Consider the following 287,314-nt stretch of genomic DNA (forward strand, 5'->3'; position numbering starts at 1 on the left):
AACAGCAGTAAGAGCAGACTTGACTTGTGTTGGGAGCTGCAAAGCTCATCCCTCCATGTTTTTAATCTCTTTCTATTGAGCATGCTCCTCTGCTGCCCCACGTGAGGAACTGAAACCTGCTACTGGCTGTGGAGAGGAGGTGGGTCTACTGCAGGGGAGGAGCAGGATGGAGTGAAAGAGTTGTGTAGCAAACAAGGGTAAACAGGTAATGTTAACTGTGAGCTGCAAGGACGTGGAATACCAAGGAGATGTGAATTCCCCCTTGCAGAAAATAAAGGCATTGCATGCTTCTAGAATACACAGTGTCCTAGCCTGAGCTTTTGGCATGCAATGAGAACAGAGGCATAGTTCACATTTGTTAAATATCAGATCAGTTTAATACATTACTTGCTCAACAGAGCAACCAGAAACAACATTTCTTTTGTAATCATCTATGGTACATTGTTACTATGATCCTAATGGTTCAGAAAACATAATGCCTTAAAATGACAGCTTTAATAACTTTATTCCTATTCTGTAGAGTTCTAACTAATGGTTTGCATACTGTAATTGTAACTAGTGATATTAAAATTATGCTACAATTAAAACTATAATTTTAATTATTGATAGTTTGTGCAGTTAATTTAGGTGGTCTTTCACAGTGCAAATAGCCTGATGCAAATACTACCAATAGTGCTAAAATGCTGATTATTAAAGAAGCTATCTGCAGGAACCAAAAAGTAAGTAGTAGTAAAATAGATATTACAAAAATATGATTCAGCAAAACTAGATTGAATTATATCCTTTAATTGTAAAAATACCTGTTAACAGGATACTTTTCCTGTTGCAAATGTCTTTTAAACCCAAACTACAACATATACATTATTCATAATGTGTAGTATTCATGAGGTTCCTGCATTCATTTTGTTTGTTTTCAAATTGTAGGTAAATTAATTCACTTGCTTTACTAAATACAGACTATATTGTGAATTGTTGTCTAGAGCAGAAATATACTGAATATTTTCCACCTTTAGAACTGTTCTGAAATAGCTCTTTAAAAAGTTTTCAATACAAGTCTATAAAATATTTTTAACTAATTAATTCCTCATTAAGAACTTAACCCTGAAAACATTCTGGTCCTTGTACATACCATTGCATCACAAGTAGCTCTAGAATCTTTATCTTCTAACTTGAAATATTTTAACATAATTTTTGTATGTTTATGCATACCAACTCAGAGATCACAAATAGAAAATCAATTTTTAAATCTCCTACAAGAGACAAAAGGCTTTTTTAACTTACTGTTTCTATGTTAGGAAACATTAACTTGAAGAACTTTATGTTAAAAAGTGCTATAGAGTTGTGATTTTAACAGCACAGAAATAATGAGCTAATATATAAAGATTCTAACACCCATACTGTTCCTGCACTTGATAACAGAGGAAAGTAACATGCAGTATGTATCTGTTAACAAGATAAATGAGCCCAGATTATCAAGGCTGTAACATAGGAAAAGCATGATCTGAGGCTTTATTTTTTTCATTTTCAATTGTCTTTAAAATACATTTACTGTTAAGTTCAATTACCATTCAACTCTTAAATTTTCAACTAAAAAAAAAATATTTTGAAAGGTCAAGTATTAGAAAGGCTTAAATTTTAAATGCATTCCGTATTTTCTTTCCCTTCAGTAATTTTTAAAGGTATGCTGACAAGATCTGTTAGTTCCCAGAAGAGTAGGTAAATGCAGCTTCACTGTTTGTGGCAGTTGAGCTAGATGAGAGGTCTGCACATGGCAGCATAAAATTCTGATTACCTGGTCAGTCCAGAATTCAATGCTAGAAAACTACTTTTTAAAGATTATAATGGGAGAATTACTTTTTCAGTTCAGACCATTTTCTAAAAACAGCAATTAGTGGCTGATCAGATGAACAGTTAAACTGCCAGAGCAAGGGTAAGGTACACAACTAACAGTGATTATAACAGGCAGATGCTGGCCAGTAACCCCTGAACCTCAGTTAGTCCTGGATCACTTTGAGTCCTTATTTGCCATGTTACTGCTGCAAAAAAAAAAAAGGCAAAGAAATTTGTACTCTTTAGGAGTATAGCTTCATGACCTCCTTAATCTGCTATAAATTTTCACTGAATTTAATGGATCAAGTACTCAAGGTCTTGAAAGGTAACTGAAGAAAAACCTGATTAGATCTGCAGTCTACTTCAGCTGCACAAGCATTTAACTCAATGCCAGTAAGAGGACTGATCCAGGGCAGGAATGAAAATCAGAAGGTATGAAAAGAATGAGAACTTAATTTACTGACAGTGCTGCATTAATCCAATTTAAAATTATCAGGAATTCACAGCATACAGTGTTGCTTAGTCTGTACACTAAATTTACTACATTTTTTTTTGTCAGCTTCACATTCCAGGTTGCCATCTGGATTTAGCCAAAACCAGTAAAGACAATTACATCATTTGGGTTTCTCCCTGTAGCATGATCTTGTTAGAAGATGTCTTATAATCACAACTTATGAGTAAGGTCCCATGTTGCTACAAAGGATCCTGAGACTTCTGGGGTTTGTGTTAAATTTTCATGCATTAAGGTCTGTTTATACTTCATAGCACCAGGAAAAAAAAATAACTGTAGATTGACACAGCTTTTAGAAACATAAATAAAGTCTGTTGAGACTATCATTTTGCTGTGAGCACATCAGAAGTGGTAGCTGGACTGAGAGGCCTGAGGAGGTGGGCCATGCAGTGTTCCCAAGCTCCTGGTGCATCCTCCAGCAGTGTGGGCAATGTGCAGCATTGCCAGGAGCTGGATCAGGGGCTGGAGTTGACTATCTCTGGGCTTAATATAGCCCATTATAGTGTTAGCTTGCTATCATTCTCCCAAACAATTCCCAGTATAGTCAGGGATCATACAGGTCAAGGACCACTAGATGGTTTGAATGTAAACACCCAATCTTAGACGTTAAGAAAGTCTGATAACATGAACATGGTCAACTTCCAGTGGTGCCTCGACACCGTTTCATTTACAATATAGATGCACTGCCTTGTTATCATTTTGCCTTCTTTTCACTGCCCGAGGTAAATGGCCTGAAACATCAGAATATGCTGGGCACGAGGCCCCTGATATTGACAAGATGGGTAGCAGAGCTAGGGCTCTTGCCACAGAATGTACCTGCTGCTCAGGAACATATCAGTGTGTCTGGGGACAATCAGAAAAATCTAAAAACCATGGGCTCAATTATATATAAGGAGTCACAGGCAGAAAGGGGGGGCTAGAAATATCTGTTACTTGTGCTGAAGTTCATAATTTGTGGCAAGTAACTCACTTGAAATTTTATCCTAGCTGGAGTCTGTTACTCTGCAAAATACTTGTATTCCAGAAACTTCAGGTATAAAGATTCTCATGTCCACAGGTCTGCGTGAAAGTGGTTCATGCATGGAATGTGAACAGGTTAATACAAGAAGTGATAGTGTCTTAATACTTCTTTATGTTATCTTTGTTTCTCTTGTTGGGAGTACAAAGACCTTTCACTCATATCCTCTGTGCTTTATCTCTTCAGAAAGGACTTTGAGGCTGAAAGAAGGTGAGCAGCAGAAAGCCCTGACATTGCATAATGCTCACAAACATTGACAAGAAAAGGGGTGTTCTGACTGACTCTGCAATGTATATTGTCTTTGAAGCTTTATTATGCCATTAGCATAAGGCAGTAGGGGTACGTTACAACTGGCCTTGTAAAACATTTTCTCCCTTAAAAATACCGTGGGCATGTTCAGAGATTCCTGCTCTATTCTGTTTCTCATATAAACATGGGAAATTTTCTCCAGAGTGCAATGATTTTCTGTGGGCAAATCAGCTGACACTTGTCAGAGTTTCCAAAAAAGCCAACAAAGAGAAAACAGTAAAAATGGTAGTAGGAATTATCTTTTTCGAAGACATTAGGGCTTGTAATTTTTTAATTTCAGAGACTGTGGCAGACAGGAAGCATTTCCAACTTTTTTTATCGAGCCTTTCAATTTTGAGAGCAGATTTTTCAGCTCAGTGTTAGAAATGGTGTGGCTGAGCATCCTGAGAGCGAGCGGTGACTGTGATGAGGTCTCTGTCCAGAGGTGCTGGCTGCTGCCTGAGAGCCGTGCATGCTGGTGGAGTCCCACCACGCTCCAGAGGGCACAGGCCAGCAATAGTCTGGAGCTCGAGAAGCATGATAAAGGCACGTGCTGTGATGAGGTACTCGCAGGTACGCGACGTGATCAAGCGCAAGGTTTGACAGCTATGCAAGAAGCCATTTATGTACCACAGTACATTTGCTTTTTTCTCACAGTAGCAAATCTATAGCATACAATACTGATTTTCACCATAAAATGACAGCAGGCTGGCTTTAATCTTGGGAAGAGACACAAATTTAAACTAGGTATAAGGATAGATGATCCTCTAATCCTAAATTCCCCATTATGGAGAAGTCTAGAATTTTCCCCCCATTCTGAATTTTAATTGTTCTTTATTTAATGTTTCAGAAACACAATGTCATTTATCCTAATAATTCTCCCTTTAAAGTCAGTAAATATTATCCATGCACTGCAGACTTTTATTTGCACACAGCAAAGCAATGTTTAGCAGACAGTAGATCTTGTTTTCATTTATGTTTTCCTTATCCAGTGGACAAAAGGTAGGCAGTCTGACGAGTCTGCCATCCTTCACATCCAGCAGGTAAGGAAAGCATATGGGAAAAAAAAAATTGTGTGGCCATCATATGACACACCTATTTCTTAGTACACAGGCTTGGAAATACGCATAACCTAATTCAGGAAATTAAGTATATGTTTAATGTTTGGAGGATCAGTTCACAGTAAGTCCTAGAACAAGCAGAGTCACATTTAGTTTGTGTTTAGCTCTAGGTCTGTGATGAACATTAATCCACTTGAAAAATCTGTCTGCAAGAGTTCTGAGTAGTAGTTTCCCATCTAAAAGATGATATTGCAAATTTTTGGATTTGTGCGAGTTCCTTCTTGCAGTTACGCATTTTGAAGGACATAATTTTCTTTGTATTTAACTTGTGGAAACGAGACGAGGCTGGCTTTTTTTAACCCCAAGACTAAGCACGCCTAAAGCGATCCTGGCAGGAAGCGGAGGGACGGTGGACGAGGCGGCAACTCTAACAGCCGAGGGGCATAAATTTTGCGGGCAGCACAAACCCTTCCAGCCCTCCCGTCCTCTCCCGCCGCAGCCATTTGCCGCGGACACATCCCCTCACAGCGGGCGACGCCCCCACGGGCGCAAAGGCTTCGGCAGCTGCTTTGCGCATGCGCCATGGCCCGCTCTCCACGCCGACCGGGCGCGGTGCCGGCAGCCCCCTTAGCAACGCGGCGCGGGCCGGGCCGGGCCGCCTCCGCCGTGCTCGGGGCAGAGGGAGCGGGCCGCGCCGCTGCCCGTCAGCGGGAGGTGGGAGACCGGACCGTGGGCGCCGTCTCGGGGCGGGGTGTGGGTGGGTGGGTGGGTGGGTGTGTGGGGGTGTGTGTGTGGGGGTGTGTGTGTGTGTGTGTGTGTGTGTGTGTGTGTGTGTGTGTGTGTGTGTGTGTGGGGAGCGGTCGCTGACACCGTTGCGTTGGTTCCCTGAACCTCTCGGCGAGCTGCGGCGTTCTGCCCGGGAGCGCGGCGCCTCCGCTGCCCTCGAGAAGGCGGAGCTGCTCCGGGGCACATTGCAGTCGCACCCCCTCCCTAGCTCCCCCGTTCCTTTTCGGGAGCTGACGGAGGAAGCCCTCAAAAAGGTGTGATTCGCCTTCGGGCCGCGGTGGCATCACGTTTGGCCTAGAGGAGGCCCCTGCCAAGAGGGAAGCAGCGGGCGGCATCCTCCGGCTGACGTGCAGCTTCGTCCTGGCTAAGGCTGACTTGCTGAAGTGCACGTATTTCATGATACAGAGGAAATAAAATGTTCTCTTCTTAACATTTTTATGAAAACAGGTAACCAGGCAAAGAGAGACCTCCTTAGTGTCTTCAGTGAGGGAAAGACCGCAGGGTGAATACAGCCGTTTTAGACACTAAAGTATTTGTGTTGACAGACATTGGAACCCAGGCTTCTTTAATACTGGTTTTCAAACACTGCTTGAAGCAAAGTGGCAAAATTATATCAAGAATGTTGTATATAGATAATAGCTGTGGGTTGATATATGCATGCAGGTGAAGGAAGGAAGGAAGATTTGAAGCTGGAAAAAATACCTTTCATTATACTGACTACTATAATTTGGCCTGATAAAAAAGGGCAAACTTAAGAATATGAGAAAATTATCTTAAATCTGAATTATCTGAGGATATAAAGATACCATTCTAAAAGTGATACAGTTACTTGTTAGATCACTTAGTTTTAATAATAAATATCTTTAAAATTTTCTGACAATGGTATAAATAACTTACAAAATCTAATTTTATTAAATGGTGCCATTTAATATTGTTTATAGGTGAACCCTAGTTTTTATGACTATTCACAGCTTATTTTTAATTTCAGAGGCAGCAATTAAAAACTAAAGTGGAGCTCTTTTGAACTTGTAAACCTTACTACTATTTATATTTTGTATTTTTAAAGATATATATATATATATATATGAATAACCACTGAGATAATAATTGGCATGTTAAATGTTTCACAGAAAAATGATGCAAAACGTCCATCTGGCTCCTGAGGTTGATGAAGACGATCTTTATTCTGGCTACAATGATTATAATCCCACCTTTGACACAGAGGTAAAAATATTTGCTGTTTCCCACCTTCTCCATACAGAGGATTTTAACTTCTAGGTACAAGATAAGAACATGTGGGTACAGTAATGTGCAAGTGTACTACTGCTTTGAAGTGAAATTTTCTTTAGCAGGATCATGTTTCACCAGAATCTTTTCGAATAGTTATTTTTTCAATACTTTTCTACACCAACAAAATGCATATGTGCATCTCATATCATGGTTAGAATTTATGAAGTATAAAATTCTGGTTATTTGAGGGCTGCATTCACATTCAGGCACGGTCAATGTGGTGTTTCTCAGACAGTGTGCAGCAGCTAGTTTTTGGACAAAAGAGGCTATTTACCGGTCAATACTTAAAGTGCTGCAGCTGAAGGAGGTAACAGTAGTGTGGAGTCCTACAGGTCTATGAGGTTGGTAGAGCATGTGGGATGACTTACAGTAACCCTGCAGACCACTTTGTGGTAACTGCTGGTGTGGTGGCATTGGAACAACAGGGGGTTCATTAGGTCCAAACCCACTACCCAGCTCAAAGCAGAGCCAGTGTTGCAAGGCTTGGCATCGTGTGTGAAACCCCAGTGCCAAATTTATCGGAGTTACAGCATGACCTCAAAGACATGAGATATCTTAATGTATTGGTATGACAGGCATTAATGTTAAAATTTGGAAATAGTGCTAGTAGTCAGCTTTTGTACAGAAATAAAATTTCATATTTTATCGCTAAAGCTCTGCTTCTTTAGTGTGTTTTTCTTTTTCAGAGAATAATGAGTTTTTGCATTTCCTAATCTAAAATACTAAAAAAGTTAGACCAAATAATACAATCATTATTTGTTGTCAGTAAAACCTGTCATTCACTTATCTTCAAGTCAAGTATTTCTGGAAGAAGAATTGTTTTTTTTACATACCTGCTTTCAGTAGTCATAAGGTTCTGGAATTATGCTTTTGCGTGTTACGGTTTTAACAGTGTTGATATTTTATCTTTTCTAGGATTTAGAAAATGATGTAGGTTTTCAACAGGCAGCAAGAACAAGTCATGGTAGAAGACCCCCTGTAAGTACCTTTTGAAATATATTGCAATAGTGTAGACCTCTAGAGCCCTAGCTCTGATTTTGGCAGGGGTACAAACTTCTCTTGGGAATCCTTTATCTTGTCTATTACTGATGTGAAAATGCAGACTTTAGTTATTTATATGAAAAATAAGTAAAAAAAATAGCAGAGCACAAGTTCCGTTCAGTTCTGGAGTTAAGGTAGAGAAAACAAGGAATTTCAGTTGGAAATGTGTATTCTTGTTTGATAAAATGAAATAAAACTGTTAAAGAGCAAAAGTATATATTCTGAAAGGACTCTGTTTAATATTCTACACAGAGAATTACTTGCTCTGACACACGTTTGAGATACATAATAGTGGAATTTAGAAAACCGTGTGTTATAGTTCTGATCATATTTTTTCCATATTCATGTAATTTACATGGATTTTCTTAATTTCATTTAGCTATGACTTAATATTATATCACTTTTCAAAACTAAGTATAAAGTTGGCACCTGCACTTTAGAAGTATGTACTATATGTGTAAAGAAGACCTGGAGCAATCTGATTAATATTATTTATTTGCCTGAACAATCTGGTTCTACAGTGAGAGTCCTTTCTATACCACTTGAAGCATTATTTCTATGTATTCACTATAGAAACTATAGGAAGATTAATAATTAACACATATAGTTGTTAATTGGTGTGGGGCGTTGTTATATTTTTTCTTCACAGGTGACAGCCAAAATTCCTGGTACATCAGCTTCAAGACCTTTAGCTACTGGATTTGGGGTGTGTTTTTGTTCTATTGTATTATTAATGAAAATTAGGTATTAGGTACCAAAAAATAAATTTACTATTTATTCCCTTGCACAAAGTGAGCTCTTTTTATCTAAGTATTTCCTTCCAATGAACTACATGTATTCATTAATTTTAATTAATTCCCTACTCTTTACTTGGTCAAGGCATGGTTACCAATTTTTAATTTTTTTTTTTTTATTTTTATTTTTCTCCCAAACCATAATGCAAATCAATTTCTGTACTGCATAAGGCAGTAGATTCCAAAGTATTAACCTGATTTTCTTGCAGGGGGAGCTGGATGGGTTGTTACTTGGACTTGGGAAAGTTTTCTGAAAGTTAAGATGAAATTAAGTCTTAAAAAATACGGGCTTTCAAATAACCTCTAGATTAATCAGAAAAATTTGGTTATGTTGTTTGGTATACTTAACCAGTTGTAACTCAAATAACACTTTGACCTGGTTTTCTGTGGAAGCCATGCACTAGTGATATATACACTGTTCTCTTATCCCAATACATTTTCCATCTGTTAGCCTGTCTTGGTTAGTTTGAAAAGGCAGTGCTTTTAGATAAAAAAATACTTACTGTAAGTTTTATGACAGATAAGGAATGGAGATCACATTGCTTTAGATCTCTTAGGCAAGTTAGCTGGATAATAATTCCAAGAACACCTAAATTCTATTATAAGTCATTGAAATACAACCTTTACTCTGAACCTTCTGTTACCTGCTATGGATACGTTCCTTCTGAGACTGCTTTTTCTTAGCATTTGTGTTTGCAGATGTTAATTGTAGTACTACGCTGTGATGGGGAAAGCTGTCTTGTTAAAGGAGTGCACAAAAAGGCACTTTCTAAGGATAAGAGACTGAACTGTTTATCTGCATCAGTAGAGCGAGAAACCTCCAAAGCATTGTCCAGTCCACAATAATACCTGTTTCTCTCTGCAGATTTGCTTCTCCTACACTATGGTCCTTATTAATGTAGATCCAGCCTTAGCAGAAAAAAAAAAAAAAAAAAAAACAAAAACCAGTCATAGTGTGTGATGGATAGTGGATAAAATAGTAAAACATAGGCCTCTGAGGGGGGAACTAGGGGTATGCTTTTTCATGGCCTGAAACCCTTTGTTTTTGTCTGTTTGTATTGTATATTTGTAGCAACCTTTAGCACTTAATATTTCACATTTATTTCTTTACAATTTTAACACTGCTACAGAAGGACTGTATGTGCCATGTCAACTAATAGAAAATATACCCATTGGCAGTTTCAGAGTATATCTATATTTATTTTAAAATCTGCCCCAATACTAATCTATTATCAGCTGTATTCAGAATCTTTCTGAAGTATTTTGTGTAAATCACTAGTTCAATTTAAAGGTAGTAATTTAATAATGGAAAGTACTGCTGTAAATGTACTGCACTGATAAATTTCTGTGTAATTTTTTTAAAGGTCTGACAAATACCCAAATACATAAAAAACAGTAGTGTGATTTTGTGCTAATTGAAGTGCTTAACACATTTAAATCTGCCAGACACTGGCAGTATATTGCATATGAATAACATAAGTTCGTAGCAATATTCTCATTTATGTGAGAGTTAGATCAACTCCTCAAACTCGGTGTTGACAAGACTGTGCATAGCCTTTACAGGCTTCTAATGCTTTGTGAATGCCGGTTTTGAACAATTTGCTTATTTTTGTAGTCAAAGGCAACTTTAACTTCATCTATGGGAAGACCGATGACAGGAGCTATACAGGTAAAAGTTTCAATATTTACATTTTATATTGATTTAGAACAACGAAGTTTTCTGATAAGTGGGTTTGATACAAGTATTTTAAAGTTCATTGAAATAATACAAATTATTACACAATTTTAATTTGTCCTTTTTTTGAAAATACTATCGAAAAACATGAGGGTTGTGATGAATATTTTAATTGGGGACAGAGCTGGAAGTAATACCAGTGTAGTGCTTTTTAACACTTACTGACATGCAATGAATAATTTTTAATTGAAAAGAGAGAGGTAAATTCTGGTTTTCATGTTTTTCTACTCTGATAAGAATCTGTTGAAATTTACCAGTGACTTTCTCACTACCACCCTTAAGTCTATTCTTTTGTGTCAGCCCAGATGGGAAACAGGAATTGTCAGGGATGATCACGAGTAGGGCTCATCCCTAAGGGAATGCAAACCAGGAGCCTAGATGGAAATGACATGGTCAGCAGTGCAGGGGCTTCTCCAGCAAGTACCCAGTCACACAATAACTGAGCAAGGCAAGTAGGATCCACCCAGAAATGGTGGCCATGTGCTGGATTTTTGGTTGCATATAAGGCAATATCATGGTGATGAGGCAGGTCCAAGGTCAAGCCAAAAAGTCAGTGCATAGGCCAGGGTTAGGACCAGTGATCACTGGCCAAGACCATAGTGACAAGGCAAGGCTAAACTCAATCCAGGAGGACAGTCCACAGTTTGGAATATGGATCAGGGGACGCTGTGGCCAGGCAGAGCTGTGGCTGGTGTGGAAACCAGTAGTCCTCCAACAAAGCTCAGGTAGGGACTCATGCACCCATGGGTAAGGTGTGTGGCTGGAGGCCCCAGGTTAGTCTGGCATGGGCCATTAAGATTTATTAGTGCACTCAGTGTCCTGACAGGAAAGTTCAATAAGCTGGCATGGAGTGGGGTCAGACATGCATGTGTTGGGAAACATTGTTCAGTAATAAGTTACAAATACAAAAAAAATTGTAGTTTGTTTGTGTCTCTCTTGGTTCAGATAAAGTAAAACATTCTGATCCATAATCTTACAGGATTCTCTTTATTGTTAATAAAAAAAAAGCAACTGAGTTCTGAGACTGACAGTAAACTAGAGTACATTACAGATCTCAAGACCATCAATTCTTAAAAATTTTCTAAAAATATGTTTAAAATTCACTATTCTGAATACATATAATATTTGCACAAAGTAATAAGTGTTCTTTTGTGTCCAATACAGTTTCCTGGTAGTGTTTGCTCCTCTGATTTGTAGACCGTTATCATAGAATCACAGAATACCAAGTTGGAAAGGATATCAAGGATCATCTAGTCCAAACTTTCTTGACCAAAGCGTGGCTTAGACTAGATGGCCCAGCACTCTGTCCAGCTGAATTTTAAGTGTCCAATGTTGGGGAATCCACCACTTCCCCGGGGAGGTTATTCTAAGGGCTGATTGTTCTCACTGAGAAAAATTTTCCTCATGTGTCCAATTGGAATCTCCCCAGGAGTAACTTGTACCCATTACCCCTTATCTTTTTCCATGTGACTCCTTGTAAAAAAAGTCTCCATCTTTTTTGTAGCCACCCTTTAAATAATGGAATATGATGATAAGGTCTCCCCTAAGCCTTCTTTTCTCAAGGCTGAGCAAACCCATATCATGGGATATATATTTGAGAAATCAGAACATTTTAAAAAATACGCAGTTTACTGAGGTGGTAACAACTGATTTTTGTATTTAAAGGTTTTGTAGTATGTAACTGATCTCCATACTAGCCAGGGTCTATTTTTTAGGAAGATTATTGTAATGTGTCTTCCTTTTTATTTAAGGATGGGGCTGCTCGACCAATGACAGCAGTGCATGCCGCAGGTTACACTAAGGCAGCTATGAGAGGTACGGTTTGTAGAAATCACCAGCTGCCAGAGGGAGATGTTATTTTACAATTTTCAGTACTCTGTTAATCTTGCAGTTTCTTCATTTGATCCTCTTGGCCAAGGAAGAGGTCCTGCTCCACCTCTGGAAATGAAAAATTCAGACAGGTTTGTTCAGTTTTGCATTAAATTATTTCAAAGCATTAACAGCAACAAAAAACCAACCATGGGTAGAGTTCAGAAACATCCAGGCAGTTACAAAGCCCTGAGGGGCCAAACTCCTAACTTTGTGGAATAATGCCACAAACAGTTATGCATGTGGTTAGCTGACACGCCAGAGCAGTTGCACTGACTTTCAGGAAAGCCTGATTTCAGTGACTTCCAGGTCTGACTATAGCTCAGTAGCCTAAACATAGTTGTTGCCACCAACAAATGCTGTGTTACTTATGTAAAATCGTGGAGGATTATGGAACGGTGTATGGCAGGCAAGGAACATTGATTTGTGCAGCTGTCTGGGAAGAACTTGGGGGAATTTTGCCTGCTCTCTTCCCCTGTTCACTCTGACCTTAGAACTGGAGATAAAACTGAGGCTGTGAAAGTTTTGCAGGCTGGTGTAAATGTTGGGGAGTTCACTAAGAACAAGTCATTGAGCTTTTCAATACAGAAGTTGTATTCCTCGAATATAGCTGTATAGGAAAAGGGAATCCTACTGAAATGTTTGGTTATTTAAATGAGGAAAAAATCTAAATAACAACTGTTTATTAAAATCTGCATTTGCAAACGTACTTTAAAGTTATCTATACAAGTGTAGGTTGAATTAATTGCTTTTAATACAATATTTAATTTCACTAGGTGTTTTATTTGAAAGTTTTACCCGCCCATCTGTTTGTTCTGTCATTACTTCTCCTGAACAAATTGGGTCCATGAAATTTGCATGTCTCTCTAGTTCTCACAAGAGGATTTATTTTTTTTTTTAGATCTCTGTTCTCAAACATATGAATGTGATATCTTTGGAGAATCTTCTCTGGGCAGAATTTCACATTGTATTTCCTGTGATGGGAAAGCCAGTTAGTTGTGACATGTGGTACATCACTGTGTTGTTTTATTGAGACTATCCTGTGTAAAACCTTAGTGTTTGCAGTTACGGTACTAGTGGTAATCCTTTTACTGTTATTTTTATTTTAGTTCAGAAGAGAAGATTAGGCAGTTGGAAAAAAAAGTGAACGAACTGGTTGAAGAAAGCTGCATTGCCAACAGCTGTGGAGACTTGAAATTGGTAATTTTTCTCGATTTCACTTTTGCTATTATGTGAAAAACAATTTGTATAGATAGATGTTTCAAACTGACTTGAGTTCAAACATTTCAAATTATTAAAATCATCTTAATTCTAACTTTGCTATGATTCTTCTAAATCAATGATACCTTACACTGCCAAAAAAAAAAAGGTAGGAGCTCTATTTATTGTGTATATATTTGTTAAGATTTCAGTGTTATAAAAACTCCCTTCCCCATATCTCCACTGGCCTCTTCAAATGGGTCTGATCAGTTAGTCATACTGGCACAGATTTGCCCGTTCTATTATGGGCACCCTGAGAGTGGGTGACCCTTCTTCAATACCAGGCTTGTGATTGGCATCTTCTCAGCATTTGGTCCTCAGATGTGTAACGATCTTGTCTGAGTGACGTTCTGTTTTCTTGATGTTGCTTGGGCTTTTTGGATAATGTAATTTTCATCCAGGACTGGTACTCAGCACCAGAGTCAATCTCACTTAACCCACCTCCACAGTACCCTTCCATGTCAGGGACTGTTTGATGCTATAGCATATGGTAGACATTGTATTGATTTTGTTGCACCAGAAGGGGTCAGCATCAAGATGAACTATTTAATCATCTTTCAGCTCTTCTGACAAGGGGACCTAAGCAAACCCTGAAGTGCAAACGCCAGTATCCATAGGACAGCAGCAATAAGGCACATTAGCCTTGGGTTCCTGTGTGTCAAAACAGCCTCTAGCTCTTCCTTCTTAGGACCAGGCTGATGTTTTATTCCATGTGCTTTTGACTGGCCAGCTCCAGCTCCCAAACTGCTGGAGGCAGAGCAGGCTGAACTGTTAGAATTAATGAGATACATTGGTTTCCCAGGGATGTAGACTTCATCTGTGCTCGTCCATTGCCCTCTCAAGTTGATGGCATCTGATCCATAAGGGGAAAAATTAACTAGAGCTATAGGAGATGATGTTTCTCACTCAATTGTCTGAGCTGCAAAATTTTTTATTCTAGGAGTGTATTCTGAGGAGGTATTGTTAGAGTATAAGAATGGGTAAAGCATCTTTCCTGATCTGATTAATAATACTGTCCAATACTGATCCTAGGAGATGGCCTTTGGTTTGATCCAGTTCTCATGTTTTGGAGATTAAGAGCTCCAGAATTCATTACAGAGACTGTAAATTGTCTGTAATGGTCTGAGCCTTTCTACAAATCAGGAAAGTGCTGTGCTGGTACCCTGAATACATTCTTGTTTCTCTGATCATGTCATATGCCTTTCTTCAGTTTGTGCAGCAATTCCACTGATCCTGATTGACCACAAGATCGAACATTAATCATCTTAAATGATTGGTCAGCCTAGGCAGTTCTGCTATCAGGAGGCTACTGTACTGTGAGGACTGCCTTTATGCTTGTGCCTACTAGGATAACCATCTGGAATCGTGGTCTACCTCAGTCATACTCCTTTTCAGTGATACTTAGATTATCTGTTGAGCTAATAGTCTGATAGCTCCTTTGGAGAGAGAGATTTTACTTAGCATATCTTTGCCTAGCAGTCCACAGTGTAGGGAGTTGACTTCCTTGGGGAGTTAACAAGAAAGCTTCTAATAGTGAGACTCTTGAATCCCAAAGTGGGACTTAAGTCTGATGTTTAGATTGTATGGGTCCACCCTTCAAGCTGACAAAGATCCTCTTATGTTGCACTTTTGTAATAAAATATTTATTTTTTCCTCGTGCTAATAGCTTCTGATCAGAGACAATGAAAAAACTATCCATTTATTATGTTAGTTTAGGATAAGTATCCTTACAGACTTACCATAATTTATTTCTGATATAATGTTTGAATTTCATCTTCACTAGGAGATGAGCCAACCTGTTCATTTTTTTGAGCTTCTTGCATGTATGGCCAAGAATGTCCTTTGTTTCTTGCTGTCACATGGTTATTTCTTAAGTAGATTATACCAGACCATTCTGAGGATCCTCTAGTTTGTGTTAGTTTCTGATACGCCCAGCAGAATACCAGTTTTCCTGCAGAAGTCGTCAAAGTTGCCAACTCATTATCTATAAAACAGCCAGGTTGGATTTGCCTTCTATCATAAGGACTAAGAATCAAGCTATGTCTTGAAGTACTTTCTTTACCGCTAGCTGTCAAATAGCTCTCTTGAGTGCTAGCCGTTACTTTTTTAATCATTGCACCCTTGCAGAGGCATACAGGACTGCTAATGGCACTTGTAGACCCTTAGCATTTCCTGTAGGAAGGGTCTTGATACTAATCTGCGAAAGATTATCATTGGATAAAATAATAATTTTGGAGTTACTCAAATTGTGAATGTACACGTAAAATACCACTGGTGAATAGATGAAAAAGGAAAGCAATTTACTAGCATCCAGAATTAGTCAAAGTGTATGTACAGCATACATTTGTGTAGGTCTACACTTTCTTCCTTCCTGCACTGGGATTCTGCAACTAAGGAAACATGCCAAGCCTAAAAGCTCTGTGTCTTTTTTTTTTTTTTTTTTTAATTTTTATTTATTTTTTTCAAAAGCATTTATGTGCACTTTCTATGATTCATAAAAGTAAAATAATCTTCTGGGGTCAGCATAATCTAGTGATTATCATGTATATATATGTGTGACTAAAATTATACAGTTAAGAAGACTTAGCTATGTCAGTTTATTGTTAATTAACACATTTCTGTGGGTTATATTGCTACTTTTTAGGCATTGGGTACAGTCTGTGCATCTAAAGAAAATGGACATCAGTATATTCTTCTCATACTTGTTTTAAATGCATTTTTGTTGTCTTTTGTTAGTAAGATTCAAGGCATTGCTAAATTCTAGTATTTTGTTTAAGGCTCTGGAAAAAGCAAAAGAGGCTGGAAGGAAGGAAAGAGTGTTGGTGAGACAACGTGAACAAATTGCTACTCCAGAAAACATCAACTTAGACCTCACTTACTCAGTAAGTGCTTAGAAATCCTTAAGGAATGAAAGGTTTCAGTAAAAAAAAACCTCCTAAAGAGCCATTTTGATGTTTGCTGAGTGTGTATTGTAATGCTACTAATGCTACTAGCAGTGTATCAGATCAGATACAGTCTATGTTTGGGGGTGGGAGAATTTTACAAAGGTAAAGTGAATGACTTCTGGAAGTTAAAAACTTAGTATTGGATTGCAAAGATCCATTTATATCAAGTCTACTCCCTTGCAATCTCAAGTACCAGAGCAAGCATGTAGATAACATTAAGTGAAGAACGATGCCCAGGAACATCTATTCCAGCTATCTACTTACATGCAAAATATGCATATCAAAATGTAACAGATGTAAAACCTGTACTTCAAAAATAAACAGTCTAGAAAATGTAACAAGCCAAGAGAAGAAAACAGAAGAGATCAGACACTGCCTTTAACTTGAACCATAAAGTGACAGAGAATGTATTACATTAAATAGAATATATTAATATTCCTAAATCATGAATCCTAAAACTGGTATCTGTTTTTTAAATTAATAGTGGACTCCTTTTAAAAAAAGGATACAACATACATAAATATACTTAGGGGGAATTTAAAGTTGTATTTCAGGTAATGCTGTAGAGAAAATTATTAACAATGAATACATTGAATTAGGCTGATGTAGTAATTTATTTTTCAGTGAAGGTCAGAGTAAAGTTGGGGAAAAAATGCAGAGGTATTTCACCTGACACCTACAGAACTTCTGATTTGAAACAGCAGTTTGGAAAAATTCTCTCTTCGTAAACTGAGTGACCACAGGTAGTAGGACTATTTCCCACATGTTGGGAGTCATAAATTACACACAGTTTCTGAGAATTACCTTGTGTGAATGTTTTTTTAATAACCTTGTATTATAATATTGTGCTTACTTAGGTCTAAGGCCCACTTAGCATGACTTTTTATGGTAGTTATTTAAGTATAAAAATAGAATACCTAGAATAAGTAGATTTTAAACTTGTTTCCTTTATGTCAATGTAAAAGAACAAAGGAGCACTAAAGATGGGAATCTCAAAACTGGTAAAAGCAATACTTCCAAGGTAAAATTAATTTAAAATACGAATTCAAGTTTATTACTGTCGAGAGAACAATGTATTTTCTTGTGCCTGTAATTCTATTTTTCTATAGGTTCTTTTCAATCTGGCCAGTCAGTATGCTGCTAATGAAATGTATGCTGAAGCACTGAATACTTACCAAGTTATAGTGAAGAATAAGATGTTCAGCAATGGAGGTAGGTTATATTTCAAAGTGGGTTAAAATTGGTAGTCAGGCATTCAAATTGAAGACTTCATCTGCATGGTGTTGACTCACAGAGATCTTAGCCCTCATGTCTACCAGTCAGAGTGGATGACAGATAGATACTCATAATATCTAACTTGGTGTAATTTAATGGGGTTTAATGCTCCAACTCATGAAATCTTTTCTTTCCATAGGCTAAGCTAAACATAAAGCCAAATACATAATTCGTCATGCCACACACACTGTTTTCTCTAATACTGCTTTATTTCTCTTTTGACTCAGCTTTCCCCTACTGAAAGCTTCTTTCAGTATTTTGCACATCTTTCACACTCTGACAGTGCACTTTTCTTAGAGATCCTTATTGGTGTCTGTCTTCTTGGAGAGCACTATGAATAATCTCTACCTCATCTCTCAATTCACAATCAAAATATATCTTGCTTGATAGTTCTTTTCTAGGTTTCATCACTGCTTCATCTCCTTCTGGGTGAAATTTCACAGAAGGCTGTTCTGTGCAGTGCTGCTTTAAAAGGACACTAGTACCCTATAATGAAGACATTCATTAAGAAGTTCTACTCTGTCACTTTGAAACAATTTAAAAATGCTGTAACTATGCTTTAAAAGGCTGTAACTCACTGGCTTCTTTTGACAGGCAGACTGAAGGTGAATATGGGGAATATATATTTAAAGCAACGTAACTATTCCAAAGCTATCAAATTCTACCGTATGGCTCTAGATCAGATTCCTAGTGTCCACAAAGAGATGAGGTGAGTTTCTACTAGTAGGCATGGTTCTGAAATACAAGTTTTGGAATACAGTATGATTTGATAGTTAAAAATACAACCTAATCCTGATTTCTTTACTTAGGATTAAAATAATGCAAAATATCGGAGTTGCATTTATTAAAACTGGCCAATATGTTGATGCAATTTCTTCATTTGAACATATAATGAGCATGTCCCCAAACCTGAAGGCAGGCTTCAACTTGATCCTGTGTTATTTTGCTATTGGAAATGGTGAGCAAATGAAAAAAGCCTTCCAAAAACTGATTGCAGTTCCCTTGGAAATGGATTATGATGACAAATACATTTCACCAAATGTAAGTTTGAACAAAATAAACTCTGTCTTTATATGGTAAATCAGAAGAAAGGGTGGAGAGACATTGAATGCTTGGACTGTGCTGAATATGTAAATCAATGTGTATTTGTGTTTTAAATACCATTTTTTTACCGACATTTATGTAGTGTGGCAGTACTGCTCAGAAGTGTAAAATAATGTTGAGAACATTTCAAACCTTTTTCCCTCAGAAGATATAATGTACCTAAAATCCACACCACATGATTGTCTTCATAATGATTTTTGTTGAAATTCATCTGGGCTGACTCACATAGCTCATTTACTGCTTTGCCTCCTTTATTTGTATAAAATTTTAATAAGCTAAAATAAAAGGAATAAAGCAATGAGTGCAAGTTATCTCAAATGTATGCTAATAAAACTTGTGATACTGTAGTGTTATAGGAGAAAATTTTAGTAAAGTTTACAGATGCTTATTTTAGTTTAATAGACTTTGTTGGAAACGACTTCCTTTGTATCATGAAACAGGCAGCTCATGATGTTAAAGATGGGGAAAAATGGTAAATAGATTTAGGGTCCCTCTTAGAAAGGTCCTCTACAGAAAGATGAAGGCAAGCCCTTTATATTCTCTTAGCAATCGTTTTTTCCAGTGATGCAAAACCTTTCATTTTCAGTCCTAAAGATCAAAGATACAATTAATCTTCCAACTATTTGCAGCTTAAGAGCAGCTGTTAATTCCTATTGTTCTAATGTAAACAAATAAAATTTAATATATGAAGCATACATATTTATTATATATATATTTATATTTAATTGATGTATATATATAATCTCTCATAATAGAAATTATGTAACAGTAAGGGTCATTAAACACTTGAATTAATCGAAGACTATGTAAGATCATTCATTGGAAGAAAAGCTTTAGACCATAGAAGTTCTAAGTATAGGTGAGCTATAGTTTTAACAGACATTCCAAGTTCTGTATTTTGTTATGAAGAGGTTAGAGAAAAGATCAGAGTTTCCTTCTGGTCTTCATTTTGTATAAATTTATGATCTATCCCCAGTATATGAGGAAGAGGTGGCTACCCAGCATACTTGCAGTAGTTCCTTTAGAACTAATGTGTGATGTAAACTGCAAGGTGATCATATGAGTTCTTGTAACAAGAAGGTAGCAAAAGTCATCATCTGCTGAATACCAGTGCAGCTCAGCAAATGCTTAAGCATGCTCTTATTTTTAAGCAAGTGAGTATTCTCACTGTGATTTGCAGCCTTCCCAGTGTGGTACATATGACATTAACTACATCTGTTAACAACCATGATGTGAGCTATGACCACATACACAAGCAGAGAACCAGTATTAAAGTAGTTGTAATGTCAAAGTTCAGATTTTGTGGTTAGAAAACTACTTCAGTTTAAAGTTAGCTTTTTGAAATGTGGAAAGTAAAAAACTGACATTATTGATTATGCTATTTGCATCAGTTTATCTTTACAGTCATGTTTTCTATAAAATAATTAAAATGCATGTATATTGGCATAATTTGCAGTTGTTTTGTCCCCTTCCAGGATGATTCACATACAAATCTACTAATTGAAGCCATTAAAAATGACAGCTTGAGAGAAATAGAACGTGAGAGGTAATGGTGGAGTCTATTCTTTCTTGACTGTGGTGCCATGGATTTTAGCTTGAATTATCAGTCTTCTCACAGCTCTTGTTATAAGTGTCCTCATAATTCTTAGGAAAGAATAGACTTGGAAGAACTGGCTGAATCACTCAGTTTAGTGTACTGCACTAAAGTAGAATAGCTGCCCCAAAATGCTATAGGCTATACTACTTAAAACTTGCAGCATTGGGTGTTTTTTAAAATACAACTACAGTGTGCAGTGAAAGGAAAACAGAAAAAACTGAGAGCTTTATCAAGTTACATGGTAGTATCAGAGGCAGGGGACTGTTTAGATTGACTCGTAAGATTGTCCTGAGTGCAGGAAGAAGCAAGAACAAGATTTGGTTATTTTTTCTATACATATTTGTGTGGTTTTGTGTTTTTTTTTTTTTTTTTTTTTCCCCTTAGGAAATCCATGGCAGAGGAGTATATCATGACAGCTGCTAAACTCATTGCACCAGTAATTGAGACATCTTTTGCAGTGGGCTATGACTGGTAAGAGTCAAGCAGGGCTTCTTTTTGTCTAAATTATATGCCAGTCTCTTGTGCTGGTTATGAAACCAGATTCACAAACATAAATATCCTGGGAAACACAGTTTGCTGCAGATCTCAAACATAGCATCCAGGCTGGTTTTAGTTTGCTTCCATAATGCTGTGGAAAAAAACCAAACAAGGCATTAGAGACTATTCTATGTTAAAAATTAATTTATTGTTGAAACTTAGCTGTTAATTACACATTTTGAACTGTTCTGTATTAGCACGAAAAGAGCTTCTTAATTGAATTTGAAAATTCAGTTTGAAAATTGAAGACCTTTTAAAAGTCTCGATAGACAAATGCTATACAGAAGGCAATGATCACTACTCCTTACTGTAAGTTTTAAGATAGCATAATGAAGATTTGAGGTGCTTAGGAAGTTTTCATTACTCCATAGAGTCATTGTATAAAACACTGGAATCCAAATATTGTTAGAAAGGTTTATTTGTATTTAATTTATAAACTTAATGTTTATAAATATAGACTTCTGTTTCTTAAACATTTATGTAAGTGTATATAGTGATAGGCTGCTGTTACAGTTTACCATTTTGACTTTTGTATCCACTTTATTTTTCATTTTACAGCTTAGCTTTTGCTTTTTGTGGTATTTCCTACAGCAGAATACTCGTTAAAGCAAAGCAAAATAGATGCACTTCCTATAAGGACAGTATAAAAATTATTAGTGTAACTTTTCAATATGTATTTTTAGCTAGTTATTAGTTTTCTATAATAAGGACTTTGATATTTTTAGTATTTTTAACATCATTGGAAGATGCACAATATTCATTTGCATAGATGTTATCTGCAGCCACAACATTACTAATAGATATGTTCAATGTTTGGGAACTGAAGGAAGTTTGATGAGAAAAGAAAACTTTACCTATTTTTTTTTTTGGCCAGTTAGGATTATTTTCAATTTTTGTAGGTCCTGTAATTATAATTTACTAATAAAGCTGTTTATACTAACATTAAATAATCTCTCACCCAGATATGTTCAGTCTTCCAGAGTCCACAAGGTGGTGTTTGATGGTTTAATAATCATTATAATACTACTGTTTCCCTACTTTTTGCCATTGTGATTTAACGGAACTTAAACTTGTGAAAATTCTTAAGATAGATTGTGGGAATAAAATGTTTTTTCAAAGATTTTTAATTGAAGTACTCTTTGCGTCTGTAGAGAAAGAATAGCTAAGAACAACTCCTTTTATAAAATGAATTGGCTGCAAAAGTATAGAACTTAAAGTGGCATTTGCACAGATGCAGTTTGTTTATCCTTATGGCTTTCTTTTGTTTGCAGGTGTGTTGAAGTAGTAAAAGCTTCCCACTATGTAGAGCTAGCCAATGACCTGGAAATAAATAAAGCCACTACTTACTTGAGGCAGCAGGATTTTAACCAGGTATAGTAACTTTTCACATTACTACTTTTTAATACTCTCTTGGCAAATATATATTTCTTAGCATGTTTTTCGTCAAGGGAAAGAGTGATTTATGCAAACATAATTATATTGATGCTGCTCAGTAAAATAACTTTATAAAAACACTGTCAAGGGATGAATTTTATCTAGATGAAATTCCTGCCACAGAAGTTATAGTGAATGCAGTTCATGTCAAAGTTAAGACACCTAAATGTAGTTATCTTTGCTGGATGTCCAGGCTGTTACTACAGTTAATGGAACTGTAGTCCCTACAGTCACTAGACCCTAGAAACCATGTTGCTAATCAATGTGCAGGGGTTTTTGTTAGTGTGAGCTGAATCCTTCTGTCAGTTAGGTTGACTATAGTACCAAGTATATGCAGGTGCACTTCATATGTATCATTATTGTTTATGTTACAATGTTCTCAGTGTTCCCTATGTACTACAGCAATCTCTAAAATACTACAATCTGGCCTCAAACTTCCATGAGCCCTCCTATCCTTCCACTGAAATACAAACTGGAGTTAAATTAAGTATCTGCTCAGGAGCTTGGACAGTTCTGCATCTCTTATAAAAGATTGCACCCGTGGAGGGCACAGAGGGCTAGGATGAATCACTATTACTGAAAAGATTGTAGGAGTTGAAGCTACAGTGTATATTAGCAAATGAGGAAGGTCATAGAAAAGATACACTATTGGTACTTACAAGTGAAAGTAGAGCTCATTGCTCAAAATTCATTAACTGGCAGAAGCTCAAAAGATAGATCTACCAAAATCTTTGTGATTTTACAGTTTTTATCATGCATGTTATTACATGTTCCCTTTTCATTGTTTTGTTATATTTTCAAATACACATGTGAAATAACTTTTGGCTGTGTGAAAATGATTTGTGTGTGCTTATGTAGGTAGAATCTCTTTCTGCAACTGGCCATCCCATAACTAGTTTGACAGATTTCTGCCAATGAATTCTATGCTGAACTACCTTCATGTTAAAAATCATCACCAATCTCTTGCTAATAAGTACAGCAGGCTGTTGACTGTAGCTTTCTTCTTCTAGGCATATAAATTGCCAGTGCAGGTGTACACAACTTACTATGTTTGGCTTTGGTATTATCTAAGTGAATGTGCAGCTTTCTTAAAATGTTTTACTTTAAGACAAATGCATTTTTCTTAATCAAATTTTTGTAGCTTGTGGGACAATTTATAATACTGGGTTTTCATCAATATTGTTGTGTGATCTTTTCTTTGCCTGTGAAAAAAGGCTTGGTTTGAAATGTGAGCAGTTGGAAAACAGCTTCATCTGAACAAAAAGAAGCTCAGATACCTAACAGGATTTGCTCAGTTTCTTCCTAACATGCACTGTTCACTACATTCAGGTTACAAGTGGCGAGAAGTATGAGAGATCACGTACAGCAAAATTACAGTTTAAGCTGAATACCTCTATCATCTTCTAAGGTCCTTTATCTTCCCATAGCTTGGAAAGATGCACACAGGGCCACGTGCTTAACTTTAGACCACTTTTCCTTCTCATATTTAAGGTCGTCTAGTTTACTGAGCAGCTCTTGCTCCTCCTGTCTGTCCTGTTCTCTTCTCCTTCCCTGTAGATACAGCAAGAGTTATCCTTTATTATACTGCATGTCTGACTGATAGTTTTTCTGAGATCAGGAAGCAATTTGAGTGTTTGGAAAATTTTGGGCAAATCTAGTAGCATTATTGATGATAGCTTTTGGAGGGCGAGTGTGCTGCAGGTAGGTCAACAGTTTTCTCAAGAATTTATTATTTTGATGGTAATTTTTCACAATTTCCAGTTAGTATCCAGTATAGATTAAAAAAAAAAAAAATTCCTAGAGGTAAAATGAGATACAGAGACTGTTGGTGATGTTTCCGTGGAGTATTCCAGTGGAGTATTCCAGTGGAGGGAGAGGGATGGGTGTTGGAAGTTAGGAGTAAGTGGAGAAGATGCTCTTTTTATTTTGATTATGTGATAGAAGACCTTTAACCTGCACTGGAACTACTTAATAGTAGAGTGGGACTGCAGAATGGTGATTGCAGAGTCTTTTTTTTTTTTTTTTTGTTCTAATAAAACTGCAGCTGCCACTTATATTCATCCTGTCTGTCTGTTGTTCATATACTTACTAGCTCACCACCTGCTCAACACACCTTTGGCTGAAGAACAAGAATGGAAACTTTTTGAAATATTCAGTTTCAAGGGTGAAAGTTTTACTGTATTTCAAAAAAGAACTGAAATAGATTTCTGTTGTAACTATAATGGGCTTAACTATGTGCTCATCATAATATGTTGTTTTAAAACAGTACTAGTGAAAAAAAAAAAATCATAATTCAGGACGGAAATTGCCGTAATATGTCCAGATTGTATTCTGTTAGTAAGGGGGTTTGATATTTTGAATGTTTTCTTAATTTCAAAGAAAAACTTTGAAAATGAATTTTAAAACAAAATTCTGCAGGTTAGCCATGCAACTCCTTAACATCTCTGGCAGACCCTTCTGGGTTAGGCAAGCTGTTTTAAAGTTTCATTTCTGTAAGCAAATAATTTAGGTACATTTAGGAAACGTCACAAATAATAATTTGGACAACAGAATCTAAGTAATCTTTATTGTTGGGATTAAAAAGTTAGAAATTATTTAGAAATATATAAATTTAACTGATGATACAGTGAGAGCATTTCAACTTTGCAAGAAGAAAAGCAGTATTGCTGTGGATTTTCATCCCAGGGCTCGTAATTGCTGAAATGGTTCAAGCGACCTGCAACATAATTTACCAGTAAGGTAACAGAGTTCAGAGTTTTCTGAACTTCTCATTACACATGAAAAAGAGATTACTTCCACTCTTACTTTTGCCATCAAAGGTGCCATTTAGCAGTAAAAGCAAAGGTAAAAAAATCAGCTACAATGGGAAATGGCTTTTCAGAAAGTAACTTTGAACTGTGTAGCTCTGAGTTCACTGAAAATTAATTATAAGAAATGTACAGCTTTTACTTGAAGAAGCAAGTCTCTGCTCAAGAGTAGAGTACCTCAGATATAGTAGTGTTACATCTGTAGATATTTGGGACCATTCCTTTTTTGGAGAAAGTCACAAATATATATAAAAGTTTGAAATTATCATAGTTGAAGTCTTACATTTCAGAGACCACAAAATCTAGAGCCTAACTTCTGAAATGCTTTTCTTGATTGAAATCGGTGTATTTCTTTAAAGCATTTTATATTATTAGGAGGATGTTACGATCTTTAGTAGTTCATAGTTCCTGGGTGCACTGTAGTTGACTAAATTGATGAATTACATTTAGCTATATATACTTTGTCACTTTACACATCATTAGTACAGTCATGTTTTTTGTGTAAAGTAACTGTAAAAACAGTATGTATGACAGTCAATTAAAGCTTGTTTCTTTTATGTTTGTTTTGGCATTTATCATGCATTCGCTTTGATATGTAAACAGCAGCTTATAGGTTTCATGGGAAGGAAGAAAGAAACTTCCGAATTTCTAATGTTGATGGCTAAATTGAGGTTGCCACATCTGTGTTGGAATAGACGATGGAACTGGACTCACTGTTATATTCTAAGAGTTTGTGTAGTTAATATAAATATTTAGTGTAAGGAAGCCAGATTTTCTTAATTTAGTCTGTAGTTACAGTGTTATCACATAGTCAATAAAAGAAAAAATACCGCCTTTTATTTCCAAGTTGTTTTGATAGTTTATTGTCTATAAATTTGTTTACTTTTTGTCCGTAAATGTCTTTATTTTGAAGTTTATGAAATTTAGTTTTCATGTAAAAGTTTATAAAAAAAATCTTCTGGCCTCAGTCATCATGTTTGAGAACTTCCTAAACTTAGATAGGTGTCATCATCTTCTTACACAAAACAACAGTAAGTTGAAGTCCAGTCCTACATGGTCTTGCATATTTTTTTTTTATATAGCATGTACTTTTTTAGCTTTTTAATATGAGTTGTAATGTCAGTTCTTTTGTGTTCACTTAAGAAATTGTAAAAATAGGTATGAGAATTGCAATTAGTTGTCTATATTAAGAGCAAATAATACAAACTTTTGTATGTATAGAGTTGTCAGTATCTGTGTACTTCAAGGTAGCCATATCTAATCTAAATTTTGAAGAAGGAATAAATAGCCAATAGTATTGAAATTTTGTGATTGAGAATAATATAATGTATAATATATACACTTCTGTGTGTACATGCTTACAAGCGTGTGTTACAAGCTCTAGTAATTGTCATGTATGTGAGTATATGAGTTAGTAATTTTAGCTGTTTGTAACTGTGAAGTTTATCAGTGCTTTGTGAAAGAATTTTGGTGTAAGTTTGCTTCAGTGGGAAGTAAGTTGTTTCCACATTACTTTTAGGCACTGGAGACTTTAAAAATGTTTGAAAAAAAGGATAGCAGAGTAAAGAGTGCAGCTGCAACAAACCTTTCATTCCTCTATTATTTGGTAAGTGTTTGCTTCAACAAAACCAGTTAAGAACTGCAGTTTATGAAGCAGCTTCTGCATTGTTGTAGCAATTTTTGTGTCTATCTAAATAATCCCTATAAACAACAAGAAACTGCATGTTAGATGAGTTATTCTGGAACACCCATTCTTGGCTGTAGTTGGTTTGGAGCATGTCCTTTGTCTCCTGTTGCTGGGAGGAAGAGTGAGATTGAGCCCCGGGCCACAGAAGTTATGCCTGCAGTGTGATTTGTGCAGAAGCTCAGCAGCTGCATTTAAAACTCAGGTCCTAAAGACCCTGGCTGAACTTCAGGACATGTAAAGTATGTAGTTTAGGCAGGTGTGTTTGTGTATGAAGCTTGTTGGGTATGGGTATTTTTTTTTGTTGTTTTTTTTTTTTTTAATATATACTACTTTGTTGCAACAAAGAAAACTTCCAGACTGAATGGGACAGAGTGGCAAAACACATCTCAAGTGTAAAGTTCTCTGAAACTTAAAAGAGGTGATCTGCCTTATGCAAGTACATAAGGAATATTTAGGACTGAAGAATATATTCTCTTTTTTCATCCTCAGTCTTTTGAAATTCCAGTGTATTTAAGAAGCCACATTTGCAAGAAAATTGACTGACAAATGACTAATACAAAGTTTGTTTTGTTTCATGTAGGAGAATGAATTGGCACAAGCAACTAACTATGCAGATTTAGCTGTAAATTCTGATAGGTACAATCCAGCAGCTCTGACTAACAAAGGAAATACTGTTTTTGCAAATGGAGACTATGAAAAAGCAGCTGAATTTTATAAGGAAGCTCTCAGGAATGATTCCTCATGCACTGAAGCACTTTATAATCTTGGTAAGCCAAAGGTGCTTTTGTGATTTAGCTTTTGGCTGAAGGTAACACTAGCGTTTCTGAGAATATGGCTTTCAAAGTTTTCTTATATGGAAATATATACAAATTATTATTACTTTATTGAGTAATTTATGTTATAGCAAGGTATTAATTTGTACTTCCTATCTATTCTGCAAAAAAATACCAATGTTAACATCATCTAGCAATTGCAAATAATTAATTCACTTTGAAGATAAAAATTTCTACAATCTACTAAAAATATATCTCTGTGTACCGTGTTCCTCTTTAATTTTTATTGGTTATTCTGTCAGTTAATATGCTGAAGTCATCTTCTTCTCATTGCATTAATATTGTAACCTTTATTTTTTAGGTTTAACATATAAGAAGTTAAACAGAATAGATGAAGCTTTGGATTGTTTTCTGAAACTCCATGCAATCCTTCGAAATAGTGCCCAAGTCCTTCACCAGATAGCAAACATGTATCTTTTTCTGGGTTATGATAAGGGATGACTGTTTTATTAAACTCATTTAATCTGAAATACGTGTTTCAGTCACAACACAACTACTTAAGAATTTACTGTAGTGTCCGTTTTAATTAGGATAATCATGCATAAATGCATTCTCTGATGTTTGTGAAAACAAGAACAGAATTTACAACCTTTTTGGTAATTTCAAGTGAAGCAAATGAAGAAATACATTAAGACTGTTCACATTGCGGGGAGTACATTTACATTCAGTATTAAATTGTGTCCTGAAATACTTCAAATGCTGCTGATTTTTAAAATGAAAATAATGTGACAAATGAAAGCACAATTGAGTAAAACCTTTATGAAAAAAATAATACAGTTAATAACCATTTTTAGAACAGAACTTCACTTTTTCAGATTAGTTAGTCCAGGTATAAGAAAATACTTGTGCTCCAGCAGTACAAAAGCTCAACAGATTGAAAAGCTGAGGAGGGGAGGAGTTGAATTTGCACATCACCAGTAATATTCTGCACTATGAATTTCTTTAACAATTCTTCTGAGGATGTGCAAACAATAATAAAATTCTCCCCAAGGCAGCGCAGATTTCAGTTTCTGTACTGCACTTTTAAGAACAGGGAAGGTAATAAAAATACATTTTAGTCAGTAAACTAAGTAACCTCTAAAAATACAAAAGGGCTGTGATCTCTATTCCTTGTATAGCCCCTTTATAACAGCATCAATTGCCCTACAACTCCCAATTCCCATCTGGGGGAGAATTGCTCTGCTCCACTGCTGTGTAAAACTGTTTTTCACCAATACTCAAAGGCTTTTTCCGTGAAGGATAGGGTGCAACAGAAACTGAAAAAACATGTTGGGCAGTAGCTTCAGCTCACATTGCTGCAGGGGTCTGATCTGTTGTGCTGCTCAGGGGTGACTGAGGAGGAGACAGCACACTGCAGGCTTTATCACAGCTAAAGCTGCTTCTGTTCTCTGGACCAGAATCGTACACTGCGCTATGCTTCTTAGACATATAGCAGAAAGTCTCACTCAGGCAAGTCTGTTCATGAGGACAGCAGTTTTACCTGATCACTTACTTTAGGATAAAATGATGTATTATGAAAAACTAAGCAAGTTGCAAAGGGTACAAATAAATCACCTGGTTTTCACACTTCATTTTTATAGATGCAGAAGTCAAAGTAAAACTAGCAACAGAGAGAGGGGAGAACCAAGCTCAAAGTCTTGTTGAGCCCAAAGTGTTAAGCCTCTGAATATTTCTCTTTCTTCAGCATAACAAATACTTTGTGATATGAATGAAATTATGAAAGAATTTTTTTTTTTTTTTTAAAAAAAAAGCCAGTCTATTTCCACACTACAGTGACTGGTGTATCTGTCCAGCATGTGGATTACATTATGTAAAGTAGTATGAGTTCTGAGTAAATCAAAGTATCATGAGTCCTTGACCGAAGAAAACTCAGATATGAGATCATGGAAGATCCCAATCAAGCCATAGAGTGGCTCCTGCAGTTGATCAGTGTAGTACCAACTGATCCACATGTACTTTCAAAGCTGGGGAAATTATATGATAATGAAGGTGATAAATCTCAAGCTTTTCATTATTACTATGAGGTACTTGCTCTTTATTGCGTTTCCAATGCACTTTGTCATAAAGAAAAATTTTCCATAGGTTCCTAGATTGAATTAACAATTGATTCATTTAAACTTTTTAAAATGTTATCCAAAAAAGAAAATAGAAAAGATATTTTGGGGGAGAGAGTTGACAAAGTCTAATTTTTACAGTCGGATCACACATAGCTTGTGTTTCCACATGGTATGTGACCTCAGACTTTCATTTTTCATATGGTTGTTGTTTACACTGGCCCCTAACAATTTTAATTTAAAATATAGTCTGAGATGAAATAAAAAATGGATATAATAAATGTAATTTGAAGGTGTGTAACATGACTGTGTTAATTGGAAGCTATATCTGTCTAATGGAAATGGAGACACATATGTAGTGTATAATGTGTATATAATATGTTTTCATAGTATGGCTACACATTATGTATACACAGTTCCCTAAAGACAGGCATCTTCTCTCATTTCAAACCAACTACAATACTGTCTATAGTTTCTACAGATTCTTCTGTTTTTGCTGCAATCTGAGAGTTCTTTTTATGTGTGTAAAGCAAGAATGACCAAAGGCTGTGTTGCAGTCTGAATACTAGTGGAGCTGTGCTTGATGATAATTTTGCTGCCTATTTCAGTGGTAATTTCTAAAAAGCTGAAAATGCTGTTTATGTATATAAGTATTTCATGGAAAAGAATGCTTTTACATGAGTTTTCCAGCAGACTGATTTGAGTGTGGAATTGTACATGTATTTGCTAGCATTGTTTAATGTTTTAGGTATCTTATTCGCATATAGACATGATCTAAGTAAGCATTTTTGCTGTTGCAAACTGTTTAAAATATTTCAAATAAGGCTAGATGGAAAATGTGACAGACTCATCTTGGGTAACTTCTAAAAAGCATTCTGTAATTAGAAAACTTGGCATGCCTTTTTTTTTTTTTCTCAGGATTACTTAGTATAGCACACTACTTCTATTCATCTATTACACGTTTTTGGCATCTGGAGAATTAAACACTTGAGTAAGATATTCCAGAAGTAACATAAAGATGTTGTTTATCACTAAAATTGTGTTTCTTTCACCTTTCCTATTTTGTCAGTCATACCGGTATTTCCCTTCAAACATTGAGGTCATTGAATGGCTTGGAGCCTATTACATTGACACCCAGTTTTGTGAAAAAGCCATTGAGTACTTTGAAAGAGCAGCACTTATCCTGTAAGTAGTTATTATTTCATGCCTACTTGAATATTTTGTGATTAGACATACATAAGTATACCTAGAGATAAATTAGTTTGATAACTTCAATACTATAAGTAAAAAGATTATTTGGGATATTACTTAGTTTTCTCAATTTTCTGTTCGTTTACAGTGTGGTTTTGCTCTCACTGTGCAATTTCAGTGTTAGGTAAGATCCTTTATTGGACCCAGGATAGCATTATAGAATGGTTTGGTTGGGAACCAAAGATCATCTAGTTCCAACCCCCCTGCCAGAGGCACAGACACTTTCTGCTATACCAGGTTGCGCAAAACCCTGTTCAGCCTGACCTTGAACACTTCCAGGAAGGGGTCATCAACAACTTCTCTGGGCAACCTGTTCCAGTGTCTCACCACCCTCACAATAAAGAGTTTCTTCCTTCAATCTGATCTAAATCCATTCCCTTTCAGTTTAAAACTGTTGTCCCTTGCCCTATCACTACACTCCCTGATAAAGAGTCCCTCCCCATCTTTCCTGTAAGACTTCCTTTCAGTACTGGAAGGCCGCTATAAGGTTTCCCCGGAGCCTTCTCTTCTCTAGGCTGAACAACCCCAACTCTCTCAGCCTGTCCTCGTAAGGGGAGGTGATCCAACTCCCTGATCATCTTCGTGGCCCTTCTCTGGACCTGTTCTAGCAGATCCATGGCCTCCTTATGTTGGGGACCCCAGAACTGAACACAATACTCCAGGTGGGGTGTCAGCGGAGCAGAGGAGAGGGGGAGAATCACCTTCCTTGACCTGCTAGTCACGCTTCTCCTGATGCAGCACAGGATGTGGTTGGCTTTCTGGGCTGCAAGCACACATTGCTGGCTCGTGCTCAGTTTTTCATTTGCTAATACCTGCAAGTCCTTCTCTGCAGGGCTGCTCTCAATCCACTCATCGCCCAGCCTGTATTTGTGCTTGGGATTGCCTTGACCCATGTGCAGGACCTTGCACTTGGCCTTGTTGAACTTCATGAAGTTTGCATAGGGCCACCTCTCCAGGTCCCTCTGGATGGCATCCCTTCCCTCCAGCGTGTCAGCCACACCACACAGCTTGTTGTCATTGGCAAACTTGCTGAGAGTACACTCAATCCCACTGTCCGTGACACTGACAAAGACGTTAAACAGCGCCGGTCCCGATACCTGCCCGTGAGGAACGCCACTCGTCACTGGTCTCTGCTTGGACATCGAGCTGTTGACCGCAACTGTTAGAGTGCGAGCATCCAGCCAAGTGGTCCATCCGTCAAATCCACGTCTCTCCAATTTAGAAACAAGGATGTCGTGAGAGACAATGTCAAATATGTTGCACAAGCCCAGGTAGATGACATCATTTGCTCTTCCCTTATCCACAAACACTGTAATCTTGTCGTAGAAGTCCACCAAATTTGTCAGGCACAGTTTGCCCTCAGTGAAGCCATGTTGGCTGTCACTCATCACCTCCTTGTTCTCCGTGTGCCCTAGCATAGTTTCCAGGAGGATCTGCTCCATGATCTTGCTGGAAACAGGTGAAGGCAACTGGCCTGTAGTTCCCTGGGCCTTCTTTTTTTCCCTTTTTAGAAATGGGGGTTATGTTTCCCCTTTTTCAGTCAGTGGGAACTTCACTGGACTGCCACAACTTCTCAAGTATGATGGATAGTGGCTTAGCCACTTCATCTGCCAGTTGCCTGAGGACCCACAGATGCATCTCATTGGGTCCTATGGACTTGTGCACCTTCAGGTGCATTAGATGGTCTCAAATCTGATTTTCTTCTGCAGTGGGCAGTTCTTTGTTCTCTCAGTCCCTGCCTTTGCTTTCTGTGTCTTGCTTGGGTGATGTGGCCGGAGTGCTTGCCAGTGAAGAAGTGAATACTGAAGCAAAAAAGTAATGAGTATTATAATCTCTTTTTTTTCTATCCTCTGCCATTAAACACAGCTCTGTATTGGGGAGCAGCTCTCCTAAGCCACCAAGACTTTCTTCGCTGTGGCTTTATGTGAAATACTTCCTTTATATTATTTTATCATGTGGTGGGGATTTGATGGTTTAGATAGATGCATCTTTTAGCAGTTCTTGCTGCATTTACACTTTTCACATAACTTCCATAAAAAATAATATTACAAATAACGTATAGAAGTAAACAAAAATGTGCCATGCAGAATTAGCAATGGTCAGCAAAAATAAGTTGACAGATTTTGTTGCTCCTGATAGAGATACTTGAAATAGAGTGAATTCAGTTCTGCAACTTAATTGCTGAAATCGTCCTTTAGCAGAATATGATTCACTTACAATATATAGGCCATATATTTTATTTTGGATCAGAAAGGGAGCTTACCAGACAAATGCTTAATAGACAAAAATTTGGTCAAATTTAAATTTGTTACTGAGAGTTCAAACAATTCTAAAAAGTTATGCATACGGTCTTATTATGTGGAAACAAATATTGGTATGTTTCTGAAGAATTTTTTGTTAATACACCAACTAAAATTAATGCAACTAAAGTTTACTCCAACAAATGTGAATTTCTCTGTGTTGTGGTTTGGGAAACCTGTCAAAAGTCAGGCTAAACAAAACACAGTTATTGCTTGTCTAGTAATGATCCAAAAATTTGACATTCTTTTTGTTCTGTGAATCTGAATGATGTGCATGAACAAGATAGTGTGTGAACAAAAATCTATACATTATTCAAGGCAAGATTATCCTGTGAATAGGTTGTAAAAAAATACTAATTCTGTTTTTGAAAGAGCTTGAGTTTGAGTAGACATTAATTATAGAAGAGAAAATCCAAGTTTTAAATAAGGATTAAAAACTGAAACAAAAATAAATGGAAAAACGTAGACCACCCAAATTGTGGTATAATTATAAAGAAATAGAGATGTAGTTTAGATAAAAATACACAGGAGGCAGTTAACAGAAATCACAGTTCACATGTTTGCCAGCGTTATTTTCACTATAAATACTGGCCACTTAAAAAAGTTATATTTTAGTCAAACTAAGAGATTGCATATGCTGGTGTTCATGGCCTTCTTAGTAACTTTAGAAATAAACAGCTGAAACTAAAAAGATTTATTTCACAATCTTGTTTTGGCAAAGATCTAAATATTTTATGCTTCATGTTACACTTAGTCCAGGCATGAAACATGAAGTACATGGATTGTAAAATACTGAAAAATGAAATTCTTCATTGCTATTTGTAACTATAATCTATTTGTAATACAGAGAAATTATTTCTCTTTGGGATGAGATTGTTAATAGTAGATAACAGAACATGGATATTTCAGTGTTTATTTGGTATTAAAAATAGAATCTAGATATGCTAACTGATAAATATGAATGTTGGGTTATAAATTGCTACTAATTGTAAAGAAATCTACATTTTAAAATTATAACTTCATTTTAACTCTGACCAGCATTTTTTAGTTTAATGTAGTTTAGTGTATTCAGTGTTTTAATCATAATAATTACATTTTAAATTGCATTCTAAGATAACATGTTAGACAACTGAGAAACGGTTTTTCATTATTTCACATTTTACCAGCGTGCACAAATCTATCACCAATAAAAAGAGTTGTGCAGCTAGTGCTGGATGCTGACAATTAGTCTCTCTAGAATTTTCATACTGAACTGTAATAAGCTTTATTATGGTTTCTGTTTGGCTGCCTTTATTGTTTGCAGGAGACATATTCAGCTGAAACTGAAAAAGGTGAAGCAGCTATCTTTCATAAGCTTGTTTGGCAACTACCAAGCAAACAGATTATTTAGAGTTAAAAACGCAAAATGTCCTGTGTATGACTGGAGGGAAAAACTGAAGAGAATAAGTACTAAACTATTCTGAAAATGTTAGCATATAGTGCCTTTGGGATATGCTGCTGTTGAATTGTAAGCCACATGTGAAAAGTGCTTTAGTTTATAGAACATTCTTACACTGTTGACATGAAAATTTCCTAATTTTCACATTATCTTGATAAGAATGAAGACACAAGCAGTTTTGTTGTACATTCTCAAACATCTCAGATATTTTCTCTGACCATAGCTATCACCATTATGTGAAAGAGAAGGACAGGTAGTAGCTAGGGCACCAAGGAGGTGTCACAGAGGAGAAACCGGGTTGAAGCTGTAAGTGGGGAATGTGCTTCCTGGCAGGGATCCCTTGGGCGCGTGTGGGACCCTACTGGTCCCTTCCTCAGAATACAGTTTAGCATTTTCTCCTCCCTCATTTCATGGTTCTGTACCTCAAACAAAGATTAGTGGTTCACATGTCAGGTCTACTAATTGTGTCTGGTGCACAGAATTATGAGCAGAGGAGAGACTACAACATAGGACTACAAATGACATTGGGGCCTGAACACAAAAGCATAATGCAAGGGTAGACTGTGTTTGAAGTGAGCAGGCTAAATTCTTCCTAGGAAGGTAATATGCAAGGTGAAAAATTTTAAGAGTAGTTTAATAGTAGGTCTTCACCAATGCTATGCAGATTATTTCGCTTACTCATTGTTTGGCAGTGTTCATAATTTTATTTTATTTATATGCAGACCGACACAAGTGAAGTGGCAGCTGATGGTTGCCAGTTGCTACAGGAGAAGCGGTAAGTTCTGTAACTTTTTTTGTAATTGGTTGTAGGTTTGTAACATTTCTTGTAATTAGTTGGGGTTGTTCAGCCTGGAGAAGAGAAGCCTGGAGAATGTATGAGGGGTGTTTACGAGAAAGATGGAGAAGGACTTTTTACCAGGGCCTGTAGTGATAAGACAAGGGGCAACAGTTTTAAACTGAAAGAGGGTAGACTTACATTGGACATAAGGAAGAAATTTTTTATCGTGGGTGTGGTGAGGCACTGGAACAGGTTGCCCAGAAAAGTTGTGGATCATCATTGGAAGTGTTCAAGGCCAGGTTGGACAGGGCTTTGAGCAGCCTGGTCTAGTGAAAGATGTCCCTGACCATGGCAGGGGAGCTGGAACTAGATGATCTTCAAAAGTCCCTTCCACCCCAAACCATTCCATGATTCTATGATTTGGGGTTTTTTGATTGATGTTTTGATTTTTTTTTTCTTTTGATCTTTTCTGTCTTACGTGAATACTGGTCCTAATGTTGGTTTGAAAGTTCAGTTACATATTATTTTGTTATGAATTTTCTGTGTGTGTGTAATAAAACATGACTTTTAAGTCCAGGAAGTGTGCCTGCACTGACTTATGCATGAAACACTCCTTGTGCAGTTAAACAAGTAAAATAAAGACAGTATAGCATAAATGATCTGGTAGAAGGGTTTTATTATGTAATTATACTACCATCCGATCTAACATAAGTAATTAGATTTTAAAGTTGCTTAATTCCCATTCCTTTTCAACAGCAGGTATAACTTTTCGATAGTAAAATAGTATTTACATTACACAAACAAAAGACAGTCTCAATGGGTATTTTCTTACTGGGAATATAATACGCCAGGAAGCAAAACAGAAAGAGACTAGTCTTTCTGGGTTTTTTCATTACCTGAAATGCATTCAAGACACTGGCTGATGTAAATGATACTATTCTTTCTTGCAGTCCCATTTTGCCACTCTCTTTTATGCCTCTTTAGAATTTTGCAGAACAGACTTCCATAATAAGTGCATTTTCTCACTCTGCTCAGCTATTTAATACAACATTGAGGAAAGGAACAGGGTCTAGGGAAGTCAGTGAATTCAGAGCAGTCAGCACCACACAAAACCAGACAGATTAACTGTTTTCCCAGCAAAGGAACACAATGGTTTGGGCTGCTTTTTAGATCACTTATGATTTGTTGGCAAAAATTTCCAGATTGTGGTGTTAACACATAGCAGGTCAGTTTGATCTCTGCCTTGTGCTAGGAAAATAAAAATAGTGATATCTTGACAAACTTCTTTGTCAAATACTTTATGGATATGAGGTTTTAGATTTACAGGGTCTACCTGTCCATTCCATAATAATCAAGCTGAACCAAAATTGAAAGCAAAAGTCTTAAAGAATAATTACTTTGCTACCAGGTCTGGGCAAAGGAGAGACGTGCAGTTAGTATTCTGATGGAAGGAAGGACAGGCAAAGCTCAGCTGTTACACGTTTCCGTTTGACCAATCCATACATTTTCAGCCTCAGATAAGCCGTGGTATGCTTGATAGCAGCTTGTCTAATAGATGTGTCATGGAACAGCAGAGTGCTAGAGGTAGGACAGAAAAGGGCAAAATTGGGAAGCTCCTTTTCATTAACGGTGTTACTTACAGAGCAATTTAGACTGTTTTCAGATGCTCTTAATTTTTACTATCAGTAATCAAAGAATGTTAAGCTTGGTTTTCTCAAATCTGGTCTTTACAATATTAAATCATGTACTCAAACTGAAAAGATGAAGTGATGTTAAACTGTATCAATTTCTCATCAGATACTCTTTTTTATGTTTGGATATGTGGATAGGAGATGTTTGTTTTGTTTGCAGGTAACTACCAGAAAGCTCTAGAGAAATACAAAGTCATTCACAGAAAATTCCCAGAGAATGTTGAATGTAAGTTCATTGGATGGTACAACCATCCAAGGAAACTTTGTTACATTGAATATGTGTGTTAGTAGTGCTATGATATAAGTATTTTTCATATGAAAATATTTTAATGAACTAACACTTTTATGCATGCTAATGCTGCACGTCTTCTGTCACAACACTAAAGCGTGATTTAAGAAATACTAGGGTAACTTTAACTGTAGTGGATTGGTTGAGTTCTTCCTCATACATGTTTCCTAAATTTTACAACTATGTAACTTATTTAATCTTTCTTATGATAAAATATATGTATTTTTACCTCTAGTCCCTGCTAGTTGAAACTCCTGCTGTGAGTTTATAGATATGAGAAAATCTTACTGTTAAGTTTTACCCAAGCCAGGCCTTCCAAAAGGATGTAGAGGGTGAGATTTTGTTAGTGGATGAACCAGTCTCTGGAAAATCCATAGAGAATTTTAAACTAACCTACAGGAAACATACGTTTGAAGAGTTAAGACTTTTTGCAGAGTCACTCACACCTGTACTCTAAATGAAAAAGCCCTGTAGAAAATAGGGGTTGTCACCAGTTGTGAAAACATCCTCTTACATCCCACACTGTTTCTCACTAATTCCAAAAGATGAGGTTGTCACTGACAAGCCTGCTCTTTTAAATACTATGTGGGAAGAACATTCGCTGTATTTTAAAATAAAATTGTATCGTTCTGCTTTAGCAAACTTACTGCTTTTTTTAGGAGGAATGATACAGCTCTGTTGTACCAGAGAAATTCAGTAGTATGACTCCTCAAAGTTAGAAGCAAAATGTCATGTTCATATTGGTCACACATATTTCAGAGGGGTAGGGTATTTAGTAAACCTTTTAGAATGCTATTATTTTTCTGTATGTAGTTTCTACAAATTATAAAATGGAGGCAGGAGTTAGACAAGACAATTTAACCGAATTAAAAGTTTTCTGCTGCTGAAACAATGGTTCTTCACTCATCCCTCTGTGGCCATGTGCTTCCAACCATCTTCCCTATCCTCAATCTGCTGCTTGTCTGTTCCCTCAGTGAACACGTTCAGCTCCCTAAACCAGCAGAAAACTAACTTCTCACAAAATGAAAGTAATGTATTTGTAAAAGCAGTCAGGAGCGTAATGGATCATGTGCTTGTTTCTGCTTCAGAGGCCGTTCTTTCAAAAGGGTGTTGACAAACACATAGGAGCAGAAACTGTTTTTGGAGTTTGGTATAGTGTCTCAGGAGACTGTTTTCAGGGGTTCTTTTGATTCTATCATACAGTTATAGTCAATCTTCATGTCTTGTTTGTTTTTTTTTTTAATTCTATAAATAGTAATCTTTAAAAAAATCAACCACAGCAACAGAAAAAACAAGCTGTTCTGATTCGTTCTGCATTTGTAAAGTTGTTTTCAGAAAAATGCTATTGATAGTGGCTCCTTGGTAATAACTTGGTATCATTATGCTTTATAGTTTCCAAACTATTTTGAAAATGTCAAGAGTTCTGAGCCAGATGAGATAGTATGTCATGTGCCTTCTACATACATAAATGGTATTTGTACTGCTCGTGGATATAGACTCACAGAAAATGTTGAATTATTTGCAGAGTATCACAACTTGCACAGAGTCACCTTGTGTTCAGTTATTTGCGTTGTTTTTTGCCAATTTGTATGTCCAGTTCTGTTAGGCTGCAGTTGTAGTTTGACCTGCTTGTAAGCCTTTTTTTTAACAATGTTCTACTTTTCAATTAGGCCTCCGATTTTTAGTTCGTCTCTGCACAGATATGGGGCTGAAAGAAGTCCAGGAATATATGACAAAGCTCAAGAAAGTAGAAAAATTAAAAGAAATAAGAGAACAGGTAAGCTTGTTTGTTTCTGTGATTTTACAGTATCGCTGAGTACATAGATGAAGGCAAAATAGTGTTTATGATACTTCAAGATAAACTGTGTATTAATTTCCTGGTTTAGAGAGGCTTGTGTTTTGTGGTTTTTGGGGTTTTAGTTTAAATTACCGATCAGCCTTGTATCTGTCTGGTCTTTAAGCACCAGATTTTCTGTGATTTTAATACTAGTGAAATATGGGTTATATAGATGCGATGCGAATGCTGGAGCCACCCACATAATTCAATGTCTCTGGAATGTTGTCTTTCCTACTTATTTGCCAGACTGCAGAAAGTATATTTATGAGCCAAGTAATGATGCAACTGTAGGGACAGAAGGGGAGACTAAGAATTTGTCCATGTAGTAGAACTCCTTTTTGCTATACAGAAAGCTTTAACATTGACAGATTATATAGGTAGAAGTAAATTTTTCATGTTAGTGCCAATTTTTAAATGGAAAAAAAAATTTAATGGGAAAGCTACAGGCTGTGAATAACTTGTGTTCTGTTCAGAGGAGTTGAGCATACGTGTGTGTGCACATGCATGCATTGTTTTCTTGCTATTTCTGTGATAAAGTAAGATTTTAAAATTAAAATGAGCTTCCTGTTTGGAAAACATTATCCATACTGTTGAGCCACAAAATGTTGAAGCTTTCCCTTCCTGTCCAGGAATTGCCTCAAAGCTACATAGTCACATTAGGACACCTTAAGTCTTACCTAATTTACTCTGCTCCTGGTAACACTTACTGGCTCCCTTTTGATGTCAGGTAATGTGTAAAATGCATCCTTAGTTACTTCAATTCCAGAGAGTCTGAGTATGCACATACACACTAGGGTGTTTTAAAAATAGAATTCACAAAGGGAAACACTGATCAAAGGATTCCAAATTTATGCTACAACCTTATGGGGGGTGGGGCTAGTTTAAATATACTGGTCTGGATTTTCAGTAAATACAAAATTGAAAGCACTTGGAAAAATGGACAAAAGAAAGCAGTCCACAAATGTAGTGGGGCTAATATTCCTCCATGTCTCTCCCATAATGGTATCAGTAACTAGAACAGATAACCAGATATAAGGTTCCCATTCTGCAAAACTCACAATTATCTCTCTGAAGTGTGTTAAACAGGCTTTGTTTGTTTTCTAGGGAATATCCATTCAGTGTTGGTGATGTACCTAGTTCTTTGCAATAACTTCCAATAACTCAGTACTTTACTTGGGAAATCAGAGATTAAGCCAGTTAAAACTGGATTATTTTATAGTTGGTGATAGGGAGGGTGGGGGACTGTCCTTTGAAATGGAGAGTTTATCTATTTCCTTGCATATAATTCCAGCATTTTTTACACTGAAGGTGTTAATTTTATATCATAGATCTGCAAATGTTGAACAGAATACTTTTTTACTTTAAGAAAGTTAATGTTTGAATATGTGAAAAAAAAAAAAATTGTCACATCTCTTCCTGTTTATTCCATGTTGGAAGCAGCAGTTTTCCTGAACATATTTCTGTACTTTCTGGGAGGAAAAAGCTACCAGTAAATATTTAAAAGATTAAATTATTGCTAAGATTTTAGTAGCACAGAAATTATGTTTAAATTACTTTGGTTTTTTTCATTCTGACTACATTGTGTTAAAGGACTTCATTGAGGAGTACCTGAATAACAGATATCAATGGAATCCAGTACAGATGCATGGTAGCATGAGTTATTGCATAGTTGGTTTAGACTCTTCAGACTTTAATAGTGATCGTAATTCAGCCATGACATGGAAAGCTCACTGTATATTATATTTCAGTATTCCTGTTTAAGAGTCTGGTGACTCTCTCCTGTCACAAAACTAACCTTGCAGAGCAGAATCATAGAATGGTTTGGGCTGGAAGGGACCTTTAAAGATCATCTAGTCTACCTGCCTATCATGGACAGGGACATCTTTCACTGGATCAGGTTGTTCAAAGCCCTGTCCAACCTGACCTTGAACACTTCCAGTGATGGGACATCTACAGCTTCTCTGGGCAACCTGATGTTGCGTCTCACCACCCTCTTTGTGAGATTTTTTTTTTTCTTACGTCCAATGTAAGCCTATCCTCTTTTAAAGGGTTTTAAAACTGTTGCCCCTTGTCTTACCACTACAGACCTTGGTAAAAAGTCTGTTCCCACCTTTCTTACAAGCCCCCTTTAAGTATTGAAAGGCCACAGTACGGTCTCCCCAGAACATTCTCTTCTCCAGGCTAAACAACCCCAGCTGTCTCAGCCTTTCTTCATAGGAGAGGTGTTCCAGCCCCCGGATCAATTTAGTGGCCCTCCTCTGGACCCACTTCAACAGGGCCGTGTCTGTCTTGTAGTGGGGACGCCAGATCTGGATGTGGTACTCCAGGTGGAGTCTCATGAGAGCGGAGTAGAGGGGAGAATAAGTTATCTATGATGGCACTTCTAATTAGTCGAAGCTTTAAGGTAGATCTGCCTAATTTCCTGTTTGCCCAGAAAAGAAAATAGGCTTTTAAATTCAAATAAACCTGATTTCATTGTAATTTAAACTAAACCATTTTCTTTTAAACAGAGAAAAATGAAATGCACTAGGTTTAATAAAACTAAACCCCAAACAAACCCCTGGCCCCCTGCCCCCTCAAAACCACCACCAACAATAGAAATAAAACAGCTTTCTAGTCAGCTCTGTCAACTTCATCCCATGCTTCCAGCCTGAGTTAGCACAGTGAGTTTCTGAATGGCAGCAAAATTCCGCCCCTGCAGTTCCTAGTACATTCTTTTCAGAACCTCTGAAGCCTGGTCAGTTGCTTTCTGTTCTTTCTTGCTGCTCCTTGTCATGGTGGCACATGCTCCCATCTCCCTCATGTGGCTCTCTTGTCTGCCACACTGTGAAATCTCCCAACTTCAGTATCTCCTCAAGGAAAGGAACAACTTTTTTCTGCCCTGCAAAAAACCCACTCAGCCCAGTTTTCTTTACATCTATGATGGTGTTGATTTTTAAGGAACAAAGACTCTAAGAAAAGATAGCTGTTACAGAATGCACTGTGATTTAGTATGCTGCTGTCCTGTATTAGAAGTTGAGTATCTTTCTGTGACAGAATCTCAACATCAATTCTGTCTTGCAGACAATAGCCCTGCAGTTCCTTTTTGATATTGTTATGACATCTGGGTTCTCATCCCCTGGTTTGGGGGATTTTTTTTGTTTGCTTGGTTAGTTTGTGTGTGTGGGTGTGGGGGGGTTGTCTTATGTCTACCATCTGGCGTTGGAAATTACTAGGTATTTTTGTCCTATGAAATTCCTTCTGTCATCCATGAGCATACAGTCATAAACTATACTTTCAAGTTCTAAAATTACCAAATTTTAATATTTCACCACCTAAGTTTCCAACAGGAATGCTGCTTTCAGTTAGCAATACCAGATATACTTCAATTCCTGCTCCCAATTTCAGACTAACCTGCGATTTCTCAGTTGCACCCAGTAAAGAGAAAATACATAAATGCTAGAGTAATATACCTACATTTCAAAGTCTGCACACAGACTTTGTCTTCCTGTAGAAATTTATCAAAATTTGCTATTCTGGCATTGTTTTTCCAGAGTAAGTATATCCACATGGAGTTTATACCAAAATAAATATTCTGAAGTACTTATTGCACTCAGTTCTCAAATATGGACAAGTTGTTAAATACTTCCAGCCAGGAATCTAGGAACATCTGTGGGGTTCACTCCCTGTAGAAATTTTTCTCCCTGCCTCTCACAGCATTGGATTTTTGATTTTTACTGTAACCTTCATATGTTTTGATTTTTTTATTTTTTTTTTTTTTACTGCATTAATCTTCCTTTTTCATGTTTCAGTTTAAAAAAGACAGGTAATAGTGTAAAAGTTCACACAACCTTCTTGGCACTGATGTATATACACATTACTATTTATTTCCGTTAAGTGAGCTTAATGACTGAAAATGAAGGGCTGATTGGGTGTGGTGTGAAGCAGTGATGATAGGTGCAAACACTGGGGGGACTTGCTGCCTTTACCTTCAGGCATCTACATCTGGACTAATCATCCTAAATGTCTTTAGCAGTCATGGGAGAGAAATAGGCATTTTTAGGGTGGAAATCATTGGACCTATTTTAAATGTCTGCTTTTAGTATGGGATGACTTATAAACTACTCACTTGGAACTTTACAGGAATTAGTCATATGCTTAAGTTGTAGTACTTCTATAATATTTTGGGAGTGAAGTACTAGGACGTAAATGCCATGAGGGCACTATCATATAGGGACCACTTCCCTCTGGCAGACAGAAGCTGAGCTTCCACTGGCAGATTTGTTGTCAGTCATTCAACATTTGGAGAGTCTGAACATGCTTCCTGAAGGATTGATATATGCTACTTCACTGGACTGTGAATAGGATATTTAATCCAAAATTCAGAGAACATATTTTAGACTTGAGGATTTCCCAAAATAAATAAAAAGTATGAGAAATTCTGGTCCCGGATTGGATTGCTCCAAGACCATTCCTGGTTTCACATTAGGCTCACTGCTTTCCTGTCTGACTCCCGTGAGTTCTTATTTAAGGGTTCTTCCTTTTTCTGTTGGCATGAATCTTGAAAGTTCTTTCACTTCTGTGTCTTTCCAACTTTGCCAGACTCTGTGATATTTTTCTGGTGGAGCATGAATGAAGAAGCTACAGTAATTGACCTGAATACATGGTTAGGTAGAGTGCACATGTGTTTTAATCCTGAATTCATATTTTGAAATAAGATGCAGAGATTACTTTATTAATAGCTGAGTGCTGTAAACACCAAGTTTTTGTACCTACCCATCAAAAAGTCCCTCACTGACATGTACCTCCTTGTAATTGACAAGATACATGCATGAGAAATTTTGTGTTTTGCCAGAAGAAGCCAAGTCTACTACATGATACAGAAGTATTGCTTTCATAAACTGTTAAAGTTTTCAAATAACACACAAAAAAACACAGCTGGAAGATGTTTATGGTACCTTCCTCTGTGCAAGAGAGCTGACTTTTTAAACACAGCTTTTAAAGTATTTACCTTCACCTTTATCTTGCATTTAACACTCAACAGCCAATTAAATTTTGCTGTGAAGTACAGTGCTGTGCCAAGTATTCAAAATTTAAGATCTATGGGATAAATAGTTCTTTTTATAGATTCCTGACTTCTCCCCCCTTGAATCTTTACAATAATAAAACGCTTGTGGGATTTACAAGACGTTGATAGGCAGAGGCTACTTTGAAATCTTGCAAGGAGGGCTATGTTGCCTGTTTTTTCAGCTGAACTCTACAAAGGTACATCTGACCTATTTTTATACACATTCCTTGTATAAATTTTATCTGAAGAAAAATAATTTGTTGTTATATTCTGCTTGAATTTCATAGAACTCATTTTATGTAAACATTGGATTTAACACTGATTTTAAGGACAATTTTGTGCATTGAGAAAACAAGGTTTATTCAAGTATAGCACGCCTAGTTTAATGTTCTCCTACTCTTTTATTAATAAGCTAAGTTGAGTTTTCAATAATTATCTCTAATGTATATTACTAAATGGGGGTTTTGTTCTGTTTTTTTTCAAACCTTTTTCACTGTTCTCCAGCGCATTAAATCTGGCAGAGATGGCAGTGCACGTAGCCGCAGAGAAGGAAACACTGGTGGTGGTAAGTACTTAATACCTCTGCTTACATATCAGACTTGTCAGGATCCTAAAGAAAATAGTTTTTCTTAAAGTGTTTGTAAAACCTCCTTACATTCTGAAATGCACACAAATTTTGTTTCATACTTTTTGATTATCTCATTGCTGTATGAAACTTCAACCAGTATAGTAGCATGGATTTGGTTTAAGATTTGTGCTTTATATACTGATCTCAGTGTATTCCTAAAGCTAAATCTCTACTTGTTTTCAGTACTGTGGACTTGAACATTTTTATCCCATTAACTTTGGAATATTTACTGTAAGGAATTGTTTATTATAACAAAACAGAACATGTAAGCCATGAAAAAAGCAATTAATTATGTCTTTATTTAACATGGAGGAAATGGAATTTTGTGCTCACTATCTAGTCTATTGCATTAGGTGTTTGTTACAAGTTCAAGAGGCTATTTTGTGCAACCAGTTCCCTAATACGGAGAAGACATCTGTATTATCTTTGAACTCCTTCTTCCCTTTTTCCTAGTATAGCAGAGTTGAAGTACTAGAGAAGTTGAAGCTTGCTCTCTGACTAGTAAGTCTCTCTGCTCCTATAGATTTACAATGCTGACTTTCATTAATATAAAACTCTAGCAAAGTCTGGAAGCTGGCCTGCTTTGTCTTTTCTGCACTAGGTAGTCTGCATATTGCAGAGTTAATGATTTTTCCCTCCCATTATTAAATCCATGAAAAGTTAGTAATGTTAAACCTAACAGTTCCCTGCTGCTGCTCTAAGGAAACTAGCAGACCTCAGGTTCCTTCAGCCACCTGGAAAAAAAATCCCTATTTTGACTCAGAAAATAAATTATTTCTTTGTATTCTGCTTTTGGTTTATCTTAATATTGGTGGGACTCATAAAAATAGATCCCCTACAAATTCTTGCCTCTCTTCCCTTCCTTTTACAGAGAAATAATTTATGGATTTTTTTTTTTCTTCTTCTTTGGTAATTTTCTTTCTCTACCTACAGAGCAGATGCTTTACTACATTTAACCAATTATGTAGGGTCTTGAAAAGTCATGGAAATTACTAGTGTAATCTTAAGATGACCTTAGAATGCTGTTACATTTATGAAGACTGCTCTCCTGGGTTCTGTAAGGGTTAAGAATGAGTGTTGGGTGCTTGAGAGATACCTCATTCCTTTTTCTGCTCAGTAGTTTCACTAGAGAGGCCTTTAAATCATTTCTTGATAAAAAACTACCATTCACCTAGGATTGAATTTTACCTGTTCTGGGCATCAGGCCAAAGTAATTCTTGGGGTGAAATTCCTTATTTTGGTAACAGAGAGGGATGGAAACCTTTCTGTACTCTCCTTTGTTACATAAGACAGGCAGGCAGCTGGAGGTGCCAGCAAAACAGCGGCGTGAAACAGCGTCAGGATCTTTTTTCTGTCATAAAGTGGAGATCTGCTTTGGCTTATAATAAATAGTAATGAAGAGCAGCATTGGTAACAGGCAAGGGTTACAGCTGTGCAGAATGTCGCATCAGGCATGTAGGCAAATGGCACAAAGGGTCTCTTTTCTTACAGCTACATTTTGTAATTGTCCTGACTCTCATTAGTGAAAAAGGGGTTATGTTATCAGGAGAGAGCGAGTCAATAATTTAGCAAAAGAGGATATAAATCGTGATCAAGCTGGAAAGATGCTAAGACAACATTAATCCCTCAAACTACCATGTTGTCAATGATTCTTTTAAAGACAGAAGTATCTATGGAAAGTTGTCTTTTTTAAAAATTAAAAAAAAAAAAAAATCCCTTCCCCTCCCCTCAGAAGTTGAACACATGAGGAACTTCGACTGTAAGCTCTGGTAATTCCAAGGCATTACTCTTTCCCCCCATAACCAGAATAATGGGACAAGAGCAAATGCAGACATTTAAGATGCTAACATAAAGAGGATAAGAGGATAAAGCAGGGTCAGAATTGACATAGAATTCGTCCTATCAATAATTCTTAGGTTGTTGCTCAAGATACTATGTCAAATTCATGAAAGAGTGAAAAAAAAAAAATTGGGAACAAGTCTGTATAAAAGCATGTTTGAGAAGTCTCCGTTAAACAAATTCAGTGCCAAAGAGCCAACCTTTCTGGAAATGACTCAGCAAACAAGCAGAGGTACAAAGGAGGTCCTGTATTGAGCCTGGAATTAGTTTTCTACTGGGATTCCTAAAAGAAGTTATGGTGAGATGTACTACTTATATATATTTTTAGGAGTCAAAGGCATTATGCATTTTTAAAGTAGTAATGTTGACTCTGGGGAACCTTATCAGTGAAGAAACTGCACACTCACAGCAACAGATGATAAAGACTATGTTGTAATTTGTCTGCCTTTTACTGAGGATGACTGAGAGAAACCTGAAGACCAATTTTGTCCAATGTTTGGCATTATTCACCTGGGTTATGAATCTGTATTTTGCAGTTGAATAAATTTCTGTACATGGACTGTGTGAAGATACATATGAAATAAAATAACCCATGTTTATATTTCAGAATCTTAGTACACTTTTGATAAATTTATAGCTTAAATAAAAAAAAAGAAACATTTGCATACATTTTAAGATTAGTCTTTTCCAGTGGTATTGCCAAGACCAAAAGTGATCATTTTCTTACACTGTATGAGGGATTTGCTATCATTACTGAACCCAGTGAAGCATGGAACCCTCTTTAGTTCAGTACTTACTGGCTAAATTAAAGTACTTACTAGCTAAATGATGTGTGTATGCATTCCAGATATTTTAGGTATGATGCATGTTTTATTTCTTTCCTCCTGCCAGCTCACTGTCCCCATACTTGCTGGCATTCTTACCAGATTTTATTTTTTCCAAAGTATTTTGTCCCTCTATAGTAATTCATATTAGTATTAATAATTCAGGCTTCCTTGTCTTAGGAAACATGATCTAAAATTGCTTTTAAAGAGGAAGCTTAAGAGGAAAGAGAACTAAGTTGGCAGGGCATGTACTTCATAGGATACCTACTACTTTGCCAATATAAATTAAAACAGAAGGTGCATGAGATGCACCAAAGCATATTTTGAAGAATATGATTAGTGTATGCATGGATAGTAGACAGAGTGGAAAAAGTGAGACCAAGAAAACTGGCATCTACATCAGTGTCAGTTAGAGTTTGCTCTTTTCTTGTGAGAAGCATAAGCATTAAATCTAAAATGCTTACCCAAAATTGAACACATTTGTTGACTCTTACTATAAAAACTGAAATTTTCTTCCTACAATTATCAGATTGATGATTTTCAATCTTTTTGATTCATGCTGGAAGCAGATGACATTGGTACACTCCCTTAAGATTCTTCTTTTTAATTTAAAAAAGGAGAATGGAAAAAGAAAAAAAAAAAACACCAAAACACGGAACCCTGGAGGAAGCTAACAGTACATCTGAGTTTAAGCAGTTCTCAAAGATTTCCTTGCCAATAATCTTTTCTTGTTTTCATACTCACTTTTTTGTGCTTTGCAGAGATGTGATAGTAACATCCAGAGTTTGGAAGTTAGGACACGCTGGTTTTTACTACCCTAAGAGATTTTTCCTGTTTAATAGCATAAGGCCTTTCATAGATAAGGGAAAGTGTGACTTTAAGGAATACATTACCACAGCAGTATGTGCTTGGTCTCCGCGTTTGCCCTGCTCTCTGAATGGGGGGTTTTGTCCTGGATGAGAGGAGCCCTGCAGTCTCGGACAGGAGCCCAGAGAAGCAGTGTTGGATTCAGAGATGAAAGGCTGAGCACTTTGCATCGTCCTTGTTACCTAAGCCTGCCAAGATGAATTGGGGAAGGAAACCGCACGAGAATAATTCAGGTGCCTTTTCCCTTTTCATTTCACCTGTGATGATGTCAGTGGAGAAGTGGGTTTGTCCATCCTAAACAAACATCCCATATTCAAACACCCTTTACCAGCCTAGACAGATCTCATATAATATGGACGTACATTATAGATGTTTGGGCTATAAGCATCCCAAATAATATTGACTGTGATAAAGGCAAGAGATTCTCTTGTTACCCTGCAGCCAGGACTTCAAAATCACTTTTCTAGGCTTTGTGTGCCTGTTGATGCCCCATTAATTACAATTTGTTGTGGGATGGTTCCATTGGCTGGCGGGGAAATAATTTTTTTTTAAATAAACATACAGGGAAAATAACTGTGTGAAGAAAACATCTTAATCTGTTTTCTGCGTCTGAACTCACCTGAGGCGTAGCCGAATTGACACACCATAAACAATTTCAATTCAACAGAATTTCAAATCAAAATGAACTGCAATGGAGTTTAAAATTGCATCTGCTTCCCATGCTGTTTCTCAGTTTTAATACTATATTCTGCCATCTGTGCTGAATTTATTGTTCTCTTTGGTCAAACCAAACCAAAGCCCTCTCTTATCCAAAGATGATGTCTTCATCCCAAATATGAAAGATACACAGAGCTGCATTTAAACCCATTATGAATTCAGTGTATCTGTAAACACATTAGCCCACTATGCACTTCGTTACATAAACATTTTACAGAGGATGTAGATTACCAAACAACCTTACCCTTTGATATCTTCCTGATGAGTAAAATGGTACTAAAAATTCTATTTTATGTCCTTTGTGATACTGGAGGAATTTCTATTACAATAGTCTCTTCGCTGTAAATGCAACTAGTGAGATTCCTTTAAAAAATAAATATTATGGTTTTTATGGGTTGAAGTGATATACACAGAGATGTCTTGCTAAGTAGGAAATACAGAAACACTTAAAAATTCCTCCCCTGAAGTTCTGTTCACTGTAGGATACCAAAATCCTGAAGTCTACATTGCAAACCTGTATTCCTTAACATTCACAAAATTATGTATGTATATATACTGAATAAAAATGTACAGTTGATTTATCTGCAAACAGAACTACAAGAAGTAATTTCAAGGTGAGATTTAAACTTCTGGCAGATCATGGTATATGGTCAGCAGAATATTTCATAGCTGCCATATTGGCAGCCAGATCCACGGCAGAGTGTCAAGAAAAGCCTTACCCCAAATGGCTCAGTAACTGGGATACTCCTAAAAGATGGAACTGTGGGTTTGAACTCCCCTCAGGTGAAGGAAGGCGTTGAAGCCAGAACTCTCACTTCCTGAGCTGCTGTCTGACATTTTGGTGTAAAGTAGATAGTGTCAACTACCTCTTATTCTCTTCCAGATTAACTTCAAAATGAAAAATGCTTTTCTTCCACATCTTTAGGTATGCACAGAGCATAGTGCAGTCCATGGAGACTTGATATGGTTTGGCATATTAGCTTAATTTAAACTAACTGTGAGCTGCTACCAGAAGAGATGTTAACCTTCCCTTCACTCTTGCTGTAGATATAACGGTCATATAGAGGTAAGGTGAGCTGCATTACTTGAGCCACTTGAGAAGAAGTTTTCATTAGGTTAGCTTTAAACCTATCAGTAACCGGTTCCAGCGCAGCCTGCTACCACTTGACAGCATGTGGAGGGGGATGCGATGCAGGGCAGAAAGGGCAGGGTGCTCCTTTCTGTGGTGAGGTGAGCCTAGTTTGGTAGGTTCAAAGCAAATAAACTCCTTATCTCAAGTTTATGGATGCAAAAATTTCACCGGGGCTCAAGAGAAGACTGAACAAGTTCTTGGAGAATAAATCAATTAATCCATTATTAAATATGAAGAGCTGCCCCTTCCCCCAAACACATGCTTGATTTACAAATTCTTGGAGGCTGGGAGACTATTCTTGGAGAGCTACTGTATATACTTGCTCTACTTACGATGCTCTTCCCTAAGCGTCTTGTTCTTCTGTATGGACAGTAAGCCAGTTTAGATAGATCTTTAATCTGGTAAGGCATCCACATACTCTTACTGCTTAAGAGGACACTGTGCCCACAGACACTTAATCTTCATAGCTTTTTCCAGGGTGCGTTTAGTCAAGGTGGGAGGTACTGCTGCTTGTGGAACTTGCTGCTTCTGGAAAGAATAGTCCAGCCCCTCTCAGCACTTCTTTTCTTTCTTGCAGCTTCCCTTGCATTATTTCTAGCATTAATCTAACCCTTTGATGAGTTGGTTCAGTTCATTAAACACATTAAATAATGTGTTTGGGCAACTGAATCAAGTCTGAAGCCTAAGAAGCTACATTTGTGTGAACGGCTACATTGGCTCACTGCAACAGCACTCACAGCTCCATTTACTCTATTGCCTCATAAACAGAAAGGGGATCTTAGGCACCAGGGTCACATGCTGAACATCCTGCTGGCATTTTGCTGATCAGGATGGCCATTTTGGGCAACTCAGTCATAGCAATAGGCACTTAAGGAACTTCAGAGCTGTGCAAGGGGGGCAGTTGGTGAGATTTAGGTACTGCAAGGGTTGGACATCCCCTAGATGGGGAGAGAAAAGGGAAGAAAATTTGGCTTCAAATTTCAGACTTCCCACTTCATTCCCTTCTTGGATGTAGCCCTAATAAAACTTAAGGGTCCTAGGATGCCAAAGAAAGCTCCTTTCAATTGTTTGGTTTAGGGCAGTAAGATGTACAGGTAACTTCTGGGTATTTGGCTTGTCTACCATCCTTTCTTTGCTTCTTTTAGTTAATATAAAATCTTTCACCTTCCTCTGGTAGTATCACTAAAACCCATGTGTTTTCCTCCTTCACAGTTGAAAACTTTTGAACCCAGTTCTTCCTTTCTGGAACCAACCAATTAAACCTGTGGAGTTTCTTTGATTAGTTCAGTCTTCTTCTAGTGAAGTTTTTACTGTGTCATTCCCGTCTTTCCATCTCCTTACTGCTTCTTCCAACTTTACTCATTATTTTGTAAATTGTTTTCTGTTTCACGACGCTATGTGCCTACTCTTATCCTACTTTCTCTCCACGTTAAAACTTTCTGTATTCTCCTCTAAACTGTCCTCAAAATGTTTTCATCCACACCATCTTTGAAGCTCAGCACTCACCCCCTTGTTGCATAGGCCTGTCCAAAGCCCACTGAAATCAAGAGGCAGCCCTTTTGTAATTTCACGGCCTTTTGGTTGAGCGCCCCCCCCCAGTCAAACCCATTGATTTCTTTCAGTTTCTTCAAATCCTTCATCAAGCATCACTTCTTCCATGAAACCTGTCAATGAGAGTTGATCCAAGGGAGGGTGACGTACATTAAAATAGATTCTCCTTGCTTTGAAGTTTCAGCTTTAATCAGTGTCTTGTAAACATATTAACTGTTTGACATGTGACTGTATGCATTAGGTCTTTGTTGGAGCAGAGACATTGACTTCCAATTCAGGGCTGAGTAAACTGAAATCTCCAGTAGTATTTATAGAGAAATAAAGGTTTGTCATCTTTGTGGAAGTTATTTTGTTGTTTGTTGGTGTGGGTTTTTTGGGTTTTTTTTTTTTTTTAATAGTAACAATACTTATGAAGAGAACATTTATAGTAAATAAGACAATGGAAATGTGTCGCCAAGTCCAGACTTTGTAATTAACGTTTGCTGAATGAAACTGATTTTTTCCTCCTTACAGATGGAGGACTTCTAATAACAGCTTTGTTTTGTGTTGTAAATGAGTATGCTTGTATTTGGCTGCATGGCATGTCCTGTCTTGTAAATATACCAAACCAAACATGAAACGTTTTCTCGTAGCAGAAAAAAATTGCATAAAGATTCGTTATAGCAGACGAGATTCAAAGCTTGCCATGAATGTGAAAAAGAGATTCAGAGGCAAACAGAATATTTAAAGTGTCTGGAATACTGCTGTGGCAAGAGAATGTTAATCTGATGTTGTCTGGGCACGAGGCAGCCCTTGGAGCCGACACATTCCTTGGGGCCCCACTGCAAACTGAGCTGCCAGCACAGTGTTTACAGCAAGATGCAGGGCCGGGATGGTCTGTATACATGAACTGTGCCTGCCTGCCATGCAGGCAGCACATGCCAAATATACTCTTCTCATTAAAAGCAAAGTTAATGTTGTGTTTAACCTTGACAGTGTTGAACAAGTGGATCATACTAATATATTAGTAAGCACACAGACATATGAAATGTCCATATACATTGTGACAGTGTTTATATTTATCATGCTTATTTTAACTCCAAAATGTGACTGTGATTTATAAGCAATGGAAATGTCAGCGTTTGAAGCAGAAATATTTTAATGTGTTTACTCCAAAGTAAATAAGGCTGTATTTTTTTTTTTTTTTTAAATTAAAACACACATATGTGGACACAGTGTCCATTATGTTTTAATGACCACTCTTACAAATGAGCACTATATCCATCATGAAAAGATGGTTTCATCCAAATCTTGTTTGACAGATAGTAGCAGAATTTATGTTGTTCTGGTATCATGATTTCACAGAACATAACAGAATGCTATTATATCTTCAACTTTTTTTTTTTCCCTAGATAGTGGTGGTACCAAAGGGGAAAGACTGAGTGCCAAGCTTAAAGCTTTGCCTGGAACAAGTGAACCCTATGAAAGTAGCTGCAGTAAAGAAATAGGCAAGTAGACATCTTACACCTTCTCACTTTCTTGGACCTCAAGGAGAGGGGAGATGGAAAAAATAAGTTACTGGAAGAGCATGTAAAATTAGGCAATTAGGAAAACTTTTTCCTCAAGAAATAAATGTGAAGAATGGCTTTAGCTTCATTGTTCAGAGCTCACTATAAAGTAATTATTAAGAAACATGGCCCATGTAAATATGTATTATTTTTGATATCTGTCTGCTGCATCCTTTAGTCATTCTTGTGGTTCTGCAGTCATAAGTTCTTCACTAAGATTGAATTTTCAGAGGGGTTTAAAATCCCAAATCCATGTGGAATATGGTACTGCCTAAATGCCCTTCCTTAACCAACTCATCAGTCTTGCTGTTTCATGCACTTTTCCAAAGTCTTTTTCTCACTTAATGACTGTAATAAAATAAAGAGAAATTTATTTTAAAAAAAGAAGAAGAAAAAAAAAAGCTATCACTAGCACTCAGGTACTTTGCTCTCATGTCGTGCCTCAGTTTCTGAACGTGGTGTCTTCTTCAGTGTTCATATGCTCTTTCAGGTCTGCATTTCAAAGACACCTTACAGATGTGTAATGCTAAAACCAGTCTTGTGTTTGATTGTATATGTTTGAAAAAAAGGTAAATTTACTTCGAGGTAACTGTTTCAAATGTATTTATTTAAACCCTAGATGCCTCCTACATAGATCCACTTGGCCCACAAGCAGAAAGACCAAAAACTGCAGCAAGAAAAAGAACTGAGGAAGATGACTTTGCTGATGAAGAACTAGGAGAGGATTTACTTCCAGAATAGCATATGTCCCACTCATAATTTTTTTCTTCTTTTAAAAGTTATAGCAGAAAGTCTTTGTTATGATTTTGTAGTGGATTTTGGTGAAATATTTGTGAAATACTTTGGATATATGGTATCTTATATTAAAAACATGGATTTGAAGTTGCAGTCTTTTATAATTGATTTTAAAAAAAATAATACTGAGGTTATTTTACTCATGCATAAAAACTACACAGGTATTCAAACTCATTGCAAAACTATATCAAATGCATAAAGCTTTTGCTTTCAGAGATATGTCTGATGATAATAGGAAAGACAGCATCCTCTAAAATTTCACCTTTCAATGCAAAATACCTCAGAGCAATGTTACAAGGTTGAAAGTCCCATATCCTTCATCCAAAGCCAGAATTTATGTAAGGCCTGTGAATTAACTTTCTGAAAATAATGACCTTGGTCATCTTTAAGGCCCCAGTTTTTAGCAAAGTACTTGATACTGAAGAAAGCATCTTAATTTTAGTCTACACTTAGCAGAACTAGGGCCATTTTGCAGTCTCTTGGCAACCTCCTAGGTATTTTTAAAATTACAAAGATGATGTTTTTATTATTTTTTTATTTCAAATGGTCAGTGGACAGGATTTCAGTCTAGTTTGTTCAAAATTGCTAATTAGATTTCAGCTTTTGAATCTTAATGTTGGAGATTGTGGCACTGACTACACAGAAGTAGCTTTCTACAGCCCAGGTTGAGTATGTGCAAAGATGTTAGTTACAGAAATCATTATTTTTTTATGAACTGGATAAGTTTGATCTGAAGTCATTGAGATATGTTAAATAGGAACATGGGGTTTCTGATTTATATCACTTTTCAGAGATAAAAATATTAGTCAGGTGTTCAGAATTCCCTAATAAATTCTTGCAAGTCTAGTACACTGGGGTGTCAGGGACTTGTTTTTAAAACACTGGTGTGAGTTTGGTTTGATCATTAGACTTTGGGTATTTGAAATACAAGGATTCGGTCTTCTGAAATTTCCAATACTCAGTGCTGGTGCTTAGACTATTCCCTAGCTAGTGGCTTTGGAAAGTTCTCTTCATATCTTCATGAAATGTTCTTTTCAGGTTTTAAAAACATCTCCCCAGTCTTACAAGATGTCTCTGCAAGTGGTCAGAAATGCTTCTGTAATGGCACAGTTGTAGGAATGTAGTCCCGTGGGGTTTATGGTACAGTTAATGAACTGCTTTATACGTAACGTGTTTCCCACGATACTGCCGCAGCACTCCGCCTAGGACTGCGCCAGCTTCCCCTTGGTGGGATAAGCAGAGCACATTCAGCGTGGTTTACAGAACATCCCGAGGAGCTCACCAAAGAAGAAAGACACAGTAAGCTCTGGGGCCTGATCCTTCTGGAGGATGGAAAAGAGCGTGAGAAGGAAGTGGATGCCACCCGTCTTATTTCTGCAAGTCTTTCCTGTGCTGCAGTTAGAGAACTTAGCAGCAGGACAGAAAGGAAAAAAAGATGACCTCATCTGCTGTAGGTAGGGACAGAAAGGGAATGAATAGATGGCTTACGTGGCTAAAGAACTTGAATACCACACTGTGACGCTAACATACTGAGCCAGAGCAGTATTTGGCTCTTTGACACTGTTCAACTCCGCTGAGGAGGCCTTCTGCACCTTTTAGAATGAGAAACACAGGGATATGTTGTCTCTTTTGTCTCTGGTGAATCCTGTTCCATTGCAGACTTGACTGTTTTACTTTCTTCCACTCCTTGACAGTAGCCCAAAGACAGTGCAAACCTGTCAGCACAGGGTCTGTGTGCTGTTGTCAGCTGGGTATATTCTGGGTCCGTTGCAGAGCCGGCAGGAACTTGCTGTCTCTGGCACTGGGCAGCCCTGGCCTCTCTTCACTGGGGCCACCCCTGCAGCCACACCACTGCCAAAACCTTGGCACTGACACCCAGTACAACAGTGTATGTTTTTAATGTTGCAGTGGAATGCAAGTCAGCATTGAGATGGTGATGGAAAGGCAATTGGGCTGAACAGTTCTTGGGGAAGGGCTCAGACAGATGACTTAACCTTACGGTTACACTTGAGACCCAGCTTCCTCTTGACTGTTCTTCAGTGCTGCCACATCTGCTCTGGTCACAGTATGACATATTCCTGGTTACCATGGTAGTTCTTTTCTGTCAGGCTTACAGTCTTGGAAGACTTGGACCTCCAGGCTGCAAACTGCCAGGCAGGAGGGGGCATTTGCAGTTACAGACTGCAGTGGAATGAGGCATCTGACTAATCACAGTGGGAGAAATTATTTTGGACCATGGCAGGGGGCACAGGTAAACCTGTGAAACGGTGCAAAGAAGACAACAGGCAAGAGACTCTCTTGGCCTACTAATACAAAACCATTTAAGCAGAGTATCTAATCAAACACTGCAATCACATAGACACTTCTGTGATAAAGTGTCATGAATTACTGATAATCTGGGATATGGTTCACAAATTAGTCTGTAGAAACACTGGTGGACATCAGAGGGATTTTGATCAGCAGCAGGTTCTTTGGTTTGCCCAGATGTCTAACTGTACATTAGGTAAAATTCTTTGTTTTACAAACAGGATTGCACTTCTCTTCCACTCCTGCACAAACTCCGAGGAACTTCTGGAACATGTTTCCTATGGCATGAGGATCTGATTATATAATGCTCTGGGTTATGACGTATTTGCATGTTATTTTGCAAGCACAGTTGAATTTCTTCTGAACTGACAGAAATCCATGTGATCCAGCTCCAACACTGGAATAGTAAGTCCTGCTGACAGTCAAAATGGTTTAGCCTGGGTTCATCTCCTTCAAAACCATGTTAACTATGGGTACGTCCCTACTAGAATTAAAACATGGCCAGGGCAGGCCCAGGGCAGAGGAGCTGACGTGTAACCATCCATACCGTAAGACCAGTAGCACGCTCCCCAGTACAGTTTTGGCCTGTGACTATTAGCAATTTCCCAGACAATTCCCTTGCATGACCCAAAGGTCAGCCTGGGCTGGGAACCATTCTTTATCAGCAGCTTTGGTGCCGACTCCTTCTGCTGTGTGAGATGTTCTGTGTGAGGGAACACAAGATGTGACATCCCTCCTGGACGCAAGGCTGGAGAGCGATCCCTGATGGGGACTAATATAACTGGAATCTGTTCAGGGGAGAGAATCTGTGTGCATGTCCAAAGTCCTACGTCAGCACGTTGTTGTAAGGCCTCAGGCTATTGGCAGGTGAACACAACTGCACGATTCAGGCAGCTCAGGTCTCGAAGGAAGCGTAGCCATGCCAGTGGAGCTGTGTCTAAAATAATTACCTGGGTTATACATGATTATTGTGCTATGTTGATGTGATGACCCTGCCCCAGTCCTGGAGGTAGCTTGGCTGGAATTTAGCCCTGGTGCAATGTGAGTTCTGTTCCCTGCTGCCACGTAGGGCTGCCCTCAATCCTGCAATAGGTCTCGGAAACTGCAGGAGTGGAAGCACTGCATGAGCTAAATAATTCTACCTTCAGCCCAGAAATTCAAGCAGAAACATTTAGTCAAGTTTGGTTGTGGAGAACAGACTACGTCTCCAGAAGCCACACTGCAGATATGTGCTCCCAGTGCCACCGAAGCCCTGATTTTGTGTTTATCATTCTGGAATTAGCAGATCATTTAAAATTCCTGAATAAAGTTTTGGAAAATGCAATAGGACTGCTATTATATTATTTATTTTTTTATCTTAGGCAGGCAGCAGCATTAAACCTAGGAAAATGCTAATCCTCTTGAGGAATTGACTTGTGAGTTATTTTATCTTGTATTATCATCAAAAATGTATTGGTCGCAATATAAAACAATCCTCAGTTGACCTCTTAAAACCTGAGATAACCTGTAGTCTTCTTCAGGAAGTGCTGGATTCAGTTAGATACAAAGTTACCTCTCCCTACATGTATGACAAACATCTCTTTGTACAGTAGGCTCTCTGGTAATGACCTTATGAGTCACTTTCATTTTACAAAACACAGAAATTCCTTTTCCTTGGATAAAAGTGGAAAGTAATCACAGCAATTCTATCCCTTGAGACAGACATTTGTCTTCTTGAGTCTTCTATGTCTATTACTGCTTCAAAAATGGACAGGGGGGAAAAAAAATCCTTTGAGAATAGCCTCTTAGATCAAAGGCCGTGGATGCTCTAGTTGGTTACTCTGGTGATGAACATCTTGGTAGCATAAATAGCCAAATATAAATGATTACCTGGGTAGTATTTTATTTATTTATAAACAAGCCTAACTCCGCAAAATCAAAGCATTCTTATTCACATTTTTCATGTTTTACCCTGAACATCCTTCACTACAGATTGCATAATTCATTATCCTTAAAACAAAGCTATTCTAGAGTAACATGGGAATTGAAAGCTGTACAAAGAAAAGATAAATAGTTCTGTGGGTCTTACAATGAAGGGTTGTTTCTCCTCTTGGTTTCTTTGCAAGTGTAGTATGAGACTGTAAGAAATTAATCTAATTTGCTCAGTTTTGATTGTTCTTGATTTCAAAGGCATGGGTTCTCAGCTTTTCAACAGAAAGGCTGTTTTCAACCTGTTTGCTCCCCAGTTTCCACCTTTGCAAAATGAAGGCCATTAAGGATTCACCACTTTGCAAGAACTCAGTTTTGCGAAGCTAAATTACCTAACAACTGTAAAATATTCTAAGATCCTGCTGTAGAAGATGCTATCCCATGGAAGCTGCCAAGTGGTATTACAATACTTACAAATGCAGGGAAGAGGGAATGGGAACCGAATCAGCAGTTTGGGCGACAGGTTATCTGCAAACAGAATGTGAGGGAAGAAGATGTCTTTGGGGGGTAATTTAACTGTCTGAAGATTTATACCTGCTGGTGATGCCAGTTGAATGTTTGTTCCATACAACAATATGAGTTGTTCAACTTGAAGACCTATACGATGATTTTTTAATGTTTTTCACATAATTATTTCAGGTAGAGATGGGACCTTCTTAATGCACATGCTGTTGTAGCAGGATGGGGATGAGCATTTGGAACATGACACCTTAGGACAATTGTATCGCTGCTGTGACGAACACATTACTGTGGCATCATTACTAATGCTTATCACAATAATGTGTTTTATTTATGTGTGAACCATAGTATCTGGAGCTGGCTGTCACACCAGAGCTGCTATGGACGACAACAATCCCAACCAAGAGAAAGTCCTGACAAGGTTGCTCATTGGTGGTTAATGTGTCTGGGAAGGGCTACATTCTTACACCTACTGGCAGGTTTTCATGATCATGTTAATGGTTCAGAACAACTTTCCAAATTATCTTAATGGTCTGATGATAATGTATTTGAATAGGATTTTTTCTCCTGCTATGACATATTTTTTCCAGCTGTTAGTAACAATATAAGGCTGAAGATACAAACCTTGTGTGTGGCTCTCTGATGGAATCATGTGCAGAAAATGTTTCTTCTTATTAATATGAACTCACTAAAAATGTCTGCCTTATTTTGCACAGCTCAGTTTTCTTTTGAACATCCGAACTTTCTCATAGCAGGGATTTGTGGAACTGAACTTCTTAATAACTATCTGGCATTGATCACTATGGTGATAATCTCAGGAGAGAGGCAGCTGCCACTCCCAAGTACAAATGTTGCATGACAACTCCCAGAAAGAGCATTTAGAATATTATATAAAAGTGAAAGAAATAGTTTTTCTACTCTCAGTAGATTTCCTTCTATCTCTCCTATCAGTGGCAAGTTTCTCTTCCCCTTCCTCTCAAACTTTTGCCCTTTATTTTGGTAAAAAATGGATAATGGAAGGTGAATAAATGAGGATAAGGAACACTAACATACCCCGTGAAGCTTACTGGAATCCAATAAATCATAACGTGAAGATTAGTTCATATTAGAATTCATAGATGAAATGATTGCACAGAAGTTGAACTGTTATCGTAATTTGTAAAACATTCTGGGCCAGAAAAGTGGAAAGTTTACAATAATGTATCATTGAAACACTAAGGGCAACACCTGAAGCTTGGGAGGCTATCAAGAAGAACACATATGAACCATAAAAAGTAGCTGTCATTTTCTGACAAAAGGTACAAAAGTGCCTACAGTGTATTAGAAAACAGAGGACCAGAAATTTTCTAAGGATTTAGAACATTGTAATAATGCGCTGGGTTTGTGTGGTGGGGTTTTTGATAGTGAGGGAGGGGGCTACAGTGATGGCCCCCTATGAGAAGCCTCTCGAAGCTCCCCCAGCTCCAATTCAGACAAGTCAGCTCCAGCTCAGCCTGCCAAGGCTGAGCCAATTAGTGACGCTGGCTGCTCCTCTGCGGTAATTTACTTAAGAAGGGAAACCTGGGAGGAGAAGTTGGAGTTGTGAAGAGGAGTTGTGAGAAGGACACCCATGTGAACACTGAGGTCAGTGGAAGAAAGGAGGAGGAAAGCGAGGAGAGGTGTGCCAGTGCGATGATTCTCCCTGCAGCCCGTGGTGAGAGGGCAGGCTGCCCGCCCACCACCCATGGAGGTCCACGGGGCCGCAGATGCCGACCTGCAACCTGTGGAGGTCCCCATGCTGAAGCAGGTGTCTGCACCCAAAGAAGGCTGTGAGAGGGTCTGGGGGCTCTGTGGGAGCTCTCGCTGTTGTAGTTCAGCACTGGGAGGACTGGAACACGTGGGAGTGACCCACGCTGGGGTAGCTTGGGAAGGGCTGTGGCCCACGGGAAGGACTCGCACCAGAGAAAGTTTGTGGAGGACTGTCCCGTGAGAGGGGAACTACGCTGGAACAGGGAAAGAATGCAAGGAGCGTGTCCCCGCCACCCTTGAGGAGGAAGAAGCAGCAGCACTGACTGCACCCCCCATTCCCTGCCCCCTGCACCACTGAGAGGGAGGAGGTAGAGATCTCGGGAGCAGAGCTGAGCCTGGGAAGAAGGGAGGGGTGGGGGGAAGGTGTTTTTAAGATGTGGTAATGTTTCTCACTGTCCTACTCTGTCCGTTAAGTGATGGTGGTGTTAGTGTCTGAATTAAATTTATGTTCTTTTTTCTTCCCGTAATGAGTCTGTCTTTTCCCTGTGACCATAATGGGTGAGTTAACCCTCCCTGTCCTTATCTCGATTCCTGAGCCTTTTGCCTTTTTTGCTTTATTTTCTCCTTCCCAGACCTGAGGCGGAAGGGCTGAGCGAGCAGCTACGTTGACCTCAGTTGCCCTCTGAGCTCAAACCACAACAAATAAAAATGTTTGTATTGGTATGAATGGTAAGGAAATGTGAACACATGGGTACAAAATACCAGCAGGAAGAGGGCTATAAAAACAGCATGTATTGTTGACATCTGAAGTAGCAGGTCATAAACTTCCAGTTTCTCAGGACAACCAGATCTGAAGCAGAGACATTGACTCACAGAGGTGGGACAGGATTGAGAGATTAGTCGCTGTCAGCTCCTGATGGGCACAATGAAATGCACCCAAAAGCAGCATCCTCTTAAGAATAAACTTGTCCATATATATACATTTCCATATGTATGGCAATCTCTCTATATAAATCTGTACGTTATACAGGAACACTTCCAGACATAAAGGAAGTGGGGAGCCAGTCAGGGGGTGCTCTGAGATCATGTGGGTATGATGATTTCAAAACATGACAACTGTCCCATCACAGCTGGAAACAGTGTGAAACGTGGGGGTATGACATCATCAGCAACTGCCACGCATGCGGCAGGCAAGAGCTTCCCGTTGCCACATACTTTTGGGAAAGCTATAAGGGTTGGCTGGTCCGGCCACCCGGCCGCAGGCCAGGATGAAAACATGTGGGCCATGAGACTGTCGGAAACGGTGATCACCTGCCATAAAATGGCATCTGAAACCACATGGTGGGCTCTGTGCATGTTGTGGGAGGGGCCTTCCCGCTCTGAGACCCTTCTAGGGCTGACAGGAAGGGGTGACTGGTGTCAAGAAATGGCTGTGAGCTAATCACAGAGCATATGAAAACGAGCGGGTCATGTTTTACAAAATGGCAGCTTGGTGTCACTACAAAGAGCAGAGTCATGTCCTTCAGTCAACAGGATGAGGCAGGACACAGTCCGTGGGCTCCATACTGGCCTCACCACTGGGTCAGCTGTTGTCAAGGGCACGGGTGGCACATTCTGTCACTGGGAATTTCTACCTGAAGCCATTGAAGCCTCACTGCCTTGTCTGTTTTCTCTTAGAAAACAGACATGAGTGGTTGAAATCCCTATAGATTCACATAAAGGTGCATATGGCTGCTATTCTGAATTTATTGATTGAAGTATTATCATATATTGCATCAAAACCAGGACAGACTTTTTATTATTAAAGATTTTTTTCCCCAGTATTTCATTGTATAGATATCTTAAACCCTCTCAAATTCCGAGAAAATTATAAATCAAAGTATATGACAATGATACTAATATCTTAGTAATATCTTAGTAACTTCTCAAAGTCATGGAAGAACCTCAGTTTTGCCAAAGTGTATAAGTCAATTTGTTATAATTCAGATGTCTCAGAGCCCGCATAGCACTCTTTCAATTCCCATGTAATGGAGTCTCATTTGCTGCCCTTCTGTGATTCTTCTTCTTATTATTATTTGAATCAATGAGATTGCTAGTCAGACAATATGATGCAACTAATGCACAGAATTAGAATATTGTCTAGATGAGACTTGAAGCCTTAAACTCACCGGCAATTTAATGTCTGTGCTGTTGTTTCCTCTCCTTCTCCTCTGATTTTTTAAGGCAGACCCCTCCCAGAAAAGTCAACGCATATAAAGTAAGTGCCTAAAAGTCATGTTTTGCAAAGCCAAGTGTGACATGCTTATACTACTCGGAAAGCGTTGAGAAAAAGATACTGGTTTATCATACGAAGAGTAATATAAAAAGATTTGTCATGGCAATGATTAGTCATGTTGTCACGCACGGCACTTGAAGGTGTTGAAGTAACAAGGCCAGGCACAGCGTATAGCTCAGGGGGTTAGACTGGACTGGGCTAAATGGGCAGCTGCCTTGCCCCAGCCTGTCACCTGAGGATACAACTGCAAAGGAGAGTTTTTATTTCAATTTGAAATAAAGTCTTTCCTCAGAGTCAAAACCTGATTCAGATTCCAAACAGTCCAAAGTTAAGATACTGCTCATGAGTGCTACTGACTTGTAATGCATAAGTTACCAAACCCACTAAAAATCACTGTTACCCTCAACTCAATGACTTTTCAGAAACCATGACATCAAATCACTTTATCACATTATGAATGCCAGATCATCCTGTTTCAATTCCAGCCTGGTTTGTGAAGCTGATGTCTTGTATTTCTGTGGTACCAAGCTGGTGGTTCACAGTCCTTGAAGTGCTTGTATGACTTATGAACCTATTTTCCCTCATTCCTGATTAGTATTTTCATATTTGACTATCCTTATACAAAATGCCTCAAAAGACACACAGGGTTTAATCACAGTGCCCCAAAGATTTAATTCAAGTGATAAATTCCAAAGGCTGTTTTTAGTGCAAACCATTTCAGTGGACCATATCTTTTACGACCCAGAGTACTACAGATGCTTGTTTTTGTGGGTTGTGCCAGAGACCCTGAATATATTGCCTTACACGTCTGTTGAAAGTACTGGTAAACTAGCACAGAATGGACAGAGGAGTCATTAGAGGTTAGTCTCACCTCAATCTCATTTAGAGACGTATGATGCAAGTTTCTCACCTTCTGAAATAGGCTTCCATTTTACTCAGCAGCGAGTGACATCGTAGTGGGTGTCTGCTGTAGGCCACCTCGGCAGGAGGAACGGGTGGATGAGGCCATTCCGAGGCAGCTCGAGGTGGCCTCGTGGTGGCCAGCCCCAGTCTTCCTGCGGGACTCCAACCACCCCAGGGTCTGGTGGGGAAACAACACCGCGGGGCTGTTTCTGGGGAAACAAACCAGAGGTGCTAGCTGGAGCAGGGCACATCGGAGATCCTAAACCCCTACAAGGGACAGTGCCAACTGCTCCACAGTGACTGAGAGTCCAGACTGGAGCACTCCCCTCCTCAGCTGTAGTTACATAGCCAGCACTGTGCTAATCTCAGCTGTAGATACACACATTTTTTCTAATCGGCCTTGACACTTTGGCTCTGACTGGGCCAAAACCATCCTGGCTCTGCCTCAGTCTCCTGCCCTGGCCCTGTGAGCCCCACTCGGGGCTCAGCGGGCCCGAGGAGATCCCAGCTCATCTCCGCGCCACCGATGCCGTGGAAGGCGGCACTCGGCTCCTGACAGAGCAGAGGCGGGCACAGGCCGCGCCCGCAGCCCCCGAGGGGCCGCGACACCCCCCCCTCAGGCCTGCGGGGAGAGCCGCGGGGCCGCTGCGGGCGGGCCCCGGGGCAGGACAGCGGCTGGTGACGGACCGAGCCCCTCCGCGCCGGCGGGGCCGTCCCCGGCGGCCGGGAGCAGCGGGGCAGGACGGCGGGGCCGTGCCGAGCGCGGGACCGGCCGGCTCCCGGCGCTGAGCCCTCGCCTCCTCCGTGAGCGCCTAAAATGTTCCTGGCATGCGAGGCCAGGGGAGATGCAGTGAGGAGCGGGGCACTTTTCCAACAGCTCCTCCGCCGAGAGAGCCAGTGGCACGGCGCGGCTCCGCAAGCCCGCCGCTCTCCTCGGCTCCCCCGAGCAGCCCGACGGCCATGCAGCGAGGCAGGGTAAGGGGCTGCGGGGGACGGGGCAGGGCGGGCTGTGGGGGGAGCGCCCCGACCCCCGGTCCGGGGGCTGCGGGGCGCGGCGGGGGTGGGGGGGCCGCGCCCGGTCCCCATCCCGCTGACGGGCGGCGTCGTTGCAGGTGCGGGCGGCGCTGGCGGCGCTGCTGTGCGCGGCGCTGCTCCCGCTCCGCCCGGAGGCCGTCAGGGCGCCCAAGCGGCCGGCGCGGCCCCGGACCTGCGGCGAGCGGCCAGAGGAGCTGCTGGAGCAGCTGTACGGGCGGCTGGCGGCGGGCATGCTCAGCGCCTTCCACCACACCCTGCAGCCCGAGCCGCCGGGCCGCCAGCACAACGCCAGCTGCCCGGCCGGCGGCCGGCCGGCCGGCGACAAGAGGTTCCGGCTCCCCGTCAACCTGCGCAGCGCCTCGCCCTGGGCCTACAGGTGACTCCGGGGCACCGGCGGGAGGTGAGGGGCGGGCGTGGGGGGGGGTGTGTGTGGGGTGGGGTGGGGAGTCCAGCCGCTTCAAGGGGCGAAGCGGTGCCCGCGTCCCGGCGAGCTGAAGAGAGCCGGTTCCCCTGCGTGGGACCCCCCCGGGGGTTTCACCGCCCTTCCCGCGCAGTGCCCTGAGGCTGGTGCGGGAGGCGCCGGTCCTGAGGGGAGACGGCTGCACCGAGCCTGCCGGAAAGGTGTTAGAGGTCTAAACAGGCAGATATAAAGCAACTGTGTAAAAACAACTCGTGTGAGGGGTATGTCTAATGGGCAGAAAGAGAAGTGGAAAATGAGTGAGGTGGAGCAAGCTGTGAGACGGAGCTCATGCGCACACCCCCACCCGGGAGCACAGACCACCCCTCAAAAAGTTACTTCGGCATATTGTCGTATGTGAAGTTCACTGGGAGGACCCTCAGCAAAGGACCGTCGCCCAGGAAGCCCCTCCTGACTGTGTAGCAGCCCCAGAGGGGCTCAGGTGCTTTCCCCAAGACGTAGCTCCAGACACTGTGCTGGTTTCTAAACTATATCAGAGCACAGTGTGTGCTGCTGTTACATACCAGCAGAGCCGTATCTTCACTTACCCTGCTGCAAACGCTCCCAAGGGCTTGCTGTTTGGTTTGCTGTAGGAGCATGGGCAAGGACTGAGTACTGCCATTTTCTACATCTGTGTTTTCAACCTACGCTTTGCAAACCCCTCTCCCCTGACATGGAACAGGGGGCTGACAGACTGTTTTCAAGGGGGCATAAAAATAACTTTGTAAAGTAAATCTGTTGTTTGGCTGGTTAATACACAAAACAAGGTTCTGCACTTCCGCAGGAAAGGAAAAGCTTGGAAAGCACTGATCTAGAACACTAAGCCCAGCGTCTGATCACATTCTCACTATCAAGTCTTCTGGTAGTTTTGTCCAAGTAAGACCAACAGAATTACGTTCTCTGTTTTCAGTTTTCTGTAAAGACACTGCAGACAACAAGAAGGTAAAAAATGCACAAACTTAAAAGGAACTGACTTTCTTGCTACTTTCTGTACATTATCCTTTATATATACCTTGATGCAGTTACTGTGTATTCAGCAAACTTGAATATCTCCTTGTTAGTGATCTCCAATAAACATTTATTTTGTGGCATGGGTTTTGCCCACTTTTAGTTTAAGAAGTAATCCTACTGAGAGAAAAATGGTTTATATGCTCAATAAGCCTTTCATAAACAAAGTATTTTTAGAAATAGTATTTTTAGTAATACATTTTCTGTAAGCAGACTGAGGATTTTTCAAGCTACCTAAGCATGCAAAAAGCAAGTATGATGAACAGAACACCTACCATTAGGCTCAGGTATTTTTTACGTTGCTTTTGCCAAATACTAGTGCTATCAGAAAATTGTTCTTCTGGTCTGAAAACAGTGCTTTCCATGCTCACATCTCATTGGGCAAGTATTTATTTTCAGTTGGAGCTCTGTATAGGTTTTCTTCTTAACAGAGAACCAGCTGCTGTTTGGGGCCTGGCTTACAAAAACTTTATTAAGCAGCTGTAAATCCACTGTACTTTCCATCAAAATGTTTTCAAACAGACCACTAACCATTCACATACAAGTAACATGATGACACCTCGAAGCTAGAAATTTTAAAAGATAGTGAAAAAACCCCTATTACACAGTTAGAGGCAAAATCTAAAATTACATTTAGGGGAAAAATTGTTTCTCTAGGGTGAAGAGGCCTCAGTACACTGTCTAGTTAACACATGTCCTTTACAGCTTTTTTTCTAGACTATATTTTTACTGTATCATTTGTGTGCAATGAGACAGCAACAGACATTGCAAGGTGTATAATGGAAATGTAAAATATAAAATTGCTCATTATGAACATTAATGTGTATTTGTTATTACAACCTGCTCTTTCATAGATTTTGAAGCCAGATAAAAGCATTATTGAGATCTGGTCTGATCTGTAGTGTTCACCTGGTTACCCTGGAAGCAAGCTCCCAAATCCCGTCAGAGCTACTGTGTATCTTTAAAAAGAATATGCAACTCTCCATTAAAGATTTCAAGTAATGACACATTACATCTTGTCAGTGGTAAACCAACTCCACTTCTAATATCCCAACAATTTCTTCTCCATGGCAGGGGCGTTACTCTGAAAAACTGCATACAGCTCTCTCCTGTAACACAGAACTTTTCTGACAAGCCTACTTACATTTAATTCTTTTAATCTTTCCTCTTGATTTGCTCCCCTTCACTCATCCTGCCAAGATTTCATTGCTGTCTCCTGAGCTACCTTTGAATCACCAGTGTTGTTCTAGTAGTGAATGCCCAGAAATTAATTCACTTCAGGCAGTCCCCTCTTGGACATCTTGATAGGACACCCCTCAAAGCATGAATTTGTCTATTTGAAACTTGCATCAAGATGCCTGCCCCATTTCAGCATGTCTCTCAGACAACCTGCTCTCCAACTTCTTTTCTGCCCCTAAAGAGTTACAGTGCAATTGATTTCTGCTCTGTGTGCAAAAGGTCTTTTTCCCTTTTTGACCTGCATTTTAATGTCTGCGATACCTCCTGCTGTTTCTCTGTCTTCATTGGTGTTGCATCAGTTCCCATTGTTACCATCTGCAGATTTCATTAACATGCTGTTTATACTCCCTATTCCAGGTCATTAATAATAAAGATATTAAGTCTGGCTTTACTTACCTTCCCTTGCATATCTCCCTAGGCACCTGCTCCCAGCTGTTTAACACTGCTTCTTGTAATTCTTCAGTTCACATGACCATTCAGTACAAGTCAACTGAAATTTTCTCATACCAGCATTTGTGAGAAAGAATCAAATATATTACTTAGAGATCTGTGTATAACATTCACCCTAGTGCATCACATATACCCAAGTTTGTCATTCTATTTAGTGTGGAAGAATTAGGTCTGATTGGCTCAAAGTACAGATAATCCTCGTGTGGCTTCCTTCCTTGTATTTGTTCTGTGCTTACTATTTTATTTTCTATCACTTGGTCTTTAATTTGGTTATACAAAAATCAAGACTTACATCATTTTTGGCTTGCTACAACCCAGAGATACAGGAGTTGCACATGGATTGCACCACAGATCCATCTGGTTCACGATCCTGCTCCTGGCAGCAACCAACAGTTGGTATTTGAGGCAAAAGTTAGAGGAAAAATATTAGTTCATCTGCCTGATACCGAAATTCTATCCTGATGGCCACAGGAGATCAGTATATAACTCAGGGTACAAAGCTGAATCATATGGATCGCTCCTTACTCTGCAGAGCTATAAGGACACAGCAGAGTTCCCTGAAGTCAGTTGAGTGGAGTGAAATCTTGAGCACACTGTATTTGCTCAGCACTTCAGGAAGTCGATCTAAGAACTGCCCAGGTTTTTTAAAAAACAGAGCCAGTAGCAGAAACTCTGCCATGAAGTCATCATGCCATGAAATCATCAGGCCAACTGCGTGCCAGTTTGTGAGATCTATCCAGGAGTTGCTTGTCCTTTTTAGCAGTATTACATGGACACTCAATGAAATCCAGAACGCTTGCTTGTACAAGGAGGTACTGGCCAGGGCCGTGGTCCTTGGCTATTGCTGTGGCTCACAGTTGCTTCACAAGAATTAGCAATATGGGTTGTCTTGCCACCTACAGATCCTGCTGACAACACAGGATGGGTGCTGCTTGTTAAAATTTACAGAAGCAATAATCATGCTCAATCTTTACCAATGCAAGCTCGGCTCCAGAGATGTATACGTGCTCATGGACAAGAGCCATTATAAAAAGGACTAATTTTAAATGTGTGCCTAAACGTTTGCAGGGTCTGATCATAAAGCTCAGAGTAAGGCTTGAAAAATCTGATCCCACTGAAGTGAACAGCACGTTTACAGGCAGTGTTGATTTCTGATTCTGTTCATGGTGCGGCAGAGCACAGTTGCCATTCATTAATCAGCTATATACATCAGCTCTATTTTTATTCTCTGTTGTCTTAAGGTTATAATAGCATTCATAGCTGGTTTGTAGGAATACATTCAGAGTCTTCTGCAAACACACTTTGGCACAAATTTAGCAAAAGTTCTGAATGTGTATTCAGGAAGTCATTCCCATTTCAAAATTTCAAAATCTTATGGCTTCTCTATCAGTCTCCAGGGCCTAATCCTGCATTTACAAAGGGTTAAGTTACAGCGATCTTTTATTGTCAGTGTTGATCTGATCGTGAAATCCTATGTTAGCTAGTCCCTCTCTCAAACATTGCCCAGCTTTTTTTTTCTGCTTTTCAAAAAATGGTTTCAGTTTATAAGCATCCTTGGTTTAGTGCTCATCTACATAAAATCTTAATAAAAGTAATACAGGCTAGTCTTTTTTCTGCTGGTCAAAGCCAACGTTGTCTGCAGCACTTGCCAAAAAAAGTCAAGAGGGCTTTCCTTTAAAAAATACTCCAGTGATTTTCAAGGGCCTTATCCAAGAAATTTTCCAGGATTTAACATTATCATGTGGCACAGCATTTGTATCCCAAAGATTCAGGCAAGGGAAAGAATACAAGGGGATACAGAACTGCCATCCTTTTACATGTTCATACAACTCTTCAGGAAATCACTGTTAGCACTAGGCTATTTTATGCAAGCGCTGTACTTACTATCTGTATATAAAATAAACTAAGCATAATGTGAACAAAAGAACACCTGCTATAGAGAAATAAGCATCTTGCCAAGAGGAAAAAAAAAGTTGTTAGCTCTTAATCCTATAAGTATTTTAGAGTGTGAAGTAAAGGGATGATGATCTGATCATTAAACTTCTGATAACATCCAGGTGTTAGCCTAGTGCTAACAGTGGTTTTTTGAAGAGTCAGCTGTATCTGCCTGCCCCAGCACAGCATCTGACCCAGTGGATTTGGAAGCTTGGAAACTATGAAGTGATAATATTATTAAAAATACTACATATGAAAGCAGCAGTAGAGGACAAGACAGATTAAGTCTTTGCAAGAGTTTTACTTCTGACAGAAACTTTTCTCTTGAGTTTCCAGGCTTAGTACATAAACGGCAGGAAGTTTGTTTTTTACTGGGAGCTCTCAAAGCACTCGTAGGGTCATAAGGAAAAGCAGCCTAGAACTAGTCACACTTCATTAGCAGTTCCAGTTCAGTACAAACCTGCTGCTTGTTCCAGCAGATTGAAACAGCAGTCCAGCTTAGCTCACTTCTGTCGTTTGTAAATCAGGAGCGCTGGCTAGGCAGAGTTAGCCTTACATACTTGTAACTTGAGTTCACGGGACAAGGGCAACCCTCATCAAAACGGCTGGGCTGTCTAGTTTGCAGCAGTGGCCACAGCAAATGACACAACAATGCAGAGGACACTTGGGTACCGGAGGAAAGTTGCATTTCTCTGGTCTTCCACCACTCTTCCCAGCTGCTTCTGTTGTGTCCACCACAGTTGGGTGCGTTTTTCACTGCGTATAGGAAAGAGTCAGTGGGAACTTGGAGCATGTGTTTTACATGGTTAACCTGATCAAACATGTTTGTCCTGTTCCAGGAGAAGACATAAACACATTGCTTGTAGTGCTTGGAGTAATGGAGATGCATTACACTACAGCAGCTGAGGCTGTGGTCATTATATGCGCAGTGTGATTATGTTCAACACATGCTAACAGAGGAAGCAGGTCACACAACTGCATTTATACGGCTCAGTTACTGGTGTTTGTTAATGGTTCAGATCCAAATCAGTCTGGGTTGCCGAGAAAGATAAAAATGAGGCTTCAGTTATATGGCCTTTCTTAACAGGTTTGAGCTGAAGATGCAGAACCTTGGATATGGCTCCAAAGCTTAGTGACATTTGAGTTCAGCATTTAATTCCAGGAGGCATTACTTAGAGCCTTTAGTCTTAAAGTTCTGGTATGGATGCAAAACCATGTCTATGTTTTGGATTTGTCTTTGAGTTTCGATCCTCTCTGATTCCTTCCAATCCTCACAGGATGGAGTAGAGGTACCTACCTGAGACTTAGCAATATAAGAGATTTTTCTGTGGAAAGTAGAAAACCACATCACACTGTCCTTCTAGAACCCCCTCATTTATACCTGCCTTTTGCCATGTGGGAATTCCGAGGGGGAGGTTTGTTGCAGACCATGATTCCAGTGACAGTGTTCTCTTGTTATTCGTGCAAACTCATATGTTTGCATCCAGAAACATGTTCATGCTTTCCAGTAACATCATAAACCAGGTGCTAGAGATAATACAGTAGAGGAAATACCAATGACTTGACATATGGTGTGTTTAACAATCCGCCACTGAAATTATTCACACTTGAGTTTGAAATGGGAATGTATCACGGTAGAAAAGCCTGTATTCCACTTTCTTCCCTTCTGCTGGCTACCAGACATTTTATTTCACATTGGTGTGAGATCCTGTAACATGAAGGTATTTCCTGGAGAAAGTAAGCAAGTATAAATGGGACAGAGAAGCTTTGCAAAAAATATCTACAACATCACAGATGTCTGGCTATGAGAGAGCTAGTCAGATTTTTCTGTGTGGAAAACAAACTCTTTAAAAAGACAAAGAATCCAGATTATATGATCTTTGAAAAAAAAAAAAAAGTCTCTTTGATGACAGGATAATGAAATTTGTGTTTGGCTGAAGCTGTGATTCCAGATTTGTTTTATACCTGATAAGCTGGTGATACTTCTGAAAAGGGCAGCTCTCATCTACAGCAGCTTGTTCACGCTTGCTTGTTTGTGTAGGGCTCTGTGTATATGTGGCAAAACAGATGAAGGACCAAAATCCAGCTTTTGATGAAGTTACTTTTCAGTTGGATGAATTCCCTGATCAATCCTGTGACCAGAAGAACATCAGCATCAACCCAAGGGTGGAAGCGAGAGAGAGAGCCAGGCTGCAGGTTTTGGCAAGTGCAGATTTTGTTGACTAGAAGTGATGGTGCAATCACAGCTTGAGGCAGATTTATGCTGCCTCTTCTACTGCTGAAACCTCACCACAGAGGCCACCTGAAAAGACAAAAGGCTAACACTCTGATACCTGAGGGAAGTGGTACAAACCCTGGGAAACACAATTTAGGAATCACTTTAAATCTGTTGCAGTTTGCAAAATCGATTCTTCTGAAGCTGCTGTGGGCAGGGGACGCTGTATACTCAGTAGTTTGTATCATCCCATAAATAATTATATTGATGACAAGTATTTAATTTATTAATTTTTCTTATGTAGTTGCCCCACTTTATCTACTGTGTGGTGGTCCTGTCCTGATCCCAAGTAGGGGATGGCTTAAAACCCAGTGCAAGAATTTTTACTGATTTTGCAGCGCTTCACATCACAGTAAACATTACAGGCTTGAACATTCTCTCTGGTGTCAAATCTTTGACTGTTACTGTTTTTTTTTTTTAGCCTCAGTTGCTGTAATATCCTATCCAAACATGGGAAATGATTGATTTAGTTTGCAAGCAAAAAATGCTCTGCTTCACTGTTAGGAAAATTTATCAAGTAAAGAGGTGGTGAAATACTGCAACAGAGCCTCTGGGCAGGCTGAGGATCTCTTCTCTGAAGGTTTTTAAGAACAGGCTGGACAAACACAGGCAAATACTTCAGAGCTTCCCTCATGGAGATATTTGGACTAGGTGATGTCCGGGTGTGTCTTCATGCTCTCTGCATGCCAGTAACAGCCTGTAGGATACTTCTGCTGTGCACCATGGGTATTGTAGGTCCAACCATCTACTGTGTGAAAGTAGGAGCAGGGAGAAAGGGCAGAAAAGGATTTTCTGTTACCTGACAGGTGGGTAAGTGCTTCTGATAACTGAAGTCAGCATCATCCCAAAGGGGGGGCCGGACTCGCGGGGGAGGAGCACCAAGAGGTGGTTGGTGGTGCTTCTGGGCTGAACGCTTCTCCAGCCAAATAGAACAGTCATCCCTCTCCAGCCAGACAGCGCAACCAGTGCTGAAGCAGGGCTCGTTTTGTAACAGTGTGAGAATAGAAGGTGATCTGGAAGAAGCTTACAGGTACAAAGAGGGCAGCGAGCATAGGAGTTAAACATATTAAAAACTCCTCTTTCTCTGCAGGTATGAACATCTTTTCTAGAATAATGACACAGTTTTAATAATGTACAAGTTACAACCATGCCCAGGAATTACTTCCAGTATAAGCAGGAAAAGTGGGTAAAGAACAAAGCAACGAATACATCACCACCACAGTAAGCAGCATGGCTACACACTCCAGTACATGCACTCTACTGTGTGCTTAGTCTTTTATTTCAAAAAACAAGCAAGCTTTATCAGCTTATAGTCTCTTTGCTAAAAACAATGGCTATAGGTCAGCCAGGATCTGTATGACGTGAGACCATAGTATGACAACTTTGATTTTGCGACCAACAACAGCCAGAGAGGAATGTTGGAATTTGGACACTGTTGGTCCAAGCTGTACTTAGGTTACAAGCTTTCCAGCTCCTGGTAATCAGGAATTTCCAGAGACAGTGCATTAATAAACAAAAAGAAAGGGTCAAACAACAAACTGTAAGACAACAAGAGGCTATATTTGTGAAGCTCTGGGGCAATGCTTTACTTCAAAATATAGCAGGAGAGGGCAGAAAAAACATTAACTTTGCAGTTTATCTCAGTGTGGGCATGCAAATGTTACTCCTCTCTGGTTAGAGGAAAAGACAGTGGCAGTGAATTAAAGAACTACAGAGCTCTGCTTTCAAGAGGAAGGCACTTTTATAACCCCAGGTATACTAGGGAGCTGAAGCTGTTGCAGAAATAATAGTTCAATTTGATTCTGTTTAAAATATACAATTTTAAAACATTGTGTCATAGCTTCAACAATAATAGTGTTAACAAGGATTTGTACCAATTTTTGAAGAACTCAAGGCAGATCAAAAGATTGGAAGTGCCCAGAGTCCTTTCTAATGCTGTATTTACCCATTCAGTCCAAAATGCAAAACTTAACTCTGCTTAAGCCCCTGATTCCCACATTTTAGAAAGCCAGTCACTTCATACTTCAGTGTGCACTGTAGGACCTGATCAGTTCTATAAGTTCTTCATGTTTTTTCTTTACACTTCACAAATAAGAAGCCAGACAGCAACAGCTACAGCTATTTTTCCTGGCAAAGAAAACAAAAACTTTATATAAATGTCTACAGTCAAATCACATAGTAATAATGTTTTCCAGATTAATATATCTATTTTTAGAGATACTAATGAATCTTTATTATTTGCTTCCTTAATAGAATTTCGTATGATCCCACAAGATACCCTAAATACATTCCTGAAGCATACTGTCTGTGCAAAGGCTGCCTCATGGGGATCTTTGGCGAGGAGAATTTTCACTTCCGCAGCACCCCTGTGTACATGCCAACAGTCATCCTCCGTCGCACATCGTCGTGTGCTGGAGGCCGTTATGTCTACACAGAAGATTATGTCACTATCCCAGTGGGCTGCACTTGTGTACCTGAGCAAGAAAAAGAGACCGAAAGTGTAAATTCCAGCATAGATAAGCAAGAAATGAAGTTGCTGGTGAGCCAGAACAAGCCATCATCAGAATGAAGAATATATAGAGTCATGTTACAGTATTGGCTACACACCATTATTTCACCATCTCAGGAAACTACACCACAGCAGCAAACACATTGACTTACCCTCTTTTTCTACTTACAGTTATTTCGCTTATAAGGTGGAAAGTTTTGTCCAGTCACTCAGATCATTAGAGATGACAATTCATATTAAGAACTTCTTTAGTTCATGTAAGTATTTGTTGCAAATTCCAAAGTAGCTTTCTTTTTTCTTAGAGTAGCACATTTTATCCTTGCTTATTCACAGTAAATTTTAGATGATGCAACTGTAAGACATGATAGCTATTACTGTAGCAGACTACTGGTTGTAGATGTTTTTAAGGAATTTCTTATACTCTGCTTTTAAATACTCTTATATAAAAAAAACATAACTGCCGTACATGTGCCAAATCAGCAGTTAAAAGGATAATTTCTCAGACTGGGAGATCCTTCCTTTATATTGCATATCTCAACTCTAAGCAGTGTTCTTGGCTGTTACATCTTTGGCTATTTATACACTACAGCAAGGAAACCTTTGCTGAGTTTGAGTCATTCATGAAACAATATTCTATGAGTTTGCTATTTTTAAACTTGCTGAATTCCTAAGGGTACAAAACTGTTGAGAAAAAGCATGCTAGAATATTGTAAAACTGCAAGGGAGTTTTCTGATGTGGACTGAGTCTAATTACACAGAAAATATCAATTAGAAAAAACACAGTTTGGGTCCCAATAATTCTGTATTAGATTTCATTCATGATTAACTGCTTGTTGTGGTTTGGGCCTGGTTGGCAGCCAACCACAATGCAGCAGCTCTCTCTCCCTTCCCCTCCGGCAATGAGAAGGGACAGAGAGCCAGGCTTGGGGTTCGAGATAGGACTGGGATGGGGAAAAATTCCCTTTTATGATCATGAGCAAAAGGCAGACTCGTTAGGGGAAGGAAAAAAAAGAACATACATTTATTACAGACACTAACAACACATAACAGAGTAGGACAGCGAGAAGCATTGCCACATCTTGAGAACACCTTCCCCCCACCCCTCCCTTCTTCCCGGGTTCAGTTCTGCTCCCGATATCTCTACCTCCTCCCCCAGTGGCGCAGGGGCAGGGAATGGGGGGTGCAGTCAGCGCTGCCACTTCCTTCATGTTTGGTGAGGGGAGTGTCCGGAACTTGTTCCTCCTGCTCCATCATGGTCCCCCTCTCACAGGAGACAGTCCTCCACAAACTTTCTCCGACATGAGTTCCTCCCATGGGCCGCAGCATTCCCCACACTGCTCCGTCATGGGTCACTAACTTTCTCCGACTGGATTCTCTCCCATGGCTGCAGCCCTTCCCGAGCTGCTCCGGCGTGGGACTCCCCCACATGCTGCAATCCTCCCAGCGCTGAATTACAGCAGTGGGGCTACCTTTTTTCCACGAGACCCCAGCCTTCTTCGGGCACAGAACCTTGATCGTTCAAGCTGAAGCCACAGGCCATAAATCAGTGTCTGCTCCACTGTAGATCTTCATGGGTGTCAGGGGGGGCCGCCCTGCCGTCTCCCCACAGGATACAGGGGGGTCTCTGCTCCGGCACACCTCCCCCCTCCTTTCTTCCTCCGTTCCTCCACTGACCTTGGTGTTCATGCAGCTGCAGCAACTCCTCCTCACAAGTCCCACTGCCTGTCACCACGTCCCTTCTTAAATATGTTCTCACAGAGGCGCAGCTGGTTGGCTTAGTTTTGGTGCAGAGGTGGAGCTGACTTGGAGCTGGGGGAGCTTCGAGAAGCTTCTCACAGGGGGCCGCCCCTATTGCCCCCTCCCCTGCTACCAAAAAACCCCACCACTCAACCCAGGACACAGGTACATTGCAGATGAGTAAATAGGCTAGGTCTTAAACTCTAGATTCTATAGAGGTCATTGAGGTGAGTCACAACGAATCCAAACTTGTTAAATCCAACTGATTTATACAATAAGTGTTACTCATTTTTCCCTATGCTACACATAATAGACAATCACCTGCAGAAGATGCTAGTCTGTTGAAGAGCAGTATTCCATCTTTGCAGCTTACAGGAACTTGATGGCAAGCCCTAACCAGAAACCCTAGATACACGAAAACTTGCATTTCCACAAGAGACTGAAGGTTGGCTCAGTCTAATGAATGAGAATCAGGAATAACCAGGGATACCTTGCACAAACAATTCTTCTGACGACCAGCTTCACCAAAGTAAGTTGATAAATCCCTGAACGTGCAGCGGAGAGTATCTTTTACAGTTGACGGATCATGATTGCAATATCATTACAAAAAAGAATGAATACCATATGCAGCAATGTATGTGCTACATCAAGAATCTCAAGATTGGGCTTCATTCATAGTGGAGAAAGTCCCTATGCTACACAAACACACTCCTTTGGAGTGTCGTCAGATGAAGAATGAAAAGAATATGAGCTACCCAGAATTAACAAGTTAAATAGAAAATGAAAGTCATATGACAACTCCTTGTCTTGGTACATAATGATTGACTGTGATCTTTATGACTCAGTCTAGTATAACAGTATTTTTATAGTGCAATCTGTATAGCTTCTTACAAAGCCTAAAACAACTTTAAGAACTCCAAAAGCCAATAAACGATTCCCATCACAATGTCAGATTGAAATTTATAACCGCATTTCTTGTGCAGATGCTTTTCCACAGTTCTAGTTGTTTTCAGATCTGTGTTTCCTCAAATTGTGATGCTTCTATCTCAAGGGGGTTCTGAAAGAAAGGTTCAAAGAAGGTCATAAGGTGTTTATACTACTCAGAGAACAGCTAATTGCCTAGCTGCTGCCAGCAATTAAAGGTAGTTACCTGTTCCCCGGAGAACGTAAATACTTGCGGCAATTACAGCTGCTTTTCCTTCCTCCTAATGGGGAAGATTTCTCACCCTCTGAGAAGAGGGAAATGTTAATCAAAGACAGAGGGGCTCAAAAGGGAAGCAGACCCACGAAACTGGAGAAACACTCCATAAGATGATGCTTCAGCAGTCTAAGATCTTACGGTTTCCCTATTCAAGTGTGGGGGTTTATTTTCTCCATACACAAACTTTGGACAGGGTGAAGTTGTACCTTCAGACTGCACAGCATATAAAGCAAAGTCTTCACAGTAAAAGACAGTAAAAACCCACAACAAAACCAAAAAATTCCCGAACCACACAGCCCTTAACATTTAGTAAATACCCAGAAGGGCTACTAGCTACTAAATATTTACTACACTGCCCTGCAGCAAGACTCATCTGTCTGCTCACACCCTTTTGTTATATGAATTTGTCTGCAACAATTTAGTTACTAGAGCATGTGGATTTATTTGCATGATGTGGAGAAAAAAATCTCACTTTTTGTTGCAACTCTTTTGTCCTGCAGGCATAAATTATGGAGGCAGTTTGAGGTTTTCAAGTAACTAGAGCATGTTCTGGGAATTCCTGGGAGTCACAAGCTAAAATCAGGTAAATGGAACACAATCGGTTTCCCCAGTCCAGAAAAACAGATGCTTTAGCTTACATATAGCTTCAGGAATTGGATGACTGAAAGGAAAGTGTTAGCGAACTGCAAAACCTCAGTGGATCAATTGATTATGTATGTTGGCGACCTCCTTCTCACCATACTGCAACAAGTGCAGAAAGCTTCCTACGGTTACAGGCAACCTCATATTATTTTACTTAGAAGTCCATTTTCCTTTTTTAATCCTCACCCTCCTCTTTGACAGACTTTTCAGCTGAGCCAATTTGCTTCCCAATCCAGCTTTCCAGTAAGGTGTTTCTAAAAAGCTATGTTTATGTTTTAGCACGAGCAACTGTTTGATAGTAATTTGTTACTGAACAACTGTTTGTTAATACTTAACATCAAGAACTATTAGCTACACAAACATTTGCTAACCTTAAAAATACCCTTCCATATATAAACTCTCTCTACATTACTCATGTGGAAAAGGTTGAGTATTAAATGTAGTTGGTGTTTGTTTGGAATTCTATTTTTTAAGGAGCTCATCACATCATGGATTTATATCAGTTTCACTTCAACTGTGGTGTGACATTTTCCAGCCTCTAGCCCTCCGGTTACAGCTGCTGCAGCCTTGCCTTTAATTTGCATGGGAGGAGGGAGGGTTCATTGGAGTTGCTTCAAGGCTCACAAACTGTTGACACAAGGCAGACATGAAATGCCTCATTGAAACAACTCCAGGCCCAATAAATCCAAACAATTCAAAGCTGAAACTATCTGGCAGCTGCAGCTGATTTGAGAAAATTTTTGTTGTGCCAGGAAAATCTTTTCCTTCAATGAGGTTGTCCCTGGAATACATTAGGAGCCACAAAACACAGAACAATATCCTTGGTAAAGAGATTATTTTCTCTTTAAGTGTAGTATCACTTAAGATAGGTTGGAAAATTCATATCATTCTGGAAGGTTGAGAAAAGCCTGAGATGCTTTGGTTTACTAGCCAGTCATTACATGTAGGTGTTTGAATAGGTGGAGGTCTGCAGCTTAAAATAAACGTGAAATCGCATGGGGCAACATGAACTTGAAAGCAGCAAGGGGAAAAGGGAAAAAGGCTGTGAAACACCCATTAATCTCACTGGGATTAGGGAACAGCCATAACTACCTGGATTAGAGCACATGAGGGAGATCTGGTCAGTCCTACACGTTTTGATGAGTAGCGGCATGAGCTACCACTCGGTTTTGCTATAGTCCCATCTCAGGGGGCTGCAGAACATGAGCAGTCCCAGAGCGGCAGCGGAGCCCTGACACGGGCTGACATTCTGCAGCCTGAACCCTGCCACCTTGTACCCCATCTCACTGCACGGCCCTGGGGAGAATGACAAATCCAACCATCAGAGATATTGCCCACTTGCTCTGGTACAGCGGGGCATGGGCAGATGGGTGAAGGCAAGTGTGTGGCACAGATACGGGTTAACTGTGCAACACGGAGCTGACAGCAATGCCATTTGTAACAGGCAGTGCAGATTAGATGTTAATGGAAGCAGTACCTTGGACTTCAGGCAACAGCGTGTCTAGAAATGTCTCGTTTGTCATCTGGAGTGAGGTGCAGGCAGCTGCCGTATGTTCACTTCCACCTACAGCCATCAGCCTGTGCACAAGACCCCAGGTTTCCTCGGCCAAGTGTCACATTCATACCGACAGCAGAGCACTGAGATGCCCTGCTGCTGCACAGTGTCTGTTACTGCAGCCAAGAGGCTGTAGCACATACGACTCTGCAGTCATAAGTGCCACTGGAAAAATAGCATTGTAATAACACTACAACACAGTCTATTCTAGTGGCAAATCCATCTATGAGACATCCACAATAAAGCAAGCCAATCACTGCTTGACACTGAAGGTTTTTTTCATAAGCCTATTACAGAAAAGAAGAGAGATTTTGCTACCATATAACATTTCTTAAAATTACTGCAATGGCACAAAGCAGAAATTCACTATGAATTTTTGTGATTCGTAGCCTTCACACAGCTACTTCCTTGGAAACAAGTACGACAAAAATAGTTCCCTGCCTATCACTGCTGAAGGCTTTAAATGCCACTAGGCAGGCTCTGCTTGGGCAGCTGCCTGCACTCACTGGGATTTTAAGAGGGAAGCTGGTGGACAACGGGCTGCTCTGTTGACTACATTTACACAGATTTACATGTACCCTCATTTTCATAATCGTGCATCTTCACAGTGGCTCTTTTTAAAGCGGCCTGACCTACATGTGAGAAATAGAGATTATTTTCTTGGTGAAATGAATTTCTTGGTACAACTGAATGGTTTACTTTAAGAAAGGTCTCTGATGAAGTTAGAAAAGTTGTCTTTTACTTCTGCTATACAGAGCCCAACAACACACATTTACCAAAATGAAGCAGATAACTGAAGGAATTAATAGGCAAGCAGCAACGTAGGTGACGCTTGTATTTGAACTGCACGCTCTCATTTAGGTGTGTGAGGGGGAAGAACATCATCCCTTCTGGCAATCATACCTGTCCCACCTGAAGCCTCTACATAGTTAAAGTTTCAGGAGTTACTTCACTGTCTCCATCTGCTTGGTGTGCAAGACATTGAGGTAATAACCATAAAATGGTTTACAATTGCGAAGTACAGATTTGTGCCAATACCTGTGCATGTAACATTCTGGTTTGCTTTAATTTGAAACTGGCCACATAAAAGTAATGGCATAGTCTCCTGGAAAACAGCTAACCCCAGCTGTATGTCACCTGTGGACAGTTCTTTTCAGGGGGGAGTCTGGCTTTACTGGGCTCAGCAGCAAGGATGGCTTCTGGTTTGAAAGGCAAAACTGTACCAGCTGTGGGCTCTCAGAGACTGCCAGAAGCGCCCCGTCTCCATTCTCCCTGCAAGCTCTTCCTCTGCTGCACTTCTCTTGTTTTAACAATACCTATTACCAGTCTGATAGAAAGCAAGGTGCTTGAAAGACAAAGAAAACTGGTATCGTGAAACTCAGGAACACTATATGCGGGGGGAGGGATAGGGAAGCAGCAGATACAAAATGTGAGGAGGGAAAAGCTTTAGGAAGTGAACAGATCTCTTGGAAAATGGGTAAGAGCAACAGTGGCTTGGACAGGTATTTACGAACCAGTGTTGTGTCCAGCTCAGGAAGCATGATTCTCTGAGCACTGAGAGAGGATTATATTCCATCTGTTTTATTCCTGCTCATTCGTTTACTCCATCAAATGGGAAAATCTCCATCCAGACAGCAGAAATGCACAGAAACATGAGTATTATCTCTACCTCACTAAAATTTTGTCTCACAAGCTTAATTAGGTTTATCCCCACCACAAAATAAATTTCTTAAACTTAGGTGCTTCATTTCTGTTAGCCTTTTATACAATCCCAATATATAAATACAGCATATAAGAACAAGTACTTATGTTGTGTATAGTATATTTATATCTGAGAAAACTGCTGAGTGCCTTGGAATTTAGCAACCAGCTTTCAACCAAAAATATATTAGTAGTGTAGTCAAAAGGTTAGTCAAACTGGCTTTAAAGATTCCCAGTTACCAAAAATCTCTGCTATCCCAAAGCAAAGTTTTCTGATGTGTCATCTATTTTGATTGAAATATAGCCCAAACCTTGTATATAAAATTTAACATTTGTCTATTAGAAACAGCAGGAGTTTATCAATACCTTATGTTATACCTCAGTGGCTTTGTAAGATTCAACAATTTCTAAGATGATACTTCTGCTCTGCTGCTGTCTGTGGGTCAGCAGGCAAAGATAAAACCGGGAAATTGGAAAAAAAGGACTATTCTTGTAACTACAAACTTGACATACCTGTAAATCATCTTTAACTTGATATTGAAATCTACTAAAAAGCAGGCACTATATTTAATCAAATCCATTATGATTCAAGACTTAAGGGACTAACATGTATGGGTCATATCACTACAGAAGTATCTCATAACCAACAGCAACTCCAAGTGAGAGCCCATGAACACAGTCTGAAGCACTAACAGAAGGACTGGCTGATGTGTTACATTTTTACTTAGTAATTACTTTGTATTCCAGGTGATTTGGCCTGACTAATGCATGAGATTCTTCATGAAACTAAAACTCTCTCTAATGGGGAAGTCCTTATTGTGCTTTTTTTCAAGGAGACATCAGGTTTATACCACCTCTGGAGATCAGTTTAACTAGTAAATAGAACAACCTAGTTGTGTGGTCTTTTAAAAGCTCATGACTTTTTTGTGCTAACACATAAACATCACAAAATAAATACACCATACTTCTGCAAAGAGACATTTAACAACTTAGATTACTTTTTCTCTAGTACTGCATACATGTGTACACAAGTTTAGATGGTGGTAAGTGATGACAAAATAAATCTTTCTCACAAGAAGAAAGTCTGGGCTTTACAGAAAAGGTGAAATAATAACCACAAGTTTTTAAAAAGCCAGTCTGGCAACAATAGTGGATAGAGGTCTTATCCTACTTGGCAACTCTTAGGTTGTTCTGATTATTATTAAAAGCAACTGGAGAGGCCTCCCCAGAAGGAGACCTATTTTCTCTTCTAGTTATCCTTTATAAAAACATCAGCCTGCTGGATAATGAGTCTGAAAGCACATGACACATTGAGAACAAACATCTCTCGGTCCTTTTACTAAGGGATCATCTCCCAAGATTGAAAGGAGACCAGTATTCATGCTCCTTCAACCATCCACTAGCTACCAAGTCATCAGTTCTGATGCAATGATGATCCCGATGTCTGTGAGGCAAGCACCTATGTGTTGTTACAAGCTAACCAGCTAAGACCACTTCAGAGAGGTCACTGAAGAGTCCTTGAACGGTAAAAACTACCAGTTAGAACGAAACTCTAACAGAGAAGTTCCCATCATCCAGCACCCGCATTGTTTGGTCCCCATTTACCTAATAGGTAAGATACAAAACAGTGACTGCAAATGCTTACACATTTAAAAGAAAGGCTATCACACTGTGTTGATTAAAGCTAGCTCAGAAAACAGTACTCGGAGCTGAATATTTCAGCATTGAAAAATGTGTATTCATTGATCAAAAAGGAGCTTGAGCGAAAAACTTGTAGATCTTCTTATGAGAATCAGTCCAGTCCAGAAGTATAGTTCACGTAACATCGAAATTCATTGGCTAAATTTCGCAAGTGTTTTGGAATAAACTTGCATATCTTCACACCAAGATGCTTTGCTGCCTGTTCCTCCATGATTGCACCTGCAGCAAAAGTAATTAGTATTCGATGAGAAAAAGAGTAACAGAATGTTAGGGCTTTTTTAATGGCTCCTTCCAAATGCATACATGTAGAGCCTGCTTTTTTTAAGGAAGCAAGGCTTCAAGCAGCTACACTGTCAGCCCTCTCTAACAACTGAATCAATCAGGAAATTTAAAGTAAGTATGAAAGAATGGAAGATGCCCCAAGGAAATGAATGTCCAAGAAGTTTCAGAAAAATAGGTAGAGGGTAAGATCGGTGCCCCTTTTATAGAAAACAGAAACTTGAACTCAATCTTCTTGCTACATGCCAAAGAAATTACATGGTAGGCAGCCATGGGAAATGCAAACAGATTACATATACTCTTCCACTTAAATAAACCACAGAACAATATTTACAGCTACACACTGAGAAATCATTTCCTTGAGCAGTATTCTCAGACTTTGTAAACTGAAGGACCACCTATCCATTTTAGGGAAGAAATTCTGAGAACCACTCTTGTGCATGACTGCCGTGTGCAATTAAACAAAGAAGCAGGATTTCTGTGGCCATATATTTTTTTTTTCTTTATTTTGCCTGCTTGGTTGACTTCCCTCAAATTGTATGTAAAGGGGGTTTTTTGCAAAAGTTTCTTGGATGGCTTCAGATGTCTTTTAATAAGATTACAGTTTAAGAAAAGCCATGACTAAGGCAGATACTCATTGCTTCTTAAACCAGCAAGTGCATCTTCATAAAGAAGGACCTGCAAGTACAGTTGGTAAGTTATGCGGTTTCACTGCTCTTATCACTGTTTTTTAATTCCTCCCATTGTATTTCAGTGCCTAAGATCTCCTTACTTGAATCACAGTGGCAGAATCCTCCCATACATTCACTCACATTACGATTTCTATATTTACCAGTAAGGACTAGTAATATAAAAAAAAAAAAAAAAAAGTTGACTTTGTTTTTCAAGACTTAGCTAAAATCATCCCACTTTACTCAGCAAAGGCCATTACAACCTATTTGTCATTCTTTCTACTTATCTCACCTTTGATGCTAAGCATATGAGGTACCTGAAATCATGCAGCCACTGACACACATTTAAAAAATCAAATTCATAAGGTTACTGAATAAGACATTAACAGTAAGTTGCACCAAAGTTTGTCATACTCAGATTTCAATCATTGCAATTATACAAAGTGGCCCTTTTACAAGAAAAAAATATTTCTGGAACTTTGCAGGATGATCTTATAATTCTTCAAAAATTTAGTAAAACTCATAATGCCATATGAAAAATGTACTGGCTTCAACTATTAAAAACCAGACGCCCTCAGTTTAAAATAAACATTGAACTAATACATGCCAATAAAAAGCGTAGGATACACATTCCTCCTTGAATTAACGATAAATTAGTGTTATTGAGTTAGTGTTTTTCTCACTTGAGTAAGTTTGTCTTTTGAGAAAAAAAAGATGCTTAATGGTGACCTAATACTTTTATTAATTATACCTGTACAAAGCAGAATCTTTCCTTTTGTTAAGTATTTGATGGTCTCTGCAGTTTTTTGAAGACATTCTTCAGACAAATAGGGTGGATCTGCTATTACAATGTCAAAACTGTGTGGCAGGAGATTTTCGGGTAAGTTCAAAGGGTGGTTGTAATCATAGAAGATAAATTCTTCTCCATATACAGAAAACCTTCTGTCGTACTCCAGTATACACACTGAAAAATCTTTACCATCCTGTTCTTTCAGTTTCTGGTACACACTTGGTGCACTAACACACGCTATCCTGAAAAAGAAACAGTAACTTAGAAAATGAATTTAAAAGGTAAACATCAACCAAAAAAATCCTACAGCAGTCCTCAGGGCTGCTTCGGGAACACATTTTAAACATTAGTCCCAAAAATGTAAGTTATTCTTCCTCCATTCTAATAAATAATTTAATAGCAGAGTTTTAAATACTATAGCCATTACCTGCTCAACCTCCATGCTGCACAAAGACCTTAAGCTTAATTACAGAGAAAATCTTGTTTAAGAACAGCAATGAAATATACTCGAAAACTTAAAAATGACCCCTTACAGAAATGGGAAGAAAACTAAGTTTTTCCATCTGTTCTACAGAAATGTTGTAAGAAAACAGGGAAAAGAATTACAAGTCATTAATATGTTCCGGACTTCTTTGTGTTTGTCAAAAAATACAAAGATTCATAGTAAACTTTTACAAGGCAGAGCCTACAACATTCAGTGAAATCCTAAATGCTAAGATCAGTATGAGCTATTAATTAAATAACAGCAAAGCATTTCTTCAATATCTCATTTGAAGAAAGATGAAGTACAATGAGTAATTAATTAAACTGCATGCTCTGTCTACATAGTAGAAACCAAATATTTACAGAAAAGACATGTTAAATCTACAACGTGATTATTAAAACCTACCTGCCACCTTTCCCAGCTGCCACAACCACTTCATTAGCCAGGCACGAAGCAGTCTCATCGCTGTACCAAAACTGGCTCAGTTGCTGAGAAAGATAACTCACAGTTAGAAACAACATCAAATCATCTGACTGTACAGTTAGGTGTGATGAGTCATATTTGAAGAACACCCAAATCACTAGTAACTTCTCAGTTTAGAAACTGTACAGCTGGAAAGGTAACTATTTTCCTGACAGTCTTTTTACTTCTGTAATCCAGCAACACGCAGCAAGTATCTTACACTGTGTTTCCAAGGCATTTGCTGCAGTATCAGGAAAACCAAGTAATGCAAAACCACTGATGAGGTTAGTTCACACCCATCATGCAGATGCACAATATTTATGCACTCTTAAATTGAGTTACTTTAGCGGAAGAGGAAAAATGAACTTGAAAAGTGACAGTATAGAAGGAAAATAAACGGTAAAAGTACTAAATCAGAAGAGATCAGGAAAAGGAAGAGCAGAAAAAAAAAAAAAAAAAAAAAAAAAACAGGCACAAATCAAAGATCAGTCTGTCCAAAGAAAAAAGCAGCAAAGCAGCCATCCACAAAACCAAAGAAATAAAACACAGAAAAATGGTATGAAAGGAAAGATCACTTGATCTTGTCGCACTGTGTTTGTCTCAAACTCAGGGTAGAATCTTCACTACCTTCACATGCCAGGCTGGAGTTAAAATTTCCAGAAGGGATGGGTGCTTCTGTTGGCAGCTTTATTCCTTCCCCACATAATTTCAGTTTGTAACCCCCATGCACATGTAGAACAGACAACCATACCCAGATTTAATATTAAAGCAAATATCCCTACAGTGTTAATGTCTGTGCATAGTTTGATTTTGCTATTCTAGAAACATCTTGAGCATTCCCCCTTTTCATTTAATTTCATTATCCATCCACAAAAGAAACCTGATGAAGGCTACTCCTCTAACTGTGCTTCATTTACTGAACTTTATAGTTTCTTACCCAGTCTTCCTCTATTGAGCCAATGGAATATTGATTAAACCCTTGGGAGGTCTTCATGCCCTCTCTCTGCTTCTGTTCCAAATAAAACTCCTGGAGGGCAGCCAATGTATGGGATGAAAGCTGGGGAACGTCATCATCATCATCATCCATTTTTCTAGATGTCAACCAGAGAGAAAAAAAATAATTAAATTAACCCTTTTCAATGGTGAATGCTTTTAATAATGATATAGTCTCCTGAGGTAAAACAACCTCCACTGACAAGGCAGGCTTAGTCTAACAGCTAACTAGGCAAACATCCTAAAGTAAGAAAACATCCTCTACTGAGGAGCTCTTAAACCAGTGAGAGGCAGATTGGAAATAATGTCTCCAGAGAGAATTCAGGAACAGCAGCAAAACTGTTCCTTTGCTATAGAACACAGATCTGGCTTGTATTATTACAGGGAAGTTGTCATTACAGTCCCTGATTTCCTGAATCCATACACCTTTTTTGTATCAACTTGCAGAAAAAAAAAAAACCTTTAGTGGATTTGGCAAATCCTATAGAAATCATTCCCTTCCTCCTAGAAATAATGATAGATACTGGTCATTCCTTCCCATGTTCAAAAGTCACACAATTCTGACTCAAAATGAAGTAAACTAGCATTCTGGGATCATCATCATCTGTCTTTAACTTTCACACCATAAAACAATTCCTCTGAATGCCAGAAACCTACAAACAAAAGCAGGCAAGAAGCTCAAGAAGATGTTTTCCCAAGCTAACACTACTCAGATGAAAAATTCTGTATTTTGTGCAAAAGAACATGTACATAACTCGTATCAAAAAGACATGGTGTATACTAATGGAAAAGTAAAAGACACTGTTAGAAAACTCTTGACCGGGTTACGCTGCACAGTATCACTGAACCATGCTCACCCCAGGCAGCTCAGCAGCATTGCCCAGAGGGAAAGCTGAAGCGTTTGTGACCTTCCCAGAAGAGACAGTGCCACCTCGTGGAACCAAGATGATGAAAACGGGAATCCAGCATGTGAAAAGTCCTGAAAAAAACCTTACAGCAGCCCCCCAGTACCTAAAGGCGGCCTGCAGAAAAGACAGGGAGGGACTCAGTATCAGATGCGTAGTGATAGGATGAGGGGTAACGGTTTTAAACTGAAAAAGGGTAGATTTAGATTAGATGTAAGAAATTCTTTCCTGTGAGGGTGGTGGGACACTGGCCCAGGTTGCCCAGAGCAGCTGTGGCTGCCCCCTCCCTGGAAGGGTTCAAGGCCAGGTTGGACGGGGCTTTGAGCAACCTGGGCTGGGGGAAGGGGGCCCTGCCCGGGGCAGGGGGGGTGGAACCAGATGATCTTTAAGGTCCCTTCCAACCCAAACTATTGTGTGATTCTATGAAAACTGGAAAATATTATTTTCTCAAGAAACTCATTTTATCTGTGTCTGATCCAAGAACTACTACACAAGCAATGACTTTAAAAGAATTTGAAAACGGGTGTATGCCTGCCTTTGTGCAGAAGTCACTGAGAGAACCGCATGCCATCTGAACTGTGTGCAACTTCAAAAGTTAATTTCAAGTATAGCTGCTCATGGTTTTCCTTTTCCCCATCCCCTGCATTACAAAGAGGACTCCAGAATTCACTGCCTCTTCCTCACCCACCCTTCCCTGCATGCTGCTTGCCCTAGCAGAGCTTTCAAGACATTTCCTGACACACAGCTTTCTTGCTGGAAAAATGGTACCATTAACCTGCCACTGTGAGGTAACTCATCGGTATTCACTGCAATAATTACTCTGCCAGTTCACTGACACGGCATGTACCTATGTGTGAAAAGAGTAAAGCACTCGGCTTTTCCAGAGTATCGTTTATTGACTTGCTGGCTTCTCAGGCTGGGTCAGTCAAATAGGGAATTGTTCAGAGCCTAAAGACCATTAGCTATGCCATTAGCCTCATGCAACAGGAGAATTTTGAAGTCAAGCTACCTTGTAAAACCAAAATTGCTAATTTTGTCCCTAGTTTTTTGCTGAATAAAACATAAATGCTTTAAAATGATTTATATTATTAAATTATGTATTATTTAAACTATTTACTACAAAAATTACTGCAAGTTCACACACGTAATATACTTTCTAGCAACAACGGTCTAACAATACACAATGCTACAACTCATTTTAGGCCTTGTACAAGAAATTTTTTTGTTACGACATATGTTAGAAGTTTAAAATCACTCCTCATCTCACAGCTTTCTTTTTTATTAAGGGCATTATACATGTAGTAATCCGGTTTGCTATTATCCCCTAGGCAAGGACATATCTATACTTTGACACTAAGAAACTGAAACAGATGCAAACTTGCAGTTCTTAAGTCAAAAGTTGAAATTTTATGTTCAGTGAGTCCATACAGACATTTGCATGAACTAAATCCATGCCAGTGAAATGAAATCCTCACAGATAAAATTGCTGATGAAGCATTACCCATCATTTCAGTAGATAAAAAGGAAGATAGCCATAGACTTTTTTTTAATAAATATTTTTTTCGTTGATTTTTTTAATAGTCTTCCTTTCAGTTTGTAAATGAAAGCCTTAGGAGCCAAGTAGTAATTAACTGTGAGGCCACGAGGAGAAGTAACTCAGAACATATGGTAGAAATATTATGTACATCTATTAAGAACACCTTCAAAATTCAAGCTATTTTTCTGAACATACATATATTGTCTACATATACTGACTTAGGTCATTAGCATGAAGACATTTTCATGGTCAAGAACAACATCAGAAAACTATTAAAGTAAGGGAGTTTATGTGAACAAGACTTGTAAATTCCTTTGGCTTCAAGGAAGAAAGTTCTACTGCTTGAAAGCCCCTCTGTGCCCCTCCCAGACAGTTCACTGCTCTCAAGGCCAGAAACAACCCTGGAAGTTTCAGGAGAGGATGGAAGAAAGCAGAGAAGCCCACAGTGCCTCTGGCGCTTGGGGAACCTTTCTATGAAAGTCCCAAGGCCCCCGAGCCCCGAGGCTCCAGCTGGCCCAGCCACACTGGCCTCGGCCCTGGGCCCCTCCACGAGCAGCTCGCTCTCTGTCCTCACCCAGCCGCTTTACCAGAACCACATGGGCCACAGGGCTGCATTTTAGGAATGAATGCCCTGGGATTCAGAGCATTCCTAACACATACAGTGCTGACACAGCCACATTACCTACCTTAAACCCTCGCGTTAGCAGGAATACAGAGTTTAAAACTAGCAACGTGGCAAATTTTCTTTACTATTAATTCATAGCTTAAGTGTTGCATTTGCACCTAATTATAAAGCAAAACAATGAAGAAATCAGATCTCCAAGAACAGCTCAAGAACACTGCATACAGAGTTTGGAAAAGTAAGGCTCACGGTGGAGTCAAAGTTTGTCTAAAGGAAAGCAGGAAAAGAAGGGGGTAAGCTCCCACAGATACAGTCGAACATGAACAGGAGGGGGTGAATGCTACTGGCCTCTTAAGGGCCAGATCTGCCCATAAAACAGGAAAAGTGAGGTGACTACAACTACACCACATGGCCTACAGCTCACACCCTGCAGCAGGTGGGATGAAAGGGGTGGAGGTGCCTGCAGACTCCTTAGTGTCTTCCCCTCTGCAGAGCTTAATCTCTCATTTATTAGCTGATGAACTGTTCAGGTAAATATCATCACTACAGAGTGAAAGCTCTTCAAAGAAAACAAAAAATAAAGAGGTAATAACAAGTGAAAACAGTAGCACAGGAGACTCCAAGGCCTTGTCTACACAAGAATACTGTACCTATTTAACAACAGTTTCCGGCTGTCATGTATGAACACTCTAACTTTATATATCCAAATTCTAAAGTGGAGAAAAACCCCACCCCAAGTTAGAAGGAACACTATGGAAAAATTGACTCAAAAATTTCTTCAGTCTTTGGTCCCCTGTGCATTTGGTCCACCTGTAGTTATGAAATGATGATCATCTGGAAACCAATACTCTTTGAGATAAGAGTGTGGCTTCTATACCCAAATGTAACTGTGTGCCTCTATCTAGAGAAGTTTGGAAACCTGCAGTCACCAGGTCAGCTGAGGCAAGTGCCCCGTGTGCCCTTGCACCATTGCTCACTCCATGAAGACAGAAAACACAGCTTGCTCCAGAGGTCAGATCCTTCTAGATCCACAGCATTACTCGAGAGGAAGCTCCTCTTCTGTGGGGAAAGGCAGGCAGGACGTGAGATCCATATTTGAAAAGCCACCTCAAAAAATACTCTCATTGTGAAGTATGTAACTGCTTCTTCAGAGCTTTTACCAAAATGCACCAAAGGTGACTGGCTAACATTTCTCTGCCAAAGAGGAAGTGTCAACCTAACTCATGTCTTAAGTAAGGCCTCTCCAAATGCCCAGGCAACTTGGAAATACCATTTGGTAAGTGTACAAGCAGAAGGACACATTTCTGCTCTGTGGGTTTCCAATGTTCATTCTTTTATGCTACCCTAAAGATGTCACCTCATTGTAATAAAATGTCCCTTAGCTGAAGGAGAGAGACTACTGAAAGGCCAAGGAATAGGAATACAACTGGAAAGCCACCCTGTTCATCACTGGGAAGGGGGAGGATGAGGATGGTGTTAGCCCCTTTTACCAAGAATATAAAAAGCATATGTGGAACTTCAGAGAACATTTTATTGTAGAGTAACTTGGATCTAAAGACAGATAGCATGAAATTGAGTTGAATATGGTTGTCTGTATTTTTCCCAAGCCACCCAAGCCAGTACTTGAGACAAACAGCTCATCATCTATTGTGTCTGCAACATGGATCAAGAAAAGCTGGCCAATGGTGTGCAACCATAATGAAAACCACCTGGAAGGGGCTGCAACCACCTGTCTGGAGGTGAACAAGGCCCGATCAGAGTCACTGGAAAGTTACTAAAAGGCTGGATGTGCCCTACCACCTCAAAACCAGGGAGATACTACACTGTGCTCAAGCTTCAGCTTCTTCATATGCACAGGGATCCAAGTCCCACGTTCCCACACAACAATTGGAAGGGTGTCCAAACTAACCCATGCATAGGTGCTGTGGGAGTCTGTCCCCACCATAGTAAAAGCCCAGACAGAGAAACCTTTTCACCTACTGGAAACAATTTTTCAGGTCTTTAAATCCTAAAGAAGAGTTGATTGTCAATGATTTGACAAGATACTGGGAGTATGGCCAAATGCACTTTCACAGGAATGACTAACAGGACAAAGTGTATGAAATACATCAGTACAAAGCAATTTAGACAAAAAAGTCCTCCTACTAGCTAGCATGGTCTAGACAGAGGGAACTGAGAAATGCTAGGCCATACCTACATCTGTTTTGTAGAGTCTTCTAATACAAATCAAAAATCAAACATCCAAGAGGTCATCCTCAAGCATGGGCAGTCAGCTTGTTCTCCTGCAGTCAACTGGGAAAAACTCAAAAATTAAAAGTTTTGGAGCCCAGGTGCCGTGAAACAGAACGGTCTCTGAACAGGATGTCCAAGCTGGGGGATGTCAGAAAAGCAGAACTGACAAACCTGCACACAAGCCTGAAGCAGTTTTCTTATGTACTAGTGGTTTTGTGGAGTAGGGAAAGACAGACAAGGCAAGATTTGTGGACCACGAGCAGCTCACCTGCCACTGATCTGAGAACAGCTCCATTTCAGAGTAAGTCTGGAGAATTTTTTGTTAACATCCATGGAAAATGGTTCACGAGGAAAGCTGCACTAGTTCAGACCAAGGGTTGATACTGGTCATTCTTCTATCTTGAAGGGTTGATACTGGTCATTCTTCTATCATGAAGGTGCCCAAAAGCAGCTCTCTCGGAGTGGGATAAGGCAAGTGTATGTGCCACCTCCCTACTCTACACTCTTCCAGACTTTAACTATTTTCCAATAAGGGAGTTGTTTTTGTCTCTGCAGTGATTTATTCTGTGAATGTGGTTCTCTTAGACACTTGAATTCACATAGAGTTTTTAAATCTATAATATCATCTGGTAAGTAGCTTTTTTAAAAACTACCTCTTCTTGCTGTGAACATGGCTAGTAGCTTCATGGGATGCAAATACTTTGTATACTGGAAGAAAATGGTTGAATCCTTATACACTCTCTCCACACCACTCCACAAGTCATTTCACAGACACCTGTAAGTCATCCTCCTTCCCTCATGCTGCAAGTTGGCTCTTCTCTAGTCTGAAGTGCCTTAACCCACTCTATTGACAGGATGACAAAAGTCTTTCCATGCAGTTGCTCATCCTTTTAAAATGCTTCTAATGTACCCTTTTTTTGAGATGAGGAGACTTGAACTCTACACAATACCTAAGATATGGCTGATTACACACTTAAGCTATTGCTTTATGATGTTTTCTGTTACAGTCTATTTCTTTTCCTAAAAACTTCTAATGTTTGATACATTTTTTTCTGGCTGCCAGCAAACACTGAAATGTTTTTGGAGAATCACATGTGATAATCCCACAGTCTCCTGCCTGAGTGGGAATGGTGTCTGATGAAAACATGTTTAAGTAGAATTTACAAAGAAATTTAAAAGAATCTGCCAAGAGCTCCAAGATACCAGCACATATAGAACAAAAGTAAACAGTAGTTCTGGTTCCTTCATCTCAACAGAAAGCAAAGAAAAAACTGAAACTATAAAAGATTCAAGAAGTGTAGTGAGACACCCAAAGACCAAAACAGCTTTAAGCAGGGGAATGAGTACGAGGAAGAAGTAACTGAGAAAAGGTATGACAGAGCCTGTAGTGAGTGGTGTGAACACCATGGGCAGAGATCAACTACTGTTTTCCAAGGCAAGAACGAGAAGGCAACAAGCATGGGCTGCAAGAGCCTGGTTCAAAAAAACCCCAGGAGCTTGATGCAAGGTGGTGCTGAGCTACAGAATCCATCAGTGATGAAATTTTATAGTGCTTCAAAGCGGTGAAGTTTATAGAAGAGCAACTCTCAGAGGACTACTAAGTATGTAGAAACTGCACCGTGTTAGAAAAGTAAGGTCTGGAGGCCAGGTGGCTACTCGAAGAAGTATTATGTATTCTAGCCCAACTGTCATAATCTTTAATAAGCACAGAGAGGGAGAGGAGGCTGGACTTGGAACCGCCGTTACCCTCCTACACGTGTATGACAAACCACTGACAGGTTCTGAGGAAGGCCCTGTTTTTTCCCGTTTCCTCCTGGATTTCACCGCTTTGAGCGCCCACTTCTGCGGGCGCGTAACCCCCGCGCCCCGCCGGCTGCGAGGGGTTACCGCGGGAAGCACGCCGCGGGGGACGCGACCCCACGCCGCCCGCCAGCCCTCTCCCCGGCCGCCGCCTACCCCAGCGCGGCGGGCGCGACGCTCCCTCCCGCCCCCCGCCTCAGCCGCCCCTTCCGAGCCGGCGGCGGCGCCAGGGCCGTGACCCCCTTCCGCCTCCCCCAGGCCCGGGGCACTAAAGGCCGCCCCGCCGGCAGCGGCCCGCCGGCCCAGCCCCTCCGCGGCGGGAGGCCCCGGCCGGAGGCGCAGCAGGACACGACCCCGCCGCCCTCACGGGGAGGAAAACAAAGGCGGGCGGAAGGACACACGGCCTCCCCCCTCCCCCCCCCCCCCCAACCGGGCCGCATCACTCCCCGACCCGAGACCGCCACCTCGCTCCACTCACCGGCCGCCAGATCCCTCCGCGCACGCGGACCTCTCCCGCCCCGCCCCAGAGCAGCGGCGCCGGCTAAGGGGCGCGCGCCCCCTGCTGGTCACTTCAGGCGGGGCGGGGCGATCCTGGCGATTGCTCCGCCATTGGCTGGAACGGCCGCGGGCGGGGCGGGGCCAGGCGCTGCGCCCCTCACGCTCCCGCCGGTCGCCGCTGAGGGCGCAGCCCGGGAGGAGGCGGCTCCATGCGCCCGCCTGGGGCCCTGACACCCCCCGTGGGATGCGCCGCCTGAGGGAGGCCTTCGTTTCGCTTAAATATGAGCTTCCTAAAAGCCTAGGACCTGCGCAGAGAGGCACCGCCGTGAACCGCCTCAGCGCTGTCGCCATGCGCAGGTTCCTCACAGCCCGCCATGGCCGGTGCTCGCCGGGCTGACGCGTCTGTCCTTCCCCGCCCTGCCGTGGGGTCCGGCCCCGGGGGACACGCGTGGTTCGGCGTACTCATCTGAACAGGTACAGGAATCTTAGGTAACATATACGTCAAGTTAGACAGCCGTAGGTAGCCGGTCATGTTAGGCGTGGAAATCACAGAAACGAGCTCTCGAGTTAGATGCCAAGCATTCAAAGGCCATGAGCTTTTGACTTCAATACCAGCCTAGCTCCCCAAACTTTTTCTTGATGTAGCTCTGCTGTCCAGTCTTTCCCTTTGAATCAAGCAATACCAGGTTGGAACAAGCTGTCTTTCCTGCATACAGATAGAAGTCAAGCTGATGATTAGTTTCAAAAGACTGCAAGTTTTAAAATACCTTAGTTGTTTCAATTAATTGATTGCATCTTTCCCTTCAGGCACAGAACTTCTCATGCTCCTGTTTCTCATGTTGTGCAGGCACAACAGGCTTGTCTGGCACCTCTTGTCATCTCATTGCCCCAAAACAAAAATTTAATAACATGCTCATCACTGTTTTTTTTTTTTTTTTTTCATTCCTTCTTTATAAAGTCTGGTAATTCACAAAAAATATTTTCATAATATAGTCTTTCTGTTGTTCAGTGACTCTCCTATAAACCAACTCATAGAAAGCTGCCCATCAGATTATTTATAATTAACCCAACAGTAGACTCTCCTGCCATTCTCCAGAGCTAGATGTTCCTATCTGCAATGAGTTGAACAAGAAACTGCTATTTCACCTACGACCTGCTGAACCTTTATCTGCTGTAACACGTTGCTGTGGCTGAATGGAAAGTCCTGCAGTCAGCACTGGACAACTACAAGCAAAGCCAAACTAGTTCTCAGAAGACAGAAATACTAAATTCTGATAAAATATTTCTGCAGCACAGCTTATGTAGGTGGCAGAAAATCAACCTTCCTTGCTACCACAGGATGTGGGGATATGCTGATTTTTCCTTCAGATCCCCATACTTTTTACCTCTCTCCTATTTAGAAACAAAGCCCTGCATGACAGTATAGAACTGTGAGCGTTTCCATTTGATTTTAAAAGACTTCCAAGTAGTTTGGAACTGGCATTCAGTGCATTACCCCCTTTGTCTTTGAAAGGTCTTGCCAAAAAGGCTCTTCATCCTCACATAGAAGATTGTCCTATGTGGAGTGCACCCATATCCACCCATGTTACTACCACTGTTGTAATTTAATCAAAAGAAACCTTTTCCCTGCACTGTTGCAAAGTGACAGTTACCTGACATCTGCATAATATTGCTGATTGCAGTAAGAAATATGGTTTAGCTTCTACAAAGTGACACTTTAGTAATTTTCTTATTTCATGCATGCTTAAAAAGCATTTTATGTGAAAAATGTTCTGCACAGGGCTGATAAGCAAAGGATAAAGGAGACTGGGCAGACACATACTCTCAGTCCAGATTTTTCCTCACCAGGAGGGTTATAGAGATCATGTAAAGGCACACAGCTGTGCGGGGCCTTGGCAGGGGGACATTATTCAGGTTATGAGATCAGATACTACTTGGCAGCAGACAGCTCAAGACCTTGCTTGAATCTGTGTTACAAGACAGTTCTAGAAGGCTCAGGAGGAGCGCCAGTGACCCTGTAGGAAGGAAAACAGGCCATATCTTGCTCTGCAATTTCTTTGGGATGTGAGGACAAATGAACCACGTGTAAAGTGCACCCTGCAAGAAATTTCTTATCAATAATTAGGTTTTATTGTTTCCTATTTTTTTTTTTGGCAGAAAAGTATTTCTAGTTAAACTAATCTCCCATATCCTTTCACTGACAGACCCTTATCACACAGCAGTGACACTGGTGTCTCTAAGATAAGCCTGATGACCTAGAGAACTGCTACTTTACCAATACATTTTCTAGTACTCTGTCAGACTGGGTCAGAAACAAGAACATGAAACCATTTTTAAAAACACAGTTCTACCCTGGAAAGCAATAGCAACTTGTTACTCATAAGGCTTTTGAGTTCTGGTGTTTTTCTTTTATATTCTGTTGTATTTTTTCTTTACTAAAGGAAGTCTATACGTTTCAGTCCTCTCGCTGTAGCACAAGCCATAGCCATATGAAAATGTATAATCAGTTTTGACTGATAGAAAATAACTATTAAATTACAGTTGTAGAATCTCTGCTGTTGCCGTTAAGTCTAAAAAACTTCTTAATAGTTCCCCCCCCAAAAATCTCAGCATTTTTAGGGCTGGCAAACCAACTGCACGTTCATTTGGAAGGCAGCCAAACATATAATGCTTTACAACCATACAAGGATTACTTCTAGTTAATGTCAACATAATCCTACTTCTGAAGACGGATAGTAACAGTGGAAAAACTCTATTTGCTGAACAACTTGCAATATTTCATCTTTGCAAGAGGCTTAATGCACTTTTTCTCCCAATACGGAGCTGTTTTCCTACAGATGCAGGATGAAACGTGCGCTAGAGCCCCGGGGGGTAGCTCTGTGGGCCAGGCACACCACAGCTTCCTGAGACCTTGGGCCACACAGTAGGACAGGCCATCAGTCAGCCACTTAAAAGCTTGCAGTCACTCTCTAAATTCAAGTACAGTAGTAAGTTTTTACCCTGAAACAGCGTGTGGACTATCACCTGTTTCTCTATTGGAGATGCAAATCTTCTTAGAAACATCACAGTGACACATGATCACAGTGACTTCTTTCCATTTTGCCAGGCTTTGTGGATCCCATGGAAGTAATTCAGGGACCACGAAGAAAGCTACAGTCTTCAGACTGAAAAGTGCTCTACTTAAGTGACCACTAGTTACTTAATACCACCTAGTGGTATTGACATTTTAAATGGATTTTAGAAGTAATTAAAAAAAAAAAAAACAACACACACCTGAAAGAGAATTAACAGTATCTACACCTTCATACATTTTAATATCCCCATTGATTTTACTATGCCATATTGCCCCCGATTTAGGCTGTTCTCACAAAAAAATGCCCTGCATTACATGCTAACATACAAACTTGATGGAATTTTCTGGCCAGAGCCTTCTAATGGTTGTTTTTGCTATTTCCCCCCCAAGATGTAATCACTCTGCCATCACAAGAAGCAGGAAGGAAAATATATAAAATATATTTAGCAAAACCAGTAAAATTAAAGTGGAACAGAAAATGCAGTCAAGTAGCAAACATTATGTACAGCAGCAGATTTTACAGGTTTTCCTACACATACCTCTGCACTTATTTCACACACACTTTTTAATGAGAAGGAAGAAAATAGAAATAAGATAGTGTTAAGAAAGAAAACATTTTTTTTTTCCTGAACAGTAAATGGGGTTTATCACTATTTTTTGCTTTTGAAACTCCAATTCAGACTATATATACCTCTAAGAAAAATAAGAGGACACCATTTTCTCAGTCCCTAGAGTAAAATTACACTGTCCTCCTTTTACAGACTATACGGGTACCTTAATTAGTTACACTCACAGGATCTAGACATTATCTGGCCATCTTAAGGGATGTAGGTAACAAACATTTTTAACCAAGATACAAAACAGGTATCTGATTTTTCCAGCTTTCCTGAGGCTGAGTGAATTGTTTAAATACATGTGCGCTTATCAAAATCCATGTTACAGTACATTTTTAACAGTAGTTTGTTAAGAAATCATGAAAGTGCGTAACAGCCTAGAAGCAGGCAAAAAGTACTTCAGAAGAACAGTCTTTCCTTAAAGTGGCAGAAGAATGTAAGCTTCTCCCAAAGTAGTGTTGATCTTGTGTGAGGACATCAGGGATCTTCCTAAAGACTCCACAGTGTGGTGGTGGGGTTTTGGCTTTGTTTTTGGTTGTGGTTTTTTTTTTTGTTTGTTTGTTTGGTTGGTTGGTTTTTTGTTTGTTTGGTTTTTTTGTTTGTTTTTTTCTGAGTTACAACAATCATTGGAAAGAACAAGAGACCATTAGAAGTATCGGTGCAGTTCTAAAATTAAAGCAAGTGTCCTGACAACTTATTAAATGTAGTTATAAATGAGGTTTTCAAATGAATACTTGTGTTGGAATCTAGTGACAACTTTCATTCAGTAAACACCAAAACAGGGATTGGAAGTGGTCTGAATATGCCACAAATGCGAACTGCATCATCCAAAGCAGTAAGTTAAAGCAAATCAAACATCCACACCCTCACAGCCATCAACAGTAGGCCAGACAAAGAGGAGAGGAAAAAGTACATCACACCCAAAGCTCTGCCTTACCCTTAACTTGCAAAGGCAACAGCGTGTCACAACAATCGAATCTGGCAACATCTGACAGATGTTAACGTGAAAACAGTTGTTCCATGAGATTCAAATATAGACGGGAGAAGAACCAGTAACAAGTTATCTATCAGTCACAATGGGTAACTTCAGTGCTCTCTCCGAAAACATAATTTGTCTGGAATGTTTCCCAAAATAAAAAAAGATTTTATTATTTAATTAACAAAAAACACACCAATCGTATCGCATTTCATACAATTCCAAAATAGCACTTTCTCTTTTCCCCCGAAAAATGTGTTGATGAAATGGCAGGCTTTTACTAATCCATGTCAAGATGACACGGGTTTACAGGATAACACATTATGGATCTCTTTTTATTCTTACAGATTACCTTGATTTTATTTTTTTTTTCTCCACATAAGGTTGCAAACATTTTATTTTCTTCTCCTCTTCCAGTTCATGTACAACCTCCTCCTTTCTTGACCTGCCAGACCAATTCTACTCGGAAAGTTGAGCTGTTCTACCTTTCTGCTTATAATATATGGCAAGTCAGTGAAGGAAAAAACCCACCACCAACTCCACCACACAGGACTGAAGGAAATACAAGTTTCATAAAGACAAAATTAATGGGTTTTGCATACACTTACACAAACAAGTGTGAATAAAGGCTTTGTACCCAAATCATTCAAGTTTATTCCAGACCTCATATTTAAGGTAAAGCAGAATAGTTCCATTTTCTACATGAAAGGCTCTTGGATACGCTGCTGCTGTTAATCTCACCAGCTGTTTTCAGGGATTTCCTCAAAATTACCTTAAATGTTTCTGTCCTTCATCAAAACATTCACTGAACTAAACCAGGCCAATATAAATATATAACTGCAATAATTTTACTTCTGAAACCAGTAAAATTCTAGCGATACATACAGCCAAGATGTATAGCAAGCTGTCACCACCATAGTTATCACGTAGTTTTACTTTCAGGATTTGCAAAGCTTTTTTTTGTGCCATTTCCCCCTCCCCCCCCCCTTCTTTTTTTTTTTTTTAAAAAAAAGGATGTGAATGCATGAAAGTAAGGGGAGCAATAGAAAATAGCTGTAGTTTATCCAAATGTAATTGTATTATAGCACATTAGGAACTGCTGCCTGTAACTGAACTTTTCTAATATACACCAAGTAACAAACTGTTAGATGTCACTTACATGGGAACAGATTATGAGATTGGAAAACACTGCCGTGCCACACATCATCAGAAACTGTTTAGATTAAATCTACAGAAAAAAAATGTCAAGACCCAGAAATCAGCATTCCTTCTGGGTAGCCAAACACCACCAATAACAGTGACCTGAAAAGTCACCATTAAACTTTTTTTAGAGTATGAGGGAAAAGACTAATTTGCTTAAATATTCACAGTCACATCTGGTAATTGTAGTCCAGTGTGAGATTCTCCTGTCACACACCTAAATCACAATTTTTTTTTCTGTTGATGGACAAACTCATGCCTTAAGTGATGTAAATTAAAGTTACCACATCAACTTAACTCTGAATTATTGTGCATTCACAGTAGGCAAAGAGCACAATGTGTAGCCTGAGGTTTCATAACATTCCTATTTTTGTTTCTACTGTAAGGAGGTATAACAAATGCTATTTCAGGGATTCAAGACAGGTGAGATTTTAGAAAAATATTAAACAAGAATACACACAAATCACACACGGCCAAAACAAAATAATAAAAGTCTTTAGTGGAAAACAATTTTATCCTCCTCCTGCTTATGGATCTTAAAAATACACAAAGTGTTCATTTCAAAATTGAAAAATCAGTTGTGATAAGGCTTGATTACACAGCCATTTCCCAAGTCTTATTGCAACAATTTGTGAAATATTTCTATGCAACTTATCTCCAACTGTACAGGTAAAACAATACTTGAAATCAACTAGCACTTCAATCTCTGTGATTTTAATATATAAACTCAACGTAGTACTGAATTATACATTTAAAATATTTACATACTTGACCAACAGCAGTACTAGCATTTATTGCCTTAAAACTGCATGTTCACTGCATGGAGGTTCCTTATTTTGCACAAAGGGAACAAATAAGAGAGGATAATATTTTTTTCCTAATTATAAACTCTAGAATGGTTCAATGGGAGATTGAAACGTGCTGGGGAGTGCTATTAGAATGGATTTTATAAATTTCAAGTATCAAGCTGTAATAGACTGGAAAAATCACGAGTGATATCTTTCCCTTGATGTTGGAAGGGTCTTCCAAATCTTTTATAAGAATGGCTTAAGAGGACAGAAAAAGCAGGATGGGGAAAGGGACAAAATGAAAAAGCAGAGTCTACTTTAATTCACTGAGGATAAGGGAAGGCCAGGGAAATCTTACATCTCAGTTGTTAGGGCCCCAAGAAATCTCATATTGAAAAAAGGGTTTTGTAAGAAAGCTGAGAGCTTAAGGTTCTAGAGCAAATCACACTTCATGATCTGCTTCATGATTAGTGCTAGAAAGCATTAATCTCATTTACTGCAAAGGGGGCACAGTCTACTCATATTAGGAAAAAAACTACAGAGGGGGCAGGGCTGGCTCTTTAAATTTGGATTGTTATCATTAGGCTTTGGTTATACTGAGTGACTGGAACAGATATGGGAGAAGTGAGTGGTGTTTGTTCCTTGCAGAAAAGTGTAAAAAAACCAAACCAATCCTTCCCTACCATCACAAGTGGCACTTGTCACAAGTAGAGGCACCAAAGCCTGAATAACTAAGAACTGTCCTCTCACTATGTAGATCAGAACCGAGGCACACAGGTGGGGAATCTTACCTAAGAAGCAGCCACCATTTCAACTGGCTGTAATTGAAATAACTACAATTTACAGCAAGCATTACTGTACTGCAGTAGACCAGTCTTGGAGAATACTGCACCACTGCTGCCTCTACTGGGCTTTATAATTATGAAAATCTTCTGTTTTCATTACAGTAAATCTTACACCTCACAAAACAAAAATTAAAATATTTAGTATTTACATAGCATCTCAGATCCTCAATGCATTTTATAGGCATAAGCTAGCTAATCCTCACAACATCCCTGTGAGGTAGGTAGGTATTATCGCTGTTTTAACGACAGTTCTAGCAACTTGCCAGTGGCCACAGAGGATCCAGTGGAAAAACTGATACAAAATTAGAGGAGCCTGGCTCCTACTCCTGCGCTTATATTCATCAAGCTACTTCCATAAAAAACACCCCTTCTTTATTTAACCAAAACTAAAATTACTTGAAGTGTTTTACAAGAGAAATGCTGCAATTTGTATTTCTGAATTGTTTTACAGATCATAAACTGGAATTTGCTTTACCTTTCAAAGACTTAGATTTTAAATGGACAACTGACTGCTTTGAGCAAGCTTATTTTCTAGAACAACATGGCTTAGATATAAAGGGATTTACCCAGGTAAATACTGGGGCTTTAGTGAGTGCTATGCACTGTCAAAGAGATGACTCCGATTCAAACCCCCTCCCGTTCAACTAGTAGCATTCGGACATGTTGAGAAAACAATTTCTCGTTCCTGAGGAAAATGGTGAGCCCTTTATCACTAAACAATGAAACACAAACCTCTGGGCAATAAGTAGCAGATTCCAACAGTAGTTCAGTGAAGGTAATTAAGGCATAAATGCACATGGAATTGGAAGTAGTAGTAGTCCACTTCTCCCTTGCCCATGTGTATCTGTGCTTTCAGGGTCTTGAATTTCATGACCCAACTAGAGGGTTATGCTTGCCAGAATCAAAAATTATAGGTTGAACAACAGAAAATCATTATGCCAGCATTAGAACTAGCTATTACAGTGGGGAAGGAGCTGGCAAAATGAGGAAGAAGCTACTTGATTTCTAGTCTCAGAATGAAAACACTGGAACAATAAACTGTTCTAGCAAAAAAAGTCTAGACAACTATATTTGTTACAATTAGATCATGCAGCATTTATAATTCAGTTTGAGTCGCCTTTTTTTTTTCCTTCAAAAAACAGGTACATTTTTAGAACCATTATTCACTTCACACAGTGAATGGAAAAATCAATGCAGTGATGCTATAAAAGTTTCAGAATACTTATGTGGAGCCAACTCTCAATGTTCACTAAAAATGATCTGTGAGTCTCTCCTATGGAGTTGAATGAGCCTTTGCATCTCAGTCTACAGCAACTGGATGTGTAGAAGATCACCGAAGGATTTTTTTTTCTTTCTTTTTTTTTTTTTTAAAGGATATAGAAGCCAAATAGTTTAGGTAGAAGCAGCCACACCTACCCAGCAGGAGTATGAATTAACAAAGCTTATTCCCAGAAACTTTTACAACAATTTCATGGATGTCACTAAGCAGAGACATCCTAGCATTTGCTCTAAAAGAAACAAAATGGCATGGAAAGATCCCTGTTGAAAATACAAGAATAGAAGAAAAATTAAGAAACAAGAAAGGAAGAATGTTGTTTAGCATAACATCAAACAGGAAAATTACCAACACCACCTTACTAGGACAGTTTTCCTTTAACATATAATATTAATTTTAAAAGAAGGGCAAAGGAAAGTTTTAAGTAACCTTCAAAACTAGACTTTGAAAGTAAGAGTTCATACTTTATCAAGTCTTGACAGTTAAAAGATGCTCTGTGTGTCTGCTTGTTACAATACAATGGGCCTAATAAGAAAAGTAATGGGTATACACATGACTGTTCTGAATGCTAACTCAATTTGTGCTCCAATTCATCAATATGCAAGAGGATTTTAAAGTTAATAAATACTTTTAAATAGTGAGCCAGCTATAGGATTAAGAAAATGATAGTGACAGAGCTGGTCATAATTTCTTTTATAACTGAGTATATCAGTTATTCAGTCAGATCCAAAAAATTAGAAGGTATTTGCTATGATCTCTTTGCAGACTTTGGCCTAGATATTTGACAACGAGCACATCATGACAAACCAGCAGCTCCTACTGCCACTTATGTTCTCAGGCTTTAATGCCTTTCATCTGAAAAAAAAAAATGAGGTTTCAGAACAGCTGACCTATCCAATGTACAAACTCAGAGAAATTCCAGAAGCAGTTTTAAAAGCACAGCAAAACCCAGCCAAATTTAAAAAAAAAAAAAAAATCTGTCACCAGAACAGTTTAAAAACAGAAGGATCTGCCAGGATCATCTTCTGTGTAAATGCACAGTCAAGAAAACTTTTAAAGAAAAGCATCAGAGTTCCAAGCAAAAAATTGAGAGCAATACCCCGTTCTAAAATACTACGTGAATTACCTTAGAAATAAAATACTAGCTGGGAAAGTACACTATCTAACGAGTTTTATGGTTACTTTTTAATGTGTAAATCTGCCCTAGTCCAGTTTTCACATAAATTAAAAGAGAAAAGTATAATGAGGAGATGGCATTTTTGGCCTTGTGGATCCATGCTTGAGACAGGTATGGATTTAACTAAAAAATAAAAAAGCTTTAGATCACTTATAGCACAGTATTACAGATTTATGTTTTTTAAAAATTCTGGCTATTGTGACTAATTTTGAGATGAATAGCTGAAGAATGGCACAGAGTGGCAAACATGATGCTATACACAACCATGTAAAGGTGTATGCTGTACAATTTATATAAATTTTTAAAACACATGGGAAATATTCAACAGCATAATCTAGCAGAGGTCTTAAACAAGGGCCCAGTTCTGCCTCCTTCTAGGTTCCACAAAAATCAGTTTTACTAGACACGCAGCAGTGGCATTTGCTTCAGTTTTCTCTGGCTTATGACTGAAGACAAAGCAGGCCTTGCTTTTGTATTTGTGTGCTGCTCTCCCTTGTTGGTCCACTATACCCAGAGCACTATATTCTGCTGTTGAAATAGCTATAAAGTGCTGATAATGAAAACTGAGCAAGAGCAGAGCAGCTGGGAGGGCTCTGCAGAAGTGGAGCTAAATTCAGCAAAATCAAAAATCCCCCACAGCACTACACATCCCAATTACCTTTCTCGACTGGAATCAAACAAATATGACCCTTGAGTAAAAGGGTTTGACACCCCTGTCTTAGCATAATTGTTTTAGCTAATGCCCCAACTTTTAAAAGTTTGCCAGTAATTCACACCTTTTGAGTTGTTATTGCTTAAGCAAACAGTTCAGTGTAGAAATACATTGCAGTTGCGTGCAACCCGGGTACAAATCAAAACAGATACTGAAAGTAAAACTACACATGAACCTTGCATTAGACACTCATTCCAAAATGATACGTCAACATGAAGGGCTGCAACAGGTACACAGCAGCTTAATGCCAACATCCTAAACCAACTCTGAAGAGTCAAATCTTGCCTTAAATTTCTTATCTAAAGTATATGAGCTTTTTTTTTTTTTTCCTTTTAAATTAAGGCAATGAAATGGCTACAGTTCCTAAAGTTCATTTTAGGGGAACAAAAATATACACCTTTTTTTTTTCTGAACTTTAGGCAGCAGAACATAATGTAAAAACCTGCATCGCATTAAACATGCAATGTCAGGTTGATGTAGAAAAACAGAACTAAACACAAGTTAAAATACCATTTGGTTTTTCTTCCTCATTGGAACACAAACTCAAACTTCAAGAGAGGAAAAATAAAGCTTAAAATCAGCTAAACTGTTTAGAGCTGTATATGTATCTGCATCACACTCTAACGTGATTTTGGGTAGAAATCTGTACGTTTATCTGGCCACTCATATTTTAAACCAGTGCAGGGGGAAAGGCACTGCATTTATTTTTCATTGTGCCCATATCTGTTTGCACATATATGAAAAAAATTTAAATTCAAATTTTCTGTTCATTCTCTCCCACACACAAGTATGACAGATTGCAGCTAACACATAATAGCAGAAGCTGATTCAAAGTTGACCTCTCCTATTCCACTGTGTTATGTTCAAATTTCCAGGCCCTCTAGAATCTGAGATGGCTGCAGAGAACCCAGAGACAGGTACAGGATTTAGTCAGCATTCAGCATTTCTCAGTGCATTTTGCAGAAAGGGTCTAAATTAGGCATAGAGTTTTGTTGTTTATTTTACACAGAGAAGTCCACCAACATTTGCCATAAATTCTTCTAAACTCTTTAAGAAGGCCATCTTCTGCTTACGGTCCAGTGTAGGAGGAGTGCTGCTTGCAGTAAGCTTGTTGAAGGCATCTGCTAACCGCTGGTAAATTACTGGATCTTGTTGAGTGGACAGCAATGTTTCAACTAGCTCTGAATATTCAGCCTGTTAAATAAACAAGAACGTTGTTACCTTTTTAAAAAAAAGATACAATATATACAATTTCTCTCATCAGGACAAAAAACAGAATCAAAGCTGTGACAGAAAATGATCACCTGATAACCTCTCCACCTGTTAGCCAGTTTCACTGACGAGTGTGTGCCAGAAGCAACTATGGACCTGCAGCCTTTCACCTACCTCTAAACCAGATAAAGCCCTTCAATCGGGAGTTTTAGTATGGCTAAAGAAGCCGTAAGAGCTAGGTAAGTGCTCTGCGGTGCAGAGTAAGAAGAAAACTTTAATGCACACCCTGCAGAATGCCTTCTGGCTCTTACTTAGCATAGGCTTATTCCTGCAAACTGCACTTCTTTTTCCTCACACCTGTCTCGCATTTGGTGTGATGTACCAACCACCTCCTCCCACAGGTTCTGCCTTTTCTAGATTCTCCTCCCTGAGACAGAGAGCTTAGATTCCTTTCTAAGAGTTTCCTACTTACTCAGACAGAAACAGAAGACAAACATGTTAAACGTCACTAAAATGACACTGCCAAGGGGCACCTGGAACAAGTCCAGAGTGATTACTGAGCTCTGGGAGCAACGGTGAAAGACACCGGAGCCAGAATGGCAGTCTCCTCTGCTCTACCGGGGAAGGGCTTGGGTGGGGGTAGACACAACGCAAAGTTGCCCCCTGTGCCTGGTGTCACAGGGTCTTTTTTTGTCTTACGTGACCATGAGTCCCTCTGAGGGGTGAGGGCTGCTAACAAGAGAGAGGATCCATATGACAAGAGTGGCTTAGGAACATCTTTGTCAAAGGCCTGCCAACCTGGCAGGAAGGGCTTTGAAGGACACACTGGGGGATGGTGGTAATGGCTTGTAGGTGAGGAGACAGATACCAAGAATAGTGAGAACATAAGGAAGTGATGGGTTTAAGAGCGCTCATCAGCAAGGATGAAGCAGGTTGAAAGAAGGCCAGCCTCAAATATCTGTGCAGAAATGGATTCAGCTTTGGAAACAAACTGGAAGAGCTAGAGCTCCGTGTGCAGATGCAGAGCTGCAACATCACTGGAGGCACTGAGATGTGGTGGGACAGGTGGCATGACTGGAGTGCTCCAACAGACAGACAGAGGCTCTTTAGAGCTCTTTAGGGAAGAAGAGGACAGAAGATTGCCCTTTATTTGAAGGGGCAACTCAAATTAAGGATGCTTTTCTATGGACTGGGCAACAATCCATTTGAGTGCTTATGGGTCATGATCACAGGAGAGATGGTGAAGAAGACATCATGGTGGGAGCTTGTACAAGTCACCAAAACAGGGTGGACCAAGTCATCCTGAAGCAACTTGAAATCTCCCGATCAGACTTAGGAGATTATCTCCCTGACATTTGTTCAAATGCCAGCTGGGCCACCCAGGGGTGACTTTGCATCTGCTACTCACAGCTAGGAAGAGCTGGTCAGGGATGTGGTAATTAATGGCAGCCTTGGCTACAGTGATCATGAAATAGTGGAGTTCAGGATTCTCGGGAGAGCAAGGAAAGAGGGCAGCTGAGTACAGGCCCTGGACATCATGAGGGCACATTTCAGCTTATTCAGGAGACTGGTGGGTGGAATCCTGTGGGAGAAAGCTCTGAAGATGAAAGGAGCTCATGAGAGTTGACAGGTCTTTAAGGACCACCTTCTCCAAGCACAAGAACGGCCTGCCCCGACACTGAGGAAAACAATATAAACAAGTTGCTACACCAACCCAGCTGAGCAGGGAGCTCATGACTGAACTCCAGTGCAAGAACATATGCAGGAGATAGAAGCAGGGACAGCTACAAAGGAGGAAACCAGAAATACTGTCTGGACAAGAATAATGACAGAATAGCAAAGTTCAGCTAAATCTGAATTTGGCAAGGTATATGAAGGATACAGGAGCAGCTTCTACTGGTATATTAACAGTAAAAGAAGGAACAGGGAAATGTGGGTCCTGCTGCTGAATGGAGCAGGTGACTTAGTGATAACAGATGAAAGAAAAGGCTGAAATACTCAGTAATTTCTTTGCCTTGGTCTTCACTGACAGATTCTCCCAGACCTTTATGGCTAGACAGTGTTCAAAGAAGAGAGGAACTACCAGTAGTAAAGAGGACCAACCCATGGATCTCTTGAGAAATCTTGATGCATACAAGCTCATGAGACCTGACAATCCATCCAAGGGTTCAGAAAGTTGGCTCATCTCATTACAAGGCTGCTGTTAATCTTTGAACAACTAAGAAAATCATGAAGCAAGTACTCCTGGAGACTGTCTCTGAGCACGTGAAAGAGAAAGGAACTGAGAAAAGCCAGTGTGGATTTACCAAGGGTAAATTGTACTTTACCACCCCAACTGTCTTCTGTGATGAAATGACTACGTCTGTGGATGAGCAGAGCGCCCCAGGTGCCTGATGTTAGCAAGTCTTGCACAGCATCCTAGTAACCAACCTGGGACTTTATTGTCTAGGTGGGTAGACTATACATGGGTGAAAACCCACTTGTATCAGCCTCTGAAGGATTGTGGTTAATGACTCACATTCCACCTGGAAGCTGGTTACAGGTGTCACCGAGAGCTCTCATCTGGGCCTTGTCCTATTAAATATTTTAGTCAGTGACCTGGAGGAGGAGGGGAAATGCACTCTCCTCAGGTCTGTGGGTGAAACCAAACTGGGGAGTGCAGACAATGCATTCGAGGGCAGGACTGACATTCAGAGACACCCCGCTGAGCTGGGGGAATGAACTGACAGGAACCTCACGAGATTCAACAAGGACAAATGTAAAGTCCTGCACCTGAAACAAGCTAACCCCTGCAACTATACAGACTGGGAACAGACAGGCTGGGGAGCAGTTCTGCTGAATAAAGGACCTGAAGGTCCTGGTGGTGGGGAGGCTAAGCAAGTCAGCAGTGTGCCCTACCAGCAATGAACACTAGCAGCATACTGGGCTGTATTCTTTATTTGTCTTTACACAGCACTTGTTAGATTACATGTGAAATACTACGTCCAGTCTTGGACTCCTTAACACAAGAAGCATATTGATGAACTTGCATGAGTCCAGCTGTGGGCCACCAAGACTGTGGGGCAGGTGCTGCAAGCACATGAATTATAGGGATAATAGGATACTAAAGCATTCAGACTGCTCAGAGAGGCTTTGGAATATCTGTCTTGGAGGTTTTCAAGACACAGTTGGAAAAAGTCCTGAGCAAGCTGATCCAAATTCAGTGTTGACCCCACTGAGTAAGAGCTTGGACTACAGACCTCCTGAGGGTCCCTTCCAACTTGAATGATTCTATTATTTGCCAGAACACAGTAACTAACCACTCTCCTTTAATAAATGACTGGTGTTCAGGGTGTAAGTATCTAAATGCCATACCTGATGCAAACACACTAATGTGTAGAATGCTTCACCTGCTGCAGTTGTCATTTCTGTATTGTGCTTCTGAAGTACCAGCATATCAAAGACCATCTGAAATCACAAGACAGAAGCGGTTACTAGAAGGGTAAACTTAACTTTCTACTTGACCAATATTTGCTGCTGAACCTCATCTTCACTTCTGATAATAACAACACATATGTTTTTACAAACATCCAAGGTTGCTGTTTGTTTTGTTGCATTTAAAAATTTATGTATCAGTAACTGGGAAGCCAGGTCTTTTAGAAGTCAAGTCTTGGCTTAACAGCACAAATTCATGTCTCAGTGCACTGTTGTTGAAACCTGTTGTTGATTTCTATGTGTTCTTCAGAGAGAAATGGCATCTCTTGTATCTTTCTCCAAAAGCTGCAGATATGCCAAAGAAATAATGGAAAAAACCCTTTGCTCTTCCAGAATAAACCATGGAACTTTTGTCTCAATTTATGGAGATTCCTACAGCTCACAGAAAGCCAAACAGGGAACAGATGAATAAGAATGGTATTGTAATTTTAAGTGGAAATTTAGAGAAAAAGCAGAAAGCTAGGGTAACGTTGAAGAGATACAAAGACAAATGGAATTATTTAAGGTGTTTCTCATTCTCTCAGCTTGGCTTATGTGTGCTTTTAATGAGCAGTCCCCAGAAGTTTGAATGTCAGTTTGAAAAGAAAAGATGCCTTAAGGAAAACCAAAGTCTTTACAAAAATCAGAAGAGAAGCACATAAATTCCACAATTAGTTCCCAGTTAGCAAGAACCTGGTTGCTTACAGGCCACTCCAAAATTCAATGAGATAGAGTGAATGGTCCTAAAATGAAAGTACTAAAATATTATACTGGATTAAGAAAACGCATAATTAATTGGATACACTGAATAAATGACAGCATTTTCTTTCTAGTTCCCAACTACGTTCTTTTTTTCTGCCTCTTATTTTAGTACTCTACCCAGCCTCCAGTTCACACAGTTCTGGAAATCTTCTGTTTCACAGTAAACGTAACTGCTAAAATTGTCATCGGATTCATTCTAGAACTCACGTGCAGAGAACGGATAAATATAAATTGCATTCTGAGCAGCTCAGGTCTTTTGCTGATTCGCAATAAGTAACTTTCTCCTCCTACACCTCCATCCTTCTTTGTACTGTAGCCCAGTATCTCCAGTCCTTTGTGCTCCCTTTCTTCTTGAACTACCAGTTTTTTAGGTAACAGGCTGTTTCTTACTGTATGTGTGATCCTGATTAACCTGGTCAGGTATGATATCACTGTTTGGCCTCTTGATGTTAACTGTATGCAAAAAAAACAAAGTAACATGAAAAGCAGATGCCTTACCTTAAGAAAGTGCCTTGTTGCTAGAAAAAGGGTTGAATCTGTTTCTTGTGCTTTTGCACACTGTTCTGCTAATGGTGTTACAGCCTCCAGACAGAGCTGGCAAACCTCTGAACTCATTCTGATAACGGGAGTTAAAGAATCAAAGTCAGAATTCAATTAAATTGTAGTAAAACTTCCCAGTTCTGTCACTAGAAAAATACTTTAAATGCTTTTATCTTCCAGGATTTCTTTTCACTATAAAGCTGTTAATGTTCACTTTTTTTTTAATTAAAAAAAAAAAAAAGAAAACAGAAAAACAGAAAAAGGGGGGAAAAAGAATTCCAACTTTGTTGCCTTCTTTTATTAGCTAGACGCTCTAAGGTAACATAACCCTCTCTGACATAACATTTTCAGAAAGAGTCCCTTATGGTCAAGCACATCTGTTTCTGACACGTGCCACAGATTAGTGAAAATGGTACTCCCATTATGAGAGGGAGAGCCCATTGGCACCCTGACAGGAAATGCTCTGGAGCCAGCCCAGTAGAACAGCAGCAATGTTTTGTATTACCAGCTGAGAAACTAATTCAGGAATGGCTTTGGGATACCAGCTGAAGGCTTATGAAGTTACACACTCTGAAATGAAGTAATGGAGGAGGCAGGAATGGTTGCCAGAAAAAACTTACATGCTAAACCACTTGAAGGCTGCATTCAAGCAACACAAGTCAGAGGCAATTCAGCAAACGCAAGAATCTCAATAGACACTACAGTGAATAAAATCTTACTCAGAGAGCAGAGAGTCAGTTGCTGATTTATCATTATAGATATAGTTATTGATAGAGAAGGAAAACATTGTAAAGAAAGAAAAAAATAAGATTTTTAACAGGTCCTTAGAAAAGCAACTCAGATTTTTAACCACTCCCAAGCTCTATAAAGGATACGATGACATCCCTAACTCCAGTGAGTACATTAGGCTCTTAAAGAGGTCCTCTGGAAGTTGTGGAATTTTCTCAGGGAATATCTCACAGATGAAAGTGATTAATTTGTAGTATTGATTACACAGGGATGGAAACTGTCAAAAGAAAACCATGGTAATTTTAGAATCAATCCATCACATAACGCTATTTTGACATAATCTCCATCTCTACAAAGAGACAGGACCAATGCTTTCCACTGCAGAAGAAAAGACAATTTTAGTAGACAACTTCAGAGTCATTAGATTGGCTACAATTTTATGAGCAAACACTGTGGTACAATAAAAAAAGATTGCAAAAGCTGAACGGTTGATGGTAGGAGTCTGGCATCTGCTCTAGACTAATTCAAGGAATTTTACTTTGGACATGAGCAAGTCTAGTCCTGTGGGGTGAAAGCCCCACAAGCATAGAGGGGCTCCTAGGGTACACATCCTTTGACTCAGTTTCATCTAAAATGGAGATAGCTCTCACACTCAGCAAGCGCTACCAGATGAGAAAGCACATCAAGAGGCAACAACTGAGATACTTTGAATCAGAGGAACACTTCTGAAGTGTAAAACATTAAACACAGTGCAACCCAATGAAATGCCACCATTCCATTGTTTCATATTTTACTGTTCTACTGACAAGCTGCTGCTTGCTGCTGTCTATGATATGAAAGCCAGCTGCATTGTGAAAATAATTCAAGAGTTACTACTTGCTTCCAGGTTTTTTTTTTTTGTTGTTGTTTTTTTTTTTTTTTAAAACTAATATCACTGTTTATGCTTCCTATCACATTTCTGAAATCAATCAGAAAAAGAATTCCACAAACCACATTTCAGGTTTGGCTAACTGTTGACCTACACGGACTCACTTTTAGAAGAAAAAAGTTTTGTTTAGGCCCTTCAAATACACATTTTATCAGCTTACAATATTTCTTTTCAAACAGTATCTGGAACTATGGAACAATTATCTAAATTTTTAAAAGCCTAGAAAACTCAAGGAGGAGGAATGCACGTAAGAATGAATTCTGGGAATTCACTACTATAAAAGCTTTCATATTCTAGAAGCTACATGTAAAAATATATTTACCTTCAGCAGATCCTGGGACATTAGAGGCAAAACTAGATTAACCCCATATAAGACAACATCTGCTGCTGATACAGATCTATTTGTAGCTTGCCCAGGCTCATGCCCTCTAAATACTTCATCTGTAGAAAAGACAAAAAATGTTTTGCATAAAAGGAGGATTAAACATACTGAAGGAAGAATCCCATTTCTTTATAATACAGACATTTTTAAAAATAGAACTATTCCCCTCTTCCCAAATGAAAACATGAGGCACCGTATTAAAATAGAAACTTAGTGAGTGAAGACTGCCACATCACTCTATATTTATATTCATTAGGACTAAGCATTTCATAATCACATGTACCACATGGCATGCTAAACCAGAACACTTCAGATACTCTGAGGGCTCCCTTCCATTACAGAACATTGCATTTGTTTCTAGTGATCGCTGCTTCATGCCTGCGCACAAACAGTGAGCAAAATATTACTGCATTTGTATACTTTATATTTCCATATGTTTATATATATTTTAGAAACATGAGAAAAAAAATGGGAAAGCTAATGCAGAAAATTCTGTAGTTTAGACACAGCCAAGTTTTCTCCAGTTAGAGGTAAGACCTACATTTCCCATCCACTGGCAGTGACCTTACTTTTATAATTCCTGCATTGAGTCAGCAACAGTATGCAGACAACTTTCAATACATTTGATCTCTGGGCTTTACATTTAGGTAGTATTCACATGCCTTAGTTTCATGGTAAGTATTCTGCAGTAATTTACTATTCTGACTTCTTCGGGGTTTTTTGTTATAAAACTACTGCTGCTACATGTTCAAAATGGCAACGTTCAGATTTCAAGCTGTTCCATACATGCCTTATTTATTTTATGACAGCAATAATAATTTCAGATGCTCGAATACTGTGAAAAGTCCTTCCTTTGCTATTGGCAGATTAAATAGCGATGTCGATATCCTGATCTAATCAAGCCTAAACTTCACAGTTTTCACTTTACCTGGATTGAGCACATGCCGCACAATGGTTTTTACAGTTTAGAACAGACGTTATGGTTCAGCAGTTACCAGTTCCTTCATACCTGTATCACTGAAATCTATGAATTCTTTTGATAGAAGATTAGTGAGAAGCTCCATAATAAGAAGGAGATCCTGGTACTGGTCTTCTTCTGCTGTAACATCTATCCGCTGTCGACCTAGATTATTCTTGGAATACACCTGCAGCAGAGTTAGGCAGGCCTCATACAAGTTCATGGCTTTGGCCTATAAAACAATGTTAGATAATAAGAAAACTTCCATATGCTAAAAGTGACACACTTTGTTTTAAGATGGCATTACTTGGTTGATGATACCTCAAGATTTTAATTTTCGTTACATAACCCATTTTTGTAACAACTGCACACCATAAACAATAAGAACACTTACAGCCATATATTGACGTGCTACTGCTTGAAACAGCAGAATATTACTTTTATCAATTCCTCAGTCTTAACAACAACAACAACAAAAAAAAAAAAGACAAGAGTGGCTTGAGACAGGCTGACACATGTCACTACCTCACAAACTAGATTACCAACAAAATCCCTTGGGGACACTTCAGCTATTGAAGTTTGGAGCCACAATACACTGTATGTGCACACCCAGTTGGGAATAGGCAGGAACTCTTCTAGATGCAAAAGCAAAATTAGCCAACAGTGCAAAGATGTAAGGTACTGCACTGACTCATTTTACCCATTAACTTCTTGGTATCTATTAATGCCTTGTTTAGGACCAAAGCAGCGTCTTTATGGTATGCATCTGCCACATAAAGCAGTGCTGCAATTCTCCTAGACTAGCCTTCAGAGAAGTTTGATAAGAGTTAAAAAAAGTACTCAACACAGTCTGCACTCTTTTGTCGTCCATGCATAGAGTCAGACCAGTGATGAACTGTGGTTAAGTTTATTGGTGTAAGAACAGTCTAGATATCTGGCTTTTAAACTTTGCAAGTGTATGTTTTTAAACAAAGGAATTCCTCTAACAGGTGTGACCATATAGCATTTGTTTCTGGATAGACTCTAAAAATCACTATAGTTTATTTTGTTTAAGGGATAGCACTATATACACATGTACACATATGCACCCCCCCTCCCCCTTTCCCCTTCTGGAGGTACTTACCTCTCCAAGATAGCAAATTTGTTTATGTGCAACTTCAACAAAGACTTCTATTATGAGATTAACAGTCTCAGGTGTGTTTTTGTATACTTCCATTAATCCAATGCAATTATTAAGAAAGTCCATTAGGAAATTGAAGAGAATAGCTACATTATCAATCTGGGTAGCCTCAGCAATGCCACAGAGTGCTTCTAATGTAGCAGTGATTTCCTGTTTCACTTCCTCCTCCTGACAGATCTGCTGAAAGTTTTCTTGGTTTATCACATTCAAGAATCGCTGCTGAAGTGGCTGAAGAACCTTGAAATTTTTTAGGAAAGTCACATTAAGATAAGCATACTATTATATGAGATGTGAGGTTTAAGTAATTTAGCAAGCTCTTGACTTGCTTTTGGTATAGCAGTACAAGAATCAATCACTTCCAGTTTCCAGCAGCTCAATTACGTTATTCATCTGTCACTAAGGTAAGCTGAAGTGGTAGTGATTAGTGATTCTCGTTATCCGTCACCATCTGCAGGCTGGTTACAAAACGAGCACCTCCACAAATATTTCATGTTATTTTGTAGCATTTAAACAAATGACAATGACTTTCTCTGGCTCACAGTATTTGATTCTCTTCCAAATTCAGTATTAGGGGAAAAAAACTGTTACAGTTCATCAATGAAAGCATTAATTAAGATTCACGTTCCAAATTACTTTTGCCGTATTGGGATTCTCAGTAGCACAATCTCTTTTTGTAATCAGCTGTGTTTGGAAGCGATTTAGAAACTTTCATAAAAACAGTTAAAGGTTTTTCCCAATTACTTCCAGTGCATTATAGTCTTACCTTCAATCACTAATTTCATAGCTTTGCTAATAACAGCAAGTTTCTCTCAGAAGGCCAGTGCTTTACAAACTCATGTGGTGTTTCCTGATCACATTTCAGCTACTTTCTAGCACCAACCTTTCTGGTATTAAATATCTGAGCTTTAATGCAGCCAGGGCACAAAAAGCTGGTCAAGGCTCTTCATTATGTTCCACATTAGCTTTTTATTTACTGTCACTATAATTAAGTGAAAAATTGAATAATTTATAACACCACTAAATTGAAAGGAAGAAATTATACAGTTCCAAGGGAAATTTTTAACCTTTTATTACAGTCTCTTTCAAGTGTACTGCTGTACTGGCTGCTTCACGAATCCTCCAGGTAATTATTAGCTGTTTCTGTTTAAGTTGTGACATTTTAGATACAATTTTTGGCAGATCATGAGTGCCATACAACCACTGACCTTCAAGGAGAAAATAATTTTAAAAGATATCAATATTAGATGTTCAAAATCAAAAGATTCTATACGGGTTTATTTTGTTTCACTATAAAGTTCCCCAAAGTAACTTGTTTATACTGCTTGCTAAAATTGAGGTAACAGAAGCATTGAAAGAGCTTACCTCTGTCCAGTATTGTTGCTTTGTTTCCGTATCCATATGAGCAAAGCCTCCCAAAACTAAAGCCTTCATTAGTGTTCTCTGCACAGAACTGGACAAATAGTGAAGAGGAGGGCTTCTCCTTGCAAACTGTTTAGCTAAATTCCACCAGTTTTCACACTGAATAACTAAGTTTGCCCTAAAAGAGGGAAAAAAACAGTTTAATTATAGAAAAGACTTCATAAAATTGTATGAACAGAGCACATCAGGTTGCTAGCAGTTTTCAGAAGATTTTTTTTTTTTTTTTTTTTATTCTAAGGCTAAATCGCCTTTTGACTTTAACCTTATTAATGCCTCACCTCTAAGCTTTCTGAAGTGTATACTCTGAAAATAGCTCAATTCATATGGGAGAAAAGCAGGGAAGTGCTTTAGTTTTACACACATACGTACACAGAGTTAATGGACATTCTGCATGGATTAAAAGCTTAGTCTCATTATGTCATGGTAAAATAAGCAGTTTATTCCAAAACTAGCTTCTGTGGGTTTTAATTTTTTTTTAAAGGAAAATTCCTCAAGTGCTTAAATCCTCAAACTTCAGAACAGTCTTCCAGCAGACTGTGAATGCATGATTGCATGTATAATTGCATGTCAATTCACAAAAGTAAAACATTCAAGAACTTCCTGTGTTTCACAGTTTGCAATACTAAAGAAGACTTTGACATTTGTCTAAATCTGTCAAATCCTGAACTTATAAAATAATTTTTATATGTTTACAATACACATCTTATACTGGCTTAGCCAGTATCTGAACTCTTAATCCAGAAGAATTTGTTCAACAAAAATAAGCAATGCAAAAATCCTCGCAATAAGAGTAGAGACCAGGAGAGTTTTCCTTTCTTGCTGTTTAAGAGTGAGGCACAAAGATAAGGGAAGGAGAGTGCATTTCTAAACAATAGTAAAAATTAGGTTATGTTTTGTCAAATGAAGGTCTCACTCCTCACTGTCAGACTTTTTTTTTCCCCACTTATGTTATTAAAGTAATTTCACTTACAGAGACATTAATATGAAGTGCCCTATAACTGGATTACTTTGGCCAAAAAAATTTAAAGGAAGCAAAAGAAATTTTTTTACTTCCAGAGGTATAGCAACTTACCGCTCTCTCCTTTCCACTAATGTTACTAGCAGTTGTACAGTATCATTTGCAAGGTCCTGCTCTGAACTCCACACTGCCAGGTTACTGATCACTTTTTCTAAAAGGTAACCCACAATCCACTGGGAACCCTCTGTATCAGCACCAAATGCTGTACTAAATGGCAGACTTATCTATAAGAAAAGCATTAAAATGAGTGAGTTTTACAGAAGCCAGAACCCCAAAATGTATGGTAATCATTGTCAGCAAATTCTTTTCAGGCTGTCACTTCTTCCCTACTTAAAATACACAAATATTACACAGACAAAGGCAAAGAATACATGTAACAGAAAAATCTTTGCCAAATTGATCTCACAATTTTAAGTGCAACACCTAAAACAAAGAAAAGTTTCAACCTCATTACAAAATCGGGTTTGAGTATGTCTAGCTTGTAATGCCAATGAAAGTACAAAAGCTTTAAAAAAGATCCCAAAATCATCTTCCAAAAGCGTTTCCATGAATTTATGGTTAAATTCCTCAAAATTCAGTGATAAAAAAATATTAGAAATAAACCTAGCTGCTAATCTAGATCGAATCTTGTAAAAATTTATTTTCATTGCAAATTTTCTTCATCTTCAGATTGCTCCTTCAATCTATACATCTTTTAGGAAAGATGTCACATTCTGGTCCTGGCACATTAAAATACGCTTCCTTGAAATTGCCTGTTCTCCTATCTTTAAAAAAGTTTCTCACGAGTGAAACCAAGGATTTTTTAATAATTGTGCAGGGTCTTCCTATCAGCACAGCACTAACATTTCTAACTTTAAAACTTATAATACATACACGACTGAGCATAAGGTTTAAATAGAGGTTTCAATCACTTTCATGTGTCAACACAAACGTGCATTTCCTATATAATCTATTCTGCTTCTTCACGTGGATCTCGTTCTTGAATGCTCTGATTCTTCCCCAACTGGTACCTTTAGAAAATTCTTAGCTCTGCTGTAAGTACAAGCTGAATAATATGATTCCAGTATTTACAAGTCTATGGTATACCTATTTTTGTTAAGGAGGGGCCTGCTGAAGCATTAGCATTCTTAGTTGCTTCAGTAGTGAAAATAAAGGGGAGAGAAGGGGGCTTCCTTCTCAAAAGTTAGAGCCAACAGGACCTCCTCAGGATGGGTGGCCTCTGTCAGCTAGCTGGATTACAGTTAGTCTGATGAGCAAAATCAAGATCCAGGTCTAATCATGATTAGTGCTGTCCAAACACGATAAGAAGTTGCCCTTTACAAAGAATAAATAATTGAAAACATGATGTATACAATGAGAACGAATGAGAATGGGGAGAGGAGAAAGTAGCATGACATTAGCTAAAGTATACTACCTTGGAGAGGTATTAAATATCTAATTCCGAATCATGACTGGGTTACTCACTAAATCATCCATCAAGAGCAACCACTGTATTAGAGATGAACTGTAAGATCTGATGGATAGTGAGAAGCAGCTTATAAAATTGCTGTAGTCAGTGAGTTTCACTTGCTATGCAGCCTGAGCACACGTTATGCTATTCTGCTATGGCAATGGCTACAAAAAAATAAAATTACCCCACAACTAAAAAAATCACATTTGCACCAAAATGTGCAAGAAGGGTCCCCTAAAAACTTACATTTCCAATTAAAAAAACTGGAGAAAACATCAACTTTCAAACAAATTCCAAAATAAACCACAACCCATTTAACATGAAAAATGCTTTATCATTGCACTTTAAAACAGCTGCACTGACATCTGCATTCACAGGATATTATTATTGCTAATACTCACCAATTAATTTATAAAAGTTATATCCTTACCTGATCATACAGCTTTTCATCTACTAGGAGGTAAGTCTTTGCCCAACGCTTGAGGAACCATACAATATCTTTGCCCATCTGGGGGCTCAGGAGGTGTGTGAGATTTGCCCTTATTGCTCTAGATTCTACTTCTGACACTCTTAATATAGCAGATAACAACCTGCAGATTCAAAATACAATGGGGATGCTAAGAGTGGTTTTGGGGGAAGCAACGTGACTACCAAACACTTTCATGTTTCATGAAATAAGACAGAATAACATGAAGTACTTAAGCTCTAATGAAAAGCACCTGAATTTACTGTTTCTTTAAATGCAATGAGAGATAGGCTAGAGTGGCAAATATCCTCCAAAAAGTCAGAATATGCATTAAAAGTTAAATTATCTTTGACATCAAAATTACTGCAACAAAGAATCCTCAAGCATTCTTACATCAAGGGAACGAAGACAATTGGACTACTACCTGGAGTGCCTGAAAAGCTTTTTTGAAAAACTGATTCTCCCTTCCTTGCACCGTCAAGCTTAGTGACCAAGTGGGTTCTAACTGTGCAGCTTTTGCAGTGTGATGCCTAACTAAAGAACGAATACATAAAAGACTAGTTATTATTTATCTCTTTTTCATTACTGCAGAGAAACAGTCTGAAATAGCAGATGACCAGGTGACTGCATTAAAACAATCAGTCCCTCAAATTACACTAAGTATTAGCTTTTGTAGTATATCAATTAAATTTGGTAAGAATGTGGTAGTGCACAAGGAATTTAGGAGTTGACAGTGGTCTACTTCTTGAAGATATTTCAGATCTAATCGCCAGAGCACTTCAAATCTCTCATTTAGATCTGATTTTATTCTCATCATCACCGAGACACTGCATCAAGCAAATTCTGTTTGGTGGCCACTTCCTGAAGCTTCCAGGAGTATCAGTGAGCAGTATTCAAACTTCTAAACATTAGGCACATCGTTGCTAATAAAGATCAATTTTTTTCTAGCCTCTTCCAGAAGAAAACGTTAAGTACACAACAACTAATATTGGGTGAAGAATCTTCCACGTCAATTAAAAGTGGAATGCAATCTTCTGAAGTGTGAGGATTCAAATTGAGGACTCCTTTGTGGCCGTCAGCCTTCTTGCAGAACGAACAGAAATCCCCTCTCCTGCTCCTTTTATAGGCTAAAAGTGCTATGTGTACGTAAGAGACAACAAGTCCTACCGCACTGAGGACCTATTTTGCTGCTACTGCCAAGCGTGGGCAGTAACTCTTGTTCGAAGTAGACAAGCTCAGATGCTCTGGAAAGCATTTGCTTAAACTGTACATGTGCTGAATTAATTATAGAATATACAGTATACTGTCTAAAGATTTTGATCTACCAACTTTTTAGTAATTTTAAGAATTTTTTGTAACAAATAGGTCAAAGATGGACTTTCAGTAGAGATATAAAACCAGTTCTGTTTATTTCTAACACTTTGGCTCATGTCCTCCGTTAAGAGTAATTAGGTCAATCTAGTAATTTCAGCCTTCTCATCTTCACTCAGTTTTATCTGTTTTGATGCCTTACTCTCATTTTTCTTCTCAGCCCTCCTCTGGATCACCCTGACTTTATCATCCATATTTAACCTGCCTGCCTTTACCCTAAAAAAAAAAAAAAAAAAAAAAAAGACTTAATCTTTTCCATCTTAATCTCTTTTACAGCATTGCCTTAATATGTCTTTTATAAAACCATTCTTATAAATTATTTGCCTTTACTTCAACATCAGTTAAGACAGGCATTTCTCTTCCAATGTTCCGTGTTTACATATTGCTTTTCTACTTTTCAACGTCACAGAAGTCCACTCACATTCTCACTTTTTTTTCCTCCGAAAAAGCATTTAACATACTTAATAGCACGAGATGTGTCCTTACCTAATTACAGAATCAGTTCTGTTGTACCCTGGGATGGAAGAGGCCTTTTCTCCTGGAGATCCCAGAATCTGAAGTGTTGTATTGATGTCAACCTCAGCTGAATGTTTTATGGAATATTCCATTACTTCTGGAGGTATTAGCGGAGTCTCTCCCTGAGTATCATTAGCCAAGAGGTAGCCTTACATTAAAAAAGAAAGAGTGATCACAACTTTCTACCCTAGATTAACTTATGGCTTTTTGATTAGAGTCCATTGGCTTAACCGCAGACATCATACCAGAATCAAATGTTTGTACAAACCCTGACTAACACTGTTTAAATACGTGTAAGTTAACTTTAGAGTCCTTAACGACATTCAGTAGAGAAGAACCTAAAGTGACAAGAAACCAAGAAGGGAAAAGAAACCAACAAATTAAAAAAATAAATAAGAAGTAAGTTTTGCTTCATGTAAAAGTACCATACTCAATTCAACTATTGGGGGGAACAAATCAACATTTTGGTGTCACTTCTTTCTGCTTCTGGTATGTGATTAAAAAAGCCTTGATTTTACAGCTTCCCCACCAACTCCATCTCATTTGGGACTTCTGTTCAGCTAACATTTCAAATGTGCCAGAGGCTTTCAGACACCAAATATGTGTGTTATAATAAAGTTTTCCTTGCATAGCAGCTGCAGATCAGGGGAAGCATGAGTTTTTATACAATACTATGGTGTCCAGATAATTAATATTAATTCTAGCTTTAGTTGTATTTTTCAATGTCTGATCCATAACCATCTCCGAGCTACAAACTCCATCCCATAGTGATACAAAAATATTATAAAAAACATTCGTATCAACATCAGAGTGACTAAAACATCAGGTGTTCAAAAAGATCCCACCAAATATTTCATAAAGTATACATTTCTCCTAACAAAGTACAGACACCGTTTTATTTGTTGTTATGTTTTGCAAACAGATGTAAGAGAGTTCCATCTAAAAATCAAAACCAAAAACATTCTAAATTCAAGTTCCCTGAAACATAACAAAATGCCAGGACATGGAACATCAGCACTGATTCTGGAACTTGATTCTTTGCCACCACCAAGTAATACCGTTATCTGATCTCATGTGGATTTCCTTATAAAGTCATGTGTCCCCAGACAATACAACTGATATCATGAACAGACTAATTTCTTGAATAGGTTGACTGATAACACATCTCAAAAAAATCTGTAACAAAATTAGTTGTGGGAATTTCCAAATGACATTACCTCATGTAAAGATTTCATCAATCTTCTAAAGATAATGTTCATGTTACTCAAGAGAGATTAAAGTAAAATAAAGAATTCACAGGTAGTGCATGTAAGATGAAAGCATCATAAGGGATAAAATTTATAGTCAATTAAGAGTAGATGATATAGAGGGATTTTTTTTTTTTCCCCTGAGGTGTTCCAGCTGCAATAAGCATACCAGAATAAGTACTATTTAAAGCTGTTCACTAACCTGTGACTAAAATAAGCCAATGAATATCCTCATACAGGTCATCAAGCACTTTATTGTCAATTGAGCCTGATGCTGGTGAGGCAAGTAACTGCTGCTGATGTCTTTGCAACTGACCATGGAGCCTTGTCACTCTGTCTTCTAATAAACTGTGGACAAATAAAAATAACATAACTTCATTGTTTTTCAATTGCTTTGGCAAAACCAGGCTTTTCATATGTCATGGCTTTATTGATTTGACTATTTTATTTGTACCTTGTAAGAAGAGGTATACAGTGTTCTGCAGCAATTCTCCCCAGCATGCCTACACTGGCCAACTGGTCACAGAACTGGTCTCGGTCATCCTCCTGCAGCTCACTTATTTCTTCTTCTTCTCGAGAGGCCACACCATTGGCAGTCTTTGGTTATTTCAACAACATTAGAAGTAATCAGTTAGTGTTATACTTGTTAAATTTTATCATCGCCACAATTCGCTACATTATTTTTGCTTTTTCTTTCAAGGTGTTTTGCACAGACAAACAATAGATTCATACTAAATTAGACACAGAAGAATTAAACTGAGGAGTAAACATGGCTCCATTTTTGTTTTAAAAATGGCATTTCACAAACTCATTAGCAAAATGCCACATTCAGTTAGTTGCACATTTGCTACCATTTCCAATAGTGCTCTCAAGTTGAAAGATTCACTGTGAAAAGAGTCAAGGATAAGAGTTATGAAAATTGATACTACTTATTAATAGGTTAAGCACAGGCTGGGCAATAGTAAACCAGCTTATTCACACCACAGAGTAAATAAATCAGCTCTGTCAAGCATCCACTGCTAGAAGGATGCTATAAGGTACTGAATGACTCTGGCTTACAGAGATGGTCTGCAAACCCAGTGGTCAGAAGACTGCTGAAGTATATTTACATTTCAAATCACATACCTAGCAGACCAAGAACCACTTTAAATACTGGAACTTCATGTTTTCCCCTATTCATTAGTCAAAGATACTGTCCTCAGTTGTCTGAGATCTTATATCAATCACCTAAGTAATAATTTTTCACAATTAAATGCAAATCATCTCTTTAATGAAAGATTCTCCATAATCCACTTTTTGAGGGGAGAAAGTTTTAAATGCTATAACCTCAGGAAAGCAGAAGACTCATAATCATCATCATCATCTCAGTTTTATTTCTTGCTGATGCAGAAGTTGCACTGTTTGATTTCTCAAAGCTTATCTTGACTGCATTATAAATCCTCTTAAATAATAATAATCAGACCTTACTGCTTGAAGAGATGAACCATGATATGTAGAAACTAAGTATTGATGTTAAAAATGTTTTTAAAAAAATCTCTTCATCATTAAATTTAGGTAACTAACAAAGTAAAATACAAGTGACAGAGAAAGCTATCAGTCTGCTTTGTTTCTATAAAGGCTCTGGAAAACTCAATCCACACACAACTCCTTATCCAAAGAGCTTTTAACCCATCTTTTCTTTATGCAACCCAGCAAATCACTCTCTTTTGGCAACTTCAAAGTTGCAGCTGTTTACTGAAGGGTGAGTCTCTGCTCTCAAAGCAGAGACCGAAAGTTCCTGTTACTGCTTTGATATTGAACAAGAAGCATTCTAAAATGCCAGCTGTGACTTTTAAAAGGTTACCCATGGGATAAAAGACTTATCTCACAGAATGACATGAATTAACCTGTGTATACAAGTTATGTCAAGACCGCCTGATATGAATTCAAAGTTGTCTTGTGAAATATTTCTCTCTGGTTTGGCACTGTTATTACCATCTGTTACATATTGTGATAGCAGAATTAAGTTTTATATGGTGCTTTTCAGAATGAGGTATCCCAAAGATCTTTTCACAGCATCAAATTAAAGAGAGATTTTATACAGTTATTGAGTTGAATCTATGCAATAATTAATTCATCCAACAACTGCAGCCAACTTGCTGTATGAGAATCTATTTCATTAAGATCCAGGCTCCTGGATCAGAGACTAATCTGCTTGCTTTCTCAGTGGTTCAAGAGATACTTGAGGTACTTTTAGGTTTTCTCTAAAACAGTCATCTCAAAAACTCAATTGGGAATTCATTTTATCCAAAAAAAACACATAATATAGCAAGTTTCTTCTAGTCAGAGCATAGTCATTCTACATTTTTTTCAGATATTTATGCATGTCAATTGTACTTCAACAGTATACTTTGAAGATAATGCATGGAGTTAACCACATAAAAGGCTTCCAATTTTATTGCAAATTTTAACTGGGACTCTAGTCCTGAGAAGGATGGTCAGAAGTTTAGTCATTGCATCTGTGGGAAAAACGGTAAGATGTACATTGATTTGCTCAACATGTTTACTTTTTTCCTACTTTTTTTATTTTAAAAGTTATTTCCAACTTTGTATTCCTTTATTTCCTCTTCAGAATGAGAGAAACAGACTGGAAAATGACTACTGAGTAACAAATGCAGCAAACTGTTAATTTCCAAAATCACACATAACAACTCTATACTAGCTCCCTTGAGCTACATAATACAGTACACACCAAAAGACATGGGCTAGTTACTGTATATCATCATCAAACACTACCAGAATGAGGGCTTACCAAATTCCTTGTACCATCAGGAGCAGCTAGATGGCACTGAATGTAGGAATTAAAGACCTGAACAGCATGTTGGGTAAAGAAACCTTTATGGAAATGTTTGTCATCTTGTACCAAAGTAAGCCAAGATTCCAGCAACTTATCATATGCTTCCATGTATACCATGTCATCTTTGTCAAGCTGTAAGAGATGAAAGAAACAAAACAAAAATCTTATTCCTAAACCAGAGGAACATACTTATGTTCATTATTATTTAACAAGTGTTCTTCCAATGTTGAAACAAATTTAAAAAAATCAGTCACAAAACCCTTCTAAGGGTAGCCAAAAAAATATCAGAATGAACTGAAGCAATGCATCACAAAGGTCAGTGCACCTTTCATGCTTGCTTGTTTTTTTTAAAAAAAAAAATCTGTCAAATTCTTTAGCTATTTTTCTTTATCTGATGTTCGAACCCAAAACAAGTCTTAAATCAAGCCTTTAGTGCATAGTTACCTAAACACAGGAGCTGCTAAGCTTTTACCACAAAGATGTAGTATCTCAGCTTTTGTGGCATCTCAGCTCTTATTAGTAACAACCGAGCCATTTATTTTTAATTAGACAAATATAGAACATGTGCATATAGATTTACATGTATGCCACTATTTCTGAAATAGAGACAGAGAAAAGGTCATAATTCTCAGTTCCAGAAGAAATCACTGTAAGATTGAATGTGTTCAATAAACCTTACTACAGGCAGGCAGTTTAGATAATGATATGCAAATTCTCATCCTATGAACAACAAACAAACAAACAAACAAACCAAACAAAAAAAAAACACAAAACCCCACCAAACCAGAATTACACAGAATAAGCCTACACCTCCAATTGCTTGGTGCATTTTAACTGATGTGTCATGTTTTTACTTATTCATACGTGCTTCTATGTAGTACATAAATTGCAAAAGGAAATAATGTATCTGAAAAACAAAGTCCTGGGTAACAGGCAAGTTAAAGAACTCAAATAGCGAAGAGGCCATTTCTTTTTAAAAATATTTTTAATATCCCTATCAACTTTTTGATTTGATGAAAAGAACTTTAGTAAATACATCCAACTTCAAATAACTTAAGTGTGACTGTACAGACAAACATGCTCTTAAAGCAGGACATCTTTCCTCTAAGAAGTCTTCTCAAGTTTTAACCAACAGGATTGCTTGCACAAGTTATTTAGAGATAGCAGAGTGTAGTAAAAATGATTCCTTGATGAAATAAAGAGATATTAAGGCCTTAATCATGCTCCAGACAGAAGGATTCCTGACTTTCAGTGAAGTTACAAGCATGGCTGGATGAACAGGCAAGGAAAAGAAAACATTGGCTGGATGGCTTATTAGGAGAGAAAACTGGTATCACATTGGTTATCACACTGATATCACATTGGAAGTGTTTCAAGATAGCTTCACAGGATCATTTTATAACTGCAAAGTGGTCATATTTACAGAAGTTAAAATGTGGGACACACTGATGTAAGTGTGAAAACAAAAGTTGAAGATGACAAGGAGAGGGGTAAAATTGTATTCAGCATTAACATAAGCCACAAATTCAGGACGGACACCACAACATGTCTTTTTAAAACATGGCTAGAGGACAAAATAATTCATATACAGTCATTCAATCCTGAAATATTCTGACGTGTGTGTGTAATATATTTACATATATAATTTCTAATAATTTATAAGAATTCAGAGCATAAACAAACAAACAGACATGTCTTTTTATGAACAAAAGAACTCAAATCTATCCAATCAGTTTATCTGAGAAGGTAATACAGAAGTTAATGCCAGGAAGAAAACTGTTTTTAACAGTTTATGGTATTCTCATAAGGAAGCTAGGATTAGTAAGCACCCCCATAAAGCATGTGTCCAAATAGTAGAAAGAGTTTATCCATACTGAACAAATTTGGTCATAAAGGAACATTACTAAAAATTCCCAATCCTTCTTTCAGATTAGCTACACCTGGTCTACTAAAGATGTCATATTCATACAGGTAAACTAAGCGACATACTGTAGACTGGGGAGCTGAATTGTTCTGATGGATGCAAGAGAAGCAATGGCAGAGCCTAGTTAGGAACACACAGATCTTCAGGAGAGGCAAGATACAACCAGTAAAGTCAAAGCAAAGATGCTTAGTTTTTCTAGTATGGAAACCAAAGAAAATTGGTACTACTCCTTTCACAGCCTGCTGATCCTTTGAAGAAAGAACACTTCTAAAATTTGTCAAGTAGCAACAGCTGGAAAGATTTGGAAGCACAGCAGAGAGGACCAAATTCAGAATGATTTCTCACATCAGCAAACATGATATTTTAAAAATACATTTTTAAAAAAATATTTTGTTAAAAATATCATTAAATAGAACAGTGCATTCAGATTCATTTTGAGAAAAAGAAGCCTTTGACATAATTTCTATTTGACTTTTCATCCAACATCCTGTTTGTACTCTTTACCAATTCAGATGGATTATGTGATTTCTATTTCTGCATAAGCACTAAGTGTTGAGCAAGGCGAAGCATAGCTGTGAACAAGCATCTTCTCTCAGACCCAGTCCTATTAAAGGAAGAGATTACTGGTCCAGCTTGCACCATAAACTAACCCCCAGCATTGCTGAAGCTTACTGCCCTGTACCAGCGTTCAGGCAAATGTTTTCAGCTTCCTCAGCCAATCTCTCCAGCTTCAGCAGGCAGGTAAATGTAAACCAGCATTTGAACGTGATGTTTGGACTGAGGGGTTTTCCCCCCCTTGGTTGAAAATAAGTATTATCTGCTTTGAAATGGTTTGCATATTATGCAGGAACTCCCAGTTCTAACAGTTTCCACAGCAGGTCTTCAGCTAAGTAGGTTCCTTGTGCCCAACAGTTTCTGCAATGTTCACATGAGATGTTCTGCTGGCATATGAAGTAGCAGAAATATAGGGAAAACAGCTTTTCCAATCAGCAAAGCTGAAGTAGTATGCCTGCCTGCATTCTGCTGCACTTCAGATTTCTGCAAAGTTCCAGGAACGTTATCTGAGGACTCTACCAAGCCCGACGCACACAGTATTTTATCTATCAAAAGCTCCTCATTACAGACAGCACGAGCTCACAGAAGGTGCCACAACAAGCAGTCTAAGAAGCAGCTCAGGGAACACCATAACCATGGCTGGGACATTCCTAAGCCAAAAGACTGTTTTCAGGGATGCAAAGCAGTATTTTGACAGGCGCAGCACACAGTATCAGTACACCATCTGGATTAAGTCAGCAATAGCTTAAAAGAGTCTCAGTAGCACGCCTTATTGCTGACACATTGTTAAGGCATAAGAATTATATTTTTGAAGGCCAATCACCACAAAATTCTGTACCATTCGTACCATAAGGCCAAATATAATGCATTTTAACCTTGCAGCAAAGACATGGTCTAATGCTCTGCAATGAATACTAATTAACATACCTATGATTTCTAGTAAAGAAACATATCAATCAACTATATAGCTAACTACTTTAATTATTTTCAAATGCAGGTAATTAAACCCAGTCAATATAGCAAAACTGGTAATAATTCGTACTTTTTAATGATAATGGGGAAATATTGGCTAATATCCTGATAGCCTCATTTTAAATCAATAGCTACTACACATAAATAGCTCAAGTGCAAGATTATTTGCCTCAATACTTATGGGCTTTTTTCCTTAAACTAGATCTCCTTAGAAGTTTTTATTTTTAATACAATTTTTAGAAGCAGAAGACCTAGACTACCCCAACTGCTTTTTAATGTTACAACCAAAGTTTGAAAGAAGTAAAATAACAGGAAAAAATCCTATGAGTTCCTATGCTAGATTTGTACACAGAATTACCATTTGAACTGCCTCAGCAACGAATTGGTGATTTGCACATCTTAGAAGCATGGGGTTAACAACAGGTCTTAACAGCTACATTCATTTAAAACAGAACTCTTTACAGCAGTTAAATTTCAGTCTGGCCATATGTCCATGTAGTAATTTTAAGTTTCCAGGACCGTAGCTCATTCGTTATCTACAACAATTTTCAGAGAAATCTTAAGAGCAAGACAGTAATATTTAAAGATTTTAATTTTTTTAAATTAATCAAGTATTTTTAAAATAAAAATGAGACAAGTGCTTTAAATCAAAACAAAGTCTGAAAGATGCACACAGTGTGTAATTATGCTGTTTGAAACGAAAATCCTCTCAGATACGATTTCAGAAATATGTAGAATTAAACCACTGAATTCACAGCAGTTATTAATAAAACAGCCAAATTCTCGTGTCCCTTATGCTTATCACAGAGAGAAACAAAAAAAGACTACCTACTATTTGAGCATGGATACTTACCACTTCTTCCAAGGCAGCACTTCTTCCAAAAGAACAAGTGAGGTGTGCGAGGCAGTTAACAAATGAAGAGAAAAGTTCATTTGGAATGGCCGTTAAAATATTGCGAGGAAATACGGTTATCAGGTTGCTGATAATACTGGAAATTCCCACTGCTTCAGAGTCTTCTATTTCAATTCTACAGATAGAAGTAGCAGTTAGTTTTTTGCCATCAAGAAAAACGCTAAAAGTGAATTGATATGATACATTTTCAATCAATAAATAACAAATAAATTACTTAAGCACCATCTACTTTCAACTGCCTTTTCTTAATTTCAGTAATCCAACACTAAACACAGATTATACCCAGAAATAAGCAAGCCATACCAGTTCTCCACACAGATACACTGCACTCTGAACTAAAGATTAAAAGATGCCATCTAAATTTAGAGAGCAGGCATACATACCCATTGATAGTATTCAGTAATCCCTCAATGAAGTGTGCCAGGTAATCAACTTGTGAACCTTCATCAGGAAAGACTGGCCCGTGCAAAGACGCCAGCTGTGCCAGACACTGTAATGAATCTTGGGCCATATCTGTATCTTCTCTGATTTTTCGATGTACCTTTCAGGAAGTGAGATAGTTAACAATACATGGAAAATAGGGTGTTCTTACAACAGTCACATGGCTCTCAATCCAAAAGAGCACACACCAAAAAAAGCTTACTATAACTTCCATTCAGTCTGAAATGCAAGGGTTTCTACAACTCTAAACCATAGTAAATGTCAAGATTGTGACTCAGCTCACAAAATCGCAAGCCTTGAATTAACTCACTGAAACTAATATTTAGTTAAGTCTCACCTACATGTTGAAAAGTGAACTGTCTACTGAATGTTATGTCTTAAAGAGAGAAACAGATGCCAGCCAGTCAGACATACTGCTCCTTCTAAAAACAGCAATAATGACAGTCATCTCTATTATGCTAACTATGCCTAGGCTACATAGTCTTGCTAAAGTTAGTCAACAAGTTCAATCAAGATTATATAGATGCTTCTTTATCAGAAGTAAACACTGAAGACATACAAAAATGAATGCATCACTTCCTTGGCAACACCCTTACATTATACAAGGCCAACAGTAATCTTCCTGCATTTCTGCGAACTGTTACGTCATTACTTCTGCTGGTGAGACTTTCTAGATTCAAATCTTAGTATTTCAGTAATCATATTCTCACATACTTATTTTAATTGTCAAGTACGGATTTAAAGAATTTTCTTAGGTTTATGCCTCCTGTTTTCTCACCTAAGATTTACTGGATGAATAAATATAGGGTAGCTTTTTCATCCAGAAGCAAATTTAAATAATTTCAGCAATATTATACATAAAAGTACAGTTAAAATACTAACCATTTCTCTGTGATGTTATAGTTGCAACTTCACCCAACTCATAACTAGTTGGGTTAGCTGCACAGTTAATCTCTGAAAGATCAAACTAGCAGAAGAAACAAACACTGCAACAGAAATACCTCTCGTAATATACATCCCACACTAGGCTGAGACTAGAACTGAAGGCTCTCTCTTTAACATGGCAGTCTTGCCAACGTTTGCAAGGTTATTAAAATTTCTCAGATCAGATAAGTGAATATAAATTACTACCATTCACTTACATTACTTCAAATAGCGAACTAATACTACAAGCCTCAACCATTGCAAATCAGGAATCTAAAACCAAAACTGACAGCATGCTGCCCTGACTAGCATTCATTCAAAAATAATGAAATACAGGCGAGTTTTGGTTACAAGTAAGTAAAATGCAAATGTATTAAAACAATTCTCCATGTTATTCAAGACATTATTCTTATCACGAATAAGTAATTGTAAACCAACCAAAGAAACAGATATCTAACTCTGTCAACTTCATACTATTAAATGAGGAAGGGTTAACATGTAAGCCAAAAAGTTATTTGCATGTGGAGGTTCACAGCTGACAGTAGCAACTGTCTGGATAGTCTAGACAGCTGTTCAGATTGTGTGTAGCTCCTAAGAGTTCTGCCAGCGATTTTTTCACCTTTTCAAAACTGCTGGAACAGATAAGCTTGCAGTCAAAAAAAAAAAACCCAACAAAAAAAAAAATCAAATTTATGAAAAATTCCTATAAAGGACAGAGATGTATCCAAACATGTATCAGACAACTCCCAAACAGTGATGGAGAGTTACATTTACTTTGTCTAATAACAACTTTGTCCAAGTTTTGAGCACATTATTTCTCTGCTTTGCAAAACTTAAAATAGCTCGAGAATACTGAATTCTCAGGTCTCAAGATATGGAACATAAGATAAAATAGCACAGTAAATGAATTTAGAAGCCACTATACGTTGCTGCTGCAGTAACTCCTAGCTGAGCAAAAACGACAAACTTCTCCCAACAGTTGTAGAAAGAAAACAATACCAGTTTTATCCGGTTTTAATATCATGGGATTTTTAAGTTATAGAAACTGAGTATTACATTCCCCTCTCCCACATCTACCGCCTCCCCACCCCTCCTAATTTAATCTATTCTAACTTGTTTGGATTTACTTTGTGCTGAGGAAAGACATGCATAATTCTGTATGCTGAAACTGGCTAGAAAACTGCAACTACATTACTTATTTTCAGCTGTTCCACTGAGCAAATGCTTTAAGATCAGCAAACACGTACTGTTCATTTGATCTTTTCAGAGAGATGTTACACCTTATCTGAAAGATATACTCTACTACTGCTCATCATGCTTGGTTTTGTTTATGAGTACATGTCCAGAAGTATTAAGGGTATAAAAGTTTAGATAACAATGCCTCTTTTTCTTTTGTTAATGGTCATCAATTTAAAGCAATTTATAGGCAAAATACATATTTGGTAACCTAGGAAAAATACAATTCTTCTGTTTGCTTTGATAAGCAAGCTGAAGTTAACAGAATCAGTCCTACCTGATGCAAAAGGAAGAGTCCAACAACCCAGTTTTAGAACAGGAAGGAGCTGCTTTCCCTGTGGTCTGGACTAGGAAAGTTGAAGAAAGAAACTTACTGTAAAGAAAAGCTCCATAACTCTGCTGTCCAGGAGGGTCTCACGCCAGGATTCTGTTGGCTTTAGCATCACATTTTGTGAGGATTCAAACATAGCTATATAATGTCTGCCCAGTTATCTGGTGTCAAGGTCAACAATAACATTCCTACTTGGCTTTAAAAAAATCCTAGATACAACAGGATCCATTCAGAAAGAATGTAATGGAAACAAACTTTAAGCCTCTTCACATACACAGCATAATTCATGCATGAGGCCAAGGAATAAAAGGTATTAAGTATTGAAAAAAAGAATGCTCCAGGAATGTTAGATAACAGTTTGATCATAATTATGAGACATACCATAGTGATACGATCACTTTGATAACCAGGGTGTCTAATGTGACACAGCGAGAAGGGAAAAAAGCAACCGCAATTAACAGGTGTTAAAATTTATGCAAAATAGGAAATCATTTTCTAAAAAATTTTCCTGGCAGCTTTTAAAAAAGCCTTATGATAGCTAAAGATAGCTCATTGAAATCTATATCCTGTTTTTCTAAATAGCCAAATATGCATCACAGAATGCAGATATGTTAGCCCTGCATTAATCTACATTTTTTAATCACACTGTGAAGAACAAAAGCATAAGGCACCACAAGGCATCATCATATTAAACACATTTGTAAGAGACACACGTGAAAAATGCGCACACAGTGAAGCCATGATTTTACTGCACTTGTTTCAGTTCCTACCATTTGTTTTGGCATAACTTAATTTACAAAATTCTGCAAATGCTCTAGTATAGAAAAAACACATGAGAAAAACACGTTTAAGCAAGGTTAAATTCTTTGCCAGTCTGATCACACAGAGGAGTGTTTATCAAAGATTTCTGAAAGTGCTTCCTTCTGTGACATGCCTCAATCCAAGTAGTGGTAAAACTGCTTTAACTCAGCAACCTACGTTTTCATTTGTCTTTTTTAAACTCTTCATTATCCTCTCTAATCCCTTTCTAACTCACCCATCAGAATCAGTAACAACATGCTCAGCTGCATGTAATATACTTATTGGTAATGAACTGCATTAACTTTTGTACTGTAAGTCATGAGGTATTATAAAAAACGTGTATCAAAGTATTTATATGCCTAGAAGAAAATGAATTTCACAACGGTATCATCCAGAAAAGCAGATCCCTCGACTTTTGGTGGATTTTGCTTAAGAGAACAACGTATAAAGCAAACATCTAGCTTAAAATGAAGAATTGTGGCACAAGGCAGGATGCACAATTTTAATTTTATTTACACTTGGCCTTCTGAGTTCTGCCAAAACCAGAATTTCCTAACAACACTGTGCAGAACCACTTTCAAAAAGAAGTTACTTTTTCCATGGTGCAGTACCAAGCGGACCTTCACTGGTGGTATGTATCCAGAACTGTTGTCAGCACGTTATAATGCACAAGAACAATCAGAGGTTTTTACAGTAGTGCAAAACAAAATTTCACCATTTTCAAAACTATCAGTGTGTGTTGAACTGTATCAGATCTGAATTATTTCAGATGGGGAAAACCTAAAAATCACAGAATTGTCTACTTTACTTCCATCTCAAATACAGATGTAATTTAAGTCATCAAAAATGCTTCAGTTCTCCCAAATGAAAAAAAAAATATATATCTAGGCATGAAATTATCACATGCAAGCATCCTTTATCAGTAGTAACATTAAAAATTAAAACTAATTTTATCTGGCAAATTAAGCTATGCTTTTTTTCCTTTTCATTTGGAATGTTTTAGAAAAAACAGTATTTTTAAATTGTTTATTGACAATTGTCTTTGCTGTAACTTCAACAAACGATTGTCTTGGAAATACATTGATATCAGAAAATGATCATAGATACATTATCAATCTCTGAAAACCAATTTGCTATTCACTAGGTTGAGTCTACAGAGGGGAGCAGCTACATAACATTTTTCACATGGAATGAAAGAAGGGCTAGTTTGCTCTCACTATTTTAACAAGCCTCAGTATTTAGCAGCACTATCCTGTTATTTTTAGTAATGTTTCTCACACTAATGGACTGATGACATATCTGACAATAGCAGATTTGTGGGCAAAATATCTGTTCACTGAATAATACAAATTATGCCTGCCTTACACCCATTTTCCATCACATACTTGATGTACACAAACATTAGCGTAAGTTGGCTGGAGATGCTTGCTGCCCTAAAATATCTGAACTTATTCTGTGCTATGGTTCAGCCTTATTAGCAGCAGTCCAGTTATCCCAAACCTGAAAAAAAGGCAGTAAATTACCTAGCATATGGTGTACACAGGATAAATGCAGTCTTCAAAGTTAATTTATTTCTCAATACTTATGAGGAAACAAGTACAGAACTAGCACAAGACTTTTTTGTAAGCACTCAAACTATAACACAAACATACAATAAGCATAAATCAGTCTACTGTACTGTCCTAGAGGGTTTGGGGTTGGTTTGTTTGTTTTTAAAATGCAAAACAATTGTAAAATCACTTCTGGTAATAAATACAAATGTTTGTAACATTCCCAATTCTACTGAAGAATGAGTAATTGTCATTACAGTTCACTCTGAATGACACAGAAATCCAAGCTAGGAAACAGATGCATGGAGATGTTTCATCCAGTTCATTAGACTTAGGACATCGTTTCCTACAGAGACTAGAAACTTCTGCTTGAATCAGCCCAGATTATTCAGTAACATGTATGAAGCTCTACTGAAAAGCATAAGATGCCTTTGTGTATGATAAGGCTCATATGCTCACTAATTAGTGCCTAGAGAGGAAGAAGAGGAGACCGTAAAAGAAAACCTGTCTTAAACATTATCTTTGCCTAAATTTATGTAGACATTAGCTCTATGCCTGGTTTTGTTTCATGAGCTGGAGAAATAAGACTAATCTTTTTTAAGTTATAAATTTGTAATTATAAAAAGGTAATTTGGAAAAAGAAATATTGACTTTTTATATAGTTCTTGAAGGATCGTATTAGAAAAGAAAATAAAAGATAAACAGATGTGCAGTTTTCCTCCCACTCTTTGCCTCAGTCCCAGGAAGGGATTGATGGGTGAGGATGAATATCAAAGTATTTCATACCCTGAGGCAGCCATGAGGGATTATAATGTTTCACTTCAGGATTTCTCCCAAGTTCCAGTATCTGAGAATGGATCCCACAGTCTTTTTCCTAGGAGAGGCAAGGCTTGCCCTTCCACAAAGCAGTAAATTAAGAACTCAAAAAATCAAAGCTGAGATTTCTTCTGCCAGATCCCCATTCACAAATCTGTCCACAGAAGCAAAGAACTCAGAAACTGAGGGAAAACTCCTGGAATGCTAAGGCCCGAGTATCTTTTTTAAGTTATTTTAATCACTTTACCTTCGCTGTTTGGAACTTTTCTGGAGAGCTTTGTGTCAGTCTTAGATTTGTATTTTACAAATAAAAAACTGCATTAGAAAGGTAACTGCTTGGAAATCTTCCATCCAGTGTTACAATGCTAACATACTGATTTTATTTGGATTTTTAAGACCTCCTCTGGCTTGCTAGCTACTCAGCCAAGCACATGGAATGAGTCTACGAGCAACTGTCTAAAACTGATATAGAGGCTTGCTGCCCCCTATGGAGAAATGCTTCACAAACCTTTATATGACACGCTTTCAGCAAACATATCCAGCATTCAGAAGGAACGTATGCTTAAATATTTAATCATTAAAACACAAGCATTCTTAACTGTCATAAGAATGAAACAACTACTTTGTGTTGGAGACACTGGACTCAGATTGCAGCAACAGGCGTAGGAAGTGTAGGAAGACCCAAGCTAATTTTAAAACTGGCCAATTCCGGAGCCGCTAACGGTGCAGCCGTACCAGTACCGAGTCTCATGCTGACCACCCAAGTGGATTCTGCAGCTCCTGCCGTATTTTGCTGCTACGGTTATGTAGCTAATATATGCAAGCTAATCACTTCAAGCCTAACTTACACTTAAAGCACCTATGCAGATGCAGCTCAAGTCATGCCTTCCCACTACATACCGTCTGCCATCTAGGAAGATGATGACAAATCACTGCAACACTGGAAACGTAAAATCCCTGGGGCAAGAGAGCAGCAGAAGAAAAAAACTATATATATTTTATCAGTTCCCCTTCATAAAAAGGGTCATTACTGATCTCTTTTCCTCTTCTGACATTAATGCTTTTAAGATGCTCTTACATTGCAAACTGATTTCAGAATTAATTCAGGAAAATCCAAATGTTGAAACACTAATTGTTAAAAAAGTTCAACATCAATACATACTTGTTTAGTGCAATTACAACCAAATTCAGGGGATCTGTCAATCTTCTTGGTTTTGTCCAACTTTGCCTTAAAAAGTTGCTAGAAAGGACTGTCAAGAAAACACATATTACCCTAGAAATAATTTCTAAGCATCCAGAATTTCAAAGTCAGGTCAGTTTTCACCTAAGAGCGACAAGTCTGATAAAAGTAAAATGCAGCTCCCTCTTGCACTCTTAAATACAGCTGTTTTAGTTACACTGAATCTTTCTTTATATCCCAAACAATAGCCAGGATAGTACCCCAACCTTTCATCATTCAGATAAGGACAGATTGCTGTAGTAAACTCAGAATAATCCCAGGCTGCTAACAAACAAAGTCTAAGGAAAGCAGCGCTGCTGCTGAAGGAAATCTATGTTGTCACTCCTTGGTAGAGATTCAATCGTTTCTGTAGCTGTGCAACAAATCAAACTGGGGACCTCAACCTGCTAAAAAAAAGTTTTCAGCCAGGTGGTTCCCTGATCAGTATCATGCTCATCGGAGGTGCCAGGGCAAGATGCTTTTTCAGCAGCAATGCCAACCTGAATCATTCCTCAAAACAAACCTCAAGTTTTCTGAAGCATTCTCTGTGTTTTTCATGCACTTCCATTATGTGTAACAGATGCTACCAATCTGGGTTGGACTGAGTTCAAATCTTGAAAGCCTGTAGAACTATATGGTTCACAGGATCTCCCAGAAAGGTGTCTCATTCTGGCTTGAGGTTTAAAAGGCAGTTTCAAAACAGAGATATGAAGAGCTTCGTTCCTTTAACTGAGGAACACACACACTTAAAAAAAAAAAGTAGCATTCAGATCAGACAAAAGCTTCAGTCAGTTCGTACAATTGCCATCACACCATTTTCAGTGAAACAGCAACGATGCATATTTGTGGAGTGCATCCCATTAGGTTTACGTAACCTGTATTTTAAATCCAATCCCCTATTCCACATTCATTTGACAATTTGCCAGCTTGTCTCCAAGCAAGTAGATGCACCAAATCCAAAACAAGAACAAAAGCTCAAGTTCCTTTTTATTCATGTACTATAATCCATACATTAATGAATAAGGGATAAGTAGTTCTATGACAGATAGTAGACACCTTTTTGTAGCTGGGACACAACTGAAGAAAAATCTTACGTTGTGTTTAAGAACTTTTGCATTTGAGGACATTTATCCTAAGTCCATTAGAATGTGGCTGCCAAGAACAGATAAATCCCAAAGTCAAGAAGAACTGAGAAACATCTCTGGAGATAAAATAATATAAATTGCAATTGCATCCTGACTCCACAGAACATCCACGTCCATGTCAAGGTGCATTAATGCCCAGCAGCATTCAGCTCCTTAACTGGAGACTTTCAACACTCACAATGAACTAGAAGTGAGATCCCTGAAGGCACTCTTGTAAAGGAGAGGGGTGTACCTCTTAGTACAGATCACTTGTACTTCTTCAATTAGTCAAAACATTCATTTAAGAAAAGATGCAGTTGAAACTAGCTCCATCCAAGTAAACAATATTTAACAGTGCTGTAACAGCACTGAAAAAAGAAACTACAGCGGCCAACATGCCACAACAGGCTACCATACGTTCTTAGTGCAAAATAGGAACCCTATGTTACTGTCATTTCCGACAGTACTGCCAAAAACCTGTGAAGCATCCACAAACACCATGTGAACTAATACCTTGAGGTAGCAGATAAAAATAACAATAGATGATTGCTTGTGTGTTAGAAAATTAAATGAAAGAACTGCACGTGACTGAAAGGAGGCCTCCTAGGTCATCTTGCCCTGCCCTTTCTATTGCAGGCACTAATCTCAAGACACTTGAAAAATACTGAGTTCCAACTTGAAAGTAAGGAGGTCCCAGCCTCTCTTCTTCCATTGCTCCAATGAGGTGGCTATTCCAGAATGCATCTTTCATGCTAGCAATAGCAATTACTACAACTCTTCTGTTAGGATTGGCGGCAGCACTGTTCAAGACTGCATTTAACAATGCAACACATACTAAGTTATCCTATAACAGCACAAGAACTCTTGAGAAGTGATAGTTTTTGATGCAATTCTCACAACTTTGCTATTTAAATAACATGCCTCTTGGCAATGGTCACTGCAGTTAATGTACATTTATGCTACCTTTTTTTGGAGATAAAAGAATCTTGCTAAAAGATTGTATACAAATACTGCAGATTACTGTTATGCTGCAGGGAATACTGAGAATCAATCCTATCTTGCCAGGGGAAATACCAACTAAAGGAAAAAAAACATATCTGTGGATACAATGGATCGTTTTACTCCATGCTTCAAGTATTAAATTTATGCCCACTGCTTTGGCATATGTACTGTCAAGATTTGGAAAGAGGATACCAAAAGGATACCAACTGATCAATCAACACAGCAATTCTTACATTCTTACGTAATATGCTATCTATTTAGAAAGTGCAGCCAAGTTAAAGTTCCGCTGCCCATGAGCTGACAGTCAACAGTCACTTTTAAACCAGTCTTCTTACAGAAGAGAGATTTATGCCACAATACAATCAACACGGTACTGTAAACCCCAACAGTTATTGAGTCTTCATCTTCTAAAACCCACATTTCTCAAGGATGATTAAAGCCATTCCAAATTGCATGAAAACAGATTGCTGCATAGAAGGAGACCCAACCTGGGGCTGTAATTCTTACTGCAAAATGAAATGTCCAATGGTAGAAAACAGAGATGGTTATCAAGTGGAGCAGAAGTTCCGAAAAGATTTGAAAGAGCTATGGAAGAGCACTTGTGGTGGTTCAGACTAGAGATCCATCTGATCTCCAGAATGGCCAGAATTTGTTTAACAGCTGTGCTATCTAAAGTAGGCCAAGTAGCATAAAACACTGTTAACCTTAGGCAGCAGTATGGCTTGCTAAGTTATTTCAATTAACACTTATTTACTAGCACCTATAGACTAAATCACTTCTTATTATGTAGAGGTATAAATGCCATCTGGAACTCCCAAGGCTCCACATCTTGCTTGTATATATCTAGCTCTACCACTGCAAACCTTAGCCTAGGGTAAAGTGCTCAAGAAGAACCAGAGCCTTCATTTTCAAACTGTAACAAGATCGGTATTTAGGACTACATCAGAGGTTTACACAGAGGAAGACTAAAATTCAGAGGGATCCATCACTGCACAACACAAGAGCATTTTTCCTTTCTATCAATGATTAAATCTTAGGAGAAAAAAAAAAAAGTGTTCACATATTATCTGAATTCTTACAAATCCCAAATCATCTTCCAAAAACTCTTATAAGATGCAATAATTTCACTCCAGCCTCAGTCTTGTAGGCATATGTGCTAAATTCCTCTCTGGAACCCTGCCAAATCACTTCAGTGATTAGTAGGAGTGGGATATTCACTTTTAATCCATGGCACCTTCCATAAAGACAATTTAATTGTTATTCTGCTTTACAGATGTGAATCAAGGAATATCCAGTTTCAAATAAATTTCTCTTTTGCTGCCTGCTGCATAATGAACAGAATCAAAAGACAACAGAAACACACAGATAATACCTTCTGACCGTCAAACCAGGAAAGCAAATGAAATCCTTTACAGCAGATTTAAAGGCAACATCAAGATTCCTACAGTATGTGTAACTTAGTAGCAATTTCAAAAGGTTTGAAGAGAAAGGTTTATAAAGCAGTGTAAAAATTTGGCTCTTGGAAAGTCTGCTGAGCATCTTAAAGACAGTCTAGCTTTAAGAGGCACTGTAATGTTTTACTGAAATTACTGTCTTAACCATCTATTAAATAGAGAATGTTATTATTTCTAGAATATTCTTCTAGTCCATTTTTGGGCAGAGCATTTTTGTATGCTTCTTCTCCCCCTCACTAAGGCTCTCTGATTCCTATTTCCTCTTCTATGTTCCATCTCCTTCTCTGGACTTTCATAATCAGCACACATCACAAAGATGTCAAAATGGAAGCAATGCCACTTGTGTAAAAAGTAGACACTATTTCTCCTTTCAGCTAGCAAATACCTTTTCTTCAGACTGAAAAGAACCTATTATATGTTCTAATATATGCCCATGCTCTTTTTTGGGAAGTCAGCTGAGCATGCACATTCCTAGATGATGGGGCATTTACCTGCACACTCCTCTTCTCAGAGGGAGAAGAGGAGGACAGATCGGATTGCATAAAAATTAAACAGAGCTTAGGCCTCTTCACCATTTGATTCTGCACTAAAGCAGCACATTACACTTTTCCTCTCCTTTGCACCAACCAGACAGACCATCAACTCATAACTGGGGGCTGCTCTGCTGAACTAGTTTTGCCTTTTAAAAATTTCATGAAGAGCAACAGCAGCTTCTGTATGTAAGCATCTGTCAGCAAGCACAGGAGTGACCAAGAACACTAATGGAAGAAAACATAAATCAAGGACTAAAGATAAGACTTAAGTTTCACATTTTTCTCTCCTCACAAAGACTTTACTTATCAACCAGCAGAAGTGACCAAAGTCAGCTGAAATAAAGGGCCTGACATTAAAAGGATATAATTTGGTGGAAGGAAATTCCAGCTTAAGACCTGATTGGCTAGTGCAAGATAACGCTGAAACACTGAAGACATCTGAGCATTGAGGTTTTCACGTCTGCTGAATTCCTGAAGTACCTCTACTGTGAGCATGAAGATCTGCCGCAGATCGTCCTCCTATAGTCAGGACGAACACAATATATTAATAGAGTCTCTCAGTCATTAATTAAAATGTTGATTAAAAAGAAATACTTTTCTAAAGAGAAAGTTTTCTGTTTTCACCCAATTTTTCATGAAAATACAGAAAATATTCTGAAGTTGTCAGTCAGACCCCACAACACTTTTGCCAAAATTAATACATTGTGATTGTAAAGAATAAGAAAAAAAAAAATCTTCTCATAAAAGTTAGTCATTAAAATAAAAACTTAATGTGTTTTTAACAACTGGTGGAAGAGAGGGTTGGTCTTTGGCATGAAAAAAAGTTGGTAAGTTGTTCCACAACAGTCAGTTTAAAGCAATGCCTTCACAAAAACATTTCTGCCTGGCCAAACAATACATCTGAGACAACCAGACTACACCATCTGCAATAATATTTTTAAATACATAGCTCTCCTTGGCTTTAAACCAAAGCTATATTTAAGACTATCATTGTTCCACAGAGTATTCGTTTTGTTTGCAATTGGTAGCCAAGGAATTAAAGAGTCCAACCACATAAAGATCTGTAGCTCTACGTTCATAAAATGGGCAAAAAGGGATTGCACCTTTTTGCTACAAGTTTTTTAAAAATACATTATCAACTTTCCTGAAGTAGCCAAAATCTGCATTTACAATATATTTGTCCCATTAAATGCTTAGGCACACACTGTACCTGGATGCACCTGGCACCAGACAGTACTTCTGCTTCTCAATGTTTAAATTTTAGAAAGGTAGGTAGCATATATTGATACAGAACTAGTTTACCTGAAATATACGTTTACAGTTACCATGGAACTCCATGCTTAGTCCAATGTTGCTGGTTTTACTTGAACTTGAGAACTCGCTCAACAACGCCGTTAAAATGGAACAGGCCAAAGTTTGCTATAAAAAAAATAAGGGGGAATAATATAACTAAAAGATGTCCAACAATGTAATACCGCCTACATTGTCCTTAAATTTTTTTTATTAGTATTTTTCTACAACTATTACTTCAGTTTCTTCTAACACAAACTAGAACAAGTCAGTGTTTCAGGAGTATAGATCCTTGGGTGAACCATCTCTAACATCAACAAGGCTCCATCCTTACAGAAGAAATTCAAGTATTTGAGCAATATAAAAGCTAGCACCTGTGCAATCACCACTACAAAACAGAAACAAACTTGCTGCAATCCATTTCCCAGCATTGCTGTTTACTTTCTCTCTCTGTGCATAGGGCTTTACAGGTGTTAGCTCAGGGAAGATTCAGTTTCTACTCATTTCTATTGATCAGGTCACTCTGAAGTTTGTTTTGGCCCTTCTTTGCATTTGCTACACTTACCGTGTTGTTATTTGATCGTGATTAAATTTACACCACTGAAAGTGATAAAAGCTAGTCAAAAACAACACCTGCAATACGCTGTCTACTACATCTTTTCCCTCTCTCCCCATCAAAAAAACTCAAGAGGAATATACAGAAAGCTCTGATGCTTGAAAGCTTTTGGATACTTCACTCCAAAGCACAACATCCACAAGCTTCAGAAATAACCTTTAAAACTACTCTATTATAATGTCTCTGAAGTGATGTAAGAATAGGTGAGAAATAGGCACATTAATTTTAGAGAGACAGATCCATGAAGACTGAAGGTTTAAGTATCTTTTTAATTCTCAAAATTTAAGCTAAGGTAAATCAAATGCTTATCCTAAAGCACAACTTAAAAGCCAACTTTCCTTTATGAAACACACTGCTCCAGCCTTTGTTGCTGATTTTTGAAATAAAAAAGCTTTTTTTCCTGATGCCAAAGTCCAGTAACCATCATCACCAGTTTTAATATATTTTTAACATTACACACAAAGGGAAGTAACTATTGTACAGTAGAGATGCAAGTAGTACTTCAGAAGCGTGCCATACACTACTGTAACAAGCACAAAAGAAACTATACCCCAATGAAATGAAAACACTTTTTGTTAAAGAGATGGTCTTAACAAAAAACTTCAAAATTACTGGCTATCCTCCCAGACTCTTTGGAGCCAAGGTGCCAGGGATGGACAGAGGGATAGGAATTGTTAAAGGGTCACGCATGCCAGCAAGTGTCCAGGGGTTAAACAGAAATATGCACACTACCTCTGAACACCCGAAAGATTAAAGTGGAGATGATACTATTTATGCAAGCTCATACAACAGCTGAGACCAGTGCCATCCACCCACCAACTGCAACATCTTTGTTCAGAAATGCCTCTGAAGTCAGTACCTTGACCCCCCAGACAACTAGTTATCTTAGCCAGTATACACTAAATTAACATTCTTACTTGCTAAATAAGTCCCAGACAGAATGAACATAGTGGCTTCATGATAATATATGGGTTTTCTCTTCTACTATATAATACAGCTGTACAGTGGACCAGCATATTGCTGATCAGTTGCTAAATCCAAGTTTTCCCATTTTAAAGAAATAACTTTATTTCAAGTCGACTATTTCTCATCTACAGTCACCACTGTCACACGTCACGTACGATAAAAGCAACATTTAGCCAGTGAAAAAACAGTATCACACTTTAAACTACTCCAGCAAAAGTGCAATTTTGTCAGTTCTATACTAGACCTGGAAATACTTCTAACTAGCTCAAAATTTCACTGTTTTATTTTCAAATTTATGTGTAAGCTATTTACAGAATAAATATTTTTTATTCAGAGGAAATCCAAATTTGATCAAATACAAAAAGAATAGTGTAGGCTAACACCAAGTTTTAAATTCAACATTAAAAGCTCCATATGAAAAGAATTAATCTGGGTGAAAAAAAAAAAAAAAAAAAACCAAACTAAAAAAACCCCTGAAGTTTGGCTCTAGAACAATGCTTCAGATAAGAATATATATTTTTAAAGGAACAATGCAAAGTTGCCAGAGAACACTGTCCAACTTCATTACGTGCCAGGAGATGCACAAGTCTCACAAGGCTCTCTAGTACTTTAAAATGCAGGATTTTATTTGATGCTTGAATTACTGACACGCTGATACTTTTCATCTCAGAGAAGCCATGATATAAGGACATCATTAGTTGCAGTTAGAAATCTGTACAGTTTGATGCTCTATAATATACCATGATTACCATGTGGTATTGATGACTGCACTGGTACAACAGCCTGGCTAAAGTTAAGCTGCTTCTGCTTTATCACGCAAAGATTTTCACACCAAGTCACCATCCAGACCACCACAGGACAAGCAGGGCAGTGACGCAGATTACCTATCACTCGCAGTTGATTGCCAATTATTGGAAAACAATCAGGGGGAAAAAAAAAGTTCAAATGATGGGTAAAGAGAAATAGGAAAAAAAATGTTTGTTCCCACCTTGATTACAAATAGTTAGTACTAGTTGAAATAACAGATATTTTCTCCTTCCATTTCCTCCAGTTTGTTTATATGATATATAATAATTTATTCTTTCTGTTTGGATAGTAACATGATAAAAGTGTGTTCCAGATTTTTCTGTGTGCTTTTCTCTTGATTTCAAGGAGAAATTTAAAAGGAAGGTTACATTTTATAATTGACAGTAAAGAAATCCCTTCAAAGATGTAGAGCAATGGATGCAGCGAGGCTGACTGCTAAGAGCCTGGCAAAGCAGCTTGAGCAGTGACCTGCCCCTCTGATTTCAGTAAGAGCTATTTCAGGTAGTTCTGACATCAGCACCTGCTTTGAGCACGAAAGGAGAAGCGTAACATTACTAGAGATTCACACACTTCATTCCCTCCAGCAGCCTAGCGCACAGCAAACCCCAGGGCACACTGTATCCTGCCGCTCTCCTCCCTCCCACCGATTCCCAGCTTCCCACCTACACCTTCACCTTGGTATTTCAATACATGGGCTGTAAGCCCTGTCCCATTCCCTCCTGTTCCCAAGGGCACTGTGTGACCTACAGGCACACCCATGCCTGTACCTACACTTACTCCTTGCATCCACAAGGAATTAAGGACTCCCATATATCCAGGTCACCAGAGCAGAAGACGACCAAAAATAAGACACTGGCCAGTAATTTAAAATTTACTGCAACAGGCTAAGAGGAGATTGCTTGAGATTGGTTTCCTAGAAGGTAGATGCCAACCCCCAGGAGTTTAGTTTACAGACAAGAGCAGGGGAACAGATAAAGACCTGTAAGCTGCCCTTGAAATGTGAAGCATTTGCATAGAGCTGCCTACAAAACCACCACTGCTTCCCTAAAGTGCCATAAAACTACAGGAGATTACATAGATTGTTGTGCTTAGAAGTAAGGTTGTAATTTTCATATGAATATTAACAAACTAATTAGCTTAAAAGAACATGTGCCCTGCCATCTATTGAACTCCTCTGTAATACTTCAGAAACTCTTGAATAAAGCTTAAGTAAACTTTACTAAAGCTAAATTTTACTGTATGAGAAGTAACTTTACTGAATGATAACTACTAATAATTTGAAGTATATTTTTTTAATTTACGTGTATGTTTGGTAAGAAGACACTAAGTACCTCAACACAAATACATGCTATTAGAAGAAAGATTGCAAACATCTGAACAATCACATAATTTCAGATAAACCAATACAGTTGTGCTCTGTGAAATAAAATTACTTTCTCTCACACATAATAAAATCGAATGCACTTAATACATGTAAAGTTCTAGGGTGGAGGGGTTTGTAGTTGTGGGGTTTTTTTAAGGTTTTTGCCATGCCACAGAAGATACTAACAATCCAATTTAGTAATACCATACAGCAATAAGTAGAAAATACACGTGACTTTGGGCATCATATTAAAAGTCAGATCTAAATGTCTATTGCACAGTAATACCATTAACTTCATACCAGTAAGAGTACATCTCTGAACCTAGTTTGACTCACTCGCTAGCAATTTCACTAGTTCTGCCACAAGTACATACCCAAACAATAACCCCATCTAACAAAATAAAATACTTCTCTTGTTGAGAGCAGACTGCCTCTGAGAATAGCTTGGCACTCACCCCAGTTAGCTTTATTACCAGGAATAAACTTTATGAAAGATCGCTATACATAAAATAGACTCTCAGCTGCTCAAACAGAAGATCAATGGGACTTGTGATAAGAGATTAACTTGGCAATCAGACACCCAGTAGTAACATCGTTTTAGTGGTTTTCTTTTTAAATTACTCTTACAAAACACAGATACTACAGAAAGACCATGCACCGTTTTAACAGTAAGCAACATTTATGTACCATTCAGAAAACTCAGATGCAGGAGATAAATGCAACTTATTCCTCCCAATGGAATGTCCCCTATAACAAAAGTTAAAGCCATAATGTTTGAAGGGATTTCACACTTGTGCCTGGACTGCCCATGGAATAAGTGAACTGCTTCATTTGAGGGTAGTTAGGTTACAAAGCATCTGAAAGGAAGAAGAGTTCAAATGCAGCATAGCAAAAAAAGGACATGTGGTACACCAGCTCTGAGATAGAAAAGCCAACAGACAAAGCAGAATTAACTATACCGCCAACAATGTTTCCTCTGTTCTGAAATTCAGAGCGGATACAGCTAGATTGTCAGAGGCTCGATTAAATCATTCATTTTACTACAAAATCTAAACTATCAAGCGACACCCTTCCCACTCCCTGCAAGTGTCATTTATTCCTACAGAAAAATGAGTGAGTATATTTAAAATTATAAAGGTCTCACCTGAACAAAGCAAATCATAAGATCTGCCTTGTTACATTAGAACTCTGACAGCCTGACTATGCATTTAGAGGACTTTGTCTCCATCCATGTAATGTAAATTCTGTTACTGAAACCAAAGGAAACCCACAAGAAGCATTTAATAATATGCCCAAACGAGCTAAGTTTAACTTGCACAAGAGATTTACTCTTTGATTCTTCCTGCTATCTGAGAAAGAATTTGCTATGCTGCTCCTAGGTGATAAAATTCTGTAGTGAGAACACATCAAGAGCAATTTTACCAAATAAATTGTTTAAAGCAAGGCTTCACTGATAAAGGCAGTAATATACTACTTCCCTGACTTCCCTGAATAAGCACAGCTGCATTTGCTAACTTTTTCAGAGTAAATCCCCAGAATGTAAGCTGCAACTCCAAATGGAAAGGTTAACAGGATGGCCACAGGACCAAAAGAAATACTATTATGTACACAGAGTAACTGGGACCACTCCAGCTTCTCAACTTGCGAGTACTTTTGGGGGTGAGGGGGACAGGAAACCCAGAAACTGTAGTAGTAGTTCCCAACCAAAGAAAACCAGAATATATTCTGAAGAAATATAAGCAAGTGCCAGGAAGAACCCACTGGATTTTATCTGTTTGTTCCTTCCCAAATGAGCCAACTGGTGGAAAAAAGCTGTAGAGCAGGGACGGGATGATAGGAATCGGACCCACAGCTGCAGTTTTGTGCTGTCAGCAGTAAGGGACTGGCTGGGCAGCACTCCCCTTTTCTCCTGTTCCCCCTCTGCCACCGTGCAAAGACAAATGAGCAGCACCAGGTTCACACACCACATCTATAGTGGCACAATAGAGAAGAACATGCTTCCCTTCCTTGAGGGGAACTAGGCAAACCAAGCAAGGGAAAACCCCAGGATTGAGCGGAGAAAGAGAAAATCAATTTCTGTGTGAATCATTTGGGGCCACAGGAAGATAATCTTGTGGCATGTGAAGCATGCAGGCTTTGACCAAAGAGAGAAGGGAAGTAGCAGCCTCTACTAATAATGGAAGAGGTCCAGGCAATGTTTGCTGGAGCTTAGGATGCAAAACATGCTTTTCTTTGTTTTTTCCTCTCCTCATGATTTCTGCTTCACAACTTCACCTATTCCCAGAGAAACAATCTCATTAAAAAAAGTGAAGGCCTGAAAACCATTTATCTAGAGGTAAAGTATCCTTCTCCAGGTTCTTGTCTGAAAGGCAACAGTTGAATCTTCACTCCTACGGTAGTTGCATGAACAAATCCAATACTTTCGATTAAATTCACATAATGAATAGTAAGAATAGCCATGCAGCTCTCCATCAGTATCACCCAGATGTAAATATACATCATTTTGGCAAATACTCTTTGATAGGCAGGTGTCCCCTCTTCCCCACTTTTCCCAGTACTCATTCCCGGTGTGGTGCTTCTTGTCTCTGCCTGCCACACTGCCAGATATGGCAAATGAGCTGTGTTACATGGCTGTGCTCCACAGCAGATCTGCTTAAAGGAAAAGAAAAAAGAAGAGGTTGGGGAGGGAAAAGGCTGGTTGCTTTTAAGTAGACTCCCACACAGATCCAGTTTATTACTGAACATGCATATTCAGAAGGGTAGTACCTCTGAGAGGAAGAGGGACTTATGACTGAGCAGCTAGGGTCAATAAACTACTTAAAGAGGCTTTTTCCCTCAAGCCTGTTTATTTGCGTGTCACCACAGTAATAAAATAAACACAGGTGTAACACATGGAAAGGCATAATTTCTTCCTTCCCAGTGAGTCTGAGGTCTACAGGTGAGGGCCTCCAGATCTGCACAGCTCATGAGACAACAGAATTGAGGAAACAAAGAGTCCTGGATGCCATACCTAGAAATGGGGGCACATATCTCTCCTCTGGATCATGTCTACCCACTTCCCAGGCCCATCTCTGAAACTGTAGCTCTGTTGTAAATGATAACACTTGGAGCTATCAATTCTAATATTACAGTTATTAAGGAACTAAGCTCAAGTCTTGCTATACTGCATCTCCAGTAAAGTAGGTTGTCTTTCAAAAGAAAAAAATCAGAAAACTCTAAAAGGCAACCTGGCTAATACAACTACTGAAAAAATACTTATGTTTTAAAGTTTAAAGTTCTCTTACATTTCTATTATTGAGTTTTAACCTCCTATTTGGAAGAGTTTCTGGATCCCTAAAATTCCCAAACCAATCTTTAACACACTAACTTAGGCCTTTATAGAGCACTTGTCAGCATGAAGGAAACAACTTAAATATCCTGGTTTACCATCTGGTTTTAATACTCAACATGTCTCAAGGGCAGTAAGGTTCACAGGGCAAGGTAATAATTTTATTAGACCAGAAGATACAGCTCAGGGTAGAGGGGGGAAAATAATATATATGTTTCTGGCAAAATGTAGAAGTCATGAGAGCCTCTCCAAATCCTACTCTACCACATGAGACCGCAACAGCTAAACAGGAATCCAGAAGTAAAATTTCTCTTAAAGAACATAAGAACCACAAGTGCTAAATAAATGTAACTAGTTATATATGCAGCCATTATTATTGATAGATTAATTTCAATTAAGATGAATGCCTAGAGTTCTACTTCTTAATAATTCCCACTGTTCACATGAAATCCATCCACAGCACATTCCTCAGCAGTTTTAGGTAACCTGAGGCATCTGAGTCTCCTCTTTGGCCCAACCATTAACACTGGAAAACGGACCAGCAGATTTACAGATTTTAAGAGAGATGGAACTGTTAGGATCTCAGAGCTCTTCCAGTAAGTCTTGATTAGTCGTCTTGCATATAAAGAAAATTTAGGTTTCAGGTATGGAGCTTTATATTAGAATAGATTATACTGTATGTGTTGTAGATCATAAAAAGCACACATTCTGTTGCTTCCCAGTCCCATGGCAGGTCTACAGCAGCTGGACCCCTCTGCATCTGCCTACCCATATTCTGGAAGAAATCAAGGTATGACCCGTATCCTAGACCAGTTTCAAGCAAAATTCATCTGACTGTGTTCATATGCAGACCAGTTCCTCCTCCTGGGAACCAGTCACCCTGCCTGCCAGGATTCCTGACCTTCTGGCAGGGATGAAGGACAAACGAAATCCTTCAGCTATGCAAAAGCAGAGTATTCTAACACAAAAAGAAAAGGCCAAGAAATTGAAGGCATTTATAGTTGAGAAGAACTTGGCCCACACAATTCTCAAAAATCTTGAAATCGGTGATAAAAAACACATATTTAGCATTTTAAGATTGGCCTATGATACTGTGTCTACTGCCAGAAGCTCTGTCCCCCAGAGATGAAGATTTTGAAACGAGATTCTGAAATTGCTATTGGAGGGAGATTACAGGCCCTCCTTCATGAGCAGAAGGGTGGCTTGTATTAATGTTACAGGAAGAGCCAGGAAAAACAAAACCAGGAACTCCAAAGCTAATCCTTGTCCTCCCAGAGGACTACTACCTAAACTCATTTATAAAGTAACAGGCAGCCAGACCCTCTACAGTTTGCCTTCTCTTCCCAGACAGAGTTGTTTTTTTTTTTTTTTTTCACGAGATCCATAAAGGTTCATACAGCAGAGAAGCGGCAGCAGAAGCCAATGTTCCAAGTTCAAACTCTGGCTCTAACCATGCATCTTTCCCATCCCTATAGTATTAACTCTCCTTAGTGCCCTGCTATTTCCTTAGCATGTACACTGTGTTCCACTATTGAGAGATTACTCAATACTAAAGCCATCTTTTTCATCTCCTGCCCACTTTCTTCCTCTCATCACTATTGCTCTCCTTTTCTTCCTTCCAATCTCCTTTTCATATTTTCATTCTCAACAGTTTATCCATGACTCTTGTTCCCATGTCAGTTTGATGCATTACTCAACATACCTTCAAGTTCTATCCTCAAAATACATCAATTTCTAAAGATATTTTAAACTAATACTCTAGAAGTTAAGGTATTAAGCATATCAAATCCTGCAAAAAAAAGGACATGTGGGAAAGACACAGTACCATTCAGTGCTGCCCTTATTACACCAACCTTCAGGACTTGACCGTGACAAGAAGTTACTGAAAAGTCCCAAAGGTTTCATGGAACAGGAGTGCCCAACACACAAAGCTAGAAGAGATGTCTGACAGGAACTGTGCGGAAGGTTGCAGGGAATGGAAAGGATTAAGTACCTACTTTATTCTTGTAAGATAAAGAAGGGCCAGGAAGCTTCAGAGCCAGCAAAGAGGAGAAGGCAAGATGGAAGCAGGCAAGGGACCACTTCACTTTTTTAAAAAGGACTTTCAATTACAAACAGCTGTAGAAAGCCATCATCAACAGCTAAGAGCCACATTTGAGAGCTTTAAACATCTCTGAATATGAAGTGACCTGCTGCTGACTCCATATGTTATATTTCTCAGCTGCTGGAGTGAACGTGAGGTAGAACACAAACGGGTGGGCAATTGGTCAGAGGAAACATGGAGCAGAAGTCTGTGAAGGATACACAGACTTTTCGACAGAGAATTAGGAGTCACAGAGGTATGACAGACTTCTGAAACTTGAGTGTACAAGACTGGAGGCAAGAGTGCACATCACATCACAGAAAAGGCGTGTTAAAAAAGTGGAAGAATTCAGGGAGACACAAGAGGGCTGGAAAACACGTGTCAATCTCTCCCAGCTCCCATATCTTAGCCTCCTCCCTGACTTGGATGGAGGCCTGTTTTTATAATATAAACACATCTCCAGTGAAGTGCAGAAGCACCTGTGACCCTGCATGGCACTGTCCTGACAGCACATTTTGGACCTTGAAAGCAGTACCACTCCCTTAGCTTCATCCTGTACCCTGAAGCACCCTCAGCTGAGGCTCCACACAGCAGCAAGGCAGCTGTACCCCTGTGGTTCCATACAGCCTGATGGGCACAGCTGAACATTACAGGGACACTAATAAAAAAAACACCCACCTATATTTGAAAAGTGGATAATTCATTGTATGATCTATGCCATAGAACCTATCAAACTTACTATATATTTACGCAGCAGGCCTGCCCTGAACCCACTTAGAGCTCAGCTGTGGCAAATACTGTCCTAACATACAATCTTCTTACTGTTTATTATTGCATATGTCAAGTCCTGAATTACATGAAGGTGTGCCAGTACCAAAGTTTCTCTTGCAGCAAAGTCTCAGAAGATTACAAGAACATTTTAACAAATAAGAACGATTTTATAATATAAAACATCATATACACATAGGAGCATATGTTTATAACCAGCTTGCCAAAGACTAACAAACATATATTGAGCCTTACAGAAAAGATGTTCGTTCACATGTCATTTTTCACTAGTAAGTCATAGTAATAGACTGGAATTATATACTCAAGATGTTTTCAGTACTATTCTTAAAACTTGGGCACAAATACTTTGGAAAAACTATGGAGAAAGTAATACTTGTGAAGACACATGGATAAAGGGAAATGAAAAACTGAGGCAAACTTGGTCTCTGTATGGTGTCAGTGAGCAGAACTTGGAGAAGAGGAGAGTGAAATATTGCCCCTTCCCACAGCCAGAGCTCCTCTGTGACACACTCTTCTGCAGCAAGCCCGGGACGATACACTTAGAGCAGACAGTCTTAGCTTGCTATATGCTGTGGTCAGTGTAGTGTGTCTGTACATAGAAGTTGTGCAAGAGTTAGTTCGGAGAGAACTTCTCTGTCAATATCCACGTTTCTACTTACTCCACTTTTATATCTTTATGGGAAGATCATATAAAGTATGTGAGCATACACACTGGCATGCATAAAACTTGAAAGCCTCAGTTGTAACTCCGTTTTAATAACAAGGCTGTGTTTCCTGGAAAAAAAGCATGAACTCAGCATTGTTCTAAACAAATACACATTTCTATCCAAATTATGCACAATCTAAAGACTGAAATGTTCTCCTTATGCTAAAAAACTGTGAAATTGAGGTTTACAAGTATAACTGAAATTTCCATACCCTGGAGGGATATCACTTGTGCTCAGAGGTGACACACTATTTTTAGGACCATGACATGAGTTGCATTACTTCTAGTACACTTTGATTGAATTTTCAGTTAAACATTTGCTGCTCACATTTAGTACAACTGCTGCTCTAAACGCTCAGCAGTGCTACAAGCCAGTTCCCTCAAGGTTTCTGAGAAAAGCTTCAGTTAAAGTTTCAGCATGGAATCTACGTACTTTTCGATTTGCATCTGGTAGGAGAAAAATCACCTCTGTTTAATCTCTAGTTACATGCCTCTATTATGACCTATTCTAAACTTATCTCCTGGCATAGCAAACGGAATTTCACTAAATGCATAGATAGATATTGGACACCTTGTTTCCACTTTGAGCTCAGTATGGAAGGTAACACTTACCCCTAGTAGTATGACATTAAATCTAGAGTAAGTTTTGTATTTCCATTCCACATTTTACTTCCTCACACCCCTTTCTCTCCACCTACCCGTCTCTCAGAGAACAGCAGAGGCCTATGCCTCTCACTCAGTAGCCTATTCCGACAGCTGAGCCACAGGAGGGTGCAGCACTGCACAGATGGAAGGGGAACAGAGTGTGTAAAGAACCTGCCAGCTAATGGAAAATCCATTTTAGATCATGCTGTTTCATTAAAAAACCCAGAGAAACAAAAAAAGACACACGTGGCACTTAAAGCAGCTATTCAGAGAAACCTATTCCCTAAAAAATATGGTGTAACTGTGTACTAAAGAATTACACATACTACTCCTAGTCCCAAAGCATTCTCATTCAAAAATATAAGACTTAGTAGATGATTGCTTGAATAGCTATCAACTTAATTACCAATTCTAATTTTTAAGTAAGAACATACAAGATTTTATAGTCCCTAAGCATATAACCTATGCTGCTGATACAGAATGCTTAAATTTTGAAGAAAAATCTATACTTACCACAGTGGGGTTACCGCTGCTGATCAACTGGCTGACTTCATGAAAAATGCTTTTGCAGTCGATTGATTTGTCTAATGATCCCCGTTTTACTATCACCGCTACCGCTAATAGAATCTGCTCCCGAACGTACTTTTGAAGGCTGTAAACAATATTGCAAAAATGTATTTGCAAATAAATCTGAACATCAATGCTCAATAAAATTTTAAACACATTTTTTTTCAAACATTGTGTGAATTCTTAAGGGAAAGCTAACAGCTCTATAGAAGTCAACTAAGTGTTAAGAATGGAAGATAAATTATTGTTGAAATGGTTTTCCACCGCTACCCTGGTAAACAAAAGGATAGCCTAGACTTTATGAAGAATCCTACATGTTCAGAGGTATTTTTTCTATACTTACTTAGGCCTTTGTAAGACATAGGTTAGAAGGAATGTTCGCAGTGACTCGATGCTAGTTTTTTCCAAGAGAATCCATTCTCTTACAACTGCTTCCATTATCGCTGTAGCAGCTTGAAAAAGGACATAGTCGACTTTACTAGTTTCTGGGGGGGGTGGAAAAAAGGCAAACTGAGTATTAGAAAACATACATGCATTTAGCTTGTACGTTTTTCCAACAAAAAAATTAATAGAATTTTCAACTATTTATTATTAAATGGAATGTTGTTGCTGTGAAATTAGAGAAATAATTTGCAACTCAAAAGGGTGTAAAAATAATCAATAACCTGATTATCAAATTTTCCAATATTATTCAAGTCAGTGACTCAGGAGAAGAAAAGCTGGCTGTATAAGGAGACTGGGCCAAAGACCAGGAATAAAAATGCTAACACAACTGTGGAACAAAATAAAAGAGATGACAGATTTAGTCCCAATATATTAAGATATGATTTAATTTGACAGGCATGCCAGAACTGAAGACTCCTTTATCATTTGGGTGCTTGCCTTTGGAACCAACAGTGCATAAAATGACACGTGTTTTATGGATGATAATGAGAAGTAAGTCGACTTACACCTAAAGATGACATTTAAGTTTAATTATCAAAGCAAAAGTTTTACAGACTGGTTTGTTTAAGGTTTTATACATCACGTTCAAGCTTCCATATTTATCTTGAGGTAACCAAAATATAACTTTCAACCATAGTATAGGAATAATTAGCCCTTATTAATTGAATATCTGATTGCTTTGTATATAGATGCACCAAAGGAAATAAAAAAGTTGTTATGGAAAAAGGTAACAGTTTGGGTGACTGTAAAGTATAAATTAAAGAGAAAACCCCAGAATCTGAATTTAATTTATATGATGATAGAAAGCTACAGAGACTTTTGTTTATTTGTTTGTCCCTTTGCTTTTAAAATTTTTAACTTAGAAATAACAGGTAGTATCTCAGTAGCCAGTTTCAAAACATTCTGAGCTCTGCAGAAAACATAGAAAGAACATTCAGAAAGGGTGTAGCCACAAGGTGGCAAAAGTATAAAATATAAAGTGGTGAAATAAAATTCCCAAAGAAGAAGCAGATTTTTAGCTATCGTGTGCGACCTGCCAGGACTGGAAAAACTGGGTTTGTTTGAAAAAAAGAACAAACTCGGTAATGAGATGATGGGCTATAAATGACTACTTTCTTCCCCCAATTACATACACACAAGTTTATAATATACAGTTCATTTATATGCAAGTTCTATATCCAAGACAGCAGTCAATTTGCTAAAATGTTTTTAAGTAATTTAATCAGGCTCTAAATCTAAAACCTACACAGGTGAACATGCTTAAATCAACATAAACCACCTTTAAATCTACTTAGCTTCATTTGGAAAACTAAGTAACCACTTAAAAGATTAATGTTTATGCCTGTTAGGCGTACATAAAACCAAGCCAATTTATTCCTGCATGGGAATTTTAATTCTGACACTTGTTAACTTCTAGGTCTTTGACTTTTCAAACTGTACAAAGCTCACACAGAAAGAGAATGCTATTAAAGAAGAGGATGGAATTTCTCCTTTGTGCCAAGTACCACAGATGCACAACTGCAATCATTAACAGCACAGACTTCCAGCACTCAGTGTAAGCTTCTAACTAGCCAGAGCACCATTTTCTTCTAGGTAAAGTTACTAAAGAAAGGCAGGAGAAGTACTACAAGTGTGTTTAACAGCTGTAAGCTTACAGCAGAAGAACCCGGAGCCTCACACTTCCTGGGTTCAATTCCAGGTTTTTAAAGAAACTGCACGGTAGCAGCTGTTCCCCTTCTCCTTATATTCATCATTCCCATTGCTCTCTCCCTGTATCACCTGCTCACTCTTCTTTCCATGAATGCCATCAACATCCTTGTTATCTCTCTCTACCTCCATTCTAATTCCTGTCTTGACTGTTTTCCTGTTTCTTTTTAAAGCCACCTACTCTGATCGACCGGTTCCTGCCCATCCTTTCCTGCACATATCCCTTCAGTACACTTCAGCTCTTTTATCCTTCATCATGAACAGCTTGTTTCCCTTCCCTGGTTCCTGATTTCATAATTTTTGCTTCTCCCTTCCCAACTCCCAAGTCTTAACTAGCTATTCTTTCTGTCCAGACTGTACAAACACTTAAGAAGCATGAAGTTTTGGGAAAGGTCTCCTCGTTCCAGGTCTCGGCATCACAACTGCCCACATTGCCAGGAAAAACCTGCCCCGTGCAGAAACACGCTGATTTCTCAATGACAGTAGCATACGAGAAGTTTAAGGATGTAATACTTCTAGACATCCAAAAGGTGTTAAAAACAGGATCACATTCCTTCTAACCAGCCACATTTCAGAAGAAGGAAAAAAAAAAAAAGTCTGCAGTGACAGCTCATTATTAATGCTAAATTGAATTCCCCTCTTTGAGAAGATGATGCAGTGATTTAATTAATTTTCATTATTTATTTCTGATTAGTGGCAAATACATCACTTACAAGAGATCAAAATGGTCTACAAAGTTACTTAAGTATGTTCTTTTGCCCACTTAAAATTCTCTAAAAATCAATGTGAAAATAAAAAACATCAATTCTGGTGACCCATAAACCAAAAAGTGTGATTACAGACTTCAGGACCAGATGAAGTACTACTATGATATACTAAAACCAGAAGAAACTCATTTGTAGAAAACATCTTGGTTGTGGAAGGGGTGTAGGAAAGGAACCACACCCTGCTCTATATATCACAGTATAATTTAACACAGTAGTAGGCCTGCAATATTGAAATCACAGTATTCATGAATTGTAAATCTCTAATCCAGTAAATTTAGAAATAACTGTATTAAAAAAAAACCCAGTGGAATGAATTAAGTATCAAAATAATCATATCTTAAACATAATTCTAATATTTCTCTGTTCATTTTGGCAAATTCTTTGAAAGAAAATTTGCTTTTTGTGTTTTTGGTGTGTATTCTTTTCCACAAATTTCCAGGCTTTCCTCACCAGGTTTCAGAATCAGCTTCCTCCTCACCTCCCCCCCAACATTCACATCTAGTCAGTACAGCAATGCTGAGCAGGAATCTTACATGCTTATTGCTCCTGCAATTTTCAGATTACTTAGCTGCCAAACTCTAATAAGTCTCTATAGTGCCTGTAAAAACAGATATATTTTTAAAGACCTGTAACACAACCACATTTACAGCATTTCCATTAAAACCCAAGAAATTTCTGATAAAAGGTGATACCTACCTATCTTGTTCCTTTCTCCACAGGTGTAACACCACAAAACTTCAAATCAATAAATCAATACTCTATTGCTTCTACCGGGTAAACAGAAACTTTAACTATTTTCTTTTATTTTTTTTTTTTAACACAACAGTTGGGCTGTAAACAGCAACTTACTAAGACATTCAACCTGAAATAAATTCTCACTACAGCAAATTTCAGCACCAGTGCAAAATCTGGCAAAAGTGTACAAAACTGCATCATTTGTTGGTTTAATGGGAAGCTACAAGCCAAGCAACCACACTACAGGCAGTTCTACAAGCTCCACAGATTAGACAGTATTATAATAATCACGTTGCAGAGGAAACCTGAATCTATTATATCAGTTTAGGAACTTAGCTACACAAGGTTACGCCTTACAGCTTTAAAACTGCCAGAAACAAAACCAAAAAGGGCACCAATAGACTTCACCCTACATCAAAAAAGCTCTCCTCATCAAAATCAAAATTGATGTTTGTATTCCCAGTTACAGAATAACAGCACAGTTTCGCTTATAAAAACAGTTACATGCTTAATTTATTAAAACCTACCCAAAATATGTTTGCAAACAGCAAATGGTGATTTTGATTTTCTAAATGATAAGAATATGTGCTCGGCATGTTGACGTTGTTCATTATTGACCATGGAAGGTGGTGCCTGAAAGAAAAAAGAATAAAAGTTATTTAAGCACTAAGAATCCATCCTGATTGTAAATACATATGAGCAATGTCATGAACATAAAAATGTTTGTGTTTTTAAACATCAAGACCAAGTATCTCTTGGTAAAACTGCCTGCTCTCTCTCAGTCATGGCCTCTTCTTATATACCACTGTGCATTTATATCATGTGCACAGAAGTGTGAATATTGAGACATCAGGCAAAGAGTGAATAACTCTACGTATTGTGTTCCTAATGACACTTCAGAAGAAAGATGAAAATCAGATGTAAATTCAACCCAATCCTTTTTCTACTCAAACAAAAAATATCACTGCACACCACTAAATGCTGCTACACATGCTCACAGTCACGGGGAAAAAAAAGCACTGTTTTTTTCTTTATCTCTACATTTGTTTTAAAATATTGAATTGTATAGTGAATTCAAGGGATTAAAAAATTACTACAGATACATTATAAAATAAAGTATTAGCAGTAACATACTACCCTCTAGTGTTTAATGTTACAGTTGACATCCTAAAGACTGAGCGAGGGCTCCAATTGAAGAGACAGGTCAGCCTGTTTGGGGATGGCTATGGTGGTTCCCCAGCTGCCTGTGCCCATCCCCTTACATCCTGGGCACTTTGGCTACTCAGGTAACATCCACCTGAAAATCAACTATAGGTAAAGCATGAAACTACGCAGTAACCTGGACCATTGCGAGGTGGAATATTGCCTGGGGAGCACAGATGAGAGCTAACCACCTGCACTGCAGCCTCACCTCATCAAGCAACTCCAAGATCCCCCCCACTGCCACACAAGGTAAAAACCAACCCTGAAGAAAACAACGGCTGCTCACAAAACCAGACTGCTCTCCACCTTTGCCTTTAATATTCTCTATTTGAGATTTATCCGAACAAGCACACGCCACAAAATACTCTTACAAGCTGAGTGATACCACAAGGCAGCGGAACTGATGCACCTCTGAGAAAGGAACACAGGCATGTAGAAAGACTGCATGCAAACTGCAGAGCTGGGTCAAGGTGACAGAGTAGGTTATTAAACTTCAGCTGAACTTCCAAATTCCAGTCCTGTCCATAGCAATCTGAAGTGAATGTGTGTGCCACATATCTTTTTTATTTTATTTTATACCCACTGCTTTGGGAATAAAAGCATGAAGACCTCAGCATAAAGACCAAGGTTTTTAACTTGAGTAAAATATTTTCCAGTAAATAAAACATATCAAATTTGAATTAAATTCTTCCATCTTTGGCAAAACATGAGATGACAGAAGATTCAAATATGAGCAAGTAACACCTTAGACTAAAATTCAATAATCTGAGTAAATGAAGGAAGGGAAAGCAGGCTGCTGATCCTTGGATCAAGGGGATCCTAATAAACAGCTGTGTTCCTTCTTACACAGCAAATTTCTGACTTACAACTTTTCCTGTGCAGATAAGACGAATGCCTGAGGGGTGCAAAACAAACAGTGGAGGAAGGTGGCTGCAAAGAAGCCTCGTGGACGCAGAATAAATGCTCTGTCCCTTCACAAACCTGCCCTGCTCTACAGCCAGTTTCAGGGCAGGACCTCCCTGGACAGCAATTTGAACGTACGCAGGACAGCTCTTACCAGTGCTGGGGACAAAACCACAGTGTTTGTCCATGCCTCCTCCTGGGCAGGTGGCAGTTCGCGTTAGGTTTTGCGTACGCGTAGAGGGCAGCGTGCCTTCAGTGCACATCTGCCTTCTGTGTGCTCCGAGCAGCATCCCAAGGGCTAAGTCAGCAGGTTGCAGGCAGATGCACACACAGAAAACCTTTTGGATATTTGGGGCATTGTGCATTGCTGAACACCTGAGACAAAAGTAAGCTCCATGGCGGTACCTGAGTCCTTCCACAACACTGAGCTTTGGTGTACTCTCAACCCAATGCAGAAACCCAAACTTTGACAGCTTTTAAGCAAATGTAAACTTGTAAAGAAGCAGCCTCACCAAACTGGGTCATGTGGCATTTCTGTGATAAAACCTCAACTCTCCCACGTGCAGCCAGCCATCCGCAGGAGCTGTTCCCAACCACCCGTGCTTTCTGCAGTCTGAAGGACAGCACTTCCCTCCGTGCACTCTAGCTACATTCACTACAACAGAGCCAGCTCTTCTGAATGCCAGAAGAATATTTGGAGCAGGTTATCAAAAACGCAGGAATGACCTATATAGCGACAGCCTGACATTCACCTCAGTCAGTGCTATCGCAAATAAACCAAATCAACCAAACAAAAAAAAGCAGTCCCTGCTTTCTTCCCCTGTTGTATGGGCAAGTATTTGTGCAAATGCACTTCCTCAATCTGGTTCTCTGTGATCTCCAAAAAGCATCCCACCAAAGGCAAGTTATTTTCATCTGGATCAGTTCCCTCAGTCTGGTTCACCATAAGCCAGCACAGAAGCCTGTGACAACACAGTATAGGACATAATGGCTGGTGATAGCCTGCTTTTTTCAGCACTACCTACCACTTAAAGTGCATTTAATCTACAGTCTCTGTTGCTGTGCAATGCCATTGGAATACTCTGAAGTCTCAAGGAACACCCATCTTAAGTCAGTGAAGTTTTGTGAGAACTAAGAATATTTATTGAAACAAGTGACTTATTAAAAATAACTCTCTGTTACCAAAAGGAGAGGTCCCACTCCTTTCTGGCTCTCATCTGCATGGTCTTGTCACCTCCTTGCATTTTCCCTTCTATTAACTAGCCCACATGAAAAAAAAAAAAAAAAAAGAGTGGGAGGCAGTGGGAATGAACACTCTTTTGTTACTTTAATAAGCATCAAAAAGTCAGACAAGTGCCAGAGCCAGTGCAACAATAGGGAGAAAGAGTGGAGTGACACTGCCCTTTCAGCAGTACTGACCTTGCAACTCATGGCCATGTTAGAAGGAATCCTTTTGGTGTGAAAAAAAGCATAATATTTTGCAGGTCTGGGGTCATTTATATTCACATTCTTCGAGCAAGAAGAGCAAGTTAGGGCTACCTGATTTCGAACTAATTTTGCATTAACAAAGCATATTTGAGTTTGTCATACAGAGATCATATCTATTTTCAGTGTTCTGTAATACTTAAGGGCACTTTCAGGGACATCAGCAAATTATTGCACCATTAAAAAAAACACAGAATTAAAGTTTTATGGGAAATACCCTCTTAAGTTTACAATAACTTGAAGAGAGAACCCTAACTTTACTTGATCGCCTCTACTTCATTGAAGTCTGTTAAAGACCACCTTTGGCACCTTGTAAAGGCATACGGCATATCATATTCATGTATTCATTTTTAAAATCACAATAATTTAGTAATACATTACTCACTTAGGCTCTCAAAAATGTTCAAAACAGCCAAGTGCGACAGGTAAGCTTTAAACTGTACTACAGAGCCACCAGGGGGAGCTTAAAGCTCACTGTCTACTGCCTTCCCTGAATTCAAACACCAGTTCTCTGTACACTGAAAATCCAGCTAATTCAGGGCTTTGAAGGAAAGCCCAGCATATACATATTCTGTGTACAAATTTTACATTACAGGAACGCTAGCTTAGGTTAGCCTGTGAGCCCTGGAAGCCAGTGCCCAGCATCCCCTTGGCACCATAGGGTTAGAAACATACCCGAAGTACCCATCATGCTTGAAAGGTTCCCCAAAAATACCTGAACATTTATCATTTTCTAATTGTCTCCTTCAAACTCTTCTCTACCATCCATCTTATAGGGAATTAAAACCCAGCATGGTAATGATCAGGGTCTTTTGGCATACTGAAACTATTTCCAGCTATACCACTTTCTGCACTGTCTGATGTTACTGCTAATACCCATCTGCTCTCTCTTTTGTCTTATGAGTTATCTGTAAAAATTTCTCCAGGACAGTAGTCACCTTTCTGGTTTTAACACGACAAGGTAATCCCCCATAAGAATAGAGTTCCTATATAACACAGTATTATAAATAAAATTACATCCTTTCAGCTACCAAGGCTGTCTGGATACAGAACAGGAACAGCAGGACTGACTCAAATGGTGACTATTCACACAAGAGAAAATTAAACTGAAAAAAAGACAAGACTAGAAACACTCTGGCAGACTAGCACCAATACTTTCAGAACCACTAAACTTATTTGAAAGCCCGGACAAGTAGTAAGAAAGTAATGTAACCCCTTCCCTTTCATGCCAACCAGTTTATTTAAAAAAGAAACACAGATTGTTCTACTTCACTATGTCCTGCTATCACTAGTCTGGGGAAAAAAAAAAAAAAGAAAGGAATTTGATGACAGAACTGTAACAAAGCCAATAAGCATATGTTAGAAGATCTAAATTCTGCATGTGCTAACAGAAATCCTATACTTTCTCTGTGTGGTTGTAAAAAACCTCTATTGTGGTTTTTCTGCTCAAGGAGAAAGCATGAGTGAGCCAAGGTCTTTGCTTCCCTTTCTCACTTCTTAACACAAATAATTGTGATGCTTTTCCTCAAAGCCATCAACAGTAAATCAGCCACTGGAAAAAAAAAAAAAAAAAAACAACAACATTTTGAAATAAGCAGAAACACTAAACTTTAGGAGGAAATGGAGTCTGCGAAGTCAAAAGTAGAAAACACCTTTAACATCTTTGCTGGGTGTGTGTGGCAGGGTTTTTTTGGTAGCAGGGGAAGGGGCTACAGCAGTGGCCCCCTGTGAGAAGCCTCTCAAAGTTTCCCTGACTCCAAGTCGGACCCACCTCTAAACCAAGGCTGAGCCAATTAGTGAAGGTGGCTGCACGTATTTAAGGGGAACCTGAGAGGGGGTTGGGACTTGTGAGGAGGTATTAGGAGAAGGACACCTATGCAAACAGGTCAGTGGAAGGAAGGAGAAGGAAGGGGGGAAGGTGCACCAGAGCAGAGACCTCCACCCTGTATCCTGTGGTGAGATGGCAGGGCCACCCACCCCGCCACCCATGGAGATCCGTGGTGGAGTAGACACCAACCCAAAGCCTGTGGAAGAGCCCACACCAGGACAGGCAATTGCACTTAAAAGCAAGCCAGGACTCTGAGGGGAGAAGAAGCCCCCACTGCTGTAGTTTGGCACTGGGAGGACTGGAACACACGGGGGGGACCCACGCCAGGGCAGCACGGGAACAGCTGCAGTCTGTGGGGAGGGCTCACGCCAGAGAAGGTTCGTGTAGGACTGTCTGCAGTGAGAGGGGGGGCACGGGGAGCCAGGGAGGGATGTGCAGCGCTCACCCCACCTCCCGAGAAGGAGGGAGCAGGAGCTGACTGTAACCCCCATCCCTGCCCCTGCGCTGCTGGGGGAGGAGGGAGAGAGGTGGGGAGCAGAGCTGAGCCTGGGGAGAAGGGAAGGGTGGGGCGAGGTGTTTTTGGACATGTTGGTGCCTCTCACTGTCCCACCTTGTCTCTTAAGTGTAGTCTTTGTTAATGTTTGAATTAAAGTGATGTTCTTTTTCTTCCCCTAACGAGTCTGTCTTTTGCCCCTGACTGCCATGAGTGAGCCATCCCTCCCTGTCCTTACTTAAGTGCCAGACCCTTTTACTTTATTTTCTCCTTCCCATTCCCCAAGGGGGAAGGGGTGAGTGAATGGCTGCGTGGTGGCTCAGTTGCTCTCTGGGCTCAAACCATAACAACATCTCACAGTCAGAAAAGAGGACTGAGGAAAAAAAAAAGAAGAGCTGGAAATTGAGGTTCTCCATATTATAGTTAATACAGGACTGCGTCCTCAGAAGTCAGCATCTTTCTAATATTCTGAAATTCTGACAGACAGATGCAGTTTGAAGGAACATGTTGGCACAGATCAGCCAAATAGAAAAGCTGTCCAAATCATAGGTACCAACACATTTTTCTGGTGCAGTGCAAGCATGCTCCAACTTTCCTTATAAAGACTGAACGCACAGGGAATGACTACAGCTCCTTCTGTACATAAAGATCAGGTTTGCCCAGAGCAAGTCCCTCAGTCTGCATCTCAGATGCAGGCAAGCCTTTCAGAAGTTGAGTAGTGATCTTCAGTGTCAGGAAGAGAGAGAGATTAAGCCATCAGATCCTTGATCAGAGTCTTAATAGTTTCCTTTCACAGACTCATCTATCACCTACATTTGATTTTTCACATTTTGTACATAAAAAAAAAAAAAATATCAGCCCACTCTCAGGAGATAACCTCCCACAGCTTACATTGGTGTTACCGCAATGAGATTTATTTTGGAAGGGCAGAAACTGTCATGTAAAACTAACCCCAAGTCAGGTTTTGCCTTTCTTGACTATTAGATACTTTACAAAAATCTAAACATAGTTTCCATGCAACTACCTCTTCTTTCCAGTGTGGAACTTGATAAAAACAAAACTGAACTCATCTCTCCATAAGAAATAAAAGTTTCTCAATGAGTTTGAGGTCAGCACAACCCCTTTAAATTCTCCTTCACCCCTTTCTTATCACTATGAGAATGTTACAAGAAACCGTACCACAGCCAAGGCTCCATCGTTCCTCTCCCTACCAACAAAATAGGAGGTGCACCAACAATGTTCTTAACAACAGTTAACCTCCAGCAATCTTGGTATAAGCAACCCACTGAACTGAAAAATGCAGAAGTCACAAATGCAACAAATTAACAATACTAAACCCTCCAAACAGCACAGGTTCCTCAGGAGCCACAATAGTACTGGTAGGTTTTTCCCATTCTTTCTTAGTGTAACCATCCTTTCAGCCCATGGGAAGAGCACCTCATACAATAGCAACATTTAATTTCAGAAGTTTATATATTGCCACTTTTTTTTTCCTCTCCAAAATAACTCATCTGTGTTTCTTCCTTACAACACATATTCCTTATTTCTAACTTTGATAATCCTTTTTTTCTGCTCCTCTCTTGATAGTACACCATCAATTTAAATATCACATTATTCACTGATGCTACAAGAAAGGAGAGCACAACTGGTAATGATTAAAAAGGCTAAAAGTTTGTCATACATTACCTAGGCAGAAACTGATTAACACAAACAGATAATTTAAAACATTCATTCAGAATGACACTCAGAACATGAAAGACACAGATATATGAAAGGATTAGATCAACTGTCATTTCGAAAATACACATACAACTAGGAAACATCTGGTGAAGGTACACATGTTAAAAATAACAGGTCAAAATAAGGGACTTGGGGGTTTTGTTTTGTTTTAAATAGAAATAGTAGTTAGATGCAGATAGGAGGATCTGAAGCTACACATATGTATTCAGAACCACACACTTAGTACAAGCATTTCCTACTCCAGCAACATACCTTTAAAAACAAAAATATGTAATTATGACTTGTAAGGATGGAGAGTGCCAAGCAAGGAAGGCAGTAAGAGACGTAAGAAAGGTAGCAAATGGGTTGCAAATCTCAGATGTTCTCTTTGTAAGACCGTGTAATTGCAAGTGACAGGCTGAAGAAGTAACACCACATCCACATTTCAAGTGGTGTCTGTTTTTTTAGCTCCTTCCCCTTATTTCTGAAAACACTTTTTGTTTTTAAAAAAGTATCAAATTCCCCTCTTACCCCCAAGTAGTTCTGTTCAGGCAGTATCATGTTGATCATCATAGGCATACAAAATACAACACTTCTGTGATCATATATTAGAAGTGACATTATTTTCTTGATGATTTTAGATGGCAGAGAATATTACTTATTGGTCCCTTGTGGACAGTGACAGTATCTTAAGATTAACAACTTCTAACATTCAGGTGACCACATTATTATTAATAATGGAATATTTTTTTATTTAAGTATGATTTAGTTAACCAGTTTGCACTATTACCTCTGCATTACATTTTTGCTAAGAAAAATCCTGACCATGATCACGTTTAAACAAAATGAAGGATGGGATGAACAGTGTTCATTCCTTGCAGACAGAAAAGTTTGCTAGAGACAAATTCCGATTTTGCACAGACTTCTGCTACGGCAATACAGCACTGAATATAACCAAATTCTACAATTACACTGGGGGAAATCTGCAAATTAGCATGTCACAAAGAACAGTCATGCACTCCTCCAGACTTTGCTGCTTAAGAGAACACAGAGAGAGCACCAAGAGTGTTTTAAGCTGACACCCACAGTATTCCCACCTACAAAAAAGGTCCCCTATGAACAGTACAGCCTAAACACTAGTAGGATTATGGAAAGGCAAACATGCCTACTAAGAGAATTTTCCTGAGTTAAAAAAAAAAAAAAAATAAATAAATCAAATTGCTTGTACCTGCTACTACTAAAGCCAAGAAGGCACTTTCTTGCCAAAGGCAATGTTTATGTCTGCCAGTAAAGTACATTACAAGCATGACAAGGGTAGAAACAAAAATCTGAGATTTCTACTGAAGTGTGACTTCATAAAATTCACCACAAGCTCTCCAAACTGAGCTTCCACAAATATGTTGGGGAATTTTGCCTTCCCTACAGTCAAGAGGTACAATAAAGCTGGTTCCCAACTCTGGTCTGTGGGCCATTATCAGCTTATGAAAAAACAATTAAACACATTAGTTGCTCTTCCAAAGGGTGTCTAGACTGTGCTAGAGAGAGCCTTAAAGCCTAACAAAGATAAGAACAAAAAACAGAATCTCTATCAATATGCAAGGATAAGTAAAATCCACCAGAGACAGCAATGGCACCACTGGGTCTGAACCTTGCTGACAGCCACCATCAGGCAAGACACGCTCAGAGAAGCAAGGAATAAAGGAAGCCCAGATGGCTCGGCAACATGTCCCAGCAGGCAAGGAAGCCAAGTAACAATGAGGCATATGGAAAGGAGAAAGATCATGAGTGAACCTGAGAAGCATGTGCAGGGGAACACCATGTGATAGTGATAACATAGCTGAGGAGTATGGGCAAAATGAGAAGGAGAAAGAGGAAAAAATGAAAAAAAAAAAAAAAAAAGAATGTAAATCGAACAAAAGGGCAAGCAATAATTTTTAAGTAGTGCACATACTGCATTTAGGACAGCTAAATATATTTTTCTATCCATGTAACGTAAGCAATTGTTATAGCTGCAACATACCTAAATAATCAAAAGTCATGAAATTTAACTTACTGTGCTCTTCTACTAAGATGCTCAAAATCCCCTAAAAACATATTTCTGTATCTTAAATAACAAAAAACACACTAAGAGAATTACTCCCCAGCACAGTTCTGCTACATAGGTGAGTTATACAAAAGACTTAGATTCTCAGAAGATTCCAAGTTTAACTCTACCAAAGCCACATCAAGCAACATGCCCCAAGACAGCATCACTGTGACTTCTGCGGAGTCAAGCCAGTAACATTTTTCAAGGTCAAGTGTTTTATTTTTCCTACAGTATATCACAACACATTCAGTAACTGCCACTTGCCTTATTAAAAAAGCTAATCAAAGAGATCAAATACACGGATCAGACACAGAGAGCTGAATGATTAGTGACTTTCTCAGCTACTCACCCTACTTCTCCAACAGACGACGATACCTAACAATACGAGGATGTCTGATACACTCACGAAGCAAATGCCACCAACCAACATGAAGATGTTCAGCTTTACAGCATTCAGCAACAGTTTCACAAGTGGATCAGACGTTCCCGCTTCAGGCACCAGGCCAGGAGGCAGTTTAGACAACTGGTATCCATAGCAGCTTCTGTGGTCCAATTCAGATCTGTCGTTACATGACTGCCAGAGCCTTAAGTAATAGCTAAGTTACTACAGAAAACCTAGCCAGCATAATAAAGAATTTCAACTACGTTTCAACTACTTCCTTTGCACTTGCTTTTTGGAATAATCATTTAAATTACAGCTCATCTTCCAACTAAAAAGATACCACTCTTTAGAAATAATCTTGGGTAAGAAAGATACAATAGATGGCTTACCATCAGACCTGCAGTTGAAACAACATGGTGGAAATGTAAGACTTTCTGAACAAAAACTTTGTTTGATTTAAAAAAAAAAAAAAAAAAAAAAAAGAAAAATCTTTCCCCAAAGTGATTATGATTTAAATTATTTAAACCCCAGCAGAGTGCCCAGTATTTTTCAGTATATATTTGGAACAAATGCGTGACTGCTGGAGGAATTACCTCCTACACATCTACTCACTCATGTCTTGATTTCATGCAGAGGTTTAACAATAGGAAAAAAAAGAATTTTTTTTTCTTTATATCAAATTATGCTTTGTATTTTGGAGCTGAAGTACTTTATTAAGTCTTTTGCAAATAAAACAGAAGATAAACTGTGGTTTGTGATAAGATCTATTCTCAGTTTTGAAATGGTCTTATATAACTTACTATATATATATATATATACATATATACACACACACACATTAATTGACTAGAAAGCCAAAGTAAATCATTACCATCAATGTCAAAATGTTTTATGAGATAAGACTTCCTCTCCAAGATAACAAAAAAAATCTACCAAGATTTTACCTCTCTACTAACAATCTGACCCTCAAAGATAGAATATTATAGGTTCTGCACTGAAATTACCTGGACAATACACTTCAGTTATATGATCGGTGGGAACCAGTCTGCAGAGAAACTGTCCTCACTACATGAGGATAGAGCTTCCGCTGTTCATGTCTGCTTCTCAGCGTCAAAACAGGTACCCAAGACCTGCTGCTTGAAGAAGAGCAGGTAGGACTTGAAAGGCAAAAGGGAGGAAGGTAGAGTGGAGTTTTCGTTCACAGAAGCAGGACCAGAGAGGAGCAAGAGAAAAGAATAGAAGAGATTGAAGGCACAGCCCTCAAGTAGCTGTGTAGGACACTGACAAACAGGTGGCTGTAGCTGGTCTATGTATCTGTGTGAGCTGTTCAGCCATTATCAGCTCTGACTGTTGTTGGTCTCCTCATAGGATTCATTTACGACTTTTTCTTTTCTGACCACTGTGCACATTGTTCAACAAGAAAATCCACAAATTCAACTAAACAGTACATTGACTCATGCCAACCTTCTGGAAGCATTAGGTGAACAGGATCAGTCTAGTCTCCCTCAACCCCATGGAGGATTGCTCCAGAACTTGAAAAACTAACTGAATTCTGCATGGGAAATTCTGTATAACCCAAGGGTTCCTAATTTAAACTTGTCAGTGTTGCACGAAACTCAGAGCCCATTATAAAGTAACCACAATAGCAGCACGCAATTATTACAGGCCTTACATACACTATGATCAAGACCTGTTTTTCTTTTTAAATCTTAATGCTTTCTTCATAATCTCTGGGTCAAAACCATTTCAAACTGGCTCCAAGAAAATTCAGTGTAAAATTCAGTCTTTCACTTCTGTAAGTTTAGTTAATGAAAACCAGGATACAGTGTAACACAGCAGTGAAGACAAAACACTATAGAAAATTATGTGTGTACTTTATATGTATTTGTTACTGTTTCCTCCATAACTGCAGTCAGGACATCATTTTAAGCACACTGACAACAGATAAATCTGACAAACAGCCTATAAAGGATATTTAGCTTATGATAGTTTGGTGGACAGCCAAAGGATGAATGCTGACACGAGGTTACAGTTCAGACCCTTAAATAAAATGTTACTTATTTCCTAATCTCCACATTCACTTCTCCAATGTTTCAAAGCACAATCAAGGTCTGACAGGCAGTTCTGTTTAGCAAAGTAATTTCTGTAAAACACCTGGTTGATAGCGATAGGCAAAAATCTATGCACAGTCCCTTGAAGTCAGTAAGATCATTCAAAGCAACAAGAAGGCAACCCATGCAGACCAAAGAAAGCTCAGACAAGACAGAAAAAGTGCAACTCAATTAAGAAGAGAAGGACAAAGATAAGAAAAACATCATAACTACACAGACCAGTTACAGAAAACCTAATTGTTCAAAATCTTTTTAAGCCATTTAATGTTAATGAATAAAATTGGCTTGCTTTGACTTCAAAAGGAAAAAAACATCACTACTGCGGTAGCACAGGAACCCTAAAAATGTATGTTTATGTTACTAAAGGAATACAAAAAGTCATAAAGTGCCCTTACTACAACTGAACTCATACTAGCCTCAAGTCCTGCTCCCCTGCCTCTAACCATCTCCTGGAGCTGGAATGAACTTGGCCTCCTCATCTGGCAGCAAGGAGAAGGGTGGGTGGAAATGGACCAAACTTTTCCCTCAGCTCCTCTGAACTACAGGTGCTTCTTTCTTTCCCCCATAAGGAGACATAGAAGACGAACGAGTCCTAAATTCAGGTCCTGAGTCTGTTATTCTAGAGGGTGGGAAGGAGAAGAGTCTCAACTTCAACTCATACTGCAACCTCCACTGCAAGGTAGACTATCCGATTCTCCAGCAAGACTGAAGACCCTAGCCCACCCACAGCTCCTGAAATCACAATCACAATCGCAACTCAATCGGAAGATTCAAGTAGCTCATTTCAATATTGTCCATTTCTGTACCTGTTAGACATAGTCACGGCTTAACAAAAAAAGCCAAGACTGTGACAGTGAATTTCAAGACCAAGTTTTAAGTCAAGGAATAACTGTTGTGACTCCTCTTCTACTAGACAGCAAATCATAATAATGCTGGTAATGGCCATACTAATTTTCCAAATCTCACCAGTTGAGATGTAGCTGATATATATATACCCTATTTACCAGGCTCACTGTACATCAAATATGGTCAGCAACTGCTGTCCTACTGCAAGAGAAACTAGTATCACCCCTATGTGAAGAAGGATATTGTATTTTTTTCCTGTTGTCCAAATTAATTTTCCTGAAACTACAGTTACAACTACCTATTGCTGCAGAGGTGGCATTATTTTTACTTACAGGTAGCTTTCTTCAGTAAGCACATGCAGATGGAGTAGGACATCACAGGGGTAACAAGACATCATGAGTAACCCCCCCATCTGCCTCACACACACCTCTCCCCCAACACAGAAGTTGAAAGACATCACTCTGTGAAAGATTTAAACTGAGATAATGATGCATTTTAGTTTGAGAGTTTTAGGCTTTGCCTCCTATCAAAAAAGCATTTCCTCCCACCAAGCTAATGAAGGCAGGCAGGCACATAGGGCAGCCAGCTTCCCTGCCAAAATTCAGATTTTAGCACTTCCTCCTCCATCAATCTTGCTGAAATTTCAAAACTGCTTCATCCCAGCATAGTTATTTGGAATGAGCTGATTAAAAGTGAGATAAGGGATTTTTTTAAGTTTTCAAACTTGACCTAAATTTAACATGGAAAACTCACTGAGTTTAGCGTACTTTCAAAATGGCATGGCCTAACACACCTACTAATGGTTTTTAGCTGTTACCACATTAATGGAAACTTACAGACACACACAAGTAAAATACACACAAAACTCAATACCTGAATTACATAAGCAAACAGAAATGTAACTAGAGGGAACACGAGATCAAGATTTAACAAAAAAAAAAGAGCAACTGAATAGAAGCCAGAGGAGGAAGCTGATCACCTAAGCCATTCTGAAGGATAAGCAAGCCGAGAAGAATTGCAAAACTGAAAATTATTTGTAAAGTGAATAACTTTTTTCCACTCAAAACCAGGAATAATTTTAGACTTTCACCCAATACCTGGGAAAAGCTCCTTTCCCTAACATTTTGCCCATTAGTGGGATATCGCAAAAATATATCTAGAATTGTACATACCTGAGAAGGCAGAATGTCATTTACTTTCATCTTGTTTCACTAATCCGTTCTGCTCTTGCAGATACAGCCTGAACCACATTATCAAAGAAGTTGGATCTCTGTATTCATCCTCCAATATACAAAGGAGGAGACATGATACATATTTTGAGAGAGCATCTTCTAAAAAGCATTTATTTTATGAAGAAAATTTTGTTTTATTCCACATACACGTATTTTGGGGGTTTGATTAGAAGAAGCAATTTTTAAGACTCCCTTAAAGTTAAGTGCCTGAGCTCACTCTAAGAACCTGCATAAATTCACTAAGACTCAAGCTCTGAATCATCACAGGGTTCCACATACTTACTGAAAAATGACTGTGAAGAAATGTGGTCATAATTATATATTTTATTCTTAGCACTGTTAGAGGGAATGTTATTGTAACATGAACAGAAGAATACTTCCAGAAACAATATTGTCATTTCTCTTGATATTAGAATTTAATATTTATATATTCCCCACTAAACAATTCATTATCCCAAAGCTACTCAACATCTGTTCTTAATCCCACTTAAAACAACCTCACAAAATAAAGGCTTTGCTTCTAAACCTCCCTAATTCTCTCAGGAAGAAGCATGTTTTTTTTTGGGGGGCTGGGCTTCTGTCATTGTTGACAGGTAAGGAAAGCACTATTCATGTTTTCTTTACCAGAGAGCAGTGTACACCTTTTGTAAACCTATTCACATTTTCTCAATAAAGATGCAAAACTTCAGCCACCTGGGAAGCTACCAAAAAAGCATGGTTGATAGAAAAGTCAAATAGCAGCAACATTATTAGCAAAGCAAATAGTAGAAGTCAGTGACTGAAAAGGTGATAGAGCTAAGCTAAATGTGAATGGTTAAGACCTTAACGAGAAAAAAAAAAAAAAAAAACAAAACAAAACAAAAACAAAACTATGATCTTTACAGATAACACCCAAAGCTGTTTGCACAAAAGATCAGTGAAGGTTTAAAAGCAATGCTTCTCAATCACTGCCTTAAAACCACACAAACTTGGCTTTAAGGCACCTAATATCAAACCAGCATCTATAGCTACAAGGGGGAACATTTACCCCCCACCCCAGACAGAGCTACAGTCCTGTTGCAACAGAGATACAGATCCAGTCTCCCATTTGGGGATCTCCAGTTACTGTATACACATATATACATATAGATGCTGTGGAGGAGTTCTCATGAAATCTACAAGTGACAAGTGTGTAAAATGTAGCTTTAAGACAAGGATGTAACATAAGAGGAAACTAACTGAGCTGTAAGGTGAAACCCACAGCAGGCAGGCAGGGTCCACCAGCGCCAACGGTGCCCGGGTAAAGTCATGGCAAGATGAATGAGGAACTGACTGAAGGGACGACACGATGCCAAGATCACTGCTACAAGCCTGAACTGTGGGAGACTGAGTTTGGGGAAGTTCATTCCAAAACCTTGAAGACCACCTATTTGCAGAGCCAGACAAAATCTGCAAAAAGAAAAGAGGACCCTGCCTTCACTGCATGCCCAAGGCAGAGAAGCTACATGTGTAGATCCCGGTCCAGAGAGGACAAGGCTTGCCCCCGCACCGCCAGAGTGGGAGCCTTCCCCCTGCCAGGCAGGACACAGGGGTACAGCTCCTCTTGTGCTGCCACATGACAGCAACGTGGCAGTTCTGCAGTAACTCATCGACGAGTGCGTAAACGAGCCAGCGTGGGTTGCGTTTGTACAATTGTTTCTGCTGTTTGTTAGCTTTGATATTGTTTGCATATCATCGCTAATGCCACAATTAACAATAGCTGGAATACTGTTTTATACTACTAAAGGATGGTATAACTCAACACTGGGTGTCACCCAATTGCACTGCTGATCTCTGTACAAACTGATGCTTAAATCCCAGAGCCGCAGACATCCTGTGGCACGGGCCAATGCACCAGGCTCCGGAATACACCCAACTACTGGATTTTTCAGACTCCATGTTAATGATGCTGCAAGCTGGTTTTTTAATTCTATGAACTGCCTCTGCCCTCCTTCACCTGTTGTTGGAGCAAAAACCTCAGCAGCAAGGCTATTTAATTCTGATGTAAGAGAGTCAAATTCAAAGTCCTTCCAAAGCAGCCTGAAGAACAGGTTGAACATGGCTCAACCACCTCTTGGTGTTTTAAAAGCTATCAAGTTACCTATTTCTGAAAAACTGGAAATATGAAGTCAAGGAATAGACCACCCACTCCAATACAGCCTTAATGCCATACCACAGCAACCCCCTCAAAGCACCATCACTCTAAGCATTAGAGTCCACTCTTACCAGAAAAACAGAATACTTCAGTAAAGTACACAAAAAGAGAAATATCATGCAACTTTTCTGCAGCTCTTCCCATGAACAGATTTCAAAACACATTCATGAAGGATGCTGATTTTATTCTTTTCCTTCATTACAACAGGACCCTAGTCTAAGTTGACAGTAGTGAACAGGGGCTACCTCTCCAGAACTCCAAGGCTGTGGTTCCCAGAGAGGCAATGCAGCAATGGAGACCCTCCTCCTCTTTCCAATTATTCTAACTCCTCTCCACTCCTAGACACACACTATTATGTCATGCTAGCTCTGGCAACTGGCAGGTCCTTCTGTAAGCCACTCCAGCTCACTAAACTAGCAGATAATCAATCCAGCAAAAAGACAAGCAATGGTTTTCCTCAGCCACTTGCTGTGAGACTAGTTTAGGCTTCTGTGAAAACACAGCCTGCGTCTGCATCATGCTTACAAGCCCCGGACTGCATATGTTCTTCACCTTGGCCAAGACTTTTGGAATCACAGAGACCGCCATCATATGCAATAAAATTCCATGGCAAAACACCTTTCTGCACCCTATTGATTTTACAGCCACAAATTAATCACGTAAAATCTTCAAGAAACCCTGGCATAAGGCATATTTTCAACACTACTACAGCTGTGCCTCTACTATTTTGCACAGCTGCACATAACACAGCTGGACTTCATAATTTCAGCACAAACCATGATATATCTTTAGGCTTTTTTCATATTCACTTTTATAGTTATGTACATTTTGAATTTGGTAGGGACCACTAAACCAACTTATCTGACTTCTAGAGTAACAAAAGCAGTAACACTTCATTCACTTGCTCCTATATTAACACAAATAACTTTAAGTGTATTTTCCATTAAAAAAAAAAAAAAAAAAAATCAGCCTTGATCTGAAGACAAAGAGAATTGTATCTGCTACTTCCTACGTAATTTAACAGCATAATTTGATCAGTTTCTTTTAGGTGCACAGGCGAGTTTTTCATCTCAGTCAAGGTAGCAAAATTGTTTATAATACACCACATTGAAAATTACTGAATTAAAAAAACCTTTTACCCCGAATACCCTTTCCAATCCAGTCCACTATGCAGCCACTCAGGTGGGTGTACTACTGCTCTGTGTTTTGGTAAAGCCAAAGGCAGCACTGTACAGCTGCCACTCATCATTTAGTCTCAGAAGACAGAAAATTTGGGGGTTTCCTTTTTGGGAGGTAGAGAGGGGGAAGAAGAATGTCTATTTAAAATATATCCTCCTGCCAGTTTTCCTCCAGTGCTTAAAATCCCTATTCAAACAACTATTCCCTGTTCAACAGGGTGTTTCAGACAGACTTTAAAGGGATGAAAAAGAACTGAAGACCTGTATCGACTTCTCCTACAGCTCAGATCTGATGCCCTCCCTTCTACACCACATCTCCCAGCACATATGTGGTTTTATGCCACTCATACACCCCACTATGCATCAAAATTGCTCCAAATATTACTGCATTCCCTCTACCAGGTCATTGCCCCAACACAGGCATCAGTTTTACTTTGTTTTGTTCTAGGGAAGCTGAGGAAAGCAGAAAAGACGACAGATACAAAGAATGTATTTTCCCCTGGTAAAACAGAAAAGGACATGATCATCAAAACCCAGAATTTCACCCCTACATCAAGACAGGTCACAGAAGGGGAGATCTTAAGTATACCTAATCCAGATAGATTTTGTATCAAAACACTGTCAGAAATCGATGAAAAGAAATATTTTACTTAGCTTCTTGTGACAGCATCAGCTCAATTTAATAATCTAGAGGATTTCTTCTACACCTCCATATGGAAAGCTGTTAATTAACTAATGAACACAGATTAGCATAACAACCATAAGACTCTTAGGAAGCAGGTTAAAGGGAAGACAGCAGTAGGTAGTGCCTGAAGAAGAATTATCCAGATGGAGTTACGGACTAATGAAGCTCCCCAGCGGATGGATCTACAAGCAGGCACACAGTATTTTCATTGATGACTTAGAACAAAATATAGAAATATGCTAATGCAACAGTGACATGTCAAATGAGTGTGAAACACAGTCTCGATTCAAAAATATGAATAATCCCTCTGTGAAACAGTCAGGGGAAATAAAACCAAAGCATGAACAATCCCATTTCACTAGACTTTCATCAGACACTACGTTTGTTTTTCAAAGATAGGAGAATCTGTATCAATCCTCACATTCCTATTCTCAACTCCTTACCCTTAGTACTGTGTGCTTCAGGTACGCTCCATGCACGTTTGTTTTCAGCTCCCAGGTAAAAGTTTCATTAGCATGCTGCACACTGCATGTACTTATCTCCTAAAACTGTAATCTGAACCGTGTGCCTGCAAAATGTACCAACCATACCAGTTCTTAAGCAAAAGGAGTTAAAACTATACATACACATGATGGACTTCATGTTACTTAGTACTGTTCCAGAAAAAGATCTGGACAGCCTGGGCATAGTCCTCTGAAAACATCACTTTCCTGCTCTTAAGTAATAAAGAAAAGCACAATGTTAAGTACTACTAGGAATGGAATACAGAAGAATACCAAAAATTTACACTCATCTAAAATCCTCAAGGACCCACATCACAAACGAGTTCGGTTCTGGACAGTTCATTTCAATAATGGTGTCATAAATATAAAAAAGCTACAGAGGAGTACAGGGATGATTAGGTGTATGTGGAACCTCCCACATGAAAAACTGACAAGACCCTTCAGTTTCGCTAACATATAACTGGAGCATGAAATATGATACAGAGTTATAAAAATCACAAATGATACCATGGAAGAAAAATCAGAACAATGATCACTTATTTCTCATAATTCAAGAATGAATTAAATGATCAAACAGCAGGCTTCTCTCAAATAACAATGTTGGGTTTTTTTCCAAAAACACCTGTGAAACTCTTTACTACCAGACAAGTATAATATAAAAACTATGAAAACAAAAAATATAGATCCATTCTAGAAACAGCTGTACACATTTGTAGAAGAAAAGTTGATCAACACAACTATGCCACCTCAAGCTCTTGAAATTGCTAATTCAAATAAGGTAAAGCGTATACATACGAGTGAAAGGATTATCCTTGTTTTTCAGACCCCTTCTCTAAATCAGCAGCTAGAGGCCATAGCTGGAAACAGAACTCAGATGGGTAGATGTCTGGTCTAATCCAGCCATAATATAGCACACATCCAGCTTGTTTTGCTGGGTGATGACCTGGAGGACTTCAACAAATCTTCTCAGCATCAGAATGATTAACAGGTAACCTGCTATAACAAAAATCAGAGCTGGTCCATCTCTCCCTTTCACAATCAGAAAATCTGCCCTGGAATGAAGACAGGTTGCAATGAGAAACTGAACTTCCCCATGGAAGAAGGATTGTCATGGACTGGAACTCCAAGAAAAAACAACCATATAAATTGTTGGGGTAGATGATATAAACAATTTGCTCTTGGTTTTTAAGGATACTAATGTGCTCCCTTATGCTCTTATTCTATAAGCTTATTTCAACGTCTGAAAGAGAAGTTTGTATGACTATTTTCAGACTACTCAACTTTAGCCTAAAACCTCCCTCAGAAAGGCAAGATCAACCACAAACTAAGCAGTACCCCCAGAAGACAGTAATGTGTGAAATCCCCACCACCCCGGCAACAGACCACAGTGAAAAAAGAACACTGACAAACTTTTAAAGAAGGGAATTCTTCTGCAAAAGCATTTGCTCAAATGTTCTTGAACCTGTTAATGCTACTCAGACCCGTACCACATAGAGTAACTTCTGATGACATCCTCGTCTCTAAATTGGAGACGTGGGTTTGATGGACAGACCACTCGGTGGATAAGGAATTGGCTGGATGCTCACACTCTAACAGTTGCAGTCAAGAGCTCGACGTCCGAGTGGAGAGCAGTGACGAGTGGCGTTCCTCAGGGGTCCGTATTGGGACCGGTGCTGTTTAACATCTTTGCTGATGACATGGACAGTGGGATTGAGTGCACCCTCAGCAAGTTTGCCGGTAACACCAAGCTGTGTGGTGCGGTCGACACACTGGAGGGAAGGGATGCCACGCAGAGGGACCTGGACAGGCTGGAGAGGTGGGCCTGTGCAAACCTCATGAAGTCCAACAAAGCCAAGTGCAAGGTCCTGCACATGGGTTGGGGCAATCCCAAGCACAAATACAGGCTGGGCGATGAGTGGATTGAGAGCAGCGCTGGGGAGAAGAACTTGGGGGTATTAGTGGACAGAAAACTGAGTACAAGCCAGCAACGTGTGCTCGCAGCCCAGAAAGCCAACTGTGTCCTGGCATGCACTAAGAGGAGCGTGACCAGCAGGTCGGGGGAGGTGATTCTCCCCCTCTACTCCGCTCTGGTGACACCCTACCTGGAATACTGTGTTCAGTTCTGGTGCTCCCAACATAAGAAGGACATGGACCTGCTCGAGCAGGTCCAGAGGAGGCCACAAAGATGACCAGGGGGCTGGAGCACCTCCCCTGTGAGGACAGGCTGAGAGAGTTGGGGTTGTTCAGCCTAGAGAAGAGAAGGCTCCGGGGAAACCTTATAGCGGCCTTCCAGTATCTAAAGGGGGCCTACAGGAGAGATGGGGAGGGACTCTTTATCAGGGAGTGTAGTGATAAGACGATGGACAACAGTTTTAAACTGAAAGAGCGTAGATTTAGATTAGATGTAAGGAAGAAATTATTTCCAGCAAGGGTAATGAGACACTGGAACAGGTTGCCCAGTGAGGCTGGGGATGCCCTCTTCCTGGAAGTGTTCTATGATTCTATGACAGGGATCTCTGAACCTCACTTCATTTAATCCCCTGCCCAAAAGAGAACTAATTTCGAAGTTAGATTAGGTTGTTCAGGGCTTTGTTCAGTTAAGTTTTAAATATCTCCAAAGATGGGAGATCCCATAGTCTCTTCAAGTAGCCTGCTCCATTGCCTTCACCAACCACACTTACTGTGACTTTTATTTTTCCTTGCTTTTTCTCCAGCTGGAATCTCCCCTTCTGAAACTTGTAACCTCTTATATTTTCACTGTGCACCTCTAAGAAAAGTCTGGCATTTCTAACATCAAGACAGTCTGAGTTAGCAACTAAATTGTACAGTGAAGGTATATGACACACTTGAGCCAACTTGACAGCTCACCACTGCTAATAGGGGCAGACCAGCCCTGTACATGTCCAACAATCTAATTTCAGCCCCCCCACTGTGCTAGCTCTGCAACCTAAATGGCTGCACAGATAGCCAATTCGTCTCGCTAACCTGACAGAAATCCATTGCCTTGTTTAATTCCTATGTCATCTCAGCAATATTAGTATGTTCAGCATAGGGTCGCAAGGGAGAAAGTAGAACTGCAGGTAGTAACAGAGCACCCCTTTTTGGAGGGGGGAGAGGGGGAACAAGCTATAACCTCTAAATTTACATTCAGGTGTCACAGAACATCATACCCTAAAAAATTTCAACCTGCTTTATTATCTCTCGGCGATAACTAAACAGTCTTACGCATGCTTCCTACTTCATCATCTCACCTATGGGATGACATTTACATTTTTTTCCTTAATAATACAACCTATGTCTTCTCTCATCCATGAAGTCAGATATTAAAACAGTGCTTAACTGATACTAATTATATTCAGCATTAATTACCACTTGAGCTAAACAGAACATAATAGATAGAAACTATATACATTTGGTATGGGGATGCCATACCAGCTGGAAATGGAGCAGCAGTAAATTCATTCAGTTCATACAGATGCTGGTGTGTGGTCTTCACCAGCCAAAGTCTCACAGGTCAAAGGTATATACCAGCCTATAGCACTTGAAAAAAAACACACAGCATTTTACGCTTTACGTTGCGAGGCCCTAAAGAGACCTTCCTTCAAGCAAATACCATTTAGTTTTGCTGGAAAGGAACTAAGTATCCCAAAATCACATACTTTTTCATATAGCAAATACTATTCCACATACCAAAGAAAACTGTCACCGGACCAGCATTCAAAGTCATATTTGTCAGCTAACGTCAACTCAAGTTTCATCTTTTATAACAACTCTTCAACTTATACCAAATTTCAATCATTTTCCAAACTAAGCCTTTTGAATGTCGTCATTATTGGTAACAAAGGAAAAGCATTTCTATACAGCTGTAGAGGAACCTGGTGAGAGAACAGACTGAATCTTACCAGTTTTCCTACACTGCACGCCATGGTTTGTAAAGTCCATAAAGATCAGCAATTTACAAGATTAAACTAACACATCTTTTATCTGACATATAAAAACTAGTTTTCCAGAGGAAAATTCAATCAACCCAGAACAATAAAAAAAGAATTATGAAAATACTTATCAAAGATTTAGAGAACTCGTGGTAATCCATTCTTACCCTCCAGGAAAGTTAAACACACGCATTCAGGTTTTTTGATTAGCATGTCTGATTTCCTCTAGTCCATTATTCTCCCCAAGGCTCAGTATTTCAGTTTGAAATCAAAACATGTGTCACCCAAACCACCACCACCACTCCCTGTTTCACCCTCAGATATGCTGTCCCCCCTCTGACGCTTCCTTAGCAAACTGTATTTGCAAGGTTCGCTACTGTCTCTGCTGCCACAAGAACATCTCCCTGAATCCCTCCACAGCTCCCTGCCCAGTTAAAACTTGCTGCCATCTATTGTCAGACCATTCACAGCTCTGCCCTTTCCCACCACCTCAGATATGGCTCCACTGCAAGGTGCCAACCTCTACTCATGACCTCCATTACTTGTGCTGGGCTCACCACCCTCCCCCAAGTCCTCAGATTTTTTACATAAATACCTAAGTGAACCCACCGGTTTGCTTGATCACTTCACACGTCCCAACCACCACACAGAGTTACTTCCTGCCCTCATCCCCAAGTAGACCTTCTACCAGATTTTGCCAAGCAGTATAGTCCTCTGGCTAAATTAAATTAACATCATCACTGTCCAGGTGCAGTCCTTAAACATGATTCAGCCCTTGTTTTTCCACAGCTGCTAGTGAGAAAGAGCAGGAAAAGAGCACATAACCCTTTCAAGTCTTTGGGGTCTCACATCCACCTTTGTAAAGCACACAGCGAGCTGCACTCCTCCTCTCCTCTGTCACTCCAAAGACAATGATTTTTAAGAAGAAACACAGAGCAATAACCCTAAACAGTTATCACAGCTCTTCTACAGCCAACCCAGCTTAAAGCCTGATTCTGGGTCCTTAGCCTCATGGATAGCTTTAGTAAATATCTCTGGTTTATGCAGCTTCCTTGGGAAGTGCCATCTAACCAATTCTTGTCAGTTCAGTGTTGTCTGTGAAACTTCCAAGAGCTGTAGAAAAGAAAAAAAGAAGAACAAGAAAAATCTAATGACCACAACAAGTCAGCTTTCATACTGTCAGAAGCTAGAAGAAGCTAGAAATTCAACAAGGATCATAGCAGCCATGTGCTTGCAGACCCAAGATGTATTTTTACCAGCAAGTTTAGCACCCATTCTTCAGCAGAAGCACAAACATTACCATAAGAGGCTTGCATCTTTTCACTGTATTAACATTTTTATTTACTTTACCTCCACATTAAGTTGCATTTCCCTCTCTATGACAGCAGGGCTATGCTAGGGAAACAGTGCCAACACAAGTAACGTTAAGTTTTCTAGCACAGACGCAATACTTTGGAGATGCCACCCCAAGTGCTATCAGTTTGACACTGAAAGCTACCTAACTGCCAGCTTCCTTCCATACATGTGTTCTGTCTCATATTAATACTTATTACATATTTCCCCTATGCAGTCAAACACTTCTGGGAATTACAGCTACTGCGTTATTTTTAAAACCGAGATACACAGACATTATGTGAACATGCAATAATCTATGCAGTTACGCTTTACAAAGGCATACATGAATCAAAAGCAGCTCAAGGCTTAAAATTCATTACCGTTGGCATCTTTGAGAAGTGTTTTTCTGAAAGGCTTAGTGCAGTGCTTGTTGGTAAGCTATCTACCTTTACTCTCCCATTTAGAAACACAGTCAATGTTTTTCAGGCTTTGATTTCACAAGGAGTAACAACGCAAGTATTTTGATGAAGACACCCACAAGTAAAGCCTGTGACTTTACAGTCAGGCTGCTTTAGCTAGACATTAAACCACAATTATTCCAGCTCTGGCCATTGATCAGTTATCAATACCAGGCAAACTCCTCTACTATTTGCTTGGTTCTTTTGAAATCCCTTTAATATCAACAACTTACGAACTTAGTATCTCTGTTGGAATCACATTTTTATAAGACAGATTTTGTGGGGAAGGCTTTCAGCTAGTCATTTTTAGCTTCTGCAAGTAAGACCTGTAAATGACATGGAGCAATATCCAGCTTTTCATTCAAACGAACAAAAGTTTCACAAGGATGCGCAACTTAGGATGGTTTAAGACCAATGGTCACTATAGGTATTCAGCTCCATCGCGTTTCTGATCTTTATGGGCTTTCTTTTCCACGCAGCCATGGAAAATTGCACACAACAAATTCACCATCAGCACGAGCAGTTAACTAGTAACAGAAAGATGAGGGCGCGAAGCACCACGCAGCGCTTTGCACCGCGAACCTCCGGCTGCTCCCTGCTCCTCCACCGAAAGGAAAACTCTGGAAGCGAGCGGCGCTCAGCCCGCGGCACTTCGGAGGTCGCCTCCCCGCCACCGCCGGTGCCCCGCTGCCCCCGCCGGGCCGGGGGCCGGGCACGGCCGGGCGGCGACCCGGGGCCCCCGCCGCTGGGAGGGAGACCTGCTCCCCGGCAACTTCAGCGAGGGCTTCCACGGCGGACAATGGCGGTGCGGAGGGGGGCTCGGGGCGTGAGGGGACGGGGCTGCCCCGCCGGGGCGGGGAGCTTCGGGGCGCGGGCAGCCCGGCAGCCGGCCCGGGGCGGGGGGGGGGGGGGGGGAACTGGCGGCACATGGAGGACTGGCGCGGCGTGCGCGGCGGGGGCCGAGCCCGGCTGCGGGGTGACAGGGACGAGCCGGCGCGGCGGCCGCCCCCGCGGAGGGGGAGGGGAGCCAGCCGGGGAGCGGGAGGAGGCGACGGAGACGCCGGGACTGCGCCCCGCGCCTGAGGGAGCGAGGGCGGCGGGAAGGGGAGGAAGAGGAGGAGGAGGAAGGCGGGGAGGGGGGGGGGGGGGAAGAACGGGACCGGCGCCCCCCTCACCCGCCTCCTCCCCGCCGCGAGACGCCGCCCGGCCTCACCATCAGGACTTTGGCCGCGTTCTCCAGCTGGGCGATCACCTCGGGGGCCCCCCCCGCTGCCGCCGCCGCTGCCGCGGCCGCCGCCATCATGGTCTCTCTTCAATGACGCGCCATGCGCTGCATTCTGGGACGAGGCGGCCGCGCAGCCAATCCCGGCCCCGGCGCGGAGGCGAAGCGGCGCCGCCGCCGCCGCAGCGGGAGCACCGGCCGCCAGCCGGGGGGGGGGGGGGGCTGCGCGGCGCCCGGCGGAGACGGCCCCCACCCCACCCCTGCGTCCCGCCGACCGACCGACACGCCGACCGACCGACCGACCGCCTCCGGGGCGGGCCCGGCGAGGCCCTGCGGAGCCCCGGGGCGGGGCCCGCCGCCGGTTCGAGGCCGCCACACCTGCCGGGGCCCGCGGGTGGGCGGGGGAGCGCTGCGAGGCCTCCCGCGCCGGGCCGCGGAGAGCTGGCGGTGGGAGCGGGGGGTGTGCGCCGTGTCTGGGCGCTGCCCGGGCCGGCCGCGCTTCCCACCGCGAACCGGCGGCCGCCGGCTGCCCGCCGCGCCCTGGGCTTGGCGGCGCCTGCGGGTCCGCGGTGCGGTGAGAAGGATTCGTTTTTAAAATGCAGCTTAGAAAGTGGCGGGGAGTGGAGAAGGTGGCCGGCATCCTTACAAATGGAACTGCTTTATGGCAGACAAAAAAACAAACCAAACAAACAAACCAGCCAAGGTGTAAAACTCATCTAAAACGCCTCTTCCTTTTTTTTTTTTTTTTTTTTTTTTCTTCCCCCCCCCACATAACTCCATCTGGAGCTCACTTCACTTTATCTGACGTGAGCATCACCTCTGCAAAATATGCCCGTGAGAAAATTGCTGTGCACCTGTAGGAAGGAGCAAAAGGACTCTCAGATTGTGCCTTCACTGGCATTTCATTCTGGTTTAGGAGTTTGCCTTTTAAGCACATCTGATGGTCTCCAGTTTGCACGGTGGAGCAGACTTGGAGCTCTGATACCTTTAGATGAAACTAAATTGGAAGATCTGCGACAGCCAAGGAGTATTCAGTGCACGGGATGAGGCTAGATCTCCCTCAGTCACTCGCAGTGCAGACCACTGAGCAGCATCAGCAGTTTTGTTGCCCAGATCCTGCTAGACCACCCTACTCTTAAAAAGTCAGCTGTTTCCAACCATAGCTCTCCCAACCCCGAGAATAAGTTAGCTGACCTCTAGTGCTGAATTTACACAAAGTTTGGAACGTACCACCCAAGTGAGCAGGCTGATAGGAGTCTCGAATGCTCACAGACTCTTCACCCAAACTACCTGTAAATGTGCAATGTTTCCATGCAGGCGATACAATGTAATAGCCAAAGGCAGAAGAAAGGATCAAGGAAAGGGGATGACAGCAAAAAATACATCCTTCCTATTTGAAAGAATGCAAATATTTTTCTCCCAAGAAATGACAGCTTTCAATGCTGAAGGGGGCATGGCAGTGCTCACTACTAGACAAGATTAGGAGTAGCAATACAACCATGTAAAAGATTGATTTTGTGATCTACCTAGAAATTAATGTAATTCCTGCTAAAACATTAAATGTATTTCAGGGTAGCATTTGATTTCACAGTTGCAGAATGTGGGGCAATCAGCAGAGCTGCACTGAGAGAGAAATATAAGGAAAATTGAACCAACAGTCAGAGATGGAAGAGTTGAAAGGTAGTGAAAGTGTGACCACACACTTGAGTCTTGAAGTGCAATGTACAATGCGTCTTACTCTAAAGAACAGCAAAACAAGAGCTAAAGACTTACAAGTTTGTGTACAGAGAGGTAATGTCAAAAAAACCCTGAAGAGTATGAAAAAAAGCTGTTTCAAAGAATTCTGTGTTCAATAAAGGACTACTTCAGTTGAGTATTTCTGTACTTGTAGCTTGTATTCAAAATGAGATTCTTCAACAACTTCTTCAGCATGCTCAAAGGTCCTTCATTCTCCCGTGGATTTGTGTGTTCAGCAGCACACTTGAATAGCTATGGGAGCAATAGAAATAGAATAGTATTGTTCAGGTTGGAGGGGCTCAAGGCATCTCTAAACAAACCTGCTTCTTCAGCGCTTTCACCAAGTTGCTTAGGGCTCTGTCCAGCAGGGTCTTGAAAACCTCCAGGAAAGGAAAGCACGCAACTTACCTGGGCGACCTGTGACAATAGTTGATTGTTGTCACAGTGAAGGTTTTTTTTCCCCCTTAAATCGGAACTGCCCTTTGTGACTAGTGCCTCTCATCCTGCTGCCATGCACCATGGCAGAGAGTTTTTCTCCATTTTCTTGATAATACCAGGAAGCTCTTGTGTTCCCCTTTAAGCCTTCTGACTGAACGCAGTTCCCTCAGCCCCTCCTCACAGGGAATGTGCTTCATCACCCTCACCATCTTGATTGCCCTCAGCTGCACTCACTGCAATTTGTCAACTACTTTCTCATACTGCTTTCTCATACTTTTCCAGACATGATCTAACAAGTGCTGAGTGAAGAGGACTAATAATTCTCCTGATCTTCTGGCTTCATGCCTGTAAAAACAATCTAGTACGTCTTTATGAAGGTAGCCTTGCTCACTGCTGTGGTGTTCTGCTCACTTATGTTTAGCTTGGTACCTGTCAGGGGCCAAGTAAAGTGCATAACTGGACCTTAATTGCCCTGACAGCCTCACTTGGGACGTTAGCATGTGCAGTACGCTTGATTTACCTGTGCCAAGTCCCTTCTCCTGTTGTCTTGGCTTATCATAGGTCCTGGGTGGACCTATGTAATCCACAGCTTTGTCTCCAACCCCTTCTCCTGTGTGGTCCTTGTCTCTGACTCCGTCTTCAGCTGTTCATGGCTGGACTTTCTGGCTGGACCCTGGACCTGACTCATTATCTTGCCTTGTCTTGCACTCTCAAGAAGACCTGTCACCAACCCAGCCCTGCCCAAATCCTATGGAACTGCACCCTGGTTGGTGAGGGCTCTGGCTTGCCTGTCCTATGGTCAGTCTTGGTTCCCGAGTGGAGTGGCCCTGCTCTTGTTGTCCATGACATGGTCCACCAGGATCTCCAGATTCCTTTTTCAGTCAGCCTGCAATCTATACTGTTGTGGTGGTTATTCCATCTCAGGTAAGGTATGACACCTTGGGATACATCTGCCAGCTCCCTGAATAGGCATAGTACTTTGATCGGTCCGTATCTTTCTCTTCTCCCCCGAAGTTGTCTATTTGAGCATACTTCAAAAGTAGCATATTCATTAAATCCATTCCTTTTTTCACAAACGTATAGAATATGTGCAGACAAAATAGTGCATTTTACTATATTATCATCAGGTGTATCTTGCCCTCATTTCCAGTGGAAGGACTGAGTGCAGTAATCTGCAGCAAAAATGAAGATGTTCGAGTAGTCACATTTTCTCTTGGCTATATTACAATCCTAATGTTCTCTTGGCTAGTCTTAGAAAAGCTGATTGTTCATTTATCTTGTCAGGGTGAATGCTGAAGCTATTTCTGCTGTTGGCTAAAAAAGATGCATCACATTCTTCCTTAACGCTTCCCTCTTTTGTGGTGTTAATACTCTTAAAATAGTTCAAAGCTTCTGGACTCTCTGCCAGAAAGAGTGTTGTCGGTAGTGGAGCCTGTGCTTCCTGCTTTAGCAGTCCTTCTCTAGCTTGCTTTCTTCCACAGCTGAAAACATCCAACCAGTTTTGGCTAAAGATTAAAATGTTAAGGAAAATGAGCCAACAGTTGGTAGTAAAACAGTCATGAATTAGCTATTTTGTTTTGTTTTAATACATATTAATTAGACAGTCCTGTGCATGTACACAATAAGACTAAGAAATATCTGTTGTAGTCAGGAGCATCTGACAAAGTCTAAGGTAAGAAAATAGAAGTGACTGAGCACTAAGTTAGATGAGATAAGGAAATCAGTCAGTAGGGAAGTGGATCACTAATATGAAAGCACAATGACAATTGCAAGCTTGCAAGTGGTAAGCTAGGGAGGAATTAATCTTTCATCATTGGTTAGGTAGAAGCTTTCAAAACCATCCTCTCCTATCAGGATGTGCATCGTGATTTCTTTCCTATTCTTGATTTCATGGTGTTCTTATGACTGTTTCCATCCTGTTTTCCAAATGTGTTGAAGAGATCTATCCCCACATAGCCTGCACTTATTTTTTCAGTAGACCTCATTTCTCTGGCCAGGACATCCAGTTTGCTTCCTTTCCCAGGCACCTTTTCCCTAACATCTACCTTCCCTGGTTGGATTTCTGCAACAAATACTGCAATAAATTCTGCAATTAAATTGCAAATAAATTCTGTAGTAACTTCCTGCAATACTGTCTGATTTATTGCTGGCTTCTCACCAGCACCTAGCAGAAGTCTGTTCAGAGTAGTGGCTCCAGGACTAGCTGTTTCAGTTGTGGTAGTCTGCGATGCCCACCTCCAGTGACAGAGGACATCTCCCACCAGTGTGAACAACCTGACAGGGTCACTTCATACAATTCTGCTTAATTCCTTCAGACACCCTGGCTAGATTTCCATACAGATGGCCTCAGTCGAGTTACATAGGCACATAAGTCACTGTTCCCCTCTTGAGGAAAAGCTTCTGTCAGAATTATTGTAAGCAAGTTGGTAGCACCGCCCAGTGCTGTTGGTCAGTACTTCCTGTTATGAACCCAGGTCTCCAGTGCCTTTAAAGCTGGGAAAAGTTTAAAATGTTGGGAATGTAGGTTTTTGTGCAAGGTGTCTGTTACAAGCTTAGGGAATATGTAGACTTGTGCTAAAATGGTAGTTGCTTCTGAGAACAAAGCTAGGGAAAAATAAAGTTGAAAGATTGAATGGAAGCTTTTGCAGACAGCCACCTTTTTTTTTTTTTTTTTAATGGATTTAGAGTTTGAGAAAGAGCAAAATTTTGATTGAAAAGTGTGTCTTCCCCATACCTGATAATCTGTCTGTGTTGAGCCACATTTGAACTAATCACCTGAGAAGGCATATGCATACTTGATTTGATAAAGCAAATGTATCCTGCAGATTTCCCTTCTCAATGACAATTCATCTTAATGTTTACAGAGGCTCTCAGAATAATCCTTTCCCTCAGCTCTCACGCATCACTGGACTGTGCATGTCTCATCCCCCAGAGCATGCCCCAGCCCCTCACAGCTTTTGCTTCTGGCTGAAGTCTCTGCAATAACCACCCCTTTCTCCCTTGCTCCTGCTTTCCTTCAGGATGCAGAAGACTCTTCCTGTCACTCACCAAAGTCTTTTTCTGTGAATAAATTAAGATCCAGCCCTAAATCAGAAGTCTGTGAGTGAAGCAGCTTAGCAGCTTGTCCATAGTAGGAAGCTTACCTTTCTTGTTGAGGAAGTGCAGAATGAATGAAAATGCTTAAGCAGATTCTAGGAATTCTGAGAGAGCACCTGTCTTTGCCTGCCCATTCTTGCATTGCTCTGGTGAGGGGCTTAAACCAGACTTCATATTTTTGCTGTGTGTCTTATTTTATGGGTCTTGACTTGATTTCTGGGGTCTATTTACAGCAGCACTGAAGGTTTACAACTGCAAGTAAAGACAAAGAACTTCACTGGAGTAATTAAACTTACTTGGTATCTGAAGAAGAGTTCCTTCAGGTTGTTCACACTCTGAAGTAGTCACCAGATCTTCAGTTTATTTCTTACAAAGCAACCATACACAATGCTGCAAAGCTAGATTAGTCATTCAATTAATTAATTTCAAGTTCTCAGTTTTGTTAAGAATGGAGTTTGACTAGGAACGGAATGTGTCATAAGTAAGATCAATTGGGAAGAGGTAGAATACTAGGTATTTAAGTGAACAACCTCCACATTGTAAGACTGGGTCCTACTGGAAGGAAGGCACAGATCACATTAAACAGTGATAGACAGACAGAGATACAGGGGATAAGAATGAGGTTATAGAGAATTGGTGCGTTGTGTCGTTGTGTGTGCAGTACCTGTGACACTGTCAGAGCAGTGAGCAGTGACAGTGACTGGGAGCAGCCACGGCACACCCAGAGCAGCAGTCGAGTTGCCACAACAGCAGCCTGCAAAAGGGGAATTTAGGAGGATGTCAGACACACAGATGACTGAGTCACACTCAGTATTTATTAAACTAATATTCCGCCCAGTAATTGAGGCACACACGTCTCACTTAATCTGGCTTTTCACAAGCAAGGCATTACATTGGATTAGATACAACTGACACCAGGAGGCAAAATGTCAGTAGAATTAAAAAATGTAGGCTAGATGGACAGTGTTACTAGATCTAGACTTCTGGCATCTTGTGACATCAAATTCCTGTATTTGAAGCTGACATAGTAAGACCTTAAGCATTATTTAAAACAAGTGAGTGAATTAATTGTTTGACAGGAAACCTCTTGTACTTGTTTTTGTACCTGGTTATGTTCTGTTTCTTCCTGGTTCTGCTTGTCTAGCAACCACCACGTCAGATAGCACTTCACTGTACCAAGAAAAGAAGAGATGAACAGAACAGTCACTAAGTTGAGCTATGTTGACCTTCAGAGTTATCTTTATGATTTATGACTGGTTGACCAGAACATGTAGCTTGTGATTCACACTTGGAAGTTTATCAGCAACAACTTACACAAAGTATTTGGAAAACGTGTGCTTTCCTTCACACAGCCTCTGTGCTGCCTCTACCGTGGTCTTCTGGGGTATTCGGGAACACTTTACTGGTACACTAAATAGTAGGATGATAGCTTAAGCTAGCCTGTTTCATCTTGTCTGTAACAAACACTTAAAAATCTTCATGTGGCAGATATGTGTATTCAAGCACACAAAATGCCAACTCAGATCGCCAGCTTACTGCCTCTTTCATCTCAAGACTGTTGTGAAGGCAAACTTGCCAACCCAAAAGGGATCAGTGCAGCACCAGTGTAATTTAGGCTACTGTCTCTAGACACTTATTTCATATAAGTGTCATTCACTCAAGATTAAGTCATTCTTTTGATTAGCATAGGCTACATTACTAATGCTTTAGTCTCTCCTCTGAGGTCATTCTGTTCTGACCCTGATCTAAAGATGCCTGCAAAGGGCTTCCCACTCCTAATAGCTTATTCCCAAGGCCATTTTCTTAAGAGGTGGTTTTTACTTCCTCTCAGTAGCTTACAAGTCACAGCCAGCTTCTATCTCTGCATAAAAAGCGAGGATCTAAGTGGAAGTCCTCCACAAGACCCTTAGGTAAGACTGACCCTGTTAGTGCTAGGGGGATTCACAGCCCTAATCTGGATGTCTGTATCTCCCTGTGTGTTATGTAAGTACAAAGAAGTGGGGTTTGGAGAAGCTGACAGGTGAAACATCTGTGCTAGCTCACAGAAAAAAAGTGCCAAGGAAACCTTTCCAGCTTGGAACACACACACATGCATGTATGCACTTGTTTTACTTGTATTTGGGAACGCTGCTATACTACTTTGGAGGTTTTCCCTTAAGCAGCTCTGACACAAGCTGAGAACATTTGCCTGAAAGTTTTACACATTGCTGTAGAAATACTGTGTAGTACTCGCAGGCTGGTTCACCATTTATCCATTTCCTATTTTGAAGGCAGTTGGGAAAGCAAGCTAATAACTCAGCTGACCTGTCCTCTATACAATTGCCATTGGTGTGTGCCATGTAAAGAAATCAACTGCAGTAGGGAAAGAAGGGTCCAGTAGTTAGTTGGACATAGGCTATCTAAAGGTGGTTAACTTCTGAAGTCACAGCAGAAATATGCAGCAGGACTCACCGTTTAGTTTTTCTGTATTTCTCTTACATAGGCAAAAGAGGCAAACAGTAGAAAGCAACTGCCCTGCCAGTTACAGATTCTCTAACAGCTGGGGGTACAAAGACAGAATGGTCATTACGTAGAACCAATCCGCTGCTTCAGCTTGGGTCTGTAGCTTGCACAAGCTCCCTGAAAACCAAACGACAGAGTACAGTGCTTGTCCAAGGTTACCATAAGGAAGAGGAGATTCTTCAGCATTGTCAGTTCTGGAATAAACTAGGATTTTCAAAGGATTTCCTTCTCCCCTTCCTTGAGTTGTATGGATGGAACATAGCAGTGTGCCTTAGAAGGAGATTCCTGGGTCATGGATTAGCATGAACTGTGGACATCACTCTTACCTGCCATGTTTCCAGGATGGATAACCACTGTCACCATGGTTTTGAACCAGTTAAAGTCTTGCCTCTGTTTTGCACCTCCCTGCTGGCTTCTGTAACACATTACACTGTTAGAAATTAACTCTTCTTGTTAGTCTGAGGTGGATTTGGCTGTTTTATTGAAAAAAAAAAAAAAAAAAAAGTATTAATTTTCCTGGCGTGTTGAGACAGCAGCTCCAGTTATACCAGACAGTCCAAACATTTGCTAGCCTTATCAGAGATTACAATTGTCCATCTGAATAGTTGGTGTGACCAGATCTGTGACAGCCTAATGAAATCAACCAGGAAAAATAAGTTGTGTGTCATCTATGAGAGGAACATGATAAATCAGAAGTGCCTTACAGTTCTAAGTTTAAGCCCCTCACACTGCAGTCATGTGCAGTCATGTATGAGTTATTAGCATCTACAGTGAGTTAAGTTTCTTGTCCTCACATCTCTTATTGAACCACTGTTCCAGAGTTTTACTTTTCAGAGTTGTAAATCCCTCTGATTTCCAGCTTATTTACTTTCACTCTATTTGCTGCTAGCTTGCTGGCACAGGAATAGATACTTTTTTTTATCCCAATTAGATTTTATTCCTTCATCATGTTTATTCTAGGTATATTTAGAAAGTTATGTTGTACTTATTCTTAATTTTGTGTTCATACAGAATTAGAAGAGTTTTCTTCCCATAAAAAAAGTTCCTTCCCATAAATAGTGCTTCTCCTGTTCTAACATGAGTTGATCTATCTCAAAAAATGACCACCAGAATGGTGAATACTCCAGACTATGTTTTTCTGTAGCTCCGTTGGAAATGCATAGACCAAGACTATAAAATTGTCTCCACTGGTTTAACATCTGCATCATTTTCATGTCTTAGTTGTCCCCAAATCACCTGATACACATACATACACTACAGCAGGAATTTTAGGGTGTTAATCTCAGAAGCCTTACAGTAAAAAACTTCATGCCATTTCTATTATTCCATGCGTCAAAGTAATTTAATTTTTTCCTTTACAGTACTTTTAATAATCTTTTACAGAATGTGCCTGAATACTATTTGCAGATTTCATTAACGTGCTCTACTTTTTGTTCTCAAGCCGTTTGTAAAAATATTAAAATTGGGTTTATTTATAGGCTTTCCATACCCCCAGCATGCCCCTTTGCAGTGCGGTCTATGTGGCAGAAATACCATATCTATTTTTCATCATCAGCCCCTCAGGGACTTCATTGCAAACTGTCTTAGTGCTAGAATCAGCTCTGCACAGGGCAATTCATATAAACAACTATAGGGAAGTTCCTAATCCTTCTAATAAATTTGCAACAGGAATTTTATTTTTCTCCATCTTGCAGGAGGGCCTTGGAAGTCTCAAGCAACTGCATCAAAAAATTTTAGATTAACCACTCTTTCCAAAGTTATACCCCCATCCCATTTACGTACCCAACTTCCATTTATTTACCCAACCCTTCCCAGTGGGAGCTCTCTGAGACCCACTCCCTGCCGGCCCCTCTGTCAGCAGTTGAGAGCCCTGATCTTGCTTTGCTTCCTCTGGTTTGAGGTCTGGCAGGGTAGCAAGTGGGTACCTTGGTGGCAAACTCTGTGACCTTAGCCGAAGAAACTGGTAAGCAAATCCTCATACTACCACTCTACCTACTATCCTTGCATAGAGTTAATCCTTTTGTGTCCTTGGGAACTTGCTTAGAAACTTGCTACATCATACTCTGTGTGCAAATACGTTTCCTGTTACTAGTGCAGCACGTAGACTCCCTCAAAAGCACCCTCTCTCATTTTGCTCTTTTCACCTCCATCAAAAATGAAAAATTTGAGAGAGAATATAGAACTGGATGAAAGGTGCCACGTGGAGATATTCCACAGACTTGTTTAATATTATTATATATTCCCTGACCATTGTAACATTTCACATGCTTTCATAGATATGCGGTGTGTTTACCAGAGGTATTCAATAACCTGCCTATGTTCAGGCACAGGCGCTTTTCTTGAGCTGATCAAATTAATTTAGACCCTTTGAAGCTGTATGGATAGTTTACATTTTTGTCTCCAGTGTTTACTATATTATATTTGTCACAATTGAATTTTCATTTGATATGATGTTGTCCATTCATATATTCTTATTAAATGTCTCTTATGTACCACGGCCTGCACCTGTTTTTCTTTAAATAATTAATTTACTTCTACAATCTGCAGATTTTTTATCTAATATTTTCCCTTTCAGACGGTAATATCTTAAACAATAATGGAATTAATACACAACCTTGAAGCGCCTGCTCTTAATTTTTATCAGAGCATAAATCTCTTTTAGGATTTTGCATTTTTAACCAGTTCCTTTTTATTATATTATTAGAATTCTCATTTCAGGGCCACTTAATGTCTTAAGCAGTCTCCTGAAAGACTAAATAAATATAAATTACCTCTCCCTTTTTCATAAATTTATCACAATTTTTAAGTAATGGTATGAGATTGCTGGAACATGATTGTCTGGTACAGAAAGCATGTTAGTTAAACATTAGCATAGCATTTCATGCTTTTCTATGCATTTTTGCATTCTCTCTTTAAGTATCATTTCAACAAATTTGTCAGATACATATAAAAATTTTACTGATCTATGATTTTCAAGATCCAGCCTGGAGTTATTTTACAAAGTGGGTATAATCATGGTCAACAACTTAACCCTTTACTGCTGAAGCTGATTTAGGAGATACATTCACATAGTGTTTGGGGTTAAAGATGAGTACTTTGAGCAGTATGGATGTGAAGATTTTATGAGCCAGTGCATCATCAGAATGTGCTTTACCTCCTCAAGGCCGTCACAGCTTTCCTGTGTCATGACTTCCCTGTCTTCTTTCCCAGTTAGCAGAGTATTAACGGAATGCATATTACAAGAGTATGTCAACATGATTTTGTTATTAGTTGCCCATGTATAATATTGTCAGTGAAGTTACATTCACATGATTATTCAGATAAATTCAGATTAAGTAAGTTGCATTCATGTGTTTCTTCAGATAAAGGCTTTGATTTATTTAATCACAGAGCAGTTTTATTCTGTGATTACATTTGTATTGACCAGAAAAGCAAATAAGTAATAATTTGGTTAGCCAGTCAGAAATTGAAATATTACATTATGATATAAGGCATCATATCTCTTAGCTAAGCAGCCTTGAGTATTAACTTCTCAAAGGAATATTTGTAGTAAACATGAAATTTGCTGCAAACACAGCTTCCCAAACTAGGTCTGTTAAAATTGCGGTTTGCTTGCACGCATTTTGTGAATAAAGAAAACCATAATGTTTAAATTGTGAAACAACCTTTTCTCTCGGTGAGCTGCTGGTCTCATATGTGCGAAACCTCCGGACTTATTCCAGGCGTAATTCCCACGGAAGCCTGTGCACAGGATAGGATCAGAGGTGAAAGCTGATGACCTGAAGTCAATGTGTGATCTGTTCCAAAAGAAAAACAGTAATGTGGAGAATGATGACTCACGACAGGCCAGACTGTACTCATGAATTTTCCTGCAGTGACAGAGCTAGCCTCATTGTGGTTACACTGACATTTTTCAGCAAGAGGGACACTGCAGGTAGTCCCCACCCTTCCACACCCACACCCCCCCCAGTTCCCTTTGCTTCTTCACTGTGCCAGCACGACCGTCCATGTCACCACGCACTGAAGTGATTCAGAAAATCAATCCAGCCAAAATTAGCAGCCGCTGTTTTACTGGGTTACTTTTCAGCCTAAGCTCTAAGTTTGCTGCCCAGTTGACCAGTGACACCAGCACAACCGAGGGGGTGTCGCAGGGGCGGTGGGGAGCAGCAGCACTGTCAACTCAACTGCAGCAGCCTTGCCGTTAGCTGCGCCGTCCTCACCCACACAAATCCAACAAGCAACGTTTTGGTTCTGTCCTTGCTTCCTCTCCCCTGCCTCCTGCACTATTTCGGCACAAGCATTTGTGAGGCTGTGCAGTGACCCATGCTGGGCAGCTTTCCTAACTGAAAAAAATAACCTAGCATTTCTCCTGGTTTATTTTTCGGCAAGATTAATTCCCCAGTCTGGAAGGTCCCATGTTCACACAAACACCTGTCCTGGGAAGAGGGTGACATGGGGCTGAAAAGTCAGTGCAATGAGGAAAGAGAGCGAGCACTTTAGCCTGTATTCAGATAGTACAGTTGTTGAATGTCAAATCACAGCTTTGGTAGCCCAGCAGCCTAATTAGTAGCCTACTCTGCCCCCACCCCAAATTGTACCCACTGAGGAAAGAACGGTAGCAATCTTATAATGGAGATAAGTTTTGTATGTTACACGTTCTAAAAATTTCCTTCCCAAATACCATGGGATTGACAGAATCACTCTCACTCCTCAGGGCTTGGATTTGGTTTGGTTTGAGGGTTCAGGGGGCATTACCCTTAGAAGCATGCTTGATTATAGATTTAATATATGACTTAATATATGAAAAAGTTGCAAGTTTAAAGCCAGCTTATCTCTTAATTAAAAAAAACCTCTTGAGCAAACAACCAATGTCAAATTTAAATACTGAGAGTAATTGTCCTACAAAATCAAAAACAGTAGGTAAGGGTCCTGCTTTGGACAAATGAAGGCAGCAATTCTGATTTATAATCAGTCTCCACGAATCATTTGTAAATGTTCTGACAGTTTATTTTAAAACTTTTAATTTAAAAAGAAAATAGATAATTTATTGTTAATTTGCCATCAGGAAAATATTCCCCTTCAAGATTTCAATTTAACAAAACAAGATTATTTGTTGGATTACTCATCTTTGTAAGCAAAAGTTTTCCCTGTGCAAATCACCTGACTGCTTCACATTATTCTTAGCTGCAGCATCTGCCAGATTATTTTTCAGTAATTCTACATAATGTGTTATTTGAAAGTGAGCATCAGAGTAAACAATCTGCCTAAATGACTAGAATTATTGAGACAAACAGTTTTGTTAGCATCAAAGACAGTACTATTGCTGATTTACTCAGAGGATGGTTGTCGTCACATTCCATTGCTCCAGAGGGATCAAGTTTTCAGGGTGGGACAGTGAAATGCAGTGGAGCCAGGCATTTCTAAGGCTTGGAAGTGCCATTTTCTGCACAGAAATACTGACTAAAAATTGTCTTTTGCCTTGTCTTAGAGAGAGAAAATTATACCAGCCATGAATTTTGGTATGGATAGAGGGAGAAATGCCACACGTGTAACAAGAAGGTATTATGCTGAATTAGATTTAGTTTGTTTCTATTTGGGCATTCAGAGGACTTACGCATTGAACAAAATGTTGAAGGAGGTTTTCTGTTGGGAGAGCAGGCATGACAGGCATCAAGTTATGACCATGCTTGCTTTGTTCTATTGCTGTTGTTTTGACTCTCTCCATTCTTCAAAGCTCTTAGTACACAGCTTGTTTTACTTGCTACCATAAGTATAACATATTGTCAGCAACTGCATTTAGGAGTAAGCCATCCAGAGTAATCTAAGTAAAATGTGTATTGGTGCTAAGATGCTGAAAAAATGGGAAGAAACAGCAGTTCTGGAGGATCTAACACAGGAACATTTCAGCAGTTCAAGCAACTCCAATCGCAGTAGCCCCCTTTGCTGAGATCCAGCAGTGCAACGTCCTCTGTCCTGTTCCTTTGCTAGCTGTAGTTCTGACATCAGGATGTGTTTAAAAAACAAAACAAAACAGAAATGCAATAGCATTGTTTTGTACTGGATGAACTCTGAAGCGGAAGGCCAAGGTGATTAAGGCAAATAAACTCTGAGACTCTGTTTATTAGCCAGGAAGTGGTTATTACCAAATTGTCAGGAAATGCACTAGAGGCCGATGTACCAACTCCAACATAGCTATATGTAGCAGTCATCTTTTCTCAGTGTTGCTGGAATCTTGGAGTAATAATGGCAACTGCATTAACTTTTTTTTTGACAACAGGCAGTTTCACTCTTTTCAGCCACTTTGGAACTAAAATCCGCCTTTATTTAGAGGGAGTGCATCTAGTTTCCCTACTCCAAATATTTTGGTGAAGATAGTGCTCATGAAACAGGACTGGCCGCTGCTGTCACACGGGCTGTTTGAAGAGATGGCAGCTGCTCTGTACGATGATGTGAAATGGCAAGGGCAAGCAGGGAGAGGCAGGGTGGAGCATGAGGAGCACTGGAGGGATCCCTTCAACAACTGCAATTGCTGCAGGCTACTTCTCACGAAATGCCATGACACTGTTCAGACAGGATGGAATCCCACCCTGGGTCCACCTTCTCTCTATTCATGCAGCAGTTTTGGCACAATGCTCCCTCCCATGCTGGTAGCAGCCATGCAAGCTTCCCAGCTGATCAATGGCATCCTCGAGGGGAAGAATCTCTTCTAGCAACCACAGCACAGTTCAGCCTCCATGACCTGTTTAACTCAGAACTGTATCCAAACACTGATAGTAAAGTTGTCCATGGACCACCTGAAGCTGTCTAAGAGAACACCAGCTGCCTGTGTTTGAATCCCATCCTTCCTTTCCTCATATTTTCCTTCCATGTAAGGCATTGCTGCACATACTCCAGGGGTGCTATATATTTGCAGTGGTGGAGGGAGGCAGAACAGCTGTTCTAGCACAACTAAAAGCAAAAGGAAAATTATCTTCTCCTGTCTGAGCTGAGCAACGCTCCTGTGCACACTCCTCCTCACCTGACACAGGTGAGCTGTTCCCCAACATCAGTCTGTCCTAATTGTTACATGACTACAGAGGGAAGGGGAATTGGCTGGGGACAGTCACCCCTAAACTCGGGTCCAAACTGGGAAAGAGCAGGGTAAGGCTGACCCATCAAGCAATAGTGGTCCCCAGCGTAATGCACTGATTCATCCAGATTCATCATCATTACTCTGGCCTGAAGATAAGATGCCCTTTCCAAGTGTCTTTGTCCTTTTTTTTTTTTTTTTTTTTTTTTACTGGAACTATTCTTCAAATATTTTACTGTTGTCAGTTATTTGAAGCAGAGGATTACCTTATAGTTAGCTTTGTGAAAGGATGCTTTTCTGAAAACTATTAAAATACCGGATAGGTAAGTGTCAATTGTCAATACTAATTAGGTTGGAAGTAGTAATGATTGAGCCTACAGTGAGAACAATATATGAGTAATACATAATGTAATTCCATTCCAAGACTTTATTAGCAAAACTCAATAAATTAAAGCAAAGTGAACTCTTTTTACTGCTTTTTAATATTTGGAAAATTCCAGAAGACAACCCATTTACTGGTGTTTACAACATGGTGTAGCTTTGTTTTAAGCACCTATTGAGGTGACAGTTATCTTGGCTCTGCTTCGAAGGAGCTGCTTTGGCCAAAATACACAGCAGCGGAGCATCTCCCTCACAGTTTCAACGGTTATTCAGATCTGACAACACTATTTTCACTTCCTTGATTGTTTGTCCAACAGCCTGTGATACTCTGCTCCAGCGTGAAGATGACCCTGACTGCAGTAGCCTGTATTTAGCAGATTTATCTCAGTCTTGTTTTAGCATTTCTGCGGAGTTGTCATAACTATGGTTTTTATTTTAAAAAGTATTCTTGGACACCATTTTTAAAGCTGTCAGACAATTAGATTTAAAACCTAAGAAGTTTCTAAAATCTACCTAAAAAAGGTAAAATCCATTTTTCCTTGCAGTCCAGCTTAACCTGGTTCTGGGGCCTGACTGTTACGTGGTCATGTTTGCAGGCTCTTGCCCAGCCTGTTTTTACTGGAAAGTCATCTTCATTTTTGGGTTCCTAAATACTATCAGTATCACAGAAAGGTTGAGGGAGGCTCAAATTATTCTTTTTAACTTAACGGCATCCCTGTATGGACCATTTTCAAATGACTGTATGAGCGTCTTACCACAAGATGGCCCTTACCAACCGCAGCTCGTGTGCATCTGACTGCGGCGTAGAAGCCCTGACCGGTGGCTCCTGCTTCTTACAGAGTCCAGGAATTATCATTATGTTTCACTCTACAAAACACTCCCCCAGCGTACCAAGCCTGTGGGGCATGATTACCCTTGGGCTCCCAGTGACTAAATGCTGAGTCCTCTCTACCCAGTTCATGAGGAGATAAACATCACAAACATAAATTTTTTACACAGTTAACTTAGTTGTAGTTATGTGAAGACTGGACAATGTCTAAAGTGATCAGATTTAGGATGAGATTTCAGCACTGTATTGGCAGGTCCCTCAAAGGCAGTGGCTGAGGCATTCTGTGAGGAGACGGGCCAGCAATGGGGATGAGGCCGACACAGCACGCTTGTCCTGAGAGATTACATTAAATTTCCAGAGCATTTTTCCTCTCCTTGGCTGCTGGAGTGGGAATGTTTAGATAGGCAGTTATTAAGGTTAGCCCTTAATCTAGTAAGAACATGAGGTGCTCTTAGCTCTCCTTAGAATCAGTGGTTGCTGAGGACAGCCAGATCTCAGCCTTAAAGATCACCGTGAGCAGATCAATGAAAGGGACATCAATGCCTGAACTTGTGGTGTCACTTATTTTCTACAGCCTTATATTCCATAGCCAGGTCCCATAAATAATTCTTAGGGCAAGATGGGTATCTTATTAGAAGCTTATAATAAATACTGTCCTTTGTTGAGGAAGCCACCTGAAACAGCCAAGCCTAACATAGGGAAAACACCCAACACTTATATTACTTGTTTGGTAACTCTGGCTAGAGATCTGCCTCTGTTCACGGGCAGTAGACACCCAAAGCCCAGCTTTCTCACCTGGGAACAAATAAGAAGCTGCTTTTGCTTGAGTATAGTCAGTGACATCATGGCTGGAGGTGGGAGAGGGGCTCATGTTGGACCTCTGCCTCTCCTGGAGCCAAAAGTTTCTCTTACCTCTCTTGTGACAGTCCATCTCATCTGACCACTGGCTGTTGTATCATGGAAGCTTTCTTGCTTTCACATGTTAAAGATGTTTTATTTTGTATAAATAGCAATACTAAGCTAGAGAGAGACCAACTCTATTTCCAGTTAATAAGACACCCTTTAAAAAGATGAATGTACTTACTTACCAAAAAAATTTCTTTCAAAAAGCCCATATAAATTTGAACAGGTTATACAGCAGCATCTGCCTTCAGATATGGAAGAAAAAAACTGAAAAATCTTGCTCTGAAGCAGAAACTTCACTCTACACCCCACTCCAGTACTCTAATGATCAAGAGATAATTAGCCACCCTTTGCCTTAGAGATACCCAGACCATGTTGAACAACATGGGCTCTGATGGTCAGGTAAGCGCTCCCTTGTCTACGTTAAGAATCTCATTTTGTGCCAACCTGGCATCAGCTTGGAGAAGGACCCTCAGTAGCTTGTAAGGAGTGGGGCGTAGTCTGGTGTTTGAACATCTTTGTCCCATGAATTCAGGGACCCCATGAGATTTGGACTTTGGGGCGGGGGGGAGGGAGCTTTTGTGCCAGCTGTGCAGCAACCTGAGAGCTGCCAGAGCTGTCTAAATGAGGCAAGAGGCAACTAAGAAATCAGATGCATGTAAGCACCTTTTAGGAACTGGGTTTCAGCTCATTTCAAAGTTATGACACATGAGACATCCATCTTTCAACCCACTGCTCAAGAGTCTGTTAGGGTGAGTTCATGACTGAGAAGGGAAAATAATCCTAGTGACAAGCCCTTGCATCTCCTCTGTTTGAACCCAGTGATAAAAGTGATGCCAAAGGCAGACTGGATGGATCACATGACAAGAAGTTTTCTGAACCTGCCTCTCCCCTCATTTCACTTTGTCCACTGACAGCAAGCGTGAAAAAGGAAGGAAAGCATACCACCCAGGAACAGGAGTCTTCCAAAAAAAATCCACTGATTCCATACTGGTCACCTTGTGCTGCTTCTCATGGGACCTTACTAGCTATAGCTGCCTCGTGCAGGGATCCAAAGGGAAATGTTTCACCTTTGACTCATATAACAGTATATAAAAATAAACTAGAAGCTGATTTGCAAAGGCACAGGTGTTCTTTAATGTCTTTTCCCTGGGCTTTAAACATCATTCTCTGCCTCTAAATTTCTACTGCTTTTGTCATGGGACATTTACCAGTATCTGCTCTGACAGATTTTGGTATCTCCCTTGTGACCACTTAACTGCTGTTATCCACTTTAAAAATAAATACAGACACTAGGGGAAAGAGTCTTAATAGAAGCACAATATGTTCACGTTAATATAAGTACATATTAACTCTGGGCTTCCCAATACAAGAGAAAACCATCTGAAAATCAGGCTACAGAGACTGAATAAACCTATGCTATTCTCCCTGGTATTCCATAAGCAATTAAAACTCATGCCAACAATATGAATTTGTGATCCACGGTGTCCTGCAGCATGGCATAGTTTGATGCCCACAGGAACTATAGAAGAAGAACGGGAAGACACAGAAACTGCCACTCACTGTGGAAGTTCTTCATACGCAAGCCACTGTTAATTGTAAAGGCAGGTACGAACAGCATGTGAATTTGTGGTATTAAAGGATATTATGCTATGTACAAAACTGTGCTTCCAATGATGAGATAATTCAGTATCTGTTGGTAGTAGAGAATCTTGACAGAGACGAGCAGTAAATATCCTACCCAAAAGAGGGCAGCAGTTAAACTTCTATGGTCTATTTCATGTTATAGTAAAAAATGGGCTTTAGCAATGACAAATGTTGTTTCAAGTACCTGGGAACGGTGCCAGAGCCTGACAGTAGAAGCGGTTATTTTATTGATATTTCTCAAAAGGAAGTCAAGCCTGATTATGTACATTGACACTCAAAAAATGCAAAGCAACATTTACATTGATAATAAAGGGATAAAGAAGCTTTATGTAAGAGTGAGGATGTTAATAATTTAAATTGTCGGTCATTTAGCTGCAATGTGAATTTAAATGTATTAGAAAAGGGGGGGGGGAGGGGACCAGAGATACGCAGTCTGTTTTGGAACATTTCCTCCCTGTCCCTCGAACTCCAGCTGCTGTCACTGGGGTTAGCCTGTCTGTACTGCACCTCAGCTCTTCCTTAGCAGGGAACCACAAAATCACTCCAAGGCTCACTGATCATCAGTGTTTTCTTCTTCTTGCTGGGTACAGTCATGCTTCGTTTTCCCTGCTGGTTCTCAGCTGCTAGAAAAGAGGATTTTTCCTTGCAGATGGTCAACTGTTTTCTATCTTATTTGCTGATCCTTATTTCTGCTCCTGAGACTTCCACCCTCTGGTCAGGGGAGCCTCCAGCAGGTCCTGGCCATCCTTGTCCCAGAGCCACAGACTCCTCTGGGATGGAAGGGGCCCCGCAGGTCTCTAGTCCAACCTCCCATCCTGAATTCAGACCGGGCTGCTTAAGGCAGCGTAAGGTCACTTCAAGGTGTCTTACCACTGAGGTGGAGCCAGAATCAAAGCAGGAATGTGCTGGAAGCAATTTATTCTGCTTTGCAAAACCACTTATTAAATCACCTGATTCCCAAATCAGCTGTTAAAAATCTCTCCAAGCAATCTCTACACTGAGCAATTATAATTTTGCAGCTTGCCACCAAGTTTCTCACCCTATTTACTAGATTTTGAAGTAGGCTCAATTCAGGAGAGACCAAACAGGAGTAAAGCACTGTGGACACAGAGGCACTGCAATCACGGCTCTACTACATTGCCTCCACCCTGCTTGAGGTTCTTCATTTTATTGTGACTTTGAGTAATTAGACTTCAAGGTCATGACTGTATTAATGACCAGGGCCAAGTGCAAAACTGTTAGGAATGTGGAATTGGCTTTAGCTGAGGAGCTACATGTGGCAGAGATTGGTCTTTATTGCCATGACTGTGTGGGCTGTTTTCAGTCAAGGAACACCAGGAGGCCCCTCCGTCAAGCAACAACAGTCTGTGGGGGTCAGAAAGATGGAGGTGCCCCAGAATGCTGCTTCCTGTGGGCGTGATGTGCTGTGCTCAGCCTGACATCTGCCAGGCACTCCATGTGCCATGCTCTTCTGTGAGAGGGAAGATGGAGGCTTGGCTATCTCCCATGGATGGCTGCATGTCCCCCTTTCTGTGTCCTTCTGTAACAGCGAGATGACAGATCTCCTTGGCTGTGACCATCCGCACCGCTCAGCTACTCACTGGCTCTGTGTTAGGCTGTCCCAGCTAGTGAGGACAGAAAAAAGTCTCTGGGGGATGGGGCACTAGTCCCAATCAGTGTGGACACAAGCCCATGGGTGCCACTTGGCTTCAGGAGCGGTGATCGGTCCCAGGTCCGCTTCTGTCCGAACAGGTATAACCCTCAGCGAAGTCATGCTCTTGCAGCATGCTCGCTCCTTCCAGCCTGCTCATGGCCTTCGGTCAGCATGCCTTAAACTTACCAACCCCGAAAGGCTTTCACATCACTATGTCTCATCATCTGCATTACTTTTCTCTTCCATTGGGAACGCTACAAAGCGAATCTGGGCTACAGTTCATTTTGAAAATAACAATAACAAAATGTTCCTGCATTGCTGCAAACTTGCAGCCACTCAGGACACCAATTCCAGTCACCACCATGTCGTCGTTTGAGCCTGGTCAGCAGCTGAACGCCAGGCAGTCGCTCACCCACCCTCCCCCCACTTGGGAACGGGGAGGGACTCGGAGGGGCAAAGGGAGACTCGCGGGTTGAGATAAAAACAGCTTAATAACAGTGACAGAATAATACAGTGACAGGAGTATCAACGGGTGACGTACCATACAGCTGCTCACCTCCCAGCTGGCAATCCCCAACACAAAGGCCCCACAGCCACACTCCCGGAAGTGAGAGCCCCTCCCCGCCCCCTCCTGCCTTTATATAGTGAGCACAATGTCACGTGACACGGACTATCGGCCAATCGGGGCCCAGCCCTCCAGCTGTGCTCCCCCCGCCCCCGCACACAGGTGAGGGCACTGGGACCTGGGGAGCCCCTGGGGTCTCAGGGGGCTGCAGCTCCTCCCGCTGCCAGACCAACGGGAGCTCTAGGCCACCCCCAACCGGGACACACCATTACCTTGAGATGGATCATAATAGAAAAAAACCCCACAAATCAGCAAACCACAGCATTTTTGTAAACTAAAGCCAACTGTCTGCGCAGCGGCGTCAGGCCCTCAGCTACGAGCCCGGGTAAGTGAGCTGTCGCTTGTGTCACGTTGTCCCTTTACAAAGCGACGCTTTCCCAGCGATCGCCTCGGCCCCAGCGAGCGGCTGCTGTGGTGCAGGCCTGGCTGCTGGCTTAGCCCCCGCTCAGGCGGGGTGTCGCGACGGCGCTGCTGGGCGTGCGCGCGGGCTGATCCCCCCCGGCCTGTGACAGCCTCCACCGAGGGCCCAGCGCATCGCAGCCTCGGTACCATTTCTGCCGTGAGCCCAGATCCCAGCCCTGGCTGGGATACGGATTAAATTTAAAAAGAGGGCAAGAAGACCGATGTCATCAGAGTTACGTGTGAGATGAGGTTATCGGTTAATTTCATTTTAATTCCAGATATTGCTTAGATTTGTTTGACCTCTTTTGTTATTTTTACAGCTACTTTAAATTGGCAGGTTCTGTTATGCGGGAAATTGAACGTTAAAAAAGAAGAAGTCCTTTAGGACTAAATTGGAACGCACAGTTGGAAATTTCCAAGAAATTATATTTCTGAAATCTGTTCTGGAAACATCAAAATGATCTAGTCACAGCAGCTCATTTTTTTTTATATATAATTTTGAATATAATGTGTTATATACAATACAAGCCTTTGGCCTTTTTATTACATTTTTTGCTTTGATTCTTTTGGAAACAAAATTTTTTTATTGTTTTTTGGAAGTATGATTGTAAACGCACCAGTAAGTTCCCCCCAAATATTTCCATTTTGTCAAAATAATATTTTCCTATGAGAAGCGTTTTCTTTGGGAAAAAAACCCACTATGGATTTGAAGTTGCCTTTTTCTGCCCAGTGACTTGGTCTTCAGTGACACAAATAGAGCTCCCCGAGGGAAATGGCTTGTCCCTGACTGATTCCTGGGAACGGCAAGACAACTTTCTTCTGGGAGATACTTTTATTTAGATAGTTCCTCCAGTATTAAGCATTTGGGGGGCAGAGCACTTATTTGTGTCAGTGTTAAGAGTCCTACTGCACAGCTGGGACAAGACATAGATTGAGAAGTTGAATATAGAAAAGGCATTACGGGCCCGGGTGACAGGCCATGGGTGTCCCGCAAGGTTTGCAGCGGGTCATCCCTACCAGTGCTCTGCCATTCCTCTGGCGCTCCCATCTCTGGCAGTCACCCCATTTACCTACAGATATGTGGGTGCACGTTTTCTGAAAAGGATCCCTTTCAGGTGAGACGTGTTCTGGCTGTGCACGGCTCTGTTCAGTGGTGGGCAAAGTCTGGGGACGTAGCCAAGATGATATGTGCACCAACATCTCAACAGCTTCATGATCCTTCACGCAGCCTGTTAGTCATACTTTCTTTCAAGATCTTTTCGCTAGACACTGTCTCTCCATGTATTCCTACAGCTACGATACAATGCTCAAGGGTGATAGGAGGCTTTTGTGCAGTGCCATGATGCCAAGAACCACCACCATGGAATCTCCACTGCCAGGCTTCTCTGAAGGGCTTGGAGAGCAGCAGGTCTGGTTCGCGACGGCCATCTCCTCCTCTGCTCAGCCTCAGCCCCTCATGCTGGGGGGGACGTGCCATCCCTGGAGGCTTCTGCTGGAAAAAGTGCTGGCTGGCCAGTCCCAGCACTGGCGGTGGGTCCACAGTGAGTGGGAGGTCGGTCTGCGCATCTCCAGAGGTCCCTGCTGACCGGCATTTCTATGGTCCTATTGTTTATTCACCCCTGGTCATATCCCAAGCAAATGCAGCCGTAAAGCCAGCATTGATACCCGCTGCCATTTCTGTCACTCCCCATTCAGTTTGGGTATCTGCGGTCTCCCCAGTTTCCACTCAAGTGAGTTCCTCCTTTAAGAAAAACTCCTGCTGGAGTTTCGTCATAACATCAGGTTAAACCACACTCTACACAGATGCTTCTGAAGCTGTTATCCTTTAAATCAGTCCTGAATTTTGACCTTTCTTATCTGTTAGATTTCATGTCTAGAAAACCAAACCAAACCAACCAACCTCTTGCCAATCCCCCAATGCTGAGCTAAAACCAAACACTGTAAATAGCTGTTGAACATACCTTTAAGGTATTGGACAACTGAGCCTTACATAAGAACGTGCTGATGAACGTTTGTCCTTGTGATGAGGTCCCAGTAGCAAAGCTAAACACATAGAAAGAAAATGTGCGTTCCCTTCTTTCCTTTTTTGATGGTTGTATTATTCAGCACTATCAGGTATCTTTTTGGTGAAATTAACCCATTGGTAATTGTCGTCAGACCAGCGGAAGTCCCAGGCAATTATGGAGCCAAGCTTACTGCTCCTATTAAGACCAAGAATGACCAATGCTATGGTAAGCAGTTATCAAAAAGACACAACAGCTCATCAGACCATGAGGCTACCGCAACGAGAGGCTGAGATGCTGCCCTCAGGAGTGGTAATTTCCTTTTCAGAGTTTGCATTACTAAAGAGAGCCCATCAGATTTGCCATGAGCGACCGACAGATCCTTCTCCTTTCTAGCCCAATTTATCCTCTGGCCATAGAAAGATACCGCTGCTCCCTTTGGAAAGAAGCAGAGTTGTGCAGCCAGCTGTTGCACTGAAAAAACAAAGAAGACGAAAAGCACCCATAGCTACCCAACAGCATAGAAGCAGGAAAAAAAAAGAAAAGCTATTACTTATGACAAGCGTATTTCTGGGACAGTTGACTCAGCCTTCAGCAGCACAGTCAGGAGTTTAGGGGAAAAACCTACCCTCTGTGGTAAGCACTTCATGGCAGGTGGCGAGCTCCTCTGTGGCACGTGGCTGGGCAAACCAGCAGCATCGTAGTGAGCTGTTGCCCTGCTCCCCTTTAAAGCAGCCTGCGGGGGAGCCGGGCGGCAACGCAGCCTTTTTCTTCTCCGTACAGCGCGACCCGAAGCTGCGGGTCTGGCTCGCTGTGACCGCGTGTGCAGGCTCCCTCCGGCCCAGCAGGACGCCCTGAGGAGGGTGGTCCGGTGTGCTGTGCGCTCCTAAAAAGTGTAAGACAAACATGAGGTGCCGACATAAATGTCCCCCCCGACACACGCACCCCCACGGGGTAACCGCTGCACGCCGCAGCAAGGCTGGACCATCTCTGAAGTCTTTTTCCTGGCTGCCACTCATGATCTAATACGACCAGCTGCTTCTCCTCACCCACGTGTATCCCCCACGCGTTCAATTCCCCCTTTTCTTACAACAGCCAAGGGGGCCAAGTGCCAGGGGCTTTCCTGGGACATCGAGATCCCAGGACCAAGACCAGGAGATGAGGTGTGCCTTACACCCTGCTATTTTTTGAGCCCCACTGGAGCTGAAGAAACACTTAAGATCACACAAAGGCCTCCTTCATGAAGTCCCATTTTCTCTGCCTTTCTAAAAATTAACAGATGCTGGCACAGGTATTTTTCATCTCACAGAACTTCCAAACCAAGTCAGTGCATCCATCAGTTCATTTAAATTTCAATTGTCCATGTCACCAGGCTCCAGTTTCTTCTGCAGGGCTTGGAGCTACTGTTCCATTTGCAGAAGGTGACCACAGCTTTACGGATCAGATCCTCCGTTTATTTTGATAAGAATGAGCCCAGGACTCCGTTTTTACCCAATGCTGCTCACTGCTCATTCACTGCTCGTCACAGAAACCAGAGGAAGGCACAACTTCCATGTTCTTGCTGCAGCAGATTTCTTTGCCAGGAAAAACATTTTTACACTTTTTTTTTTTTTGGTGTGTTTTAACGGTTGCTATTTCTACATAATCTATTCCTGAGATTACTTCCTGTGGGAAAGATTTAATATTTTTAATTCCAATAACAATTTTAGTAACAGTTGCCATTTTCTGCCAAAGTTTCTGCATTTTGGGATAGAACCAAATTATATGTTCTAAATTCCTCTTCTCATTACAGTTTCTCCAGGAAAGCTTTTAAGGCAGTTACTTCGTACCTCAAAAATTACAGGGAGAACAGAATTTTCTTGTTTATGAGACTGATTTTCCACCAAGTTCCAGGCTATCGCCTGCTTCCTGCATAGTTAACCTCATTCTTCCATTTCCATTTAAAAGTCAAATGCTTCTCTCCCTCATTTAGCTTTCATGTTATTCAAGCTAGGTACCTGGTTATAACTTCTACTGCTAGTTCTTTTGCATCCAACCAGGAATAATTTGCTTATCAAGAATTGTTGTTGCTGCTTGGCAAATCTGGCCACACTGAGGGGTACAGGTATGACAGGTTGCAGAGCCCCTTTCTGTTCCTGTGCCACTGGTATCCTTGCATTATAGTTTCCATACTGGAAACAGCAATTACTCTTTTTCGAGGCAATTATTTACACTTTCATACACACAGTAAGTGTGTACACATACACGTCTTTGCTGAAACCAAGGAATGAAATTTCTGTCTTGCTGAGATCAGTGGCAGGCTCAACCTTGACTTAGTAAAGCTGGGGTTACATCTCAGATGTCACCTGTGGCCTTAACCAAGAACACTACTTCAGAATTAATAAACTCCTTACTTTCAGTCAGAATCTGAGGGGGTTTTTGTTGTTTGTTTGTTTGGTTTTTTTTTTTATACAAATATTGAATTGATATAACTTCTTAAAAGAAGATATTAGATCCATTTTGCAGGAAGTTCAGCAAAACCGAGAATGCTTAGAGCCAGTCCCAATTTATGGCATATTGTTTACTTGTCCAAATTTAATAAAATTTACTTCAACTTTCTGTTTACCCCTGAAATGTCCACAAAGGACATGAGCCTTCTAGAGACAGTGCGTGATAAGCTCAAAAGATTTGTTTTTCAAATCAGTTGTTCTTTAGATGAAATAGGAGTTGGCTTCTGCTCCCTGCAGCATAGATTTTAAATGAGTAATGTACTCATTGTGGAAGCACCTGTTTCCTTCTGGGCTAGTTCCTCTTGTTTTGCTTCGTTGCAAAGATTCTGAATTTGCAGGTGAATTATTCATGTTTTAGAAATAAACCAGAGGCAACAGCCAGAGGGGGCAAGCACGCTGGTTGTGGCTGCCCTGGTAGAGCCACCACCGCAGAGAAAGTGACTCTGTTGAATTTTATACTGCAGGAGAGGTGAGATTTGGATCTCATGTTTGTAGCTCAAACCCACCACTAACATTAGAAAAACAAATCCATTAAAAATTCTGCCTTAAAATAGCCAGAAATTATACTTTCCAAGAACACATAACGCATTTTAGATTTTGATTCAGATTTTTAATAAATTGTGCCAGTAGAAGCTTTCAAAGGCAATGATATATCAATAAATAACAGTTAAATTGAGTTCCTGAGAAAGAACCTACCACATGAAAGAATGTCAGATAGATGTAAATAACAAAAAATGGCATTACTATATAAAAAAGCAGTAATACTGAATCTTACATGAACTGTCACAACACAAGCACTGCATACCTCAAAACATTCCTTTCATACAAATGTAAACAAATACACAATCATTTTTGTTTAGTTTAGGCTGATGAATTTATATGTTGTTGCTTAGATATCTAAACAATGGATAGGATAGGATATGCTAAAACATTAAGGAATAATATGTGGAATAATATATGGAAAAAATAATGAAGCTCCAGATTTAAGAATAAAATAAAGCAAAAACACATTAATGGAGTGTTTTCCTCAAATGTTATTATGTCAATCACTTTAAATAGGACTGTTACACTAATCTGAATTAAGGATTTTTGTGTGTGTTTACTTATTTAGTTATATATAATATATATGCAAATATGTATGGCTTAATTATCTTTAGTATTCTGATATCACCTTGAATAATTCTCACTTATACATATAAGAAAAATGCATATTTTAACATAGTTAAGAATTGATATTTCAAAGTATGCCTATAATTTGACAGAAATGAAGGACTATTGTGCTCCATCACAGCAACATTTTTACCTATAGACAACAGGACAGAATGACCTATGAGCAATGTCAACGTTTTCAGATATCAGTGTCTAAAACATGAGGATCCTAAACAGATACACAGCCAGTCAGTCACGTGTAGGGATCTGATGTATGGAAAAGCCACGTACCTCCAGGTTCCCCAGACGTCCGTGGAGCTGCATGTGCTCAACATCAGCCTTGTTGCACTTGGGCTCTCGACGTGTTACGGGAGCGCAGCGTTCGACATTTTGTTCTGGAGACGCTGAGCCACGCCTGTTCGTACTGGTGCTCTGCATTACTGCTCGCGTTAAACAACGGACACTCTGCTGCATGCTACGTGAATAAGCCTGACCTAGACTGTTGCCACAAATCAGCTTTGTAATAATGGGTCTTGCTACTGATCCTTTGTGGGGAAACGTGTGTGCCGATGATACGTGTTACTAAAATGATCTATTACATCAGACCACAAAATCACTATTCGGTTATAACCTTTGCAATCTGTTTTACGAAATTAATATTGGATACAATCATAAGAGGAAACCATCCACACAATACATTATCAACACACAGTTTAAAACGGTCTAATTTTAGACCCTTAGTAAAAATGGATCCACAGGACCTGCCTGTGAATGGCAAGAAAAGGCCATTTCAAATAGAAAAACACTGCTCATGCAACATTCTTCACACACTAGACAATGAAATCACACCCAAATTGTCACTTGCTCACACTTTCTATTACACTCCAATAAGCAGAAGGAAATAAAGCAGCTTTAAGGTTATGTCACAATTTTGAAATGTGGAAAATACATATAATAAACAAAAATCATGGTGTGAATACAACGGCATCAGTAAATTTAGAAAATTAGAGAGCAGTTTTCTTTTTTTTAATTTTTCTTCTTCTTTTTTTTTTTTTTTTTTTTTTTTCCTTTCTTACATTATTGCACAGAGTCCTTTCATCACATGTTCTTCAGCTTTATGCATCTTCCTAAATGTGAAATAAGTGCTATGGATAAAATAAAAATGTAGAAAAGAAGAACAGCAGCATGATTTGTCAAAGTTAATCCCTATAATTTAGTAGGAAAAAAACCCCCTGCTATAAACAAAATATAAGTGCTCTTTATTCATTTAAAAAATAACGCTGACAGTTGCAGAAGTCTGTAAATGTTAATCTGAGTAAGGGGGATGCTGACCTCAAATAAAAATAGGCCTAGAAATGATATACTGCTGGCCTTGCAGATTTTGGTGAAGACCAGGATTTCAAGTGTAATTATTAACAAAGTTATTTACAGTAAAACTGACCTGAACTTCCAAGAGTGCCATTTTTAGGACCTGGCCCTGCAAACTTCTGACTCCCCAGGATGCCTCCAGCCTCAGCCTGGAGTTACACCTGAACAAGTGCCACAGGATCAGCTCCTAAAGGATCAGTTAAAGGCCCTACTGGATTTGAGATTAGTCTTATCTGGAGTACTCTATACAATAATTTACACATATACAGGCTGACAAGCTCCAGTCTGATCCACCACACCTTTGTCTTCTACATCAGATTTCTCAGACTGGCCAACTTCCATTCCAGAAGGTTTGGGATACCTGAACGGATACCCGTTGTCATCGAAGAACCTTCGGAAAGTGAACTCGTAAAAAGCATGTTCTGTGTGTTTGTTATTGGAAGAGGCTAGTGGATCCCATGTCCTGGTGCTGTCACCGCTAGCATCGTTCCAAGGACTTTCTTCTTCAACTGGATCAAAATTTGAAGTGTCCATTGGATGGCTGATCTTTGGAACATAGGGAGCTGGCTGTCTGCGGATATCAGTAGAGAAGTCCATAGAGTGAAAGAAAGAATGGGCCTTAATATCATCTGCTCCATTTCTTCCAAGCCTGTCCTCAGCAGCACAGCAGAGCTTTGTGATGAGATCAGTTGCCTCAGGGCTTAACTTGATCTGTGAGGGAATGTGCAATGTACTTTCCCAATTTATCACCTGGAGGTAAGAAAGGTATTAAACAACTTCTAATCCTGGAAACAGCATCCTTCTGATTGCCAACATTAACTGTTCAGAAGTGTACACATAACTAGTCAACTCACAGTCTGCATACTTATTTTAGAGATTCAAGAATCCAATGATTAAATTGCACTGGCTGTTAATAATCACTTTACCAAATCAAAAAACATTGTCAAATAGCAGATAAAAGGAGCAATTCCATTTTTAAAGAAGACAAATTCCTTCATGAGTGCTCCCACAGTCAGATTTGAAAACATATTCAGTTTACACATGACTTCATGGAATGAATTCAAGGAATTACTTGATTTCATATCCAAATGTAAACTAGGGAAAGTGGTCATGAGATACATCCTTTCTAATAAAAAACTACTCAGTGCTTGACTTCGAAACACTTACATTGCCAACTAATTATCACTGACATATCAGCTTACTCAAATCTGATAGACACTCTAAGCAATTTAGATGGATGAACTTGTGCTTAAGAAAGCAGAAGCATGCTGAGAAGATTCATAAAACTAGTAACTACCTCTGCAGTTGGACAAGTCAGTTCTAGTCTAATATTCAGTATCTTCATTGATTGAGAAAGGATTTGTGCCTGCACAGAACTATTTAAAATCAGGCTTTTGTAATCACTACTCCTTTCTCTAGGAAAACAAAAGGGGATAGGTCTGTGCACGGAGGAAAAGGAAAGAGTTAAAACTCTGCTACCAGATTGGAATTTTGCTTCAACTTACCTTCAGCTGGGTTTCTGTGGGTGTAGGAGCCAGAAAAGGAGGCTGTCCCACTAACATCTCAAAGAGGATCACACCAACACTCCACCAGTCACAGAGCTGAGTGTATCCTGAAAGGCAAGTCAAAAGGTTGTCCTTCACCAACCAAGGAAAATGTGTATAGAGCTACTTGCAATTGAGTATCAAAACATACAGCACAGATTTCTGTCTTTTCTCAAACAAACAATTTGTGACCTAAAAATAAAGGACTCTCATCATAAAGCTGCTTCTGCTTGCTGACCTAAATTCTACTCCTGTCAGCAAAGATGTAATCCTGTTGTCTGGGAATCTTTCTAAATAAATTTAATTCGTAACAAAAGTGAATGGTGAAATCATATAATTAGAAAGAATTAAGTTTTTTTTCATGCCCTGTCCCACAACTATATTACCACACAGCATAGACTAAACCTCAGAGAATAACAAAAAAGTTTAGTGACTGATGTCCCCCCTAGGTTCAGCGGAAGTGACACCATGAGTTTGAAAAGTTGCTGACAGACACAGCCTGGCTCTAGAGACAGAAGAAAGCCACAGATGCCTTTCTGAGCAAGTTCCAAGCAGAGGAACAATATCAATCACTTGATTGCCATGACAAGACAAATAAGGTATATGTTTGAGACCTCCAAAAAGGAATGGAGGATTTAAACACCATTTTCAGTGGCGATGTGTGTCACTGGATGATGTTGGGTCCAATGTGAAATCTCTCAACTTGAGAAAGATCAGGCTTTGGATCTACCTTGCAGACAACTTTGAACTTCTAATCTCCTTACTACAGTGACCATGTCTGCTGTGCATGGATAGCCACCAAATACTGTCTGAACTCCTCAAGATGCGCTTCTGACTGCAGGATGTCCAGTGTAAATTGTGGAAGACTTTTGGTTGAATTTCCACAAGATTCTGGCTGGGAATCTGGAGGACATACTTCCACAAGTTTACAGCATCCACATTTAAGTGGCCCATCTGAATCAGTGATTAAGAACCATCAGCTGGATATTCACTGGTCTATGTAAACTTGTTAGCATAGTTGTATCCCATGAGTACAGATAATCTGCTTTATACTTGAAAAATATCACTGTCAACATCATCTGACACATTTATTAGTAGACTCATTTAAAGACCTCACAGTGTAGATATACACAGACACACAAAGTATGACCACCATCAATGTCGGTGATGCGATGCTGAACAGTGGAGCATGTAGAGAAATCTGTTCTCCTTAATCTGAGCTAAGTATTTGTGGCCTTCAGAATGACAATCTCCCAAAGCAGCAAGCTTATTTAAGGCCAAGGGTGAAAAAAAAAGTATTTCAAAGCAACGATGTTCACTTAAACAGGAGAAAAATAGAGGTTATCTACCTTTACGAAGCAGGACTTCAGGAGCAATATAATTAGGGGTTCCAACTAACGAGTGGGCTAGACATCTCTGATGCTGCTTCTTAGCTCTTTGCTCCAATGTCTTCAGCCGATCTCCGCATCTACAATTGGACACATCATCCCAAAGATCACTGGGCTCCATGCTGTCTTGTCTGATATGGCTCCCTTTCAAATGGGAGAGAAAGTTTACATTCACAGTCATAAAACACAACACGTAAAGAGAAAAGTATTTATCTAGATCTAGTTGTGTCATCTTCTACTCACTGAAGAACATCATTTAAACTTTAAACGCAAGGCATCTCCTTTTGCCCTCCCCTTCACAGTTGGTTTTCCATAACCAGCAAAATGTCTCTTGTCTCAGCGCAAGGAAGCATGCTCCCATATGGGAGGTACAAAACAATAGAGTATATTTAGGTTAGCTATACCAATTGTTTATGAACTTTTTGCCAACAGACCCCAATACTCCTCAGTGGCACACATGGGAGGTGTGTGGGTGTGTGGACTAGTTTAAATCCATGATTACATTATTTCACCATCAAAAGAGACCATCCAAACAAGTATGAAATGAAAAATTGCTGCTATTGCAGTGGTCAGCCACATTACTGATAGGGATTTGAACAGTACTGGAAACAAATGACTGGAAACAAGCTAACTGAATGAGTCAGAGAGACACACATCACATTGTCATTGACTGTCAATGTACACACCACCTCTGCTCTCTGAGCTGGCATTTCTGCCAAGAGGTACGTGTTTGTTTCAAAATAATACAATGCCATCACAAATAAAGTCTAAGAACACTACCTTTCTGATAGTATTTTGAATTGTGAGTCCACCTGAATCCAGTACACAGTCCAAAGTCAGTTAGTTTGATATGCCCATCAAGATCTATCAGAATGTTGTCAGGCTTGATGTCTCGATGAATAAATCCCATTTTGTGTACACTCTCTATAGCCAAAGTGAGCTCTGCAATATAAAATCTAGCCAGACGCTCTGGAAAGACCTCCATCCGAATCAGTAGACTCATCATATCCCCACCAGGGATGTAGTCCATCACAAAGTACAAGTTCTCTTTATCTTGGAAGGAATAATAGAGTTTAACCACCCATTCATTGTCTGCCTCAGCCAGTATGTCCCTCTCCGCTTTGACATGAGCCACCTGGTTGCGGTTTAGCACATCTTTCTTTCGCAGAGTCTTCATGGCATACAGGGCATGGGTATCCACTTTGCAGGCCAGGCATACTTCTCCAAACGCACCTATGCCCAGAGTCTTGATTTTCACAAACATAGATTTGTCCATTTTGGCCCTTTTAAGTCTGTTGTAGTTGGACTCCTTCTGGTAGAGAATTTTCCTCATTTGTTCCTGTTCTGCTTCACAAAGGCCAGCCTTTACAAAGGAAAGCAAACCACGAGAGCTAGTACTGTTACATTCACAGCAAGAGAACAGTCAACAAGCATTCCCAAAATGCATTTCTCAGAAAAATTAACCAAGAACTAGAAAATACATATTAACGAGAAATACACTCTTCTGTCTGTCTGTTGAGGCATTTCTGAAATACCGGCAAATTCACTGTGCCCTAACTTGTTCCCTCAATTTGCCGTATCTGAGATTGGTCTGCTTTCTCATCTGACAGAACTAAGAGGCATGGGGCAACAGCGTGAAGAGAGGGGAACATAACATACCAAATCTGATCCTGGGATTTGGTTTACACCTTTCAAATGTGCACTTTGCCAGTGCATTCCACTATACATAGGCACACTGAAGTATAGCTGAACTTAAACTGAAATTTAAACTTAAATGCAGTGGTCCACTTTGTTCATGAATGATTCTCCAGGAAAACTCTCATTAACAGTTCCTACCTGGAGTGCTGTTTGACTGTTGGTTCCTGTGTTGTAATTAAGTTGGTTTAGACCTACACATTCCCAAGTGCCTCAGAAACCTTCTTTAGAAATTGGTTTTCATCCTCTGCCATATATAGCCTCCACTCTCAAGTTTTGTGTATCTCCTGACCACATGTTCTGTAAACTTCTCCCTTTTCCCCACCCAAAACACATGCATTAACCCTCAGGTCTGGCTTCTCCCCACCCACTGCAGCCCAGACCCTGGTGCTATTTCCCCCCTCAATGTATTATTTCCCTCTGCACCTAAGCTGTAAAAGAGGAGGCTCGTCTACCTCCTGCACCCAGAGAACGTCCAAGTAACTGCGAGAAACTGCATTTCACACAGCTGTGGGGACAGACCTCCCAAAAAAGGGAAAAGCAGCAGTATCCAACCAGACTCTCCTCAGCCTTCAAGACAGAGTCTGCACACTGCCAACTTCAGTGCCTGTCCCTCTCCTGAGAGCCACTGGTGGGCTCTACCAGAAGCCCCTGGGCTGATCCCCAGGATCCTCTGACAACTCATTCTCTGCAGCATGCTCCTTTCTTTCTGCATACCCCGTTTCCAAAAGCTTGAATTAACTGGCACCAGCTGAACCACTCTGAGAGGAAGATTAGTGCCTGGTGAGAAGGGGCAATGGGGAGGAGGGAGTTGAAGCTGACTGATTCGCAGGCTAGAGACCCAAGCATATGACCACGGGGCGGCTGCTTAGATTGATGAAATTTCACAACTGTAGTCTAGGTCTTTAAAGATGAATGTGGGCAGCCAGACTATGCAGCAAGATCCCCATGGTATAAAAATTAAATCTGTACAAATGAAACATGGAAGAGGTCTGCAGAAACTTGCAGAACAGGTAGGATGAATTTTCAGACTGAAGACAACAGCCAAATCAAAACAAGTAATACTGTTTTTAAAATGTAAGGCAAGTACATCCATCCATAATAAAGGAAGTGTTTATTGTTTTAAGGTAAAATAATTAGTATGTTGTGTTCTTGGTTAATTCTAGAATAATGTGATATTCAGATAGCCAAAATCTCTGGAGCGTACTATTCCAGCCAGTGATGAGGTTGCTAGGGGAAGGAGTTGGCTTTGTTTACAGCTGAATTATCTCTGAGTTATGAAGTGAGGGAAAGCTGAAGAGTCAGAAGAGAACTAACACAATTAGCTGCTGTTTTACTTCTCTAGAGGTCATTCCCTATCTCAATCTCAGGAAAATATTCCCTAAATCCAAGCAATGCAACATGCTCTATACTTGCAGTGAGGACAAACTATTAACTGTTACTAAAATGTTGACCTTGTTGATTTTAGAAGTGTATTTGTTTGATTTTAACCTTAACAAACAAACAGCTGAGTTTTCTGGAGCAATGTGAGCATCAAATTAATTGGCTCTGGAAACTGACTGTGCTAAGGAAGACTGAGTAGTTAATTATTATCCATTATGCGTTAATAATAGCTTTCCTTAGAGTTTATCCTTAAATACAAAAGTAGACTAGTCATATTCTAGTCATGCCTGGTAAAAAAAAAACCTCTTCCACATTTGAAAATTAAAACCAAAACTGCCAGAGCACCCAGCAGATGTTGGCAGCTTTGTTTTAAGCAGCCCTGTCACTGAATCAGCTTAGGTTTGAGAGCTACAATTAGGCATGAAAGCAGCTCTCCCACTCAAAGTGCACCCTCCCTGAGACCTGCATCTAGAACACGTTCCAGCAAGGATCCCAAGATCAGTTCAAGCTGGCCAAGATATGATTACTTGCATGATATTACTTACATGTGATCAACAGACAACTTCCAGTCAAGTATTACATATTCATCTGAAAATATGGCAAAGTGAATATACTGCCAAGCTGAACCATGGCTTTGGTGAGTGAGTGGCTATCATGGACCAGGAAGAACTAGAGCAAAGGGAAAACCTTTTTCAGAGTTTTCAAAGAGTTCCCAAAATATCGCCAGGGTTATTTCAGCCTCAAATCTGGCTTCTGAGTTCTTGCCTAAGCAAACCTAACACTCTCCTACTACAGGGAATATTGCTTCATTTTACTTTTCTGGCATGAAGGTATATTACTTTACATCTCAGGTTTTTCAAACAGCCTCTCAGACCTGCCTCCATGCTTCTAAGTGAAAATCTGGTATAGGGAGGTGTTGGATACCTTCTACTTCCAGTCAAGTCTGCCTTTATAAATTTTTTGACTGATTAAAGTACTAATAATCAATTTGACCCCATTAGCTTTTATTATAACAAAACAAGAAGAATTACTTTAGCCATTTCTTGCTCCAATTGTAATCTTCTGTTAATTTTCTGCTGGTAAGTCTTTATGACATTTTCTACATGTTGCTCCATGTAGAACTTGAAGGCAAAAGGTGAGTAGCTCTTTATTCGGGATTCTCGTTTTTCCTCATCTTTGCCATTTTTCCGCACAGGCACTGGAGATGTCTGAATCTGCTTTTTATCCTTGCTGGGTTTTTCAGCCTTAGCGTTCTTGCCGCTTTTATCATTTCGCTCACTGGTCTCCTCGGCCTTATTGCACGTTGAACTGGGGACTACACGGAGGGTCTGCTCTACGCCCATGCATAAGCAGTTGATATCAAACTGCTCAGAGCTACCGGGAAGTAACAGATGCTTGGGATACGGCGGTGGTGGACACCGCAGTTCCTGGTTACTGTAATCCACATCTAGCTGATAGGCATTAGCTGCTCCAACAGGTGGTACGTGCTGCTCGATGATCTCCAAGCCGTCCACAGCCGGTGCCTGCGCAGGTAACCAACCAGGGTGGGAAGGTCCCACTGCAGTCTGAGGCTCAGGTCTCATCACTCGCATGCTTTTCACTGGCTGGAGAATGTGAGCAGATGTGACTGCTGTGATCGTATTTGGAGATGTAATTGAAGGATCAGGTTTTCCTGGAGGAACCTGTCTCATGGACACTGTCACTTGCGGCTGTTGCTGGTGGCTGTTAAAGGAGTTTGTTCTGCTCGGCACTGTGGCATCTGGTCTGAAGGATACGTGTTGCCGTGGAGACGCTTCTATTCCTGGATTTTGTAAAGAATCTCGGCGTGATGGTGTTGCTGCCTGCCACTGCTGAACTTGAGGATTATTCATGTCATAGAGGTCCATGTTTAGGCTATTTCTAGATGGAGTTAATAGATTTTGTGGTGGACTGTCTGAAAAATCATTAGCAAAGGCTGGACCTCTGGATATCACATGAATTTGATGAGAAGAAGGACTTGTCTGTTTGTGGTGAGAATGTGATATATACAGGCTTGCTGGTGCCTGCTGAAATGCATGACCAGAATTATTCTGAACAACTGCCCCTTTATTTGGGAGATTGGTGTAACCTCCTTCCTGCTGCATCTTGTTTTGGAAGGATGGACTCCGTTGAACACCATACCCCATAGGTTCCCCTTGCACCATCATGTGCTGCCTACTGTAATGCTGGCTGTTGGAGCCATGGGATGCCTGCAGCTGCAAGGCTTGACTGCTGTGATTAGCCACTGGATAATTAATCACAGAAGACTCAATATTTGCAGGATATGTTTTCTGCTGATGGCTTGTTGGTGTGCTGTGAGTGCCTACTCCAGAGGGTCGCTGTACAGGAGCGTTCATAGCTGTAGACTGTGAAGTAGACATTAAATAGTCCATGTATGGCCTTGGAACTTCTGTAAGCATATTTGCACCTTCTGCTCCAAAGCCTGTCCCTTCATAGGCTGCATTACTGATTTGATGGTAGGATGGAAAAGATTCGTTTGATCCTTCAAAGCTTGGCCTGCGGGTTATATTATTTGGCACAATACCCTTTCCTTTATAAAAAGAACACAGAAGAATGTTAGGAAACAATTCAGGTGAACCAATTACTTTGCATTACTCATCCATCTATACATACAGACATACACACACACTGCGTAGGGCGTATGTGTTATAAAAACACCTTCCAAAATCTAAATTAAGCACTCTGAACATTTAAAGTTATAGGTGCCAAGTATTACTACTGATAACAAGCTACTGGCTCACAACACTACTCATGCCAGGAATCATCAGGGAGTCCTATCAAACCATGAAAATAGAAGCACAAATTCCTTAACTATTAAATCATCAGATTACACTACAGCCTCATTTTTAAAGCTGGACCAGTATTACCAGTCATTACTCACAGACAGGAGGAAGCTACAGAGCAGGGGGTTAAGTACAGCACCAACAGGAGAAAAAAAGCTCCCGGAAAAACTGTCAGTACAACTTAAAGTCAACATTACTATAAGCTACTAGGTCATCACATGGTCCACATCTTCTGTACACTGAGCTCACTGCTCATGCTGGGGATCTGTTTACATCTCTCTGTTCTACCATTCTCCTCAAAAATCCTTGTTTCCCTCTCCTCCATTTACAACAAAGCATCATATAGTCCGTCCTGTATTCTTTCTAATATGTTGGACACAGAGTATCGCCTCATATTACTCATCTTCCATCTGTTTGGAAGGCAAATCTTTCAGGGTGTCAACATGTTAATCTTAGCTTGAAGAATGTGCAGAGACAAGATAGCAGCATTCCTACACTGGAAGTGTTAATGGCACTTTTCATCAGTTCTTTGATCTGAGGACAAATTGCAGGTGTATAGAGCACTGGCAGTGCTAAAGACAAGGGGCGACTCTGTACTGTGGTTATTTTTTTTGTTCCCCTTCTGGTTCTTTACCTTTCACAAATCACAAGACTTGGCTCATTTATGCCTAAACAATTTCCTTTTGAAATCTTGACTTCACAAGGTCTGTAAGGATAGTCACATTGAGCAAACAGGCTTGAACACTGGATTGCAAGCTTTTCCGATTATTTGCATTACCGCATGTCCCAGCTGGGCCAGATACAGCACACCTGAGCATAGCTGTTGACTCCTCACCTTGACACACAAGCCCTGCTATATTCAGACACACAGGGATGTCCACGTTAAGACAGGTCTGTGCACCATTTCTGCACACTGGAGAGGCTGCCCCCACACTAAATGACACTTTCATAAACAATGTTTTGAAATGGAATCAAGTTGGACAAATAATCAGTGTTCTTTAAAGTGAAATCTATAATCAGCAGTTCCTTTTCCTACGGTAACACAAGGCCATGCTTACTGAGTACTTGTAACAGCACTCCCTGATAGCTCATTTGTAGGGACACAGTGAGATGCACTGATGTGGCTGTGGCAACCCAAAGCATCCTAAGGAGTGGCTGCTCTGGCCTGGAGGTGGGAGGCAGCCAAAAGACCCATTTGTCATCTGTCAATAGGATTCATGCTGAGCCTCAGGGGCAAACCAACTTTTTTTTTCCCTATCTGAGGCCGTGAAGGAAAGTAGCAGCAATAACTGTCCTCCTTTGGGACACATACTTCAACTGTGCAAGGAATCTTGCTGATGTCAAGAGAGCTATGATGGCCACTCCTAGTTTTGTGTACCAGTAAGTCCGTTCTGGTCTGATGGAGGAGTATTTGGATTTGTGGAGATACCAAACGTGGTAGTTGTAGATTATTTTTTTTTTCCCCCATGCATTCCTATCCAACATGGTAACTGTTATGATTGTCTCTTGCCTGTGAAAGTTTTAGATCAGAGTGCATTCTTAAGATTAATCAACTATACTCATGGGTTCATCTGTTTTTATATGTAACTCTCTGTGGCACAGTAGTATCTGTTAAGTTTTGAGTCTTGCCGATACGCCGAAACTCTTGTTAGCTTTACTACTGAAGTTAAAGCAGGACAAAAATAAATAACTTGAAAATCTATATCCATACACCAATATATGGAATTCAAACTCAGAAGATTTAAATTCTCAAACTGCAAATGAAAAGTAGCATTACATGCTTCCTAATGAACTAGAGACCTATGCTATCCTGGCACAAACAATACCAGACCAAAAAAATCAGTATGATTTTGCAGCACCTCAGACAGGCAAAAATCAATTGCATAATATTTAAGTTTTGCATTCTGTGTATCCTGAAAGCAAAGGTGGATCTTCAGCTCAAAAGGTTAAGTATTCAAAACAGCTGTATGCATTGGAATGTTAAGAAAGCAAAACCAAATGCAAATGAAAGACAAGTGAGTAATAAAAATGTTAGCCTAGATTTTTCAACCCTTTCAGAGGAAATGTATGCTCTTTAAGACTGAGTGTGTTCTTTCACTTTAAAGAATAAAGCCTTTATAATATAAAGCAAAATACAGTTCAGTAATTCTGTCAGTTATTTTAAATTTTCCTTAAGACCCAGCTGAGGCCACATTTGTGCATGTATTAGGTCAGAGCTCATCCTGCAGGGTAACACTCTTGGAAATGTTTTCTTAGGGTTTTCCAGAATTCCCCCAAATACTAAAACAGGACGTTCTAAGGCTGACAGAAAGGGCAGCTGAGCTGTTCCTTTCAGAAAACCATCACCCTTTCCCACCACATCTGAAGCTCCATTCCTAAGAGTGACCACCTGGAAAATTAGTTCCTTTCTCATTTCTGTCTTCCCTATGTGTGGCTACCCTCAGGGTTCCCAGGAAACAAGTGGCTTTACTGAAGACCCCCTTCCTGTCCAGGGATTTCTCTTTGTAAACTGAATGTGCTTTCACTTCCTCAGATTTTCTCATCTTTGGATGTGCCTTTCTTAACAGCTACACCAAATTTAACACTCTTCCCAACAAAGATCTTCAATTTGATCAAGAGGTGAGAAGGAAGGCGCTGCCGAGATGGCCAAGAAGAATTTGTCATGTGGAAATCACTTGCACTCAGTAAACTCAATTTATGACCACACTTAGAGATCCATACTACTGTAATGAGATTAACTGAATGGATTTGTTAGCTTCAACTAGTCCAACACAGACAAGACATTTTAAATCTGAATGTTGCCACTGACACAAGTGAAGTTCCTTGTCCAGTGAAACAGGCCCCTGACAACAGCTCCCCACTCCGCTCGACCCTTCACTCACTAATCCCTCTGCAGCATGTAACACTACTGTGTGATTACACAGGTTCAGCCAGTCAGAGGATGGTTATTTGTCTGCTTGGCCAATTTTTGAAATTGGAAGAAGGTAAAAGTAACAAACTCTATAAAAACCACAGTGTATCCTGATCCCAGATCAAAAGCATTCTGCAGTGCTCTAAGTGCTAATATCTGAATGGAAACAACTCGTGCAAGGCCTTTTGTCAGCTGTGGTCTGACATTTGCTGATGAGGCATATGCAGGGCCCAAATCCTCCAACGCGCTAATTTACATGAAACAGAGCTGAAGCAGACTAGCAGGGATGAGTGGAAAAGCTTCTGCTATCTTGGCCCAAGCTATTCCTGCAGTGTACTTACAAGGCCGTTACCATGAATGAATTCCTGGGAAGTGAGCTATCTCACAACTCCATAGCAATTACCTATGCAAAAGCTTTTACCTCACGGTAAACTTGAGATGACTGAGCTTTCTTGCACCGAACGATAAACAGATTTCTGTTTAAGAAGGTGGACTATGAATGTGCACATGGACAACTCTTGCGAAGCAGGTGAGTTGTATTTCGCTTCCAGTCCAGCTCACATTGTAAGGTGTTCACTTCACTGTCTCCTGCAAGACTACTATTGAATACTACCAATTCGCTACTCCCCAGCAACAAGTCTACTTTAAAAACTAGCTTACTGCAAGAAAGAACAAAATTTAAAAAAAAAAAAACAAAACAAACTTCATGCTTACCTGGTGAGGTCTGCTTAATTACACGTACTATCTGTTCATTTCTAGGATCCAAGTAGCTCATCTTACTGATATACTCTAGAGCTGCTTCAATACTTCTGCTACCCGTCTGCTTCAGTGCTCGGACAGCCATCTCCTGTGTAAAGCAAACAAGAATTGAATCACACTGAGACAAAACCCAAGCACTGTACTGCAGGCTAGAAAGCAGTAAGTGTTCTTACATTTATAGAAACATTTTGTAATTCACACCAGATCACAGCTGCCTAAAGCCAAACGGACTCATACTCTGAAAACATTTGCATGCCTTATACAACTCAAAAATTAAAAGAAGAAAATAACAAAAAACATAGCCTACTTGGACTCTGGCAATTAAAGTGTCATCAAATTAAAATGCATACTTTAAGGTTCCTTAAAATAAACTTTGAATCAGGTCTGGAAAAGGCAGCATAGTTCAACAAAGGATGAAATAGAATGAAATATTTAGCTTTTGGTATTTGAGAGCATGTGTCTCAGTCACACCTGAACACAGTAAAAGCAGCTTTACCCTTTCACAGATGCCACAAGAAGCTAATTAGGTGGGGGTTGATTTCTGTTGACTAGAGTCAATAGGAAAGAAAGACTGTCATTTGCAGTACAGCTGGGACATCAGTCACTATCTCTTTGCAAAATGACTAGGCACACCAAACTACATGTCACATTGTCAGTCTTTTTAGCTGTATTTTATTGGGCACACATCCATCACTGAGAAGTTAATATGGGTGTGAGACACACAACCTGAAAACTAAAACTGGGGCAAATACGAATGCTCTAAACTATCACAACCACAGTTAGCATCCCCTGCTCCATGGCCAGCAAGTCACACTCTCCTGCAGTTCGTTTACGCTTTTACTTATAACTCAGGTATATAGAATACCTTTCAACAACGACTTTAGCCTCTTGTTGCAACGCAAAATTCACAAATCTTCACAAGGCTGCGTGGTCTTTTCTGAAATGGACAGACTGAAATCCAGAGCTTTAATGCTGAATTCAACTCGCTGAACTTCACCCATCAAAAAGTTTGATACCTTGTCAAAAGTAGTTGCTAAGAACCCTTCTATAACCACCTCCAAAAGGCTATTCATAAAATAGATATAGCAGGAGGTAAACTGGCTTTTGGTAAGAGAAGATTAGAGGACTAATTTGAACAGGACTCCTAGCTCTTAGAAGGCTAAAGTTGGACGAAATGAATGTTACCATCAAGGACTTGCCTGCAAATGTCAGCATCCTATTATCTCGCCACTTTACTGCCATTTTTAGGGGAATTCTGTCATCACAACCTGCCCACTGAGCACTGAATCAGATGGAGTTTGTGCCTTCCTGGCTTGGCTTATCAGCTGCAGATGAGATGGCTGGGTTGGCACAAACACACCACTCTCCCACCAGTCAGTTCTGCGCGCTGGCTAGCTGTCAGGTAGCCCCAACACGTATACCCCTTTCTTGTACCATCTGAAGAAAAGAGCAACTTTGCTCAGCTGAACTGCAAGTACATGTAACATACTTGTTAATTGTTTACTTAGCAAGGGAGGATCATCTCAGATGACACTAATTCACACTTAGCACAGAGCCACACGCTGGCACTTGGCATTTTGATTTGCTTAGCTCAGTCCCCTCCTACTCCCCCCAAAATGGCAGCATTTTCTCCATTACTCAGAGGTTCTGCTTGGGGAATAGTTATAGCAAGTTTAAATATTTTTCATTCAATTTATGACTCATAATTCATAGAAAGGCAGTAGTTGGTTTCACATTTCCTATAGCTGAAATATTTCACTGGCATCAACACATTACTAAGGGCAATTTTAAATCAACAGAAAACTATTATGTATGAAGGAAAGAATTTCCCACAATATTTTTTTTCCTCTTTTTCTTATTCTGGATGCATTTCTAAAGTATTAGCAAATTCACATCCTAGCACTCAGCATTCTCATCATCCAGGGACTCTGGGCTTTACAGCCCAGTTCTACAGGGCTGGTAACACACTCTGCCCATTCACACCAACTGGATCTAGCCTTAGATCACAAGTCTTAAAGTTTCCTAAATCAAATGTGCTCCATACACATTTGGGCTGGCTTGGATGTTGGGTTTTTTTTGGTTTTGTCTGCAGTGGAGTACCAAGAGAATAAATGCTTGGTAAACAATTATCTTAATGATTAATAAAACAGCCCATATAATCCATTTCTCTCTCTCCTGGCAGTGTTGGCTGTATGCCATTCAAAGGGGCTAAAATACATTAGCTTTTTATCACCAGCACAGGGAAATCATTTCTTAAAACAACAATCCTTCCACCCCCTACACTGTGGCACTACTTTATCCTCTTTTGCCATTGCCTATGTCAGAAAAGCAAATTACACTGGTCTATTTGAAGCTGTATGTTCTACCTTCAGCAGATATGTTAGGGGATTCATATTTAAACTTCAGTGAGAATAATGGAAGGAAAAAAGCCCAACACGTTTCACTGTGGACTACACAATAACCTAAGAGGTGCAGCAAGATCTTGGGATCGGCAAATGTGTCACTGGCATTCTCACCCCCGCAAGCCCAGTGCTGCAGCAGCCCTGTGCTCCAGCTCACTGCCTCTCATCTTTCATTAGGTCAGCTCCCACCCTCCAAAGGGTTTCCTCATTACATACCCTGTTTGCTTAGCATTAACATTACTGCTGGAAAAAATGAAGTAAGTTTTTTTGTGGTTCAAAAGAACACCTGTGATTCCCTTGTACGCCATCCCATGGCTTTGGCCCTTTCCCCCATAGCTATCATGAGACACAAATAGCCCCTGTTTCTGATGTTGGTTCATAGAAGCCTCGTGTCATCTCTAAGCAAATGGAGAATGACAAACAAAAAATAATCATTCCACATACAAAAGGAAAGGGTTTTTCTCAGAGACAGATCACATATAACCATAATTCTCCATCCAGGAGACAAATCCCTCTGGAGGCATGAGATACTTCAGGAGAATGGAGGGCAACAAGAAGCTTCAGCACTGTTATAGCTGGCCTTCGGCCTCCTCTGCATTGCTTTTCCCATCGCCTTCCTTCATGCCTACAGCTCTCTCTTCTCTGGCAGCCACCTGAAAAGGGCTCCTCTCGTTCCAGCACCTTTTTGTTAGGGATGGGGGTCAAGCTGATGCACAGCTGAGGCTCACTGAGGGTGTGCTCCGTGCCTGAGGCGGCGGATGGCTAACGGGCCGTGGTGGCCCTCTCCTTCCTATATGCAACCCAGCCCTGAGCGCTGCTGAGCGAGGGAGCGTGGCTGGGAGGAGGCAGCGAAGGGCTGGCCTCCAGGAGCCTGCTGAAGGGGAAGCTGCCTGCCTGCTGGTGCCAGAGCCTGCGCTGCACTTGCTGGGAATCAGTGTAAGGACTGTTTTGAGGGATGGGAAGAAGGGCAGAAGATCAATTAGGCAGTGTCAGTAATTACAACTGTTGGAGAGAAGAGGCTTAAATGAGAGGGAAGGTGTTTGTGAGAAGTAGCAGAATGGCTCAAGGAGAGAAATCAATGCCAAAATCTTGCAAACTGGTACTGTAGACAGTAGAAGGGCTAGAGAAACAAGAAGACAGACAATGGGCTAGGATAGAAGCGCACATCTACACTGACACAGATAGAGCTGTCTTGATTTTCCACCGCTCTAAGGTAAGTACATTTTGGAAAGAGAAGGGAAAATAGACCAGAAATGAGACATGAAAAAAAATCCACTTGGAGCCGTATCCAACACCAAAACATTCACGCAGGCATAGGATCAAATCCAGCTCCCACTGAGGTCAACAAAGATTTCCACTAACTGCAAGGTACATTGCATCAGGCCCTCCACTTCGGATCGCTTCCCTTTCTCCAAGCCAAACGCTGTCAGCCGCAGTACAGTTTGAGAAACCTGGCTGCTGGCTGCGCTCTGCTAACCCCACCGCCAGCTGTCAGGCTGCAAGGAGAAACACAAGCCACTGGCAGCGCGCACATAAACCACAAGGGAACAGCGCGGTCCCGGCCCCAAGTCATTCTTTGCATTCTGTGTATTCCCTTCTGAGGATTCAAACATCTCTCTGCACAGGGCTTTTATGCACCTTTTTGCTTCCAGACATCACTAGCTGTTGGTGAAAAAATAAAACAGAAAAAGTAAAGGTGAAAAGGTACAAGGGGAAAATGTGCTTTTACAATTAGCACTAATAATTTTGTAATTAATGTTACAGCTGCAATATTAAAATGAGGTTTCAGTGGTTAGCTGTGGCTCTGGACAGATGTAACTGAAAACCAAAGTCAGGCCATGAACCACAAAGCAGATTGAGGCAACTCTGCAGGATCCCAAATCTGTGGGTTCATGGAGAAAAATGAAGAGGGGGTGTTTCCCAGCTAGTTCCTACAGTGGGCTACCCAAACCAGACAGCTGCAGGGTCAACACACTCTCTGTTATTTCCCCAGTCTTGTGCTGGTAGAAGGCAGCTTTCCAACAGATTTAAAGACTTTGCTAGAAGGAAGGCCACCTTTAAGCTCAGATGCTCAACAGGGAAAATCCTTGTTTGATGGTAAACAGATATTTGGATGTGTGCATATACAGACTTCATCTCACTCTGTGCTCTGTAGGCAATGTGAAAGGCTTTCCCCATTTTACCCTCCTGCCTGGCTGTACTCCACCAGCATTGGCAGAGGCTTGCGTTCTTGCTGTACTACAGGGTTGTCCAGCAACATTTTTCATTCAGAAAGCTCCTCGTTGCCAAGATGTATTTATCATCCAAGTGAAGATTGCACAAGAGGTTACAATAAGTAAGACTTTTTCCCAAGAACATTGTGTCTGAAGGAGACAATAGGTCCTCCAAGATTTGGCAAGGGTAATTAATTGCTAACAACAACAAAAATTAATTACTTGCTTTCCATTCACAAAGAAGGATGGGCAACAGATGCAGGAAACAGATACAGGTTCCCTGTGGAAGGGAAGAAACTAAAGCTCATGCCAGAAGAGATGATCCAGAATTGATTACAAACCTTTCTGCAATAGCCCACCATTGTAGGAACTTTCATTCATGATTTTAAACATATAAAACCTAAGAAAATCAGGAAACAGTGTGTACAATATGCTCTGTCAGGATTTCTGCAGCCACACAGAACAGAGAAACTTATTCTGTAATATTTTCTATATATAATTATTCTCTAGTCAGACGCTTCATCCAATTTTGAACTGTACTTCTGTTTTTCCTGTCTTCAGGTTGCTAACACGAGAGGCTGAATTTTGCCCACAAAGTCCCATGCCTAACTATAATCTGATTAAAATATTCTAGCCACATAATGAAGAAGCTATCCTGAGAATCATTAGTTCTCTTCAGTTCTAGCATATTAAAAAAGCAGGAGGAAATCAACACTGGCAGAAACTTACTGACTGCCCATTTGTTTGCCCACAGGATCACAGTCTGTTCATAAAGCACATAACCCATTCAGAAACTAATGAAGAACTACCCCATGGCTAGTTAAGAGTCTTCGGCCCCCACAGCTCCTGTTACAAAGCTCCTCCAAAGCTATACTGCTTTGGCAGTGATAAACCTCCCTCTTACTTTCAGCCTAAATTATGCAGGGTCAGTTTATTCCCTCTGCCTCAAACATCCTCCATCCTAAGGGATGCTTACAGCTTGGCCTCCTGGGCTAAACAAACAATATTCTTTTAATTTTCTCTTGTAAAACAGCCTCTTCTTCTCTTTATCACTCTAGTAGCCCATCACTTTATCAGGAAAGATCAGTTTTGATAAGACGAGATGACCATCAGGAACCATCAGAAAGATGGTTTTGATAAGAGCTGCACACACCGTTCTTAATGATGTGCAAACAGTGGTGGAAAAGTTATCCTTGTGGTAAAGTCATTCCTTTTCTTTGTTGATTTCAGCAGAGGAAGTCCGAGTTTGGGGCTTTAATCCTGGCTTTTAGTCCTAGATTGCGGGATTTCTACCCTTTGTGCTCCTGAATACATTTACAGTTCTGGTAGCACTCCAGTCCTTAAGGTCATCTATTATTTTGGGCAGATGCTCCAGCCCTGTTTTGAACTGACATTGCATTCCCACTTCACACTGTCAGAGTGCTTCCTCCCGTTTGTTTGTTTGTTTGTTTGTTTTTAAATATCAGACTTATTAATAGAATATGGATAGGTGGTGAAATGTAAGAGTCACTAAGTCACATCCACATATGAAAAAAATAAATAACTGACTGTAAATGAGGAATGGGAATTACAGGTAAGAAACAACTTTAGCCAGAAGGGTTTTATATAATATTTTCAAGGGATATTTGAAGAACTAATAATAAAGGGCGTATGCCCAAAAGATAAAGTGAGGATTTTGGAAATGGTACAGTGCTCTGGTAAACATCCTATCAGAAGAAAAACAAATAAAAATAAAACTAACATGACATTCCCAGCTATGCTACTGCTCATTCTGCTTACCTTCAAACTTTTAGTCTTTATTTAGACAGTCACCCAGGTGTATTTACTATTCTGTGTTTGTGAAGCATCCAGTACAACAGGGTCCTGCTATTGTTGTGTTTATGGCAGTATGACAACTTATTAAAGTGAGGTAATTAAGTCAATCCCAAAATACTCAACTTGGAGTAGTAGGCAAAAAGATGGTGGAGAGCTAAAGTGTCACCTCTCCTGGGTCCCATGATAGAAACCCTCGTATCGCTACACCAGAAACCAACCCTGAAATAAGATTACCTTAATCCTCTAAACCACAGGACATGGCATATTTCCTATAGCTATGGAAGGCAAAATAAAACAAAAGTAACTAGATTGAGAAGCATCTTCTGATGATCAAGATTGTAGCCGTTAAAAATGTTTCCAGTATCTTTTCCGATTTAAAACAGTTCTGGATGATTAATAAGCAAACAAATTAAACAGACAAATAAAACCATTTGAAATTTATCATGCTAGTTTTTCTATTTTACTAGCTCTAGAGCTAATACAAAGCTCTCTCACAGATATCAGGAAAAAAAAATCAAAATAAAAGGTCCATCATGACGTTTCTCTACTGTTTTTTCCCCACTGCTTTTCCTTAAGTTCGTGACTAATCAAAGCTATTTAAATTCTTACAAGAAAAGTAAAAAAAACTCTATAGACTTAGCAGCAAGGTGCTTATAAAGAACAACCACCGTAACACCTTCAAACAATTGGAAAGGGCAAGAGAGAAAAAAATAAGAGCTGAGAACAGTAACTGCAAATATGATATAGCTCCTTAGCAGGTGTTTCAAAAGGCACCAGTTACATCAAAATAATTTTTAACACTATGCAATTTCTATCAAGTAGCAGTATATAACTTTTTTTTTTTTTTCTTTTAACTGAACTCATATAATACATTCCCACACCACAGCTCCTTGTAAGACACACTGTTTGGCCATGGGTGTTTCATGGAAGATGCCTGCCATTTTATACTACAGTCCTTGTGTTCCACGAGTTGTTCAAATATGGCTCTTTGAATGAAAAGGAGAGATACAAACTTCAGGCTAGAAGCCAATCTAGGGTCCCAAAGCTAAGACATGTGGAAACAAACCACGCATGGCTGCTCTGAATATTTTCAAACAAATGTTTGTAAAATGAAGGGAATATTTATAATAAGGCATCTCCAGACAAAGAGCATGTATGTAAACACTTCAAGAAGCTCTGATTCAAGAGATGCAATCTGTTTAAAGAAAAAAAACCACACATGTACTTCCATGTCAATTTTTAAATCCAATCAGAACACTTAATCAAACAACTCCTGTTAATGTCTCAGAGAGTACATGTGTACATACAAACAAGCATGTAGATATTATATGTGTGCATGTCTGTGTATGTGATTTTGTTGAAATTAATCTAATTTCAAGTAAGCCTGTGAGCCCTTTGAAAGCAATATATTAAAAAAGACATGACACCTTCTTCCATGAAGAAATAAAGCTCTTATTTGTATCACCAGTCAGGCAGTAATTCCTTTATATATATTTACATATACATTTATTTTAGCATTTCTGGAAGCATGTTAGGCACTCTGGAAAGGATTTGGTAAGGGGAAGGCCTGCAGGAAGCTGGAAGAGGTCCTGACCAAGGCAACAAACTTGCACTCTGCATGAAGCTCAAGCATCATGAAAGAACAATTACAGACAGGCAAGGAAAGAAGGGCCAAGACAGTAACAAGAATAATGGAAAAGGAATGAAAATAATCAGAAGCCATCATGAATACCACTTTTTTTTTTTTTTCTCCTTTCTTCCAAATAGGCTGGGAAGCAAGAACAGAGCTGAGCTTCTCTGGCCCAACCAGGACACAGGCATGAGAGGATGGGGAGCAGAGTGCAGTGCATCCCATCACAGCGGCAGCTGAACGGACAGAACTGAGGAACAGTGACAAAGAGCCTGTTCTCCCTGTCTGGCCTGGCCTTGGAAAAAGCACATCTGTGGCTGAAGAACTGGCAGTAGAAGCCTAGTTTCCCTAGCTATGTGGTGGAGTGACACTGTTAGCACCCAAGACACATGGTAACTTGCTGCCTAATGACTTTTTCTGAAAGCACCCTTCAGAAGGCACCACTCTTTCCCCCAACTTTTTGAAGGAGCACAGGCTCCTGATTTAGCAGTCAAACTTGGCCAACACTAACAGGCTGCAGTAATATCTCCCTGAGTACAGAAAGTCCCCATTCTGGAAAACACACACCTTGCTTCAGATCCCACATCAGAACAGAAGTGTAAGGAGCAATCACACAGCATTCAGTTCTGAACACATGTAGTACTCTAGGACTATCTATATAGCAAAAATCACAGGCCAGGTTTGCATTAATGGTAAAATAAAGGAGTGTGGAAAGTGTGTATTTGTACATCTTCATTGCTTGAGGGATCTCCTACCTGCATATCCTTTCTACTGTGATGGCAACCAAAGCCTTCTGCATGCGTTGAGCTCTACACAAAGACAAGGGAAGAATCCTATTCTAAAAAGGATTTCCAATTTAAAACAGAACAAACAATTGTATATACAGCCATAACTGTTCCTTGTTACTCTAAGTCTGCTCACTGGAGAGCTATTTAAACTATTCAGAGCTCAGTCTGACCAAAAGACCCACCGTGGGTGCATCAACAGACAGAAAGCTGTACAAATCTCTCCTAATCTTTCATCAGCACTGGAGCAGAGGGAACTCAAACTAGGAGCACTATTATATGCTAATTCAGAAATCTTACACTGAGGCCAAATCATGTTATATAAACAGCATTTATAAATTACTGCACTGGCAGGTTTATGTTACAGACCAGCATAGAAGAGCTTTGCTTACTTCATGAATGTGCGAATGCACATGCACACACATGCAAATATGTAGAGAGCTCCTTTACAAAGGTGCTATTTTACTTCCCTGAAATCCCCTCACTTAGGTTACAGGAACAGGGAATTTCCCACCCTCTGGACACAGTCTGCAGCAGGTTCTGCAGCGGGTTCAACCTCGGCTCTAGTTCACTCCTGGCTCCTGTCTGGCAGCCACTGCAGTGACCCATACCCTGTCACACAATGCCTCAGCCATATGCCTTGCACTGCCATCCAGAGGGACCTTGACAAGCTTGAGAGGTGGGCCTGTGTAAACCTCAGTAAGTTCTACAAGGCCAAATGCAAGGTCCTGCGCATGGGTTGAGGCAACCCTAAGCACAAATACAGGCTGGGCGATGAGTAGATTGAGAGCAGCCCTGCGGAGAAGAACTTGTGGGTATTAGTGGACGGAAAACTGACTATGAGCCAGCAATGTGTGCTCGCAGCCCAGAAAGCCAACCGTGTCCTGGGCTGCATCAAGAGAAGCGTGACCAGCAGGTCAAGGGAGGTGATTCTGTCCCTCTACTCTGCTCTGGTGAGACCTCCCACCTGGACTACTCTGTCCAGCTCTGGGGCCCCCAACATAAGAAGGACATGGACTTGCTTGAGCAGGTCCAGAGGAGGCCACAAAGATGAACAGGGGGCTGGAGCATCTATCCTATGAAGACATGCTGAGAGTTGGGGTTGAGAGCCTGGAGAAGAGAAGGCTCCGGGGAAACCTTATAGCAGCTTTCCGGTACCTAAAGGGGGCCTACAGGAGAGATGGGGAGGTACATTTTGCAAGGGCATGTAGTGATTGCATGAGGGGTAATGGCTTTAAACTGAAAGAGGGTAAATTTATATTAGGTATAAGAAAAGAGACTCTTTATGGTGAGAGTGGTGAGACACTGGCACAGGGTGCCCAGAGAAGCTGTGGCTGCCCCCTCCCTGGAAGGGTTCAAGGCCAGGTTGGACGGGGCTTTGAGCAACGTGGTCTAGTGGAAGGTGTCCCTGCCCATGGTGGGGGGTTGGAACTAGATGATCTTTAAGGTCTCTTCCAACACAAACTATTCTGATTTTCTTATTAACCTGTGACACTTAAGAGTTTCTCCTGTTCCTACAAGTGAAGCCAGGGCAAGCCACAGTACTATTCATCAATGTTTTAATATTACAAAGGTAACATAACATCCTGCAATAGCTTTTGAACTCTGAAGAAAAGGAGACAGAGATCAATTAGAAAACAAATTTAAGTATAAGCAACTGAGTTGTCCCAAACCAACAGGCATCATGATCTTCCTGTGATGTTCACTGAAAACCCCTTCCAGGTTCCTGTTCACATTTTTTGATAACTAGAGGTGTTACCAAACATGCCATCCCCTTTTTCATACCAAGCCCAACACTGGGTGAACTCTGAAGCTTACAAGTGTAACTCAAAGAATAAGAGTCATCCACCTGATGCTCCAAATCAAATCCTTTCTACACAGCAGAGAAGTCCATGCCAGTGGAGAGCTTGTTACCAAGTTTCTGTATTTTGATTCCAAGTTGTTCAAGTCTTCAGTGCAACACCTCCCATCTCCCAGTCTTCTACTTTCTTTATCCTAACAGTGAAGCAGTTGAGTTACTGCAAAGAGTATCAAATCCTTTCAGCAGCAGCACTGAGTAGTAGGGTTTGCCAAAAGCTATTTGTTGACAATTGTGTTACAGACTTTATGAGAAAGATACACAGGCAGCAAGACCTTTCAAATATTCAGTCACCATTTGGTTTGAAACCTTTCTCTGGATTGGTATGGTTTGCATCCAGAAAGCAATAATGAATCATGAAACTCAATCAAATGGATCAAGAAACTCAATTTAAAGACAGAATTCAGCTTGGAAAGACAAGAACAGGAAGTGCTTTCCTATTACTTCTTTATAAAGTGTATTGAAATCACTAGGAGAGCAGGAGAGGTGCTGTGCATTTCACCAATGCAGTCAGAAAATTCTTCCACCCAAGAGAACGAGCAGACTTCACCCAGATTAATTCCTCCTTACTCTATGCTTCTGCCCTTATCTGACTGAGCCTAATGAAACATGCAAATTTGGCCAACAGTGCTGACATTAATACCAATATAAGTATAAAAAGCCAATTTGAGTATATTAATAAACACTGCAGCACCCAGCAGATAACCAATACAAATTCCTGGGGAAAAGAATCTTAACAAGTTGCTTTGAGAAATTTGTTGATTCCCCTGAAAACTCACAAACTCTCAACGCATGTAGAAAACAGTAAACAGCCTTGCACAGAAGGCATCTTCTAAGTTGAGGTAGAATTGGACTCAACCTTGAAGGAAAGGTGCACCACACTGCAGAACAGCACTGTTGTTTCTTAAGAAAGGCACTCCAGTATAGCTTCATTTCCAGTTGAGTACCAGGATCCTCATGTATGAAATGCAGCCATCAATAAAAAATGGCATCTGCTGCTCTGTACTCTGGGGGTCCAAGTGAGTGTCCCTACACTCAAGGTGTGCAATCTTAAAAAACGAAACCAAAAAACAACCTACTCCTGACATAATGCATCTTAATATTAAGATGGCAGTTCTAGTAAAAGTGACACTTGGCTGTGCAAAGGCCATCTGCCATTTAAATAAAGCATTATTTAAACTCTTTCAAGTATTCTCTTGGAATCAGGTTTGTTCTTAGGTAGGATGTTTTGCAGTCCTAGTATTTCACACTTATTAGTAGACAGGACACATTTGCTGTTAGAGCAGCAGGTCATCCTTGTTCTCCTCCAGACCTGTCTTTCACATACTGAGCTGTCAGAATAAGAGCATGACTCCTTCCTACTAGCACCCACATCCCTTCCCTTAACCCCCTCCTTTTTTTTTTTTTTTTTTTTGATACAGCAGCTTCTTACTCTATCAGGGCAAGTAAATCAAGCTGGATAGAATAGCAGTTCAGTGAAGGTTTCATGATGAGCTTATTCCTGTTCATTAGCAGCAAGTGATGTGTTTGCTAATTTTACTGCTCATGCGTTAGCCAGAAATGCATTTTGCTAGCATTACATTTACAATAATGCTATTTGTGTATTAAAGCATTTATTTTCAGTGGCCATATATACTAGCATGAGTGCTTCCCATTGCTCTTCCTCCTACTATAAAGATACATACATACTGAGTTATGTATAAAAGGATTTTTACAAATATTCACAGAGCTTGAAAATGATTTCTTAGCCAAACCGGATACAAGGGACTTGTACACTGAGCATTCAGACTCAGCAAGATGAGTTACAGGGTTTGTTGTCCAGGAATAAAGGCCCAAAGCACAGTAAAGAATTGTGTCAAAGATTGGAAGAGCTTCTTGGTCTGCCAAAGTCAGCTGTTCCCCAGAAAGTCACATGGTGCTTCAAATTTGCAATGCTTTAGACTGTTTATTGCATTTTTCCATATCCAACTCTACAAATTGAATTTTTCCATCTATTCCTGTTAAAGGTGCCTCTGTCGTTTTTACTGAGTGCTGCCTACTTAAGGAATTACAAGTCGTCTTATACTTCCTAAGATTTTAACATTTAAAGAGTGGCACTCCTTTCCCCTCCTTTTCTTGTAACTTACTACATTGGATTTTTTAAGTTTTAAACCACTAGAACTTTCAAGTGTTGTTCAAGTGTCTTCTCCAAGGCAAGAAAAATTCAAGTAAAGACAGAGTAAGTAAGTTGCCCATTCATATTCAAGGTCAAATATTAACATAATTTTCCAAACATGGCCTTTAGAAGTTTAGGAGAGTTTTGCTCCCCCTAATTTTTCTTTGGGGAGTATTTTAATAGAACTATAAAACTAGGATATCTGCTTGGAATGCTTTACCACTGAACTGTTCTCTCCTTTGAGGACTTATACCACAATGGGACCCCGACTGACATCAAGCAGTAATGCACAGTCAGTAAGAAAAAAAAAATATATCCGAGAAATATAGCTCCATTGTGAGACAAATGAAGGCTACTTCTATCTCAGCCTCACAGTTCAACACAGCACATCTCACATGACTGAAGAAACATCTGGGTTGTATCTTGAGATTCCTAATATTTTTCAGTACAGACACACACACACATATGCAGAATGCAAGTGTGCTGGGCAAGGCAACTTGGCATATTTATTGTTCAAAGAGTAGGAAGATGTGGAACTTTTACATAATTATTTTTTTAAAAATTGTTGGCATATTTTAATTTTATGATTAATTGTAATGTTAGCTTTTGTTTTTTTTTTTTTTTAATTCTCATTCAAAAATATAAAAAAGGCATTCTGCTTTTAACATTTTAAAACCAATATGCTCAACCTTGTAACAAAATATACTCAAACTCTGCAACACTAGGATCTCATTAGACATTTTCCAGAAGTCTCCATGAAGTGCTTAGCTTCATTAACTCTATCAAATACACATCTATCACCACACATCCAAAAATAAGAATTGCTAAACACCACTGACTGCCACTTGATTTTTAAGACTACAAAAATATCCCTTTGTACTAAATGCTTTATACAACTGCTAGTCACTGCAGCTTTCTGCAGTTGCAAGACAAAACTCTCAACTCTACCAGTGCTAGAGGCAAAAAAGAAAAAGGGAAAGAGAAAAACCCAGCTGGATAAAATATCTTAAGGTCAGGCTTTTTACATGTAAAGCAGCCGCAGCAAAATTATTCACATTCTTAGCACATAGCTGACCGGGACAAGATTCCACGGAGAGGTAAACAATTCCTCCAAGAGAGCAGCTGCATCTTCCTCAGCTCAGGAGCTACTGGGGGGAGGGAGAAATGCCCACCAGTGTCCCCAGAACTGACCAGAAGCTGGAAGAAAATGTAATACTGCTTTTGCTGCATGGTAATGCTTCACACAACTGCTCCTTTTCTGTGCTTAGTGAGAATAGAGAAGTGTAAAAACAAACAAACAAATAAATAAAAATAAAGCTGGTTGGTAACACACACTTTATTTGATGTCCCAGAGGAACCTTGTAAGCAGACACCCAAGTCCAGTTCAACACAGAAGAGTAGAGGGAGAAATATTATACAATATTGAACAGAAAAATGGAAAGGAATACAGTCATCTGGCTTTGCTTTTATTGTGTAATTATTTTCTAAAGTATCTTTTGAAAGTATAAATACATTTATTTCTAGGTTTCCACAATACCTCTCTCAAATTGTCCTTTTTAAATCTGATATTACTCAGTTCACCTTAATGTTATTTCTGTTGGCTACCAGCCAACAGGCACACTTTGATAGTCAAGACACAGAGTACTGAGGAGGCATCTTTCTTGCTCCGCTCCATTTACGTGCAAAGACTGTAATATGTGTTTTAGGTCGTTGTAAGAAAATAAATCCTCTTGCAAGATCATCCTCAATGCCACCCCCTTAACATCAGCATCTCCTCACAAACCTGCCATTAGCCAGAAATTAAATCAGCCACAGCAATATGAAAAATGACCATATCACTACTTTCAGCATCCATAACTTAGCATTCACGTATTATCTTCCAGCTGCAAGTGTATCAGCAGAAAACTACTTCCACCTTGTTCCTGGCTGCCTGTCACTGCCTCCCTCTTGCCTGACCACACTGTGGTCCGGCTGTCGCCAGAGCTGGGTTAGCACAGACCTCTGCTTTATCTGTTGAAGCTAACTCATCTCATTTTGACCCACGTGAGCTAGGGTTAACTCCAGCCACAGCTCAGCTGGGGCAGTAAGATGAGGGTGAGAGAAGGAGTAAGAAGAGACAGCACTGAGCAGATGGCCATCTCTGGAGCACAGCTGGAAGGAGGAGAGCACGTGAGCACAGGCTGAGCTTTCTCTCGGCATTTCCTCTGATGGTGGTTGACAGCCAAGGCAGCTGCCACTGCTCTCAACTTCTCTGCTCCTTTCTGTGCCTCCCTGCCGTACCCCCCCAGTTGTGTTCATGTCCCTCCCACCATCCCCCAGAAGTTATTTTTAACCTGGATCAGTTCCCTGATCAGTCACTGCTCAGCCCCACACTGTGCTGGCACAGCCTGCGGGAATGAACCGGGCAGGAATGAGTGGGAAGACGGGCAGCTCTGTGCCATCAAAAGCTGCTCCCCCAGAACCCCAGCCCGGGAGTCTCCTCTCCTTCCTTCACATCACACCAACCTACAAACTCACCAGGTGAATGCAATATGCCTGTCAGACCATAAGGGGTTTTGTGGGTTTTTTTTGTGTGTTTTTTTTTTTCTTTCTTTCTGCTGCCTTAAGTTTTTAATTGCAGTATTTTGTGTGTTGGTGTCATATTAGGTTTAACAAGCTAATCCCTCTCTTACTTGTGCAGTTATCACCTAATATTTCAAAGCAACAACAGGACATTTTTCAGAAATACATCTGATCATCTTAAAAAGATATAGCCAAGGGGAAGCAGTCTTACATGACAGGCTATAAATCAACATGTTAGACAAGTAATTTTAAACCACAGGAGGAAGAAAAAAAATATCTCACTGTATTAAGCCAATAAAAACCCTGTAACATGGACTCTAGAAGATACTGGACCTATTCCATGACTACATTTCTTAGGAAAATACAGTATTTTGAACTCTAAAGAAGTCTGAACTTGATTAGACTGAAACAAAGGAGAGGGAGGAAAGTGGAGCAGAGGACATGACTCCACTCATCCTTGCTCCATCCACTGAAGTCTAATGAGGATGCTTGAGAAGGCAGATGAAGAAACTTTGACACTCACTCTCTGTAGTTCACAGTAATCCTGGCAGTAGATCAATGTTCCTCACCTCCCTCCTTCAAGCCTTTATTCAGACTTCTAGGAGAGTGTTGTTTTCCAATGCTCTCAACCCACGTCACCTGATAGAAGAACTGGCAATTGTTTTTCAGGCTTTATTATTATTATTGCATTATTGCACATGCTCAGTTGCATGAATACTATTCAAAGACAGCAATGTTTCTTCTGAGATCTTTAAAGGTGCAAAATATTAAGAAACCAGTAAGAGACAAGTAATCACTTTTCTTCCTTAAGAAAACATGTTCTTAAAAGTGAGGTCTACAGCAAAATCACACTGGGTAAAATTCTTCTTGAATATTTCAGATGCAGAATGAAACCTGGCCTGTGCTTTGATGGGATAACACTAGCAGTAACAAGCACAACATTACGTAGCATGAAAGGGAAGCTTCATAATACAGAGTCTCAGAAACTAAGACTCAACAACGTACAGTAGTGCAGTGGTGAATGACTCCATTTCAGGATAAAGTAAAAAAAAAAAAATATAGTGTCTATGCACCTGTTCAATAAATCTGCCAAAGGTAATGATATATGTCTGGTTAGGCAATCAAGTTCCAAGTTCCTCTATTTCCCCTACGAGAATTGGGTGGAGACAGTGCTCCTACTGGTTTCTAACCTGTGTGCATGTTGCCAGGTACTGGTAAACAGATGTCATTGCATCACACTGCACTGCAGGTTCCTGAGAAGATCTGTGTTCATACTCTTTGAGCATGCCAAGCCCAAAACAAAGCTAAACCTCCATGGTAATGATACACAGAGATGGTCCCTGTATTTTGATGATTGAGTTCACACTATACCAGTAAGCTCCAAGTGGTCGTCTTTGAGTAATTTCTATAGCTCCAGAGAAACGCTCTTTCTTCACTGTATGTGCATCTTTCCTACTGTGTGTGCATCTTGGGCTCCTGTCTGTGTGCACAGTCTTGCATAATGCTGTGAGATGCAGAATTACAGATGCAGTGACTCCTGAGCAGCAGTGTTCAGAGACACTCTGCTTCCAATGTCAGCATTCACCTTCTGTTACAAGTACTGCAACTGCCTATTCCTTTTCCCCCCAAGGCATCTATCAGCTTTTAAAACTGTTGACATTATAATTAATTATTTTTAATCAAGTTTTCCAGTATCTGCCACCACCTTCAGAAACTAACCACAGAGGCCAATGATAAGCAAGCTTAGAAGTATGTGTATATATATATATCTACATGCGTACACATGTAGATATATATACACATATATAGAATTATGTCTGAAAACCTGAATTTGGGCAATTTTTTTCCACAACTGAAATTTGTAGGATTTATGTTCCAGAACATGCAATAACTGAGATGTTGGAACTATCCAAAGTACTGCCATGCAAAGAAAACAGTAATACAGTCAAAGTAGTTCCATATGCAACCCATTACTTGAATGACTATAATGATTCTTATATATCAATTCTAGTAGTCAGTTTTCAACTTTCAGCTCGTCTCTGCAAAACAGTAGAGCTAAGAACCTAGAGTAGAAGTACCTTATCTGTAATAATTTGACAGCCTACCTCTTAAATAGGATCTATATCCTAAATGACAAATGAGCTTTACAATGCTGCTATCTAAGTTGCTGCCAAGCAACTTTTCTAACCTGAAGCATATGGACTGGGACATCCCACCATCTGACTACTCATACACTCCTGCTCTGAACATTTACTCACTTTTTCAATATAACCTCAAGCTCTCCTCTTGAAGAACATTAAGTCAGCAGACAATAAGAATGGCAGAGATATCTATGCAAACAATAAAACCACCAAATATCATTATCCTTTTATCGTCTCTGTGCTGCAACCTTCCTCCATCCCTATCCTAGGAGCATCAATTCAGGTTGTAATGTCTTCTGGGTAGAGACCTCATTTTTTGCAATGATTTTGCACCACACAGCTTTACTGAAATGCCAATATAACAGTGGCTTTGTATTTGATTATTGCTGTAACGGAGCAACGCAAATGTGAAACCCAAGGTAAACAGTAAAACTCTTGTTAGCAATTTAGACTGGTAACACAATCCATACCACACCAAGATTTTCCGAGTTTCTAACACGCAGGTCATAGACCAAGGATCCTATTCTGCCAGGAAAGGTACCATCATGTTTTCTTATAATGTCATTACAAATGCTTGGAAAACTCTGTGGACACCACGATTGTAATTTAGAGAAGAAGGAAGGAAAATACCAAGTACTCTTCAAATTACAGGAATATCTTAAATAGTTATTAATTATCACATATAGCTGGGTTTAACCATCCATGTAATCTGAAATCCAAGCTACCGATATTAAATTGATTTGAACAGATTTCCATTTAAGGCCAAAATCTGTGCCAAAACCTAAGTCTAAGTAAATGGACTTAGCATGTGTGTGTACTGGTAGAACAGGAGGACTCTTTTACTGCTCAAAATAAGCAGCAAAGCTCTGGCCTGATGAAACCAATAGGAATTTTACTGCTGATTTCAATGAGGACGGAATTTCAGCCCAAGATTCTTCATCTTCCAGCATGGTGGGGCTGGAGATACAGTCCCAGTCTAGGTACACACAGTCCATCTGCAATCCCAGACACACTACTCTTCCCGACTTTCTCATCTCACTGCATTCTGCACAGTGGTGCTCAGAGAACAGAGTCAAGTTCTACCACATACAAATTGTGCACGCTCCTCATGTTCTGTCTTCTGACCCAATCATCCAAGGGACCCTCTGTTGTTGCAGGTGGGGTCTGAGAAAGGAGAACACTGCTACTCAGTAGCTGATGAAAAGGCCTCCCCACTACCCTCCCCAATGCTTCCTGCAATGCTTCATACACTAAAGTCATATACCACTACAAGCTGGATCGCAGCTCAGTGCATTCCACTGCACTTTGTCACGCTTCCCTGACCCATACTATGCCAAAAATGACTAGCTTTAACAGTTCTCTGGTGAATAAAAGAGGTTTTGCAACTCTGAAACAGAGCTGAGTTTTTAATTCATGTTAAATCTGCTTTTCTGTTCTGAAGGAACATTTTTAATGCTGCCTGTAATTCCCTTTCTGTGCTTTTTCCTTACTTCTGTAGTGACTTTTGTGAAGATAGAGGGAAAATTCAAGCTGACTAGTTTTTAAAAGCCTTGAAGAGACCTCTAAAATATTCCTGAAGGAAGTTAAAATATGAACTAGCAAAATATGAAGATGAAAAAGATCCACATCATGTTCATATAAATGTAGAAATACATGGCAATGAGCCAGAAGATTCACAAGACAGCTACCACAGAGAACAAAATCCAAAGTACAGCTGGACTATCTAAACAAGCATAGCGCAACATTATCCAAGATTTGCACATTTACTGTTTATTTACTCAGTACCCAACTGAGCACAATCTTGTGGAATAATACAGACTGCTCCTGCAAACATCCCTTCTACTCAGATACTCTAAGCACTTGTAGTTATAGACTATGCCCTAAGAAACTTTCTTTTGTAATCTTTTATTCAAAACCCATGCCTACAATTACCAGAAGAATGTGATTATGAGAAAACTGTAAAGCTAACATAAGTACTTAACAGAGTAAAGTGCTCATTATGTCAATGCTTGGCTTGCCTCCAGAGCAGAACACCACCAGCACATTGCATGTGCACCCAAAAAAGGGATCCCACTTCTCCCCAAGCCAGTTAACTTTGCTCAGCACACCAAGAACTGTTGCTGGTTCCAGCCCATTTTTGGAACACAGGGTTTCACTATCCAGCCCCATCTCCAGGCTGACCTGGAAATATGCCTGTCTCAATTGCTACTCGCGTATGGAAATAATAAAGCTATTTTTACATGAAAAGCAAATCCTTTATTTTCCAAAAAGCAAGAACAGCCATCACAAAAAGCATAGAAGCCAGGCATTTAGAACAGAGGATGGTGTTACTTAAAAGTATAAAAAGCAATTAAGCCTTATGAGCTGAGCATGTGGGCAGGATAAGGGGTTAAGCATGACTTTAGACAGCAAGCACACAGAAAACACTAAAAAGAGAGAAGTGGGGAGGAGGAAATCAAGGCAACCTGGAGCTTTTATATTCTGGCTGGGAAGGTGGGGAAGACGCCTCTCCTCCTCTGCAGTGCCTGCCAGCTAGAGCAAGCAGCAGTCACTCACTGTGGGGGCACTGCTGGGAACCCCACGCTGCTTGCCCTGGTGTGCTGGGAGCAGCTCTGGCTCAGGCTGCTGTTTCTTCTACACTGCAGAACTGAAGAAAAGGACTCTCCCAACACCCGAGCACGAGCCCTCACCGAACATGCACTGGCTTCGGTTGTGCAGGAGGTTTGGGACCTGAGAGACCATAACAGCACTTCAGTGTGCATAATTACGATTTTCATCTTAAAAAACTACATCCAGTTTTCAAGGCCAGTACTTCATTAAAACTAATGTTTGTCCAGTTAAAACAACAAGTTTGCTACTAATGGCTGAACTGGGCACTCTGTGACCCAACTGCCCTTCGCCCCAAGTAAATAGCAAACATCATCCTTCCTGCTCACACATCCAGTTCTTGCTTTTTAGCAGAGGCTGCATCCTTCTTTCACATCCCATTTGCCATCGTGACTGTCAGTTATCACTCTCCTGTCGAGTTTAAACATTAGCAATACCTCCTCTACCCATTAGCTGTCATGATCTGAGAGTCAAATAAAAAAAAAAAAAAAGTGGGCATGGGGGAGGTGGGCAGGGGGAAAGGAAGAAGTAAAAATTACTTCCAGTGAGCCTCTTCCCAGACTGGGAAACCACAAAACTATGAACATGGCAAAACAAATCAAATCTGTGATTTAGTGGCAGGGTTTTCCCCAAATTCATGGGCTCAAAAGCTTGTGTGCAAGAAGGGTTGATGATGCCCTGCTAGTTAGACTCAGGGTTTTGCCTAGTGCTGGGCAATGGTCCTATTTCAGGGTAATGGGAGAGAGGAAGAGAAGAAAGTTTTATGCAGTAGGGCAGAGTGATGACTGAGTTCAAACTCCAGCAGACAGTGGTGAGCTTGGAAGCACAAACCCTCCTCCACGAGGCAAGAGAAAGAAAATGGCTCTTTGCAAAAAGACCAGGAATGCTGTTAAACACATAGCACTGCTATTTGCCCGATACAGCGTTCCTGGAGATGCTGAACACGCAGCAGGACGTTCTGACCTACCCAGGAATGCGGGAGAAGGCAGCTCTGCCTCCAACACCCCAGCTCTGCCACAGACTGTGCTGCAGCTCAGACCTCTTTGCCTCCTGAACAGAGGTGTTGCACGCTCAGGACGCAACAGCTTCTCCCTGGCAGTAAATCTGAGCACCCACTTCTGCCTAAGTGCAGGGCAGGGCCTGCAGCAGCAAGTTCTCAACCTCCAGCAGTTTCTAATGCTTATGAACCACAGGGAAGTTCCAGGAAAAGTGGAACTGATTTGTTACAGAAGGTTTTACAGCACCAAAGTAGTACCGAAAAATACTTTTTCTAGGTTACTTTCATGTGGGTAAAACCCCTGAAGGTTCGCTTCTCAGTAAACAGAGATGGGGGTAGGGGGAGGCACACCAACACAAACGAAAATTCTTGTGGCTTGCTTTTGAATTTGCTGGCACTTCCCAATGAGGTCCTGCTTTTGTAGTATGGGGAGCTGGCTCGCCACGTGCCCTAGCAGAAACTTATGATTTTTGCACACTTGTAAACTCCTAGGTTCTAGGTCTTCGATTTGCAGTGTTCAACACTGCACCAACAACATCTCTCCACCATTTGCATGACTGGAATACAGGTTTCACAGCTTCTTCATAAAACACCTTCAAGAAAGCACTCGAACTTAGTGCTTGCATTAAAGAACATAATAAAAAGATTTTCAGAATGGGAGGAATGGCCAAGGTGCAAGAAACTATCACACCAAGGAGAAAAAAGTGAGTTTCCAGCATGGCAACTGCTGGATCACTTGAAAGAAAAAGAGGAATTCCACCCTGCTCCAGCACACAGCCAGCTCTTGCTACCATGTCTGGGCAGCGCACATTACACAGGCAATCGGGGATCATCTAAAAGCACGTTCAAGAAACTGTGCTGGACAATCAGAAAAATAAGGCTCCAGCAAGGTGGAATGCATGTCTTGAGAAAATTATTCAGCGCTTATTTGGAGCCAGGACAAAAATAGCCCAATATGGAATGGATTTGTCATGATTCAAAGATCTCTGTCACATGGCCACAACTTTTTATATTTTTAATTGGGACAATCAGATTTTCTTCTGTTTTTGTAAACCAGGATACCCTGCACATAATAGTATTACCAAGGTTCCAGCTACATTGATTAAATTAGATTTTATGCATCTTTATTAGGCTGACATCTGGCAGGAGGGTGGAATGAACACTGTGATTGTGGCAAAGATGGAAGAAAAGCATGAATGGAACAGGCGGCTAGTTTAAGCACATATGATAAAGTCCTGACACTGAATGGAAGATGCAGAAATGAAAATATATGGGGTGTGCTGTCAAAGTCACATTACAGTTGCATTTATAATTCTTTAAGATGTCACACCAAATCTCAAAAATAAGGTTGAAGACTTTTATAAGAGTTCTTTCTTAATAATTTGCAATTTTATATATATATATAAAAATGTAAATAAATGTAATAAAAAATATTTTAGGGTATTCAGAGGCACGTGGATAAAAAGCATGTAGGTGTTGAATACTAGTCATTCAAACCAATGCAGCAAAAAACCCAGCACAACAGGGCAACAGGGAAAGGAAGATATAGACTTTAAGAGCCTTGAAGATATTTAAGAGTTGAAACAGTGGAAGAACAAAACGAACAGGGAGAAAAGAAAGCTGCAGAGCAGCCGAGTCTGTGCTAACATTTTCTTCTGTTTTGAAATAACCCACATCCAACAGATTCATAAATGGTGGATAAAATCCAAACCTAACCATATAAAGACATACGGAGGAGTAATGTTACACTGCTTGCTGTTCTACTGAAGTCAATTGCTTTCAAGGGCAAGAACTTAACTATATTATCACCTAGTTTCAGCAGTCTTCCTTCTAGCATTTTATGTATGTGAGGAGTTATACGCTGCATCTTTGCATGCTTTGGGTGAAATTCATAATTTCCAAATCATGCATCAGAGTAACAAAGAATATAGAAAGCAGTTGCAAAATGCTTGCTCATCTGAGCAATCTACATTTAAATCTCAACATTTGTATTGAGTTTATATTTCTCTAAAGGTGTGGAAGACAATATGTGTTGCAGTAACAGTTTCACATACGCACATCTACGCTGATAACAATTAAAGACAAAGCAGCACAGAACATGCTGTCCCTGCCATAACCGTTACCTGATTCACAAAGTTATGGGTACGTGGTGTTCTTTGGCTTCAGCCTCCTGAAAATTAACTGACCTAGATATTATTTTTTTAAGTATTTCATATCCTCTCCTGTTCTCTTCATCCTTCGCCTCCCTGGGGAAATATTTTTAATTGCTTGGATTCAGTTAAAATGAAGAGCACAAGTTTCTCATTGGGAAAAATCCATCTCTTACACTGCAGGGAAGCAGAACACAGCCTCAAACATTAGAATCTTGTTTACTTAGACTGAAAAAGAAAACTTCAGTGCCATACCAAATCCTATGGATTAAGTTCTTCGCAAACAGCTGATACCATACAAACACTGCAGTTGTCATAATACATATATGCACACATGCAGCTCTTGAGTGAAACCGAATTTCTATGTCAGTCTGTATATGAGAAGTTTCTTGTGAACTGCCAGTGACAGTCCAGATGGCAGGACAAGACCATCAGAACAAAACCAGTTTTGCTGTGCTGCAACCATAGCTGGGTGACCTCATCAGTATCAGAGCTGACAGAACCACCTCAGCAGAGGCCACATGGTATCAGGGAAAACAGATCAGCTGCCAAGTAACATGAAGTTGAAAATATTCCAGCAGCAACAGTATTTTGAGTGACCAGCAGCAGATGTGTAGAGCAGGCAGACAGCAAAAGTTTGACTGATTGACTTTCACCAGGCTTTTATTTAAGCATCTTCTGAAGATGGGAAATTGGGATCCCTCTCAAACCTGGACGATACGAATCTCCTGCTGCTATGGTAGGATAACACCAAAGACCACAATGCCACAGCAACTTCAGTCTCTATTTTGGTAATCAGAGGCGTTTTTAAATTTATTTTTTTTCCAAAAAGCTAGGGAATGATTAAAACCTAGAAATAAAGACCAGCATTTTCCACTCTAAGCCCCAGCTCCAAGGAATATAAAAATGCCAGGTCTAAGCTACACTCACAATTATGTAATGAACATAAGCAGAAAGGGTGAGAAAGTGGAATGTATTTCACATGCTGTATATGTGACATATAAGGATAAGGCCCAAAATAACATAAACATCTGTAGCTTTAAATAAATAGACAGACTGTCTGTCCCTCCTTGATTTTACTAGTGCAAACTGCGTTTGTTCCATCAGTACTTGACTGTAAAACATCTGCTCTAGAGTAGATATATCCATAGTGAGGCAGCTTGCAATCCAGCCAGAATTGTTTCCTAAATCAAATAAAGGAAAACCTGGGCCTGCCCAGTTGTTTTTTTTAAATCTCACTTAACAAAAAGAGGCAACGGTGGGGAATTAATGGACATACCCAATAAAAACAGCAGCTGCCATCACCAAGAAAACTCAACTTGAAGGTCTCTAACGTCTCTCCTTGTCTATTTTAGATAGCATTGCGTACATGCATTCGCAAGTCACAGAGACAGCCAGTACCCAAGGAACAGAGACTGTATGTACTGGAGCCTGATTTATGGTAGGTTGGGGGGATACACAGACAATGCACATGGGATGTGGACATTCTGTAGGAGTCACCACCACCACAAGCAGCTGCTGAGCAGGATTTGAACACTGTGCCCAAGGGAGCACCAACAAGCTGCGGTCTGCTTGGGAGTGACATGATCAACCTCACAACCAAAAAGCACTTCTGCTGCATTTTGTAGCACACCACCATTCACCTTCAGAGCAACAGTGGTATGTGTGATCCTCAGTCCCCATCTCCTGGGCATGACCACACGGGTCACTGTTTCTCCTTCCAACAGGGGTCTTGTAGGAATTCAGCCGACATCTTGAATACTTCCAGAAAACAGACACACAGTTGTAATACTACCATGCTTTCAAAAAATGCAGTCACAGTAACTTCATTCTGTCCCTGGGCAAATATGAGAGTATCTGGCAATTATATTTTATAAATAAAATGAAAGAAAAAGTAGCTTAGTTCCCTTCAGTTTATCAGATTATATTATGTAATTGAATGCCTGGCTACACTCTTGTAATTTGAATTACTATAAACTCACATATCTAGTGACAGTATTTCTACACAGAGTACAGATGAAATTCCCCCATTTTTTTTTTCTTCCTGTTAACTTAATTTCAGTTCTGATGATCAACTCATTTCAAAATGTCTGCAAAATAATTTTTCCTGTGGGTACAGCAAGAAAAAAAAAAAAGTGAGGAAAAAAGGACTGCCATCGTAAATTCCTCTATGTATTTGGCCATGCTTTAGGAAATAAAAGATCACTGCACACAGGTATGGCACATACCTGTATATCACATGAGAAGTAGTCATGGACTTTTATTTGCATTCTACTGATATTCAGTTAGCAGCTTCAACATAATCCTTTATTTAGTTTAGCAACTATAAGAAAAACATTCCTAGGTTGAATTTAATTAGTTCTAAATGCACATCTTGGATTATCTCTAAAGACTGTAGCATGCAAAAGCCTTGCATCCAGTCCTTTGACTGAAATCTCCAAATTTAAAAGCATCGTTCAATTTGAGAAAAAAACCCAAAACACAAATACAACCAAAAAAACCACTCCACCCCCATGTGCAGAGATACTATTCTTCAGTCTCTGCATAAAATCATATTGGTTCCTCTCAGATACAAGCTGAAAAGAACAGCAGAGATTTAGTCTGAGAACAAAAAAAAAATGCAAAAGGAACAGTTACACCCTACTACTATTGTGATATCAACTTCCTGTTATATTAATGGCAATCTTCACTTTTGGTCATAAGGGCTTTTTTATTCAGAGACTGAAGAAAACATTTATACAGAATTTTTAGTGATTGTGATGAACCCATTTTGTTTTTTATAAAAAAAAAAAAAAATCTATAGTTCAACCTTCTCCTGGCAATTAAATTTTAATAAATTAATGTATCCAATGCAAGTTAATCCTGCACCCTGTTACAGCAATACATAATTTTAGACTTTTATATTCACTCACAAGCTTCTAGAATGATTATCTGACATGAGGAATAGGGAAGCATTAGTTTAACATAACTCAAGATTCACATTTATCTACAGTTGAAGTCTGGCATCTGATTCCTGCTCTGTCAGATCAAACATAAGCCTACAACCAAGATGCAATTTATTCTGTAGTTCACTAAAGAAGAAAGGAGACTAACAAGAATAAAGGGCAGAGTTTAAAACATACTGCAGTATTGTTCAGTGCTGCATTACTGTCCAGCTGCCAAGAAGCCACATCTTGTCATGTGAAGGAGCACATGCAATCACCTACTCCTGCCAAGGGATATTTCTACAACTATGAAAACACAAGGGAAAAGACAAAATTATTTTTCTTTCTTCAGCAGGACAAGAGCATACTCTAAGCCACACTCACACAGAACAAATCCAAGAGCACCTGCTCAAATATACTGCAGGAACTGCACCATGACATGGAGGATTTAAGTATGTTCACCAAGAGAGTGTCATCAAGAAGTGACAGCAACATAGGAAGCCTGGAGACAAGAGAAACAGGATGGAAGAGAGAGGTGTCAGCAGGTATGGGCTCAGGGGCACTCTTGCTTTCAGCCCCTTGAAAGCTATAACTCATTTTTTTTCCTAAAGCAGCTAAAAACTGAAGTGACTTAAGAGGCTAACTTCAGGTGTATTGGTGGGAAAATACATTGCCTTGCATGCCTTGATGGGAGAACACTGGATGATACTGGAAACTTCTCAGAAATGAGAAAAAAGTTGAAACAAAAAAGGGAGGTTAGAGAGAAAAGAAAGAGGTATAGGAAAAGGTTATGAAACAAGCTCTCAACACAGCTAGTAAAGAGAAGACAGAGTGAACTTACCTTCAAATGAGGGAGGCAAATGAATACACAGGAGACTGTTGGCCTGAATTATCAAATCTACTTCAGCTGCTAAAATAAAATCCTTCTGCATTCAGCAGTGAGTGTCCTCATTTGAAGGCCCCTTTTTTCTCCTTGTAACCTCCAACATAGCTTGTAATGACTCTCGTCACCTTTAACATGAGTCCCACAGAATAACCTAGGCAATCTTGTAAGAGCTCATTCTTCAGACATTTTTCATTAACAAAACAATCTGGACCCAAAACACCCAGATGACAACTAAGATATTCATTCTGTAAGTTTTGGTAAATAGCTGGGCCAGCAGAATTCTTAACACACGTAAAGTTTACCCATTCAAAAGACAAAATTTTGATATGGAACAAGCTAATGTTATGAAATTAATTTCCCCATTTGCACAGAGCTATTACAAAATTTGCTGCCCTTCACCTTGAAGGCAAGCTGTCTTTTTAGACTTGTCCTCTTAACAAACGTATCACAACAGATATTTTACTACAAACAGAAGTCCAACCTTGCATTGCCTGTTACAAAAACAAAACTTTGCACTGTATCTGCTTCCTCTCATTGTTCCAACAATAGGATGAAAAGTCATACTGCTCAGTAACACACTGCAAAACAGCACGTGGATTATATGTGAACAAGCATGACCTAAACCCCTATATAGAAAAGAAAAACCAGAATACTAATTCCACATGCAAAACATAAAAAGGACTTTCTGCCCAAGCTCTATTTGGCATAGCAGAAATTCCATCACCTAAAGAAGTGCAAATATTTGTTCAAATTAAGATAAATATTGTATTCCCCAGTCTCAAAATTTCACAAAATTGAGAGGTAGTTCCCGAATCAGGGTAGAACCTTTGCCAAAAGGGTTAAATAAAAAAAATGTCATCCATGATGAAGAGATCAAAAGAATCCTGGAATGCAATGAAGAATTAAACAAACAAACAAAAAAATCACACACCAAAAAATTAACAAAAATCAACCCATCCAACACCCCCTTCTACTAAGTGAATTCCATTTACTCAGTGTAAGACAGATGACAAGAAGGTCAGCTTGATATTCTTAGTCACGTTATAATACCCTCAAACACCATTCCAGCTCCTTGAAAGACACCATAATTAATGTCAAAAGGACAGATCTTCCCCTTTAGAATATTCTGATATTGGCACAGGTGGGGTGCGCATGTTTTATTACAGAGATATTTATAAAAGTCTCTGGAAAAAATTAAGCATAAGAATTTCTCTGCTTCACATATTCACATTTATTCAGTGTACAGTACATGATGGAGGTACATAGCCTGTAAAAAATCCTAAAACATATTTTTTTCTTAAAAACAGCTGCCCAAACAAACCATGTCTAGAAATCTTCACCCAGAAAAGGCACCCTTGATCAAAGTAAAGACGTTTGCTTGAGTGGGGGGGAGCGGGGGGAAAGCGACAAGTGTGTAAAATTCTATAGTTCATCTAGAGCTGCTACAGCCCACTCTAAATTACAATGTCAGTGGCTGTTTATGATCTAAGAAGTACAGTAAGTACAGTACAACCCATTCAGGTTGCTGGAATGTCACTGATCATATGCTCAATTGCATCTATTCATCAGAAAAAATTCAATCCACAACAGCAGCTGCATTTACCACCACACCCCAAATGCCATCCCATTGCCCCAGGTGGTTCCAGTGGTTTACCAGCCCACAGGACACATGCTCCATGCTCTTGTCCCGCTGCAGTGACTGCAAGTTACACTTCCAAGCCCAAGGAGTTGTATTTACTAAAAACCAGTGTATTAGCAGTGCTTTTGCAGTCATGTCCTACAAGTTTCGAAACAATTTATGCTGCACTAATTATTTCTGATTGAAACTTGCTAAATAATTACTGTTGAAAAGATGACTTTAAGCAAACAACAGACAAGTTACTTTGTTTGTTTGAGAAGAATCATGACTAATTATGTGTGTAATTTTGTTTTGTATCTCTTAAAAAAGAGTGTGTAATACTGACTTCTTTCAGGTCAACAGCAAAGTATCCATTAAGTTTTGGGGGCCAGATTTCACTACAAAATCATAAGCTACACAACAGCTGAAAAGAAATCTTTGTGAAAGAACATGGGTCATTTAAAACGAACTAGCATCTTCCTAATCAATTTTAAAAAATCCCAAAACCTGTTCTCACACGTAACACCCATGATGACTGTAACTGAAAGACACCAGAATTTTGTATTTACTTCATGAATTACACTGCATTTTATATACTTGTTAAGTTTATCAACCAGTTTATAACTGATTTCCTATCTGTGTGGGTCTTTCATATATCAAGAATAAAGTAATAAAATGTTATGATGTTTCCTTTTTATCTAATTAAACCAATTTAATTTTAAAATTTAAGAGTCAGTTCAGCCGATCAGGGAGCTACGAACCCTACCTTTATGTTACCTAATAGGCAACATGTCCTGTAGTATGTAAAATGGTGGTTGTTAAAAATCCAACCATGCTACAGATATGCTAGATGAGTGGAGCTAGTAAGAGTAATAGAAGTATCCTTTCCCCAGTCTCTAAAATTTATCCTCCTTCCTTCTTAATTGTCACTGCTCCCCTTCATCCTTCCGGAAATCCTTATTGTGACCCAATAAAGAAACTGAAGAAGAATCCTGATCCTTGCATGGTGTCCACCAGAACAGATTACTGACAAGGTTAGGATTACTTTCCAGTGTTCCATCTAGAACACCAAAAAGCATCAGCCCAAATCCAACTTGAAAATGGAATTCACATGAGATCAAACTGAATAATGTTGTAGCCATCTATTCATTCTTCACAACCTCCTAGAACACCCATGCTGAGAGCTTTTTATGACAAATTGCCAACTTCAAGACACTTGCAGCTGTTGAACAGCTGATTACTGTATCACGAAGTGGGATCAGGAGGTGTAAGATCTTATACTCCGCAGGCTAGCTGTAGGGTAAGGCTCACATAGACCATTTAATGGACTGAAATCCTTAACCTCTAAACGTTTGGTCCTGGCATTTGGGGAGGGGCAGGCACCTTCAATGACCATTTACCAACCTCACACTAGCATTGGGTCCAGAGGTAAATAAAACCATGCTCAAAGAAACTGATGCTGACTTAATTTCTCTTAAATCAGAGATCTGTTAGCTGCCTACAGGACTGCAGAAGGTGTCCATGCTGTAGGCATTTAAAGGCTTTGATTCACAAGCAGGAACAGGGTAGCCTGGGATGCCTGATTTACTACACATCATGCCCTGAAGCAGTTCAGCATTTGATTCAAAATAACCCAGGCACCAGGAGGAGGAAAGGAAGAATCTAGAGTAGTAATCAAGTCTGTCACCCTACACAATTCCATCCCCAGGGCCAGGTACCATTCACACCATCTCAAGGAGCTCCATTCATTCACAACCCTCTAGGACAGCCAACCTTCATCCAGCCTGGACCCATATTAGGAAACTCAACATTTTTAGTTACAAGACTCCAGTTTTGGAAGCCCTATCTGGACTCTAGCTAAATGTGATCCTGCTTATGCTTTGGTTTGAATGCCAAACACACCTAAGGGATAGGCTCAATAATGCCATCTCCAGGCAACAAGTCACAGCTAGGGAGAAAAGCTAAATGTGAGGATGGAAGGATCACAGCCAGTGAGAGGGGAGGGAAGAAAAAAAAAAAAAAAAAAACACGCCACCAAAAACGTAAAGCCATATTTAAGGAGGTAACAAAAAAATCTCCACATAGGAGTCAGAACTAGGCTCAATCTCAGTGCTCTATAAGGAGCAATACCATTGTACGAATGTTTAAGTCGAAATAGCTAAAGATATTAAAAACCTTACATATATAGTGCATTACACTGCCTTTAATACCAAGACATTTTAACAGGTGCTCAGGTATTTCTGTTTTATACATTGGCTTAGCATTTCTGTGCTGTAGTGTGCTTAAAGTACTTTCCAAGATTTCAGTCCAACAAGGCTGTTCTGTGTGTGAACAATTTGTCCATGTAATCTACCAAATGCACATTTCCAATCCAGAATTCAGCTGTGCTCATTTAACCTTGGCTCATACACACAGGGAGTGTTCTCATCCTAAACAGCTACGGAAATTTAGAGGGTAGAGTTCTAAAAAAAAAAAACCAACAGTGTTTTCATGGCATGCTTAAGATCAGAGAAAATCCATGGTTCCTCCAGGTAATTAATTCAGTACAGCATCTTGGTTCACTGGAGTAGGAAGTGCTTAGTTGTACTCCCGCACTTCTCATTGGATCTGCAATCTACTGATTATCTCATACAGCATAAACTCTTTGGAATAGAAACAGCACTAACTAATATCTCTATAGCTCCAGAGAAAGGCAGATTGTTTATAATAATGCCTGTTGTTAGTTTTGCTATACAGATTCAGAATATGGTCTAGGAGAGTCAAGAGACCCACACTCTTCTGCCATGAGTGAATGGAGGTTAAGTTTTAAAATCAAGGAAATGCCACTGAAAGCACTTTGGTTTTAAATCTCTCTAATTTATATCAAGGACTATAAATGGAAATGTTTCAGCTGGTCAACAACTGCCATTCAATCACATGGGGAAAAAAAAAGTTGTTTCTACAACAATCAGAATCTGAATCCAAAACACACTTCATCTCTAAAAAGCAAAATTTTGAACTATTCCTGGACAGAGGTGAAAGCCAATTCCAACACTGGAAGCACATGCAAGATGAATGCAGCTCAACACACAAAGATCATGTTCTGCACCAGGTGCATGGTCTTTGAATTAAGAATACATTCTAGCATCAATCTCAGAATGACAAAAGCAAGCATCTTCTGTGCCAAGTCCCTAAATCAGGGCTACCACCTCTAGATAGAAGCAGAGAAGGTAAGGAAGAAAAGGTGTGCACCCAACCGCTGCTCTGTGCTGCACATCCAGCCAGTTCTACCTGCTTCTGACAAACAGCAAGTGACCATATACTGACTCTGTCTTTTCTTCTATTTGCTTCTGACAGTGAACTGTGCTTAGATGTGCCAGACAAAATTCTACCCTATTACTCATAAATAAGGCTTGTTCTAGTATTGAGGGAAAAAAAAAAAAAAGACAAGCTACCCTGTTCAGCTTTATACTTCAACTGTAGAAATCATAATAGATTCCTAGAGGACACCATGACCATCTCTAACACGAATTAATCCCATACAAGGCATATCTCTCAACAGCAAGTTCATCTACTCTTCTAGTCATACAGCACCACGACCGCCAGAAGAATCAGTGCATTTTGTCAACCAGAAAGCTTGATAACTTCCACCAAAATCCTTTCTTCAATCCTGAGTATAAACTTGTTTTGAAGGAAGTAACAATCCCCCCTCCAAACTCATACGTACCTGTTCGCAACCAGCATTCACCAGTTCCTGGAGCATCTGCCTGTTTACTTCAACAGCTGCTGTAGTGCTCGACTCATTAGCAAAAGGCAGCAATGAATATCTAATTTCTCGCAGAGCTTTCTGATACGGTCCAAACTTAGGCGTTTGTCTCATCTGCTGCTGCCTTGCAGCATCCTTCCCTATTAAAATCTTAGGGTCCAGAGAGGTTTCACTGCCTGGTCCAATAGGTAGTCCCTGACCTGAAGATTTGGATGGTTGCTTTAAACCTTCTCGAATCTCTTGTAATCTTTGTCTGCTGTTTCCAGAATAAGTTGTAGCAGGAAAAGTCTTTGGCCTCATTGTTAATCCAGTTTTCTCTGAGCATAAATACAGCTTTTTTTTTTAAATTACTTTATTTCACAAAAGTGTCACTTGATGGTATCAATTTCTTGTAAACATAATCCTTCGAAGAGAAAAAGAAAAGGCAAAATTCTCAAGAAATTTCTGCCAATGTTTTACTTCAGCTCATGATCTTCATGCTTCCTACAGAAAATGAAAATCCTTGGAATCATCATTTTGCAGACTGATAGTGTCTGAAACAAAAGAAAATAGCAAGTACATGCAATTAAGTTGATATTGTAAATGCTTCTGAAGGGACAGCATGACAATTAAACAAGTGAAAGTGAATCAGTTCAACCTATTAAGTTGTCACAGCTGGATTCCCTTTAATGATTTTCACTTTATCCGTTTTCAAGAATAGAATTCCAAAAGACTTTCTTAACATAATCAATAAATAATTAATTTTTCTTTAAAGTTTCACTTTCAAAATAAATTAAAATAAACCCCCTGAAAACTACAATGATTAAGAATTTTACAGTACCCAACTGCAGCAAGTTTCCCACCCAATTGCATAACCAAATCTTGGACAAGCCTATCCTATTTCATAATTAGGGAAGAGTATGCTCATGAAATGTTTTTCCCCCACTTAAGATTTTGTTTGTTTTACACTAGCTGAGCTCAGTTTCAGAAGTTTATGAAAAAGATTTATAATGGAAATATTGATGACTCTAACCATAGCAACTTCTAGTATTTCAATAACAAAGTGAATAACAGAAAGACAAGATATTTTGCCTTTCCACATTAATATCTTAGCAAAGCCTGAAGGTAAGAATTCTCCCCAGAACTGGAAGGAGGAAAAAAAAAGGGGGTGTGTATGCAGTATTTCATTAGCTGTGCCTTATAGGGAAGAGGGGTAATGGAGCTAGTCAGTAACAGCAGAAGAGGCAGAACCAGCTCATTTAGCATCCCAACATAGAAAAGAAGACTTTGAGACAGCTTTACGCACCTCTTCTGACATGCAGCAGAGAACAACTATGCGGCAGAGCTGATATACTGTGCTACTTGCAATCTCCATGCAGCACAAAGTTACAAGAATCCTACCTTAACTAAGTCTTCGTAGCATCACCATAATAGAAACATTAAATAATGTTGCATTCAGAAGAGGATTAAAAAGACAGCTTAATCAAAAATGTCATCTTGCTATAGATGCTGCTTACGCAGGTTTGCATCTGTTGCTGGTATCAGCACTTGCACAGTGACTCCTGAATGGTGCTCAAGCCACTTTGTTGGGAAGGTCAGAATTTTGTTCAGTTGTTTTCAAATTGCAAATACAGAAGATGGTAACACACTGTATGTTCCTCTTGGTCATTGAGAAGTCAATTGGATTTTTAAATAAAAAAAACCAAAACAAAACAAAACGATGCTTCACTTATGATCATAGCACATTTACCATTGGAAAGAGTTCCTCCAGAAAGTATTGTTCTTTATTTTCACATGCTCATACTAAAACTCAACTTATTGCGACAACTCTTCCTGTGATAGCTATAGTATTTCCCAACAAAACAACCATTTCCATACATTTACCATCACTTCTCACGGCCAAACAAACAGCTTACTACTGTGAAGGCCAAGAGAATCTGGACACATTCACCTTGGAAGCCCATCACTGCTTCCTTGTTAGTAGAGTCCACTTCAAGCTTTCCCCTACAACCAAGGACTGAAATGCAACAGTGAAGTCAGACCCTGAACTCTTAATGATGTTTCACCAGTCTGAAATGCAGGAGTGCGGATCAGTCTCTTGAGATTAATCCATGTCAACCTCTTTTTGCTACGATTTAGATGCTCAGTTAACCAAAAGACACCTATAATGTATTCACAGTCTTAAGCTCCTCCACTCAGTACTCCCTAAAAATATCCTGCAACCCTAATTCACACGGAACTAAGAGTGACACAAATGCCCCCATGCACATTGGACAGGGTTTGACATTTGTTTTAAGGGGACTGCTAAAGCTGTTCATCCAGATTTTTATATTTCCACAAACAACAAATCAGCTATCAGTCAGTAACAGACCAAGTTTTCATTGTTCTCAATGAAGACAAAAGCAACTGAAGGATCCCAAGAACAGAATTTTTTCTACTTAGACATAATATAGTAAAAGATAATACATAGACTGGTTAAAAAAATCCAAACCAATAGTATTACATCACAACTAGCTAGTGCTTAAAAAATACAGAGCAATTAATTGTCTATAACTGTCTTTCTTTTCCTGACAGCAGCAGGCACCATATGGCTGAATTTAGGAATCTGGGTTGTTCTTCCTTTTCAGTCACTGTGCCAATCCTCCGGCCTGGGACACGCTGGAAAAGCTTGCAACCCCCCACCTTTTTGCAGCAAAGGACTGCTTTCCCACTTACACACATGCTTCACATAAAGAACTTTTGTGACCTTTAGCCTAAGCTCAAGTCTAATAATGCTAGGTCAAGCCAGCTGGCAACTTCCTCAGCTTACATTTACAATACTGCTAAACCAGAAAGAAATGTTGATCGTTTAGACAGTATGAATGAGAACAGCAACAACAGTAAGTATTGGAGCTAACTGCAAACTTGTTTTGTGTTTTGCAGAAAGGTTTTTGAACTAATTATGTAAGGTAAGCCAAGAAATCAGAATATTAAATATTACAGATGATTTACAAGGAAAGACAAGGTGCCTGATTTCTGAAATCCTCCTGTGATTTGCATTTTTAGCAAAAAAGAAAAGCATTGTATGCTTTAAAACATACATACTGTGTCTAATTCTAAGCATTTCTGACTGTACATCTAGATTTGGATAACTTCAAATCCATCTAGTCTGCACCTTTCCTACAATATGAATGTATCAATAGCCTTCCTGCTATCATGAGGAAACACTTTTCACAATTATTTTTGAGCTTTAGACCATTCTGACTAAACAATCCTAAGGGTTTTTTTCCAAAATGTTGTATGTTCTGCACTAATTAGAAGCTTGCCCATTATCCTGAAGTTGTAATATTTCAAATAAGCGCAGCATTATTTTAATTGCATCAAGTTAGAACAATTTTTGGATAACTGATTAGTCTTCATTTCAGAAATACCAATAGTTTCTCTGGCAGCAATCAACCAACCACACTGAAATTATACGCTGATGTCTGTTGTCCCAGCAGCACTAGCTACTCACTCTCTTGTTTCTCCATTCACCCACAGGCTGCATGTGCTACTGTCTCTGTGGAGCTGCGACACAGGCAAAAAACTAAAGCTCAGCTGTGTTTCAAGAGCTAGGTCCCAAACCCCAGGCTGGCGAGCTGTTTCCCAGCCTATAACTGTGCAGGCACTGTAGTGAGCTGAACTAGCAATCACTGCAGAAGGAAGGAGTAAAGTTTTAAGAAACTGCTACAACTGCCTTCCCTTTCTCAATTTACAGGTATTGTTTTTTATATCACAAATTCATGGAAGGAGGGACCATCCACTGGATGTGGACTGAAGGTCTAAGACTTGGGGGAGAACGGGGGGGGGGGGGGGGGGGGGGAGGCAGAACATTTCAGGAATTTCATTATTATACAAACTGTTCTCCCACTTATAAGTGGGCACTCGGTGAAAGTGCAGAGAACTGCAGTGAGGATTTTCCCCAAAATCATTCCTCCTCTCCTTCTTCCTGCTAACAAAACTGTCCAAAAGTCACTCTGTGCCTGTGTCCCACTGCCAACCATACGCACTGGCCCAATCCAGCGCTGTGGGAAACAGCTCACCTTCCCCACCCACAGCAGACCAGCAGTAATTGACCGCAGAGCCTGGACACTCCAAATAAGCTTTTTTTGCGTCATTTGCGCGAGTGCCTTTGCTGGGGAAAGGGGTATTTCAACACGCACACCACTCACGAGGCAGGAGCGAGGGTGGCGAAGTGCTGAATTTTGGCAGTGACTTTCAACTGCCTGGGAACGGCAGGGCCCCCGCCGCAGCCGGATGGGACCTCGCGGGCTCTGGATGCCCCCGCTCGGCTCCACCCGGCCCTCCCCTCCAGAGATACCCCCCAACCGCCGGCGGGGTCTGGCCCCACGCTCGTCGCCTCCAATTCCCGGGCCGGTCGGGAGTATCCTTGGGGGAACGCGGGGGCTCCAACTCCTTCTCCTCTAGCCCGAAACCCACTCCTTTTGCAGACAGAAAGCTCCCAAAATAAACTCCGGCCATATACCAGCGGCTCCGGCCTGCTGGGGCACCCCGCGGAGCCGGTCCCCACGGCGGGGTGGGAACCGGGCTGGGGCGGGAACCGGGCTGGGGCAGAGGCCTCAGGCGGGCGGGACTCCCCCCCCCCCCCCCCTCGCAGTCCCGCCAGGGCTGGGCTGTCACACGGGTGCCCGGAAAATGTCGGAGGGTGCGGTGCAGGGCGCCGAGGCTGCCCCCGGGAGAGGGACACACATACCGGACAGTCAGTCCCGCCTCAAGAAGCGAGCCGCTTTGGCACCCCCTCTTCTCCACACGACTTTCCCCTCATAGAACAGCACTTAGGGGGGGGGGGGGGGGGGGGGAGGGGGGAAGCGCTCACAGCCGGAGTTGAAGGCAAACCGCCGCGCCGCGCCCCCCTACCCCACCCCAGAGCCCCCCCCTCCGCTCACCTCCTCGGGACGCCCAGCGCCGCCGCTCAGCCTGCCGGGGGCCGTCACGGAACGGCTCAACGGCGGCGGCGGCCCCGACGGCGCGGGCCGGTCTCCATCTTCCCCCTTGGCCGTCCCGGGCGCCGAGTGCGGGGCGCAGTCGGGACATTCGCTACATTGTTGGCATTCCATTCGCGTCACGTGACCCGCGGCGCCCGCGTCATTCCACTCCCCCCCCCGCCCCTCCCGGCGCATACCAGCGGGGGGGAGGGGCTTCTGGGGCGGCAGGGCGGGAAGAGCCGTTAAGGGTTGTCGCACCCCGAGGGGACCGCAGGGCTCTTTCCCTGGGCTTTACAGGTAGCCTGGCGACACTCCTTCCTTTCACAACGACCCCCCCGCGCTGGGTTTTGGGGAAGAGGGGTGGCTGAGGTGCTGAGGGAACGGCATTTGCCTCCGCTTGTTGAGGTAAAAAGGGCTGAAGTAGGCGGCTTGGAGGTCCTCGTCTGCTTCCCAGACGACGTCCCAATCTCATTTTAAGTGTGAGTTTTGTGGTGATGGTCTTTTATTATTATCCCTTCCACGCTGAACTAAAACCATACACATGCACAAAGTAGCAGAACTATTAGTGTCTATTTGAGCTTTTCTTTTACTTTCTGGTTTGCTTTTTTTTTTTTTTTTAGGGGTGGTTACTTATTTTTCATGTATTTTATTGTGTCGAGGGGGCTCTGAGGTGCCGGAGGAGGGCAGGCAGGGAATTCACATCTGGATCAAAAATGCAGACTCAAGCTGCAAAGGATTTTTGGATGCAAAGCTTGTGTTTGACCTCATTATGGATGGAGCTGCCTGGATCTCAGCCTGTTTTCCATGAAAGCAGGAATATTCTGATTTTAGATTTCTCTATGGTCTTTAATAAAGACGATTATCAATGAGAAATAATACCCATGCACCCAAATACAGCAATGTTTGGATGTGGGAGGTTGGCTCTGACCCTCAGCATGACAGATACGCACACTAACCAGAACTAGGGAATACTAACACTGAATAAGAACGAAAAGAAGGAAAGCTTTCCTACATACATGCTTATATCTTTAGATCATTAAACACGGGAGAAGCCTGCAGTCCTGAAATAATACTTAAATTCTTGAAATCCTGTTGCAAAGCTGAGAGGTGCTCACTGTAGAGGCATTCTGTTTGGTAGGGAAAATGTAAGTCTTGCAAACGCTTAAGACACATGGTTGTCTTTAATCATGTGACTAGTCCCAGTGTCTTCAACAGAACCAAGAGCACATATAAAGAGAAGTCAGCATAACTGTCTTTCCAGGATGGGAGCTATATTTACAGCTTTTTCCAAGCCACAGGGGCTATTTTTATAAGCAATACTACTCATGGACAGTCCTATCCAAGGATATTTCTCTGAGCTTGTTTATAATTTTTTTTTTTTTTTTAAATGCCTTCCATGAAAACTGTCAATAGTGCTTACAAATGATGCTGGTTTGGGAGAAGTGACTGCCAACAGAGTGCTACATTTCATGAGAAAAATGCAGCCTGGTGCACAGAAATTGCTTAGCGTCTCATCTGAGGGCAGCCACTTACTGTATATAAATTACTGTCGGAATTTCAATAGTGTCATTGACTGAAATATATTGCAGGGGGGAGGAAACCTCTGACTCTGGGGAGCTAAAGAAACCCATTAGGTTCAGAGCAGATTCCAACATCGGCAGAATATTGCAGGGTAATGTCGTTCATTTTGCAATCTTCAAATACCTGCAAAACTGAAGTAAATTTTAAATGATATGACAGATGCAGCATGGCTTCATTTTCTGAATTATTGCTGTGCTTAACCGATGAAGCATAGCAACATGATTGCCCAAACCAGAGGTTGCTCAATGGCTTGAGACCTTTTCCCAACAAAGTCCAGGCTGGTTTAAAGGAACAGCATCAAGATAAAAATTGCTTACTCTGTGCTAGTATGCTCTTTCGTAAGATTTGGTTGTCATCCACATTCTTAAATCTAGGTAAAACAGATATTTTCATTTATTTTTCCCCTTCAGAACTGTTTGTTTTCCTTTTGCATTCCAATCCATCTGGGAATGAAACTCAGCTGCACTATTTCACCTCCTGGTTCCAGCCAGCTGCACTTTCTGAATTTCATGCATTTGCACAGAGTTGCTGGGTTTGAATTCCCACCAGCAGAGCAGCAGGTACAGGAGAGATGGCTTCAATCCACTCTCTAGAAAGTACCCATATTTGGCTGGTCCGCTACAGCCTTCTGCTTCTCCACTTTAGAAACCCAAGCTATTAGAAATCACATTCCTTAGAAATACAAAGGAAATGGAATTCAGTTGGGTTGTAGCATGATCCAACTCTGTTAAAATGTGATTTGATCTCTACAAGTTTTTGGAGATTACTGCGTATCAGTCAAGTCTTTCCTCCAACTATGATCTCCGCAGCGGGGTATCTCTAGAAGGAAAGATGCTACATAAAAAGAACAATACAATTTGTCTGTGTGAGCAAATCCATTCACAGACTAGACCATGAGATAATAATCTACCATGAGTAAGGGTCAGTGTGTTTATTCATGGCTCCGCTTCAGTGGCTCTGCTGGATCTACGGTGATTACAGCACTCACCTCCTGACTCGCCTGAGCAGCTGTCTGCCCCGCTGTGTGGGAGGGACCACGGCTCCACCATTTCACATTCTTTCTTCTTCCACCCACCTGAGACAGTGAGGGAAGCGGGAGCTCTGTGCAGCTCCATCCCCTCACACCTAATGCTGTGATTTGCCTCGTTTCCCCCCCCTGTGCTCTTGTTCCACTGTTAGCTGGGCTGCAGTGTGACTCTTTCTAAACTATTGTATTTGGAACCAATTACCAAATCATGCTGCTAAAAATACTTCTAGCAACCAAATAATTGTGATGTGGGTGGATGAAATTTTTCTTTACACGGTACTGGTAGCCAATAAAAGCTTGAACCCATTCAGAAAACTTGAAAGATAAAGCAAGAATATCATCAGCAATGTCTAGTCCTCTGCTAGTCTTTTTTCAAAGAGGGGAACACACATGCATGTGAAATAATTATGAACATGTGAACATACATGTCTGTGAGCATACAGACACAAAGAATTTGCTGACAATGACATCCTTCACTAGGACAATGTCTACAGCAAAGCACTGTGACACAAAATGAATGATGTGCAAGGAAAAAAGACTTAGGTAAACATCAGTGAAACGTTCTTGTTTTAATATATTGATTTTCTTTGAAGAATGATATTGGAGAATCATCCTTCTCAAATCACCAGTGCAAAAAGTTAGAAACAGGAGTTCCGAGTCCTCCAGCACAGTACAGACAACACAACCTATATGTGAATATAATGTATATGTTTAACTGTGATGCAAAATTACATTTGTGGCAGTCAAAGCTAGGCTCGTTGCTTCAGTAATTGAGTGGGTGAAAAAGTAAACTCTAACCAAATTCTAACTATGGTTTAGATATGCTTTTTTTGTCAGGACTATATCTATGAGATCTATCGCAGCATTCTTTTGGGGCAGCAAAGGTATAATGAACATAAGAGCTGGTACTTCAGAAATACATTTGATTTCAGCACTAAGTAGGTGAAATAAGACAAATCCGACTGGGAAACTGCCTCAGCTTTGCAGAGGAAACATGAAACCAGGCTCACGTTATCTGGGTAAGGCGTTCTGGATGCTCAGACTGCCTTTATAGCCCTCACGCAGAAGGTTCAAAACTCTAAATTTGACAAGGACCCATGTTTCTATGTACTCTGCCCCCAGCCCCACACTTCGTATCAATCATTGACTGCAGCTGGAGCCCAGGCAGCGCCCGAGAGGACTGCAGGAATGTCGGGACTTTGTGTGGAATTTCACCAGCACGAGCCAGTTGTGTTCTCCATTTGGGAATGAATCAGCCAAAGTTTCATGTCCCTGCAATCAGCTTGATGGCATCACTTTGTTCAGATGCAATGCAGGTGGCTTTTGAACATCACACTCAACTGATTCCAAAATTTTATGCAACGTTTTTAGGCATCCGTAGGCAGTGCCCTTCTGATCCTGGTGAAAATGAGACGGGGGTAATACAGGACACATGAAGTCCTGGCATCTGGTGAGGGCATCCAGCAACCATCAATCTGGGCTGTAATTATCTTTTCATCAAAGGCTTGGCACAGTAGTTGTTAGCATCTCCCAGCATACCAATACCCCCACCTCAGCTCTGCCCTTCCTGCCTCAGACACCCTGAATGATTCACCCCCCAGACAGAAAGAAAAGGTGTGGGAGGAACATGTGTGCATTTAAAGCCCTTGGCTTGGTGCAGAAAATGGGGGACCCCGGAGCTGAGGAGGACAAGGGGAGCTTTCTAAAATGCCTGTGCGGGAAGGAAAAAAAATGAGGGAGTTGTGAAGAACCCCTACCCTGAGGGGACAAATGAGAAACTTTTCTTCTCCCGTACTCTTGAGAAGAAAATACAAAAGGATCCCCAGAGCCACTGGTATGGAGGTGAGAGTTTGGGACTAGGAGGCACCTAGAGGACTACAGGATGGGAAAGCAGCACCAGAGCATGTGGGGAGGAGTGACCTCACCACCTATGGAGCCTACAAACTGGCCTCTGCCCCATGCACACACATACACTTGCCAATGCAAGTGCATTTTGCAACCACAAGAGACCATCCGAGGCTTCAGAAGGGTGATACTCTACTGAAACATTTCATGTTGATTTGGGAGAGGGGATGGTAGACAGATCTGTTGAGCCAAAGATAGCATACATCAGCTTTTCTCCATTCCCTGTCCCGCTTTGGGACTGTCAGCAAACCATTTCCCTTCTCCACCTCTTCTCTGTCTGGAAGGAAAGAGGAATGATTCTGACATCTTGGAAAGACTAGGAAATCTCTGGATGAATAGCTTCTTCTGTGAGCTATCATTATGTTAAATTGATGCCTCAAAGCCCAGCGTCAAAATTTAGCATTAATTTAAAAGAAAGCTGTGTTCGTTTCTCTGGTAATTTACTGTACCTATTTAGAAGGCCTTGTATTGGAAGTCCTGTGTAGCTCTTCACATGAGAAAATTACATATTTTTAAAAGTATCTCTCAAATTTACATTTTGCATTAGACTGATCTATCAATTTAAAAACTGTTGGCTGCTGAGGAATTTCTATTGTCACTTCTACAATAAACGACACAGATTTTGAAATGAGTTTATCAAGGAGAGGATGTCTTTAATATGTTTCATCTGTTAACCTGAATCCAGTGTTAACTAGTGCAGGAGAAGAAATCTCCTTCCTATGATATATTTGGTTTATGGAAAATTTGAAGTCTGGAAAGCAGTAAAAATGGTGCCTCATTTCACTGAGAATACAGAAATAAGTTATTCTGTCCGTATAAAATGACACATGCTTTGTCCATGGAGTAGCTCATACAAAGGGGAAATCTGAGATTTTTTAGTTAAGATCCTGGAAGAAGAGACAAAAATAACTCATGTGACTGAGACTGCAATCTACTCAAGGGAAGCCCAAAATAGCAGTGAATAAAACTGTCCTGAAAACGGGCACTTTCAGTTAGTTACCTGCTTGCAATTAATGCCTGGCCACTAAAGCTAAATGTCACATTCCCCAAAAGCACCACTAGAAAGGTACCTACTAGACACCTCACTGGAGAAACCTGACATAATTGCCAACAGGGAGACCAAATGTCACACAGATGCAGCAGCCACAGCAGGGGGGCGCACACAACGCCCATCCTCGGGGTTCGTTAGGAGCCCACGTCCATTTGCTTGCAAACCAGACTGAGTCACAGGCTTTTTACCACAATTACTCCTAACCCTTCTCAGAGCAAAAAACAAGACTGTTTCAGAAAGCCTGAGGGTGTCCACATCTTAGAAACTTACCAAGATCCTTATTGTCCTAAGGAAGGACGAGGAGGTACGGCTAAAGAAAGTAACTGTACTGACAAGGGATTTCAACGGCGAGGGCTGTCAGCCCAGTATCCTTGGAAAATAAAACCAAACAGGCCATAGCCATCTCAGCTTACAAACATATAAACAGTTCTCTCCCAGCTAAAGGGTAGAATTGAATCAGAAGTTAGCACTTTTAATGGGCTACCTTATCAAAAGTGATACAAGGAAAAGCAATGCTTCAGAGAAGGACAAGAAAGTGTCAGATTAGATATCATTTGAACACATTTTGGGTTCCCAACATAATGTGTGGTTTGGTTTAGATGTGGGACTTGAAGGAAACCATTCCTCTTCTGAGATGTTGTTGGAGCTGCCAGAGTCTGTAAAAGCAGGGAAGCATAGTTGGAAAATTATCAAAAAAATAGTGATCATGGTAATGAGCTTTGGATCAGATCTTTCAACAAGACTTGGATCTTTCCCTGTAAGCCTTGTTATTATGACTAAATCAGCTCAAAAGGAAAAAAAAAAATAACAACAGCAACGAATTTCAACTGATTAAAATTCTGAGAGAAAACTGGACATGGAGCAGAGTAAAGGAAGGGATGGCATAGAAAAATGGGCACTGGCATATGTTCAGAATTACTATTAATGTGTATTCAAAGACAATTAAAATAATAGTACAGATGGGCAAGGAAGTACAACCACAGATAAGAAAAAGACACAGAGTGCAGAGGAAGAGAATTAGACAGATTGCAGACCGCCGTCAGTAATGCACAAGGAAAATGAGTGAGCCAATATAAAACATGGAAGTCAAACTGTAAGAGTTTGAATTATGTGCATTCAGATATTCTAGGTGCACTGTGTAAGACCACAGTAGAAACGGGGATCGATGTCAGCTATAGACAGAAGTGGTGAGCTTTTAAAAAAACTATTTATACCTCTATTTTTAAAAAGTCTGCTTTTGTATCAGAGAGTGTGGGGGGAAGTAGGTAACAGAAATGACCATAAATTAAAAAAAGAAACAGAAGTAAGGCCATGCTAATGCAAGGCAACCATGTGTGGAACAGCTACTAAATTAGAACATTTCAGAGAAGCATGGGGTTAATTTTGCTAAATGTGATGGTGCACTGGAAGGCTGCAATTGCTCTCATAAAAAACCAAACCCATAATAAGGGACCACCTCTTTGGAGCAGATATTGTATCTCTACAGATAAGACGGACAGAGAAGTTGCATGGAAGAACACGACTAGGCTGCATGAATATTCGCAAGGAACACAGCAATTCAATTGCAAATATAGGACTGGAATCCTCATCTCTTGAATCATCTTCATCAACTAGGTCATACTGTCAGAAAAAACCAAAAATTAAAAAAGGATGCAAAACATGGAGAGTCAGTGGGGATGTCCAATTTCTTCTTCCAGGCTGTTGCATGGACACAAAGCTCTAAAGGAAACTTGTAAGACTTAGGTCTTGCCCTAGATAGTCTGCAGAAATTCAGATCCTCGCAGTTTAGCCTCTCTTTGACACACAGTAATTTTCCAGTGGTGCTGTAAGCCTACTGCTGCATCTCATTTTCCTAAATAAACTGGCTTTTCATGGTGACTGTGCCAATTGAGCTGGCCGAGTGTTGGCACACCTGCCACATCTGCAAGCCGGCGCTGGGCAGCCCGACGGAGCAGCGGGGCGAGGCGGCAGCCACCGGCTCACAGCATCTCCTGCGCTCCCAGCACAGGGGGGTTGCAGCCCTCTCCTGTTCAAGGTCTGCCCACAGAAGTGACACGTTCTCAGAGCTCCTGCTGAGCCCAGCACTCAGCCACCACATTTCTGGCGCTGTAAGGAAGGGCCTGAGAGCTGAGCAGTTGTGTGGTGCAGTTGTGAGGGTCAGGGCTCCAGGGGAAGCCTCCCCAGTTTGGATTGCCTGCAGGAAGGAAGTGGGATAATATACAACTTGGCAAGGCGTCTCAAAGCAGCATAAGAAGCTCCAGTCAACAGACCTCACATATTTTCTCGAGGGAGAAAGATACTGAGTAGAGGAGAGACTACAGTCACACCTCTGTGTACTCTGGGAGCTGAGATCCTGTGTGCTTTGTGCTTGTTTACATACCTTTATCAGCAAAGAAAGATACCAGAAAAGGGAGAGAAGGTATTTACTATTGTCTATGAGGTGAGTGACTTGCATGTAAAACATAACTTGTCCTGAATCCTATAGATCAGTTGGTATAATCACAAGCAGGATGGAAGGATGGAGGTAACTATTACCTGGCCTTTGCATTAGAAACAAAAAATTGCATGTTGGGACTTGTCATCCATATGTGCCACATGTCCATTTTAAAGATACAGTTTTAAGGAAATTAGGTTCAGGATTACAGCCCCCCAAAAAGTTGTTGGGGAAGATTCTGAGAAACCTCTGCGTAGGAGGCTGTGAAAAATCCCCAACTCTCCATAATGCTCTACTAGAGTATCATCATGGAATAATATAACATGAAAACAGCATCCAAACCGAAAGACTTTGCGCTCTAAAAATGCTTCACCATGGCATGTTCCTGTTTGATGACTGTCATTATCACCATGTGTCTCCTGGTCTTCCACACAGTCTATTTTGAACTTTTACATCTATTTTGAACTTTCTTCCCACACCAGCCACTGCTTTTAGCACACTTCAGGAATATACACTTGCTTGTCTAAAAAGCTCCACAGCAGTCCTAAACATACTTTCAATTTTTAGCTAATTTCCTTCAGTCTCTGCTGTATATTACCTTTGCATACTGTGCTAGAGCTCATAAAATCTCAACTCAATGATTAAAGAAAAAAGGCTCTGAATGTCAGGGGTAGCTTTTATTCATCACCAGTCACTAAAACTGCAGGTTGGATAGTACGTGATTTGCAAATCGTTAAAATACAGAATTTGATTAGAATGAGAATCACCATTCTGAGTCTGTAACTTAAATGCATGAAGTCTTCGATAAGTTTTGGAATGTGATAAACACATGGATAGTGATATTATTATACTGTAAATCAAAGTGAATGGAGACACAGAAGTCACAACAAATTGTTTTAAAGCAGCATCTCATGACAGCATGCAAAACAAAAGTGGCCCTTGCTTTTCTGTCACCATGACTACAAATCTTCTCTGTGCTCTGGCCATGTCTTGCTTCAGGTACTGTAATTTATTTACAGTTACTCTCCATGCTGCTTTGTATTCCCTTTAGCCTAACAAAATCAGTCTAATTGCTCTTTCACCTATCTTCCACTTCTCATATAATTGCATGTAACTCCAGATGCTGTAAAGCTCTCCGCCATGCCAACCCCTTGGTGTATATGTAGCAAGAAGACAGGCTCAGGCTGTGTCATGAATTTCTGCACACACCAGATCTGTTTCGCCATCCCCTGTGTACATAGTGATACAGGTGTGCAAATTTAGAAGTTACTTTTTAAGACGCCTTGTGCAATGTTGTGAAATGCAAGCAGAGACTGTGTTTGTGTACAAGTATTTTCTTGGACACTTCGAATTTCAGTTACTGCTGTTCTTCACTTCACGTCCATTTGAACCATGACGGTAAAGCCTCATCTTGGCAAATGAGACGAGGTATGTGCACAGAGTGGGTGACACCAAATGTTGGCACTGGTGTGGCTGGAGTTGTTTGTCTGGTGGCCCCTGAAACACGGAACTGTTGACCGTTCCACCCTCCTCCCCAATGCACCCGATCTTTTCTGCCTGCACCTTTGTAGTGGGAAATTATTTTCTATTCTATCCAGGACTGTCCAATTTCATATCCTTGTGGATTTTTAACTTTCTTCTCCTGAAGTCCTTGCTGCTACTATGTATCCTTTCTGCCTCAAATAGATTTTTTTCAGTATAAAAGTGCCAGTTTTTGCTAAATCTGCTTTGAGTACTTCCTCTATTTTTCCTGGGTTTGGGGAGGTTTCTTCTCTTCTTTCCTGTTATTTCATATGACCAGTCTCTCATTAAAGGCCTAATCTGAAGCTTTTTGTTTCTGTCTCCGTATCTTCTTTTTCTTGAAGTGGTCCTTGCTTTTCTATCACCATGACTACAATTCTTCTCTACGCTTTGGCCGTTACCTGTTTCACCTACTGCAATTTGCTGACAGCTACTCCTGAGGCTCTTCTGTAACTCCCTTTAGCCTAACCAAAAGGTTGTTAATCTACGCTCTCCACCCCCATGCTTGAAGGATACCATCTTGTTTCTCAATCTTTTCATTGCCTACCCTTCCTTCTCACTCTTCAGAGGTTTTCTCTCCTTTTCCCCTGCTACCTCTCTTGCTTCCTGTATGCCTCCCAATGCTCTCCTGCGCAACACCTCTTGTCCCATGCCAGCCTCTGTTCTGTAGTCTGCCTTTACTTTGATAGCTGCGCAAGTTGAAGTAACATTAGTTTTCTGGGGAGGAGAACTCGATTCCTTGAGTCCTGAAGGTCATCTGTGAGGTCCATGGCAGATTAGGAAAGAAACCGCAGACTTCCCGAGTGGCATCCAGTTATTCACCCCAGGACTCCCCCTCTCCAGATCTGTCCTTCAAACCTCCTGCCCTGGTGATTCTTGCTCTCTGCAGGATCCATTTGTTCCCTCTAGACAATTGCCTCGTGTTTTTTCTTGACCACGTTTGACTCTGAACTCTTTGGGAATGAGATTAATGTTTTTGTATTTGCAAAGCAGCCAGTTCACCTTTATAGTGCCGTATAAATGCTTATCCTATTGTAATTATAGTAGCCAGTGGCTTAGACATGCTGTACTGTACTGAGGGAGGAAGCAGACAGATTTCTGTGCGTCACACAGAGGAAAGCGACAGACTGTGTTTGCTCGCTAATTAAAACATTTCAGTGACTTTAGCTTGAGCAATATAAAACTGCCTTGGATAGCCTAAATGTGCCTCAATTAAGATTTCAGGTATGATCTACTGCCAGAACTGAGAAGATGCCCTGGTAACAGTGACGGTCAGGCAAACGTGCTGGCTCAGAAGCGTGGGAACAGAAAGCACAACCCTGTCTGTTCTCACATCTTCTGGAGCTTGAGAGACCAATATCCTCAGAAAACTCTTTGTGTCTTAAAGCATGAAAAATCTCCATTGTTTTTCTGGTTTTATTGTTGTAACAGGTTCAGATGCCCTTGACCTGCCTTCTACTAAACTAGTGCAGCACTGACCGGGGTAACGGTCGCTCCTGTACTGAACCAGGAGCGTTCTCATGGGGCCACAGTGTGTTAATCCCATGTAGCACCCAACCGTCTCTTTGTCTTTTTTGCATAATTATGCAACTGGGTAAAGTATGGATCAGCCTTGACCCACATCATTATACCCAGCCTCACCAGAACCAGTCAGTGAGTGAGTATCAAGTGCATTTATTAAGGTTGCACTTCTATTTAATAATTTACCATGAGGGTGAAGCGTGCCAGCACGATCTATACTGACATCAGGTCTCTGGTCTTTGCATGTCTGTTCAGGACTGGAGCAGGTTGCCCAGAGAGGCTGTGGAGCCTCCATCTGTGGAGATATACAAAATCTGACTGGACGTGGTCCTGGGCAACCTACTCTAGCTGACCCTGCTTGAGCAGGGGTTTGCACTAGATCACCTGAAGAGGTCCCTTCCAACCCCAGGTATTCAGTGACTCTGCGAGCTGGGCCTTACCAGGTTTGCATCACCTACATCCAAATGTTCTTCCCAGGCAGTAAAGAGAACTCCTACATGGGACGCAAAGCCCTTTGTCTGAAATCAAAGCAGGGTGGGGGGAGGAGGACCCCTATTCATCCTGTAATGAAAGTTCAGCTGGACAATTGTTCTTTTCCTAACCTTATTCTCCTATTCACATTTTTGATGACTAACACTTGGGAACCCAGAGTACAACAGACTGAATTTATTCATAGTCCAAGCATTATGAAAGCACCCTCTGAGGCAGTTTCCTCTTATGCTGCCACACCATTGAAGGCAGCCCTGACCTTCAGGGACCACCCTCTTCAGGAATGGAGGGTTATTCAGCCTGCATCCTGTTTGAGACCACACACCCCTCCTGAGCGGCCGGCTCACCGCTGGAGCGGGGGCCTGACCATTTGTTTCAGAGCGTTCCCACTGAGGAGCAGCGCTCCTGAAGAGCCTGGCTGTGAGAGTGTGACCCACTCTTCCTGGTGCTGGGTCACAACTGAGCTCCCTCTGGGTCTACACAGCTAAAGCAAGATTGATCCCACGAAGCATCAGGCAGAGGTGTTAGGAACTTGGCCAGCATCAGAAGTAAAACACACCCTTGGGTTATAGCCTTGCATATCATTTAACCTCAGCTGAATACATGTAGGAAGCAGTGATCTGGCTCCCTCTAATCCTTATTCAAGATAAGCCCTTTGAAGTCCCTCTGTGCTGCAGGCAGGGCCAGCTTGGCATTTTTGCCAAGTCGGTGAAACGTTTTGACAGCAACTGCTTTCCTTTCCCCCAAAACAACAACTGGCTCTTGTTCTGCTTATTTTAATCGTGAAAAAAACCTTCATTACATTTCCGTCTTGTTCTGCATTACTGTGAGAGAACACCATTGCCGCCACAATTTCTCTCATGCATGAATACACAGACTCCTTGCATACAAATCTCCCTTTTCTCAGTGCCCACTCTGTTGGGTTGGGAGTAGTGTCTGTCCTGGGTTTTGTGCTGGTCCCAGCAGGAGGCTGAAGAGAGAGCAGGTTGCAGAGCAGAGAACAGACTGTGCTTGCTCTTCTTTGTGCCAGTGAGAGTCAAACCAGTCCTTCCTTACGGGGAATCACAGGAATGTGAGGCTGGAAAGGATCTAGTTTAGGCTGTCCCTCTTCACTATGGCAGATTTTTGTCTAGTCTTAAAAACTCCAGTGCAAGGATTCCACACATTTCTCCTTGGGAGCTTGGTCCAGTGTTTCATGTCATACTGGAGGCTCTGACTTGAGGCTACCTTGTGTCCAGATTCGCTAGGTTTTTCCTTTTTCTGCCCAGAAAAATTGCCTGCACAGATTTTTGAGGATTGTCTGTGCCATTGCTTTCATAGGAAGGCTACACACGTGGAAAACCTGGACATATCCCCAGGACCTGTGCTGACCTATTGTACAATCTGTGTGCAGGAAACCGGAGCAGGAAGCACTGATCTTATTCTATGGATGGGATGTGGCTGCTTGATGAATACACAATAAATTTGCGGCGTCCCAAAAGTGTGGAATTTACTACATATAAGCAACATACCTGATTACAGAATCAGAGAGGAATTACTGGATTTACTGCATGGGCACTGCAGAACATGACAGAAGCAGGCAACACATTGGAACCATGATCCTGCAGACACACAGCAGCAATTATGTGATGCCCAGGGTATTAGACACCGACACTGCTGCAGTATCTCGGGTCCCAGTTCGAGCTGCACTCATCCTTTGTGGCCCAGCCCAGCCCTCCTGGGTCTCTACCTTCTCATTCTTCCCCAATTATTTTTTTCTCCCATATTAGGCTCACTAAGGAATCATGTTTTGAAGGGGACACCCTGGACAGAAGCACAGCAGCCCTGTGCTGGCTGCAGGCTGTGCCATACACTTATTTTAAGCATCCTGGGGTGCTGCTGCCCTAAGCCCTGCTGCAGCCCCAGTGCTGCACTGCAGGTGTGGGGTGGCAGAGCACCGGGGTGAAGAGCGGGGAGAAATCGAAAGGTACCAAGTGAGATACACAGAAGAAACATGTAATTTTGCAGGAGCAGTATTTCCCTCCTTGTCTTCCACCAGTCCTCACAGTCTTGCTTTTATACTGAGGCACAGCTCTTTGCGTGACCACAGGGTGACCTAGAACCTGACTTAGAAAAAGGGGAAGTCCATACTAAATAACGTTTTGGTTTTTGCTGCCTTGTTCTTAGTTCAGCCAACAAGCAGTTGTGCTGGTCTCACTGAAGCTGCCATTTAACTGTCTCTGAGCAGAAGTCAGGGACAAATGTGCCTTAGACTGGTGCTGTGCTGAAGACTATGGCCGAGGTGGCTCGGTAGCAACTGGGATGCCTGTCCAGCTTCATCATTCTCCCTCCAGCATGTCTCCTTCCCCTTGTCATCCTCTCCACTGCTGCTTGGGTATGTCGTGCAGTGCCACGGGTGGCTGTTTGGTGAACTGGCCCGGGGAACTGATCCAGCTGGAAAATAATTAATTAGGAAAAACCCAAAAGAGATCATTTTCATTGCCAGCCTTTCCTTGGGGGGGTCCACTGCATGGGTGGAGAGGAGCAACCAGGGGACAGCTTGGTTCACCCCGCACAGCTTCCAAAGAATGCCCCCCCAGTCTCTCAGCCTTTGTTGCGTGAAACCACAGCCTGAACACGGGCAGTTTCCTCACATCTAAATTAACCATATTCTCATATTTTGTTTCTCAGCACAATCTTCCATTCTGAAGGGAAAGGTGGTAATTTTTCTTGAAAATTCACATTGTTTTGTTAGCAAATAAACTCATGTTTGACACAACATCCGTCATGTCTGACAGATTGGCAGGGTTTTCTTTCTTTTCTCTGGCTCTTTTCCTCTTTTTTTTTTTTCCCCTTCCAGTATTCTCTTAATTTAGACTGGACCCTCCTGTAACAGCAAATCAGTGACTTGCTTTGAGCAAAACAATTTGTACACTAGATTTATTGTCTTCCTGCTTGGATGTCCATCTTGTAATGTCTTCCGCATCCAAGCCCATCCAAGTTTCTTTCTCTCTTTTTTCCTCTTTACTTTGAGCTTAGTGTTTTGAAGGAAGTTGATCAAACTGAGCATTCTTGTGAATTTGAGCTTGGTTGCCAAGAATGTAAGTGATTCATCCCCCTTTAAGGAAAAGTGCTGGCAATAAAACATCCCCCATTCCCCTTTTTTTACATGCAAAATACTGTTACTGCTCAAAACAAGCAAATCTTTTTACTCAGAACAAAGTGTTATGCTACTAATTGCACAGCAACTAGAATTCTTAAAATACCTTTAAGTTCTATTCTTAGAAGAAGGAAATATTACCAGCAGAGGCCTTGAAAGCGATGAGATGTAAATTACAAGCACTAGTAAAGCACAATGAAATGGTACCTTGCCTCATATCCTTCATATTGTTACCTTACCCTCAGTAGGACCAAATTCCAGCAGTATTTCCTTTGCACTTTGTGTCACGGATATTTTAAGAACCCTTTGGGGAAATGCAAAATAATTTCAGGGGTAAAACGTGTTATTTGCTTGAATGAGGACAGCGCAGGAGCTGAATGGTCTATTCAGTGCAGGGGATTTAACGTCCCAGTTTGTCCCCCCACCCTGTGGCAGTGCTGGTGTGGCAGGACGGGTGTCAGCGCCCCTCAGCAAACTCCCTGGGGACCTGCCACAGCCACGTCCCCGCGCACGGACACCCCGCCTGCGCCGTGCCTGTCGCACCCCTCTTCTGCTACGGCGCTCCAGCGAGCGAAGGTTTTCGCACATCTGTCAAGCAGAGAGCCTGGCATTCCTCACACTCCTCCCCAAGAAGCCAGAGGGCTTGTTTGACAGCAAAAAAAAAAAAATGGTAGTTTGGGATTAAATATGCACTGTTATAGTCAGGAAAGCGGGATTCATCTTTTCTGGGAGTTTTCTTTTAAAAGCTATGACATTAGGGAGAGACTGCACTGCTGTCTGTCATAGCTTTGGCTGTGCTCCTGGCCGGGCCAGGAAACAGCACGCACATGCAAGTATAATTTCCCATATCTCACCAGTGTCCCTGCCTTGCTCGGCCTCTATTAATGACACACAGGTAGGACCAATAACACTTGTACCTGACATTTTTCAAACCTACCAAGGCCTAGCTCCTTTCAAGTACCTTTACCGTCTGTTATCTCTGCCATGTAGTCCCCAATAAAGCCACTCACAATCCTGATCCTGGTGGCTGGGATCATGGAATCGTTGTCCCAGCAAGAAGCCAGGGCTTGTTCAAACAGCCCAAAGAAACTGTAAAATCTCCTGCAGTTCAGCTGTCAGCATCCAATGTGTGCAGAGCTAAAGGAGCTGTACAACTCACATCCCGCAGACAGCAGGAGCAGGATAAACTTCAGAGCCTCCAGAAGCAGGTGCACAGCCCATTCGTGGTGGCCTTCCACCATTGACACCACCAAAAATTACCAACTGAAGAAAAGATGCTCAAAGAATGTGGGATGAAAAAGTGTTCATCCAAATCCAGGCACCCCTGAGTGCAAATGGAGCGAGAACTTCCCCATGACTGACCAAAGATTTCATCTGCTATCTAGACATAAAATAATGAAAAATGTGTAATGCCTTCATATGCTAAATCATTTGCATCCACTGGCTACAGTTCAAAGCAGAACCACAAGCTATGTTAACATAAATACACAAATCTTCCCGCTTCGCTTGCAGCCCAAGATGGATGAACTCCCACGAATCTCTCATTCTGACTAGTTTCTAATCAGAAACCAAGTAATAACTTCTACAGTGTCTCATTCCACCTTTGGTCTTGGCTAAAATCCTCTCTGAATTTCATTCATGTTACTGGCTGAAGCACGTTTGAGCAGTAGCGCCATGGTTTTTTGGGTGAAGCCAGATCCAAGTCTGAAACAAGTGATGGCAGCCAGACTGCTGTACTTTAATGGCATTTTAAGATCGAGCCCATATATGGGAATTTGTACCTAAGAATTTAGCAATAACTGTGCACTGCGTTCTTAATAGTTCACTTTTTTTTTTTTTAAACCTTCACGTTTAGCTAATCATTCATCTCTAAGAGGCAGGGAATCTATCTGTACCTCTAATAGTAGATTTTTCACAATTCTTGTATTTGAGAGTTTCACCTCCTTCCATATAATGGTGTCTCTTTTTCTAGTATATGTTTCACTGAAAAATCCGAGATCTCTTTTTTAAAGGTAACATTAAGTGATAACAGTCTTTTAAAAATCTGAACACCTGCATTAAACTGGTGTATCAGCTGCTAATTATTATGCCTTTGCATTCCTCAAGCCCAAATAAAACACCAGAGCATATTTTATCTTGCTTCCTATTGAACAAATCTAAGAGGTGTAGGAGAGCCATTTCCCCTGCTCTTCTATGTCCTCAAGTTTTACAGAAATTAATCTAAATTATTCTTAGATTTGTGGCATAAAGCTGTGAAGTAGTGTCAACCTAAGGTCTTTTTTTTTTTTTTTTCCCATTCACTTCTTTTTAAATAGCTTCTTTCTTTCCTTTCTCTTTCTTCAATTGCAAGAATTTTCCCCCAGCAATTCTGTGAGGCACTTATTTATTTTTTGGAACGCTGCACTTTCTTACATGTGTTCTGAACACAAAAAGGGAGCACTGCTCACAGCAATCTGAAATGTCACAGCCTGTCACGCTGTCAGATAAAATGTCACATCATACAGCTTGTCACTGGAAAGCACCAGGTTACGGACGGATGTCACCTTCTGACTCCAGCTGGACCACTGTGTGAGGATACCCTTTGTCACCATCCGCGCTGGACCACCGATGTGTCAGCACAGCTACTTGTGTGAACCTTTCCTCGCCCATTCCAGGCACGAGCAATGAGATTATTGTAAATGATTTAAGTACGAAGTCTTTGCTAACCTGTTTCATTGTAATAAGTCTGTGGGGAACTCATCGTGACCAGCTCTGCCAAGAGAGCTGACAGGGAAGGAACAGCGAGAAATGTAAAAGCCGTGACTTCTTCCCACTAGTGCCCGGGCTGCAGTGTGCACTCTGTCCATGCCCTTATGATTGCTAATACACAACTCCAACGTGCCTCCATTGCTCTGCAGCAAGACTTCGGTCATTTGCAAGAAAATCTCCTTTCAATTTCCCCAGCACCTTTTGCCATGTGCAAAATGGAATATAATACAGCTGATAGCAATAGTCAGTAGTACAGACAGAGATTATTCTTTCTTGGTCAAAGGAATAGGCGTGCACAAATTTTCTATCAACTTCTATTTCAAAGCTATTGTGGCCTGGGGAGCCAAAGTGATTCTGCCTTACATTATGCCTACAGGACATTCTGTTTTACTGGCACTATTCCCACCACTATCATTAAGATTATGTCAGTGTTTCCACTAAGCACTGTGTCTCCGAGGAGCTTATGGTAACCAAGCTGTCAGAATTCATTCTGGACTCAAACTTCACATATTGTAAATTCCCAGTGATGGACATTTCCTTTCTTTAAAAAACACTGAGTTAATTGATACTGCAATACATACGACATAGCATTCAGAAAAGAATTTGGTTTTATATTGCACTATTCAAAATGTTGCAGGTAATTTATTAGAGCCAGAACATTTTGGTCGTAAGTGGCCACTCAGGATGGGGGGAAAAAAAAAAAAAATTACAGAATTGTGTTTTCTGACCTGCACATTGAGCCGCAAAAAATACTTCTGCCATGTAGCTGAGCTGTCTCGGGCGCTGAGGCTTTGCTTTGTGCTTGACAGGGCTTGCCACGTGGAACTACTTACTTTGGAGAAAAGTTTTGCCCAACTCTTTATGATGATGCTTCTGGAGCAGGACACATGTAACGGCTTCCACAACATCAACCTTTGTCATGAAGGATACGCACTGCTCTCATAAAGCTTCTGCAGGGCTCTGTGAGCCCCAGAACAAAGGCATATAAAACAGGCCTCTTACTGCAGCTGACCAGAGGGGATTTATTTATCAACAGCTCCGTTGTCATTAAAGAATCAGCATGAAATGCCACAGACACGCGGAGGTGCTTTGTGTTCAGATCTGTCATCCTGGGGCAGAGAACGGAGAAGGAAATATCTGTTCTGGGTGTGCAGGATGCCTCTTTATCCACCCACTATTTTCAATAGGAACTGTGTGTGCCACAGACTGGAAGCTTCTAGAGGTGTATGGCAAGCTGAAGAGCAGCATAGCCAGGGAGCTGCGTACAAAATATATGTATTTCAGTATACTCAGTCAGATCTCTTGGAATTTTCTACTTTAGGAAAAAAAGCTTCAGTCTTTTGACATTATTCTTCCATTGGAAAGGAAAAGAACAGATATTTGGGAGAAGATACTGGAATAATCATCAACCTAATCTGTTAATGCTTATTTGTGGAAATGTTCCCAGCAAAGCACAAGCAGGGCTGTGTCTGCCTGATGGAGACTCTCACCCCCTAATCAGACTTCTGTGTCGTGTTCAAGGATGGAATCACATTAATCCAGGAAGCAGCCAGGAAAGGGATTTGTCTGTTCAGGAAATGTGGAAGACAATACTAAGGACATCTCCTCCAGGTGATGATGTTGTGAGGGGACACACCGGCTTTGCCAGGCAGGGTGTTTGGAGGACAGTGGTGTTGCCCTCAGAGCCGCCAGCGCAGGGGCTGCAGGTCAGGCAGCCTCCCAGTTCCCAGGGCAAACTGGTTAGCTCAATGGGTGACAGCAGCACCTGCAACTGGGAAAAGCACCAGCGATGAAAATAACCTTCACACTGGGTTTCCCACCACTGCTTTGAGTAGTGGAGCTGCCCCGGTGAAGGAAAACCGGGAAACAGAGCTCCAAGGGAGCGCAGGCAGGGGCCCATGCTGCCGACCTAACTATCGGCAGTGAATTGCAGGCTGACAAACTTCTGGTATTGGTTGTCCTCTCTACAAAACACATCTCGTACACAATTTTTAAACTTTCCACTTATTGCAATGACAACCCATTTATTCCTTTCTTACAGTGTACAGACGTTTCTCTACTGAGGTAATTTCATACAAACAGTAGGGGGGAAATCAAGAATCTATGGTAGAGTATTACCCAAGTTATAAAAGCAGTTTATTACTCTATTGTGTGTCTAAAATTTCTGGAACATTGTAGCAGATGTATTTTATAGAGAAATGACAACACATTTTAATGAAATCCAGGTTTAGATTCTGGCAACATTTCTTCCTTAATTTTATATTTTGTAACCGAGTCTACTACCCCACCAGGAAAAATCAATAGAATATTTAGTATATCTCACCATCACACCTTGATGTGTGTTTGTATAAAGGAGAAAATAACTCTATGCGACAGACCAGGACTTACTATTTCTTTACTTGAAACTGAATTCTGTCTTCCTCTGCTGACAATTACAAGTTCCAGTTTGTTCTGGTCTCCTCCAGGTGAAATTCAAGCAGTCATTACATTTTTTGCTGGACCTCTCTCTCATAACACGTCCTCTCTTGTTGATTTAGATTGCCAGCAGTTTTGCACTGGGTTGGCCTGAAGTGCTGCGGAGCTGCTCTCCAGCTCCCGCCTCACACGGCTCCAGGGACGCGGGCAGGGTCACATCCTGTGTCCCTTATCGGTGCCCACTGCGGGGAGCAGCACCCCAAGGGAAAAAAGAAAGAGCCCCACTGTTCCCCGTTCCGTGCCTAGGCCTGTCGCAGGGCACAGCAGCACTGAGGACAGTCTTCTGAATCCGTCACATACCCAGGTGCTTCAGGTACAGTTTAGTATTAGTCGGCATTAGTCGGTCTCAGCTGACTATGGATAAATCACAGTTTTTAAAACAGATCATAGCTCGGTCAAATATATTTGCTTTATGAGAACATTTCTGACACAGGAGTAAGCATCTGTGCCAAACTGTGTTTCCTTCTCAAAAGTATGTGAATGCTGCAGGTTTTCAGACAAACCGCAAAAATAATAGAAATATGAGTGATAACGCTCATCTGCCTAATATATTATTCTTGGAAACATTTTTTCTGAAACTGAAAAAAAAAAAAAGCATCCTGAGGATGCTCTTTCAGGAAACACCCGATGTGGAATAGTTCCATCCAAATGGCAGAATGATAACATTTGGCAACATCGCACGCAACTTTAAACAAGGTCTTACACTGGCAGGTACGAGGCAGCTTGTTTCCAAGGCACACCAGCAGCTCTGCCGTGCCTGTGCCCCTCGAGCATGTGTGAGCCTGTGCTGACTGACCGGTGCTACTGTCAACATGAACAGTTAAATAATTTTGCAGTGTTGCGTAATAGCAAATTGTCTTCCAAGTGTTTTTATTAACTTGTGGTCCTTCTGATGACTTTACAGAGAAAGAGGAAGAAAACATATATGTAATCTATACACAAGCGTAGATTTCTCCCAGCCTTGGTGCTCCTGAATTAGGATGCTGCCTCGGGGTCTCCACATGCTTTACACATACAGTGACAGAGCCCTTTCACACCTCACAAACGAGCAGCCCACTCCTCGGAGTCCTTACCACACTGATGGCCTCACCTGCAAGTTGAACAGGACCACAGAAGCCCAACAGTTACGGTGCATTTTGTGAGCCCAAATCATCTCAATTCGAAATAGGACAGTGAACAAGCACTGAAGTGTAAGTGAAAACTATAATTTCCTAGCAGCACTACAGGCTTCTTGAAATCCACACTAACTTTGGTACAAAACACAGGAAATCAAAACACAGGAAAGAAATCTACTGCACACAGAGCATTCTAAACATAAAAATATACCTGTGAGGTAACCATGACACAAAATGTAGGAAATAATATTTGCAAAAACTCAGTGGTGTTCTTCCACCACCAGTTAAAGCCAGTTTGCAGTAGAAGCTCCATCAAACTTGGGAATTTGTTCACTTGGTTGATTGTAAAGATGTTTGAAAGATGACTGTGCTGTTGCAGAAAAGGGTAGTTGAACCTTTCTCAATCGAGATAAAGACCAAGTCCTCTACCAAGCAAGCTTTATTTGATACACACACAACCATGAAAAAGTACGATGTGGTGTGTAGTCCTGCTTAGGAAGAACTCGCAAATGGCCAGCAAGCCAGAAGTCCTAGGAGCCTTGGGAACCTGAAAACAGCATGCTGCAGAGCGTGAGGCTACGTCAATTTTGAACTGAGATTCAGTACACTCACAGGTCTGAAATGTTCAGAGTTCCTTGTTCTGGTCACCTCCTACAGTTTTTCTAGTTTCTCGGAGGTTTAACTCAGTGGTTGATATCCCAGGCCCAGTTGTGCCATTCCTTTCTGTATCTTCCCAATGACACTTTTTCTTTACTGTCATCTTCTCTGTTCTGCCTACAAAGTTTTAAGTCAGCCAGTATCCACTGTTCCTTTCAGTTTTCCCTTTCAATCACAATTTACTTGGGGAGGTTCATAGGCTACTTAACCCACAATGCTCTTCTCTAAACAGCTGTGGCAGCTTTGCCCAGTCCCACATCCTAATGGCGCCAACATGCCCTCTCATTCATACCTGTCCTAGATGCTCCAATAAACAATTAAAAGTTTGTTATTTAAGTAACGACTTAAATAAGAATGTGTGTTAACAGTTCTTAAAGAGGCAATTCACTTCTGAGACCACTTGTCTCAGTTCTCTACAGGCATTCATACCCAAAATGCATCAAACATTTTCAGTTCTCTCATTTACAACAATAAAGGCTGGAGACTTGCTTGCATACAGTCTTATTCTGCCTCACTACCTCAGTGAGAAAATTTAATTTTCTCTATAGCATGCACTATATAGATGCGTTTGCACATATATGCGCTGTTTGCACAGAACTCAGCATCTCTGTCAAGTAGAGGGGACCCCTCACCCCCCAAAACCTAAGAAAATGTGACAGGAGGGTGAAGCAATCGGCCATTTCAGTACCACTGAAGGGACAGACCCTATTCCATTCCTGTTCTCTCCCTCTGTCTCCCGGCTACTCCTGGGCATATGCTTCCACCACTCCTCTTGCACCAGGTCTAGCAATCATGGAACCAATTTAGAAAGCATTAAATGCAATAAACTGACAGAAAACCAGCCCCTAACTGGAGAGTTTTATCTTAAATTAGGGAATTTAACTTACTCTTGGAAGAATCTAGTGAGGGCCACACCTGGCAGAAGCAAGGGAAAAAGCCCTCACGTGACTGAGAAGAAGGGCAGGCGGCAGGGAGCCAAATCCCCCTCCTCTGGCAAGAGCGGGCTGTTAGATGAACTCGGGCACACGAGGGACCTCAGCCTAAACCGGTGGGAATCCAGTTTACCGTGTTATGCCTTGTTTAACCAGACAGCACCGTCTCCAGTAAAATCTGCATCCTGCAGTCCAGGTTACAGATCACATAACTGCATTTTCATTTCCAAATAATTTTCAGTTCTCTCTCCCAAATACGTAACATAAGAATCTAAGATTTTAGACTGAAAATAAATTGTGATTGTTAATACAGTTCATGAATAATAAATTAAGTCATGCTTGAATTTACTTAAAACTCAAGCACACTAGGTCATTTTTGACATAAATAAAGCACTCAAAAAGTTCTAGCAGAAGGAACTACTTAGATTCACAAGAGAACTGTGCTTTATTTGTTACAGCTGTTCCTTTACGATACCTGATTCTAGACATAAATTCCTTTGTTTTGGAAATGGCGGTTCACATACTGAGCCCAAAGCATGTATTATCAGGGCAGATAGAATTAATTTTAGCAGTGTAATAAACTGTACCGTTGCCTGGGAAATCAAATCCTGCAAATGGTGGCAAGGCTGAGTCATTCCCTTTGGTAATAAAATGATGATATGCTATAACTTAATGTAGATTAAATATGGTACAATACTATCCAGACTACCACAAAAGGAAGTTAATAAAAGCTGAGGGTGAACTCCAACAGGTTGTTGGTTCTCTTGTCTTAGGTGTGCCATAAATCAACATTTTAAACCAAATACTCTTGGTTATATTAGAGGTGAACTGCAAAAACTTTTTTTCTTTTTTTTTATAGTATGGACTCATAACCTTTTTTCTGCTTTATGATATCTACAGAAAACTCATGGGTAAATGTATTTTTATAATTTCTTTCTCCCCTGCATATTTTAAAAATAAATGATACATTGGAAACACGTACCTACAGTGTTTGGAAAAGTGAAATCAAACCACATCACCCTTAGAGCACAGGTACTTCAACAGTTATAACACCTTAACAAGCATATGCTTTTTTCATGGTGCAGAACGTATTGTATTTATTTCTGATCCTAGACTTGGGAAAGCAGCCCAACACAGACGTAAATTCACCCTGAATCTCCTTACTCAGAGAAGTACATTGCAGAAGGGGAACGCAGAGACACAGCTTCAGTGGCAGAAAGCTCAGTGCTGTACTCTGCTGCAAGCATCAACTGAAAGTCATATGAGCAGTACAGGAACAGTATAATAATACAGCACAAATACAGCACAAATACAGCTTAATGGGGTGGTTAAGGGATGGGACCTTCTGTCACAAGAGGACAGGCTGAGAGAGCTGGGACTGTTCAGTCTTGAGAGGGATGGCTCAGGGGGATCCCATCACTGTGTATAAATACCTGACTGGAGGGAGTAAAGATGCCGGTCAGGCTTCTCAGCAGTGCCCAGTGACAGGACCAGCGGCAATGGGCACACAATGAAATACCAGAAATTTAAATATAAGAAGGAAAATAAACCATCCTCTTTTTTTTTTTTTTTTTTTTTTTTTAACCGTGAGGGTGACTGAGCACTAGGCCGGGTTTCCAGAGGGGTCTCCATCTTCAGATATACTCAAAACCCACGCAGACCCGGCCCTGAGCAACCAGCCCTTGCTGATCCCACTTTGAGCAGGGGTTTAGACCAGGCAGACTCTTCCAGAGCTCCTTTCCTGCCTCAGCAATTCTAAGGCTGATATTTGCTTATTTTGCACCTGCAAGCACATACATTTATGCATTGTTTTACAGAAAAAATGAATTTTGTTTCACATTTGAAATGGGAAATACATTCACAGCACTCCAGGAAACAATGTAAGTGCAAATTCTGTAAAACAAATGAACAACCCTTCCCCCTCATTCTAATACGAGTAACAAACAACTCCCAACATTTAAAAAAAGTTATCCCATCAGAAACACAGATCTCTCTCCTACTTATTTTGTGAGACACAACCAGAGGCTCAAATTTAACCTAATAAAAGATTCCATTATTGGAAAAACAAGACCATAAATGGAAAGCATTTATATTTGATTTTTCCCAAATATAATATTACGGGAAACTCAATTCTAAATATGACATATCCCTTTCTAATTGATTCCAATATATTGCTAGTTACAGTGGTTGATTGTATTATTTACCTGTATTAGACATGTTTAAATATGTCTCCATATAGAGTGTTTTTTTCCAAGAGGCAGTAGTAGCAGTAGCTTATGAAAAGCTCTTCTAAGTATTAGAAAACACGGGCAGTGATCCAGGGTGTAACAGGGAGCAGG

The 287,314-nt window shown here is 40.3% G+C and overlaps 5 protein-coding genes across 9 annotated transcripts; 2 read left to right on the forward strand and 3 right to left on the reverse strand.

The window, feature by feature from the left end:
• Positions 1-5,298: 5,298 nt before the first annotated feature.
• Positions 5,299-54,368, forward strand: IFT88 (intraflagellar transport 88). 2 transcript variants are annotated; one of them, XM_032991090.2, is made up of 26 exons: positions 5,299-5,422; positions 6,625-6,718; positions 7,700-7,762; positions 8,475-8,531; positions 10,235-10,288; positions 12,106-12,169; positions 12,246-12,315; positions 13,333-13,423; positions 16,261-16,365; positions 17,538-17,640; positions 18,298-18,412; positions 18,513-18,744; positions 20,283-20,353; positions 20,789-20,875; positions 22,213-22,312; positions 26,702-26,788; positions 27,450-27,636; positions 28,004-28,112; positions 29,576-29,726; positions 30,826-30,941; positions 35,468-35,520; positions 37,375-37,440; positions 39,174-39,280; positions 44,892-44,952; positions 53,337-53,432; positions 54,112-54,368. In XM_032991090.2, exons 2-26 carry the CDS (start codon positions 6,629-6,631, stop codon positions 54,231-54,233), a joined length of 2,457 nt encoding a protein of 818 aa, XP_032846981.2. In that variant the 5' UTR covers positions 5,299-5,422; positions 6,625-6,628; the 3' UTR covers positions 54,234-54,368. The 2 variants fall into 2 exon arrangements, with proteins under 2 accessions (XP_032846981.2, XP_032846982.2); XM_032991091.2 differs by lacking the exons at positions 53,337-53,432; positions 54,112-54,368 and adding an exon at positions 45,469-45,497.
• A 10,237-nt stretch (positions 54,369-64,605) lies between these two features.
• IL17D (interleukin 17D) lies at positions 64,606-83,418 on the forward strand. Of its 2 annotated transcripts, XR_006165354.1 has the most exons (4): positions 64,606-64,902; positions 65,040-65,338; positions 74,580-75,092; positions 76,941-83,418. XR_006165354.1 is itself a non-coding variant. In XM_042792992.1 (3 exons), exons 1-3 carry the CDS (start codon positions 64,756-64,758, stop codon positions 74,893-74,895), a joined length of 762 nt encoding a protein of 253 aa, XP_042648926.1. In that variant the 5' UTR covers positions 64,606-64,755; the 3' UTR covers positions 74,896-75,437. The 2 variants fall into 2 exon arrangements, 1 of the variants encoding a protein (XP_042648926.1); XM_042792992.1 differs by lacking the exon at positions 76,941-83,418 and having other exon boundaries at positions 74,580-75,437.
• On the reverse strand, positions 81,536-94,717 carry EEF1AKMT1 (EEF1A lysine methyltransferase 1). 2 transcript variants are annotated; one of them, XM_042792994.1, is made up of 5 exons: positions 94,626-94,717; positions 86,996-87,149; positions 86,002-86,084; positions 85,074-85,354; positions 81,536-83,591 (listed from the first exon to the last, which is right to left on the reverse strand). In XM_042792994.1, the coding sequence occupies exons 2-5, from the start codon at positions 87,143-87,145 to the stop codon at positions 83,464-83,466; spliced, it is 642 nt and encodes a 213-aa protein (XP_042648928.1). In that variant the 5' UTR covers positions 87,146-87,149; positions 94,626-94,717; the 3' UTR covers positions 81,536-83,463. The 2 variants fall into 2 exon arrangements, with proteins under 2 accessions (XP_042648928.1, XP_042648929.1); XM_042792995.1 differs by lacking the exon at positions 94,626-94,717 and adding an exon at positions 94,304-94,323.
• A 3,601-nt stretch (positions 94,718-98,318) lies between these two features.
• On the reverse strand, positions 98,319-184,510 carry XPO4 (exportin 4). Of its 2 annotated transcripts, XM_042792442.1 has the most exons (23): positions 184,147-184,510; positions 158,909-159,014; positions 155,072-155,213; positions 154,675-154,813; positions 142,871-142,987; positions 141,934-142,087; positions 133,113-133,225; positions 130,521-130,678; positions 130,078-130,252; positions 125,729-125,905; positions 123,392-123,534; positions 123,140-123,285; positions 121,661-121,838; positions 119,768-119,927; positions 117,942-118,111; positions 116,813-116,987; positions 115,394-115,687; positions 114,322-114,502; positions 113,253-113,371; positions 112,149-112,279; positions 111,232-111,349; positions 109,873-109,965; positions 98,319-106,500 (listed from the first exon to the last, which is right to left on the reverse strand). In XM_042792442.1, exons 1-23 carry the CDS (start codon positions 184,234-184,236, stop codon positions 106,303-106,305), a joined length of 3,477 nt encoding a protein of 1,158 aa, XP_042648376.1. In that variant the 5' UTR covers positions 184,237-184,510; the 3' UTR covers positions 98,319-106,302. The 2 variants fall into 2 exon arrangements, with proteins under 2 accessions (XP_042648376.1, XP_042648377.1); XM_042792443.1 differs by lacking the exons at positions 133,113-133,225; positions 141,934-142,087; positions 142,871-142,987.
• A 26,008-nt stretch (positions 184,511-210,518) lies between these two features.
• Positions 210,519-262,488, reverse strand: LATS2 (large tumor suppressor kinase 2). Its single transcript, XM_032991077.2, has 8 exons — positions 262,342-262,488; positions 257,399-257,970; positions 224,905-225,037; positions 219,489-221,026; positions 216,160-216,742; positions 215,341-215,523; positions 213,953-214,059; positions 210,519-213,197 (listed from the first exon to the last, which is right to left on the reverse strand). Exons 2-8 carry the CDS (start codon positions 257,735-257,737, stop codon positions 212,703-212,705), a joined length of 3,378 nt encoding a protein of 1,125 aa, XP_032846968.2. The 5' UTR covers positions 257,738-257,970; positions 262,342-262,488; the 3' UTR covers positions 210,519-212,702.
• Between the last annotated feature and the right edge of the window lie 24,826 nt (positions 262,489-287,314).

This window comes from Tyto alba, unplaced genomic scaffold (genome assembly GCF_018691265.1).
Source record: "Tyto alba isolate M040663 unplaced genomic scaffold, T.alba_DEE_v4.0 Super-Scaffold_2, whole genome shotgun sequence".
In the NCBI taxonomy this organism is placed as follows: domain Eukaryota; kingdom Metazoa; phylum Chordata; class Aves; order Strigiformes; family Tytonidae; genus Tyto; species Tyto alba.

Coding starts and splice junctions, on each gene's coding strand:
- XPO4 (XM_042792442.1), bottom strand. CDS start 184,236: ATGATGGCGGCGGCCGCGGCAGCGGCGGCGGCAGCGGGGGGGGCCCCC. Junction 118,112..119,767: donor ATGAAAAGCTGTATGATCAG/GTAAGGATATAA, acceptor CTTTTCTTATAG/ATAAGTCTGCCATTTAGTAC. Junction 113,372..114,321: donor CATAGATTTCAGTGATACAG/GTATGAAGGAAC, acceptor TCTTTTCTACAG/ATGAAGTATTTAGAGGGCAT.
- LATS2 (XM_032991077.2), bottom strand. CDS start 257,737: ATGAGGCCAAAGACTTTTCCTGCTACAACTTATTCTGGAAACAGCAGA. Junction 215,524..216,159: donor TTCAAAATACTATCAGAAAG/GTAGTGTTCTTA, acceptor CCCATTTGAAAG/GGAGCCATATCAGACAAGAC. Junction 214,060..215,340: donor TGAAGTCCTGCTTCGTAAAG/GTAGATAACCTC, acceptor CTTGCCTTTCAG/GATACACTCAGCTCTGTGAC.
- IFT88 (XM_032991090.2), top strand. CDS start 6,629: ATGATGCAAAACGTCCATCTGGCTCCTGAGGTTGATGAAGACGATCTT. Junction 18,413..18,512: donor AGTGTCCACAAAGAGATGAG/GTGAGTTTCTAC, acceptor TTCTTTACTTAG/GATTAAAATAATGCAAAATA. Junction 28,113..29,575: donor CTTCACCAGATAGCAAACAT/GTATCTTTTTCT, acceptor AAGAAAACTCAG/ATATGAGATCATGGAAGATC.
- EEF1AKMT1 (XM_042792994.1), bottom strand. CDS start 87,145: ATGGATGATGATGATGATGACGTTCCCCAGCTTTCATCCCATACATTG. Junction 86,085..86,995: donor GCTCAATAGAGGAAGACTGG/GTAAGAAACTAT, acceptor TATCTTTCTCAG/CAACTGAGCCAGTTTTGGTA. Junction 83,592..85,073: donor AAAGATTCTGCTTTGTACAG/GTATAATTAATA, acceptor CTTTTGCTGCAG/GTGCAATCATGGAGGAACAG.
- IL17D (XM_042792992.1), top strand. CDS start 64,756: ATGCGAGGCCAGGGGAGATGCAGTGAGGAGCGGGGCACTTTTCCAACA. Junction 64,903..65,039: donor CGGCCATGCAGCGAGGCAGG/GTAAGGGGCTGC, acceptor GCGTCGTTGCAG/GTGCGGGCGGCGCTGGCGGC. Junction 65,339..74,579: donor GCCTCGCCCTGGGCCTACAG/GTGACTCCGGGG, acceptor CTTCCTTAATAG/AATTTCGTATGATCCCACAA.